The sequence below is a fragment of the Prosopis cineraria genome, unplaced genomic scaffold, assembly GCF_029017545.1.
Source record: "Prosopis cineraria cultivar Desert tree isolate PC_DT_omini unplaced genomic scaffold, ASM2901754v1 PC10, whole genome shotgun sequence".
Classification (NCBI taxonomy): domain Eukaryota; kingdom Viridiplantae; phylum Streptophyta; class Magnoliopsida; order Fabales; family Fabaceae; genus Prosopis; species Prosopis cineraria.
The window spans coordinates 4,632,925-4,921,282 of NW_026555341.1; the positions used below are offsets into that span (position 1 = coordinate 4,632,925).

At 34.0% G+C, this 288,358-nt stretch overlaps 12 protein-coding genes, 4 long non-coding RNA genes, 1 other non-coding gene and 2 pseudogenes across 22 annotated transcripts; 7 read left to right on the plus strand and 12 right to left on the minus strand.

The window, feature by feature from the left end:
• Positions 1-18,826: 18,826 nt before the first annotated feature.
• On the minus strand, positions 18,827-18,899 carry TRNAK-CUU (transfer RNA lysine (anticodon CUU)). The gene has a single exon. It is a non-coding gene; the product is annotated as a tRNA-Lys (tRNA).
• A 3,355-nt stretch (positions 18,900-22,254) lies between these two features.
• LOC129321748 (probable methyltransferase PMT14) lies at positions 22,255-25,821 on the minus strand. Its single transcript, XM_054967639.1, has 6 exons — positions 25,618-25,821; positions 24,443-25,102; positions 23,958-24,168; positions 23,579-23,864; positions 23,071-23,457; positions 22,255-22,953 (listed from the first exon to the last, which is right to left on the minus strand). The coding sequence occupies exons 2-6, from the start codon at positions 25,070-25,072 to the stop codon at positions 22,638-22,640; spliced, it is 1,830 nt and encodes a 609-aa protein (XP_054823614.1). The 5' UTR covers positions 25,073-25,102; positions 25,618-25,821; the 3' UTR covers positions 22,255-22,637.
• Positions 25,822-28,066: 2,245 nt separating this feature from the next.
• Positions 28,067-32,184, minus strand: LOC129284650 (uncharacterized). Of its 2 annotated transcripts, XR_008586907.1 has the most exons (4): positions 31,609-32,184; positions 31,201-31,277; positions 29,969-30,052; positions 28,067-28,364 (listed from the first exon to the last, which is right to left on the minus strand). It is a non-coding gene; the product is annotated as an uncharacterized LOC129284650 (long non-coding RNA). The 2 variants fall into 2 exon arrangements; XR_008586906.1 differs by lacking the exon at positions 29,969-30,052.
• Positions 32,185-33,937: 1,753 nt separating this feature from the next.
• On the plus strand, positions 33,938-38,468 carry LOC129322211 (phosphoacetylglucosamine mutase). Its single transcript, XM_054968371.1, has 9 exons — positions 33,938-34,086; positions 34,163-34,425; positions 34,658-34,777; positions 34,871-35,013; positions 35,128-35,379; positions 35,715-36,127; positions 36,214-36,389; positions 36,542-36,638; positions 38,072-38,468. Exons 1-9 carry the CDS (start codon positions 34,026-34,028, stop codon positions 38,224-38,226), a joined length of 1,680 nt encoding a protein of 559 aa, XP_054824346.1. The 5' UTR covers positions 33,938-34,025; the 3' UTR covers positions 38,227-38,468.
• Positions 38,469-39,118: 650 nt separating this feature from the next.
• On the plus strand, positions 39,119-42,085 carry LOC129322212 (probable purine permease 11). 3 transcript variants are annotated; one of them, XM_054968373.1, is made up of 3 exons: positions 39,119-39,952; positions 40,242-40,430; positions 40,898-42,085. In XM_054968373.1, the coding sequence occupies exons 2-3, from the start codon at positions 40,394-40,396 to the stop codon at positions 42,019-42,021; spliced, it is 1,161 nt and encodes a 386-aa protein (XP_054824348.1). In that variant the 5' UTR covers positions 39,119-39,952; positions 40,242-40,393; the 3' UTR covers positions 42,022-42,085. The 3 variants fall into 3 exon arrangements, with proteins under 3 accessions (XP_054824348.1, XP_054824347.1, XP_054824349.1); XM_054968372.1 differs by having other exon boundaries at positions 39,119-39,792; XM_054968374.1 differs by having other exon boundaries at positions 39,120-39,792; positions 40,242-40,534.
• Positions 42,086-53,954: 11,869 nt separating this feature from the next.
• Positions 53,955-59,290, plus strand: LOC129322736 (phragmoplastin DRP1E-like). Its single transcript, XM_054969095.1, has 15 exons — positions 53,955-54,417; positions 54,578-54,641; positions 54,858-54,965; positions 55,186-55,287; positions 55,818-55,868; positions 55,962-56,023; positions 56,471-56,561; positions 56,681-56,745; positions 56,863-57,057; positions 57,181-57,300; positions 57,412-57,482; positions 57,703-57,928; positions 58,169-58,219; positions 58,321-58,686; positions 58,885-59,290. Exons 1-15 carry the CDS (start codon positions 54,280-54,282, stop codon positions 59,011-59,013), a joined length of 1,839 nt encoding a protein of 612 aa, XP_054825070.1. The 5' UTR covers positions 53,955-54,279; the 3' UTR covers positions 59,014-59,290.
• A 622-nt stretch (positions 59,291-59,912) lies between these two features.
• On the minus strand, positions 59,913-62,580 carry LOC129322737 (haloacid dehalogenase-like hydrolase domain-containing protein Sgpp). Of its 2 annotated transcripts, none has more exons than XM_054969096.1 (5): positions 62,422-62,580; positions 61,058-61,172; positions 60,772-60,923; positions 60,434-60,695; positions 59,913-60,336 (listed from the first exon to the last, which is right to left on the minus strand). In XM_054969096.1, the coding sequence occupies exons 1-5, from the start codon at positions 62,451-62,453 to the stop codon at positions 60,154-60,156; spliced, it is 744 nt and encodes a 247-aa protein (XP_054825071.1). In that variant the 5' UTR covers positions 62,454-62,580; the 3' UTR covers positions 59,913-60,153. The 2 variants fall into 2 exon arrangements, with proteins under 2 accessions (XP_054825071.1, XP_054825072.1); XM_054969097.1 differs by having other exon boundaries at positions 61,058-61,166; positions 62,422-62,569.
• Positions 62,581-74,477: 11,897 nt separating this feature from the next.
• LOC129322358 (pentatricopeptide repeat-containing protein At3g29230-like) lies at positions 74,478-77,863 on the minus strand. The gene has a single exon (XM_054968682.1). It carries the CDS (start codon positions 77,652-77,654, stop codon positions 75,741-75,743), a length of 1,914 nt encoding a protein of 637 aa, XP_054824657.1. The 5' UTR covers positions 77,655-77,863; the 3' UTR covers positions 74,478-75,740.
• A 396-nt stretch (positions 77,864-78,259) lies between these two features.
• On the minus strand, positions 78,260-83,178 carry LOC129322359 (ras-related protein RABH1b-like). Its single transcript, XM_054968683.1, has 6 exons — positions 82,934-83,178; positions 82,149-82,219; positions 81,153-81,241; positions 80,544-80,655; positions 79,163-79,253; positions 78,260-78,696 (listed from the first exon to the last, which is right to left on the minus strand). The coding sequence occupies exons 1-6, from the start codon at positions 83,048-83,050 to the stop codon at positions 78,556-78,558; spliced, it is 621 nt and encodes a 206-aa protein (XP_054824658.1). The 5' UTR covers positions 83,051-83,178; the 3' UTR covers positions 78,260-78,555.
• Positions 83,179-84,050: 872 nt separating this feature from the next.
• Positions 84,051-88,338, minus strand: LOC129284615 (ras-related protein RABH1b-like; annotated as a pseudogene).
• A 12,994-nt stretch (positions 88,339-101,332) lies between these two features.
• LOC129321514 (regulator of nonsense transcripts 1 homolog) lies at positions 101,333-116,562 on the plus strand. Its single transcript, XM_054967295.1, has 29 exons — positions 101,333-102,116; positions 104,397-104,648; positions 104,725-104,895; positions 105,012-105,062; positions 105,232-105,324; positions 105,478-105,573; positions 106,105-106,155; positions 106,238-106,356; positions 108,678-108,786; positions 109,166-109,288; positions 109,391-109,462; positions 109,643-109,714; positions 109,836-109,902; positions 110,642-110,784; positions 110,860-110,931; positions 111,005-111,133; positions 111,788-111,943; positions 112,395-112,508; positions 112,595-112,693; positions 112,801-112,878; positions 112,999-113,133; positions 113,419-113,493; positions 113,603-113,717; positions 113,901-114,271; positions 114,370-114,432; positions 114,542-114,613; positions 115,288-115,419; positions 115,511-115,630; positions 115,787-116,562. The coding sequence occupies exons 1-29, from the start codon at positions 101,592-101,594 to the stop codon at positions 115,913-115,915; spliced, it is 3,804 nt and encodes a 1,267-aa protein (XP_054823270.1). The 5' UTR covers positions 101,333-101,591; the 3' UTR covers positions 115,916-116,562.
• A 1,582-nt stretch (positions 116,563-118,144) lies between these two features.
• LOC129322352 (lon protease homolog 2, peroxisomal) lies at positions 118,145-127,956 on the minus strand. Its single transcript, XM_054968676.1, is given in 18 exon segments — positions 118,145-118,667; positions 119,015-119,116; positions 119,863-120,108; positions 120,612-120,806; positions 121,173-121,378; positions 121,381-121,474; positions 122,016-122,229; positions 122,817-122,947; positions 123,522-123,728; positions 123,804-124,005; positions 124,170-124,297; positions 124,944-125,027; positions 125,128-125,216; positions 125,219-125,306; positions 125,645-125,736; positions 126,438-126,607; positions 126,939-127,160; positions 127,711-127,956. Coding segments are annotated over 18 exon segments (2,661 nt in total). The 5' UTR covers positions 127,818-127,956; the 3' UTR covers positions 118,145-118,583.
• A 2,715-nt stretch (positions 127,957-130,671) lies between these two features.
• On the minus strand, positions 130,672-201,050 carry LOC129284368 (uncharacterized). The gene is given in 68 exon segments (XM_054919827.1): positions 130,672-131,250; positions 131,253-131,447; positions 131,450-131,498; positions 131,653-131,681; positions 131,684-131,760; positions 136,392-136,444; positions 136,674-136,889; positions 136,959-137,243; positions 137,324-137,482; positions 137,994-138,353; positions 138,426-138,647; positions 140,235-140,361; positions 142,208-142,344; positions 142,457-142,634; positions 143,060-143,572; positions 144,213-144,394; positions 151,175-151,330; positions 151,416-151,514; positions 151,596-151,944; positions 152,129-152,202; positions 152,309-153,076; positions 154,534-155,040; positions 155,119-155,243; positions 155,516-155,530; positions 155,533-155,557; positions 156,681-156,878; positions 156,977-157,246; positions 157,381-157,543; positions 157,868-158,031; positions 158,128-158,617; positions 158,731-159,090; positions 159,455-159,793; positions 159,880-159,964; positions 160,055-160,344; positions 161,419-161,522; positions 163,253-163,444; positions 163,540-164,190; positions 164,772-165,059; positions 165,276-165,419; positions 165,540-165,648; positions 165,842-166,026; positions 166,101-166,214; positions 173,246-173,713; positions 173,788-174,276; positions 174,367-174,441; positions 174,525-174,686; positions 175,815-175,913; positions 176,019-176,115; positions 181,725-181,834; positions 181,925-182,128; positions 183,122-183,230; positions 183,232-183,311; positions 183,392-183,512; positions 185,839-185,906; positions 188,487-188,582; positions 188,681-188,785; positions 188,899-189,220; positions 189,325-189,417; positions 190,975-191,145; positions 191,258-191,418; positions 191,514-191,702; positions 193,520-193,621; positions 194,260-194,377; positions 194,516-194,610; positions 194,935-194,985; positions 195,076-195,210; positions 199,142-199,245; positions 200,765-201,050. Coding segments are annotated over 68 exon segments (13,056 nt in total). The 5' UTR covers positions 200,862-201,050; the 3' UTR covers positions 130,672-131,161.
• Positions 201,051-219,772: 18,722 nt separating this feature from the next.
• On the plus strand, positions 219,773-221,466 carry LOC129321603 (uncharacterized). The gene is made up of 3 exons (XR_008596042.1): positions 219,773-220,068; positions 220,733-220,798; positions 221,347-221,466. It is a non-coding gene; the product is annotated as an uncharacterized LOC129321603 (long non-coding RNA).
• Positions 221,467-230,465: 8,999 nt separating this feature from the next.
• On the minus strand, positions 230,466-231,567 carry LOC129323053 (FCS-Like Zinc finger 1). Its single transcript, XM_054969594.1, is given in 3 exon segments — positions 230,466-230,855; positions 231,145-231,196; positions 231,199-231,567. Coding segments are annotated over 3 exon segments (399 nt in total). The 5' UTR covers positions 231,356-231,567; the 3' UTR covers positions 230,466-230,665.
• Positions 231,568-250,232: 18,665 nt separating this feature from the next.
• On the minus strand, positions 250,233-252,798 carry LOC129284600 (E3 ubiquitin-protein ligase BOI). 2 transcript variants are annotated; one of them, XM_054920126.1, is made up of 4 exons: positions 252,217-252,798; positions 252,034-252,119; positions 251,552-251,910; positions 250,233-251,457 (listed from the first exon to the last, which is right to left on the minus strand). In XM_054920126.1, exons 1-4 carry the CDS (start codon positions 252,261-252,263, stop codon positions 250,912-250,914), a joined length of 1,038 nt encoding a protein of 345 aa, XP_054776101.1. In that variant the 5' UTR covers positions 252,264-252,798; the 3' UTR covers positions 250,233-250,911. The 2 variants fall into 2 exon arrangements, with proteins under 2 accessions (XP_054776101.1, XP_054776102.1); XM_054920127.1 differs by having other exon boundaries at positions 251,552-251,907; positions 252,217-252,793.
• A 1,754-nt stretch (positions 252,799-254,552) lies between these two features.
• Positions 254,553-255,330, minus strand: LOC129321746 (uncharacterized). Its single transcript, XR_008596086.1, has 2 exons — positions 255,278-255,330; positions 254,553-254,999 (listed from the first exon to the last, which is right to left on the minus strand). It is a non-coding gene; the product is annotated as an uncharacterized LOC129321746 (long non-coding RNA).
• A 29,869-nt stretch (positions 255,331-285,199) lies between these two features.
• LOC129284489 (uncharacterized) lies at positions 285,200-285,687 on the plus strand. Its single transcript, XR_008586875.1, has 3 exons — positions 285,200-285,378; positions 285,461-285,541; positions 285,661-285,687. It is a non-coding gene; the product is annotated as an uncharacterized LOC129284489 (long non-coding RNA).
• Positions 285,688-285,823: 136 nt separating this feature from the next.
• On the plus strand, positions 285,824-287,386 carry LOC129322002 (uncharacterized; annotated as a pseudogene).
• Positions 287,387-288,358: the final 972 nt, after the last annotated feature.

Genomic DNA, 288,358 nt, shown 5'->3' on the forward strand with positions numbered 1-288,358 from the left:
TGTTTATATAAAAACACTTTCAAAACACATATCATCATATTGTTTATCTCAATGAAGAATAAAACTTTCAGTTCGTTTTAATTATTGATTTGATTTTTTTAAATTTATTTTAAATATTAATTTGATCCTTATTGTTTAAAAAATAAATAATATTGTTAACATCTACTAATATGAATAATAAAATATTGGCGAGAAACATGCAAATTAACAAAAAAAGTATAATTGTTTTGGAAGGAAAAAATAACTCATAAATTTAAAAAAATCAAATTAAATGTAAGGGACTAAATTGATAAAAATAGTTAAACTAATTTGAGAGTTAATTTATTTATTTAACTACATATATATGTCAAGTTATCATGAGATTGTTTGCATTGAATTAATTTGAAAGGATTTGTATTTCGAAACTTAAAAGATGAATCAATATGATGATTTAAAAAAATACAGGGGACCGAATTAATAAAAATTAATTTTTAGGGGCTAATTCGATAGCTCAAACAAACATGAAGAATTAAAATTTTGATTATTCTATTTATTAAATATAAATAATATAATTTATTTTTTATATTCCTTTCCTACTTAAAATTAAACTTGAAGACTTGGAGAGCGAAAGAACCCAAGGAAAAAAAAATTGATAGGTGGCGAAATTCTACGGCGATGGCATAAAATTTTGTTGGAATATAGAATTGGAAATTTTCTGATGAAAACAACATTATCAGATTATCTCCACATATAAAAGAAACAAAAAATTAGTGAGTTTGGGGCTGCCCCATTTTCCCCATAAGCTGGGTCTGTCCCTTTGCCACAAACGCACACCTCTTGCTTTGTTTTTGGCCTTTCTGGGTTAAAAATGTAAATTTGTGTTCGACCATCGGATGATAGTCTTCTTGTGAGATTGTGAGTGCAATGGGCAATGGCCGTGTGCAGAGTTTAATGGGCGAGCGCTCATTGTGTCTGTGCCTTCAATTTTCGTTGAGAATCTCTACGTTTAAGGCAGGGTGCACAATAATTTTGCCGTCAATTTTATTGGAGCCATCTTATTTTTGTACTTTGAAGTCTAATTTTTTTTTTCGTGATCAAAATATAAAAGAAAGAGTATACGTGATACTTATGGATATAAAGAATCACGAGAGACTTCATTGAAGAGGATAAAATGGATAGTCTTGAATCTTGGAAAGAGAAATGGAAGATTGTCGAAGAGATGACTCAACGAATTTGTGAAGTGGGAACCTTTTGATAATAAAATATCCAAATGGAACAATGCTTGTTGTTATGCAGTCATATATGTTATTTAGTTTTATCTGTAAAAAAATATTTTAAAAAAAAATCTAAAAATGAATAATTAATTAGTTTACATATTTATAAATTGAAGTCTGAATAAATTCGATTCAATTTCAAAACACGTGTTTTGACAGGCAAGGTTTTGCATGTCACCTTAACTAGCAGAAATGGAAGAATTTATTCAAGTAGAACTAACTCGTTATTTTTCTAATCCAAACGCTTTTGATTTTTTTAATATATTTTTTCAGCAATAATAAGCCGAATATGCAATTATTTATTCATTTGCGACGCAAAGAACCACGTATTAGTTATTAGTAGTTAAAGTTAATAGCTAATTAGTTACACGTAGCTCCGGAGAAAGCAAAAACAAGGAGCAAATGCAAGGCCCCACTTTTATTGCTTGCATGAAATGGGAGAAATTCTCAAACAAAACAGTAGTATAAATGTAGGGATTAGATAACGTTGATGTGGTTAGCAGGGATTTAATTCATGATTAAGCGTCTCTAATGGCAGCAATGATGATGTTCTTTTCAGTCAACGTCAAAATAATTGCCAGAGAACAAATAATACGGCACGACATTTGATGGGCTTTCATGGTTGGATTCGTTTTTTCATCTTGGGAGCACTCTCTCTCTCTCTCTCTCTCTCTGAAAGTGTTAGTGACGGTGAGCTGTCGCAGGCTATGTTTGGTATCATGATAAATACTATTGCCTTCGTAAGACATATTTACATAAAATTATAAATAATAACATTAAAACCCATTTAATACACTTTATAATTTTAATTATTTTTTAAAGAGAAAAATATAAACTTATAAAAAGAAATTTTATTTAATATTTTATTTAAAAAAATTAAAGAGAGATAATATATAAAAATAATAATATTAAAAAAGTATTATTAATGAAGTTTTATTTTTTGGATGTCAAATCTCTTATAAAATTATCTTATAATTTAAAAAAAATATTATTTGTTATACTTATGATTCTATCAACTGCTGGATTATATTTTACAAAAAGTTAATGAATAAATTATCACATAAACTTTAAGTTAATTAGCATAATAGATTTTGAATTTATTTATTATAAAAATTATTTTTTTAACTTTTAAAAATATTGTAATCCAGCCTTTGCAGTTAATAAAAATTAAATTTAATAATTAATTAACAAAAAAATGATATAAAAGGACATCAAAAAGTTACAAAAGATGACCAAATTTTTTGTCTTTTTCTATAATTTCTCAGGTCCTTATTTTTTATTTTGGGATCATTTATTATAATTTTTTGGTCCATTTATGTAATTTTTAAGGTTTTTTATGTCATTTTTGGATTAACTAATGGTCAAAATTAATTTTTGTTAACAATAATAAATCAAATTGCATTATTTTTAAAAAGTGAGAAAATAATTTATATAACAAATAAATTTAAAGCTTATAGTGCTACTAGACTTAAAATTTAAGGGGTAAATAATAAATATTTTGCTAGTATTAATTAATAGGAATATCTGAATTTATTTTAAGTAACTAGCATTTTGTTGTAGTACTAACCTTAAAATAGATTCAGCTCTCTTTCAGTGTGTTATGTTGTGACAGGTTAATTCAAACGCTAGTTTATTATGGTAAGAAAAGCTTCAACCTAACGCCTTTTCAAACTTCAATGGAAAGATAAAGAGAGCGGGGGAGAGTTTTGCATTCCAGATGTCTTGTTTTATAAGGGTATTTTTTAGGTGATTTAGTGTTAAAAAAAATAAAAGACGTTTTATAAAATTAAAATTTCTTTATTAATGATTGTGCCAATATTATTCCTCACGATTTCACTCTTTAAATAAATTTCTTATTCTCTCTTATTGTTGAGAAATTTTTTTGAGGATTTATAAAAAATTAAAATTATAAATTATATTTAATAAGTTTCATTAATATAAATAATTTTGTCAAAAGAATGTTTTATAAATTGAAATGAACGGAGTGGTATTTTGCAACAAGAAGTCAACAACTACTATTGTGGGATCCGCGTCCGGATGATGAGCACCAGCCGCACCATGACCTCATCGCCGATAAGGTGATCTGGGCTTTCATTTTTTCCATGAAATTATCTTCGCCATTGACTTTAAATTGCTTTTTTAAATATTCAACTAAAAAAATAACAGCATCATAATACTTGCTAAAAGTTAAAAATTACACTTTTGCCTTCTCCTTAAATTGTGTTAAAAAATTAATAAAAATATCTTTACATATCATGTGCCATGTAATATGACCTGAAAAACTCTATTAATAAGATAATAGAGTAATTAATGGTAGGAGATTTTAAAAATAAAATTAAAGTTTGAAAATTAATTTTAAACGCTTAAAAATGATGGGATCACATATACATATAACTATCTCAAAATTAATCAAGAGAGTTTTGTACATTTTAATCTTGATTTTTACATTAGTTTTTCGGTTCAAAAAAACACTATAAAAATTTCTTATGTAAAAATAAAACCCTTGAATTTGGGGCTCTGTTGATTGCAAAATAATTTTCTGAAATTGATCATAAATTCACAATTTATGATGCACGTACAATCCTACATGTATGAAATACTCTTTTCATTTTAAATTATAAGACATTTTTAGATAAAATCTTACATATTAATAAGTTTTATTAAATACATTTAACAACCTTATCTTCCCAAAATAAAAATATAAGATTTTAAAAAAACCATCATTTACTATATTAAAAAGAGAATAGATGAAAATAAATCATAGAGAGAGAAAGGGTAATATTAAAATCGGTGCATTTAATAAAACTTAATTTACTCAAAATATTTTATATTTTAAAATAAAGAGATTTATTTAAAAGTATCTTATAATTTAAAATGAAGAAAGTATAATATATGTATATGTATGTATATATATATACATGCGCGCGCGTAGATTGATTGGGATAAATTTGATTTATAGGAAGTTGCACCTGCATCTGCATGTTTGGGTCCAGGTTATATTTTCCAAAAATCCATCTGTAAGAAATAACTATTTGTTGAACCAAGCACCTATCAGCTATCATTTATAAATCTTGTACAGATAAAGTTTGTCCTTGGTTGATGAATTTTAGTCTAATATTAATATTATTATTTTATTAGTTTTTTTTTTATTGGTTGACAAGAGTCAACTTTTTTTATTCTATTTTTTGATTTATTTTAATTTGACTTTTATCTTTTCACAGAGCATTAAATTTCATTTCTAATTTTTATAAGTCATTTATTATGAGAATGTTAACATGTACTCTTTCCCAAGTTCTCAAGTCGCAGGAGATTTTTGGTTCCCAATACTCCGTATCTTCAAAAGTCAAATTTTTAATATGAATGATGTTTAAATTTTCTTTTTCATCACATGCCCCAAACGATCATTGATCAATTGTTGCTCCTAGATGGATCTGTTGCAAGCATTGGAGAGCTGTGAAGTTAGGATGGAGGAGTTTCATGCCTTTTTATAGCCATCATTTCTTTAACATTGTGACTTTGCCATTGCGCTGCGAGTTTATCGTTGGTTCTCTTTGACGTGTTCTGACTTTTGGTGATTAAGGATCTAGTTGTAGTTTGAATTTTGTTCTTGGTCTTTCCATTTCTAATTCACAATAAGTGCATTGTCATTTTCTTGCTTGTTCTTTATAAAATTAGCCATCTTGAATATTAATATTAGTGTTACCCACTTGCCACCACATTAAACTCTCTTGAAAAATCTCCACAGTTCTTTAATCTCTAGTTTAGCTTTGGCATTAACAAGAACCTCCTACTTGGCCTCAAATGTCCCACACTAGTCATGTCGAGTTTGGCCTCGAGTCCCTTGCTTGTGCTCTTTTGAGTGTTAACCATTACCTCAAGTTCCTTGCTTTCATGGAGGCTAGAGGTCCCTCACTTAGCATCCCCTGATTCCCTCCATTTCTCAACTTAGTCCTCACTCAACATCACTCAACTCTTTTCACTCCTTGATTCAGTCAAGTTCTTCCTCGGTGTCTTGAAGAATATCCACCTACCTCCTTTATCCTCTTTTAGAAGCTTTTACTCTTGCAGTTTGAACTTTGAAGGCCTCGTTGCAATTGTTCACTAGTATTAAGTCTCTTTTTGTCACTTGGTTTATACTTGCTCTCCTATGGAACACTCCTCCCCCAAGAGTTAATACTTAATAGTACTATGTGTTCCCCAAAACCAAAGAAAGGAAGTGGAAGAAGTAGTTTGTTGAAAAATTGAAATTTAGTCAAAATTTTTGTTTGTTTAGTTCATTCATAGTCACTTAATTGCTCACCAAGGTCAAGTGGCTTGGTTGAATTTCAGTACTAAATATTGCCTAACCTGCCATAGTTGTTATTGAGTTGGTTTATCTTTCTTATTTTATGCAAGAAGTTGTATAATTTATGGAAAAAACATGATCTTTAATTTTAATAGTGTTATTGAGTTTTGCTTTTAATCTCTATAGTTTTTTTTAATATTTTTAATCCCTATAAAAATTAAAAGCATTGAAAAATAAAAATTATATGAATTTGAAAAATAAAAGTCACCTAATTTTTCTAAATTTATAAAGATTGAAAATACTAAAAAAAATTATAAAAATTAAAAATAAAAATTCAATAAAATTATAAGGATTAAGGACTGTGTTGTTTCATAATTTATTGACATTATCACACTAGTGGCATAGGTTTATTATAAAAGGGATATGATATTTTGGTAATGATTGATTCCATAGACTGGTAGATAATGCATGACCTGCAAGAAAAACTCAAGGTGCCTCTAGCTGTTGTGCAATCAAAACATTGCCATCCACTGCAAAGTTTTGAGTTAATTTATCCTAACAACTTGTCTTATAATCATCTCTTTGGAAAATAAGCAATAGCTGTAAACGAACACGATATTTAAGCTTGGCCATCTTTGATGCTGACATAAGTGTCATCACCCAGCTTCATGAAGTCAAGGTAATATTTTAGATGATGTGGAGGCCTCTATTTGGTTGAAAAGGTTTAAAAGGTCATTCATAATTATATTTTTTGCATAAATGCTCATGAAATCTTCTTAATTTTTTTCCTTCTCTCATCATTTACTCAGGTATCATAGCATACTCTGTATTATTGTTTTCTGAAGGCACATTGATGCACTATTCTCTTATGTTAGCTTCTCTCTGTTTCCTTTTATTTTTTTTTTTGGTTGATTTTTTATCCTCTATTTATTTATACATATTCTTAACCAGTTTAATATAATTGATTTTGGCGAATGCATTTTTTCATATAACCATATGGTGGAATGGTGACTGCCTCTCCTCTAATTGGTTTTCCAGAACCTATGATAATGTTGCTCAAGAGTCCATGTAATCAAACTTAATACACCTTCAAAGATGCATGGATTTGATACTAGTGGCCTTTTGTTTTATCATTTTGGAATTGTTGAGACAACGTTGACTTAATCAAAGCTTATTTTTGTACTAATTAAGATTTTCCCATTGGAGCACCCCTTAAATCAAATTCTAACGGTATATTTTTCTAAAGTATGCAATATGATTGTTCCCTTCAGTATAATGTTAACTAATGCAAATATATGAATTTATATTAAATTATGATCGATTGAGAAGATGTCTTCTGCAATCTTCAAATCTTGTAGAAGGCATTTGATTGGCTGTAGAAAGATGTGATTAAATTAAATGTAAACACATTTGATATAATGTGCCTTTTGTGCATTCACACAATCACATTACCTAATTTTAAAAACGAATTTATCTTTGCATTTTTAGGATGTTATCTCTCATCTATTATACTGTATTATTTTTCAAAACTATCCAACATGGCTTATTAGAATAATCAAACATTATGTGAAATATTTCTTTCATGTTGTCACATGAGTTGTAACTTATTATTCTTTAGCAAAATCTGTTCAAATTTTAACCTTAAAATTGAATGTGTGACTGTGTGTAAACAAATTTTCATTTTGTCTAACAAAAAGTTGGACGGGAACAAAGCATTATTTTATTAAGTGAAAAAACAACTTTATTCTTTAACGCAAAACGTGAAAAATATTTTATTAAATTTTTTTAAAAAAAAGTCTTTGAAATGATTAATAATGCAACTTTATTGTAGATGATGTAGCATATAATTTATGAAAAATATTCATTTTGTCCACTTTTAAATTTTAATACATGTTAAACCTAAATTTCATTTTGCCTAACATCAGAACATTTTTACATAAATTTTTCTTAAATAAAAAATCTTGCAATGCACAAAATTAAGTCTAGTGTGACAAAAATACATTCCAATTGTAATTTAAATGAATTTTTGAGCAAAATAATTTACTTGTATCCAATAAAAAATTTTCAACTAGAAAATGAAATCTTGAATATTGTCCCCAGAATTATCTGAAGGACTAATCATACTGATGTTATTCTGCCCCGCACCGTACATTCTACTATCGCAATTACAAACTCCACGCCATGTCCTTGTTTGATGCATGCTGCTGCCACTGTGAGTGGAAGGACAAAAGCGTAATTGTAAGGGTCTGACATCATGCTTGAAGAACTGCTTAAGCATGCCACGTTAGGTAGTTCGTTGATTAGGATGCAAGCTATTCACCAAATACAAATAAAAACAAAAAGACTGCAAGTTTTTTTTTTTTTTTTTGGGAATAAAAGTGCAAGACAGTTGATCAGATGCATCTGGTTCCATCTTGCTCCAGAAAGCCTTCTGTAAGAAGATTTGAGACAAGTTATACTTATGAATAATTTTAGATGCAAAATTGTTTAGACTTTATATTTATATTAATATACCAACGAATAATGATAACGGTTCAAGACTTATTCTCGTTTAAAAATATAAAGTATTTTTAATTGAATTTCACTCTCTTAATAAAGTAGTTACCTACTTTATAACTAACTCTATCTTTTCATATTTATCCTTATTAAATACTCTGTAATAAATAGAAAGTCATTATTAATAGGATACTTTTAAAAAAAAAGTAATAATTATATCTCAACAGACTAAAAATGTCTTATATTTTTAAACATTTAACCCTTTAAAAAATATTTTATATTTTCTAATAGAGAGAGTATTTCCTTTCGGGTAAGGCCTGGTTAGTTTACATAAAAAGCTTGATTCCCTGGTTAGTTTACATAAAAAGCTTGATTCTTAGAAGAGTTTTACATTCTCATAATCGGATTACGCTTGACTTAAATCGGTCAATGCTTGAAAATTGGATGGCATGTAAAAAAATAATATTTATATTTATTATTTAAAAAAATTAATCTTTTAATCCTTTAACTTTTAACTCACTCATAATTTAATCCTTCAATTATAATTTACTGTGACTCAATCCCTCAACTTTTGACTAACTTATAATTTAATTTTTATTTTTAAATTTTTTTAAAAAATTATTCTCATCAAATAAGAGATATTAAAGAAATACTCATATATTACTCAAAAATATCCTTCTTTTATTTTTTGATGTGAAATCTAAGCTAATGTAAAAAAAAATAAAAATTAAGGAACTGAATTATAGATAAATTAAAAATTGAGATATTAAATTACAGTAAATTATAATTAAAAAATTAAATTATAAATAAGTTAAAAATTAAAAAATATTAAATTATTAATTTATTCATAGTAATTTTTTACTCGAATGCTTTTTCTCTGCTCGCATACCAATCAAATATTGTACGGGTGGATAAAAATGTCCACGTCAAAAGCTGCTAAGGAGTTTCAGTCACGTGCGGCTCGTGACCGATTCCAAACTTCGCTGGTCCCGGGCTCACAAATGCGGCATTGCGTGTGGGAAAGGAAGCATCGCTCTGTCCTCTGTAAACGGGATGCTCGCCTCCGTATTGAGACGAACAGGTGTGGGAATTAGTAATAGTAATATAATAAATCTTACATGAATAAAAGCTCCTCGCTTGATTTATACTTTCTCATTATAACAAACAAGATGTTATTTAAGACTTGGATTAATACTCTGATCCGAAAACGAGTATATTTTTTCCGCCTTTCGACATATTGATGAAAATCTTACCATGCATATAATTTACTTAATGAAAAAATAAATATTTTTTTTATTTTCAAAAGATAATTAAAATGTACAGTTTTTTTAAAAGACATGGATAACATAATTTTATAATAGAATGACGGATAAATTCTTTTAACATAAAAAATAATAATTTGATCTCATGAAATATGATAATGACAATAAGATTTTAAGAGATTTCTTTAAAATTAGATTTTTATCTAAAAATTACTTTAGTACCTTCTATAATTTAAAAAATTATGATTTTTTTAATTATTTTAGTCATTGATAAAATCAAACTTACAAATATTTATACCAAATTTGTAAATTATATAAAATTAATTTGGCTTTGTTGATTGAAGAAAATTGCTGACAAAAAGTAATAATTTTCTCAATTATTATAGTCATTAATAAAATTAAACTTGTAAAGTATATAAAATTAGTTGCAAATGAATATTAAAGTAATTCTATAGAATGAAATGGTCATTTTTTGTTATTTTGGAGGGATTTACTTGTTATTCTTCCTAATTTTTTAAAGAATTTGATATTTAATGTATTTTCCTAAAATGCAACTTATTTTATAACATCTTAACTTGACTGGCAAACACTAAAATTAACGTTTTATTGAAAGGTTAGGGAGTAGAAACTAGCTGCTAGCTATATACTTTTGTTTTTTCTCGACATTTTTTTGTTTCAAGGAAAATTATATTTAGTAATATTGGCCGTTCAAAAATAAAATATATTTTAAAGTGAAAGAGTATAAAACATTTTTTTAATATGTAATTAATAATTTGTTTAAAAATACCTTTAATAAATATATCTCTCAACCTTTCACTTTTAAAATATACATTATATTAAATAAGGATAAATATAAAATATAATATCAATTTAATGATTATTAACTAATTTATTATGAGAATAATATAAAATATATATTTTTAATGAAAAATGTAACTCATCAATGTTATGTCAGGATGAATGTGGGTTTAGATTTGAACTTAATCCAAATTTATTATTTAGATAATTAATAATGTGTGAATTTAAATTTAACCCAAATTCAAATTCAAATTATACCTCGATCCTTTTGTAATTTCAAATATTTTTTAAACTCTCATTATTTTAAATTTCAATGAAAGCCTCTTTCTCTTTCTTCATGTTTGTTCGTTGACTTTGTTACCTTTTTGACTTTGACATCGCTACTTTCGATTGACTGCTATTGGCATCCACTAGGTGACTAGGACTAGATAGCCAACTTCAACACGGGCCAAACTTTCACTGCCAATCGAGATTGGACAAGTGATTTTGACCAAAATTGGACTGTGAACGCTAACCATGATCAAATTGCCAAAACCAATTGGGATCAAATCATTAGTGCCAATCAGGATTGGACCACCAATGTTGACCAGGACTTGATGGTTGACACCAACCTAAATTGAACCATCAACTTTGACTAGGATCGGATTGTCAATGTGGTTTAAGCTGCCTTTAAATTAAAAAATAGAATTTGAAATTTAAAATTTTATTTAAGATCAAAACAAATAATTTTAATATTATAACTTAAATGTTTACATAATTCTAATAAATAATTTAAAATTTATAAATTTTAAATGTAAGATTTCTAATTCATATTCCCAACCCATTCAATAATAAGTTAGAAGAATTCCGATCATATAGGAGAAAATCAATTAAATGCGCTTGCTTTTGTTTTGGGTATAAGAAATGCTAGAAGAAACTACCACATTTTAAGGCGAGCAAAACTAAACATAATTGATCAAACCAAATCAATCTAATCAATATTGAAGAAAATTGATCATTAGTAAGGTTTGGTTTTATAAATTAAAAAGCCAAATGGCTTGGTTCAAGTTTTGATTAAAAAAAAACCTTAACGAAACATTAACCATGCCTTTTTATATTTTTAAGTGTATTTTTATAATTAATATTAACCTATTAATTGGTGTTTATTATTTTAAAATTTGAACCTCAACTAAAGTCTAGTACAAGGCTAAAGTATTTTAATAGAATCCGTATCCTTACTTTTTCAATTTTGCTAATTGCGTTTAGATTAAAAGATTGTCCATACTAAGGAGAGGTGTATTGCCGTTGTTGATTAAAAAGAGTCAAATACTTCACCACATACTGCTGAAACATGTCTTCCTTTTATTGATTTAAAACAAGTTTTTTTTTTGTCATAGACATTAAGATAATTTGTAAAGAAATTTAACCCGTGTTAACATTACTTATAATACACATACTCTGATGTTTATTGATGATAAAATTTAAATATTTTTATTTTAAATATACAAGAGAAAATCAATTAAATGCGCTTGCTTTCTTTGTTGGTATAAGAAATGCTAGGAGAGACTAGCACGTTTAAAGGCGAGCAAAATTAAATATAACCGATCAAACCAAACCGATCTAATTAGAATTGAAGAAAATTGATTATTAGTAAGGTTTGGTTTTATAAATTTAAAAACCAAATGGCTTGGTTCAAGTTTTGATTTTTTTCAAAAAAAGAAAAAACCTTAACCAAACATTAACCATACTTTTTATATTTTTAAATGTATTTTTATAATTAATATTAGATTATTAGTTAGTGTTTATTATTTTTAAATTTGAACCTTAACTAAAGTTCAGTACAAGCCTAAAATACTTTAATAGAATCCTTAGGCTTACTTTTTCAATTTTGCTAGTTGCTTTTAAATTAAAAGATGGTCCATACTAAGGAGAGGTGTATTGCTATTACTGGCTAAGGAGAGTCAAATACTTCGCTACATGCTATAGAAACACATTTTCCTTTTACTGATTTAAAACAATTTTTTTACTATGGACCTTGAGATAATTTGTAAAGAAATTTAACCCATGTTGACATTACTTATAACGCACATATTATGATGTTTATTAATAACAAAATTTAAATATTTTTATTTTAAATGTGATATTTATTTCTATTAATAATTAATAAAGTCGAGAATGTGACTTGATTTTGAAATATGAAAGGAAAAAAAAAAAGTCAAGAAAATATTGAATCTTGATCCATGCATAAATCAAACTGCCTAAAAACTAAACCAAACCAACCTTGATAAAAAACTTATCAAGTGTCAATCTTTGTGCAAACTTGTTAATTTAGTTTGATTTATATTTTGATCAAATTCAAACCGAATCATACATTTGACCATCCTTAATCACATTTAATACCCCACTATTTTCTAAACAATTGTAATGTTTGACTATATAATCCACATCCTTATTAAAAAGCGAATAAATTTTGTGCTTGGAGTTGAAGTTGTAAAAAATCAATACTTCATCCATCTTAAATTATAAAATATTTAACAAAAATTTAACATTTCAAAATACAAGACACTTTAATAAAAATAAAATTTTATTAATGATATTTTTTTAAAATTAACATTCCCATATCTTATCTCTTTTCAATAGTCTTTTACCAATAGAGTATTAAATAAAAAATATTTTTAAAATTTTATATTTTTATCTTAAAAAAATCAGATTATAAAATGTATTTAATGATTTTTATTAATATATGAAATTTTATTTTAAAGTATTTTATAAATTAAAATGGATTATGTATATGTCTACCATTTGAAGCAGAGAAAGAAACCAAAAAAGTTTCAAACTTTCAATATTAGAAAGAGTAAAAAATGATAAATCTTAATTTTAACGTAGAATTAAAGGAGTTAAGGGACTCAGTTGGGTGTCCATCACCTAAATGAAATTTAAACCATTTAAATTTTAATGTGAATGGTTTTAATTTAAATTATTATTATTATATATTATATTTTTTAAAATAAAAATTTATAGAAGTTATAAATTTTTTATTTTTAATGTAGTATAGATTTAATATATTAAATTTTTTTACAGTTGATATATATTAATTATCCAGATATATTATCCACAGTTCAAATTTAATCTGAACCGTGGAGAGTACATCAACTGTATATTGACTATTTAGATGTTTTTTCTACAATCCAGATTTATGTAATTTCTACAGTCCAAATAAAGTGTGGACTGTAGAGAGTATATCTAGATAATCAATATATATTAATTGTAAAAATTTTAATATTAAATTAGACTTTTTAAATTAAATCTAGATCATATTTTAAAAAATATAATATGTATTAATAATTTAAATTTAAACCATTCAGATTAAAATTTAGATGATTCAAATTTCATCACAATAATAAACACCTGATTTGAATGATTTAAATTCTATCGCAGTGATGAACACTAAAATCAAACTCGGAGTTAAGCGACTGCGACCGATGGCGTGCATGCATTTTTGTGGAGCTCACTTAAACTGACCTTTCTTATCTAACAAATGCGTAGCCCAAGAATGCAAAAATGATTGGAGAATTTTAATTAATACGCTACAGAAGCAGTTTAAACGTGATTTTTCTTTGGAAAATCATCATCGCTGTACAGATTCCTCCCCCCAGTACACACAATATCAGGACATTGGGCGGGTAAAAATTAAATTAAAGTTATCTATAATTGATGGTGCCAATGCTGGATCTCTCCCTTCTCCCAATGAAGATACTAAAAGTTTTGCAAAACTAAAGTTTTGTCCTATATATTTTTAATGATTTTTTTATTTCTCTTATCATATTTATAAAACATTTCTAACATATTTTATTAGTATCAATAAATATTTTAAATTTTATTAATTTTGTTTAAAAATTTAATGAATTTTTAATTTTATTTATATTAAATATATATATCTTAATAACGTGTTTTCCTTCTCCACCGTTCAATAGAAAATAAAAAAAAATTTATGATAATAATTTAATGATGTGATTTATAAATAAAATAAAAAAATTATCTTTCTCTCCCTCTCTACCCCTTGTAAATATAATCACTAGTCAGTAATTGATTTAAGCTGTACTCTTTCCTATTTTTATTATAAATCATCTTCTAGAAGGTTACATTTTCTAATATTATCTCTTTAATTAGATCCATTATCTACAAGAAAGAATATAATGCAAATTTAAAATTTTATTATTTAAATATAGATAAAATTTAAATTTAATTATTTTTCAAACAAGATTAACTATTTAAAAACCATTCATTAATTTTAATAAAGTAATTAAAAGTGCTTTATAATAGAGATAGAGAAGTAGGTAGCTTGAGAGACAATTGTGTCATCTATGATTGATAAACAATACTACTATACTTCGCATATTGGTAACTAATATACAATTTTAAAAATGTTAATTAAAACTTTAATTTTTTAAAAAGAGTCACAATTTTTTTTCAATTTTACACTCCTTAAATACCTCATATAGGTGCTTTAATAATAATAATAATAATAATAATAATAATAATAATAATAATTAAAATTTCATTATATCAATTTTTTTAAAAGAATAATAAATAAAGTAAGAGTATATTTAAAAAAATAATTATAAAAATTATCAATACCTTATATTTTAAATTAAGTAAAACTTTTAGAAAATGTCTTATATATTCTAGTTTGGTGAGAGCAATTCATTTAATTAATAAGATAAGGATACAGAAATGTGAGGCTTCGATTTTAAATTTAGACCTATCTAAATTAAAAGGAATAAAAGATATAACTTTCAGTTCATAAATCTTTTTTTTTTAATTATTGATCCAGGAATTCAGAATAAGTCATTTTCTATAATTAATTGGTTTATAATGAGTTATTTTTTTAACTTGGAACAACACAAACTCTACAGTTTAATTTCTTAATTCAACAAAGCATCGTTATTTCGAATCAAATTATATGAATTGAATCAAAAACTGGAAGAAAAAAAAAAACTAACAACTTAAAGTAATTTTTTTCTTTTGTTAGAAAAAGCAGAGACCAAGCTTATTCACCTTATCAGCTGTGTTAAATCCTGTCAATGTTGAACGGACGAAAGACAGTAAAAAGGCCTCAGTGTCTCCCATTCGAGTGCCTCGAGGACTCCGCCACGGAACCCATGGTTTCACTCTAAACTACAAGATGATACAAATAAATGGAAGCGTAATAGTAAATGACCAAATCAATAAAGCAAGATACGAGGCTGACGTGGCAGGGCATCAAAGGCCAGCATTGAATTCATTTTTCTTCCCTTTTTCCAAATGGCTGGTTTCAGATGACGGGGCAGACCCACCAACCTTAACCCTGGTCCCCGGGTCGGGCCAAACCTACCGTGACCTTAATTAGCCTACTTACACCGTTCATGTATCTCAACGTGTCTTATCACAGACAAGCGCAGGCGAATTGTCTGTATTTCCAGAGATAGGAAAACCAGAAACGTTAACTTCTCTACTGCGCTGGGTGGAAATAACAAGCCTTTCGCTTACGCGCCCACAGTTTGTAATCATACATAGAAACAAACAACTTATCTTTCCCTTCTTTTTCTTCGCAATTTCAATCTTTGAGGTAGTGGAAGTCCCACAGGATCGTCTCACAGATCTTTGTCCCCTCCATCGAGCAACCAGGTTTTCAAAGGGCTCCATCATTCTCACTGTGTTGAGACTAGAAAGAGAGAGAATTCTGGCCAACACCCAGAAATCAAAATACCACCTCGTGTCATCATCCCAACTGTCCAAAGTTAACTCTACTTTGAATAATGCAGTCCATTAATTAGCAATAATAATCCTCATCAATTACCTTTTTCTGCTTTGCTTTAGAGCCACATTTGCTAGCTGAGGTAGCACCACCACAAGTCTGGTTTCTCTTTTGTCCTGTTCTTTTCAGAAGTATTATTCCTGCTAAAACCATGCAATAATTGGCATATTCTGTTTCCTAATAATATCCACGCATTGAGAAAGATAATTAATTCCTGCTAAAACCATGCAATAATTGGCATATTCTGTTTCCTAATAATATCCACGCATTGAGAAAGATAATTATTGCACTTTTTCCCATTGTGTCTTTAGTACAAGTAGAACTGTTAATTAAAGTCGACCCTATTAAGTCGGCTTTTTTAAATTCAAAAATAATTAGACTTAGGCCTCTATTTAAAAAAAAATAATAACTTGAGTTTAAAAGAGTCAGTCCTTTTAAATTCAAAAATAAAAAGGCCGGCCCTTTTAAATTTTTTTATTTTAAAAAAAATATTATAATATAAAAAATAGAAAATTAAATATATCACTAAAAGAAATAAACATATTAGGCTCATCCATCTCTCATTCATTCATTCATTGAGATTTATCTAATAATGTTAACCAAGTCTAATTTTTTTAGTATTAATTTTGATATTACTATTTGATATTAGACCTAAATGTTTACGTTTTTTTATTTATTGTAGTGTAAATTAATTTAAATTTATTTTTTTAAACTTAATTTTATGTATAATAACCTTTTTTTAAATTATAAATATATTTTTTAAAATTTTAAATTAAAAAAGAAGGCCTTTAAGGGCCGGCCTTTCAACCCTAAGGGCTAAAGTCAGACTTTATAAAAGAAAATTTTAAAACATGATCGAGCTTATTAGGATCAATCTGTTTATGCCTTGATTTTTTAGGGTCGGTCTAACCCTAATTAACAGTTCTAAGTACAAGTAACATGTAAAAAATTTTACCTGTCTAGTGTGGCCTGGAAAAAAAAAATTAATGAAGAAGAAGAAAAGTTAAAAGATTAATTACAAGCCTGGAAAGGCATGTCTTTTAAAACCAAATGGTGCCTGTAAGTAGTTTAGCTACCTTTTCAAAAGACAAAGAAGATAACTCATTCTAATTTATGTTAATGAAAGACGTAACCGGCCTGTTTGAATTCCTTTTTCAATATTCCTACATCAGTTCGCATTTATCTAGTCTGCTGCGCCTATATCCGAGACTCACTGATTAATTTAGTTGTTAATATATAATCACACCTTGACTAACTAGTTTCTAAAGCCAAAAGCGTCCATATTGGCATGTCTTCGTAGCGATTATAACTGAGATTGCTTGCAGGCGATGCAATGTACCGATAAATTAAATCAAGCATGCAAGCATTAGATGTGCCACTGACGTGACAGAGCTGCAACTTTTGTGAGTTATTCCCTCCGATTTAATTTATAATACACATTTTAAAAATTAATTTGATTTCATTTACTCTTTTCATTTAAAAATATAAATTATTTTTAACTAAATTTTATTTTTAATACAGTAATTATTTATTTTCTATTTAACTCTATCTTTTCATATTTACCCGTATAAAATATTTTATAATAAATATAAAATTGTTGTCAATAGAGACATTTAAAAAAGGCAATAATTACATCTTGAAAAATTAAAAATTTCTTACATTTTTAAACATCTAATTTCTCAAAAAATATCTTACATTTTTTAATGGAGAGAGTATAAGTTATGATGCATTTTTTTAAATAATATTTAAAAAATATTTTTAAAATTATCCTTCATGAAAGAGCAAAAATAACATAATATAAATTTTTATATTTATTAAATAGAGATATATTTAAAATTTTATATTTATACTTTAATTTTTTTATATTAATATTGATAAAGTTGTTAAAAATAATAATTTATAAAAAGAATAAGGAGATTTTTTTTTTTTTACTCTATCTAGTTTTGGAAGAGATGGGAAACACAGTTATATAACCAGTAAATCCAAAGCATAAGAGGGACACACATCAAATCAGAACATTCAAACAAGGAACAGTCAAATGGATAAAGGATAGCCTTTCAGGATTGTCTTGACGAATTTATTGGATATATTAGACTTTAATTAGAGGCTGCACAGAGGCTTACGGAACTTCCTGTGGATCACGGACTGGTGCGGAAAATCTTCAAATGCTATACCATACGCCCTCCTGTAAAGGATCCTTTTTATATAAGATACTATATTCATCATACATTACAATTTTTTTTTAATCTCTATTTAACGTTGATGTAAAAAGTACTTCCTCATGTTATAAAGACGAAGTCCTTAAAGCTACATCGCAAGAACAACAGGCAGTTAAAATAACTGGGCTTGAAATTTTGAATTTCTCTCCCAAAACAAGACATGGTTGGCCTATCTCTGGCATTGTAGCTCCCTAGCTACCTCGTGGGTGTTGGTGGTTGAGACTGAATGCTACACTTTATTTCAGGAATCACATGTGGATTTGATATATGCAGTGTGGAAGAATGACTAAGGCATGCTTGGGCATAACCAATGACAGTACAAGTGCATGTGGTTGGTGAGTCATTAGAGGTTTTGTCTGGTTCAAACAAAGCTAAAACTTAAAAACCACAACAATAAATAATGGGGTTGGTGCTCGTGATGCAGATAAAGGTGAAGCAAATATTGGCCGTCTCAGCATTGGGTTGGTCAATTTCACAGAGGGTGTCATTTTTTAGCATCTGGCCACCATGCAAGGGAAGGGATCCATGCTCTTGCAGAGGTCCAGACCTCTATTCAGTGTCTCTTTCCTTTCAAAATTAGAAAATGATGAAGGACTTCTTTGGCCAGTAGTCTCGTACCACTGTTGCTGTACGCACGGTCACTTCATGGCCACATATTTTGGACAGCGTTGTCGTGGATCAATCTCGCCCACGAGTGAAAGGGTTAAGAAAATATTTGTGAACAAAAAATTTCTTTTCGCCCACCGTGGGGTTCGAACCCACGACCACAAGGTTAAGAGCCTTGCGCTCTACCGACTGAGCTAGACGGGCCGGCTGTTATTAAAGTTCAAAATTCATTATTAAAACAACAATCAACTAGAAAACGTGTTCTTTAATTTATCAAAAATTTATTTATTAAAATTTTATTTAATAAAAGTAAGGTGTTATAATAAAATTTATGTCTGAATATTTTTTTTAAAAGTTAGTTTAGTAAACTGAATATTATTTGAATTATAATAGTGAAATGTGTTTTTAAACATAAATTATAAAAAAATTAATTTATGATAATTTATTATTTTTATTATGTTGATGTAATATATTTAAAAAATTTAATAAATATTTTAAATAATATAAAATTCGATCTACAATGCTAAAAACTTGATATCTAATTGTCCGTACTTTTTAAATTGAATAAATGAATAAAAATACCTATAAAGTAATCAGCGAGGAGCATTCAATATCCTAAAAGGAGAAAAATGACATAAATACTTATAATATTGTATGAGTGGGTGCAAAAAAATCAAATTATTAATTTTGATCTAAAATCATTAACTTTGATTATTAAATGTTGACGGTGCATGCCATGTGTTATTTTTTTACTGATGTGGATTAATAAAGAGGCAAAAATACCTATGAAGTCGTTGACCAAAAGCAAAAATACTCATAACGTTATTAGAGTTCATGCAACAAATTATCTTAAATGTTGACCATTTAACTAACAATTAAGTAGAAGTTGATCATTTTTTTTGCTGATGTAGACACAAAATTCCTAGATGAATTTTTATGAAGGTTGATCGATAATTGTATAAGTACCCATAATGCTACTTTAATAGGTACAATAATAATCAATCTATTAAAATTTATGTCACGTGATTTTTTTCTATCGCCACGTATTCTACCCCCTCCTTCTCTCCTTCTCTACTCATTTTTCTTGTGTGTAAAACCTGAGATTCAACATAATGAGATAAGTTATATATAATTGAAGATCAAAACTGAACACATCTCCTACGTTACCCTACCTTAAGAACATGATCACAACCATAAACAATTTTATTCACTATAGATTTAAAATTTTCAAATAGTTTTTATCATTGTTGCAAAGAAACGAGCAATTTAATTCGATATTTGGTCAAAATAACATTTTTTCATATGATATTTATACGATGGTCGATTAACTTTTGGAAAATTTTATCTAAGAATATTTTTTATTCATGTCAGCGAAAAAATGATCAACTTCTGCTCAAATATCAGCTAAACTGTCTTAAGAGATTTGATGGATTAATCACGTTTGCACCTATTCTGATAACATCATGAATATTTTTGCTCCTGCCCAATAACTTTATGAGTATTTTTATGCCTTTATTGATCCAAATACATGTGACATGCATAGTTAATGTTTAACTTCAAAGTTAATGGTGTTAAGTCAAAGTTAATAATTTAGTCACTTTTGTACCCACTTATGTAACGCTCTATGTATTTATGCCTTTTCTCACTTTATGATATTGGGTGTTCCTGATTGATAACTTTATGGGTATTTTTACCCCTTTATCTCTTTTAATTTGTAATTTTAAAAAAGGTGATAAAGATTTCTAATGTTTATCACATTTTAATGTTAAAAATTAACATGATTAATTATGTAATTTATAATGCTAAAAACTTAATATCTAATTATTATTATTTAAATGATAATTATGGTTTTAATGAATTAACTATTTTTAAATAAAAAATGAGAGATTAAATTTAGAATAGCATAATTAAATAACATTTTAATTTTTAAATTCACTTTGCAAAAGTTCCATAATTTTATGTCTATGAAATTCACTTTTAATAACATTCTTAAAACGCTTTTAGAATGAATTTTCATCTTCTTATTTTTGTTCAAACAACATCTCACATCCCAAATGTGAGAAAGAACTTTGCAAAAATCAAAACTAGGTTGCCCAAACACACCCTAAGTTTTTTCTTAATTTTTTTATCAAATTTAAACTGAGGGTATTTGAAATAAAAAAAATTATGATAAAAATCAAAAGTAACTAAAATATTTAATTATTTTTATTATACCTTTTTATCTTTATTCTTTCAGAGATATTTTAATGAAAAAATGGCACACAAGGATCGTAGAAATATGATATTAGCAACCACGGATCACTAATAAGTCATCATTCAAAAAAAAAAAAGTCACTGTTGTCATTTAAATAATAATTAATATTTTATTGATATTTGTTTGCGAATAACACTTTCCAGCAACCCTTATGTGCGATTCTTCCTATTGCAATAAAGGGAAAACACAATCTCTAATCCCTATAATTTTATTAAGTTTTATTTTTAATTTTTATATATTTTTATATTTTTAGTCCTTATAATTTAAGTAAAATTAGGTAATATTTATTTTTCAAGTCCTTATAGTTTCAGTATTTGAAATCCTTATAATGACTGAAAATAATGAAAAAAATAATAGAGATTAAAAACAAAATCCTATAAAATTTCAAGGATAAATGATTATGTTTTTCCTTGAGCCTATCTTGTTATTGGTGGGGGAAAAAGCTATACTTGTCATCTTTTTTTACACAATTCTGGAATAAAGTATAAAACTTCATTAAATTGAATTATTGTATAGTGAATAAAGTTATAATACCGATAAGAAGGATTTTGCCAAATGTATATTATAAGGTTATAAAAATCAATTCCTGGATTTCTTATAATTTATTTAAAAAATAATTCTTGGATTTCTCTTAGTGTTTATTCTTTCTTTATTTTGTTTCGTTTTCTTTTTTCATGGGTTGTATGCTAGGGTTTTTGATTTTTTTTTAGATTGTATTTCAGGTTTTGTTTTTCTTTACAGGGTTTCGTGGGTATAACATTTTTTTTATTTGAGCCCACGTAATCCTCAACTCACCCTAAGCAGATGGGGTTTGCTAAAATTCAAAATTTCAAACTTGCCAAAAACAAAAAGTAGGTTGAGATCTGGCTTAGTTTTTGAACAACTTCCATTTAGGTGGGAGATAGGGGGTGAAGGGACCTCGCCATTGTTGCTCACCTTTTTTCTTCCTCCCATTATTTTTTTTTTCCTGTCTTTTGGAGATATTTGAATCTCTCTTGTCATCACTTTTTACCTAGTTTTCTCGGATACAAAACATAAATAATCACCACGCAAATTATTGGAAAAATATAATATAACAAAAAAAATATAATTTTTGATCCCTATACTTTGTTTGTATTTTACTATAAATCCTTATATTTTTTTCAATATTCTAAATCTATATACTTTCATTAGTGTTTTAAGTCATTCCAAAATCCCTACACTCTATTTAAAAACTTAAAACACTGAATAATAAAAATATAAGAATTTAGAATACAAAAGAAAAAAAAAATTAGTACCTATGACAAAATATAAACAAAATATATGGATTAAAAGTTATATTTTTCTTAAAATAATCTTCCCAGCATTCTGAAATAAAGCAGAAAAGTTTCATTGGATTGAGTTGCCGCTTGGCGAGTGAAGTTACTACAAAAGCTAGTCTTTAGTAGTCTACACTAAATCCTCTAGAGTCAGCTAAAGAATTTAAGGCGGGGGTAGGAGCAATTTCCTTCCCAATAAAGCAACATTATCAATAATTTTCACAAACCCGACCTTATCTTTTTCTATAATAATTCCCCCTTTTGTTCCTTTATGGTTTCCTGTTTTCCTCTGGCCTTGGAAATTTTGCTTTTCTTTTCTTTTATTTTTTGAATAACACTGCTTTTATTTTCTTTATCGTAGGGGCCAAGCCCAAACAATATCTGTGTCATTCATTCCCCACTGGCCGTGGAGTTCCCAGTGCTGCCCACCCAGTACTGTTTCACTACAATCAAAATCTTGTCGGGCACCATTGGGCCATCCTCATGATCCACCACTTCGGCCTCCCATCTCATTCCTCTCACTATTTTCCTAACCTTGTCCACTACCTCAACTTGGTCTCTGATTATCACAGCCCCTTCGGGTCGAAGGATCCGATCCATCTCCAGAAGGATGTCTTCCATACTGCACTTATCTTGGTAAAAGCTAAACAAACCGTGTGCATGAATAAGATCATATGTCCTAGGGTATGTAGAAAATCGTTCGCACCTGAACAAATAAAAACAATGTCATTGCAGTTTCATGGCACTAAAATTTCAGAAATGAAAGCTCCTGCTGAGATTAATGGACATTTATGACATTACGAAAACCAGACTTGTGACGCACCAGTCGTGATAAATTCCAATCAGACCTCTCTCATAGATAACACCTAGAGTGTTCTTAGCAACAGTGGGAACAACATTCATCACCCAGGAGTTTGGTGATTCAAGTGCAGCTGCAAACCCTCCAAGGCCTGCGTTCATGTCCATCACATTCCTGTATCTGTTAGTGCCAATCAATTTATTGATTCTTTTGTAAGTATTGACATGCTTTCTCCATAGTTTGTTGTCCTGTTGGTAAGATTCAGCTGTCAAGCCTTGAACTAAACCCTTTGATATTCTAGGAGGTACTGCAAAAAGCCTCGCAGGAAACTCCTTCAATTCCCCTCCATTAACTTCACTTTCTCTGGTTGCCTCAGGAAAAGGGGTTTTACATACCCCCATTGTCTTATACCTATTATGCACATCCAGTAGTAACAATAATAAGAGCCAGATTATCTAACATAGGACCTGTTATTCAGTGTGCAATCTAAATGTTTGGAAGCATGAAACAGTATTAAATGAAGAGGACTAACCAAACATCATCTGTATTATCTGTGTTATTACATAAATTGGCAAACCGACTTTGGCAGGATTCTGGATTTACTTTCTTCCTCCAGATAGCAATATCTCCCTTTTCAAACTTCTTTTCCCAACAAAGACTCTCAGCTAAAAGCTCAATTTTTTCCTGCTCTGCCTCCAGATCTTCCTTAGATTGCTTCCATGAGGAGTGGTGTGCTTTCCAGTTAATAGGAGGACCAGAAAGAATCCAGTATCCACCAGGCCTGATAACTCTATCAACTTCCATTAGATACATGCCACCTGGAATTGAAGACACCGCCATATCAGTTCCTCCAGAAACTCTTTCTCTATGTTGATAAAAACAAGTTGCTTGAAGTCAAATTTAGAACTAACCTTTTGAAGTCCATGGTATTTGGCATCTTGAACAGTGGGCCATATCAAAGGCTCTTGAAGGGTAGGGGAGGTGGATGGTGCCAAGAACACCAACAACAGCAGGTACACCTCGTTCCAGAGCAAGCTGAACTTGTACTTCTTGATTGTCCTTCGGTCCAAATGACATAGTCATCACATTTCTCTTCATCATGTACGCTCCCCAGTTTGCTACCTGCGTTAACGTTCATACACGTCCTCTTCAATTTACAAGGTAACAAACATATGGTGAAATTGGTAACTTGCTATTAAATGCTTATTATTAAATGCTATTTGCATAGTAAACCATGCGTTATCTTGATGCTAAAAATGCTATCAATATAGGTGAAACTAATTTTTGTAAAACAGCTTTAAAAACTAGTCAAATAACTCAAGCTTGAAACACACACACACACACACACACACACACACGCACAATCTCAAGAGATATGTTTTAGGAAGCGACATACCCCACAGCCAGTGTCAAGTGCTGTTCTGATAGATCCATTGTCAATTGGGATGACTGATGCAAGTTCATGAATATATGCATCTACTCCTTGAGGAAACATGGTACCTCGACCTGGAAATCTCAGCAAATTTCCCTGAAATTGTACCCAATTTTGGGTGGCCTTTTCTTCTCTGAGACTCTTGTGAGGAACATTGGCGTAGTACACTATATCACGGCTTTTAGGCCAAGGAAAAGGGGACATGTACCCTTTTGGGGCTGGAATTAGGCAATTAAGTTTCTCTTCTCGAGATGGACAATGTCTTTCCCTGTGTATCGTATTCTCTGTGGGATATCTCATTGCTCTGTCTTGTTCATGACAAGGTGTATAATCAGTGTATCGGAAATCGCAAGGCTCGAACACTTTTGCTTCTGGTTCAGAAATTTCTTTATCATTGCGGTGAGATTCGTATCTCAAATCGGGCAAAATTTCGCAATCCGTAAGCCTATTTACATTCATGGCGATTGTATCTCCCTTTCCAGAACCACCCTTTTGCCATGCCCCAAAAAGATAAAATAAACCGCAAAGACCAATCACATAAAATATAGAACAACTTCTTCGGTGGCCCGATGATGACTTGTTCTTAGAACCCATCAATGAACTCGTATTTTTACTCCCCCACACCTACGGCAATATTGTGATCACCAGAACTCCGTCAATCGTAACAAGTGAAGGTAACTCTCTAAGTCTAAAGCATTTAGATTTTGAGTATTAGTTACTATCGTCCCTGACTGAACGACGTAAACTAGTATTGGCACTATTTAAAGCATAGGAAAACGTTCTGGAAACAAAAGACGATTTTCTTCGCATTGTTCATACAGCGACATTAATGAATTTTAATCGGACAGAATGAACAGAACAATAAAGAAAAAGAAAAGAATTCGCGATATCATTGTGTTCAGAGAACCCAGATAGCCACCGTAATAGACAGTTCATTTCATGGAGAAGTCATTTCAGTTTAAACATGAAGTGAATTAGCGAAAAGAAAATCACGAAAAACTACGGTCAAATCCGACCTCTTTAAATCAGAGCAAAAGAAACAAAATGAAAAAGAGATTAAGATAGCAAACGAATTCCGTGTTCGAGAAACTTAGAGAAGACGGAATCGGAAAAACTGTATGAGGAGTGCGAAGAGGAACCTGAGATCAAACTGAAATCCGGGCCTTTCACCTCGTAGTCATCAATATTCTTACTGAGAAAACGGGAAGGAGCATCGAAATTTGATTCGAATTAAATTCGAGAAAAAAGACGACCTTTCATAGTTGCATTGGATGATTGTGGTCTTCTGGCCGTTCAAAGAGTTGGTCTCTGTTTTTACGTGGGAAACGGAACATCCAAGGGATAATATGTCGGATTCGCCGGAAAAGGAATATACTCGTATATCGTGCTATTTTATTATGATAATATCAATATTTTAATATGACAATCGAGGGCAGGCAGGGAAGAAAAAGAAACTGCAAACCAGCACGCAGGCCAAAGAGAAGAAAGGTCCTTGAGGGATTTGAAAAACGAAAGACGTGTGGACAAAAATGCCCTCGTGATGAAACAAAATATACTTTTTGAGTGCAATTTCTCCACCATTCCTTACGTGGAGGAGAGTCGTTTGCCCTGCCATCATCGAAGCCGTCCCGTCAAGCACTCAAAGATATCTAGTTGTGAGTTCCAAGGAATTTTTTGCCTTAAAAAGCCTTTGTTTCACATGTGAGAGGCACATTTGAATTTGATAGTGTTTTTTTTTTTTTTATAATCCCTTTAAAATGTTATTCAAACAAACTAGATAATAGATTACTTTTAAATATGAAATACGGTTCAATCACTTCAGAAAATAATTATTTTATTAAAAAATAAAATTTAATTAAAAATATTTTATATTTTTAAAGGGTAGAGTGCTTGTTTAATTCTTATTATAGGATATTTTAAAAAAAATTCTTTAATTTAAATATAAAATATAAACTACTATAGAAGAACTTATGCAGTATTAATTACTTTTTCCAAATATGCTCGTCTTGTTGGTTTTCAATGGGGAGATAAAAAATGCTTGCTTTTTAAAAATTTATAATATTTATCAGGAGTTAAAAAAAACAAAACAGTTTTTAGATAATTTCAATAATATAACTAATTTTTTTTATTCTTGCAAGTTAATTATGAACAATTTTCTTAGCTGACACGTGTTGCCAGCTAAGTTTCCTCAGTTATCTAGAAAAAAGACAAGGAGGGCACGCGTAAATACATGGATAATAGTTCCTAGTCATATTTTGAGAGTTGGTTATGCTATATGAACTAATAAGACACTGTATGATTTTGTCCCCTTACGATGCATAGGAGTATTAATTAACTCACTCTATTAGAAAAAAATGGAGGGAAAAGCGAGGAGGTTAGATTTTTAATTAATTCTTTTTTAAATAAAGACAATGTAAAGTAACCATATATTTTAATTTTTTAATGATTCCAATAATTTTTTTTTGCATGATATAGAAAGTTTTTTTAGTTTTTAGAAGGCAGAAATAAACAAAAACATGTTTACAAAAATATAAACAACTTTTAATCTGTTATTAGGTATACCAAAATATATACAATAATTTACTTAGTCTATATATTAGATCTATGCAAATTAAAATTTCAAGACATTTTGTTTTAGAGTTTCTTTAAGCAATTTGTCTTATATGGTGTTTATAAATCATTTAAAAAAAAATAAATTGATATTGATATTGATGATTGTTAAATGTCTCGTGGTTCGGTAGAAGCTCTCTAGTGTGAGATTACAAATTTGATTTTATCTGTAATCTCAAACTATTAATACTCGCCCCCTCTAATTCAAAATAAAAATTGATAGTTAATTTTATCTTTTTTATGAGATAGCTAATTCTATAATACAATAGATAAAAAAATGTTTACATAATATCATACAATTTAAAAATAGAAGGATAAATTTTAAAAAATTTAAATTATAAAAAAATAATTTAAAATGTAATTTTAATCCTATTTTTTCAGAAATTAAAATGATCAAGACAATGTTAATTAAAAAATAACAAAAGATTATTACAATTTGCATCACAAGGCGCTAGCCCATCCAATACAAATTAGAAATAGACAGAAATGGAGCAAGAGATAAAAATTTACATGGGCCCATGTGAATGGGTATATTGAGGTGTGGCCGAATTGATTTTAGTATCATTTTTTTAAAACTTTGTAATCAATATAAAATTTAGGAAGAATTTAATGTAATTACAGTTGAGTCAACAATAAACCTATTTATCTTTGGCCCAAAAAAAAACCCATTTATCATTTCCAACAAAAAAAAATGTTTTGCTTCGTAGATTCATCCAATAATATTTATATTTCAAAACTCCTTACAATTTTCCAACATGAGAGTACTTCCCCCACCCAAAAAAAAAAAAAAAAAAACATTGAACACAACCCTTCAAAGAAAAGTTCATTTCCCACCTAAAATTCATTCGTTGCTATTTATTTTTTAAAATCTCAAATATATGCATTTTGAAACATATCTTTTCTTGTACATTGATTATAAAACAATTGCAAAAAACTGATAAAACATGGTGAAATACATTTTACTATAGTAGCACCATATTTTGGATAAGCATGAGAATGTTACCTTCCAATTTCCAATTCAAAACTCCTCCAACGATGTTCAAAATTTTGTCATACATAACAACACAACAAAGATCAAAATTTCTGTCCCCTTGCCACCGGAAGCACAAATACACACGCACACATATTGCTTAACTCGTAACAAAGCACTAATTCTTTTATACCATCAAATGTATAGCATGATTCGGAGGTTGCTATTACACGATTGTTATCCTTGGCATTGTGATTAATGCAAACTGATTGTTTGATCCAACCTGCTTAAACATTCACGAAACACCTGTGAAAGCAAGTAGCGACATTGAAAGAAGAATATAGGAGAAAATTACATGAAAATCTTACATTTCAAATTTTATATTATAAAAATTAATCAAAACACATACACTAAGATAATGCCAAATACAAGATAAATAATATCACTTGGAGAAGACACAAGAATAATCAAAATTCAAAACATATTCAGAAAGTATTAATTAAAAATAACAAACAAAAAACTAATATGCAGTAGTACATTTTCAGGATATAGTGCATGAACTATACATTGATTTACGGTAAAGGGGAAAAAAACTATACACTGATGCACAAGCAAAGTAAATGAAAATAAAAAAGTGGCAAGTTTAACTCAAATTCCAATAAATAAAAATTTGGAGGATAAAAAATATAAGGGAATATAAAGAAATTAGGCATTTACGCCTTCTTTAAATGAAAGGAATATAAAAGCCATGAGAAGTAAACCTCAAATTAATTGAGGCCTGAACTATAAATACAGATCAAAACTATAAAATAAGGGGCAAATAAACAAATATTATTGTAGAAAATAAACCAAAACTACGTGTTCTTTTTTCTACATCGCATCCTGTAACAAAAGACATGTCCATTTCACATATTTGACATTAAAGAAACTTCAAGATTAAAAGTTAAAAATATTAATTAAAATTCGTAACCCCCTAATGCATTCCTTGATTTACAATAGGCAACAGCAGAACTTTTGTACAGATAACATTAAAACACAATATATCCTCCCCTCCATAAGATTAAGTAACTTTCAAACACACGGTGACTTGTAGGACAACAAAGAAAAAAACATAAATATTTAAAAGAGTTACTGTAGATAATAATACTTAGTCCAGCTTTGCATAGTCTAACACCTTGCATTTAATGCATGGCATGACCCATGTTAGAAGCATATACATAAAGAATTTCTTTATATCAAAATAATACTAAAACATATAAAGGAAGTTTATCACAATCCTTAGAAAATTAAGGATATATATTTACATAGAGTGGGTGGATGCATTTGATGTTCTCGGCTTGTAGAAGATCTAGATATGTCTCTTCCTTATTTCCAATCGCCTAGGAGTGCGAAAGTAAAGATTGCTAACTACCAAGCATTGAAGTAAACCTCAATAATTATGATACTAAACACAATCTAAATGGTAACTATAACCTCAACATGGAGCCGAAATTTTCAATATATGTTATGCAATATAATTGCCCAACCACTTGGAAGGACAAAAGCAATGGATACAAAATTAGTTGCAGACAATCAAGTAAATAAGCCATGTGAGCTACATTTTGAAAAATTTAGAACAGCTCTAAAAGTCAGAGAACTTCCAGGTTTTTCAATTTATTTCATGTTAGTGCTTATAGATGTACTTTTTTGTTGTTCTCTATGATACCATAACACCATCACAATCGTTAACTCAAAATCAATATGAGTTAATAACACATCATCAAAATTATTCAACTTGCTCATGTTTGGGATTTTTGGATAGAATTTACACACTGTCATTGATTAAAAGCCTACCTAAAAGTATGAGAAACTGGTGCAAAATAGAGAATGAGTAGAATTTATAGGATTTCAATTTTTAGAGGAATCTTCACCTTGGAAATATTGAACAATTTGAATATGCATGCCCATTCGAATAAGTATGCATGGAACCATATTATGATTTGCATCGCGATTCCCTATGTGAGAGTAGGAGAAAAATATAGGACTATAAATACCATCTTGGAGTAAAGAATTGAAAAGAATACATGAAATAAAGTACTCCCTTTACCATTTATCCCCACATTTACTATTAACATGAACTTATAAAACTACACAAACTTTGTTCAGCAAAACATATTAGATTTAAAAAAATGCATAGCCAAATAATGGAGTGGGTTCATCCATGTCTTGGAGAAGCTTCTCAATAAGGCTAAAGTTTCACACATTAGCTTTGACTACGCAGAGTTAATTGGCACATTCCTATCGTGGCCTATTGCTGGGTGCTCGAGATGGAACAAAGAATAAAGAAGTAACAAATCATTTCCTTAATTTTTGCTGTTTACCACATCATATGGGGCACTTTTGGGCTCTTCTCTCATATTCAATCTTGCTAGTTACCATGTAACAAAGAACCAACAAAGATAAAACCATAAGCTACATAAAGGGATAAGAATAAAACTAAGCTAACAAGCTGAATGCTATAAAAAGTTTTTGTATTTTTTTTTATGACGGTGATACCTACGACTCTTAACCACAATAACAAATAACTTTCAATATGTCTAGAATATTAGTTCACAGAAAACCACATATATAAAAAGCTTAAGAATAATAATGCAATTAAAAAAATTAAAAAAAATCAGCACACATATCATACTGATGCTTACAGCTTGTCTTTAAGCAACTATTGATAAATGTTTCTAACCTTGACAACTTTAGTATCATTTACTTGCACAATAATCTATAGGAGTCATGTTTCTAATACTCACAATGTAATAATTAAGTTTTCCTTTAAATAATATCAAGCATGATAATTCATTACAACAACAAGAAATAAAAACTCTAACAACACACTCTCCAATCCTATTTAAGTTACTTGATTAATGGTGAAAAATTATTTAAGCTAAAATTCCTTTTATATTTACTATAACATGTGCATTTGTGCCCCCTTGAAAAATTTTCTAATGTGTTATTTAAAGAAGTAAAACACGAGTAGCCTTATCTTACTATACACAACACATGCTTAAAGAGTGTTTACTATGAACAAAATTTTGACATGTTATATGCGTAACAAGCTGCAGCACAGGCATTTTAGAATGCTAAAAGTGATTGGTTTTTAATAACTCACCTCAACTCAAATTCTTATGCTTTTTAAAGGTTTTCCTTCACTGCAATACTCTTGTGGCATTGATGTCATGTAAGACACTATAAAAGAGAATAAAAAATATATTACTCAATCTATATCAATGCCCATGACCTTAAATCCTTCAAAGGGATGAAAGAAACTATCAAGGCTGAGGAGTGTTTATCACATTTTCCAATATGGCATGTTAGCATTAATAGATCTTGAATCATCATGCGGTTCAATTAGTTGCCTTGTAACTTTTTTGAGGAGAAAACACAGAAAAGTACGAAGTTAAAAATCAATAAAAGTAAATATAATCTGACAAACAATAGGACAAAAAAAAATTAAATTCAAAGGGAAAGAAGAGAAAATCTGAAACGAAATGGGAGCACATTAAAAACCTAAACTCACTTTGATTGGCAATGTTTCCAAGGGAATGAAGAGAAAATCTGAAACGAAATGGGAGCATATTAGAAACTTAAACTCATATTGAATGGCAATGTTTAAAGCAAAGTTATTTGATTGATGATCGATGAAATGGAAAGGAGAATCTTGATGGTTTGAAGGAACTTTTTAATCCCAATATCCCTGAGCCTCATCTCCCCCTTCACTATCCACTGCTCCAGCGATGTCGCCCTCTCCCTTGTTCGCCTACTAAGATTACCCTCATCATCAAACTTAGACATGTCAACGGCATGGGAGAAATCAAAGGACGAAGAAAAAGAATGAGGAAGAGAGCTTCTGCCCCTGTTCGCCTGCTAAAATAGTCCTCATCATCAAATTTAGAGGTGCCAGTGCCATGGGAGAAATCCAAGGTGGGAGAAAAAGAATGAGAAAGAGAATTGGAAATTGAAATTGGAGGGAAAAGATGAAGAAGAAAAGAAGAAAAATAATTTAAGATAAAAGCAAAGAAGAGGATAGAATTTAGATCATCAAAAGAAGAAATAACAAAAGGAGGGAAAGAAGCACGGCAGGCGAGATGAGAAAGGGTGAGGGGCTGGTAGCTGGGGAGGACACTGTGTGGAAAATGAAAAATAAAAATGAAAGGGCAAAAGTGAAAATTTACTATTAAAACAAGTGTAGGTCTATGGTAATCCGGATGGATTTTACAGTATGAAAAGAAAGATTGATGTAATATAAATATAAAATTAATAACAATTCTTATTATACTTTGCTAGCATAAACTATTATCTATGTATAGCTAAGAAGGCTAATTCAGATCTTCAAGCAGAGTGCAATAAAATTGCCTACGAGTAACAATAACATCAAAATTTGTCACGAAAAGGGGATAAAAAAGAAAAGAAAAGAAAAGAAAAAAAAAAGAAAAAGCCTCTTTAACGATGTAGTTAACAACTTCATTCACTTGACAACTCGCAGGATAACACAACCTGATAGATCTGGCTTCCCCAGCATCACCACAATCTAGGTGGAATGATAGGTTGTAATCCATAGCAACTCAATGGGATTGGAAAGGTTTGAATCCATAACTATAGCTCTTGGATTTCAAACAATCTCTAATCAAAAAATGAATGTCTTGAGCTTCACCATTGTTCTTATGATGGATAAAGCATGTGGTATACTGTAACTCCCCATGTCATTAAGATTTGTTTTTGAGTTTAATAGGTGGCTAAAAACATGTCTAATGGACCAACACCAAGGAGTGGATGGGTTCGGACTCTCTTGGATTACCACATTTTGGACTTGTTTTAGTTATTTTGGAAACTGATGGATTTAACAGAGAAAATGATGAAATTTTGTGTTGATGCTTTCTACACTAAAAGCTAGATGTTTTGAGTTTTTTTTAATGGAGTTTTATTCATAATTTTTTAAAGTTTGTGAAATTAAACATGAATTTTCCGAGTCTTGTTTAAAAACCATCACATTTTGTGATCACTAGCAGTAAGTCACTCTTGACCATGGTGAATAGACATGCTTGTCACGGTGGCCAGAGCTCCCGTAAAGATGGTGGATGAATTGTATTTTTTTTTTAAATAATGTAAAGAAATTTTATAATTGTATTGGGATTTAGAATTTGGTACTCTATGCTATTTTTGAATATAGATGGTTTTAGATTTAAATTTTGGCCGTGTCCCTTTCTTGGGAATTTAAAAATTTGTAGCCAAATTTAAATTTAAATTTTATCTTAATTTCTTTATAATTTAATTTTTTAAAACACTTGTTATTTCAAATCTCCATCCACACTCCAAATATTACCTAATAATAATAATAATAATAATAATAATATTTTTTATCAACATAATCATCATCATCATCTTTATTATTTAAATTATCTAAATAAAAAATTTTAAATAGATAAATTTAAAATGTAAGATTTAAGATTTCCGAATTTACCAAATCCAACACCTACTGATGGTAATGAAATTTTGTGTCACTTCATAGTGCTTTCTCAAATATATAAGTTCATTGTGGATCCTACACATTAAAACTCTCATCCAAAAAAAAAAAAAATTATATCATACAATCTAAAAAAATTAATCAATCATATTAATCAAATCAGTAAATAAAAAAAATTAAACTATAATATTTTTATTAATTATATCAATTAAATCTTTATTAATTAATTTTTATGATTATGAATAATAAAATTATGGAAGATAATTTAAAAGTTTTATAATAAATATTTATTAAAAAATATGATTTTTTATATAAAAAATAAGTAAAAAATATTTTTTTATAAATAAAAACAGGGGAGTAGTTATGACAACAAAATGGCCGTGGCGTCACCTCAGTGCGCAGGCGCAACGCTGAGCCAGAAGGATTGAGCAATCGGACCATCTCTTTTGTACAAATCCTTGGTCCCTCACGCCATGAACGAGGAGCAAAAGGCTCTCATTCTCAGCTCATCCTCTCACTTCTTGCCCCCTCAAGGTTCGCATTTTTCTTCCTCTCAGTCTCCTCTCCTATGAAGTATTTACCTTGTGTTTGGATGCTTCGTTGTCGCTAGGAGTAAAGCTATCATATGGAACGGCTGGATTCAGAGCCGATGCATCACTTCTATCATCGGCGGTGTACCGGGTAGGTATTCTTGCAGCTCTGAGGTCGCTGAAGACCCAGGCGGTGATCGGCTTGATGATCACGGCCTCGCATAACAAAATCTCCGATAACGGCGTCAAAATTGCTGATCCGAATGGAGGAATGCTCTCTCAGCATTGGGAGCCCTTTGCTGATGCTCTCGCCAATGCCCCTTCTCCTCAAGATCTTATCCAGGTTGGGGCAACTTATTTCCCTCTCTCTTTTCAGTTTTCATATACATGGTTGTTTGACTTGTATTTCGTTCCTCGCGGCATTCTTTTGCCAGGCTTGAAGAGTCAAATATTTCAAAAATTGAAATCATTCAATAAAACTACACTGAAACTTGAATTCCATGAAACACTTATGGATTGATTAGAGGGTTTACCATCGGCGTTGTATTAATTATATGGTTCTGTAATATCGACAGCTGATAAACGATTTTGTTAAGAAGGAAGACATTCAATTCAATGGAGGCAGACCAGCTGAAGTAATTCTAGGGAGAGACACAAGACCAAGCGGAGGCGCATTGCTTAAAGCTGCCACAGAAGTATAAATCCATATCCAACTATGAATCTTATAGAAGCTTTTTTAAACATTTTTCCTGCCTATTTAAATAATGTATGATTGGATAAAAATGAAGGGAATTGCTTCAATTCTTGGTGCCGTTGCAACTGACATGGGAATTTTGACAACTCCGCAATTACATTGGATGGTTCGTGCTAGAAATAAGGGCATGAAAGCCTCGGAAAAGGATTATTTTGAACAGCTTTCAAGCTCTTTCAGGTTAATCCCTGATCATTAGTATAGTTCGATGCAACTCCTTTTTCATCCCTTCTTTTAATTGGTTCCAAATTTGACTGAGCATTTCCGTTTAGGATTATTATTTGATTGGATCAGGTGCTTAATGGATTTGATCCCAAGCGAAAAAAGCAACCGGAAGGGGTCAAATGACAAGTTGGTTGTGGATGGTGCTAATGGTGTTGGGGGAGTAAAACTCGAAGTTTTACAGAAACAGTTGAATGGTGTGTCCATTGAGATCCGTAATTTTGGTGAAGATGGAGGTGTACTGAATGAAGGAGTTGGTGCTGATTTTGTGCAGAAAGAGAAGGTTGTTCCTAATGGATTTGGTTCTGAAGACGTTGGGATAAGGTTAGTTTTTTCACTATTTTGATGAAGTTGCTTGATTAGCACAGTAATTCCAAGTTGAAATGACCATTCAACCTAAAGATTTCATCTGAAAATTGATTACTGCTAACACAATTGAGGGCAGCATTCTGGGTTGCAAGCCATGGATTACTGTTTTAATTTAATCATGGATGGAGAGGGGGAGAGGAAAAAGGCCGTAGGGGGGACGGGTTGGAAGATGTATAGACTAATAGAGAACTTGGTCATATCCTTGATTTATTCTGTAAACTTTTCAAAGAGACGCTATCTTGGTGACATTTGCTATGGTACTATTTCACAGGGTGGTTTTACTTTTGCAGGTGTGCTAGTTTGGATGGAGACGCTGATAGGCTTGTTTATTTTTCTGTTGCACCAGAAAGCAACAGTAAGATTGAACTTATTGATGGGGATAAGATACTATCTCTTTTTGCCTTATTTATCAGGGAGCAACTTAGCATTCTCAGTGAGGAAGAAGATGTGAAGAACAGTCGCCATGCCCATCTTGGTGTTGTACAGACAGCTTATGCAAACGGAGCATCAACAAATTACCTTAAACAGCTGGGACTTGAGGTCAATTTTACCCCAACTGGAGTCAAATACTTGCATGAAAAAGCTGCTGAATTTGATATCGGTATCTATTTTGAGGCAAATGGCCATGGAACCATCTTATTTTCAGAAGATCTTAAGGGGTGGTTGGAGGCAAAAACTAAAGAGCTTTCATCAAAATCTAAAGGTTTATTTAGTGTATTTTAAGTTTTCTATAATCATTGTAAGCATAAATTGATGAACCATAAAATAGCTGTTTGTTGTTTCCTCTAGGTTCAGAAATAGAAAAAGCTTCTTTAAGGCTACTGGCAGTCAGTGAGTTGATCAACCAAGCTGTAGGAGATGCTTTGAGTGGATTGCTTTTGGTGGAAGTCATATTACAGCACATGGGATGGTCAATACATGGATGGAATGAGCTTTATCATGACTTGCCTAGCAGGCAACTTAAGGCAACTATAATTCTTTTTTTTTTTTTTTGGTGATCAGAAGCTACGGCTGGATCTTAATTATATGTTCCTGTGGTCTCTTTCTATGATAAAATGATTCTTTGAATTATAGTATGTTATGTCACTTAGAATTTTTCTTAATTTCCGTTTTCCAGGTCAAAGTTGCTGATAGAACTGCTGTGATTACAGCTAATTCAGAAACTGTGGTTGCGAGTCCCCCTGGCCTACAAGAAGCCATTTATGCAGAAACTGGTAACTTGTTCTACCATTTTTACTTTTTCCACCCAACTTTTTGTTTGAAACTCGTGAGTTCTAACAATTTTCTTAGCTGTTCATGGTATCACACCCACCAATTTCTGGTGCTTAAGCACAGTTTTGTTGCTCATTCTTAGCGTCATTATTGACTTTAAAGTCTTAGAATGACATTTTTCATAGAAGCTTGGTGCTTGTGGGAGGGCAAAAAAAACATATAGGCTAAACGATGAACCCGTTCAATTTTTTACTTTTGGCAGATAATCACTGTTCACTTAGTTGTTAGTTCATTATTTTACTTGCTAGAACCTAGAAGCGACCCCTTGCAAATGCAAGGGAAAGTGAAGTTGTAATGATAAATGACTGCAATGTTGAAAGACATAGCGTTCAGCCCAAAAAATGAGTCAATACTGTTCATGAGCTTCTTATGCCACAAATTTATAAAGGGTTAAAGTCCATTTTTACCCTAAACTATACCCTCAGGGGCACCCAGTGTCTTATACTTTTCTTTAGTCCAATTAACTCCTTAAACTTTTAAAATTGAATCACCCAGTGTCCTGCTATTAAATTGGTGTGGATGGACGGTAAGTGAGACGGCGCCCAGAAGTTTGCATAGTTTTAGCTACCTATCACCCAGCCTCCAAGTGTCCACATGACAAACTGAGTCATTTTTCTTAAAAAAAAAAAAAAATCTCTCTTCTTCAGACTCATCCCCCTCACTCCTTCTGCCTCTTCCCTGGGAAAAAATCCAAGCCCCCAAACCCCGGCCTCCATCTCATCATCCCACCCTCTCTCCTTATGCCACATCATCTTATCCTCCATTTGAATAGTATAGGACACTGGGCGCTTCTAAAAATATAGTTCAGGGACAAAAATGGACCTTAAGTCATTTATAAATGTTTACAAATTGTGACATATAAGGAGATTGTTTGTGCATGACTTTAAATTTAAAGCGTGTATGATTCAAATGGCTTGACAAGAGCGCCTGAGCCCCCCGCCCCCCGGGGCCCCCCCTTTTTTTTGGGCCGGGGGGGGTTAACAGCGACAGGAACTGCGCAGTAAAGAGTATCCACCTGAATGGATATAAGATACTTAGCTTAAGTTAAACAATCTCAAGAATAGTGTAATCATCCATCCTGGAAAAGGTCTAATTGTATGAACAAACGTGGATGGTGGTCAAACAAGCAACTGGAAGATATCCAAAATGGTATCAGGAAAAACTGCATGAGCCAGAGAAATTAACATATGGTGCTGTGGGCTTTAATATTTTTTGTAGTGTGTCAAGTATATTCAAGGCTCAGTATTTAGGGTATTTTTGTCTGAATGAAATTATAGTTTATTTAGAATGATATTATCCATTTCACCCATTTTTATAATGGCTTTTGGCTACCAAGATTAGAGTTTATAATAATTTCAATTCACTGACAATGTAGCCAAGCACCCCCAAGGACGTTGCTTTGTGCGGCCATCTGGCACTGAGGATGTGGTTCGAGTATATGCAGAGGCATCCACGCAAGAAGCAGCAGATAACCTTGCCAACTCTCTGGCAAAACTTGTGGATCAATTCTTGGGCTGCAGCAAATCTTAAAATCTTTCGACTCGAGAAAGAGATCTTCAGTTTCGCAGAATGAGACTTGGTGTATCAGCTCTTTGTTTCCCCAAATGTTGACTCAAGCTCTTTTTTTCTTTTTACCCTTTCTTGGGAGAAAAGATGTGGGTCATTTTCAAGATGGACGTGATTATTAACCTTTAAATTGCTTACTTGTTGAGAAATGTCTGTAAACTAAAACATCTGATTTTTAAATTTTATGGCCTTATTGATTCGATAAATCTAAAGTGAGATAGGAATTAAATATTTAAAGATGTTCAATAGAAAATAAATTAACATTATTTTTTGTTTCTCTAACAGTGTTAAGTGAGAGTTAGTGAAAGTGATGTGTAAAATAGAAACCATATTCATTGAGAGTTTGAGACATAAGAAACTGACGTAAATCTGAAGTCGGTGAAGTAAATATGCATGAATTAATTCTTTTAAATAATTCCAACATTGTATTTGCTTTGAAATAATTAGAGTTCTTATTAGTTATGACTTGTTCCAGTTGAAGTGAGGAAAAATTTCTCTATCTTGATTCTTGCCTCCAAGGGAAAACGGATAGATATGCAATAGTTAAAAGCATCTGTAAGATGAGAACTAAAGCAGTAATGTTCAATTCAACATCATATCGGTAGGAGTATTACCTACTGAACGCGCTTAGTCCAAAGGAAAACAAGGAAAGAAAGTGGAACCTGCTGCATTTCATTCCTGCTTTACGGAATACCATAGCACTGCCTTAAGTTTTAACTGGTCTTGGATAATATTGGATGAAAATCTCAAATCTTAAGTATGTGTTTTCATTAGGTAACAAGAAAAAGCAGAGTTCTCATAGGGATATAGATGTCACTCAACAACCTCAACGTTCAAGATTCAGAGAATACTGATGGCGGTTCTTGGGGGCTGTCACTGTCTCCATCATCTGCGGCCATTCTTATGGGAAATTTTTACTATGCCAAAGGTGGTAACAGCAAATGGATGGAAAAGATGTTCAATCAGCCCGAGTCCCTGTTCTAATTCCTTTTGTTCTTTTCCTTCTCACAACGAAGCAAATCCATAAGTGAAGTGCTTAACATCGCCTCCAACATAACCAAACCTCACAGCCAGCTTCCTTGTTAGCCTCACGATGGATTTATTCAATCTTGACCATCCATTGCCTCGTTATCATATCCTTAATTTTATTGGTTAAGTTCGTTTATTGGCCATGCTCCTGAAATACTTGGTTTTATAAAATAGCTTCCCTTCCTCTCTTACCCGTTCTTGTTCGCTCCGCGGATATGTTTTCTGAACCTGAATCAACCGCTAGGGTAAGGGCATAGCCTCAGTGGCCACTATGGAGGGCTTGATCGGCCTCCTCAATTGAATTCAGATAGCTTGTACGACTCTCGCCTCCCGGCGATTACGGTGGTGACTCTGCTTTCCTATTCCTTGGGAGGCACTGCCCTCGGCCGCCGTCGTCGCTGCGGCCATGTTCGCTTTTATTTTACTATTATGAACAAGACAGTCTATTCACGTTCTAGACCGTCCTGCCGTGCTCTGTTTTTGTCATCTTTGGCTATATGTGTAAGTTTTTAATATGAGCAAGAATTCACTTCCTCTGTTTTGACATGCGTTGACACGGAGTGTAGAGTCCTGGAAAGTCGCTGGTACTAGCAAGTGTTAGAACAGAGAGAACATAACAGATAGGCAAAAGAGTCCATCATATCTTCTGCCCGGAGATTAGGTTAGCCGTTGTTTATTGTTAAAGACTTGAAGGTCGTCCATGATTCTAAATTTCAACACATTGCTTTGACTTTAAAATTCAGTTCTGATTATGATTATGACTTGTTCCCATTGAAGTGGGGAAAAATCTATCTTGCCTCCTTTCATAAAGGGAAATATTTATTATATGCAATCGTTATAATCATGTACTATACAATAAGAACCAAAGGAGTCTTATTCATTTACGCAATATTCATTGACTAATTACGGATGAGTTCAAATTAAAGTTGGCGGTTTCTGTTGTCATGTAGCCTGGCAGCCAACCATCTCTGTGCCAGCGAACGAGAAATTGACCAAGGCCAAGGGACACTCTTAAAAGGGCAACTTACCCGAATGCTGCTTTTCTCAGGGCTGCTTCATATTTCACTGTTATTCATAAAAAATTTCTTGCTATTTCCCTTTCATGGAGATAGTTCGCGAGCAGCAGATGCAAATTACAGGTTAGTTGCTCATTCGAATTCTCTTGGTTATTAATCAACTGATGGCCACAGATATAGAACAAAAAGGCACCCTTTTGTTATTTTCACGGCCAGGGGAAAAGAAGGTACATAAGCCTTTGTTTAAAGCATTTCATTTTCTATGTCCTCGTTGAGTGAGGAAGATTCCGAGATTGTTTATTACTGTTTGTCATGGATTAGATAAATATGACTATGTCTTGTTTTGTGACTTTTAAATTCATACTCGGAACACGTCGGAGCTTGGCAATTTAAGGAAGCAAGATTGTTTTTTATCTTATTAATTAATTTCAATATCACATAGGTAAACGTATTAGTAATTTAATACGGCACCTATTGCATTTCACTCCTGCTTTATGAAATACATACCAGTCATAATAGGACTTCCAAGTTTAACTTGTTTTGGATTGTATTGGACAGAAATCTGTAAGTCTGGGATGTGTTTTTATCAGGTGACGGGAAAGAGCAGAGTTCTCACAGGGACATGGATGTCACTCGACAACCTCGTCGTTCAATATTCAGAGAATACAGACGGTGGTCCTTAGTGTCCCTCTACATAGTCTGTCTTCTGGTAGGCCAATCTGCAGCAACTCTTTTGGGAAATTTTTACTACGACAAAGGTGGTAATAGCAAATGGATGGCAACATTCGTTCAATCAGCTGGATTCCCGATTCTGATTCCCCTCCTTTTTTATTTCTCACAACGAAGCAAACCCAGGAATAACATGCTTAACATTGCCTCCTCCAAAACAGAACCAAGTATTTTCATTTTTGCCCTCCTCTACCTGGCTTTTGGCCTACTTTTGACAGGTGACAACCTCATGTATTCCTATGGGCTTCTTTATCTCCCTGTTTCCACCTATTCTCTTCTATGTGCTACCCAATTGGCCTTCAATGCACTATTCTCATTCCTACTCAATTCCCAAAAGTTCACACCTCCCATACTGAACTCCTTGGTTCTCCTAACCATATCAGCTTCCCTTCTTGCGGTCAATGCTGATTCCCTCGACTCAAAGGGCTTATCGAAAGCAAAGTATATAATTGGGTTCTTAAGTACACTTTGTGCATCTGCTGCATTTTCTTTGTATCTCTCCCTTGTACAGCTTTCCTTTGAGAAAGTTATAAAAGCAGAGACCTTCTCTTCTGTGTTGAATATGCAGTTCTACCCAAACTTGGTCAGTACATGTGGTTGCGTAGTGGGATTGGTTGCAAGTGGAGAATGGAAAACTCTGAGCCAGGAGATGAAGGAATACCAAACAGGGAGGGTGTCTTACATAATGACTCTTGTCTGGACAGCTGTGACGTGGCAGATTTCCACCATGGGAATGCTGGGGCTGATCTTTGAGGTGTCGTCTTTATTTTCAAATGTAATAGGTACCGTGTCGTTGCCTGTTGTTCCCATTCTGTCCGTTGTTTTCTTCCACGACAAGATCAATGGGGTGAAGGTGGTATCCTTGCTGTTAGCTTTGTGGGGGTTCACTTCTTACATTTATCAACATTATCTCGATGACCGAAAAGTCAAGGCGGCTAAAAGAGACAGTGTTGAAGTTCCAAATGTTCACGCGGAATTTTGTTGATTGAACGGGGATCTCCTCCCGCATTTTTAATTTACCTCAATGAATGTTTTTTTAGTGATCAAAAGTTCAGGTTAACTGGGTTTGGTTAAATTGCTAGAGCCAGAGTATATCTCAAAGTTCAAAAAGCATTTACAGAAATCCTTACATTAACAGTACAATTTGAACTCACAATCCTGCAAGTCATGGGCTTGATATTTATCAGTTATACTAACTTTTGATAGTATCAACAAATGTTTCTCAATGTCGCGTGATTTTGCCTTGCGTGATGTTACAAAATGGGCTTGCTATCGGGCACCAGTTGCAAAAAGGTTATACTACGTTAGAAAAAGCAGCTTTAGTGGATATATGAGATGACTAGCTTTTTTCCCCTTGCAATACTCCAACTTGTTGATTAGTTGATATAACTCTTTTTCCAATTGAACTTAGCATTTGCCGGTGAAATGCTCTACTTAACCTACGTTTGCCTAGAGTAGAATGAGTGAAGCAGGGAAAAAATAATGAAGAAATGATTAACCTCTCACAATGTCATACTAGATAATCATTTAGGATGCGTTAATTAAAATGGTCAGATAACAGTAATAGATGAAATTATTGCGTGTCAAATAGTCAAACGACAATAGTTACAGGAGTTTTCATGCCAAACAACTGAATTCTGTGCAATAAAAGAATCTCCTTTGTGCAAGTGAAAATATATATTTTTTATTATTTTTTGGATGTGCTCGTGAAATACTTAATATCAATAAAAAAAACATATTTTTTATTTATCACAAAACGTTTGAAACAAATTACATTATCTATGACTCATAAATGGCGGGGTTGCACGCGCGCGCGCACATTAGTTGTGAATACAGATAGAGAAACAACGTTTATACATAATTTTCAATACTTTCATTATTAAATTTCAAATTAATATGAAATTGTTATCAATATTAGAGGATTTTATGGGTATCCATATCTTTAGATTCTCTACCAGTTAACATAATATATTTCAATTATTATTATCCTATTGTTTATATCTAAATTATAAATTTGAAGGTACAGATGCAACTCAATTTAATCGACTTTAAAATAATTAAAAAATATTTATAAAATCTTAGTTACTAAATCAAGATCAGGTCTAGGCCATTATCTCCACCGTCCACCCATCATGAGTAGTCATGATGGAGCAAGTGCTTCCTCAATTTAAAAAAAGTAGCAATCATGGAGTTTAGGCATCAAGTCAAGATCATTTATAAATAAATAAATCCTTTATTAACAAGAATCATCATCAACATCAACAAATTATCAGTCAAATTTTCAAACTTTAAGTCTGCTACTTTATTTTATTTTTCTTTTTTTCATATAGTTTTAGACTTTATGTTCTTATTGTAATGCCAACATAGCCCGCTACCTCTTTCTTTAATTAATGTATTTCTACTTTCCTACATCTACATTAATTTTCTTCATTTCGTATTTTCATATTTGGTGAAATGTGGTAAGGGAGCTCAAATTTTTCACGTTTGATTATAAGTCGGGTTCTTTCATCCTTTTAAAACCCTACATTTCTGGCACACCTTGCAAGACCCCTTATTATTCTTGAGGAACATCTATATATTTTATTTAATTTAAGTGATATAATTGTAGTTATAAATAGGAGATATGTCAATAGTATCTCACTAAGATGAGAAATCTCCCAATTCTCTCATTTCTCTCATATATTCTCTTTTCTTCCATCTTCTCAATCTCTATTTTCATAATGAGTGCTCTGTTCTTAGCATTATTAGGTGGGAAACTTTTATAATTATTGGATAGGAATTAATGCCCATGCCAATGAATGTCTCTAACAGTGATAGAGGCACCCTTACTTAAAGATTGAGCAAATTTCTATTATCCACACACTTTTCTTATTTTATATGTTATTTATTTATTGATTTTTTTTGTTCAATTATTTTCTTCCTCCCTTAATTAATTATATATAATTACATAATGTGTGCCATATCTTAGGGCACAATTTAATTTAGAATAGTGGATTTTGAAATTATTCACGCATAACATATAGTAGATTTTGAATTTATCTGCACATAACATAAATTAAATCCTAAAGTTATTTGCATAAGGTAGATCTTAAAAATATCCATATATAATAAAAGATGAATCCTAATGAATTTACATATAATATAAAGTAAACCCTGAAAATATCTATAAAATTTAAAGTGGGTCCTGAAATTATTTATATATGTGATATAATGTAGATCTTAAAGATATATACCTTTGATTATTTATTTATTTATTGGATTAAATGGCATTAAACTATTGGCACACTGAATCCTTTTGGGAGTGTCAGATATGATGTGTGCGTGTGTATGGCTTCTACATTGTTGTGTGCGTGTGTGGCTTCTGTATTGTTGCTGGTGCCTCATACATTTTTCACATTCATTGTGATATAACTTTTGAGATTTTGACTCTGCCAAGACTGGTTTAGTTGAATGGCTGAATCCAAAGGTAGCGACTCTGCAGGGGCGCGTTACTTTCAAATTGAAGGTGTTGTCGTGCACGAGTCTGATAAATTGGTGAGGGAGAGAGGGAGAGATCTAATAGAGAGAGTCGAAGAAGAGAAAGCACGCAGAAAGAGAGGGAGAGAGAGTTCATGGCGACCAAAGGGCGTTAAGTCCAAATTAATGTTACACTCGAGATTGCCCCAAGTTTAATTCAAAATACATCCAACATATAAGTTTAGGTTCATATTATCTGTGGGTTTATAGTTTAGGATTCATATTGCTATTTAATTCTTATTTATTTTTCCTACATTCAATTTTTATTTTTAATTCATTGTTTATATATATATAATTTGTTTAGATATATATATATATATATATAATTTTTAAAAAAGTGTATTATGAAGTTATCTATAAGTAATATAAAATAAATTTTGAAGTGATCCATATAACATATATATATAATGGATATTGAAATTATTCACATATAACATATGATGGATCTTAAAATTATTCACATAAAAATATAAGATGGATCCTAAAGCTATTTATATAATATATAAAGTGGATTATGATGTTATTTATATGTAGAATATAAAGTGCATTTTGAAATTATTCACATATAATACAAAATATATCTTGAAATTATCTATAATTAAAATAATTTATTTATCTAAATTTTTATGGATCATGAGGCTATCCATATCAAATATAAAGTAGGTTATGAAATTACCTATATTTGAAATAATTTATTATTTTATAATCCAGATTGATTACTAATTACAAAATATGTGAGTGAGTATATATTCTTTTGGTTCGATGTCTGGCTTCAATGCCAAGCTGAACTCATGATTGTTAGATTAGATGAAACTATAATACCCTTCAGAACTAGCCATGAGCTCAGTTGGCATATATATATATATATATATATTATTGTCGTTGTTTCATTTATATACAATAATAATAATAATAACAATAATAATAATAATCACACAATCCGTTGCTCCTCTTTAATGTGTAATACCCTCATTTATATATCTCTGTGTGTGTGTGTTCGTTACTTCATTTATGTATATGTGTGTTATATTTATACACATATGTATATATTGTTTTAGTTTCTTCTTCTTCTTCTTCTTGCTTTTTTTTTTTTTACTTCTCTTCAATATTTTTATAATAAAATGATTAGTAACTATATTATTTTAATTATATGATCATATGGCTTGAAACAACGTCACTTTAAATTTTCATTATTTTCTAAATCATCAATTTACAACCATAGCAAATTATATGGCTCAAAGTCATATTTATTTTAATTATAGTATGGCTAGAAGCCATATCTGACTTTGTTATCATATGGTGAAAAGAAATATTTAATTCGTTAGCATGTCATTAGAAGTTATATTTAATTTTGTTGTTAGATGGTGAAAACCATATTTAATTTTGTTATTACATTTACAAAAAGTAATTTTATGATTATATGGGCAGAAGCTGTGTTTGATTTTAGAATCATTTGGCAATAAACCATATTTGATTTTATGAGATTACATGGCTAGAAGACATACTTGATTTTATGATTATATGGCCATAAGTCATAGTTGATTTTGTTATTATATGACTAGAAGTTTTTCCAGTTTTGATCATGATTATTATGCAAAATGATAATTTTATAACCTAATGATTGATATAAACTTTGTGGAATTTTGTTGGGTATTTTGAATATTAATTCGATTATTTTAAAATAGCATGTCCCTAAATGCTAATGGTTTAAAAGGTATTAATCTGGGAGGTTGCACTTAATAGAGTTTATGCTTACAAAAACAATAGAAGCTCTTTTTAGTAAGTTGTTATAATATGGCCTTTAGCCATGCAGACGAAATGTCAATTAGTCATTGAACTTGAACTTGAGGAACGCCAGTACCAATTATGATTATTATGCCACAAAAGACCGCGAAGTGTTAAGAAAATGTCAATAAATGGCTATGAAAAGTCACCATAACAATGAATTTATGGAAGTGTTTATATATATATATATATATATATTATGCTTTTGAGAAAAATTATTTCAAGGAAAATTTTATGAGTTATCCAAGAGTGTTTGGAGATTAATCTTTGAAGACATTAGACATGAATGACCTTTTCTCAAAAGAATTCGATGAGGTGAGTAGGTTGTCATATGATCATTACTCTTTCTTTAAAAAACTAACTTAGTGAAATGTACAACACACCCGTTTATATAATTAGAAGTTTCTCAAAATTCTTCTTATATGGGATGTAACAATTCTTCCGGTGTAATATCCTCTTCCTTTTAATCCTATTAGTAAAACCAAATTTCAAGTAATTAGGGAATGGAATTATAGTAATTATCAAAATACAAAGTTTTCAATGGTTAGTAAAATGAGGGCCCAAGTTTATGAAATTAAAATTATTTTTAAAGTCTTGCAACAAGACAAATCAAAATTCACAAATATGTGAAAGCATGGGACCATTACTTGTGTAAGTGCATTTGTTTAAAAATTTGAAATAAAAAAATTTTAAAAAAATTTAAGATGTGCGCTGTGGCTCGTTGAACATGCGCTGCGGCGTATTCGCCTCTATGACACACACCACGGCTCATGGCACCATGCACCATGGTACAATTGCATGAATTTTGACAGTGAATTCTGCTATTAATTTAACAACAATAGAGACAACTTCTGACACGCCTCAAATCTCCGTCTGACATCTGATTGATGTGAACTAAGTGTCTACAGAAAGCTCTTTCCAAACTCTAACTAATAGCATTGGTCTCAAACTTAAATTCTTTGTAAAGTAAAAATTGGACATACTAATCAAAAGTTATATTTTTACAACAATTTTCACAAAATTAACTGTCCAAACCAAATACCAAAGGCTAATAGCCACCGACACCAATTTAACCACATACAAAATATTAAGACTAATTCATGCAATGTACCATATCTCATGAAATACTCCCAGATCAAATTTTCACTACTCAACCTCTTAGACTCAAAAACATACAAGGGGAGTTTACTACCATTTTCATCATTTTCTCCAAATTATCTCATAACATACTTTACTTTTACTTGTATTAGTATTTTAGCTTTATCACAACAACACATATTCATCAACTCACTCCCTAAGACTTGAAATACACTTGCAATTTATAATTCACATGATGCAAGTAAGGGATAAATGAGAATTCCTAATTGACAATTAAAATTGTCATAACACATACAAATACTCAAAATAAAGAGGCCTACTACTATCAAATCATGGTTCTAAGCCTCTAGGTGTTTTACTCTATCCACACCTTTTGAGTTATTCCCTGTAATATTGAAGATAATGGGGTAAGTACAACCACTCGATAACTAAGGTCTGACTAACCCACATTAATGCATATCAATTATTTTAAATACAAATGACGATTAATGTCAATATTTGAGCCTATGTAAAATATTTGAAAACAAATATTCACAATTTCACTCACATAATAGCATTTACTAGCAAAACAACACTATTTAGCACTTTTCATATAAAGAGAGTTGGATACACAAATCATTAAAAAATACATTGGAAAAAATTAAGACTCAACTCATTAGGGACATCATAGAGACAACAGATGCCCTTACTTATTATATGTATGATCACACCTCTCTTATATTCTCCTTGTTCCTTTGACATGAAACCATAGGCTATAACTTAATGGGATAGTTTATATTCCATGACTTCTCTAACCTAAACACTTGTGAGAGAATTATTCAGCTAAGGTGTACCCAACTTACTTATGAAACACGGCTTCCCCCATTTCTCACATTATAGGGTGTCATACGTCCTAGACTAGCCTCATCATTGAACCAGTAGATAGTTAGCTAAGTTCAAGTCTCTCGTTGAACTAGTGGAACAGTCCCTCATTGAATAAGTGGGACGATATAGATATAATCAATCTGGCAAACTATCTCACGGATGGGCCTTACCATGTGAATTTTATCATCTGCTCCTCTTTCTAAGCAAACTTTTGCCTCTCAAGATCATGCAGTGTACATTCATACCATAATTCACACATATATAGTTCATAGAACTTCACATTATCAATTTTCATTAAACCTCATCATCACATAAATCATTGAACTTCTTAAACACATTTTTTTGGAATTTCAAACCAAATAAGTTATTGAAATTCAAATTCACAATTATTGTACTTCACACTTTCAAAATCATTAAACTCCACTATTTTAAACATAATTGAACTTCTCATAAATAAATATTTGTATTATTCTCAATTTACAAAATCATTGAACTTCCGATAAACATAATATGAAAATCTATTGATTTTGTTCTCAAAGAAATTTTATATCACAAAGCATAAAATTCACAAATTTGATCTAATAGATTTTCTAACAAATCAAGCCATATTTGCATATCTTTTTAATTTACACATTTTTCATAAATCATAAATTCATAAATTAATAAACATACAAAAGCATAAGATAAAATTTTCCTGATTATCTCAAACCTTTGAGAGGTCAAAGTTTTCACCCCTTAATTACTTACTCCCAAAACTTTCAGGAAGCTTGAATATGCCAATGGCAGTTACTTTACAAGCATTTATCATGCAAAATATCAATATCTATTTTTTGAGTTATTTTTTACTAATACTTAATCATTTCTTAATATTTAAGATTTATTCTTGACTCATGTAAAAGTACCCATAAGGCTTTTTAGCTTCCTTTAACTTTCATTAATAACATTGAGTTCTTAAATAGTTATTAATGAAATCACATTGTTCCCAACCACCAAATTGATGAGAATTTTGAACATTTAATGTCTTCCAACTACCAATCATCATAAAATCATAAATACCAAGTTTACTTAGCTCAATTTACTCCAATTAACTCTATTTAAATCAATGAATTTAGACTCATAGCTTCTATAGACTAAAAATATTATTAACAATTAAACTCTAACCTCTACCATTAAGAAAATGGAAGAAGAGAGGAAGATTTACGTAGAAAAGCTTACCTTTGATATTTAGGAGCTTTAAAATACTCCTAATACTTAGTTCTCCCAAGCCCTAGTACTGTTCTTTCGTTTCTTCGTTTCTCTTTTCCTCTTCTCTCTTTCTTTTGTGCGGATACGAAGCTGATATATCAAAATTTTGGACGTGCACTGCGGCGCATGTTGCCTTCCGCCATAACGCATGGTATAGAGGAGCTTGTTAGATTTAAATTTGCTTCTATGCCCCGCAATGGGTTGACCATACGCCATGGCATATGGCATAGAGAGCAAATCTTCACTTTTTTGCCTCTTTCCTTGCCCAGGTAACCTGTCATCTATCTGGACCCACTTTTAAGGCTGAAATCAAAATAATTACACCAAGTTAAGCCTCTTTAGCCACACATCTTAATCTATTTGAACTTAATTAACCTGATTTAAAATTGAGGATGTTACATCCGGCTAATCCATAACCCCATATCATGGGTGGCACATGAAAAGGCTTTGAGAGAGCCCTGGTCATATAAATGGGTGTGCTGCACACTCTTTTTTTAAAAGGGTGTAACGGCCCCATGCCAAACTCGAGTTTACCTAGTCAATAAGCCACCTGTGACATGTTACTAGTCTGGCATTATAGAAATTTAATGTATCTAATAAATGTAGGCTTATTTACATGGCTTCCTATATGATGGTATTTATTTGAAAATTCCAAAAGAATTCAAGATGATAGAAGCTTAAAAAGATTCTTGAAAAAAAATTTCTCTATCATTATAAATGTTCATATAATTATATACATATTGATGTAACATTATTGAATATTTTAAAGAGTTTATATGAACACTTGATTGTTAAAGAGAGATGTTAAGATATCAAGTAATTTTATACATAGATTGAGATCATTTTATTTAAAAGAATAATGAAATATGGTCCCAAAACACCATACATACATACATACATTCATACATATGCGGCGCGCAGTCTCTTTTTTATATCACAATTATTTATGGTATTGCATTGATTTGCAATAAACTTATGTATTTGACATGATATATTTGAAAAGTTATGTATGGTTGATGGTTGATTTACTAATCCTATTAGGATTAAAATTAATTGATTATGCATATGTAACACCCAAATTTTTTTTTTTAAATAATTTAACTCAACCATAGTTGGGTTACAGCCACCCAACACATTTTTATATCAATAATTTCGATATAAAATATTTTATAATTGGCTTCAACTTACACACTATAACATTTCAGATAAATTTTTACCTCCCACATGCCATTAGGCTAAATCACATTTGTCCATCCTTATACTCCCAACAAGTAAACTAAATCACATTTGTCCATCCTTATACTCCCAACAAGTAAAATAAGCAATTTAGTCAATTTTTAACACAAGCCAGTTATTTGGCCTTATAATCATGCCATTTTAACCAATCCAAAGTAAACCAAATATTAAAATTACAGTCATCCAAATTGTACCAAAAATAGAATAGTTTGAAAGGCATGATTACATTTATATATTCATAAAATTGACAATAAACATAAAAAAGTCCTAATATTGGCAATATAACACATTATAAATCATAAATTAAATACCCAAAAGAGACAGTGAATCTATACCACTAAGCCTCTGGGACTCCTCCACGTGTCACTCGTGGCTCTTCTCCTGAAAATTTTTAACCACATAATGAGACTCAAAAGTCCCAGTAACCAAAGCCAATTTATGATAGTGTATACAAACAGTTAAGTGTGTGCTTACTAAGTGAGAATTAAAAATAATATAATTCCAACAAATATATGAAATATTACAATACACACAAACAACCATCCTTATATCCCTCTATTAACCTCGAGCCGTAGCCCTCACTCGGTGCTAAATTACCCGGCCAAAGGTAGATTAGCCCGAGCCCTTACAAACCACCTATTGAGCTCCAATAGGGGCATACCACGTGGCACATAAATACAACAACAATAGCAAGTCTCCCAACACCTCCCACAATAATTAAACAAATTCATAATAATATTGCACAATTATACAATATTACAAAATTCATAATTTTCTCAATAATCACCCAATTAACAAGAAGTAACACTAATCACAAATTAAAAGCATGGTTACCTTGTGGCTTTTTCAATAAATTATTCCTTAAAATTTTTCTCTCACCACAATCTTCACCAGTAATACAATCTACAAATAACATATTATTTATAAATATTAGTTTCAATTTTTGAAACTAATAAAATAATTCTAATAATAGAATTAAAAATATAACATAATTCTTAATCTCAATCTTAATACAAATCTATAGTTAATACTATTAAGTATAATTTTTAACTCCTCTTTTAATTATCAATAAACATTGATAATCTAAAAATCAAATTTTAAACTAATTTCTATTATCAAAATTTTCTTTTTATTTTATAAATTCGTACCTAAAATACCCAAAAATTAAAAATTAAGTCTCTAGCTTAGAATCATAATCCTATAACCATAATAATTCATTTCTCATCCCAAATAATCATCTAAACCTCAATAAATCAACATATATTTTTCAGATCTAGTTTAGAATTTGATCCATAAGCCATAAATTCAAAGATTATTAACAAATTTATACTCTATAACATTTATTATACTACTGACAACCTCAAAAACCATATTTATTCAACATAAATTCATCCCTCTTTCAGATCTTAAATTTTCTACCACTACAAACTCAGAAACTAAAGAAGAAGGATGACTAAGAAAAATTTTTAGAACACTTACTTAGTCTTAAAAAGCTTAAAATCACACCCTAAATATCTATTAAAAACTCTTACCTTAAAAATTTAGATATTTCGCACCGGTGACTCGCGTCTCTCTCCGCCTCAACTCGCGCGCAGGAATGAATGAGGAAATGAAGGAACAGGTGAGTTTTTATAAAAATTCAGTGGGTCCCACATTTTTTTTAATTATTTTCTCTCTCTTCTTCTTCTTTTCTTTTTATTATTATTTTATATTGTTACTGTTGAGGCGGCGGACAAAGCAAATTCGTTTTCTTCTTCTTCTTCCTTTCTTTTCCTTTCTTTCTTTTTATTATTATAATAATAATAATTTAATAATATTTTATTTTTTTATTTATTTTTATTATTTTTTATTATTTTTTTATTTTATTTTTATTTTATTTTTTTATTTTTTTTTTTTTGCATACCTTTTTTTTTATAATAATAATTTAATAATACTTTTCAAAATTTTTATTAACCCAAATTAACTATTAAAATTTAAATTGGGATGTTACAGCATATATGTCATACATCTCTAATTTGAACTACATGAGTTGACCCACAAGAGATTGCTTATTTGTAAAAGGACATACATGTGAAAATTGCTTTGCTATCTCCACGAAATATATGAAGAGTGAAAAATATTTTTAAATCCAGAAGATATGTATAGGGATAATGTTTTAAAATATTATATAAAGGCAAAGATTTATATATAATCTAGTTGTGAGAGAATATCAATTTGTAAAGGCATTGACAACAACAATATTCAAGAATTGATACATAAGTTCATGGCATCGTGACTCAAGAAAACTCTAGAATAGTGAGTGATATTGTTATCAGAGAAAGTAAAATTGTGCTGACTTTTTTTCCTTAATCAATGTTTTGTCTCACTGGATTTTCCTGAGAAAGTTTTTTATGAGATAGATTTAATAAATATGAAGATAATGTATACTCTTTTTTCTTCACTAGGTTTATTCCACTGAGTTTTTTTTAGTAAAGTTTTGATGAAGTATAATACCTTGATATCCAAAAAGAAGTGTTATGAATATTAGAAGGTTTTGTGGATGTCTATACATTTATATTTTCCAATATCTTTAAGTTATTAATATCCTATATATTTAATTTAATTTAATTTAATTAATATGTTTGTACCTTTAAATATAAGACACCTCAGTCATACTTTATATATTGAAATAAGAAAACTCCCAATTCTCTCATTTTTTTTATTTTCTTATTATACTTTTCTCTTATGTTTCCTCCTCTCAATCTCTATTTTTACAACATAAATAATAAATTTTTTTTTAGATTAAAGCAGTATCCTCGGTTGGTGTGGGGTTAGAGAATAATTTTGTTGGGAATTAAATTACTTAAAGAGTGATAACCCCTGCCAATCTGTGCTGAGAAATTTATAATTCTTATTTTTCAGGTTTTTGTGCCCGCGTACTCTGGCGGTTGAGATTGGCATTGGATTCGGCAATATTTAAAGGGCCGGTTTTGAACTGCTCATAAAGGCCCAAACATGCTTCCTTAAACGAGAAAGCATAAAATATAACAGGAAAGGGAAATATCCCGCCAGAGCCGCATTCAAAACCTTTCGAAGTTCAAAACCGTTCACACTCTTTCCCCTTTGAAAACTGCAAGCGAAATAAATCAAATAATAAATTAATAGTAATAATAAACAATTGACTCAGGTCAGCTCCAAAGGCATGTCAGCTCCGAAACAGACTCCAGCACCCAGTATGAAAAGGCCTCTTACGTGGCTCATCATCCATATTTCACGAACATCGCCGTCTTCGTTGGCAACCCCACTCTTCCCAGTTCCAGCAAAGCCAATTTAATTTTAAAAAAATACGGCAAAAATCATTAAACTCCATAACTCCAGCAAAATAGCTTCCCTTTTCCTCCTCCCACTGTTCATTTTCTTCTTCTCCTTCACCGCCTGCTTCCTCGTCTCGTTCCGTCGCTCTGCCGATAGGGTTTCTGAACCTGAATCAACAGCCAGGGTAAGCGCACCGCCTGGTCCAATGGCCACCATGGAGGGCTTGATTGGCCTTGTCAATCGAATTCAGAGAGCTTGTACGACTCTCGGCGACTATGGAGGTGACTCTGCTTTGCCTACACTATGGGAGGCGCTTCCCTCCGTCATCGTCGTCGGTGGCCAGGTTCGCTTTTGTTTTACCTTTTAACGAGACATTCTATTTGCGCTAGAGACCGTCCTGCTGTGCTCTGTTTCTGTCCCTTTTCGCTATATGAGTAAGTTCATTCACATGAGCAAGAATTTACCTTTTTCTTTGCTTTGGCATGCGTTAATACGGAATGTAGAGCTCTGGAAAGTCATCGGTGCTAGAAAGTATTGTCGGCCGCGATTTTCTGCCCAGGGGATCAGGTTAGCTATTGTCTATTTTTAATGGTTGCGTACTCTCTCTCTCTCTACGCACACACACACACTCTCTCTCTCTCTCAATTTCATATGCTCTTTGGCTGTCGATAAAGTGAAGAAGAGACGGATCCTAGAACCGACGAAATTTCTTTGTTGCAGTTTTAGTCTCTAGTGAACGATGCTCGGCTCTCCTTAATTTTTGACATTTTAAGTGGTTTTTAGGTATTGTAACGCGAAGACCCTTAGTCTTGCAGCTGCACAAAATAGAGGAGGGGCTGGGAGAGTATGCAGAATTCCTTCACTTGCCGAAGAAAAAATTCACAGATTTCTGTATGTCTTACGTGACTTGTTAATTTTTATGAATATGTTTTTGATTTTCCCTCTGAATCTTTATTAGTAGTTCAAAGTGACTAGGAGGAATAACGTATAAAGTGACCTGACTCTTATGTGTAGCTATGAGCTTGCATCAATATGTTTTCTGTAACCATTTATTTATTTTCTTTGCACTGATTTTGAGTTTGTTCTTTGTTTGCTTAAATACCTTTTGAAGCTATGGTTCGAAAGGAAATTCAAGTCGAAACTGATAGAATGACAGGGAAGGCAAAACAAATCTCCCCTGTTCCTATTAATCTCAGTATCTACTCCCCAAATGGTATGCCAACAATTAAATTTTACTTTTCATGTAACTGCTGTGGATTTCTTGGTCTCATTTTTTATTAACATCTACCGTAGGTATTAAGTATAAAATTGTAAAAAAATGAAACTAATCAGTTCTTTTCTACCTTTTGTGGCTCTGAAGAGTAAATAACTGCGTAACATCTTCTCAACAAAAGCCAGGGCGTCTGTTATCAAGACAATCTGCTAGCTGTGCCAAATGGCCATTTTCATTCCGCAGTAGCTAAAGAATGTGAACGCTTTATTTCCGTTTGTTTCCCTGTTTTTTGGTCGTCTAATTCCTTGTTTTTTTCCTCCTGTTTTGCCTTTCATTGTAATTATCTTCTCTCCTGTCTTCATGTTAAGTGTTTCCAATATTTTTCACCTTCCCAGTACTCCACTATTTGAATAACATTAACTCAGAGAGCTTGAATTCTTTGGGCTTTCTACATATCCTTTAACATCTGCACGTGTTCATGATCCTTATTCAAGTTTGTCTGATGATAATCTTACCTGTCTTCTTGGTAGTTGTCAATCTAACACTGATAGATCTGCCCGGTTTAACGAAGGTTGCTGTAGGTATGCTTCTAACCACTTCCTTTTCTCAACTAAGCATGAATTTCTGCACGTTACCAGTTTGTAAATGAGATTTTTTTTTTTTTTAAAATCTAGAGGGACAGCCAGAAAGTATTGTTCAAGACATCGATAAGTTGGTTCGCTCATACGTTGAGAAGGTGGTTGAAGGATTCTTCTCTACACATATACACTGCTGCTGCTGCTGCCACCACCACTTATTGAAGAGGGAATTTTGCTCTTGTTGCATTTTCACAAAAAACTGGACTTTTTTTGTCATAAAAACTTGATAGTTTTAATATGACTGAACAGAGAAAAGTAATGCCTACTTGATGGCTTTACTTCTAACTTCATTTCCTTTTCTTAAGAAACTTCATTTATTTTTTTTTAATTAAATATTAATTCCTTTGGACAATTTACATATTGCTGTTTTTCTTTCAGTTCTTAGAATTTAAACAGGATGATGAATGAATATTGTCATGGACACTTGGGGGTCAAGATTCTAGTCATTACAATTTACTTAAGCAGATGTGGATGCTCTTTCAATCATTTGCTGCAATTTGATGGCCCTAAAAGTGTGTACTTAGTGTTTTCTCTTGGTATCGCAGCCCAATTGTATAATTCTGGCGATAACACCAGCCAATCAGGACGTTGCAACATCAGATGCCATTAAGATGGCTAGAGAAGTTGATCCTACAGGTATGCTTGTTTCATCTTGTTGGTTGTTAGCACTCCATCTTGAGTATTTATTTTCCAATTTTTCTCATTATGTCCTTGTTCGTTTTCTCTACAATAAATCTGTAATGTTTTACTTTTAGGTGACAGAACATTTGGTGTGTTGACAAAGTTAGATTTGATGGACAAAGGAACAAATGCTTTGGAGGTAAGAATTGAAGCTCTGAAGTATATATCACGAATATAATACTTAATCTTCTTAAATCTACACGGACACGGTAATAATTACTATGGTTGTAATTTTTCCATTTGGTTCGTAATGAAGGTTCTCGAGGGAAGATCATATCGGCTTCAACACCCATGGGTGGGAATCGTGAATCGTTCACAGGCAGATATTAATAAGAATGTTGATATGATTGCTGCTCGGCAACGGGAGCGTGAATTTTTCGCCAGCAGTCCTGATTATGGGCACTTGGCCAGCAAAATGGGATCAGAATATCTAGCAAGGCTTCTCTCAATGGTTTTTATTGATCATTCCTTACCTTCTTTTCCTGGCGATGGGATGGACATTTTATCTGCTTCCTTTTTCTTATAGTTCTTTATAAGGCTAATTGGTTACTTGTAGAATTGATTTGGTTTTCAGCATTTAGAGTCTCTGATAAGAGCTCGGATTCCTGGAATCTCTTCTTTAATTAATAGAAGCATTGACGAGCTGGAAGCAGATTTACGCCACCTGGGCAGACCAATTGCTGTTGATGCTGGGGTCAGGATTATCTTTATTTTTATATCTATACATTCTATACTACTTGTATCGGTGTATGTAGTTGCCAGCAAGGCGGATTAATTTTTGTCAAATTTATTTTGATCTTTTCAGGCCCAGTTGTATACTATTCTAGAATTATGTCGTGCATTCGACCGGATATTTAAGGAGCATTTAACTGGAGGGTAACTAACTTCCTTCGTCTACTGTTACTGTTTAATTTTCTACTTATTTCGAATTCAAACGACCACTATTTCAGGTGGATGTCTGAGTTCATTCTTTACGGAGAGACACTTGTAACAGTTTTTTTCCCCCCCCAGTGATTCCGAGAATTTTCATCATTATTGCGTTATAATTTCTTTCGGGAACAAATTTTCTCGACTTCATTGCATTCCTTTGTCTTAGGCGACCTGGCGGTGACCGAATTTATGGAGTTTTTGATCACCAGCTTCCTGCTGCGTTGAGAAAGCTTCCCTTTGACGGTCATCTGTCGTGGCAAAATGTGAGAAGAGTTATTTTAGAGGCAGATGGCTACCAACCTCATCTAATCGCCCCGGAACATGGTTATCGACGCCTCATCGATAGCGCACTTAATTATTTCAAAGGTCCAGCTGAAGCTTCGGTGGATGCTGTAAGTGCTTATGAGCTACATACGTTTTCTGTTGTTAGATCTCTGTCCAGTTCGTGTCTCCGTGAAAATGATCTTGTCTTGTGTCGTCTTAGAAACCGACAATAGCTTTGACTACGGACTTTACAACTTTCAGCTTTCCAATTGATGAAAAGTGATCTATATATTGAATTTTATAGATTTATATGTCATCGAAATTTATTTTACCAACTTCTGTCTTCTACACCACTGGTTTTGTGGCAGATTCATTTCATACTTAAGGAACTCGCCAGAAGGTCAATTGCAGAAACGCAGGTTTGAAAAAGGGAAGGGGTGGGAAGCGAAATAAGGAAGTGGAATGAGGGAGTGGCAGTTTTCCCAAGCAGTGTCTAATGTTAATCGTTGAAATGATGCAGGAGTTGAAGCGCTTTCCAACTCTGCAAGCAGAAATAGCAGCAGCTGCTAATGAAGCGTTGGAGAGGTTTCGTGAAGAGGGGAAGAAGACAACCTTGCGACTGGTGGAGATGGAATCTTCATACCTTACGGTTGATTTCTTCCGGAAACTCCCGCAAGAAGTCGACAAGGGAGGAAACCCTGCTCCCTCCGCCGACCGATATGCTGAGGAACACTTCCGCAGGATTGGTTCAAATGTTTCATCTTATGTTGGGATGGTGTCAGAAACGCTGAGGAATACTATTCCGAAGGCTGTGGTTCATTTTCAAGTGAGGGAGGCTCAACGATCTTTACTCGACCACTTCTATGCTAAGCTGGGTAAAAAGGAGGTATCTAACTCGTTATGCTTAGCCTGCCACCGAATCAAATTATTTTAAACTATCATTTGAAAAGAAAATATTATTCTTGACCAAAAAAAAAATTAATCCTCTTATGAATTGGGATTAGGGTGTGTTAAAAGGACTTAATTTTCCTAAGTGATCGACAAAGAAAATATGGTTCAAAATGGTGAAAATATTATATTTCAGGGAAGGCAACTTGCGGAGCTGTTGGATGAAGATCCTGCGCTGATGGAAAGGAGGCAACAATGCGCCAAGAGGCTCGAGTTATGTAGGTCTGCTAGAGATGAGATTGATGCAGTTTCATGGTCGAGATGAGATGGAGGTTTTTATAAAACAACCATTAATTCAGTCATTGTCTGCATATATTTTAATTTTTTGTTTATTTATTCATGTTTTGAAGTTGGTAGATAACGTGAAATATGCGTGCGTTCAAAAGCTTTTTTTTTTTTTTTTGCTTATTTATTCATGTCTTGAAGTTTCGTGGTTATTTGTTCAAGTGAGCAGCTTAACTAGAGCTAAATGAAAATTGAGATTTGGACATTTTGTATTTTAAAAAACTAAATGCTTCTCCAAAAAAGCTCTGGTTCTTTTCTTCCCTTGGCTTTTTTTTTTTTTTTCCTCAATGCATTTGTTGTGTAAGTCTGTATTGTGAATTCATGATTTCGTTCCCGCATACATCCCTACGTTGGTGCAACTCATCTCATTCAAGTATGCTTTTCTCCTCGAAAACCTCTCACACACTCGCATTAAAATTATGAAAAAAAAACAAATTGAAAAATTATGACAAAAAAAAAACATAAAACGGAAAAAATAATCACAAATCATTATAAAATCGAGAAGGAAGCAAAATATAAGTTATTTAATTTTTTATAAGTGCATAAAAAATAAAGTGAAAATATAATCTAATAAGCTAAAATGGTTCGATTTGATCTATTTAATTTTGAAATTTTAAATTTGTAAATTGAATGAAATTGATCAATCAAAATTTTAAGAAAAAGAAAATCAGATCAAATCATTTAACTGAATGGACCAAATCAAATAAATCAGTTAATTTTATTCGATTTGTTTTTGTTCACTCCTTTTTACTTGCCCGAACAGTGTGCAAAAACGTTCTTTAAAACGATTTATATTGTTGCAGTTGAAGACAACAGGAGTCCTGTCACACGATTGTTTTCGGATCACAATGGTAAATAATCACTACAAAAAGAATGTAATTATCTTTTGGGATTGATCCCAGCCAATCCATATTAATCAGGCATCATAGCATGAAATTGTGTCAATTCACAATCAATCATAACGAGCAAGGTTGACTAGAATAGTTATCGCTGAGATGTGAATGGCTCCTCCGCCCATAAATAAAGAAAAAAATCCTGTTGACCATTCGAGTAATCTAGGAATTTTGCTACTTATTTTTGCCTAGAAACTTCTGCCGTCTATTCATCAAAGCTACATAGTTCATTGCCTATGAGCACTAGCTTTGTCAAGTTCTTCCAAAGCTGCCCATAGTTTTGGATCGTCATAATCCTTTATCACGAAAGCAGGCTTTGCTTCCCACAGTAAATGCTCTGGGTTTCTGGTAGCCAAACCTACAACAGGCATCCCAGCTGCCACTCCAGCTTTGATTCCTGAAACGGAATCCTGTGACCAAAAAAAAAAAAAAACAACAACAACACGCGTGTCAGAGCCTGATAAGGAAAGCATTAATCTATGAATGGAAAATCACAAGAATGCAGACCTCGAATACAACAGTGTGATCCTTGGATGCCTTCAATGCTTCAAGACCCTTCAAGTAGGGATCCGGATGAGGTTTAGCATGCTCACATTCGCTTCCAACAATGACGGCTTGAAAAAAGTCTGTGAGGCCAAGGATAGATATCATGAGTTCTGCATTTGCTCTTGGAGCGTTGGTAACTGCCGCCCGCTTCAAGCCACGTTCTTCTATCCATTTCCTCACTTTGTAGAGCCCATTCAAAGGCTTCAGTTGCTCAGCTGCCAATCTGGCTTGTCCATAAAATAAATTATTATCTGAAGCATTCAAGATAAACCCACAATAAGAAAGAAAGCAGATATTACTTCCGGAACATGGCTTCCTTATCGTCGACAAACTTTAACCCCCGTTCCAAATCACCAGGAAAGAGAGCCATTGCAATATCATCGTTGTGTTTTCCAGCAACAGTTTCAATAAAGAATTCCTCTGTTATTGGATTCCCTCCGTTGAAACCAATCTGATCACCACCAAGCTTCTATTAGTTTTGTAATAGCTATGGCCATTTATGAATATGATTAGAGCAATAGTACAATCAAAACCAATACAAAATCTAAATATCTGCCTTCTAAATTCTCGTCTAAGAAAATCTACCTCTTGAAGCATTTCTCGGAAAGCATAATAGTGGAGTGGATCAGAATCACAAATAGTTCCATCAATATCAAACAACACTGCTTCAAGGGGAGCGAGTCTGGCCAGCGAACTGTTGCTGCAGCCACAACATAAAGGCAATGAGTGGCAAATATAGAGAAGCTAGCAAACTAGTAGATAGGAGGGTTTGGTTCATTGCAGCAGTAGCAAGTTAATTGATATAGGGTATAGTGACTGATTATTGTATATTTCTCACATGGAAGGGCAGTGACTTATAAAACACTTGAAACACGATACAAAAGCTAACTACGGAATTGATAGACATTTGCGCCTCTAATGCATCACAAAATCTTTACAGGGATACAATTGCGTTGCATAGAAAGCCACTCTGTCTGATACCATTGCAAACTGGCAACCCGACAGAAGCTTATAAGCTGCCTGATCTCAGTTTAACATTAAAGCAACTTATCAACGCAATAAACATTCCTTCATCAAGTTCATAGAAAAAGTTCAGGAAATCCAGATTATATGCTGTAATAATGATACAACAAAACTACGTTGATAAGTCACCGAGCTATAAAATAAATACTAATATCAGAATTAAAAGGCAATCATATAACACAAGCCCCAAAATTGATCTAAGATGATCTATCATGTGTTCCCATCACACAGGTTCTCTCCAGCATCAAAATCATTAATGTATCAACAAAACAGGACTTTGTATTGATTTCCAAGATGAGGAAAGCTATATGATTAGTGTTATATCGACGCAAAATTAATATGATATTGAAGAAAAAATATAATATCGGGACCGAGGCGGAAATCCAATGATAAAAACGACGAACAAAGACAGTGCCGCTGAAACGGCAGTGCCCTGATCGGTCCATTAAAATAAAATTTTGATTTGCATGTATATTGGAAGTCCTCAAGAGACATGGCAATGAAGAAGGATCCAATCAGGCTGTCCGGACTACAGATTGATCCATATACAGTTTATATTGGATATCAATAAATTTCACGGAGATGAAATGAAAAGCGTGACTGACAGTTCCTTAACAATTAAAGAACGACTGAATCAATAAATTAACACCAAAAAAGAAATTTCAAAGAGAAATTCAGAAAGAAGCTTCATGTGCTTCTATCAGCAAGAGGGGAAAAAAGTTGCAATAAAATCAAGTATTGAATGACGAAGGCTCGCAAGAAATGTAAAATGAAAGCCAATATCCAAGAGCATATATAAGCAAGAAGGAAATGCAAAATCCACGCTATCAGTTTGACAAACTCCTTTTAATGCAGAGGTAGACAAGAATTAAAGTTTTATAATCTAAACGCTGCTGCAAATGATCGTATTGAGGGAAAATCGTCACCTCTCAGAGCAATTCTCCAAAGACGCGGTCATGGTTCATCAAAATGTTCCCTGCCAAACTTGTTTGCGCAATTCTCAGAGAAGCTGGGCATATAACGTCATGAATGAACAAAGCGAATCTGCCAGGGAATCAAAAACCAAGTTTGGCGGAGATGCCACGGCCTTATTTATTTTAGCGGGGAAATTAATAAGTTGGTGCTCTAATTTTAATTTATTAAAACTCAGTCCCTAAATTGTTAAATTTTAAGTCGATAAATTCAATTTCTATGATTGCAATCCAAGTTTTAGCTATTTAAAATATTAATTTTTAATTTCTTTAAAAAATACTTTAGCCTTTATATTATTTATTTTAAAAATATAGAAATAAAAAATTTAAATAGATAAAATCATAAAAATTGAATTGCATTGAACTTTTTTGCCCAAAAATTGCATTGAATTAAAATTTAGAAATTGAACTTTACTTGGATCAAAATTATATGTATGGAGTTGCATGGAACCAAAATTCAAGTTAAATCTTCTAAAGTTAGGAAAGGTGAATTTTGGTGAAGACTTCTTATATATATACATTTATATATTTCTCTCATTTTGTTATTTTTATAAAATATAAAATTTTTTCTCTCAAAGAAAAAAAAACCTTTATAGAAATTCACCAATCCCAATTTTAAAAGATTTAAACCTCTTTTTTCCTACAAATGAAAAAATTCAAGACTTTTTTTCCAATCTTAAAGTAGATGGCTCAATTGGGGAAGATGATAGCAGTAGGTGTGGTGGCATCTTACGTGACTAACACCTCCAATGGGTTTGTGGTTTTAGTGGTAAAACCAATTTCATACCCTTTACTATTGTTGAATTTATTAATCTGATAAATGGATTGAACACATGCTAGTTGAGGGATTTCATAGACTGAACAATTATATGAATTGCATGGAAGTCATCTACTTGATTTTGAAAGGAAGTAGTAGTGAACATTCCTTTGCGAACATTGTGGAAGAAGCAAGATCTCTCTACCATAAAGATTGGCTTCTTGATAACTCACAAATATAGGAAGGAGAATGCACAAACACATCTTCTCAATAATTATTCTCATAATTTAGTCTCTAACTCTGTAATATTTGATCAACTCCATCCTTTTTAGCAGAAAGAGAAGGAGGACGAACGATCTTTTGTCTTATTATTTGTTATTATTTTAGTTAGCAATGTTATTCAGTTCTATTAAAAAAAATTAATTTTTTTTATTAATCTCTTCCATTCTTTCTATAAAGGTTCATTATCACTAGCGCATCAACAAATAGCCCAATACAGCGACTTACTTTCATACTTTCCTAGTTCAAAATAATTGTATTCAAATCAGTTTATTCAACTAATTTTTCGTAATACAAGATTACTAAAAATTGTGCAAAGAAATAAAAACAAATTTAAAATATGTTTAGTTGAAGGGAATTAGAGGGAAAGCGCAGGCTCCCTCCCCTCATTTAGCTTGAAAAATTTGAAAGGAAGAGAAGTCCCCCGCAATTGGAGTATTTTAAAGGTGGCTAAAATTTTTAACTAATTTATTCTCATCCTTCTTTTTTATTTCATATATGCCCATAGCGAAAAAGGAAAATTATTTTCTTTATGTCAGATTGTACTTCACTTCTAGACTTCTCCTGACCTTGCTAGATCTCGTCCTGCTGTGGTTGGCCCAGAAACTTCATACGAGATCATGCTCGCTGCTTGTCGAAGCACCAGTGGGAAGTTCTTGGATTTCATCCACCTGAGAAAGTGGAATGGAGGACAACAAATTGGAAAGTTGATTTGTTTCGGTAAAGATTGGGGGAAAATGATTTTAGATAAAAAAGGTGATTGGAAAGTTCAATTGGTTTCAGAACATTTGTGAATTTAAAAAATTTAAAGAGTTTTTTTTTTTTAATTTCGGCAGAGTTAGATTATATTATTTAATTGTCCAACATATAATCCCATTTCAAATAACTTAATTTTTTTAATAAATATTTTTGCGTACTCATTGGTCATGCCCGCACATTTAGAATCTTTTTGTCTAGTTCTCCACTGTCTATCTTCAAAGAAACCCGCCATGAAAGTGAATGGCTGTGCTCTTTTCCAGTCCGAACTTTCCACGAAACTTGAGGCCAGAAAAGTCTCCCACTAACCCAAATTTCTAGCCACCCTCTTTGACACGTCAATTCCAATTTTATCATTTTTTCTGTTTAGCCACCAATCTTTCATCATATTATTAGATGACACTATTATTTTTGTGATGGAAGGCAGTTTGACCCATTGTTTTGTTTAAATGAAGGTAAAGGAAGGAGTTATTTTAATAAAGGGAAGAGGAGGGAAATGATTTTAATATTATTTTATTTAGTTTAGGAAGGGAGAGAAAAAATAATAATACCAGAACCATAATAAGAGTCTTATTGTCGTATTTGGTTTTTATTTTCACTTATATAATTAAACAAATATAATATATTATTCATAAAAATTGTTTAAATGATATCGCGTACCAATAAAAAGAGTAAAAAACTTAAATGTAGAATTTCTTACTAAAAATGTAACATTTGTCATATTATTGTGTAGTTTAGAAGCACGCAACAATATAAAAAAAAACTTATTTTTAAGCTTATAACTTTCAAGAATCAAAGGCCAAACTAGGTGAAACACTAGACAAAGCTAGATGAGAAAGAGAGAAGGAATGACAAGGGATGATAAAGGAAAGAAAGGAAGATGAAGGGTAAATTGTAACATTTCAAAATTTTAATCCAAAATTTATAAGTTAATTAAGGGTGAATTAATAAAATTAGTAAACTTATTAAGTTAACTATGTTTTTATATAATTAATGGACCTATTAGATCATTATGACAACTTTTGGATGGGCTATGATAGTACTTGGGTCAATTGCAGCCCCAGTAGAGGCCCGAAATATAGAGTTGGGTTGTTGAATTATTTGGCACAGTGGAAGCATGGTGCATCAAGGTGAACAGAGCCAAATTTCATTAAATCAAATGTGATCAGCATTCGAAAACAAAAGGAGGGAAAGGAAAAAAAAATTCAAAGAGTAACAAAGAAGAAGATCTGCTAAGGCAACCCCTCACTACTTGGGAGATTGTTTGGATTTCTTGTAATATGCTCCTTATTATACCTGATAATTTAATCATAGAATCCTTAAATCAACTACTATGATAGAAAATAAAGAAATATAATTAAAAAAATCTATCACAATAGAAAAATGCCTTTATCAAAATTTGAAAAACTAACCGTGGTACAAAAGAGTTTAACTAAACATTTGAAAACCCTACTATGATTATAAAAGCAATTTAATTAACTCAAAACATTAACCATGATAGAAAATATTTATTCATACACTCAAAGCAACTATCATGGTTAAAACTAATTAATCTTGATTTCAACAATTATCTATAATAGAAAAGAGTTTGACTTAGCTTTAAAAAACCTATCATGAATAAAAGATTTCCTTTTAATCAATCACAAGGAAAACTATGAAAAAAAATGTCTAAACCTATTAACATAGTTAAAGAAAATAAACCTTTAAAATTTTAGCTATTAAAGCTATCTCAAGTGTTCACAACAAATGGCCTTAAAGCAAATGAAGTCTAAATCATATGACAACAATAAAGCTCAATTTCTATTCTTAAATCACTTTTCATGGATATATCTTTCACGTTCTAAAACATCTTTGCACTCAAATATCTTAACACATGTGGATTCATTTAAATAACCACATGTAGTGCCAACCACGAGTAAGCAATCCCAACAACAAGATATTAATAGTATCAAGTATATAAAAATTATTAGAGTATATGTGCATAAGCCCTAAATGTGGCAACATATAGTAATTCAACACAAAACAAAAAAAGAGGCAATACAAGTCCATGCAAGACTAAGCCTTCAGAATTTTCAATGATGGATTACCAAATGAACGTTCACCTATAAATTGTTAAGCAACGGAAGGTAAGACAATGTCTTAGTAACCAACAGTCTTACCTACCATACACACTAATACGTGCTCGTAAGGTACCAAGAGGGATAGTTATAAAACATTAACCATTCAATCAATCATCATATGACAATATATACTAATCATACATATCACGATGCAAGAACATTAATCACCCTTATATTCTCTTTATTTCCTTCGGCTGAACTTATAGGCTAAGTCAATGTCCATGTCACTGTTTACTTAAACAAGCTCCTTAATTAAGTTGTGTGGGCAACTGAAGCTCACAAGACACATAAACAAACCATGGGTTCCCCCTCAATGAATAAGTAAAGTGTTATAGCCCTAAAATAGTCTCCTCATATAACAAGCAGAGATGAGTTAAGGCGGTGTCCCTTATTGAACAAGTAGGACATGAGTAGACTAGCCATTAAACTTCATATGGTGGCCTTACCATATTGTAAAAGAATACCTTATCGATACAACTCTGAAGAGCTATCAGCACCAACCAAGGTCAACTCAATAGCATGCAACTCACCATATTAATCACGTGCATAAATCTTAAATATCTCATATCACATGAGCATTCATTTCAAAATTATAGTACTCATGTACAATTTGAAATCTAGTTCATTTTCAAGCCAATCATTGTATTATTATTCCACAATAGTTTTTCAACACAAATATAAGTCCTACATGGCAATTTCATATATCAAAGTAGAATTTTTCAAACATAGCTCATGTTCCAGTTTCATCAAACATACCATAAACTTTTTAATAACTCTTACCAAATTATACATTTCAAAAATAACTCATAAACACGTACTAGCATGCACAATAAGCAAGAAAATGGTTATACCTCTTGCCAAAGCTAATAAAAGTACCACAATTCTTGAGAAGTCCTGTGCTTAGGATTGTAATCAAAAAAGTCTACATAAGTTGCATAGAAAAGGGGTAGACACAATGCCTGTACACAAGTCACGGTGCATTGCCCTTTTTTCTTGACTTGTTATTTTTCAATTGTTTTTGAGCTTTTCACTCTCGTGAGGTATCCTATGTAACATCTTCAAAATTTAATCCTAATTAACTAAGCTTGCTTAAAGTAATTAAGTTATTGATGTGATGTGTGGATAAAGGAGTCTAATTAGCACGATGAATTATGATTTCAATCTTAAATATGGGTTCGAAGCAAATTCAAGTTACCTGAATGTGAAAAGAGAAGAAAATTATGAAGGATATGGGTCTATGTCACATGCCATGGCATATAGCTCATCCGTCATAGGAAGATCTCTTTGTGCCATGAGCTATGGTGCTTGATGCATTTACCACGACCTATGGTAACTTTTCTATAAAAATAAGCATATCAGATGTAAAAAATTGGGAGGAAACAAAAGAAAAATGAAGGAGCAATGAAAGAGCTCTGCTAGGGCTTAGAGGATTCAAGAATTTGAAGTGTTTTAGATCTTTTAAACATTAAAGGTAAGTTTCTTAATCTTAAGTCTAACTTTCTCTTCTATTTTTCTTGAAGTTGAATGTTAGAGTTTGGTTAAAAAATACAATTTTTGATCCATAAGGGTTATTGGTCCGAATTCATTGATTTCAGTGGAGTTAATAGGATTTGATTGAGCTATTCAAACCTAATATTCATGATTCCAAGTATTTTTTATTGTAAATAAATGAAAATCCACCATTAATAAGGTGGTTGGGGGCAATGTGGCTCCACTAATGGATATTTAGGAGTTAAATAAGTTCATGAAAGTTAGAGAAAGTTAAGAAATCCTATGGGTACCTTTGTATATGAAGCATATGCATCTTAAGGGTGAAAAGTGTTGAACTAGATAGTGAAAATTAGGCAAAAAAAGATAGTGACTAATTGTAGAGTACTCACATTTAGCAGTATTCAAACTTCATGGAATCTTTAGGACTGTGAAATTGAGAGGTACATCTTTGACTTCTCAATAGTTTGAGATAACTGAAAAAAAATTTTCTTATACTTTTGTGTATAAATTAGTTTATTGAGTTATATTTGATGATTTAAATGTGTCAAATTAAATGAAATGCAAGTATGGCTTGACTTACTTGAAAATTTACTATAACGATCTTGTAAAGTTCAATGATGTGATTCGCAAATGGAATTCAATGATTGTTGTGTCATGAGGAGGTCCATAACTTGATATGTGAAAAGTGTAATGAAATAGTGCTATGATGTCTCATGATGTGTTGCTTGAGTTTAACGAATGTGTATATTGTAAGGAGTTCAATTATTATGTGATATGTGGAGGTCAATGACTATGCATGAATAAAGTTCAATAATCATATGTTTTAGGAAGTTCAATAACTATGTGTAATGCAGAGTTCTACGAGTAATTATGAATTGAGAAAATGTAGAGTACAATAAAGTGAATTGACCTATTAATGCATGGAGTAATTAAATTTTTGATGCATTGCATGATCTTCAAAGGCGAGAATTTGCCTAAGAAAGGGAGTAGAAAACTAAATCTATATGGTAAAGCTTCCATCAGAGCTCGATAGTTAGTCTAGATTTATTATTCATATTGTCCTATTTGTTTAACGAAAGACTGTCCTACTGATTCAATAAAGGATTTGAACCTAGTGAGTTATACACTTGTTCAATGAGAAAGCTAGTCTAGGGAGAAATATCCCAATATTATGAGAAATGGGGGAAGCCGTAACTCACAAATGAGTTAGAAAGCCTTAGTCAGGTAACCTCTTATGCATGTTTAGCTAAGGTAGTATCAAAAGAGGTATAAAGAGGATATAAGAGAGGTGTGATCATGCATATAATAATAAAAAGGAACATAGTTGTCTGTATTATGACCCTAGTAAAATAAATCATGTGATTAGTCTTATTTCTATATGAAATTGTATTACTAAATCATTATCTCATGAGCATATGTTATTATGAATAAGAATTTTAAATTACGCTCTTGAACATGTTAAATGATTTGAAATTGAATATCATTGCTACTTGCATTTAAATTGATTGATATGCATTAGTATAAGTTAGATGGACCTTAGTTACTGAGTGATTGTTCTCATCCAATTATCTTCAATATTACAATGACTAGCTCATCGGGACACAAATAAGGAAAACAGACTGAAGCTTAGGACTTTAATCTTAATAATTAGTAGGCTTTATTTATTTTGATTATTGTTATATGTATAACTTAAATGATATTGCCAACTTGAGTTCTCTATATTTTTGGGCTAACTTGTACTAGGAGATTGTTAAACTATGTTGTGTATTTTAGGCCCTAGGATGCATATATACTGATTGAGAAATTATTATAGAGCCAAAATACTAATGCAAGTAGAAAATTAATGAGATTATGATTATTGTGGATTGACATGATGAATTATGCATTTAAGGCTTCCCCTTCTATTTTTGTAATTAAGGAGTTGAGTGTTGAAAATGTATTTTATGAGTTATGTCTGTGATGTGTGTATCGCATAAGTCCGTGTTAGTCTTTTGAGTATGGTTTAGGGTGTGAATTTGGCTTTTGGCACTTGTCATGTGATTTGGGCACCTAAATTGTTTGTCAAGATTGTAAATGAGTGAGTTTTTTAAATGGGTGTCCAAATTTTTATTGAAAAATGCTATGACTATAAAATCAATGCCATTATTTAGAGCTGAGAGAAAGCTCTTTGTGAAAACCTAGATAACCTCATTCGGAAGAAAAATAAGGTACATAAAAAGTTTGCCCTTAGTGCTATCAAATGACAACAGTATTGCTGTTAAGTATGTGCAATGTGTTGCAGTGTATGGCCCCTAAGTCATAGCGCATGTATTATAAGCCGCAACATGTGTCTGCTTTTTTGCATAGTTTTTTTTTGTTTTCATATTTTATGCAAATGTTTTAACTTGCAAGCGATCCCATGCTTCTGCATACTTTGATTTTAATTAGTAAAGGTTTAGTGGATGTTTTGAATTTTGAATCTTAGAATTCCCATTCATAAAATTTGATGAATTTGGTAATTACCTTAATTATTGGAGATTAAGATGGATTAGTAAGGGTAACTTTACTTGTATAACTCAAAGATTTTACATCCCATGCTTTTGATATATTATTTTACTCTAATTTGATGTTTATTAAGTGATGTTTTAGTGAAATTGATTTATGAAAACTTGGGATTCCATTTTTATAAAATTCAAACTTGATAATCTAAAAAGGAGCTTAACCTATGATTATGTTAGTTTGTGTAATTAATTGTATTTAGTAAGGGAGATATTGTATATGATTATGGATATAATTATTTAATTGGGTGTATAATACAAGTTTGGCAAATGGAATACTTAGTTGTTGGAAAATGATATAAAATTGTCATTTTACATTTCAGTGCCTAATTTTTAAATAAAATATTGCATTGAGGTAAAACTTGTGTTATTAGTTAGTTTGTGAATAAGCTACGTGAGGCCGCTTAAATGATTCCAATCGGACATTATATGTGACAATAGCATACAAGTCATGATATATGTGCCATTTTGGGTGAGAATGACTTTTTTGCCCTAGTTTTCTTGTGTTTTGTGAATCTATGTTCTTTCTTGCATTCATTGTGCTTGTGTACATATAATTTCATATATATATATATATATATATATTTTCAAGAAGGGCTTTTGGGATCCTAAATGTTTTCAAAGGTTTTCAAAAATCTATTTTCTATATTTTAACCCTTCTTGATTTTGGTAAGCTTAAGGTTTAATAACTCCTAATCACCTTTATGTATTGAATTGTGGTGATTAATTAGTTATGTCAAAGCAAACATTACATTAGGTTTGAACCCAATTGCTTAAGTGAAGTCATTGGGAGTTGATTTAAGTTTTTATACTTAAGACTTATGGTTTTATAGAGTTTTGATATTGGGGCTTTAGGGTTGGATGAACCCTAGCCCTAAAATATGAGTTTTGGAGTTATGAAAAATCATAATTGGTATTATTTAACTTAACAGAAGTTAAATAGAGTTAATAAAAATTTGTTAAGATTTTAATTATGCTAAAGATAATTATGATAGATTAATTATGGCTTTGGGTTAGCGAAATTGGGCTAAAAATTGCTTATGTTAGAGTTGGATATGATAGATTAATGTTTAAATGTTTAGATTGTTGTTGCTTGAAATCTATTTGAGCTAGAGGAGGCTATTGAAGCATTAAAATCCACAGGTAACCCTTTTCGATAATAAAAAGATTAAGGTAATTAGACAATCTATCATGTTTACTTGCATATTAGGTTGTGTACAAGTCTTTGCGAAACAAGTGTTAATTTATACATATATATCTATATATATATATATGTATGTATGTATGTATGTATGTATTGTTTTGGAAATTTTTGGAAAGTACGAAGATGGTTTTTGAAGGACTATAATTATATTACATGTATACATGGTTTATGAAATGATTTCTATAAAGTGTTATGTGATCGTGAATGGTATGTGTAAGTAGTGCTGCATTGATGCATTGTTTAGCATGATTAGTGTGAAAGGAAGAAAGCTCACACTAAGGAAAGTAAATTAAAATCTATATGATACTAGTGGTACCATAGGTGGCCCCCATGTTCAATTATTATTCTGGTAGCTCTATTATTACCAAAAAGGATGTGGGCTAAAGCAATATGACACCTTGAGTATTCCCTAAGGGCTGCCTTTCATATTAGGTGAGCTTAGGCTAATCTACTCATATAGACTCAATCTAGTATATTTTTAGCCTATGGACTCTGTCAGAGGTCATTACGAAGGTTGTAGTGAAAAACTAAGATCATGCATAATTTAATTAGTTAATTCATACTTTGTTTGCCATGATCACATGTTTTATTGTTTCTCACTTTGCTTGCTTATTTACAGTTTGAGTTGTTGATAGATAGTTTAAATTATTTAGTTAATGAAATTATATCTCACCCTATAGTTACTATTTACAGGTGATAGTACTAGTAAAAGCAAGGGGGAGGGACCAAGGAAAGGAGTAGTCACATTACTACTTGTGTAGTCCTATTTGTTTGTTCTATATATATATATATATATATATATTATGATTATAGTGCCAACTATGATTGCACGTAGTATTTTTGAATGCACTTGCATGATATGAATGGTTATTGTGTGTTGTATTTTAGCCTTGAATATGTGTTTTTGAGATGTATTAATGATGTGGGGTTAAAATACTAACACAAATGCATATTAGATGATGCTTAGATTATTCATATTGTGAAACGGCTAATTTGTAGTTAATGCTTGATGATTAAGGCATTTGGCCCCATTTTGATTGAAATTGGGGGTTCTGATTACTCAAATATTGAATGAATTATCTTATTTCTTACATAACTACTCTATCAAGTGCTTGTTGGTTTATTGAATGTGGTTTAAGCCTCAGTTGAGGTTAATGACTTTTGGTTTGGTTTGGGACACTAAATTGCTCTTTGTTTTAGAAAAAAGTGACCATTTCACATCAAGGCATTCAATTTCTAAATGAGATGTCATTTTGGAGTGAAACAAGTCCTATTAGTTATATAACTGAATAAGTTTTGTATGAGTGTTTGAATCACCCTAATCGTATATTGGACGGAGAAACGACACACATTAAAAATTCATCTCTGAATGCTGTCATAACAACAAACTTGCTGTCATAAACTGCATTGTATACCACGACACATACCACAAAGACATCCACCTGCGGCATATGTGCCTTTTGGCAGTAACAAATGGACTAGTTTAGGTCAAAATTATGTTTTTGCCTTGTTGAATAATTGCTCATGTTTGTTTGTTTGAATATGCTTTGAAATCAATTTTTATCTTATTTTTAATTATTGTTTGAATTCAAGCAAAATTTTGAAAGGGTTTACTAGGATCCCAATTTTAATTGTTTTCAATTATAAATTTGCATAACGCTTTTTATCATGGTAATCCACATGGGATTGATTAATTCTTAATTACCATGATAGGTTGTTTGAAGTGACAAGTGTTTCAGTAATGTCAAGACAGACATTACACATCTTTCTTAGCTTAGCAAGGCGGAGAGGTTTAACAAAAAGATGAACATATATGTGAGTGAGTATATATATTATCTACCATTGTTTGTGTCAATCAATCGGTGGATGGTGGATTCATTTGTATAGTAATTCCAATGAATAAATCAATTACAGTATATAAGTAATATGAATATCTATACTAAGTAATGCAGCAAAAGCTTTGAGAAATTATACTCATGAAATCTTGAAGGGGGCAAAAAAGTAACAACAGAATATAAAGAGGGTAACAATAGAATTTGACTAGAATGAAAGATGTTGTTGATAGCAAGAACTCGGATCAAAATAGCAACGAGTTTTATAGTCAATCCCTGTGGCTATGGTAGAGGTGATTCCCATAAAGTTTTTTGTGAAGTTATGTGATAGTAATTTTGTAAGAATATTTGGTGCCTTCTTTATATAGATTGTTTTATGGGCAACGTTGAAGTAACAAAAATTTATGAGGTTGTTTTAGTCATTCTAACATATATTTGTAACCTTCCCTTCAAATTCTCTCACTTTTGGAGGGGACAGGAGGAAAAATTCATCAAGCAATGGGAGGGTTATCTCTATACCTTCCATTTTTATTTCATTTTTTTGGAACCAAATAAGAGGAGGGTAGCAAAATCTCTCGCCTTTCTTTCACTCTGAATCTCTTTAACCAAACAAGTGGTAAAAGAACACAAGATTGCTGATTAAGAGAAGAATGTAGATTGTAATTGTAGATCAACCATGTAATCAGTCTAATACCTAAATGCAGATTTTGGACTCGTACGTAGAAACAGGCATTGGGCTATCTGTGCTTTAGTAGTCCAACAAAAATTATATCTTCAAACGGGCTTACTCTACCTAATACAGTAAATATCGATTACTATTATTACAATATCTTACATTCCTTCGTTCCGCTGTTCTTGTTCTGCCAATAGAAGTATCGGCATCAAGATCTGTAGCACTTGGGGGTACAAAAAAAAAATGTTCTTGTTCTGCCAATAGAAGTATCGGCATCAAGATCTGTAGCACTTGGGGGTACAAAAAAAAGAAAGAAAGAAAGAAAGAAAGAAGGAAGGAAGGAAGGGTTTCCCGCAGACAATATGGTGAACCAATGCATCGACAAACAATAAGAGTCGGAAAAAACAGAATTACTACAGCATGAAACTTAAGTTTTATTTTATGCCAGTAAAAAATAGAAAAGAAATAACAACTAAAAATATTCTTAAACAAATAGTGGCTTTTCTCACATTCTTTCAAGTTAGGATACCATGCAGTAAATGAGTTTTGGAACAGATTTTTTCAGCGAGAGCAACCTGAAAGATACACTCCAGAAATCAAAAAATACACTCAACCCTCAAGCACTTCTTATGGAGAATTTGTACTCAAATCACAGCAAAGAGAAACCTTCATGAAGAGAAGTTGTTGTCCCTCTCCCAGTTGCCCCCGCTTTCGCAGCTGAAACCTTCCAGCATCTGACTCTTCTGTTGGGAAAGGAAAATGGCGCTGCCGTATTGCAGACCCTTTCCTTTTAGACTGGACAGGAATAACGTTACAAGACTAGAAGTTGGCTTAAAGTGGTGTTCACAGAATTAGAGGTGAGTGACTTTGATAAAGCTCTAATGGTCTTGATATTTGGAATTGGAAGGATAGATGCACACATGGTCTTTGACAATTCTCTGCATGATCCCATTTCCATCTTTCTCTTTCCATCTAACTATGACGATGTAGCAAGTAAACCATGTACTTGAACACCAACAGTTAGTCCCAAAATATAGCGCCAATGGGATTTCTTTATTCTCAGTTTCTTATCATCTACAAGCTTTAACAATTTGGCTGGAACCCTAGTGAAGTGTAGGTAGGTCCTCCCACAACAATCTTATCAATAAAATGTCAACTTGAAAAATAGGGCTCAAAGAAAATCTTTCATGCATTGACTCCTTTCAATTCTCATCCTCATTCCACCACCGCTAAACCATCACTTCTTTCCTGCTATGGAATCGTTAGCTGATTTTTGAGCAGCCCATTCACCCATAACCATTTTTCAACTAAACTTTTTCCTTCACCGCAAAATCAGGATCCAAAATCTTTTGGTGAACCGGTCTGGACTCTGCTGCATTTAGTAGATAAATTTTTCAATAATATACACAATATTGAAATTAACCATCGTATCATCTCCATTCTGGAAAGCACATCGTTCTTCAACTGCTTCACTTGTCACAATAATGAATTTCAGTTTCATGATAGCCATAATCTAAGTATTTAACCTCAATATCCTACTCTTTAACGCGCAATTTTTCTCTCTCAATAAAATCCCCCTTGAAAACTTGATCTTTTTCTAGGTCTGATTCGGACCGTCTGAGATTCTATTTCTCAATCCAATCTCCAAGGGATAACTTCATCTGAGTACCTAATTCATTCAACATGGAGTACACTATCCTTTTCCTAGAGACCGAGTTATTGCCCAATATATTTTTAGATTCAAAATCTTCAAGATGAACCAAGCTGGAAGCTGATTGCTTCTGTAATCCCTTTTCTTTTATCACCAACCTCACTTGTTCAACATCATCCCATTTACCTTCAGCAGCGTATATATTTGATAGCAATATATAGGGACCAATATCCTGCGGCTTCAACTCAATAAGTCTCTTGGCTACAATCTTCCCAAGCTCTGAATCCAAGTGGGTCCTGCAAGCAGAAAGTAAAGCTCCCCATAAGGCAGATCCACCTTCACTCTTGATAGGTATCTTTCTTATAAGCTCCTCTGAATTTCTCATCAAACCAGCTCGGGCAAGGAGATCAACCATGCAGCCATAGTGTTCAACATTGGGTTCCATCTTGTAAACTCGACGCATGAGATCAAAGTACCACCAACCTTCCATAACCATACCAGCGTGAGTACATGCAGATAAGATACAGACAAACGTAGCTTCATTTGGCTGCGGACCTTTCTTCTCCATCTCCATGAACAATTCCAGAGCTTTCTCACCATCGCCATGCAATCCATATCCGATGATCATGGAATTCCATGATACAACGCTTTTGATTGGCATCTCATCGAACACGTCTTTAGCCATATCCACAGCCCCACACTTTGCATACATTGTCAGAAGACTGGTCGAAAGTAAGACATCGGGTTTAATGCCCTTACTTTTGATATAAGAATGGACCCAGAAACCTGTATCAAGCCTCCCTAAATTCGCACAAGCCGTGAGAACACTCACCAGAGTAGCCTCATTGGGCAAAGCTTCTCCTCTTTCCATCATTCTATCGGCCAGTCTCAAACATTCACTGAAATTTTTAAATCGCACGTAAAGTGCCATAATAGAATTCCAAGAGACCACGTTCCTAACGGGCATTCGATCAAAAAACTCACGAGCTAAAGAAACGTTTCCAGTCTTTGCATAGCCGTCAATCATAGAATTCCAGGACACCACATCTTTTTTTGGCATTCTGTCAAACAAATCTTGTGCAGCCTCTAAATCGCCAATCCCCACGTACCCAGCAATCATAGAATTCCAGCTAAATACATCTCTTTCAGACATCTCATCAAAAAGCTTGCGTGCTGCACCAATGTCCTTATTATTCACATACCCATCAATCATCGAATTGTAACTCACCAAATCCAATACAGACCCCGAGTCAAATAGTAACCGGGCATCCCCGATTCTTCCACAAACTGAGTACATATGAATTAGTGAGTTCCGAGTAAACAAATCTAACTCGAACCCGAATTTCACAATCCTAGCGTGACTCTTTTCCCCTTCTCGTACAGACCTTACCTCTGCACAAATTTTCATCAATAGGGGAAAAGTATAATGATTCGGATTGACCCATCTAGTGACCATTTTCTCGTAATAGAAACTCAGAGCACTGCGAAAATCATTCATATTCGTATAACTTCTCATAATTGTATTGCATTGAAAAGCATCCGGTTCATCCAGATAATCAAATATGTGGATGGCGTGCGGAATACGTGAATCCGAGCAAAGTCTCTTTATAGCCCTGCCAGCAGCTAAAGGGTGTTGAAATAGCCCAGAAACCATGAGTTGGGCGTGAACTTTGTTAAACTCTTTGATCCCAGTGCATGAGTCTAAAGTACACAGAATGGGGTGTGTTAGCTTCAAAACGGGTGACCCTCGTTCGTCGAGGTCCATGCCTTCGTCTTCACAGTTTAGCCATAGTCTTGGTGGGGGTTCGGAGAGATTCTTACGGGATCTAATAATCTTGTCCAGCGCCAGTGAAGTTGATTTGGGGGCAGGCTTCCGCCTAACAGCCATCTCGATTTGGCGGCAGTATATATATATATGTTGCCACAACAGCCAAGTAGATCAGGGAGTTCGCCTTGAAGTCTTGCGTGCTCTGCACGAGACTGCAAATGCAAGTTCGAACAGGCAGACCCCAAAAGGGACCAAGTGGATTGTGGAATTAACAAAATGTTCTGTGGCCTATTTGTGTGCACAGGTAAGCAAGAATGAAAGAGGCGTTAAACCCGTGGGACGTTGCGTCAATGTAAGTCCACAGGAAACTAGGAAATCTCTGTTCATCCTTCGTTCTTCACAGTCCACCCTAGGTTTTCCCGCGTTTGAAATTTTCTTATCATTATAACTTCAGAATCATATAAGAAATGCTAGACCAGAGGATTTCTTTTTTATGCTTATTACAAGCTAGATGACTGGGTTTTTTTCATGCTTATTTGAGTTATTAATGATGCAGAGTTTGTCAGAATTTTGTCAGAAACACCCATAAAAATGAAACTAATATAATTTCACACACTATTTATTCAAGTAAGCTGAATTAGTATGTTTGACTGATTTTTCCGAACAAAATGGAAATCTCTATATATAACATGATATCGCAAGTGAAATCTCCACAACTTTGAAAGCAATTTAACTTAAAACGGGGAGGCGATATATAATCTCGGCAGAGTTCAATAGCTCTTGAAAAAGGTAAATTTGTGATAGAGTTAGCCATTGTTGTACGTTACAATAATGAATAGCCAACATACAGACTCTATTGATTCTTCCACTGCTTCCTATCCACTAATATTCTGAAAAAAGAATTTCACATAATGCTGTATAAGTCTTGAAAATGAAACCTGAACAGCTTAGCCAAACACGTTCTAAGACGAATATAGCCAGAAGAAGAAAGCAAGATACATAACGTCAAGGCAAGGCACATTCAACAAGCACATCCACCAGACTCAGGTTGAGAATTAGGGCCACTAGAAGACTTCAAGTTCACATCAACCATATCTTCATGTTTTGTTGAAGAGAGCGTTTCCATGCCAGGTAACGCAGCAGCAATTTTCCGAAAGAGGGCCTGGATGCAGGTTTGGTAAAGAAATGCAATATCAGACAGAAGTATGAAACTGATTGGCTCAAAAGTGTAAAAAAAAAAAAATGATAATAATAAAAGATACAAGCATGAAAATGAAAGCTGCATGAGATTCCAGAAACTGAGACAACTGCAAGCAAATGACGGCGATCTGGTAAGGGGGGATTAACATCACAGCAGCAGTAAGCAGATCTCTGTAAGGATGTGATCTGTCCTACTCTTTAACCATCTGCACCATCTCGATGCAAAATGGCTGATGATATAAGATTTATTCACCTTTTCTTCCAATATTTAATCTCGACAATGACCCAACTTCATTATGGTCCATTTAAGGTGGTAGACAAGCAATTTACGGAAGAATTACAGCAAAAGAAGATGCTATCCCAGAATATACGTGTGTGTGTGTGTATTGTATGCATGTAAAATATAGCAAAAAGAAGGGGGTTAGTACCTTTATATTAAAGCCAGCTTTGGCGCTAGCTTCAATAAACATGACATTCAGCTCACGGGCTTTTGCTTCCCCTTCCTCCGTAGAGACTTGCCTGCAGGTTCATTCATAGAAATGGTTCATGGAGGGGGAAAAAGGATGTAGCAATGATTTGCTAATAGGAATTGAATCAAAACAAGTGCATATAGGACATCAAAACGAGGGAGGATAAATTTACGCACAAAACTTTCCAAAGTCAATTGGAACTAATTTATGCATTGTAAATAGTAAGTGATGGGATTTTGATCCTCTCTATACTCTCTCTCAGTACATCTCTCCATATTCAATTTCAACCATTTATTTAACTGTTGTTTTGGTTTAATGATGTGAGATTGCTAATTATGGCATTAAAATAAATAAATTATTCATTGTTATCACTTAAATGCTTTTGAAAATAAAACCACAATGCTTATCAATGATAACCATTAAATGAATATTATATTTATTTTCATGCTATAATTAGCAATTTTGCACCATTAAATCAAAATATAATTAAATAAATGGTTAAGATTGGATATGGAGAGATGTATTGAGAGAAAGTATGGAGAGGATCTAAATCCATAAGGGATGTATTCGTCTAATATATTGTATGAAAACAAGATCTTTATGTCTTGAAGAACATTGCATCTGTGGATAATCATTGATTTCTCAAGAAAATTTTAAAGCCATTTCCATGCTTGAAGCAGTGACATGTTCACTGCCCCAGCCAGTTTACATGTTAGCCAATTGAAGTCCAAGACGTCTTGACATGCTAATTTTTCTCTGTCACTTGTTCAATGCATTCTCCAATCAAAACGCAGTCTATTGCAAATATTGTTATTCATCTCCTAGAGTTCTCACGCATAATGCGGTAGTGTCAAACAAAAAAGAGAATCAAGGCAGAATTCTTGCATGCAATCCACATTCTTCAAATTCAATGATAAGAAGTGAAGCATACGCTACATAATGAACCTAATATAGGTAACTACAAATTCAGGTCAGACAAGCAACCTAAACTTAATAAAGCCTAATTCAGAATAAAAATAAATTACTTATACTACTAGGATAATACATCCCAATTCGCAAACCAGAGACGTAAACCTTAAAGTACACCATAGAGGTTCAAATATCCATAATTAATATCCCCCGATACTGCACCACAAAATCTCGAGTAAACGAAGAAATCAAATGACGATTTACTTATCATGTCATTCCTCTTGGCATTCAGCCCAACAATTTCTTGAGAAAATTCTCACAAACTTCATGTGCTGGATTAGTAATTAATCCATAGGTGATCTAACAAAGAAAATTAAAGGAACCAAGACTAAGGTCAGATAAAGTCGTGATTCTGTTCATTAGTCATTACCTCTTATCCACAAGGTCAGTTTTGTTCCCCACAAGAACAATAATTACATCACTACCTCTCTCACTTCGCACCTCTTCAATCCAATTTGATGTGTTTAGAAAAGTTTGCCGGCCTACATAAGAAAAATAAATAAGCGTAAGAAAGAATCCTTCAAAATGTACTGCAAAATACCCAAAAGAAAAATTTATGCACGCATCGTTCAGGTCATCAAGACAGATCCAAAAATGTGACTAAATATCATAGGCAGCAGGTGTGAGAGAAGGCAAATTCTAGACAAGTGCTGGTTCTGAACCACAAAAAAGGCGGAGACAAGTTCTGATTTCTCATTGACATTTTGCTGAACACGTGTACCTTCCAAAGAAAAGTGCTTTAAGAGCTGAGGTATTTGCTAGATTTAATGCGGTCTTCAGTGTTTACTCAGAGTAAGAGGATAGAACTGGGTAAGGAGGGGGGAGGAAATTCTACTTCCCAGAGTAGGAAGCTAACCAGTTTTTTTTTAAAATAATAAGCAACTTTTCTTAGATGAAAAATAATAAGCAACTTTGTGAAAAGTATCAACTACTAAAAGCAAGGCATAGATAAGAGAGAAACATATCCTAAGCGGCATACTTGAAACATCATAAGCAATAACAGCCACAGATGAATCCCTGATGTAGCTTGGAATAAGACTTCTAAATCTCTCCTGTCCAGCTGTATCCCTGTTACCACATTGGCACGTGCATGAAAAAACATTAAAAGGTTCCTTACTGGCTGGGGGAATTAAAAAGAATGTTTGCTGATGACGAGATGGAGTCAACATTGAGCAAAGAACCCGTGAATTGTCAAGTGAACAAATTAAGCTCCTTAAACCTCACTTTGATTCACCAATGTGCATCAAGAAGGCATAAAGCCAACATACTCATGAGGCATCTTGGAATCTACATCCACATCATGGGCGTATATTTATCTGGCATAATCCAAGATGCCTTATGAATAATGGCATTCGCATCCACCAACTTCGACACTCGTTTTCTTTATCTTAATCTAAATCCAAAGGAATACAAAATGGCAGGTTTATGAGAGCATAATAGTGAAATTAAAAGGTAACAAATAAAGGATAGGACTTGATACTATTAACAGTTTTCCAAAACCAAAACCAACTAACTTATGAATTAGCAAACGTGAAACATCACAACCTGCAAATTCACCCTCGGTATATAACATAAAATTTTGAAATCAAATATGAAATATGACACACATAGGGATAAGGACAATATCAATTTGTGATACATGTACATTTGTTTAGTGTTGAAGTTTGTTTTGCGAAGAGGGAAGTAAATCAGAAGTACCTGGTATTTATCTCTTTCTCACCCAATAAACTTTAATTACATAACACAGGAGGAAGCAGACTTTATTTGACGAAAAACTGTACATTTCGAAATTTAGTGTTGCCAAATCTTTTTATATTCACTGATGATGATGAGCTAGATTAGCATGCTATTATAAAAACTTTTGCACTCCCTCTTGCCCTCGTTCATTTAAATATTCAAAGAATGAGATAATCTTTGTAAGTTCATCCCTTCTGCCTCCATTTAGAACTCCCAAAATGATGATGCCACATCTTACCACAGCTGCAGCCGAACAGTTCGATCTTCAAGATACATAGTTTTGGATAGGAAATCAATACCAATTGTAGCCTGTTTGCGAGAAGGGGAAGAAAATCTCAGTACCAGCAAAAAATAAAATGTAAACTCAATTTTGAACAAGGGAATGCAGTAAAGTGCTGGATTTTACAGGCTTAATATGCTTATTAAACAACCTATAGTCGAATGAAAACTGTACAGTTCACACAAACGTGCACCCATATTTGGGAAGAAAGCAAAAATGGAAATGATCTAATAACCCATATGTATATATGGACCACACGTTATATGTATGCTAATTATCAAGGAGAATAACATTAGATATATTGTGTAAAGATTATATACGTTATTTTAGGGGGAGATTTCCGGAACCCACAACCTGGAATTAGAGCCCGTGTCCGTGGTCTCACAGGATCTATAATAAAATTTGTCCCACAGGAAAACCGTGATCTCTTGAGCCAGCTCCCAAACAAAATAATGCAGAATGCAATAACTTGTTTTTTTCTTTTAAGAAAAAGAAATAATCGTGATATCAGGGAGGAAAAACTAGCACAAAAAGATTGTCGATGTTCTTAGCGCGGTGATGTATAAGAAAATTCAGATTGCAATGCAGCTGCTAGAACGGCTAAGATTATTAACACCAACACTTGGCCATTTAATTCCTATATCAGGAAAAAAAAAAAAAAGAATCTGATTTCAGGCGCGAATGGTGCTATTAGATTTGATTTTTACCGAGGGTAACTGGATCCGAGTAATGACAAATAATACCTGGTAGGTTGTATCAAATTTATCATACATAAAGCGAGTGATGATGCTGGTCTTGCCCACCGACTGATCACCCAAGAACACCAACTTGTACTTTGCAAGAGCAGAAACTGGCGCCATGGTGGAAATCACTAGTGCAGAAAATCAGAGTGTGACAGAGCAAAATGGTTAATTCGCTGTGCCAAACGCCTCTTCCGATTGCCGGTGTAGTCTTTTTTCAACAACGAAGGAAGAGACTGATAACTCGAATAAAATTACATACGTAGTTATTTAAAGGTATGCATGGATTTGTTTTAACTTTTATATGTGTGCCTTTTTTATTTTATATATATAATTACATTTGTCTTATATCATAACAGTGGACCCAATATGCAGTTTAGTTTAATGACATCTCTCGTAAATATAGTAAGTTGCCCCGCATCCTTCTGACTGTAGATTTTTTTTATAAAAACGTGTGATTTCACGTTCGTCAACAATGTTGTTCAACATGAGGGCGCGTGAACTTCACAGTCCTCCAGCTGAAAAGGATTTTTATTCAAAGAGCATTGTAACATTCCACCAAACGAAGAAATAATCAAATGAATAAGGGGGGGACGCTGGCCCTTGGAGAGTTGCGACGTTAGACACCAATGCACGATGGAGGATGATAAGTTCACATTATGGATAACCTCAGAAAGCCTAGAGCCCTGAAGTCCCCTCAATTTTTTAAAGCGTTATAATAGATATTAATCATGGCAACTAAGGATTTGATGGGAGTGCGAATTTTTATTTTAAACACGATGTCTTTTTTTTTTTTTTTTTGCTTTTTTGTCTTCATTTGCTTAGTTTCAAGCATCTCATGAAGCCAAAATCATGCCCTGTTTTAAAATGCTACCTAAAATCAGTGCATAAAACACTTTATTTTCTTACTCAATGCAAATCACACATTATCACCACTTCAGATCAATCAAGACTATATGTAAATGCTGATCCATTGAGCTTTCTTTCGATTCTTCGATTCCGGGAGGAACTGTTCCGTGTGTGGCACAAATAAAAGGGAAACACGAAAATTGGGGTAGTTGGACATTCCAAATATACCAACCATCTCTTGATAGCCAAATGAACGATGAAATTTTGTGGCTAACAAAATGAACAGTAAAATCTTTATAACAAGTTTTATATGAAGCATGATTCTATGTTATATTGTATACCTTTTCTACATTAGTACATCATCGCAATCGCACCCACAAAATGAATTTCTAAATGAAGTTCTTTCAACCCCTATCTCACCGCTTATATATCCCGACCTTTCCACGTAATGCTATTGAGGTCCGCAAGTGCAGACAAGCATCCACTAAAAAGTCTTGCAATGAAGCAAAAAGATTCTACGAGACAAACCACATTCAACAAGCACATCCACTTGACGGGGTTTGAGATTGAGTGCTCGCATTAGAAGACTTCAAATTGACATCAACCATGTCTTCTTGTTTTGTAGATGATAGTGTCTCCATTCCAGGTAATGCAGCAGCTATTTTTCGGAAGAGAGCCTGAATAAGGTTCAAAAAGAGGGGGGAAACATGATCAGCAGGAAGCATGGATAGAGGTTTAATAAATGCAAGGGGATAATAAACATTTTTTGCCTTTAAAAGATTAGTAGCAACATGACTAACAGTTTGAGATATACAATCACTGAGCATCGACACCAAATAATGTAATCTGCCTTCTTCTTGTGGACCACTCGCAACATGCCATCCAAGAAAGATGATGAAAAAATTCAATTCACTCGTTCTACAAGGGTCACTTATAAGGGCATAGTGGCATACACACAACCAGTGTACCATGATAATAACTTAGTACAGTTCATCTCTTTCTAGTTGGAAACAGGGAATTTATGGGAATCTATGGAAATTTAGATAATTCTAAATAAGGCAGTTAGCTACTTAGCTTACCTTTATATTAAATCCAGCTTTGGCACTAGTCTCAATAAACATGACATTCAGCTCATTGGCTTTTGCTTCCCCTTCCTCTATAGAGACTTGCCTACAGATTCATGTAAAGATGAATGTTAGTAAAACAGATGACTTCTAATATCAGGACATCAGACCTATTACACAGCAAGGACAGATTATGCATGAAATATTTTAGGGTGAAACCCACCCAAGACGCTAAAGCCAAATCTAGATTTTCTTTTCATTAGACCAAGACCGACACTAGATTTTTCTAAGACTAATCTTCCATGGTAGGATTAACATATATTGCGTTTTTAACAAGTCACCAAACAGGCTTACTGTGCTTACTAGGGGCCTCTTTTGTTAAATTCAAAACTCTCCTAGCAATGGTAATCCTGATTGCATTACCAGAGAAAGTGTGTTTAGTTAGCATTTTATCTAGGTAATCCTGATTACATGGCAATCATGATTGCAAAAAAAATATTTGCAATAGAGAGAGATTCATAGGTCCCGTGCATGTATCTCTCTCTCACACAAACATAAAAGATACTCTTCACCAAACCATAGGTGCATACATAAACATACGCACATAAAAGATGCATCATGAAATCATAGGTTACAAATCACATGGCTTTGTCTTATCACTCAGAGCAAATATACTAACCCAGAGAATATCCCAACGGAATATTCATTTAGTCTAATAATCAATAAGGGATTTTTACATGCTTCAGACACAGCATAGAAACATTTCATTTGATCATATTGCGCATGGTACTTGTTACAAATCCTTGATTTCTTAAGGAAATTTAAAGCCATTCAGGGCAATCAAAATAGTACAACTATAACAGCTGCCTTGTTCAAATTTTAGCCAATTTAATCCCAATCCACACAGAACTAACTATAGTCCAGATGAACAATTTTTCGGTGAGTGATTATTAATTATTTAATAAATCAAGCAGGTAATGAGCTAAGACAGGAGTGGGAGGGGGGGAGGCCACCTATCTGATAAAATATTATTCTCTTTACTGCTCATTACCTCTTTTCAACCAGATCTGTTTTGTTCCCTACGAGAACAATAATGACATCGCTGCCTCTTTCACTTCTCACCTCTTCAATCCACTTTGATGTGTTCAAAAAAGTCTGCCGGCCTATATAATAATCACAAGAGCATCAACATTATAAGCAACAAACTTGCATAGGTTCTGAGCAAAATTTAAGCCAATGCATCATTCAAGTCACCCTGAAAGATCACACAGGAAATTGGACACCTGAATTTGTGAGAGAATGTGACTTTTAAGAATGTCATATTTCCTTAGTCACGCTCACTTAGGAAACATTCTGCATGTAGTGTATAATGTTATAATAGAATGGGCAGCAACAAGGTTACAAGAGAATGGGTGAATTGAAAAGAAGTCCTAAAGGACATACTTGCAACATCATATACAATAACAGCAACGGATGAGTCTCTAATATAGCTTGGAATAAGACTTCTAAATCTTTCCTGTCCAGCAGTATCCCTATCCAGACACATGAAAAGAATTATTTTAGAGGGCAATAAAATTGGTAATTTAGAAACTAAAGATCTGCGAACTAAACACCTATAACTTTTATAGAACATATGTGCATATCTATATGCACCATATTCTCAGACTCCAAGATCAAATTTACCAATCAATTCTATGTTTACCTACATCTGTTAAAAACGCCTTTCCTTTATTTCAGTTTAAATTTAGCTAAAACAGAAATATGATGGTGCCAGACCACTTCCACAAAGCTTTCCTTTTCCTTTTACCCTAGGAGATGATGACACAACATCTTACCATAACTGCAGTCGGACAGTTCGATCTTCAAGATACATTGTTTTAGATAGAAAATCAATACCAATTGTAGCCTGGTTGGAGAATTGCAAAATAAGTTTTAGTGATTTAGCAATAAATAAATAGATAAATGAAGTTAAGCGCAATGAAAATACATAGATTACAAGATGTTGAATGCCTATTGAGAACAATGAGAGCAGAAACGTTAAAATGGTCTTGATAACCCAGATAAATATGCGCTCATCAGGTAATTTACGCATATATTATGATTTAATTTAAAGGCTAGTGAATATGGATCACGGATATTACCTATGTGTCTTCTTATTTGTTTATCGTCTGATTTTCAAGTTCCTTTCGGACATTAACCATCCAGCAGTCATAATCTATACTTTGTAGTTCTGGTCTCATCAGTATAAAACTTACCCTGTTTTTATTTAAAGCAAAAAACTTACTCCAGTTGGTTGAAATAATTTCATCTTCCATGCACTGGTATTATGTGTCCAAAGTTCTAAATGTTATTACCTTTAAAAAAAAAAAAGTTCCAAGTGTCAGCGAAAATTCACTAAAGGAGGTAGCCAAAGATGTTGGCCTATTATCAAGCTCTAAAATGTTTGTGAAGGGAATTATTTCTATGGTTTCCTTTATGCTGGATTGCTGGCGACGTAAAATATGTACTTTTCACAACGATGAATCATGTGGATTTTCCACAGTTGATCTGTGGTTATTTCCGATAAGTCATAAGTTACCCTTTCAAATAAAGGACCTGATCTCTAAGTTCTTCATATCAATCAGGAGAAGTGATACTTCACACTACATTCACCAACAGTCAGGCACCTTCAATTCCATCTCCCTATGTCATTAATCATATAAACTCGGCTGCATACCAGACTTTTTTGTACAAAGGATGACAGTGGTTCTCTTTGATCGCCGGAAATGGAAGTATAGGTAAGATATACTAATATCGATTATCAAATGCTGAATATTCAGCAATGTCACTGGGAGAAGCGAAGCGGAAGATAGCCTCCAGGAAACAAAGGGCTGATAAGCTGCCTAAATTACTGGGTTACAAAATCATGCTCAAATATATAAAAACAGTTGGGGGTGTAAGCAAGTTGAGTTCTTCGATTCTAACACTAGCGCTTCTTATAATCTTATTGAGACATGTAGAATAATCAACATGTATTGATTTGTTTCTTCACCGACAGTTTTCGGGATAAATATCACAAAAAGAAAATTCCATTCAATGGCAAGGAACATTTCAATCCAGCCAAGGTAAGAAATCCAGCAAAAACAACTAAATCAACCACTGAAAGATGAAGTCATGGTTTCGGGAGCCATATTCAGACTTTATTTAAATTGATTTAGGAAAGAGAATTGGATCTGATAGTTATGGTGCACACCTGATAGGTATTATCGAACTTATCGTACATGAAGCGAGTGATTATGCTGGTCTTGCCTACGGACTGGTCACCCAAGAACACCAACTTGTACTTCGCTAACGCTGAAACCGGCGCCATCAATAAGCCGCTATGAAATGAAAATTTCTGCGCGAGTAAGAAGATGAGTCAACTCTCCGAGAAAAACCCCGGCTTCGATAAGTCGATGACGTTGATCTCGGACGGGGAAGAAGAAGTCGGAGTGCAGAATAAAGGAACAAATATATAATTTGCATTTTTAACTTTTGGGGCTGGAGTCTGTCTGGTGCGTCTTGGAAGTAAACGGTGCAAATCACCATGTGACAGACACGTTCCGAGAAATTTTTTCTCCATTTACTGTCTTATTTACCCCAAAAAGGTTTCTAATTAATAAAAAAAATGAGACTGAATATTAATATATCCCATAGCCATATTCTGATGTTCTTTTTGTTGCCCAACATATTCTGTTGTTCATAATGAACAGATTCACATATTAATTATAAAATGTTAAATTTACCACTCACATAGTTCAAATTTATTATTGAAATTACAAGTATTTTAATATAAATTTACAATTAAAAATTTAATATCATTAACAAGCAAAACAACAAGCCATCTATAAATCTTATGAATAAATTATTTAAAATTGTTATTAAGTTAAAGAATCAATTTACTCTTAAACTTTTTGCTTTCTGCCCTTTAATTTTAGATCGAAAAGTATCTAGGATTTTTTTTGTTAAAGAGTGTCTTGGATTTTAATTTTTTTTTTCATAATGTTTCCTTTTAATATTTCAAAACAGTGTAACATTATTCTATAATTAATAAATGTTAATTTTGATATTAATTAATCATAAATTTATAGAAAATAACTTTAAAAATTGGCAGGAAAAAATAAAAAAAGTTACAAATATTAACTTTTGACACTAAAAAGGGTGGATGCATGAAATTGTTTTTTTGGGCAAAAATGAATGTTTCCTTAGAAAATATGTTCTTATGAAATATTCCACAATCACTGATCCTATTTCAGACTTGATATAAGTTGTTTTTAACTTTTTATAACTTCGTGTCATCGTGTGTTAGAAACCAGTTTGCGGAGATTTGTTTCCCTTCGTGGAAAATAAGAGGAAACCATTTTCTTCTTTTTGATTATTGTATTGTGTTGCAGTTACGTATGTACGGTACTGTTGCGACGCTAGAGTGCAGCCTTGACGAGCCCGAGCCATAGCCAGGTGTCACCATGCATGCTTGCAACGTGGCATGATGAAACCATATCGCAGCTACAATAGTAGTAACAAGTAGCAATTGGGAATCGGTTTCGGCACCGTGGTGCTCAGCAAACGGCAGTGTTTTTTTTTTTTTTTTACTTTTTTTAAACCACAAATTTATTATAATAATAAATAATTATTATAAAATTATTATTTTAATATTTAATAAACTAATAAATATTGAGATGTTAAAATTAAATATAAACAGATTAACTCATTAAAATATAATTTGAACAGTTTATATATAAATTTTAATCTAAATAGTTCAGAACTGTATTGAAAATATTAAAATTATAAATAAAAATATTTTTTTATTATATTGATTTTGCATAGTTATTTATCTGCGAGAGATAATATCATTTAAGGCATAGTTAGATATTAAATATAAGTACTTCTCTTAATAGGAATTCAAACATTGATTTATTATTGTATAAAAAATTGGCTCATTTTGCTAAATTTAACTCCCATTTTAAATTATTCAAATCAATTTTTTTAGCACAGTTCTCAATGCTCAGATCAAAATTTTTATTCAAACTATTTAGGTTCAATTTTAACATCTTAATATTTATTAGTTTATTAAATATTAAAATAATAATTTTATAATAATTATTTATTATTATAATAAATTTGTGGTTTAAAAAAAGTAAAAGAAAAAAAAACACTGCCAAACGGCAGTGTTTTGGTGCTGAGCACCGAAACCGAGTTCTAGCAATTGTCCCTTATTTTATTCCAAGCTCTGTGTATAACCGATTTGCCTTCTTCACCTTCTTCGTCCACTGCACTTTGCTCACTAGTAAAGTCTCTTTCAGAGACACGTAACAAAGAGCAAGGAACATGCCGGCGTCACAGGTGGATCCTCCGACAAAATGAGGGCCAGAGTGAGCAAGCTTCGAGGCCTGCTCATGAATATGGCACCGTTTCACCTCCCCCTCCAGCCCTCCTCCCTCGCCAACCGATTACATCAATATTAACACTAGCAAGAACGAGGCGGAAAAGTCTGGGACACCGCAAACTAATTGCCAAACGCTACAGTGCTAGGTCGGATGCGTGGACTATCATCGGTGAGTGGTGAATGCCTTATTGGCTGGTTGGCTTTTCTCTGAGGGCGGAAACATGCTTGTCAAAATCACACTTTGATCAAATAAGCCTGATTTTATGTGTATATGATTTTTTTTTGTAATTTAGGACTGAGCCAATCTAAAGCTTGATCTGGCCTTTAAACTTCTGTTTAAAATTAAGTGTTAATTTGTAAATAGTCTACATGTTAATTTTAAATGTCTTTAAGATTATTAAAGTCTTATATATAACATGATTTTCAATTTTAATGTGTAATAATGAAGATGACTTATCAACTAGAATACAACAATAAAATAACAATATTTAAACTAATGAATCAGTTCAATCTAATTAAACATAAAAAAGAACAAATTAATTAAAAATTCAAAGATTAATTAAAAATTCAAATGCTAACCAACGTTTATATAATATATTACATAATATATATATATATATATAAGCTGACCTGTTGAGTTTATAGGCTATATTTTGTAAAGATAGGCATATTTTATTTAACTAAATAGAAATCAAAGGCAGATTCCTTTTATTTAATAAACAAGTTAGATTTGACCCTGAAGTAGGTCAAATCATAAGCCCTTGATAGGAGGCTTAAATTATTTTTACCCCTATTTTTCTCAAGCAAAGACATTGTTTAGAGGTTAATTTGATATGGCTTTATGTACTTAAGTGCATTCTGCAAGAGGGAAAAAATGATCTTGGATGCGAGAAGCTCAAAACATATTTTAGGATGCCCTATCTTGCCAAATGGGTGATTTTTCATAAAAATTCTTTTATTTTTCAATTAAAAATTATTTTTTTATATTATAGCTTATAACCAGTTAACCACCGCTCTTTCATAAACTTTTATAAGTTTTAAGGTGGGATGAAGAGAGAGAAGGGGGAGCCTTCCCTAGCAAAATTTAGGTCGAACCAAGCATTTTTCTAATAAATCAAAAACATTACATACTAACAGGTTCTTTTAAAATATCATTGTGACTTTGTTTTGTTGGTATGATGTGCAAACATACTTGGCAATGCACATTTGTTTTTGTTACTTGGATTTGAATTTGGGAATGAGCACCTCCTTTTAAGGAGGGAGGTCCTATTCAATTGACAATACATCTTTGATCGAGTGTATTCACAGTTTAAGCCCTAATGAGCGATAATAAAATGCAAGGGGTGAGACATGAGAGTGGTTTTGAGATAAGTATCACTTGATTTGTTTGTTATTTCATGTGAATTGTTTAGATTATGAAAAATCAACATTGTCTTATTTGATAAATGGTTTTGTGAAAAGATTGTTAAAAGTGATTATATGTATCTAAACATGGTTTGCGAACTTGTTTTTAATTGGTATGTCAGTGTAGGTTATAATAATCAATTGTTATTAAGACATTAGATTTCACATGTTACCCTTTATCATTTTTAAGTGAATTGTCCGGTAGAACCTACAGGAAAGCGCTAGAGAAACGAGCCATCAACTCCTTATCTCCTAGTTTGACACATATTATTGTTTTGTGATTTATGTTGACATGACCTAGGATTGAATTGTATGACTAATCTATTTTGGATAACTATTGGGTCGATTTGGATTGTTGAAACCTATTTAATTTCTTACTTTGTGTTGAATGACCTTTGGGAATGAATTGTTTTAACCGTAGATTTTTATAGATCGAGCCCATTCCATTTTATTTAGTTTAAATTAGAATTTAGTTTGAGGTTATGCATTGTTAGATGGTTGGGCTTGTTGTAGATTGTTTGTCAAGCTTCATATGCCCTAAACCCAATGATGATTATTTTTTTGAGTCGGTAATTCGGCTAGGTTGAGCTTCAAATAGTCTACCTCATATAAAAAGCTCATATAGTTAAATTTAACCTTAACACCTTTGGGCTTCGAGCAAGCCTAAATATTCAAAAATTTTTAAAATATTTTTTTCTTTATCTTTTAAATCAATTTTAATTTTTAAATAACTTTGCTAAGCATAAAATATTTTTTTGACTTTAAAATAATAAAATAAAAAATAATAACTTATCAACACTATACTTGAGTAACTCTATTACTGTTTTATTATATTATATATAATTTATACATGAATGCTTCTTTTGCTTGTAAATTAATATCTTAATTATTTAAATATTGCTCTTATCCTAGTCATATATAAATATTTTATATATTTTAATTAAATTATATTAGTTTAAGTAAGATTGAGTTTACCTCAATTCAATCACAGTTAGATTATTAACTTAAAATTATTACCCAATTAGTTCAAAGTCTTCAATAACTTTTAGATAAATTGTACTTTTCTTTTTAAGAATATAAAAAATAGTCATCATTATATTATACAAAATAAAATTATTTAATTATAAATAAAATATTATTTTTTAAAATTATTTTTTAACTTTTTATATTGTTTAATCCTTGCGTACAAGGAGCATTTACTCTAGTTTATTTTTAATTTTTAACTAATTTTAGTGTGGATAATAATTAAATAATTATCTAAAAATATTATTATATTTATTATGTTTATCTAGTAGTAGAGCCAAGAATTCGTACACAACCAAATTTTATTTTTAAAATTATTTTTAATTTAATTTTTTACTTTAAATTTAATTATCTTATTTTATAAAAATATAAAATATTTTTTTTGGATGCTCCAGTCTTAAATGATGTAAAAGACTCAAAGTTGTTTTTAAAAAATTAGTGAGTTTTAAAAATAAAAATAAATATTAAAATATATTTTAAATATTTTTTTGAAAAATTTTATTGATTACAAATAATAAAAATATGAAAATATAAATATTTTATTTTTAAAAAAATTAACTATAGCAATGCACTTAAATATATAGGATTTTAGTATAAAATAACATAAAACTTAAAGAATTAATTAATATTTATTATATTCTTTAAAAATATTATTTTTTTAGGCCACAGCCCTAAATTTTTTGGGTGGATTCAAGTTTCTTGTTGGGTTTGATTCAAATTATCAACTCTATTATTTTTGGAGGTCCATTATTTTTATTTGATAGGTTTTTTAGAAAAAATATTTTGTGAAAGTAAGGTGATAAATTTTTGTTCTTGTAAAATTATTGTGAATATTTATCTAAGATATTTGAGTTGCAAAAAAAGAATTATAAGAGGATACCATACACAGGCATGTTTGGACTTGGTAAAGCTAAATTTATATTCTCAAGAATTCCAATTGTAGCAAATTAGGCAAAATTCAATTCTATCAAGATACCTAAAGAATTCGATTTCATTCCACCTTCTTACCACTTTATCCTCATCCTCTGGTTATTGTTGTCTTCGATCTCTTCCAACTCTGACCCTGATTTTTGACATTACCTTCCCCTTGCATCCACCAATAACGTTTCCTCTCTAGCTCTCCCCTATAACCTTCAATTACACAGACTAGCAACAACATTAATTTTGGATCATTCTCCTTTAATGAGTGTTGGTTTCCAAAATCATCTTTTATGATAATTTTTTAGGTGAATGTGCATTTTTATCCCTAAATTATACTCTGAATAGCATTTAGTGTCTTGAACTCTTTGCCTTAACACTTTTGTTATTAAAGAAATTAAAATGAACCAATTTTGCTCCCAATGTTAAATACATAGATGTTGACTAGTGAGTAAGATGTAAGAGTAGGTAGTTCGATCTTGCATTGCAAGTGAGGCATGCCATGTGTATTCTAGTTGACTTGTTGGTTAAGAGAATAAGGGCAAAAATGAAATTTAACCAAATAAGTTTGTCCAACTATTTTCTATTTTCTAACACATGCATTGGAGAATATTTGCCTAGGTTTCAGTGGCTCTTCCTTCTCATTTAATGAAGCTTGCCTTGCATGAGTTGTCTTTATCAGATTGGGGGGTTGGAGTAGACATCACTATTTTCACTTAAGAATATTGTTTGAAAATCTTCACCTTTTGACCATCCTGATAACCTTTCTTTTATAATCAATCTCATATACCCATTTTCTTTGCCAATCTATAAAGTCAAAGATATCGATTGTGGCAAAGAGAATGAGTGAGGCTTTATCAATTTACTTTTCATCACTTTGATCTATCATTTCATTTGAGTTTTGATGGATAAAGATTATTCACTCTCATTTAAATAGCCCCATTGTTTTTCTTTAGTTAAGAATTTTGGAGTTGTAAGGAAAAAAACTTGCAAACCAACTATAGGAAACATGATTTTGCGTCTTGTTTGCAATTTTATCCAATTTCACTACTAGTCTCTCCAAAACTCTAAGTTTGAAAAATTCCAACACTTGACCCATGATTTTATTTGAAGAATGTAGCTTCACCCAGGAGGGTCTACCATAAATTCTAAGTCTAGTTCAACATTAAATAGCACACGCATACAATTTGCACAATGATTACGTATCAAAGATGGGTCAAATGGCATGAGCACAATCTGGATGGGTTAAATGGTGGCTGATAAGTATGCAAGCCGGAGGGGAAAAGGGAACTGATGTGGGGAAGATGTAACATCCCAATTTAAATTTTAATAGTTAATTTAGGTTAATAGAAATTTTTTTTAAAAAAAATAATAATATTTAGAGGTAAGAAAATTAGTAGAAAATGATTATTAAATCTAATTTAGGATATAATTCTAAATTTAAAAAAAATTTAAAAAAAAATAAATAAATTTATTAAAAAAATTAATTAAAAAAATTAATTATTAAATTATTATTATAATAAAAAAAAGGGAAAAAGGTATGCCAAAACAAAAAAAAAAAGGAAGAAGAAGAGAAAACGAATTTGCTTTCGGCGCCGCATGAATAGTAAGTATAAAATAATAATAAAAAAAGGGGGGGAAGAGAGAGAAGAAGAAATAATAATAAAAAAAATATGTGGGACCCACTGAATTTTTATAAAAACTCACCTTCCTTCATTTCCTCATTCATTCTGCGCGCGAGCTGAGGCGGAGAGAAGCGAGTTGCCGGTGCGAAATATCTAAATTTTTAAGGTAAGAGTTTTTAATAGGATATTTAGGGTGTGATTTTAAGCTTTTCAAGACTAAGTAAGTGTTCTAAAAATTTTTCTTAGTCATCCTTCTTATTTAGTTTCTGAGTTTGTAGTGGTAGAAAATTTAAGATCTGGAAGAGGGATGAATTTATGTTGAATAAATATGATTTTTGAGGTTGTCAGTAGTATAATAAATGTTCTAGAGTATAAATTTATTGATGATCTTTGAATCTGTGGCTTATGGATCAAATTCTAAACTAGATCTGAAAATATATGTTGATTTATTGAGGTTTAGATGATTATTTGGGATGAGAAATGAATTATTATGGTTATAGGATTATGATTCTAAGCTAGAGACTCAATTTTTAATTTTTGGGTATTTTAGGTACGAATTTATAAAATAAAAAAAAATTGATAATAGAAATTAGTTTAAAATTTGATTTTTAGATTATTAATGTTTATTGATAATTAAAAGAGGAGTTAAAAATTTTACTTAATAGTATTAACTATAGATTTGTATTAAGATTGAGATTAGGAATTATGTTATATTTTTAATTCTATTATTAGAATTATTTTATTAGTTTCAAAAATTGAAACTAATATTTATAAATAATATGTTATTTGTAGATTGTATTACTGGTGAAGATTGTGGAGAGAGAGAAATTTTAAGGAATAATTTATTGAAAAAGCCACAAGGTAACCATGCTTTTAATTTATGATTAGTGTTACTTCTTGTTAATTGGGTGATTATTGAGAAAATTATGAATTTTGTAATATTGTATAATTGTGCAATATTATTATGAATTTGTTTGATTATTGTGGGAGGTGTTGGGAGACTTGCTATTATTGTTGTATTTATGTGCCACGTGGTACGCCCCTATTGTAGCTCAATAGGTGGCTTGTAAGGGCTCGGGCTAATCTACCTTTGGTCGGGTAATTTAGCACCGAGTGAGGGCTACGGCTCGAGGTTAATGGAGGGATATAAGGATGGTTGTTTGTGTTTATTATAATATTTCTTATATTTTTTGGAATTATATTATTTTTAATTCTCACTTAGTAAGCACACACTTAACTGTTTGTATACACTATCATAAATTGGCTTTGGTTACTGGGACTTTTGAGTCTCATTATGTGGTTAACAATTTTCAGGAGAAGAGCCACGAGTGACACGTGGAGGAGTCCCAGAGGCTTAGTGGTATAGATTCACTGTCTCTTTTGGGTATTTAATTTATGATTTATAATGTGTTATATTGCTAATATTAGGACTTTTTTATGTTTATTGTCAATTATATGAATATATAAATGTAATCATGCCTTTCAAACTATTTCTATTTTTGGTACAATTTGGATGACTGTAATTTTAATATTTGGTTTACTTTGGATTGGTTAAAATGGCATGATTATAAGGTCAAATAACTGGCTTGTGTTGAAAATTGATTAAATTGCTTATTTTACTTGTTGGGAGTATAAGGATGGACAAATGTGATTTAGTTTACTTGTTGGGAGTATAAGGATGGACAAATGTGATTTAGCCTAATGGCATGTGGGAGGTAAAAATTTATCTGAAATGTTATAGTGTGTGAGTTGAAGCCAATTATAAAATATTTTATATCGAAATTATTGATATAAAAATGTGTTGGGTGGCTGTAACCCAACTATGGTTGAGTTAAATTATTTAAAAAAAAAATTTGGTGTGTTACAGAAGAAATAAATGGATGAGTGAAAATGGGATTTTAAAGAGTAAAATGAGTCAGATCACCTGAGATGCCATGTCTGTAGTGAAATGTCAAACTACTTTCTCTCACATTATATTTAACAGTCAATGTCCATTTAAAGTTGAGGCAAAATTGGTCTATTTTAATTACTTTAAGGGGCAAAATTGCTACCATAAAGAGTTTGGAACACTAAATGTTTTTAGAGAATAGTTCAAAGGCAAAAATGCACATTTACTCTGATTTTTTTTTTAGTTTCTAGAGGAAATAAACCAAAGAAACAACACATAAGAAGATACTATCCTCAACACATTCATATCTTAACGTACTTCTTTTTGCAACAGTTTTTTTTTAGGTTCTTGCTTTTATATTTTTATTTTGAATTTAGTGATAGGTTTAACTTCTAGGTCTCAAAATTAGTGGCCAATGGATGATGATGCTTTGATAGATGGTAAGAAAGAGATGATGTTTTTGACTACAATGATAATGGTAGATGCTTACAAAACCAAGTTTAAGATGCATGTCATTTAAGTCCATTGCTTCAATAGGAGATGATGTTTGAGGTTTAGTTATTGAAGTTGGTGCTATCACGACCTTAGATGGAGAAGATGTCAATTTGTGAAATGTTGGGGTTGATGCCTTGGGTGACGCTACAAGAGGTGGGTCATGATCAATAGGGTTGTTGGGCTGATCGGGATGAGTTTTTTTTTTGGAAAGGGTGCTTTGGTCTTTTTCTATTTTGAATGCACATATTTTATTAAAATTATATATTAAGATTCCATCATCACACGAAACACATTTTCAAAATTCAATTTTATTTTGATTCTGATTTTGAATTCTTATTTCAATTTCATTAAAATTTCTTCCATCATGCCAAACATGGCCATAGACATTTGCTTCGCTGCTTATTTTAATTTTTGCTCCTATACTAATACAAGTGTGAAAAATTAAAAGAAACTTGTTTTGACCTTTGGATATATACTTTCGAATCATAAAAATATAGGGAAAATGAAGTTTCACTTTGTTTTTATGAATTTCAAATTGAAAATATATTTAATAAGATTATAGTTTTCTCCTTGTTTACTTATCCTAGCTAATGTTTTGCGTCATAATTAAAAAATCATGTAACACACCAAGTTTTTTTTTTTAAATAATTTAACTCAACCATAGTTGGGTTACAGCCACCCAACACATTTTTATATCAATAATTTTAATATAAAATATTTTATAATTGACTTCAACTTACACACTATAACATTTTAGATGAATTTTTACCTCTCACATGCCATTAGGCTAAATTACATTTGTCCATCCTTATACTCCCAACAAGTAAACTAAATCACATTTGTCCATCCTTATACTCCCAACAAGTAAAATAAGCAATTTAGTTAATTTTCAACACAAGCCAGTTATTTGACCTTATAATCATGCCATTTTAACCAATTTAAAGTAAACCAAATATTAAAATTATAGTCATCCAAATTGTACCAAAAATAAAAATAGTTTGAAAGGCATGATTACATTTATATATTCATATAATTGACAATAAACAAAAAGCCCTAATATTGGCAATATAACACATTATAAATCATAAATTAAATACCCAAAAGAGACAGTGGATTTGTACCACTAAGCCTCTGGGACTCCTCCACGTGTCACTCGTGGCTCTTCTCTTGAAAATTGTTAACCACATAATGAGACTCAAAAGTCCCAGTAACCAAAGCCAATTTATGATAGTGTATACAAACAGTTAAGTGTGTGCTTACTAAGTGAGAATTAAAAATAATATAATTTCAACAAATATAAGAAATATTACAATATACATAAACAACCATCCTTATATCCTTCCATTAACCTCGAGCCGTAACCCTCACTCGGTACTAAATTATCCGGCCAAAGGTAGATTAGCCCGAGCCCTTACAAGCCACCTATTGAGCTCCAATAGGAGCGTACCACGTGGCACATAAATACAACAACAATAGCAAGTCTCCCAACACCTCCCACAATAATCAAACAAATTCATAATAATATTGTACAATTATACAATATTACAAAATTCATAATTTTCTCAATAATCACCCAATTAACATGAAGTAATACTAATCACAAATTAAAAGCATGGTTACCTTGTGGCTTTTTCAATAAATTATTCTTTAAAATTTCTCTCTCACCACAATCTTCACCGGTAATACAATCTACAAATAACATATTATTTATAAATATTAGTTTCAATTTTTGAAACTAATAAAATAATTCTAATAATAGAATTAAAAATATAACATAATTTCTAATCTCAATCTTAATACAAATCTATAGTTAATACTATTAAGTAAAATTTTCAAATCCTCTTTTAATTATCAATAAATATTAATAATCTAAAAATCAAATTTTAAACTAATTTCTATTATCAAAATTTTTTTTTATTTTATAAATTCGCACCTAAAATATCCAAAAATTAAAAATTGAGTCTCTAGCTTAGAATCATAATCCTATAGCCATAATAATTTATTTCTCATCTCAAATAATCATCTAAATCTCAATAAATCAACATATATTTTCAGATCTAGTTTAGAATTTGATCCATAAGCCATAAATTCAAATATCATCAACGAATTTATACTCTAGAACATTTATTATACTACTGACAACCTTAAAAATTATATTTATTCAACATAAATTCATCCCTCTTCCAGATTTTAAATTTTCTACCACTAAAAACTCAGAAATCAAAGAAGAAAGATGACTAAGAAAATTTTTTAGAACACTTACTTAGTCTTGAAAAGCTTAAAATTACACCCTAAATATCCTATTAAAAACTCTTACCTTAAAAATTTAGATATTTCGCACCGGCAACTCGCTTCTCTCCACCTCAGCTCGCGCGCAGAATGAATGAAAAAAAATGAAGGAACAGGTGGGTTTTTATAAAAATTCAGTGGGTCCCACATTTTTTTATTTCTTCTTCCCTCTCTCCCCTTTTTTTTTTATATTATTATTATATACAATGATTGTTGTGGGCGGCCGAAAGCAATTTTGTTCTTCTTCTTCTTCCTTTTTTTTGCATACCTTTTTTTTATAATAATAATTTAATAATATTTTTTAATTAATTAATTAATAATAATTTTTTTAAAAAATTTTAATTTAGAATTATATCCTAAGTTAGATTTAATGATCATTTTCTACTAATTTATTTACCTCTAAATATTTTTCAAAATTTCTATTAACCTAAATTAACTATTAAAATTTAAATTGAGATGTTATAAATCACTAATTTGATTATTTTAAATCAAAATAATAAGTGAGCGATCGCTGGGTTCACTTACTAGATTTCTCAAGAATTTAACTTTACACTACAAGAAATTCTAATTGACTATTTGTTTCATATTTCCAGTTCTGATCTCAAGAGGTGCAGCTATTTTCAAGTAAATATAATTTTTTTAAATAGGTTACCTTTTGTTTGTAAGGGAAACATGGGATTTAGCTTATTGGTTGGTGTTCCTATGATGGTCTAATAGACTTGTGTGGTTATTCTGTTGGATGAGAGGCCATTGCCAATATCATTGGGTCTCACTTGGGTCATTTGCACAATGCTTTGGTTGGTTGGAGAGAAATGAAAAAATTTTAATGGAATAGAGGGAAATGAAGGAACCCTCCAAATCCCCCCACTCCTCCCCTCCATTTTGTCATTCAAACAAAAAAACTTCACTACCTCCCAACCAATCATAGCACAAAAAGTTTAGCATATAAGTTTTATTTTTTTTGTTTATATTAAAAAAACGGAGGGATTACTTAATGTCAATATTATTGCGGATTGATACGCATATTATTAGCACCATGCTGTTGAGGAAAAAAAAAAATACATTTCATTACAAGCATCAGCAAGCATTATCACCGTCGATAATCAATATATCCAAACCGTGCTAATGTTATATACGAAGCCAAATTTGATCGGGGCATTTGAAGACACCTGGACCTTTTTAATGTCTTTTAAGACCCAGGCTTAACTAAGAAAAATATGTGGTCCCCACACCTCGCATCTTTCTTTTAGTTTGCTTGTATTTTCTTCTTTTAATTAATAATAATATTGTCCTTTTCCCAAAAAAAATTGATCGGGGCCGAAAAAGGAAAAAAACTCGACATTTTTTTTTTCTAAATTAGTTGGTATGGAGCGCGGGAGGAAACAGGCCGTGCGTGTATTCCACGGGCGGGTGCGTCCATGACGTATGCACAGTCAAGTGAACACGCTCAAACCTCCTCCCCTTTTTTTGTTTTGGCCAGCCACCCTCGTTTTTACTATGAGCCTGAGACCTGAGTATCTCTCCGTCGCCAAACCTCTCCTTCTCTTCGTTCTTCGCACCGAACCCTAACCCTAGTTATTACTTCTTTCACCCTTGACAATCCAAAGAAGGCGTTATCTCAAAACCCTAACCTTAACAAATCAATTGTTACCCAGAAGATCGTAAGATTTTCAATTTGAAAATCTTGCTTTACACCTACACGATGGACTCCCAACAGAGCAATCTATTCGAGACCGCTTCGCAACCCGACACTGGCAACGACGCTTACACTTTCCTCGAATTCAACACTCAAGGGGAGGATTTCGACTATCCCGAGTTCCGTGACTCGATTAGGTCCCCGGCGGCTTGGCCCACTCCGTCCGATTCGCTGGTTGACCCCATGGAGCGTGGTGGTGGAGGTGGAGCGGGTTCTGATCACCAATCCGATGCCTCGCCTGTTTCAGCTGCACCAGGAATCTCTGCCAAAAACAGGGCGACGGGGTCGGGCGGCAGCGGGAACAGCCAGATGGTTGACACCCTAGCTGCTGGGATGAGTGGGTTGAATTTTGAGGATACCGGTGATGATGACAATTATGAATTTGGCAAAGGAGATTTCACTGAACATGCTTGCCGATATTGTGGGGTATCGAACCCTGCATGTGTTGTGAGGTGTAATGTGCCTTCTTGTCGCAAATGGTTTTGCAACTCACGGGGGAACACGTCGGGCTCACATATCGTAAATCACCTGGTGAGTTGTTATGACAACGTTTACCCTTTCATATTTTTTGGTTACTTGTTTTTGTGTTAGTGATAGACTCTCTTGCATAGAAATTGAGAAGTGTGTATGATGTTACGCTGTCTATTGGTTATTCTGGGTGAATTTGGGAGAAGTGTGATGAATGATGGAAAACTGCTTGTTTTTTTTTTTTTTTGATGAAAAAAATTCATATTAGGAGGAAAGAAAAATAAAATGAGGATGGTTAGGCATCCTCCAAAGAATCCAATTCCAGATCGAGAAAGCTAAAGAATGAAATAAGGAAGTTTAACATTCCCCCGGCGTATCCAAAGTGACATTCCTTTATAGATGTACATGCGTGTATGAAACTGATGGAACCCTCTATTCTAATAAGCTTTAAACAAGCATAAACCAGAAACTACACCACAAATGGGGACTGAAAATTACTATTACCGAATAGCAAAGTTGGGTTACAGCGAAATAAGGAACTGAAAATTACAGCGCACTGAAACAGAAATAGCACAAAATACACTCCACCAAACAACAATCACAAAATATAAGTCACTCACTTACAAACATACACTAAGCAGAAGATAAAATGATGAAGAAAGATGACTTCCTCCACCCCCAACCTGACATTCGAGAGGCCAGAGCTCTCCTAACCACTTTCAATATTCCAAATACTCCACACTTTTCTTCTACACGAACATATAGATTTTAAAAGCCAAAAAGTAGATTGCCCCTGCCAAAACACTAGCTTTACTCCCCTACTCTGATGTGTCAGCTGGTCTTTACCCATAGGATTTTCTCCTAAACCCATAGTTCCATATTTGCTGCCCTTTGCCATTCTTTTTATATCTCCTTTTTGTGAGTTTTCATAGTGACAGGAGATGGGGTCTTATCAGAAACTCGGGTGGAACCTCCCAGAAGCTAGATACATTATACTTGAGCTTTTTAAATTAGATCCACGCATAATGTTAGCGTTAAAGTTTCTAGTCTCGGGGGATCTTGTAGCGATACTCGAATAGTGTGTCTTAAATCTCTGTCATCTTTGTTTATGTTGGAAGTCTTTTCATTGTTTCTTTACAAAAGTCATTGGGTTGCTTGTTCAACTTGAAGTGAAAGTGAGAATTATTTGAATTTATGAGTGAAATATAGGATTGGGTTGACATGCAGACAGTTAAAGAGTGTCTTTTTGAAGTTATTGTGGAAGAAATTCCTTCAGTTGCCATTTGAGTCAGAAATGAAAGATTATTGCAAGCTCTTATGCAGTGGAATGTGTAATCAATACACGGGTCAATATGTAATTTGACGTGCTATTTTGATTAAGTGAAGTCTGAGTAAGAATAACTGAATGAGCAAGTAATTTGTGGCTGGTGGTTATGCATCATCAACAAGGTCGAGAGTCTGCATCTATTTTGTTTGTACTCTTATTGTGGTCGAACTCCTCCCTCCTAACCTGTTTCTGGTCCCCCAGCAGAAGGATAAAGCAAATGTTGCATGTTCTTATGTAATTATGAAAACGGAGATATCACTGGTACATTGTTGCAACTATCTTACAGAATATTTATTTCACAAAATAACTGAGAGGTGTGTATCACACTCACAGTATTTCTACTGTAGATTTTTGTCTGTATTTAATCTGGTGTTCGATGTTAGGGCATAAGCATAAGAAGCAGCCAGAGTCTTCTCCTACTCAAATGTCTTCAGTTAATTGGGTCATTTGTATTGATATTTAATATCATTTTTTATCTCTTTTTATTTATGGATGTTAGTGACAGTTCAGATTTTGTTTGACTTAGTTCTTCTGATATTCAGCTGGTAACTTGAATTTTTTTGTGATCATTACTAAGATTAGTGTGTATAACAATAAAGATGTCCGATAAAGTGAACAGAGATATTTTTGCCTTTATATTTGTTTTTCAAAGCTTGTAGTCTTTTTTGCCTTGGTTAGACTAACTTAAATTTCTTGGTCTTTTTTTAATTTACAATTAGAATAAGCATTGTATTTTCACATCCAAAGGACAGTCTACCAAAAAAGATTGCACTTATATGTTGCATATCTTTCATGCTTGCATGCTGGCTTCTGAATTAAACTTGCCCACCTCTTTCCCACTCATGACATATTTTGTGTGTATGTGGAGTTTATTTAGTCTGTCTATTGCTTATCATGTTTTATTGACTGCAAACTGATAAGCAGAGGTCTGTGTACGTCTGTGGAGAGCATAAGTTTATATTGTTCTCTGTGGGTGCAAGTGTTGTTTAGCTTCACTTGTCAATTTGTTCCTGTAGGTTCGAGCAAAACACAAGGAAGTCTGTCTTCACAAAGATAGTCCTTTGGGAGAAACCATTCTTGAATGCTACAACTGTGGGTGTCGTAATGTGTTTCTCCTTGGATTTATTTCTGCCAAGACAGAAAGTGTAGTTGTTCTTTTATGTCGTGAACCTTGCTTGAGTGTTAATGCCTTGAAAGATATGAATTGGGATCTCAGTCAATGGTGCCCCTTGATTGATGATCGGTGTTTCCTGCAATGGCTTGTGAAGGTCAGTTTCTTCCCTATCTATTGGGTGTGTACATAATATATTTTTTCCCGCCTTCCTACAGTGTTTGCTTTTGCAGATTCCCTCTGAACAGGAGCAGTTGAGAGCACGGCAGATTAGTGCTCAGCAAATTAATAAGGTGGAAGAGCTTTGGAAAACAAATCCTGACGCTTCTCTTGAGGACCTTGAGAAACCTGGTGTAGATGATGAACCTCAGCCGGTGGCTTTAAAATATGAAGATGCATATCAGGTGTTTATGATGATTTGTTAAGGTTTTACTTTCATAGACTGTGGATGATGTCACAATTTCCACGCTTTACTCTTTTCACTTCTCTAATATGCTTCTTCTTTTCCTTGCTTTTTCAGTATCAAAATGTTTTTGCACCACTCATTAAGCTTGAAGCTGATTATGACAAGGTAGTGACTTACACATTGCTTTTTCTTTTCTGTTCACGTAATTTCATATGCTACCAGTAGTTAACATCAAAACATGTTTAGTTGCTTTTGTTTTTTTAAAAAACATGTTTAATTGCCATCCCCCGTTTGAAGGGTTCACTGGTATCATATAAGTGTTCTGTTGTTGTAGATGATGAAAGAATCTCAAAGCAAGGACAATGTCACCATTCGATGGGATATTGGTCTTAATAAGAAACGCATTGCATACTTTGTATTCCCAAAGGTACTCTATGTATCATTTTATTTGCAAAGGTTTCTTACGTAATATTTATTTCATACTCTGGTTATCTAATTCACGTCTTGTTTCGAATGAAATCTCTTTGTTTATTTTGTTCTCTCTTTATTGAAAATGAATATATCTTTTGCTATTTCATAGGAAGATAATGAGTTGCGTCTTGTACCTGGTGATGAATTACGATTGCGTTATTCTGGGGATGCTGCACATCCTGCATGGCAATCAGTGGGGCATGTGGTATGAGACTAACTTCTGAGATGCATCATGGGCACCTATCTCTTTTGACACATGAACATCTGTGTGTGTAACGTGTTGTAATTTATTCATTTATCTGTATGTTGTTGCTGCATTAGAAATGGATGGTCTAGAAAGTTGTCATTGGGCACAACATTTTGAATACATTGGTCACGTCCTTCTATTCTTTGCATATACTTTGACATTCTAAATGTCGTATTCGTTGGGCACAACATTTTGAATGCACTGGTCACGTCCTTCTATTCTTTGCATATGCTTTGACATTCTAAATGTCGTATCCAACATACGTTTGTTCTAAATTTTTCTTGTTTCTCGGGTCTCCTATCATTTGATGCATGTGGAGTACCCTTTGAGTACTGATAAGTATGAACCGACTGTGTGCATTTTTAAAGATAGAATCACTGATATTAGTTGTGTTCTTGTGTTAATTTGTTGTTAGTCAATCCACAAGTTTTCTATCCTATAGTGATTGAATTTGATGTTGTGTAATATCTTTTAATTTTGAGTTTTCAGATTAAGCTAACTGCACAAGAGGAAGTTGCTCTTGAACTTCGTGCAAATCAGGTAGTTCTAGTCTTAGTTTGCTAAATCTGCATCATGAAGTTCTTTATATGTGCCTTTTGGTTACTGCGCAAGTTGTATGCAGGGGGTTCCAGTTGATGTAAATCATGGTTTCAGTGTTGATTTCGTGTGGAAGAGTACGAGCTTTGATAGGATGCAAGGAGCCATGAAAACCTTTGCAGTGGATGAGACTAGTGTAAGCGGGTAAGGTGGCTCTAGCTTCTAGGTCAGACTTGATTGCATTTATTTGTATTCTGTCTTCCTTTGTATTGCCCTTTTGCTTTCATTCTCTTATTTACATCTTCCCTTTATCTATCACCCCTCATGATTTGAAGATCGGGGATACTCAAGATTATAAACTTCGTTGAACTTGATTTCATAACAGTTGCAAGGACAACATTTGTGGTTCTGCATAGGCTCCAGTGATTGAAGTATAATAAGGACTTGGGAGTGGGTAGGTAATGGATAATCATATAGTAGCTCGTATATCAAATCTATCTTGTCATGGCACATTACTTAGTGCTAATGGTAAGCTTCAAATTTAAGCAGAATATCAGTGTAGTTTTTAGGTACTCAGTCACTGAGGTGGGATGCTGAAGAAGGTTAACATATCTCATACCATGAGAGGCATTGGCTAACGCCCAGTGCTCACCTAGCGGTGACTTTGGTGGTTTTTTGTTCTTTAAAGGCAAATGTCTCAGGAGACTTAATGTATTTGAATGGTGGAAAGGAAGAGTTAGCTTAGCCCATACCTGAAATTTTGAAATAGTAATAGCATAAGATAGGAAATTGTAAAGCTCAACTTTAGATGCCCAGATAGCTTTTGAGGTTTCCCATTTATAATATGTTGGAACCCTCTACCCTAATAAACTTAAACAAAAGTACAGAAAATACACCACAAATGGGATTAAACAGGCCAATGGAGTTGTATTACAAGCAAAATAAGGAGCTGAAATTACAGGGTACATGAATCAACCCAAAATACAATGAAACAACACAACATACACCCAGTACAGCAACACAAACCTAAGCTACACATGAACAAATGATAGAGTAAGATGAACTTCCTCCACCCCAATTTGGCATTCGAGAGGCTAGAGCTCTCCACACCACTCACGATTTTTCAAAATACTCCACACCCCCCTCTGCATGGAATTATAGATTTAAAGAGCCAAAAAGTTACTCATTACTCCTACCAACACTACCTGGCTTTGCTCCCCTACTTTTCTGTGTCAGCTGGTCTTTATCCATATGATTTTCTCCTAAACCAATAGTCCCATCTTTGCTGTCCCTTGTCTATTCTTTTTATGTCTCCATTTTAAAGGTTTGGCATTGACTATTGATGGGGTCTTATCATAATATTATTTGGGCTACTAGTTTTTAGGGTTTTGACTTGATGGTTAGCATTCTTATTCATATTGGTGACTTTATTGATGCATTTACTGATGCTATGTCTTATGACTTAAAGATAATTATTTTTATATCATTAATTTATATGTAACAAATTTTGATCCAAATTTACATTAAACTGTCTTTGCTAATACTTCCTCTGGTCCTAAATATAACTAGCTTTTAACAATAATCCGCATACTAATAAAATCCTTATTTCTTTGAAAATATATATTGTTTTCCTTTTTTACTCTTAGTTCCAATTTATGATAAGTGAGAAGGTCATTGATTCATGACACAAGAATCTAGGTTAATAAATACAAGGGGTAAAATGGGGATTGTTTTTTTCCCCAAATACTAAGTTGCTCATATTCTGGACCAAGATTAGTTGGGAGAAAATGCTTATATTTTGGACTGGAGGAAGGATAGTATATTTTACCCTTTTTTTTGTGCCTCGTCACTCAGTCGTGTAGGTTTTCAATTCCTCTTGCCAGAGGCAAAGTTTGGAGAACGGTTAGAGATTAGGGAAGATATCATCAATCAACATCAATATTAAATCAAAATAAAATCTATAAAGTATGAAGAGCCACACTGTTAACAAGCTATGAATAATGCACTTTATCTCAGGCTTCATGCAAATGCAAGGGGCCTACTCCTTAATTACTCATGAAATAAGAATTACAGATAAATATGTCAAGTAACATTTTAATTAAGATTAGGTTTATTATTTTTTATGTTGCTTTTATATTTTTAAACTATCTTTTCACTCCTGAAGTTATTAGGAGTTATTCATGGGCTCTATGTGAAGTTCTTAGTGATTGTACAGGGGAACTTCTCATTTTTGGGGCAGAACACATTTAAAGTTTGTTACCTCCCTTTCTCTTTCCTCTCAGTTATCTCTGTCTCCCCTTCTCTATTGCTCTGTAAGGTGTGCCTAGTGGGTGCTTTTCATCTTTGACTAACTTAGGAACACTTATAATGTTAGAGAACTCTAATCTATAATGGGAGGCATTGTGGCAGGTTTATGTTCTCTTGATTTTTTATAGGATCTCACAAAATCAATCTTAATTATCTGGCTGAATATTTGATTCTTCTCTTGTTTGCGAAAGTGTTGCTATTTATGTTTTCTAATGTAGGTATATTTACCATCACTTATTGGGTCATGAAGTTGAGGTTCAGATGGTGCGCAATACATTGCCTCGTCGCTTTGGTGCACCTGGGCTTCCAGAGCTCAATGCATCTCAAGTATGCTGTTCTTCCTTAAGATATTTTATCTCATTAATGTGGAATGCTTTTCTTGATAAGATTTTGTTTTTTAAAATTGCTATTTTCTTCTCATTTTGCATGACTGATTACCTGTATTCTTCTATTCTCTGCTTTTGGTGGAAGAGATTGTTTAAAATTGTTGTGAGGATGGTACATTAGTGCGTCTGTTGTAACTTGTGAGTTTTAGGCATGATATGGAGAAAGGGTTACTAAAACTGTAGAGATGTCTTACCTGTTCTATGACAAATTTGAGAAAGTTAGATGCTTTTCACTTAGTTCCGACCATGTTCTGCTGCCACCTATGAGAATCTTTCAAGTTGCCTTCTTCAGAGTAGTAACTGAACCTCTTAATTTGTAGGTTTTTGCAGTTAAAAGTGTTCTTCAGAGGCCTATTAGTTTGATTCAAGGTCCTCCTGGAACTGGTAAGACTGTCACTTCTGCAGCAATTGTATATCACATGGCAAAACAAGGTCAGGGGCAGGTAGAATCACTTCACCTTTTTCTTATGTTGATTGCTTTTTTTTTTTTCTATGCCGTTGCTACGAGTCTTTCTTTTCATTTTTGCCCCCTTTTCAAATCTCAGGTTTTGGTTTGTGCACCTAGCAATGTGGCTGTTGATCAGCTTGCTGAAAAGATAAGTTCTACCGGGTTGAAGGTATAATCAGTGTTTGTTCTGATCTGTTGTCATATCATGTGTGAATGTAAGGAACTGATGTCAACAAAGTTCTCCAAACTTCTAGTTTTGGAGAGAAACTAATTAACTTTGGGTTGTTTAGAGGGCGACTGCTTCTGTTTCTTGATTTCTCCTTGTTAACACATGTTTCTGTCGTTCAAGGTTGTTAGGCTTTGTGCAAAGTCTAGAGAAGCTGTGAGTTCTCCAGTTGAGCACCTAACGCTTCATTATCAGGTGAATTTTTATTCCCTGTACAATTTTTTGGGTGTTTTTATGGCTCTTTCCAGCACGCTTTGGCTGTGTGTCCAAAATGAATGAGGATTTGCTTGTTGCATGGGAATTTTGATTACTGTAGGTTCGAAATCTTGACACATCTGACAAGAGTGAACTTCACAAGCTACAACAGCTGAAAGATGAGCAAGGTTTTTAGTTTTTCCCCATAAACTCTGTGGATACCATGTTCAGTTGGGATCTGGGTGCTTTTTTCTTGTCAACATAACTTGGTTGCTTTGGTTATCCTACTGAAGCCTGTCACGTTTGAATTGAATTTCCTTTTATTTATTTATTTTTTTGTAGCACTATTTGCTTATGCTTGTGAGTTTACGTTACTATTATTTCTAGCAAGATTTTTTCAATAATTTGTTATCGTGTTAGCTTTGAGGGTGGCACTTATTGAGGAAAAAATGGTAGAAAATCGGTTGAGATGGTTTGGGCATGTACAAAGAAGACCAAGGGAGGCACCAGTGAGAAGAGTGGAACATATAACTTTGAGTTCGATTAAGAGAGGTTGAGGAAGACCTAAGAGAACACTTTTGGAAGTTGTTGAACGCGATCTCTTAATTAATAATATTCCTAAAAGTTTGATAAATGATAGAGCACAATGGCGTCTTGCAATCCATGTAGCCGACCCCACCTAGTGGGATAAAGGCTTGTTGTTGTTGTTATCGTGTTAGCTTTCTTGTTGAGAAATTAACAAAACTATTGAGTCTGTGGGTAATTGTAACATTGGGACAACTTGTTATATGGTTTTCTCGTTTTGGTATTCTGTTGCTGCCTTCTCTCTTTTGATTTATTTATGTTAAATTCTCTCCTTTTGTTGTTCGAGCAAGCATGCTTCTCAGACAACGATCACTTATGTTTTTTTTTTAATTGAGTGCGTAGGTGAACTTTCAAGTAGTGATGAGAAAAAGTACAAAGCACTAAAGCGAGCAACAGAGAGGGAGATTTCTCAGAGTGCTGATGTGATCTGCTGCACGTGTGTTGGTGCTGGAGATCCTCGGCTGGCAAATTTTAGGTTCCGTCAGGTTGGATTGTATATTATGGTTCAAATTTAAGCGATATTTCATGCTAGATGCTTACATTGCTGATGATGGTTTTAGGTACTCATTGATGAGTCTACTCAGGCAACAGAACCTGAATGTCTCATTCCTTTGGTTCTTGGGGTCAAGCAGGTATTTACAGTTCAAATCTGTACAAACAGTTTTGCACTTTCGGGTGATGTTTCTAATTGGTAATCTTGTTTAGGTTGTTCTTGTTGGTGATCATTGTCAGCTTGGTCCAGTCATTATGTGCAAGAAGGCTGCTCGTGCAGGCCTTGCACAGTCACTCTTTGAGCGACTTGTTCTGCTTGGTGTTAAACCAATTAGATTGCAGGTAACGGACCTCTTAGTTTATCAAGTGATATTTTATGACTACAACTTCTTTAAGATGCTTCACTACCTACTACTGGATGGTTTCATCATTTGTGCTTATTAATTGAAGGGTCTCTTATATTGTATTGAACATGATAGCCAAGTCCTAGTTTTTGTTTGGTTTCTTGTGTTTACTCTGCATATTATTTCCTCATGTTCCCTTGGTCTGAAGCCTCCAAGTTGTTCAATTTATTTTATAACTAGCTCTTGGGACTTTTGTGTTGCACGAAGCCCAAATCTGGAAAGATTATGCAAGGAAGTCTTGGTTCTTTGCTTTGTCAAAACCCCTTTGCACTCTCCTGCAACCTCTGTTAATTCTTTGGTTCTACTCAGGATCGGTCTGTTACTAATGTTTATTACTATTCTTTGGGTTGACATCCTACTTAACTTTACATCTATAACCTGCTTTTACCCTTCAGCTCTACTCAGTTGGTTTATTTACTCTTATTTAGTACACTGGTTCTTTTGGTTGACATTTTATTTATATTTTATTTTTTACAATCCAAATAGCTATGTGTGTGTGTGTGTGTGTTTGTATTTTCTCCTTTTACCTTTTCTGAGCCCATTGTTTAGTGTATTTACACAAGGCTACATGTTTGATGCTCTTGCACATCAGGTTCAATACCGTATGCATCCATCTCTCTCAGAATTCCCTTCAAATAGCTTTTATGAAGGCACTCTGCAAAATGGAGTTACTGTGAATGAAAGGCAATTATCAGGAATTGATTTTCCCTGGCCAGTGCCCAATCGTCCCATGTTTTTTTATGTTCAGGTACTGTAGATGCATGCCATGTGAAATGTTATTTTATCTTTAGATGTCAATTAATGGTGTACTTCCTCCGATCTTTATTGTAAGACACTTTTATCCATTTTGCATATTTAAGAAAAGAAAGTTTTTTCTTGATATTATAAAAATTTGAGATGTCCTTTCATCCTTATCTTTGGCTTTAAATAATAATACAACTATATTAAATACTTTCACGTTAATCAAGAAAGGGTAAAATTGGAAAAAATGGTTTCATTACTATAACGTGTCTTGCATTTTGAACCAAAAATTACTTTTAGAAGGTATCCTACAAATAAGAATGGAGGGAGTGTATGCTTATTCAGTACACACATTCTTGTTCCACCTCATGAACTTCATATGCTTTTCTGTTGTTTTTCCCTTTTATTTGAAATTTACATCGGCTGTAATTCTTTTAATTGGTCTAATTGTTTGATAGATGGGACAAGAAGAGATAAGTGCAAGCGGCACATCTTACTTAAATAGAACTGAGGCTGCAAATGTTGAAAAGATTGTAACTACTTTCTTAAGAAGTGGTGTAGTCCCTAATCAGGTATCTTGGCTTTATATTAATTCTTGGATTTATGCTTGTCAAGCTGATTTCAACAATTTTGGTTGTGTTTTATGTATGTTCAACAGATTGGTGTGATAACACCTTATGAAGGACAAAGAGCTTATATTGTGAACTATATGTCAAGAAATGGTGCCCTCCGGCAACAACTTTACAAGGAGATTGAGGTTTATAGATACCAATGAGATTTATAATCTTGTTTTATGTTGCCTCAGTTCCTAGATTAATTTTATTCATTTCTGTATCTTTGGTCTCATAAGTTTATTCATTTCAGGTTGCTAGTGTTGATTCCTTTCAAGGAAGGGAGAAAGACTATATCATCCTGTCTTGTGTAAGAAGTAATGAGCATCAGGTTGGTTGCTTCTCTTTGTATACCACTGTTCAATTGTTTGCTTAAATTTGTTCTGCGTGAAAGAACCTCTTCTATCTTGTAAAACTCATGTATTGGTGGTTGACCTATTTCCATGTTTAGGGCATTGGGTTTCTGAATGATCCTCGCAGGCTCAATGTTGCATTGACCAGAGCTCGATATGGCATTGTTATTCTGGGAAACCCTAAAGTTCTTAGCAAGCAGCCTCTGTGGAATAGCTTGTTGACACACTACAAGGTATTCTTTTTTAGGATTTTTTCCAGTGGTGTTATTAAGTTGATACAAAATAGATTTATATGCATCAGTGCATCGTGAAAGCAGGGAGGGACATTGCAATGTTCGTGCAGGGGTCTCAGATTTGAGAATAATTGATGAGTTTAAATTCCTTTGTTTTATTGATAGAAAGGCCCACAAAATGTGATCGGTGTTTTAATCCATTTTGCACTTCTCTTATTTTATGCATAGTGAATCTTCATTTTCTTAAGCATGCCATTTTGCTTAATTTTTTCCCATGTACTACAGGAACACGAGTGCCTGGTTGAAGGGCCTTTAAATAATTTGAAGCAGAGCATGGTTCAGTTCCAGAAACCCAAGAAGGTAGGTGATGAAGGCTTGCAGAGTATTGATTGATTTCTGCCCTGTGGGCAAGCAGGTTAGTTAGCCTTAGTTGTCTTATACGAGACTAATTTGTCTTATTTTAATGCAGATCTACAATGATAGAAGGCTTTTTTATGGTGGTGGTCCTGGAGTTGTGGCCGGTGATAATTTTGGATCAGTTGCCTCTGGCCCAACTTCTGACCGGAAGAGCAGCAGGGGCAGGGGTATGTAATTTCAAGCCTGTTGTATTTTTTTGTGGTTCTAGAGGTGGATGTCCCATGGTAGAACTTCATATGTAACCTGGAATAGTTGAGACTGGTTATTTATTTATTATCCAAGTTAATTTATGACAGCTCCTGAATTCTAGAGTTTTTGATGTTCAGATAACTTGCTGATGTTAACTGCAGGAACTTATATGCCTCCTGGTCCATCAAATGGAACCCATAAGCCTGGTGTGCATCCATCTGGATATCCCATTCCAAGGGTACCTCTTCCACCTTTTGGTGGTCCTCAATCTCAGCCATACACCATTCCAACTCGTGGAGCTGTACACGGGCCAGTTGGGGCAGTCCCTCATGTACCACCTCCAGGGACTCGAGGTTTTGGTGCTGGACGAGGTAATTCTGGCACCACAGTTGGTAATCATCTCCCTCACCAGCAAGGCACACAACAATCTCTAGGGAATATTGGATCTACTTTCAACTTTCCAGCTCTGGAAAATCCCAGCAGCCAGCCATCTGTCGGTGTTCCATTGTCTCAGCCTGGGTTTGCCAATAATGTCTGCTCTCCTTATTCTGCCTTTATATGTTCTTTCCTTATCCCCTGTATATTTTCACATTGGTCAAATTCTGATCACATCTTTCTCGTGTATTTTAGATGCCAGTCCAAGGAGCAAGCCAGTCATTTAGAGATCAGTTTTCTGTGCCAGGAATGTCTCAGGTATTAATATATTTTATAGTACTGAAATAGAAGTTTGAGGTTCTTCAGGTGTATTGTTGTGTTATATTAGTCCTCATTTTCTGTTTTTTTTTTTAATTATTACCTTCAGGACTTCTTGGGTGATGACTTCAAAAGCCAGGGATCTCATGTTCCTTATAATGTTACTGATTTCTCTACCCAGGTATGCCTAATGTTGTGGTTCATTTAGCATGATACAGATTTCTTAATCGTGAGACCTATATTTTGTCTCGAACAACCTGGAGGACTCTGTTGTCTCTTGATATATGTTAAGTTAAATAAGTTTTGGTACCAAAATCAAAATTTATCATCTCAACTCTCAACTAATTTATATTAGGCTAACATTCTTGCTATTGATCATTTCGTTATTTCACTAATGAAGCATAATATGTTATTTGATCTAATACCTCCTTAAACTTTATTTTTTATGCAGATAACCCCTTCAAACTTGAGTTATATGTAGATAATCCCCCATAAACTATCAGTCGTGTAGACAAACCCTCTGTATGTTACATTATTTTAGTAAAATAATGGACAAATTTGCGGCACAGTAGTTATTTGCATAAATATAAAACCTTAGGGTGGGTTTTATTGCAAGGTTTTAAAGGTCATGGAGATTATATTATTTGCACATAACCCTAAGTTCAGGGGGTTATGTATAATTTATCCTTTATATTATGCTAATTTATCTATTTTTTTGACAATTATGTTGTTCAAATCTGTCTAGGCATTTGGCATGTCTCTTGATCTGTTTACTGTGTTGTCTACTATCTTTTTCCTCCCTGAACTTTCGAGGTTCTTTGGCCTAGTTGCTCACAATTTGCCTACACCTTATAGGCTTCTCAGAGTGGATATGCTGTTGATTATGTCACACAAGGAGCACAAGGTGGATTCCCTGGAAACTTTTTGAACCAGAATTCTCAAGCGGGTTACTCACGTTTTAGTTCTGGAAATGATTTCATGTCTCAGGTTGTTAGAAGCCGCTACATTATGAGCTCATTTCTTTTGGATTTGGGTTGCTTGTTTCTTTATTTTTGTAACCTCCATTGTTATTTATCAGGACTACATGACCCATGGATCCCAAGGCCTTTTCACTCAGGTTGGCTTCAATGATCCCTTGCAAGATGATGCGCCACAGAGCCAATTTGGTGTGGGCAATGCCAGCCCTCTTCAGTCTCAGGTTTCCTCTAGCTTCTGCTAGTTTATTATTTTGATGTGGAGATAAAATATGACAAGTTCTCATTTTGTTAGCTTTGCAACTTATTATATTTGTGCATGCTGCTCTCTTCAGTCAAGTCTAAGCGCTTTTTTTTTTTTTGGGGGGGGGGGGGCGCAGGGCCTTATGAATTCTCTCTACTCCCAGCCTTTTGCTCAATACAACACACAGCCGATGAACATGCAGGCTTCCCAGCCACAGCCTCAGGGTCAGAGCTCCCAAAATCAGAAAATACACTATAATGGTTGAGGAACAATAGAAGTATACCATGGCTTTGATGGGTTATAGTCTTTGCATTGGGTTTGTGCCTGTCTTATACACGATGGAATGTACTTGCATGACAAATTGGAAGAATACCCTTCTCGGGACATCTCTGCATAAACCATACTACTGAGGGTTCGACCATCCTGAGGGTTTGGCACCCGGAATCTGATTGGTGGAATTGTGGGGGCATTAGGAAGGTGTACTGGCAGCACATCCTTGGCTGAGAAGGAAAAGATAACCCCATTATTACCCTTGCTCATTTTTGTTGTTTTTGGGATATCAACGTGAAGTTGTTCTGCAGAGCCATTACATGGAGAGCCCTTTCAATTCGTCCTAGCTTGTAATTATACTCCATATTATTTTTTTACGAAGATGTCAGAAAATGTTTTCCTTTGTACAACTGGCATCACTTGGTGGTATATAGAAGTGGATATCGTGTGACTTGTAAATCACCAAGGTTCCGAGTGACTGGCAGATTATCTGTACTAGAGGATTTTCCGTACTGTATTTGCGCGCCATAGCGTTAGGCAGGCGTGTTCCTGTTTAGTCTCCTCTATAGTGAGATGGTTGCTGTCTGTCTTGTACCCTCTCATCTAGAACTATAATTTGACAGTCCCGCGGAGTGTTTATTATGCGTTTATCGTAATTATTGGATATATTTTATAGCTTCAATAAGATCGAAACCCAAGCAACACAAATGAGGATCCGTTTGCCATGTCTCTATTATATATCTTGTAAGCATCCAATGTCTTTTAAGCAGGTAATAAACCGTAGTTCAAGGGTTAATAGCTGGGCTGTGATTATTTTTTCTTTTCAGATCTTAAATATAAGAGAATACGTTATAAAATTATTTTATAAATTAAACTAGAGGGGGGAGTTAGAATAGTTTGCTTTTTTAATATTAAATTTTTAAATATAATTTTATTTGCACATAAAAAATTAGATGGTAGGTCAACTTCACTTAGCAAAATATTAGTTTGCAAAAAATATAATTTAATAAAAATAAATATTTTATAATTTTAAAAATAAAAGGAAATCAATTGAGTTGCAGCTTTTGTATAGAATATATAATTATTTTAGAGTTCTACAAGCTATTTGCATTTTTGCACGTTTTCTTTAATAGTTTTTCTTTTGATTAAATTCTTTGTAGTTTTTCCATTTCAAGGTTCATAGAAATGCATCAAATATATTTCCTCTGGACTAAAATATATGATATTTGTAACTAATTTACAGTTTTCAGAAAATGTTAGGTAGAACTTAAATGTTTTAAAAATTTTATATTGTTTTAATTTTACTCTCATTAAAACTGCGTTGCTAATTTCTTTTAAGTACCTTAATAATAATAACTAAAATTTTAACACTTTTTTTAAAAAGTAATAAATAAAATGAGAGCATAATTAAAAAAACAAATATAAATTATTCAATTTTTTTATATTTTAGATTAAACAAGATTTTTAATAGATATTTTATATTATGACATAAAAAGAAATAATTTAATTTCAAACATGCTAGTCAAGAAAATTATCGAACATTTAAAAAGATAAATATATCATTCTTAGTACACTAGTTTTACTGTTTAAACTAGCTCCCAACCAATTCTCAATTTTACCCTTAATACCGGACCAGACAATAGGACTGATTCCTAGCCTAACTAGTTCAATCAATCAGGTTCAATTTTTAAAACAGTGCTTCCAGAACAATCTTTTCTTTTATTTGCTTTTTTAAATAGTTATACGATGTCCAATAAAATATTATACTCAAATTCAAGTATTGTCTGATCCATTTGAAAGTAATACATTTAAAAATATTTTACTTACAAATTTAAATTTGGAACCTTCTTTTGATTGAACCCATGGTTGGGTGTCAGGCCAATACTGCTTTAGACTATCACCCAGGCTTTTGCCTATCTTTGTGAAAAAAAAATTTGAATCCTTGATTAAGTGGACATATTTTTCTTCACTAAAACCAATTTGTGTTGGTTGGACAAGGCTAAATCCACGAAGGCATTTCATATTTCTTACTTTGGTAATATCTTTTTTAAAAAATTACGTTTAAATTTCTCACAATACAAATAAATATCATAAAATCTTTGATCATCATTATCTAATAAAATAACCCGGATACTACCCGCAAGTCCGCAACCCTCACAAGACTTTTGACCATCCCAACCCAACCCTCCCTCTCCCTGCAAGGGGCAAAAAAGTAAAAGGAAAATCCAGAACAATAATTAATATTGTAATAAATAATTAAAGGTTGAAGTAGCCACTGGTGAAAGCAAGTGCCTCTTTGCTTGAAGAAAATAATGATTTATGCACAATAAGGAATTGACTATGGTTACAAGGCCCCAAAAAAAAAAAAAAAAGAATCCACGGGAGCATTAAAAATAATTTAGTTGCTCAATTTTGATAAAGTAAGGCTAGTCAAAATAAAAAAGGCATACTTACAAAAGCTGGCAGTGGAGATGTGAGTCCCAAAATGTAATGCTCATTGTTAGCTTCGCTTGGTTACAACCCGTTGAATATCGAAGTGCTCTAAGTCGCCCATGGTCACAACAGGCATCGTAAGTCACGATGGGATCAGAGGTTGAATCGACACAGTGCTGTTTTAAGAGGGAAACAGGAAGGAGGATAACAGGTGCCACTCAAGAATCCTGTCATAACTTGGAGTGCTGTCTCCACGGACACCCACCATCAAAAGCATGCTCTAACACGTCTTCCACTCGCTTTGCAAGCAATATCTGATAAGGAAGTTCAAAAAAGCCAAGTGTCACCTTGTGTTTCACTTGTGTGTTTAATAAGAAAATATTTGGCAAAAAACAAAAACAAAAATAATAATAATAATAATAATAAGAAAATCAAGGGCTCACTGAGCTCCATAAAGAAATTAAAGACACTAGTAGTCAGACAAAAGGACCATATACTGAACCCCAATATATCTGAAAATTTCAAACAGGGCAATAGAATAGTGATTAAAGCTTACACCATATACTTGTGCGCATATTAGCACTAAACATCTTCAGTTCATAGACGGACAGCAGACCTATGACACAACAGACTTATTACGTATACATGGAAAAAAAACTACCTCCAAATTTCCAAGCACTGATGATGGTACTTCAACCAAGTCTTTCAAGTTCCTTTCCGGCAGAATGACTCTCTTTATGCCATATCGGTGTGCAGCTAAAACCTGGGGATCATTAAAAAGGATCAGATCACGCCACTTTTTATGTAGACCTTGGTGTTTTACTTCTGCCACTCTTGTTAGAGAATATGTTTGTTCAGACATGACCAACGTATTTAATACATCTAAACGGCAAACTGAGATAGTAAAAGCACTAAAATTTGCAGTGTGATTTCCTTTGAGAGAACAGGAACAACAAATTTTCCTTTTATCAAAATATCAACCAATATAACAAATAAAAAGTATAGTAAGTCATGTTCACAAACTGTGAATAATGCAAATCATCTCAAGTTCGATACAGATGTACAAGGCCTACTGTAGTTAATGACAAAATAAGTTCATTATTTGATTCGGTAATTAATAACATTCACTTTATTAATTTTCCTTCCAAAAATATAGAAAGCTCATCATTTCATCTTCTCATAGTGTCTTCTCTCAATTACTGAAGTTCACAAAAGCTTTGACAAAAATTTAACCACTCATTTTCTGAATAGATGATAACAGGTCACATGTTTAATCAGATTTTTAGTAATTAACCTTTCTCTATAACGCAGAAATAATGACACAATTGTGCATTTCATGCTGGCAAGGAATCACTTTGGTGGATTTTGTAGCAATAATCTCACACGCTGCAACATTTTTTGCCAAAATCACAACTATCCTTGTGATACAGTCATGGACATCTTACCTCAAAATATTTATACCAACATTTACCAGAAACTTAACACGACACAATGACACAAGATTTTTACCTTATCCTTGACACCACCAACAGGTAGTACAAGACCCCTCAAAGTCATCTCTCCGGTCATAGCTGTGTCTGATCTAACACTTCTCTGACAGAAAAGTGATACTAATGCTGTTACCAAAGTCACACCTGCTGAAGGCCCATCTTTAGGCACGGCACCTGCAGGAAAATGTATATGTATATCACGGCCTTTCAAGAGATTAATCCCTTCTCCAGCAGCCAGCCAAAGATCAGTCGCCCTTGCCCTGACCTATGAAATCAATCCATCGTCAATAAAAATAATTTTTACATCAGTACAGGTGTCAAAAGAATACATATAACAGAAAATCACTTTAGCGCAAGATACAATATGGGTGATTTTTTTTCTTACTGAACCACTCACAAGAAGCAAACTCCAGGATAAGTTCGAACTTAACACCTCAAAAGGAAAAAAAGGAAGCTTAAGGATACAATGTCAAGGATATTGAATTAAATAAACCTGGTACACCTCATTGCATAATCCCATAAATGGCATGTAAAGAAGCTTATACAATTTCAGATGATAATTCCCGAAGTAATTGTCTATTAGTTGTAATATATATTTGACTTTGGCGCACAATATTTTTGTCTGTTTGAAATTAGCGTCACATTACAAAATATTTTTGTCGCACCACCTATAAGTAACATGAACTGTCTCATTCGGGAAAAAACTGAGAGGAAGAAACCCAACAATATATGATGTAAACTGAATTTCGATTAGATAGAATGCATTACCCATGTCAGTGCAATTTGAGCTGACTCTTTAATAACATCCCCTAGTTGTCCAGTAAGATGCAATTCACCCTTCCCCACCATTGCAGTAGCCTCCACAAACTGAACTTCTCCTCCAAAGGCAGTCCAAACCAGTCCAACAGAGACTCCAGGGGTTGCAACACGTTCTGCAGTTTCGCTGCCATCAAATCTTGGAGGCTGCATTCAATGATACCAACATCTCATGAATTAGCTCCTTATGAACAACTGAACATAGGGTCTAATTTCCATTAATTCGCTCATGTAAAACCTCTTTAAGAATGGTGTCACAAATAAGAAACTCATTCATGTATATGGTCGAGCCTTAATGTAATAATATATTTTTCCTATTAGTGAAAGTATATTATAATATCGCAGTAAGTTTGCCAAAGCATATATGGAATTTACACAAAATGTAGATACTAGCATTCAAAACCACCTACAATATTTTTAACCGCCAATCTTAGGTTTGATCCACTGAGGGTGACAGAAAGATGGATTCAAAAGTTCAACTAAACACATACAGAAAAATGCACAGATAATTACCCCAAGCACTTTTTCCAGCATAGCTTCATCAACTACTAACGGATTGGCAATCCTGAAAGTGTTTGAGATTTCACGATTGTTCACACCCATCGGTATCACTTCCATTTCAACTTCAGCACCATCAGCTAGTCTGTTTTCCAGCAATGGTGTAGCAAGTCCCTGCACCCCTTTGTTCAGGGGAACTGCTTCTTCTTGCTCTGCAACTTGACTGCAGCAGCACGAGCCAGGGAAGCCAGGTTCCTTTCCAAATTTCGCACACCAGCTTCCCTAGTATATCTCTGAATGACAAGCTTCACCATAGCCTACATCAAAATAGTAGTTAGTTAAAATTCTCTACAAGAGAATTGCTTTATTAGAACATGATTAGCATAAAAAAAATATTTCTCAACGTTACTGTGTGCTTCATATTTTTACCCCATAGTTTCACACTCTGCTTTTGAACTGATGGACCAAAGACAAGGAAAGAATGGAAACCCCAATTACCACTAAACAGCGGAGGAGCTTGTGATGTTTTAATAGCCAAATAAAATGTGTTAATCAAGTGGCATCCAACCACTCATCTTCCTAGATTTGAGACAAAAAAATAGCAAGAAGGGGATTACTATAAAATTGAATTTCAAAACCTGCGACCATTTAAAGCCAGGATTACTATCTAACATTATATGCTTAGAATATTCATTTTCTTAGAAGTTTGACGAAGTTAAGTTTTCTACAGCCTTAAAAACTAACATTATAAAAGGTACTCTGCAAAGTGCAAACAAGAGGAAGTTAGTCTTTCCATAATGGAAAAAGAATCAGTAGGATAAAAGGAAAAGTGCACCTTTTATGTAAACAAATACAGACCTCTGGAATCTGAAGAAACTCAGAACTCAACCCGTTCTGGTCCAGAACTCTGGGAATCAAATGCTTCATAGCTATTCTTAGTTTTTCTTCAGGTGTATATCCAGGCAACTCAATAACCTCCATCCTGTCGAGGAGTGGTGGAGGAATAGGCTGTACGCGGTTTGCTGTAGCCACAAAAACCACTTTGGATAGATCAAATGGAACATTCAAATAGCTTGGTAACATCAAGGAAGAACTTCAGATTTTTTTTTTTTCCGAAAGAAATAAAGTTGAAGGGAGGAGAACAAGATACAAGTAAATAGGAGAATAAGAAAGCACCCTTAACAACGGAAAAAGAATGTAGATGAAGATGGACAAGCAAAAAATAATTAGCACAACTCTCTTAACTAAACTGTCCATAGAAAAAGAACAGCTTGAATACCATCTACTGACATCACAAAAAACATTAAAAAAAAAAAATTAGGATGGCTTGGTATACATCCCAAGCAGGGGGTAAATCCATACAGAAATATATTGACATCAGTTAAGACCAACATTAGAAGCTCTTTCAAATTACTAAACTGACATGCATAATGAGAGCCTGACAAACTAACTGCAATAAAACATATGGAACTGATCAGGAAATGGATAGTGCAGCACTCGATACTTCAATTATAATATCGTACAAGTAAGAAAATGGCAAAGTATATGAAGGAAACAAACAATTATAAATCTTAAAAACAAAGAAATTCCAACTAATGTGAGGGAAGACATAAGTTTTTTTGGCAGCAAGGGAAAGATAAAATCAAGTATTCAGGATACTGATCATTGAATGTTTTATTCTGTTCTGGGTCTAGAACTTCCAGCAATGCAGAAGATGGATCTCCCCGAACATCTGAGCCTGTCTTGTCGATTTCATCCAGCAACATGACAGGATTGCAAACACCTAGTCTCTGCAGGTCAAATGTCAAAAACAATTATTAGTCATAATGAAACCTCAGACAGAAGTAAAAATGGAAGAAAGATTTAACAATTTCATAAATCTTGTCATGTTTGGTACAAATTTCCGCACATCATTTCAGACTTCAATATGGAAGGGAAAAAAGGGACATACTAGCACTTGAAAAAACTACTTATGAAGCAACATGTTAATTAATTAGCACGATTTACAAATTATTCAATTATATCTTTTTCTCTATTACTTTTCATGCATGTAAGAGATATAATATAGCCTTCATGTAAACCACACAAAATTGGCCAGAACACCTCAGAGATCTCTCCTTATTATCCCATATTGAGGAAACTCCTATATTAGATTGCACAGTTCTCCTTGTTACTCCATCTTTCATGGTGTTACCACACATCTATCACTCCCATCTCAGCTATTTCAAAGAAAAAATCATTTAAAGAAGAAAGGAAATGAGGATATCAATGGGATGATAAGATATCCTTCCAAAAAGAATTAGTTAATATCATACATATCCAACAGTAGTAAGGTAACACTCAACATGTAAGTTCACTTCGAACCTTTAAACCATCTATAAGCCGGCCAGGCATGCTTCCAATGTATGTTCTCCTATGTCCCCTAATATCAGCCTCATCCTTGACTCCACCAAGCGATATCCTCAAAAATTTTCTGCCCAAAGCAGTAGCAATAGAAGTTGCCAATGATGTTTTCCCAACACCAGGTGGACCAACAAAGCACAACACAGGACCTCTTGCATCTGGTTTAAGCTGCAATGTACAGTTAATTTAGTTTCATTGACTACTTGAGACACCTACAGGCATATAACAGAGGAAATTGACAACCTTACGAACAGCCAGGTATTCAATTATCCGTTGCTTGACCTTTGCTAAACCATAGTGATCACTGTCCAGGCGCTCCTGTGCAGCTCTTAAGTCTAGTTCATTCTCTTCACTGGCCTTATGCCATGGCAGATCAGCAAGAAGCTCCAGGTAAGCACGTGAACTATTATATCCTGGTTGCTGAGGCTGCATTTTTTTAAGTCTCCTGAGACAAGTTACAATACAATAAATTGACTGTAACCACCACGTTGTAGAGTATATTCAACAAGAATAATAACATGAATATCATTGTTACTGAAAGATATAGCAAAATCAGAACTCTCAATCACCACCACCACCACCACCAACTATGTTTCCGATGTAAAGTACCTTAGCTCTCTGTGTGCATGCTTCCAGATATTCTGTGGCATTCCTGCACTTTGCATCTTTCTTTCTAGGGTAGCTAAGTCATCTTCATCATCATCATTATCGCCAAGTTCCTCTTTTATAGCCCTCATCTACAACATATTTTACACACAACAGGAAAGATGAATAATTTGTTCAAACAAAAGCATAGTTAGACAAGGAAATAAAATGCTCGGCTGTAGCCAAGAGAGCCAAAACTTTAGGTAATTGAAACAAGTAACCATTTGCAAGCATATTACTGCCAATGCTATAGTAGAGACAATCTTCAATAGTTTAGATTGAAGACAATTAATGGTAATTACACAATTCCCAAGTGCATGCCTTCACAAAACTATTTGAGTCTAACTACAACTGGAGGTTCAGCAATGACCATATTGGCAGAAAGGGCACACTGATCGGAATAAATGAAGTTACATCTGAACAATAGTATAGAGATAGAGAGGCGCAAATTTTTTTTTTTTTTCAAGAAATTGCTATCTCTATGTCCAAGTCGTAAATTGTCACATAATTACTGACATAGACATACATCACATAACTTTAACAAGTTACAGGAGATAATGAGTTACAGCATGGGAATTTCTTGGGGGATTTTCCAGCTTACACCATGACGGGCATAAAAAGCATTGGCTTAAAAAATGCAATTAAATTTTGCAGGAAATAAATATGTATGGCATACCTCAAGTATCCCAGCAAGCAACAATGGAAGTTTATAAGAAAACAATGATTGAGAAATCTAACCTGTTGGCGCAGAAGAAATTCTTTTTGCGATTTTGACAATTGTCCTTCAACCTTTTGAGTAATTTTCTCAGCCACACGTATTGACTGTCAGCAGCAAGAACAAACAAAATTACAGATGGATCATAAACACCATGCTCACATCAAACATTTCTTCTCAACAAACTTCATCAACTCTATTACTTACCTGTAAATGCCTGTCAACTAACTCAGTTGCTTTTGAAAGCCTAACTTTAGGATCAACTGAATCCAACATAGATAGCTGTTCTTCAAACTTATCTCAAAGCTGGCAACAAATATGTCAGCCAACTTGTGAACTGGAACTGTTTCCAAAAGAACCTTTGTCCTTCCCCCAGTTTTTTGCTTCTATATATGAGCACAAGCACAAAACGAAAGCATAAGTGGCTATCATAGAGAAAACATCAAACTAAGTTTGACACATCAAGGTGTCAGTAAAGTGAACCTTAAGTATTGGTTAGAAGTCCATAATGACAACCCAAAAGATGAGAGTTCAGACTATGTCCAAGGTATCAAGACAAAGTCCAGACGCAAATTGCAAATAAAAACATATTTCATGCAAACACAGATGATAATGATAAATATAACAAATTGGACTGGCTTGCTAGGATGTTAAAGATCAAAGATCAACCAGCATCACCATATTTTATTGGCCTCAGAGAAGCATTCAGATCATGAGCTCTTACCTGCTCCAGAACAGAAATAAGCTCCATGGCAGTAGCTTTAAATTGGCGAGACAACAGAATGAAATCAGGGTCTTGATCCACTTGTTCCATATCTATATTAGAAAAATGAAGCCTCATTATCTTTGAAAATAATAAATAGAATTTGACCAGGACTATGTCAAAGAGAACTGCTTTAAAAAAATCCTTTATTCCTTTTTTAAAAAGTAATTAAACAAAGAAACTTTAATGCAATGGCTTGCTGAAATGAAGAAAAGCACAAGTGCTTGAAACCACTTAAAGGCGTTGTAAAAGTTCATACTCCTCCCAGCTTTTGTTTCTTATATAAGTGGTACGTAGATGATCTGAGAAATATAACTAAAGTAATGGCATATAACTGACATTCTATCCCAGCTATATTTTCCCGTCCAATAAGTTCATGCTTGCATCATATGAAATGTTAGAACATTTTTCAGGTCGCCATATGAAGATTTATTAACTGTTCAAATGGATTTGGGATTAGCATGTTAAATACTAAAAGTGCTAAAATTTCCATCGTAACAAAGGCCATGATATATGGAATATTTTATTACTCAATAATCAAAAGGATTACATTCCCACGTAGCCATGTATTTAAAAAAAAAAAATTCAAACCTTTGTTGGAACAAATAAGGAATTAGAATCCTACATCATATCATATTATAATCTAGCTTATGATGTCCTAATTTTTCACCAAAACAGCCAGGCCTGAGTTTGAAGAAAAATACCTGGAGATCAAGAATCTATGTTTCCTTCAAAACTAAGACAAGCAACTTACCACTCTTAGTTATCTCAAGGGAAGCAATCCTTGCAGTATGGTATGTTCCTCTTGTGCTAAGTTCCTGAACACTGAATCTGCAGAGACCTTCAAGAACAACTATGTATGTGACTCTCCCACTTGGTTTCTCCACTCCCCTGGACAAATGTAAGGCCCGAGCAGCAACCCCCCTGTAATAAAAGATCTATTAAAATCTATCTCAATTTGCAGGTTTTATTTTAGAGGAATAAAAGAAATAGATGTTATTCATTTTTTTTCACAAAATGATATGAAAGAAAATAAAGAAGGAAGAGATCCAGTTAGGAAAATCTCTGGTTAGATTGCAAAAATATAACAGAGGCACTTGTCAGTTGTCACTTCAGCAGAAAAGAGCAACAAACGTAATCCAGACACCATTAGAAGAAAGCATATGCAAGGTAATATGAATTTTTATTACATACACGCTGTCAAGTATTTAGATCCAAGTTTATAAACACAAAGAAAAAGATACTAACAGTATACCTCGTATGCCAATGAACAACATCATTCTGATTTTTTGTGTCGGGCTTATGAGAATCAGATGAGCCACCTTGAATTTTTGAGTTTTGGTCCAGAGAATCAGTTCCTACACCTTGAGATATCGCAGGACTCGCTGGTTTAATTTCAGCAGGGTCACGTACAGGCAATATGCCAATCAGTCCCTTCTCTTCTCGTTGCCAAAGTTCTTGTTCCACTAATTTCACACTAAGTTTTAATCAAGAAAATAGTCAAAATAAGAAGAATGGCAAAGTACAAATCAATCTAATTAAGCTACTATTAAGGTACATAATACAATGTATGAAGTGTTTCGACTACCATATGATACCATGGTAAATAAAAGGCAACCAAATTGAGTTCCTTACTGCCAGCATAATAAACTTTCAATAATATTCATGCTCCATTTATGGGGAATTAAATAGAAGAGAAAGAAACAGAATTCTATCAATGAATAAAACTGCTAAAATACCGTAAATCTGTTTCATCAAGTTTGGCAACAAAGCACTAAAGTACCAACTGCCAACGGAAACTAAAGATTATTGGTCATGTTTCCACTTGACAACAAAGGAAGCAATTATTCTTGGTTTAACTGTCACGAAATACGTATGTTGACCTCATTTTCAAAATCGTAGCAATGTTCAGACCTTAAGCCAAATCGCGAGTTAAACCGAGCAAAATCTTGTAGACAACCAGAACAAAGTAGAAGCATGAAGCCGATGTAAAGGAAGAAAAGACGGTGAAGTTGAGGAACAAGCACCTGCTGGGAGAAGTGCACCGAATTCTGATGATGGCGCCTGGTAAAAGGACCTTGTTCCTGAAGGGAAGGATTGCTAACCGACTCGGCAGCTCCACCGATTCTGCCATGCTCAGAACTCGCTATGCCAAACAGGTGAAATTCCCAACTTCCGAAAGAGAAGGGAATGGCGAGAGGCGACAGGGGAGGGAGAGAATTGGAGAAAACGCGGACGAGTCTGGTTTTTATGAATCTTTTTCCCTTTTCATTTGCAATTTCATCGTTTTTATTTTCCCATTAGTTGCCCCACTATTTGCAGCTTTGTCAGGGTCCGAGGCGGTCCCCATTCATTTTACGATTGTGACAAATGACATTGACGACGCTATATAAAATTCGGTAAATCGATAGTGATTTTTTTTTTTTTACTTTGGGCCATAATTGATCATGTGATATTTAGATTCCGTTCCCGAGTTTACTTTTGTATACGCAACCACCATTGTAGTATATTATTCAATCAACGTGTGAATTTTTTACACAGCATTTTTGACGTGAATTTCTGTGATTTGTTTTTTTCCCGCAATTATTATTGGCATCGAAGGCTTGGCTTGAAGCTGCCTGTCCCAAACAACCCCGCTGTAATTGTAGCATGCAACGATATATATATATATATATTTTTTTTTTTTTGGGCTTTTGCAAAAGCTATAATTTTTTACTTTTCACCAATATTGTTGAGAAATCCTTCAAAAGTATTTTGAAGTTTGAGAAGTGTCATTCAAACAGACTTGTAAACTGATTCAAAACGAGTTGAGTAGGATTCAAAGCTGATACTGTGCCTACCAATTGAACCAAATATTTGGGAGTACTACCCCCTCCAAAAAGAAATCAACATGTTTGTTTTAAAAAATACTTCCTTCCTCTATTTAAAAATATAAGATATTTTTTGAGGAGTTAGATATTAAAAAATATAAATATTTTAATTTTTTAAGGTATAATTATTATTTTTTTTAAAAGTCCCTATTGATAGTAACTTATATTTATTATAGGGTGTTTAATAGTAATAAATATAAAAAAAGAGTTAATTTGAAAGTATGTAATTAATTTATTGAAAGTACGATTCAATTAAAAATACTTATACTTTTTAATAGAGAGAATATAAGGCAAACAAGTAATATTATTTATTAGTATAAAGTAAAATGCCTTTATAAAGTAAAGCCGATCTCTTAGCATAAAACTTTAACACATCTGTAAATGATTTTAATGACTGCCCTTTTTATTTTGTTGTCAAACTTACATCCCAATCACGTGTGCATATCATCTGTCGTGAAAACCACGTTTCAAAACATGATTGATCATGAGTTAAATTTTTATTTAAGATATGCGCGAGAGATAATATCGGCTTTCATCATGTAGCCGGGTAATTTGAAGCACGCGCTGTATGACTCAGAAATGAAACATCTAAAGACTGAATCTCAAGGGGAAAAATAAAGTACTATAGAAAAAAAAAAAAAAAAGGTAGAAAGACAGAGTGGACAGAGTTAGAAGAACCTTTATAATTATAGTTGGGGGAAAAAAAGCAAAACAGACTGAAATCGGAAATTCTAACGGGAATGGGTTGGGGGATAAAAAACGATCTCCAACTTCAAGTCTTATGACGGGGCAGTTCCGGAAACTCACAGAGAAATTCGGATAAGACGCGGGAAACGCGTCGGCAGAGGTGGATTGGATGAGGGTGGGCAATCGGATGGCGTCAGTTAGGCTACGTCAGTGCATGTGGAAAACGTATGTGACCATGGATATCTACGTCGGATTTTGGATGGGAAATTGAAGAACAAGGGACAATAATAAAGGATGGTCTTTAACGATGACCTTTCGTACGGGATGGATATCCTTTTGGCCCCGAGAATTCGTGGATACATAAAAACAACAAAATATGCCTTCAGTTCTTTACTTCTTTAGTTCACATTAGGGTTTAATTTAACATTACAATTTTATTGTTTTTTAAAATAATCAACTTTGAAGATTATAATTGAGAAACAAATTGAAGAAAAGTTTTTTTCAAATTTTAATGAGCTTTTCAAGTGTTTTTCTCTTAAGTTTTTCAACTAAGATCCCATCTTTTTATTGTTAGTAAATATAAGAATATAAACAGAATGAAATGGAATAAAATGATGATTACCATAAATGTAGTTAGTACATTATTAAGAATGATTACAAAAAAGATATTTGTTAAAGAATATTTTTTTGTTATATTTGCTTAATTAAAAAAGATTAATGAACAAATAAGATCATGAATTATTAAGAATAAAACAGAATGAAATGAAATAAAATGATGATTACCATAAATGTAGCTAGTACATTATTAAGAATGATGACAATAAAAGATTTGTTAAAAATATTTGTTTGCTATATTGCTAATTTGATTTAATTAACCTGAAAACTATTGCTCAAAAATCGTCTTAAATTCTAAATTTTTAAAATAATAAAATAAATTTTAAATTTTTAAATTCATAACAAAATAAATCCTAACTATTAACTTTTTTAACATTATTACTTTTACATGAGTACTGTAATAGTAGGGATTAAATTTATAGAAAAATAAACTCTAAATAGTACCAATATAGACAGTAACAGTATTAAAAAATTAACAGTCAAAGTTTATTTATTATAAACTTAAATTAATAAACTTAAAAAATTTAAAATTTATTTTACATATTTTAAGAGTTCAGAGTCCAGTATAATTATCGAGTAAAAATTTAAAATTTTATTTACTCATTAACCCAAATAAAAATACAAGTTTAGAGACTAAAATACCCTCAATATAAAAATTTGAATGAAAATTATACGCGAATACACTGCAATTTCAATTTATACACTAACTTGTTCGTTGTGTTCAAAGCAGAATTAAACTGCTCTAATTGAATGATAAATGATGCACACTACAATTTTTAGTATATAATTGTTATTTTTTGGTGAAAATAATTTCACTTGCAAGAAGAGAAATTTTATGTATAATAATGTAAATAGCAAAACAAATTACAAATCGAAAAAAATATAATCACAAAATAATTGAAAAGAGAAGTTACGTATACATAAAAAAAATTGTCCTCATAATCAGCGACAAAGTCTATACTATCCCATCATTCGACATATATCATCAGGCTTCATCAATAATCGCCGATCGGCTCGTCCTTCATTTTTGGTTATTCCCACGGGCCACAGTATAGTTGAGTCATTGAGTAATATATCAATCAGCGACGTTGTTAAGGGCACTAACGGTGACACAGAAGTCACGGCAATCACTTACCAGCACCACTGAAAGGAGCAGAGCGCGATAACGTACTAATCCCACCAAAATCTTTTCTCGAATAAGCAAAAACACCGCTTTTCATGATCATCTCGAATAACTTACATGGCGATGTTCTCGGGGAAACATTGAAATCTGTAATGAGTCCTCTCCTAGTTTAGACTATGAAGATTACTCTATTTGCAAGCGACCAAGGGGATCGTCTCGGATCCTCGTGGGCTTCCAATCAGATTCCTCCTTGCTTTGTCTGAGAGCAACAAATGCAAAGCGTCACTCTGGACTTGATATATATGACAGGCCCATGGGTATGAGTCACGTGCAGACCAGATCTTTTGGTCTTCAAATTGTGCCTCCTCGACAAGCGACTCAGCAACACAGTATACGAGATCAGGCTCCGGTTCCGTATAACCAGCAACAGCAACACAACCCGGAGAAACAAATCCGTCAGGAGCGCGCGGTGCCAAATTGACACTCGATTAACATAGTCATCCATGCAATTTCGCCACACCTGAACAGGAGTTATTTAGGTGTCATTCCATAAAGTAATGGGGCTTAGTAACCGATATAGTCAATGACAATGCTGTTGTATAGATCTCTAGTCTTGAAAATAAGGAAATAACAAGGCAACTAAGCTCGTATTCCCGGTATCCGAAGAAGCATACCAGGTCGTACCCCATGGGCAGGCTGAAAAGCCATCAATCTTGCGGTACACAGCAGCAACATTTGGTGGATGGATGCCAACATGAGCAATATCTCCGATATGTGCATAGCTGGAAATTGTTCTTAACTTTTCAGGATAGCAAACATTTAAAGTGATTTGGTATGCTAAATATCAGAATCAATCAATATAAATTATAAATTCTATAGTACATTATTTATTTATAAAATACAAACACACAAAACGGTGCAGTCGGGCAAAGAAGTATAAAACGATAAACCTGAAATGAATGGAACAGACTGACCAAAAAATAATAATAACGAACAAGAAACGATACAAGTAATAGAGCACCGTAATAAGAAAATGGGGAAACAAAACTGCATTTCATCAAGAAGAAAAAGAGGGGTGGAGATGGAACCGCCTGCATTTCCTTTTCAATTACCCTCCTATCGCAACAGTCCTGCAGTATCACTAGCATGTATGCAAAAGTAGTCTCAAGTCTCTAGCATTAGAACAAATCAATTAAATCGGGGAAGACTCCCTTTAGTAAAGAATGTGGGATTTATGATACTGGATAACATTGATTCGAATGTCTAATGTATGTATGCAGCAGACTCACTCAAACAAACGAAGAGGACAGCATAAAAAATGGCAAAGAACCTCTTATTTCTGCTTCTACTTTAGAGGTTAGAATGAGTGAACTCGGTCTGAACAATGATTAAGTGCGCGTTTGGTTCCACATTGGAAACAACTAAAATCATGATTTTGATGGAAGCAAGCGACTATATGCCTCCACCAAATAGTTTTAATAGCTTCCAATGGTAAACCAAATTCACGACAATATCGCAAGGTTTTTTCAAAAAAGTAAGCCCATCTTGCATAGCATGGGCCAAAAGGTTATAAGTGTGCAGCCTGCCCAAATTTTTGAAGGCCCATTTGCATACAATAAAAAAGAAAATTGAATAGAAAAATAATTTTAAAGATAAAAAATAACCTCCATATCCCTAGTTATTAAAAGGGGAAAATTAATCCACAATCCTCATAGTTTCACATAGTTTTTTAATAAAGTCCTTATAATTTTCTCTCTTTCAATTGAAACTGAACTATCACCGTAAGAAATATCAGTCCTTCTTCAGAAACGTTAACTTGCCGTTAAAAGCAATGAAGTGGTCAACATGAGTTCCTGAATCATCAAAGTCAGTCTCTCTCTCTCTCTCTCTCTCTCTCTCTCTCTCGTGTCGTCTCCTGCACTAACCATTGTTTTCAACATCTTACGCTCCACGGGTCACTAACACCACCTCTGTCACAAGCCACTATGAATGTTAAATACAACAATCTTAAGCAACCCTACCTTGACACGTGGATTACAATTTATTGGAAGACCTCATTCGCATCTGTAATCCTTTTCTATTCCATCAATATGCCTGCCAACATGAGCAAGGACGAGAATGCTGTGTAGTCAAACATCATTGTCTCAATGTTTGCTTCGACACTATAACAGTGTTCTGGCCCTAAAATCACCTTCACCTTCATCTACATCTCCTAAATTCCTCCTTCCCATTTCTACTATCTACTCATATAACTTGCCCTCATTCTTTACCTGCCTTGAATTCTGAATTTTAGACAATATAATGTTGAAAAAACAGAGGAGCCAAACTTTGGTACCACATGTCACTGAAAATCCATGTGGACCAAACTAAGACCTGACCCAAGTGGTAGTTCCACAAGATCAACAATGGAAGGACATTTGGAGAAGCCTTGAACCAGGTAGTTGTGACTGCGGGTGACCCATCACAGTGTTGGCAAAGCATGAGGTTGTCGATTGAGCATGGGATCACAAAGCTTGAAGTGTACGTGCTTGAGTGAGAGCAATGGTAGAGTGAAGGTGCAAGTCGCATAACAAATAGAGCTTTTTAGAATCAACTCCATAATCAGAACAGCATTTTTGAATTGCAGGGAAATTGTATGTCTCCTCTCACTTAACAACTTATTTAAATTGAAAGAAGGGTGGGAGAACACGGAAAAAAAAAAAAAGGAAACTTATGGATAAAACACAAATGGCTTTGACTTGAGGGGGTGGGAATGAAAGGGGGGAGTGGTGGTCTCTTTTGCAACGTAGAATTGGGTGGGAAGTGTGATGATGGCCTCCCTTACAGTGAGATGATGAGGGATTAAGAGGAGAGAAGGATAGACTTTGATCATACATGGACACTTGTTACCCACCTCAATGCACTTAACGGCGGATTAATGTTTTGGGAGGAGAAGGACCAGCACCTTTAACAGACAACTTCAAGGATTTAATAAAAGGAAAAAAATTCTAAGGACTTGCTTAAAAATTAGGTGAAACTATAAGGATTGGGGATTAATTTTCCCTTTTAAAAGTAAACAAAAATAGATGCTATGAATGACATAAAATATTACAAATATATAATAAACATTCTATAGAGTCAGTAGTTTCTGAACGTCCAAAGAGAGAATGGAATACATATAAAAAACCTATTAGGAATGTCCTGTTGTCAAAGGGACCATTTGTATACAATTAAAAAAAAAAAAAGGAACAGTGTTGACGCCGTACAAGGACCCATGGCGCCCAAGGTCCCTTCTTTGATTTATAATTGGTTATGCATTTTCTGTTTCATTTATTTAGTTACTGATATGCGGCTAGACCCAGCAAATTATTAAAAGGTAAGAAAATAACCTTGAAGATAATTGAGAGCAAAACCTGAACTCACTTTATTCAATGGGTTCGACTGATATATACAGCAGAGCAGCCATGATGCGGGCCAAGAAATAAGGGATTTACAGAGGAAAAGAATAAAATCTAAATTTCCCTAATATATCTGATCGTCCAATATCTAAAGAAATAATTACTGAATATTTACATTAAATATTATATATTTCTACAAACCTCCAAATCCGTGCTTTTTAAAAGTAAACAAAAATAGATGCTATATAGAACAACAAAAAGAGATTGCAGGTGCAGGATAAACATTAGAGTCAAGGTACAAAATGCTCAAGAACTTTTTATCGAGAAGATATTGACATCTTTAAGTCAACAATGGTGCATTGGTATTTATTAACTCACAAAACAGGCCAATATTCTCCAATCTGTTAATCTAGCATGACATTGCCTATAAGGCCAAAAGGAGAGAAAATGCTTGTCAGTTTGAGTTGACATGGAAGGAAATGTGTAACTTAACTTATCATTGCTGGCAATACGAGGTTAAGTCATTTTTTCTCTTGATAATTTACCCCTCAGAAGCTATGGAGAGTGAACAGTAAAAGGAGAGGAGAAGAACAAGAAGCTACCTTTGGTCTTTACATAGTAGGCATAAATAATTTCCCAGCCTGATCCAAGACGTCAAGAAACTCAGATTTTCCTCACAACCCTACGAAACACCTCAGTTTTGCTGCTGTAGAGGTACCAAACCTCCTTCCATCTTTCTACAAATATCTGCCAACTCTTCCACCTGTGAATTCACCCCCTCTAAGCACCCTGTTTCCGTGGGAAACTGGAACGAATCAGTAAAATCAATCAAGGATGGGTCTATCTTCACCAACCTCTGCATCTCATCCAATAGTCCCGTAGACCCTTTCCTCTCCTTCTCCTTCTATTCTTTTGCTGTCTTCTCCTACAGCACTATCCCAACCCGATTGCCTCGGCATCAGAAAATGGGTCCCCAACCTGTTTCTCTCGACACAGGATAGCCACAACCAGAGTCCATATCACAAACACAAATATCGTGCTCATTACATAGATAGTCCAAAAGACCAGGCTCTCTCTGTCAACTTAGAAGTGCTTTCTTCCTTATCCTTAGCGTGTCAATCCTGGCCATTACCAATCGTTCATTGTTCCAGAGTAGAGACGGCTATCTCACCAAGTTTCTGGAAGTTCTGCACGGACTTGGTGGCAAAAAGAAATCAGCAAATTGGTCACTAATGCGCTTCTAGAAAAGCTTGAGGTCTTCTACTTCTTGGTCATGGTTGCCTTCCATAGCCGTCACTTGATTCCAACGGATACTTATTCAGCCCAAAGAAACAGCCTTGATAATTCATCGAAGGAAGGGAAAGGGGGAAAGAGATGAGAAAGGAGGACAAGGGATGAAGTAATCAAATAAGGAAGTAAAGAAGTAGAGGAAGCTTATTCAATCGAGGCATTGTAGGGGAATGTGTAGAATCTTAGAGGCTCAAAGGCAATAATTTAACACTTGGCATAACTTGTGGACCTCACCCTGCTCACTTAATGGACATCACACCACATTAACGGATTGGGGAAGATTGGCTTGTTTTGCAGGTTAATGTATACCAATACATCATTGTTAATTTAAGGATGCTAGAAGCTCCTCAAAAAAAAGTTCTTGGATATTTTTAACCTTAACCCTAAATATTATACAGGGTCCATACAACGTCCACAAAGAAAATGGTATACATATAAAAAAGCTATTAAGAATGTCCAATTGTCCACAATAAAAAAAGTTATTAAGGTTTCACCATACTAGAGTCACCTCCTAACAATAATTTTTAAACTGTTTTTAGGGTGGTATATAATTTGTTTATTATTTTTTATTTCTCAAAACATTAGATAAACACACCTTACATGATTAGTTTCCTTGGTTTATTAAAATAACACTGGAAGCAAAAAATGCAATAAATTGCAGTAACATGGAATCATATAGCAGACTAACTTCTGGCCCAAAAAAAAAAAAAGAAAACAAGAAGAAAAAGAAGAAGACTGCTTATTACCCATCAGGACAGGTTGGTCTCCAGATGCTGCATATTCCACCATCTTGTGAGATCTAGAACACAAAAAGACGTGTCAAACTAGAAACCACATAATCATTCGATAATAACAAACAATGCCCAGTGTATATAATTAATGAACTCTGGCGGCAAATAAGTGAAACAAGATCTCCAATATTGAAGACGATCTTGTAGGGGAGGGACAAAGGGGGTGGAGCCCACTACTGATGGGAATATTAAAGATGATCAACATCTGAAATGATTATAAGTGGGTTAATGAAGCACCTGTTTTCTACAGAGTGAACATCGACCTTTGTATTCTTGTTCACTGCTCCAGATCTTTGAAAATGTGATACTGCGCTTAATAAATCTCCTATCCTCAGGAACAGTGGCATGAGATAAGAGCTCTCTTGAACTAATAACGGGCTTGTTGGGGATGCGTGGTTCTCTCCTGTCAGCTTCACTCCATGCAAAATATACACGTCTCTGACTTGAAGGTACCTGGAAACCAGAGCTCCATCAGAATTCTGTTTAACATCCTGAAGCAATAGTGATCTAAACACCACTTACTTTCAAAATCAAGCTTTTCAGATCACACTGATATGTCTTCCATGTTCGACGCACCGCTGAACATATCTTCACTGCTTGTGGTTCTCTTCCATCAAATTCTTCTACAGCACTGCACTTGATGACTCGAACAAAACCTTCTGATTTCCGGAAATTTTTCAGATGGAGGATCAAGTGAGATGGATGGTTGCTTCCTGCTTTTGCCAACTCCAGCGCCATCAGCTCATCCCAAGGCACATCCCACATTATCTTACAAGGTTTTCTATCCATCTTGTCTGGTGCCAGGCACTAGTAAGAAGCAAAGCAATAAATCAAGTTATTCTCAAGATGAGAAAGATAACTCTTAATGACTAAGTTCCTCCACAAACCTGCAGCAACATGACTCGTTTATTGGTGACCAAAAAAATTCTCTGGTAAGGCACATTAAAATGCTCTTCGTAATAATCAGACAGAGCAAATTTTGAGGGCTCTTTGAAAATCTCAGTGCAACCAAAATGCCGACTAGCCTCTCCCAGGTAAAGCACCATCTGAGCCACAACAGAAACAAGGGATTATGATAAAAACTATTAATTAGCCTCGAATTAACTACTTAAGCTTTTGAGTTGATGTGGTTCTAAACATGGTTTGGGCCATGGTCCACTAGGCTTAAGCTTTGGCAAAACTTCACGCCCAAAGAACTTCCATTTGAAGAAAATAGGAAATAAATAATAAGCTGCGTTCAAAGAAAAGATATCATAAATGAAATTAAATATTATGGCAGAAATTTATGGCATGCACATCTATCGAACAGCTCATCTTTTTAAGCACAACAAAGTGACAAGCACAAATCCTTCAAATGTTCAAAATGAATATAAAAGCAATTAGTAGCTATACAAAAGCTACAGCATCAGCTAGAACAGATGGAAACAGCTTCCTCAATGATTTTCACTGTGCTATGGAATTAATATTCCCCATTGTTTGTATTTCAGTTCACTTTTACGGTCAATAGATGAAATTTTTTGATGGTACTGAATGTTTATCGAAAAGAAACTAACTTACCTGGCCAATAGCCTCTCTCTCACAATATTCTCTAAGCACCCCATCAGCCCGTATAGCCCGGGGATTTCTGATTCTCTGGAAGCTGGCCTTGCTGTGGAAAATCTCTAAACATTTGGAACAACTTGCACCAATTCCATCAACAGTCAATGAGAAAAAATCTAGTGCACCACTTACTGGTTGCACAATAAAACCTAAAAAGGCACGTCCAAGTCCATGAGCCAATCCAAGAAGACCATTCTCTCTAGCACTCTCTACAGGCTTCCTTAGTACGCCAGACACCCCAAAAGCAACACCTTGGGCAAGGGCTTCTGTTCCCTGAATGATCCCGTCCCCCACCCCAGTGATTCTCCTTGACCTTACCTGTTTCAGAGTTCAAGTCATCTCTCCTAGTTTACACAACAGTACAACGTTAATACGACAAAACATGCATACCTGCTTTGCACGTAATTGCAGAAACTGTCCATCTGTTGAAAGCTCAGCAAACCCTCTGCTGAGAGAAGCCAGTGTTGAACTTGTCATACCTAGTACATCTACAGAAAATATTAAATGCAAAGGATTATGAATCAAATCTCTCCAAATACGGCTTCCAATGGCAGGAATGATAGAACTTTTCCGCATGAATCTGTCTCTGTGCATCACCCTCCTCAGGTGCACCTAGACATGTCATATTGTTAGCCTTGTTGAAGGAACATGATCCCAATTTAAACAGAAAAAAAAAGAGAGAAGAACGAGTACACGAATGGAGGACAAGAAATCTTCATAAGATGAGGCAAAAAGAACAAGCATAGAAAGAAAGACAAACAGTCATACAGACATATGGTAAACCATTCAAAATACCTCAACGCATGACCAACCAATATGACATCACGTGCTAACACATCATCTTGGTTTAAGACAAGGTTGCAGATGCAACTACAGCATTGAGTATTTAACACTTTATACTTAGGGATAAGGGGCAAGAAAATTCTAGAGCTAAGATAGCACTAAAGCATTTAACAGCAATGAGGAATAAGCCAATTTGCATAAACTAGAATAAGGAGTTAGGCAGGTTAGATAAGGCACGTTACGATACAAAAAAGAAATAACAAATCTATCTTACTAGGTGGGGTCAATTATATGGGATACACTATACCAACATGCTCTATCAACAACCCACTCTTTAGATAAACCATTACCTAAAGATCCCACCCAATAACTTCTTTAGGTGTTTTTTTGGGTCTTCCTTTACTTCTCTTCAAAGGACTTAACACCATTTGTTCAACCCTTATCATTGGTACCTCTTTTGATCTTCTTTCTATATGTCCAAACTACCTTAAACAATTTTTTACCAACTTTTCCTCAATGCATGAGACTCGTATATAGTTATTTTGAGTCTCATCTATCCTCATCTTTGCTACCCCAATTTTTTGGTTCTTGGTGACCTTTTAATGGCCAACATTTACTATCATATAATATCGAGGGTCTAATAACAACAACAACAACAAGAAGCTTTATTTCACTAGGTGGGGTTGGCTACATGAATTGCACAATGCCATTGTGTTCTCTCATCAACCAAGCTTTTAGGAATATCGTTAACTAACAAGTCTCATTCAATAATTTCTATAAATGTTTTCTTTCATCTATCGCCGGTCTTATAACATAACAACAAAACTTTCCTTCAAGTTTGTATAGTATTTCTTAATCACAAATGACTCTTATTGCCTTTATCCATTTTAACTACCTAACTTGTATTCCAAGCATAATATCCCCATCAATTTTACCGCCATTCTGTTTTATTGATCCTAGATACCTAAATTTCTTCACTTGTAGTATGATTTGATTTCCAATTTTTACTTTCAAATCATCTCTAACTTGCCTCTTATTGAGCTTCCATAAGATTAAGTTGGACAATGGTCCCAATTTCCCATGGCCACATCTCTCTAGCTTCATTTCCACCAAAGATCCAAATTATTATGTAAAACTGGCAAAATAAAGGAAATAAACGGGTTCATCCATCTCTAGGTGTATAAGATAAGACACAACTTAGAACTTGATATTGCAGAGGAAGGATGGTCAACTTTAGTGTTGTCAAGGAAATGAAAGAGATTGAGAATATACTGTGAATGAGCAATTGCAATTGGATACAACTTCCTCTCAATTCATGCATGGATGCACATGTGTGTGGCCGCATTATTTTTTGGCAGGGGAAAGCAGGGACAGAAGAAGAAGGTGGTTTATTAAACAAGAGATTAGATACGTCACCTGAATCTTGAAGGCATTTCCAATGGCCGAGAGGACAGGACTCCATATGCCAAGGACCCCATGAGGTCTCTGTCCCGGAGCTGTCTCTAGCGATAACTTTAGCCGTATTTCTGACACGTCTATTAGACTGCCAAACAAAAGGCGACAGATTAGAAAACTAGCTAGATCATTCTACCATATGAAGCGTGGAACAAATAACTAGGTAAATTTTTTTACTTTTAGATGGAATATTCAAATAAGGTTAACAAAAAAGATTAAAAAAATAATGATGATAAGATAAAGGGGGGAAATGGAGACTGGACAAGTTGCACTATTCATGTGAACCGTGTCCAACAAGGTTATCACATGGTACCAACCAGTATGCACGTTTAGTTAGGTAGTATTAGACTATTAGTCAAATATAGCCAAATGCTGACAGAACAGTGGGTCCCTATTCCCAAATGTCATGTAATAAGCTCTTGTGAATATGACTTTTCTCTCAATTTTCTCACTTTCCTCTCTATTTTCTCCCTCCATGCATCACTCTTAGGATCAGAGCACGCCTCAGGCTGTAGCACTGCCAGAGATGAAGTCCAGCAAATGACTCAGCAATCTCAAACTAGTGGCAAGCCCACATGTATATAATCAACACCCCCTTCAAATTCTTGCAATGCGTATACATGTAATGTTAAATGTATATTATACCCCCATATAAAATAATTTTGAACCTATTAGATTTATTGAACCAGACTTTTTTTTTGGGTGGCAAATTTTATGGAATTTGAAGAATAAACTACACCATTCATGGCTTGTGAATAGTATAGTATAGATTTTTCAAATACATTGATGCATTGATATTGATTTACACATACAATATTTTTTTAACATTTAAAATTAATTTGAACTGTTTAAATTTACCAATATATTTTTCTTATTTTTCATCACTTTTAACTCTTTCTTAAACTATCTTAAATTTTAGCAACAATCCGGTATTTGTTTCTATTAAGGAATCCATATTCGAGCAGTAATGAGTCCACATGAGGAAGGATAGCTCTCCTAATGTATTTTTTCATCCACAAGGCTAGAATCTATGGACTTAAAGGTTATGAAGTCATCAGGATAGCTCCCCCAATGTACTTTTTCATCCACAAGGTTAGAATCCATTGCCTAAAGGTTATGAAGTCTCTTTACTTGACCAACTCGACCTACCCATCATTCGTAAGTTATAAAAAAATTTCAGTTAATATTTACACAATATTTTTTCTTTTTTCTCACTATCTCATTGGCTTAATATTTTCTATTTTTGCTTTATCTTTTCTCTAGATATTTTAAATAAGATTAGTCAAATATAACCAAATTTAGATGCTATTTTTTAGTTAGATTTACAAAACCATTACGTCTGAAAGTAAGATATATTAATGTTCAAGAAGAAAAAGTTTTGGTTATAGATCAAGATCACCAAAAGTCAGCAAGACAAGAAGTTCTGTCCCACTAAGCAAACGTTATAACATGTGGCTTAAATAATTCAAACTTCCATGACCTTGTTTTTAATCTGCGAGAGCTCAAGGGGAGACGGTGTCAAAGAATATAGATATTCCTATTCATTGCACATAGAAACAAAGGGATCAAGGGATGATTTTGTGAAATTCGCCATTACTTTTGTTTTTGTTATGTCTACATGTAAAGGACTATGGATACCCGCAAAGTTTACTCTAAAATCAACAAGGAATATAAAGCATTCCCCAATATTGTGCTACTACTCTTCGCTTTCTTTATTGTTAATTCTCTCAAATGAAAGCATATCTGACAGAACTTATGGTCGAATCTTTATTTCATATTTCCCCCCATTTTCACAACTGCTAAGAATTAAATATCAAGCCCGTATACAAACTTCAGACGCTTGCAAACCAACAATGCAACTTTCATGGTAGAATAATCTTTCAAGATATTAGTTAAAATCCCGCTTACAAGAACAAGAGAGAAACAAGTCTTACTCAAAACGTATCTCTGGATCAACTTCTGTCACAGTAGAACTTTTTGGGAAACGATCTAGCCGTAGATTGTTGTAGAAATCCATAAAAGCCCAGATAATAGGTTCATGAATATCAAGCCGCCAGCACCGATCAGTAACCTATAGTTTAAACCAATGCTGATGATATTAAAATAGTTTTAAATTTAAATTTTGTCAGGGCATACCAGAATACTGCACGGATTGCATAAACAGCAAATTCTAATAAATATACCCGTATGTAAATATATGGATAAACTTGAACTCCATCTCTACTCCCATCCTGCATTATAATTGTCATCTTGAATACTGGGTGTTGCACATCAGGGGCCTGCTCTGGCGCCAAGAGGACAGGCATTACTGTTAGAGGGAGTTGGTTGTCCAATTGCAAATAACCAAGCATGAGCTTGAACCTGTCAAAATCCTTCCTTAGAATCACTGTGATTAATTGCTGACACACCTATAACCTTGCAATTACAAATCCCACAAACTCACGTTCCTCTGTTCTTCTGGTCATTTCTAAATCTCAACAATAATGAGGACATGGACATCAATGCTTAGAACTTCACAACTAAGCACGTAAGCATATTGTTAGATATATTACATTCTATATGGTGTGATGGTTTTGTTTTCCAGCAACAATGTAAATAAAAGCTGAATTTGAGATTTAAAGCAGAACCAATAGGCTTTTGGCAATATCAGTGAAGAAAATATGCTGCGTATAAGTACACAATATACATGTATAAGCTTACATGTAGAGAACACAGGTAGTCACCCTTGCATGGCCTATAATGACCAATACCACAAAGGCTACAAAAATGATTCCACAGGTGTTTACCTGCTTGTCCTTCCACCATCAAAGCCAGTCGAATATGATAAGAGGACTCTTTCCAAGTACAAATAGGAGAGTTCCTTAGGTCGATGGTCCACAATAGATATTCCGACCACTCCCAACTCAACCAAGAGTTCAAAAGGTGTAGCACTGGTCTGCATTTCAGCTTGTCCACCAGAAACTCGCCAACTGTCACCAGGCATTGGGCCTGTTATCTCTTCATATGAACTCGAATTAAGATTGCCATCATCCCTAAATTTGGCAATTGTCTTATCTCTTTCTTCAGTTACATGAAGTTGCAATCCGAATTCTGCACAACATGATCCAGTCCTCCCTAAATCAAGCTTCCAAACTGAAGAACTAGAGCTTGTACAAAGCTTAACATCCAAATCCTTTTGGCCATATGGATCTTCCCAAGAAAAATTTGTTGTTGAAAGAGGCTGCAACTGAACCCAGGCATCTTCACCAAATCCAGATTGCCGAATACGAAGTTCTTTGCTTCTTGTTCTGTTCTCAAATCTGTTCCAAGCAAAGCCAGCATCTTAGTAGAAATACATTCATGCAGTTAGTCACTCTGAATTAAACAAATATATTTCTATGTATCTCAGTTCCAGTATTTTCTACATTGATGCATTTTTTAATGTACCTATGCATTTATATGCTCTTTCGCTGCCAAATGTTGTATCTGAAAATTTAGACAAAGGTACAAGCAAATGAAGCTTTGCTAAACAGAAGACAATAAAGAATTCACAAATCACATAAATTGCTTTTTAAACAACCAAAAAGTATTTGAAATTTGACCTAGAATCAAAACTAGGACATGGGCAAACTCTCGTTTATTTATTTATTAACAAAAGCCATAAAAAACACTTCAACAAAAATTGAAAACTCTTAAATACGTGTTTGTCATAGACTCAGTCTCAATCTGGATATAACATATCGGAAAAGAAGGAACCAGAGATGGTGACATCCAAAATTGAGCAACAGATGCTTGGCAGCTGGGAGTAATTAAAACAGTAAGTGCAATTAACCTGAAAACGGGATGCACATGATAATGGTTTTACCTAAAAAAGTAGATCTAAACCAACATTGAATAATATGTCTCTCTCAGATTGCGATGCCTATACATATAGACTAATCCATATATGAATATCAGTACCTGATTGGACCATCAGTTGACCCCAGGCGGAATACAACAATAAAACGTGATCCTTCTTCATATCCGCGAATTTCAGTTTTCAAAAATTCAAGATTACCATCATATCTCCTCAAAACTATGGTAATTGTGTCCTCTCTCGAAATTTGAATTGGAAATGACCAATTGGTATCTTCTAATCGCACCTGAAAATAGAGAAAAAGTGTCTATTGCTTGAAGAATCAATTCCATAATTATTGTTGGCCTAACAACAATCCATGATGGTTATTATAAAAGGTGCCAAAAGTTCAGTAATTTTTTCAAAAAAGCATGAAGAAGAAAATTACACACATTTAGAAGATTATACCATACACCGTCAAATTTCTCATTATTACTTCACACTCAACAAAATGTCAAGAAATATGTACTTTCACAGATAATCACATAGTTCTCATGGGCTTCAATATTCAATGCTGATTGTAGAAGGTCCAGTAAGGAAGGCAGAACATAGGAAGAATAAAGAAAATATTCCTGTAATAGTTTTAAGGGGTGTAAGTAGATATGGGCAGGGGATAAATGTTACTAGGATGGGGGAGTAATAGCAATTCTGGTATGAGCACTGCAGGAGATTGATGAGTTATTGGGCCCCAGGCCCATTAGATTTATTTCATTTCTATTTATTTATATCTATCCTCATCTAGTTTGGTAGTTGTAACTAGAATTCAAATAGATTTCATTAAGATTTATTTGATGGTTTGAATTCCTAAATTCTAGTGTTCTAGTATGCAGTGTTACATAGAAGTTCTCAAAAAGTTTCTTAGGGTGTTTTGACTGCTGCAGATATTTAAATACTTCTACACATCAATTACGAAATAATAGGAGAGAACTCCTGTGTCATTCAACATGGTATCAAAGTAACTGATATGAACTTGAAGAATGATCTCTTTCGTCATGGTAGGAGCTATGGATATGACATCAGGAAACACCTTGCCCGTGTCAATAGTCAAGTCTCAACAGAAGTTTGCCACAAAACTCAGCCACCATGCCTATTGCACGGACCTAGAACACCAAGAACCCTCCTCAATTCATCACCCACCATCAAATGAATGGCAATAACACTATGTCATTGATTTTGATAGAAGGGAAGAGTAAATAGAAGTACTTGAAAGGCAAAATCACTAAACCAAGCATGCAGGACCAAGGTATGAACTTGGGTTAGCCAGAACAATATGGTGATGGCTTGGCTAGTTCAATCCATGGCCTTGGAGATCAGTAAGACATAGTTTCTTACTATGACAGCAAAGGAAATCTGGAATGCCTAAAAGAGGATGTATCTATCAATGGAGAACACGGCCTCCACATTCCAGATAAAAGGAGTTCAATGAGAACTGAAGCAAGGTGATATGAATATAATACTACAATGCCGTTGGAATCCCACATTATTAGGGAATTATAAAATTATCACTCAAGCTTTGTTTTTGATTTTATTGTGCTCGTGCATATAGTCATAATACAATGTTCAGAGTTTATAGAGTACACTGACTATTAAGTAACAGCATGACCATACACAACTGAACTATCATTACTCTCTCTAGCAGGGCTTATCAAGCCTACAGCCTACATTGGTGAGCATATAATAAACGATAATTAATCAATCAATATCATGTACATAGAGCTAACAGATCACACGAGATTAGAATAAATCAATGGCTAAATTATGAGTAAAATACATATATTGTAGTGAATGAGCAATCTGCTTTCTCTCGTATATTGATCAAAGGAGGCCGAGTACATATATATACAGGAATAGGAGCACTAATCTCTCCGAAGAATAAGGGACCAGTATCGGTCAGCAGCTAAATAAAGTAATATCTAAATAAAGACAAATCCTACCTAATCTCCTAGGATAATGAATATTAATAGAGAATATATTCACATAATATCTAATAATTACACGATCTGACCACACTCCCCCTCAAGTTGGAGCATAGATGTCAGTCATGTCCAACTTGGGTATACAACTATCAAATGCTGGTCCATGTAAGCCTTTGGTCAATACATCTACAGCCTGTAGCTTTTTAGGGAGGTATATAAGACATACTATACCTTCTTCCACCTTTTCCCTTATGAAATGCCTGTCTATCTCCACGTGCTTGGATCTTTCATGCTGAACAGGATTTAAAGCCATACTTATTGCGGCCTTGTTGTCACAATAAAGTTTTGATGGTGGATCAACCTTGACATGTATCTCCTCCATTACGCGTCTTATCCACAATCCTTCTGAGATGCCTTGGGAGAGAGATCTTAGTTCGGACTCAGCACTGCTTTTAGAAACTACCCTTTGCTTCTGGCTTTTCCAGGTAACAAGATTTCCCCACACAAATGAGCAATAACCTGAAGTTGATCTTTTGTCCTTATAAGTTCCTCCCCAATCTGCATCCGAGTAAACTTCTATTAATCTTTGCTCTTGTTTTTTGAAAAATAAACCTTTTCCAGGTGTACCCTTTAGATACCTTAGAATTTTGTATGCAGCATCCATGTGGCTTTTCCTTGGATCACACATGTACTGGCTAGCAACACTCACAGCAAAAGCTATATCCGGTCTAGTATGGGAAAGATAGATCAATTTTCCCACCAACCTTTGATATCTCTCCTTGTCTGCAGGTTCATCCTCCTCTTCATTCTCTTCTAATTCTTCCTCAAGTTCCTCATTTGATTCTTCACTTTCTTTTTTCTCCTTGGACTTCTTTTTTACCTTCTTTACTACAATTGGCGTATCTACAGTCTGCACCCAAGCATACCTGCTTCCTTTAGTAGATTGAGGATATATTTCCTTTGAGACACATAGAGCAACTGTTTTGACCTTGCAACTTCCATTCCCAAAAAATATTTTAAGTTGCCCAGGTCTTTTACTTCAAACTCTTTACTTAAAGCATTTTTTACTCTCCTAATCTCCTCTTCATAATCCCCTGTAATGATTATATCGTCCACATATACTATGAGAATACACCTCTTACCGTTTTTCATTCTCACAAACATGGTGTGATCTGAGAGACCTTGCTTGTACCCTTCAGCTTTCAAGACTTCTGAAAATCTATCAAACCACGCACGTGGGGATTGTTTTAGGCCATAGAGTGATTTCTTTAATTTACATACTTGATTTGTGTGCCCAGTGCCGAAACCTGGAGGTAAGATCATATAGACTTCTTCCTTGAGATCTCCATTCAGGAAAGCATTTTTTATGTCTAGTTGATACAATGGCCATTCAAGATTTACCGCCACAGAGAGTAGAATTCTGATGGTATTTAGCTTAGCTACAGGAGCAAATGTCTCCTTATAGTCTAAGCCATATGTTTGTGTAAAGCCTCGTGCCACCAGTCTAGCTTTTAGCCTATCTAAGGCTCCTGTGGAATCATATTTTGGAGAAAAAACCCATTTGCACCCTACTACTCTTTTTCCCTTAGGCAACTCCACTATATCCCACGTTTCATTCTTTTCCAAAGCTTTCATCTCCTCCATAACAGCAGCTCTCCATTCTGGTATGCTCAAAGCTTCATATACATCACGAGGAATCTTCATTGTATCAAGATTAGTCACAAACACACGAAATTGAGGAGATAGACCATGGTAACTTACAAAACTTCTAATAGGGTGCTGAGTACACGATCCGGTTGCCTTCTAAGAGCAATAGGTAGATCTAGATCATCTATCTCCTTTTCTTCAGCAATACCTTTCACTTCTAGTTCGTTATTCTCCATAATCTCACCTTCAGGGACCTCTTTCAGTACTGAAATTGGTAGTGCTATTGGCATGGCAGCCTCTACATCTCGCCTCTTCTTTCTTGAGTAAGTTATGAGTTCTTTTTCCGGTGCTGTACCTGCATTACTGTTATCCTCTAAAGGACTTTTCACTTCAGTTTCTGGCCTAGAAGTCCGAATTTCCGGTGCAGGTATGTTTGAAGCATGTAGTTCAGAACCGTTTTGAGGCTGTTCTAGCTGGTCAGGAATAGATTCTGGCGAGACAGACAGTTCTGAAAAAATATTTTCCTGGTTTTCCTGTCTTCCCAAATCCTGAAATTCACTCCCCTTCTCCCCCTGAATTGAAGAATTTGGGAAAAAATGGACAGATTCAAAGAATGTGACGTCTCGGCTGATATATAATTTCTTGGAGGAGGGATCAAAACATTTATACCCTTTTTGAGTGGAGAAATAACCAAGGAAAATACATCTGACCGCTTTAGGATCCAATTTGTGGGAATGATGAGAATGGACAAATGCTGTACAGCCAAAGATTTTAAGGGAAAGATGAGTTTCAAGATGAGTGATAGAGTGAGATTCTTTTAACTTATCAAGTGGGGTAACATGAGACAAGACACGGCTGGGCATGCGATTTATCAAGTAAGTTGCAGTGAGTATCGCATCACCCCAGAAATATTTAGGGACATTATAGGTAAACATGATGGCACGAGCAACTTCCAAAATGTGTCTGTTCTTGCGTTCAGCAATACCATTTTGTTGTGGGGTGTTGGGACATGTACTCTTATGAATAATGCCATGGTTTGTTAAGAAAATATTCATTGGCTTATTGCAATATTCAGTTCCATTATTGTATGAAGTACCTGGATAGTGGTGTCAAATTGGGTTTTAATCATGGTATAAAATTCAGAGAAAATAGTGGGAACACTAGATTTATCACGTAATAAGTAAACCCAACATAATCTAGTGTGGTCATCAATGAAGGTAACAAACCACTTGGTATGAGTACGATTAGCAACACGAGTAGGGCCCCACACATCACTATGAATAATGGAAAAAGGACGAGAAGATTTATATTCAGAAGATTTGTAGCTAGATCTTTGATGTTTAGCAAGTTCACAATCAGTACACTGAAAGGAAGACAACTTATGGAATTCAGGAAATAAATGACATAAATATTGAAAATTTGGATGACCCATTCTCCTATGCCATAACATAAGATCATTAAAGTCCTTATTCTTAGAGGTAGAGGCAATATTGCACCGAATTCTAGACCAAAGATTACTCACGGTTGATTCATCGAGATAGTAGAGACCATTATGCTCTTTAGCACTGCCAATCATCTTCCCGATAAGAGGTCCTGAAAAATACAATGGGTAGCACAGAAATGAGCCCAACACTGAGCTTGTTTTGTCAATTTACTAATAGACAACAGGTTGCATGCTAGGTAAGGTACATGAAGTACGTCTTCTAACTTCATAACATCAGAAATAATAACATTCCCTTTACCCGCTATAGATGAGGCAGACCCATTAGCAGTACTGACAGTTTCATGCCCAGCACAAGGTGTATAGGAACTAAATAACTTAGAATCTGATGTCATATGATCTGTGGCTCCAGTATCAACAATCCACTTGAAATTACTAGCAGCAGTAAGTAGAGTACAGTTACCTTTGTGCTCTATTGATGCCGTGTGACCTTGCTTCTGATTCTGCTCAGCTTTTTGAATCACATCAAGCATTTCAATCAACTTACCCAACTGTTCTTTGTTTATCAAAGGTAATGAATTTGAGTCGGTCTTCTCTTGTGAAGTGTCATGAGAAGTCTGATATCCCCGTGTCTTTCCCCTTCTAGGCTTCCAATCTGCTGGCTTCCCATGCAATTCCCAACAGGTCTCACGAGTATGCCCTTGTTTCTTACAATGTTCACACCAAGTCTTCCCTTTTTGGCTTCTATGATCTGCTCCTTTGCTAACAAGTGCAGCAGAGTCCAGAGATGGTGAAGAATTGGGAACCGTACCAGGGAGCATCACCTTACGTCGTGAAGCTTCTCGGCGTACTTCAGAGAAAACTTCTCTCGGTGAAGGCAGTGGTGATTTACTGAGAATACGTCCACGTACGTCATCTAGAGATTGATGTAACCCAGCCAAGAATTGAAAGACACGTTCATTCTCGATTTGCTCCTTATAACGAGCCACATCAGTAGCATTTGACCACTCTACCTCAGTCATTAAGTCGAGTTCTTGCCACAATGCAGTAAGCTCCAACTAGAATGCCGTAACATCTCGTTCACCTTGTTGAATAGTCCACGTCTTAGTTTTGAGTTCGTACAGTCGTGCCAAGTCTTTTCCATCTGAATAAGAGTCTCGCACAGCCACCCATATCTCATGCGCTGAAGGTAAGAACATGAAGCTCTATTGAACTTCCGGTGTCATCGCGTTAATGAGCCATGACGAGACCAGAGAATCGTTGGTACACCACCGCTGCCTTTCATCGGGTTTGGTTTCATCTGGGATTCTGGACGAGCCATCCAGAAGACCCATCTTACCTCTGCCTCCAACAGCAAGTTTCACGGCCTGTGCCCATGTGCGGTAATTGTCGCCCGTTAGCTTCATAGTCACGATTTGCATCGAAGATCCATCGTGGTTAGTAGTCAACCCAGAGGGACCACCAACCTTGTTTGAATCATACAGCGAGGACCCATCACTCTGCGTCATCGGTGAAGACGGGCGACTGGGGTATAACTCGTCTGCGATGCTTTCTGACTCGTGCTCGGTGTCGGAAACGTGTGGAGAAGCAGCTAGCTCTGATACCATGTAGTGAATGAGCAATCTGCTTTCTCTCGTATATTGATCAAAGGAGGCCGAGTACATATATATACAGGAATAGGAGCACTAATCTCTCCGAAGAATAAGGGACCAGTATCGGTCAGCAGCTAAATAAAGTAATATCTAAATAAAGACAGATCCTACCTAATCTCCTAGGATAATGAATATTAATAGAGAATATATTCACATAATATCTAATAATTACACGATCTGACCACATATATCAATATCTTTAAAAACGTAATCTCAATTGCAACCAAGTTTTCATATTAATGTTGGAACTGAACATCCAGAACTCTGGCCAAAATAAAAAAGAAAAAGAAAATGCAGAACAACAATCAGCAAGTGCAGCTATATATCAACTTGCCAACCTTCTTTAAAAAAAAGAAAGAATTCTAGCCAACCTGGAGTTTTTCAGGTCCACCAGTTCCATGATACACAAAGGAAATTCTTGAATCAGAAGAGTGCAAAACTTTTGGTTCATCTTCATTGCTTAACTTGAGGAATATATCTTGACCAAGTCTATTAGTAAAGGTCATGAATGGTCGAACAGTAATTACCTGAAAAGAAAACTGTAAGTCTAAGACTGCCAAAACTTGAGAGTACATTATAGCATTTATGCTAAGCTTGATCTTCCATAACTACCTTGGTGGGAACAGATTGATAGGGGCACGGTTTTGTAGAAATGAAAAGCCTCAAGAAATTTCCCTCAGCATCATAAGCATGTATATCCATTGATCCATCCTAGGGACAAAACAAAGTAGTTCTTAAGAAAAATCCTCTTTGAACTCGCTTTTGACCTTGACAAATTAATTGTGACATTACCATATCTCCAAGAGGAGTAAGATCTTTAAAAGGACCAAATTGCTCATTGCCTGTTTGAGCAACAGCCACTGAAAGAGCCAATATATTAAAGTTCAGAGCAGATGCAATTGTGTAGCCTTCATAGATTTCCTCTTCAGTTATTTCCTCAAGGATTGATTCATTTTTCTTGTTTGATTGAAATCGAGCAGCAATCTTTTGTGTACTTTTTTTTCCTGCCATATCCAGAATCCTGTACCTGAGTGGGGGACATCTAGCAACTCCAAACCAGTAAGGAGCATAGACTCTGATTGTCTTGGCCAGCACCGGGTGTTCTTTGTCATAATTTTGCTCAATAATGACTTGCACAACCCTGCACATTAGACAAATTTATAACAAAGTAACATACACCTCAAAAGTAGCAGCGAATAAATCTAAATAGCCAAAATTGTGATGCAGAAACAATAGTTTACAAGAACAAGAAATTATAACTGCCCATTGCTCTCCCCCACCCAAAAAAAAGGCAAAGCCCAAAAATAAAAGCAAAACTTTATAACCTTCCAGATACTGAGCTTCTCAAACTATATGTCTTAGATGGAATTCCTTGAGGGTGGGATATGAGAACAGCCTCCTGTTCATTCAAATAAAAGTGGGTGAGAAAGTACCATCTGTTTAAAGCTTACGAAGATAGCCAGGTAACAAACAAAATAGAAGTACAGATAGACATGATATGTTACATGCTTAGGCAGCCAACCCCTTTGTGGCAGCAGTGATAAGAACAATGGTTTCCTGATATCACCACTGTATATCTGCATGGATTTTCCAGATAATAATATTCCTCTTGAGCATCCAAAAAAGTGACCATTTGGTTGCATCTCAAGAACAGAATACTCAGCAGCAAGGGGAAGAAAATTGCTGATCATTAGTGGAGACTTGACTACCAAATGCCAATCATGAATGGGATCAGAGTGGATATCTTTCGCAATCTCTGTTGCTTGTATGCTTACACAGAACCACAATTTATGGGAACTCCCTGAGGTTCCATTTATCTCACTGCAACACAGTAGTTCTTCTGACTCTGAAAGAGCTGAAACACATATCCTTGACATTTGTTTCAGCTTACCAGCATTGTCTGGTTGAGTAGACCCATCCAATAGAGAGCTCCAAGTGTAGTTGTTGGGGTTCGCAGAATCCCAAGGCCTTAGCTGCAAGAAATATCGATCAGATTGTGTCAAGACAGAAAGAGGAAGTGGTACAGTTTCACCAGGTTGAAGAAGCCCAATGGATATTTCCTGCTTCAGATCATCTGCTATCAACATCCTGCTTCTAACCCATTTTCTTTGCCTTGCAGAGTTAACAGATTCCTTTGGCTCAAACGATTCGGGCCATCTCAAACTCTTGACATCAGGAGCATAGACCCAGCCATCACTATTGGTTGATGTCATATCCAAATGCCAATCATCAATCCAATTCCAACCTAAGGGAAGATCAACTCCAGAAAAAGCCTGAATTATAGACAAAAATCATATGAAATATACCACATACAAATGCTAAAGCCATTCAAACTGAAAAACTACATAGATAAAATATTAACTGAAGATTCCTTCCTGAATTGTTGCAGTGTTTCTGGTAGGGGCTCAAGACAAATATGAAGGGAAAGGAGGATTCTATTAAATTAAATAGAGCAAGGATCTTACTCTACTGAACTTAATAGCCAAATAGGAGAATCTCCAAGGAAAAACAAGGTTTATTCATTCAGGTATCCTGCTGTCATACCAGCCAGGATATTTATAACCAGAAATTACAATTAAATAAATCAAATAATGCAGATAATTAGCCTAAAATCAGGAAATAACTGACTAGCACGTTGGTACCCCACTAACGCAGTGAAGGTCCTATTATTCAGCTACTAACAGTAAAACAAAACAATAATTAATTAAAATAACAGCAATGAATTAATTTAAATAAGGTAAATCCCTCATAATCTGCATAACAGCATCTGATTCTGTTATCTTCCTCCTTTTTCTACGTTGATAAGTGATTATGGGTTTGTTATGCTGACTGGGACCCTTATCAGTTTCCCATCAATAGTCTATTATTAAATATGAATTCCAAGACCAAGAATAAATAAATGATCATGATCTCTGTTGTCCAAGTCGTCGTTCCCTGCTTCTAAGCTTTTATTTTAAGCAATGATTTTCTCAATTCATCGTGTATTATACCCTGTACCATTGATCCACACAGAAACAATGAGAAAAGGCTTTGAATATCTTCTGCTTCTCTCTTTTGACTGCCCCTCTTACATCTCTCATCTTTGTTAGCTTTCATTTTTCTTTAGTATCAGAGATGGGGCTTGAACACGGGAGCAAAATCGTGGTAGACAGGAAATATGATCCAAATCCCCCCTTTTTTATTGTATATAAGTATTCTTTTATTGGAAACAATCCTATTTAAAGCACAGTGGGACACTAAATGTAGGCACCTCTTCTGGTGGGGATTAAAATTTTGGTTTGCCACATTGCAAAAGACCAACCCCTTTCACTAGTCCCAACCCCCCATTGGTGATCCAAACCCAATTTGGGATAAAAATAAAATCCTTAGGCCTGATAATGCAAAGCATTAAGTCAATTGAACTGTCAACTTTTCAAAGAAAGATAACCTGTGAACTGTCTGTGACTGCACCCCTCAACAAAATGGGGCAGAAAAGAGGACAAACAGTTCATGCATTACTAATTCCTTGCATGGTCTGTTTCTAAATCTTTTCTTTATCAAGTGAATAGTGAAGGTGCTTAAAGTATCGTCCATATATCACTAATCCATATGATAATTTTACCGATTGAAATAGTCCAAGAATGTCGCAAAATTTCAAGTTAAGGGCAATCGCTTCGTCAATAGAGAAGAAAAAAAGTGACAGGACAAAAAAGTAAGCAAGACACTAGTATTGAAGACACTCATCATTCACCTGATGGAAATCTCCCCCTTCTGACGTACCCTGTCCAGGATGAAATGAGCAACCAATCCAACCAATCTGTGGGTCATACTTTTCAGTTTCAAAATACTCTTCTGTCTGAACTAGGTTTCCTTCTATTTGCACCCGTTCAGAATTATTTGAATTGCTTAGCACATTATTCTTTTCACAGGAAGTTTGGGACGTGAGGCACAAATGAAGCACAATATTTGTGTTGTTATGAACAGAAACTAGAGATCTAATATTCACATATCTGTTGCCATCCTTCACACTAACTTCACTAGCAACCACATCATTGCCTAGCCGCCAACAAGCAGCAGGTGCAGAGTAGTTTAGCCTCACAGTAGTCCAAGGACCTTCCTTGCTAGGACTAATTTGAATAAACCCAGATTGATGGTCTTCAGAAGTGGACAGTTGACAGTCATTCTCAACTTCAGAGGGTTGTACTAGTACAGCACAGCGTAATTTCCCAGGAGATTTATGATATTCATCCTGAAAACTCTGTATGACATCATTAAAATCAGTACATCACACAAAACATGCTTACAGAAAAGGACACAAACCCTTTGCAGTACTCACTATGGAGTTTTCTGCAGATAAATCTATCCAGTCCAACTTATTAGCAAAATTGTGGGGGAATGAGAAGTCCTCAATAGTCCTTGCGATCTGGTTCAAGGATACTGAAAAGAATCCTACGGGAGCACCTTCAAAACCACACAAGGATTTAATAACAAAATATAGAACAATATAAGGGGCCTCCACCAAACATTTAAGGCGTTGATATATCAAAGAAACATACACAAGTAATCAATAATTCCAAAAAGTAATTCATGTCACCTAATTGATATATTTACGCATGCGCGTGCAGTAAAACACTTTATATTTAGAAGATATCTCAAAAAGTAGTAATCTATCCTCCAAGTACTTAAAAAAATCTCTCGTTACTTTAAATTTGGTGGGAGATTCCAAGAAGTACCTCTACTCATATCTTAACAATTAATTCCAATGAGTAATAGTCCTGCATAAGACAACTTGCACATTAGTTTCTCAGTGGTGAAGCTTACGTGGAGAGAGGAGAGAACGAGGAAGGCACATAATACCAAAAGAAGAAAAAAGAACAAGGAGGGCACAAATTCTGGAAGGCAAAATATGTTTGACATAAAACTGCAAAATGCATAGTCAAGAGGAGCATTTGACATTAAGATTTACATTTTTAACAATAACTGATGTAGCCCTCAAATGATATTCTAAATTTTATCAAGGCCATAAAGAAAAATCCACAGGAAATATAATAATCGTTATAGATGTAACTGTTCATTTATTTCTCTCTAGCTGCATCTTCTAACTAGTGGCCACTACATGGGTTAGATGTCAAGAATGTATTTTGTCATGGTGAACAGTAGGAAGTGGTGTATATGGAGCGACCACTTGAATTTATTGCTAGTAGCTGGCATGGGAAGGTGTGCATTCTCAGGAGTCAAATTATAGCTGCAACATAAAGTGAGATATGTGATGAGATGAATTACAATAGCAAAAACGGGAAATAGAAAAAAAAAAAAAAGATATGACAAGATCTAGACTGGCGAGTGTTCCTACATAGCCACGTACAAAGCTTTCCTTCAATTCTCCTCATACCCAGGGCCCCAATATATCCCCCTAGATCTTCTTAATTGTTACACTCTCTCCTACACCTCATGACCCCAGTGAGTGAGTTAGAGGTAGAGACTTTCTGAATTGCTCCTACGGTAGCTCATTAGAATCTTCCAAAGCAACACTCCATCCCACCTTTTGTTTCTCCTATTAATGCATATTAAGCTTTCACCCATCGCCTTTGGGCCATCCATTTGGTTGGATTAACTTGTTGAAGCTGGTACTTGAAGTCGCAACTGGTGGGAAGCCAATGGTTCTTAATGTAAAGCCCACAACAAGCAATAGAGATATGATCAAGAATCAGAAAATATAAATCGAATTTAAAGATAGTGTATATCCACACAGATCAGCAACAAGAAGAATTGTGAAAACCAAACATAGCATATACTATATCAACACAAGAAAGATAAGTAACATCCTGTTTTCCACAAAGACCAACACAGCTAACACACAAAGCATAAACAAAAGTAGTTGAGATATTTTGCAACTACCAGGGAATCAACTTTGAAGAAAAATATTTCATTCCACTCGACTACTTCAAGATCTGGAGGCAATAACTGATATGGGCTGCTTGCACAAGTGCGAGAACTTTGTTGGTGAAGAAATGCTTCATTAGATAGGCTTTGATCAGGGGCAAGGCGGATTGCCACAGTATATTGCTGCAAAGCAGAGCCATTAACTCTGGGAAACTGCACTAGAAATATTAAGTTTTTAGGCCACTAAATAAGAAAATTTATATTGAAAATTAGTAAATAATGAAAAAGGGAAAAAAGAACAAAGACCATACCTGCGCATCTGCAATGATGACTGTCACCATTCTTTTAAGCTTTCTACGGAGCCTACCCTTCAAGTGAGAATCTAGCATATTTTTAGACACGGGAACTTTCACAGCCTTCATATCTCCAGATGGCATTTGTATTATGCTCTGAAGACCCCTTCCTTCAGTAGCACGAATATAAATATCTTGACCAAGCTTGTTTTGTGGGACTATGTAATAATTTCTCTCTCGGAGAGAGTCAAGTATAGAGTTTCTACCATAAGTTGGAGAAAATGAATCCTAATGAAAAAAGAAAGAAAAAAGGAAGAACTTTAGAACGCTACCAGAAAAAGGTAAAATGCAGTAACAAAGAAAAAAACAATGACAAAAGAAATTGAACACAGCAGAAATTAAAGAGTTCCAAAGAAAATTACTCTATTTTTGCAATATTCTTGGGAATGGCTAAGGTTATTCCAGCTTGCATAACCTTGAATGATCATATTTGCATTAGAAACTGAAACATTTAAATTCAGATCTCTAGTTGCTGTGAAACGTAACTGGGAAGCTGCACCTGGAGCATTAAGGTCATATTGGTACCTATAACAACATAAAATAATTAGGCAAAAGAAAGAAAACGAAACTTCAGAATATATCTAAGGGTTCAAATTAATAATTGAATAAATTATACTAAAGGGACTATTAGCATTAGGAAAAATAGGAGTATTGATGGGTTTGCAATCTAATATAACTGTTTCATCTAATATATGTCTAAGGCATACTTTCTCTGTGATATAGCAACTTTTGTTCAAGATTGGGAACGTCACTTTTATCAACAGGTCACAAGAAGATATCACTAATGTAAAATTGTCAATAGTCAGTTGAGGGTTTTTCCCCGGGTCAATACATAACGCAGCATTTCACCTTAAGAATCCATCTACTGGCTCCACAAGAGGTTCCCAGGCTTCATACTTATCATTATAAGATCTGCCGGACAAAGAGAAACTGACAGTGCAATTCAAATACTCAGTCCTTCCATGCAGACTAAATGATACACCAACCAAAGATACATTGAACAATGGAACCATCTGTGATGTGGAGAAAAAAAGGTTAGAATTTTCATCACATAAGCTGTTCAGGAACCACTCATACTGAAAGTACTAAATGGAATATTTTACTCTCACCAAGCCACCATAGTCATCAAAAAGTGCAATTGAGAAGCTCCCAATTCCAGCATCAATTATTGTAGCATCTGAGCCACTTGGAACACTGGAATCTGCTAGCTTTAAAGCAAACCTTCTTGGGGGCTTTTTTAAACCACTTCGGACAATAAAGGTCCCCAACTCATTGCCAACCGCCCATATACTAAATGACTCTGTTGTATGCTTAGCTTCGGATGTATCCCACAAACTCTCTTCCAAAAATTGATCTCCAGTGACCAGATCACTGCGTATGCATCTTAATTTGTCAAATTCATTTTGCTTTGGTTTCCCTTTGCATGCAACACAACCCAAGGATACATAGCCAGGGGGAGCTTGAGGAAGCCAGAATGTTATGCTTTCCATTCCTCTCTGCTTCTTGATCTGTCCAACAAGCTGAAAATCTTGGGGGGCTTTAAAAAGATCTTCATCTCTGGAATCATGAAGAACAATGCAGGTGTTTGGAGGCTCAAACCTAGAAATAAGATAACCACATTGGTATGGTCTTAAATGTCAACAAGAAGAGAAGAAATCTCAAACCATTTTTCAATGAAAAAGAAAGAGCATTTTTATGGAGTGAACACAAACCCTTTAACAGCTACATCGCCAAAATAAACCATCCTATCTGGAACAACTGGACGCCATATGGATAACCTTTTTCTTGGGTTTAATCCCTGATTCCACCATATTAATTGGAAGCTTGCAACAGGCTCAAAACGTCTATTAGAGTTTGCATCAGCAGACTCGTCAGATAGCAAGGTTTGATGCCCATCAGATGGACCTTGGATATTCCAGCTTCTTGATGCTGCTGGGGACACCTTAAGAAAATCATATTTTATGTGACGTAATTCATAAGCTTTACCCAGTAAATTATGCTTACTGGGATCTGCTGCCAAAAAAGTGCCAACAGAATTATCCACTCTCCAAAATGCCACATCTGATGATTGTCTGCCATGAATAAACAAAAACAATCTCATGTTTCCAAGTGGCAAAGATCCATTCTTATGTCTGACAAATTAGTAAGAATACAACAACAAACCTTGTCCCATTAAGTGGTGTGAGCTACAAAGATCAAATGACACTATTGTGCCCTATTCACAACCATCTCTTTTAATATACCATTAACCAAATCAGTAAATCATGAATGTGGTAATATAATTTAAACAGTGAAAAAAAAAACCATCACTTCGAAGTCTTTACCAGATACAAACATGTGAACTTGAAAGCAAGAATCGCCAATTGGGGGTATCAAGCTTTCAATAGAGTTTACAAGCAGAACTCACAAGAAAATTAATTTCTCAATTCCACTTACATATCAGTACTGCTGATCATGATGCAGTCTCTCAAAGAACATGGAGAGACAGATGAAGATGGGATGCAAAATGCTGAAGATAAAGGAGGGGGTGCTCTTCCATGAGTAACTACACAGCCAAGAGCGACATAACCATTGGGAGCTTCAGGGAACCAAATGGAACAGCAATCATCTCCCTCACTTTCGGCACCACTTGGTGACAATTCAGAATTATCCAATCCTTTACCAGCCATGCTCCTAGAAGCTGAAGGTGGCCAAATTAATTTGAAATTAATGGGTTTCTTGACTCTTATTGAATTGGTATTTACTGCAAGAACTCCTTTTGCCGGTGGCTTGTCTCTGAAAACATCATATCAATGATAAATTCAAGGTGAACAAAGTAGAAACTACTTCCAAGAAAAGCATTATTAAGAGATTTCACCGACAATGGTGTAAGGTAGTCACCCAGTACAGCAAAACCAGGGGGAGCATGAGGCCTCCAAAAGGCATATGTTTGGTCAGTAAGAGTATCTGGGCAGTGCAATAATTTTTAGAAATTTCAGGCACAAATTCCCAAAATTTTTGTCAGTTCTAAAAACAAAATAGAGAATGTCTACATACTCGTTATCGTTCCAACTTTATCAAAGTGAGAGCAAACAATTGTCACTTTCTTTGATGTCATCCTTAAAAATGATAAAACATCATCTTCCACAGCCAAAAAAAGTGTCAAGATACTGAATGTGAAATTCATAAATATATCTGAAACATGTAAATGTATATTGGTCTTCCCAGAAGTGTTTGAGTACTTCAAAGTGGTATCAAATGGCTCCAAAATAATGATTCCATTACTCTCCATTGTCAAACCAAGAATGTCTGCACTCATCTCTGTATTGTTACCCTTCAAGACAAGCCTGCACGTTGGATAAGACACATCTGATGTCATTCTCCTCTAAAGTATAAATTCTATGTAAGAAAATTCCTGCTGGAAATATTAAAAGAAAGACATACTTGTGAAGGACTCATGCATAGAAGACAGACAAGCAGTCCTGCTCATTTTTAGGATAAAATCTAATACATAATTATCTAATCAGATTAAGTAGATTTACCCTAGATTATTTGTTAGCTATGGCGGCAAACTTGTTGCCCCACTTATAAAAACCCTATTAGATGAATAAACCTGTATCCGTCTGGAAACTATCAAAAACCAGCTGAATTCTTCAAATAATATGAAATTGTGATGAGATCCTATGTGGCGTTTTAGGGGGGCATGCCAAGTCATTCAATTAGAGGAAAGCCTAAAGACAAAAATCCAGATCCAAGAGGCTACAATGTGTATTTGGAGCCCAATTCACTAAATTGAAGGCCCAATACAAAAATATACAAATGAAGAAAGCAAATCAGGCTATAATCTTGCATATTTGAGCCCAAATACATATTGCAAAGGACCAATGAAGCTTAAGAACGTGAATAGTAATCCAAACAAGGATTTGGACAGTCCAAAAGAGTCTTACAAGGCCAAAGTCAAGAATAGAGGAGAATTACCAAGAGTGAAGCTTAAGTGGCATTGAAGATTATGAAACAGGTTTCCTTTGGGCGCCACGTTTCATATACTTGGTGTTCTAGGAACGGTTTTCCTTGGGTTCCTAGTTTTAGATCTTTTATCTCCTTCTTTTGAATAATTCTTGTTTCTAATTGTCTTTAAATCTGCAATTTCTGAGATTTCTAGGACAGGTTCCTATTGGGTCCACATTACATTGTGAGCAATGTCAGTGTTCCTCCAGTACCAAAAAAAAAAAAAAAAAAAAAACTAGCTGACCAGTTCCTACTAAAAAAAAAAAAGGATATTCTGCAGAGTTCCCTACTCAGGTGCCCATCAAGGGTCACTTGAATTCCCCACTTGGAACTCAGAAACATAACCTAAGAATCAAAAACCAATATAGAGGACAGCTGGAGTCCAGGAAAACTAAAGCAAAATGGATTATTACCTACAAAATGCATCCAGCTGTGCATGCAGGAGTTTATTAGAGAGGTATAATAAATCACCAGCATCTTTAGATGTGTTATAGAAGGTCAGTTCTGGACCAACAGCCTGCAAACATAGCTCAGTTTTAAGGTAAGGCACAATAAACGTTAGGAAAGTGAAAAGAATTGAACAGCGCAAATCCATGAATCATTGTTACCACAATACACGTAAGTGGTACATTTGACACAAGAATGAAGAGACACTAAAAATGTAAACACACAAAAAAAACTTTGTATTGCAAAAAGAGTAAATTGCTTGATAATTAGTATTGGAAGTTGCAGGAGCTATTAGGGTTATTTTTGATTTTTTTTTTGTCAGTTATTATTCTGTTTTTATTATATTTTAATTAGCAACTGAGAAGCTATATGCTTATGTTATGATTAGATTATAGAATAAAATCACCTCTGATATTCCTTGATTTTTGGTCAGATCAGGCAGGCCTGTTGCCTAAGTTGTTTATTTAAACCTTAATGAGAATAAAGAACAATGCAGCCAATGATCCTTATGCTGGAAAACTTCAAATAGAATCTTAGTCTTATAAATGACAGACTAGGCAAATGTTCAACCTTAAGAAAAGATCTATTGGCGGTAAAAAGTATGACTTCAGCAGCAGTTTGCAGATAAAAAATCTAAGTTTAAACAGAGTTCACGATTATTCAAGTAGAATTGAAAGGCTTCAACAACCATGGTCAAACACATTGTTACAGATAAAAACATTGCCGAGGCTAAACCTAATAAACTAAGCTCTCTTTTAGATTCAATTATCCTTAAAAGGTACGAAACTTTCTTTGATTAAACAATTTAGAGTTTGATCTTTACACAGCCTAGACCTAAATGCTTAAGTAAGGTGTGCCTTAGATTATGATCCTAAGATTATGCAGAAATAAATTATAATTAAAAAGTCAACTACTAATGATAATGGGCCCTGATATTGGGATTAGAGCTTGCCAGCATAGATTAATTATAGTATGGCATGTCTCATGTTTAGTAGTATGAAATATGAAATGCTCCGTGAAGCATTTGAGTTAAATGGTTCTCCAACCTCAACAATTAGGTTTTCATCCCCCATCATAATTAGGCGCTCATCAGATGCTTTAGACATGATGAGAAAAGGTAATACAACTAAGAGAAACATACAAGAAAGAAATAATGTAAAGATAAAAGAGTCAATCCCATTGCATAAAGCTACTAAAATAAAAGCTAGAAAAAAGCTACCATGCCCCTAAGCAAGCATATGAACTGAGAATTCTTCCTCGAAATCAAAGCATCCAATTTTATCATAATAGACAACAGAATAAAAAAAGCCACATGGCTATCGGGAATCCTTCTCAGAGGAAAGGAGGAAAAAAAGTTAAAAAAAAAAAACTCAGAAAAGATGAGAAATTGTCTATTGAGAAAGGATAGCCAATTCTAATGCATTTACATTCTACCTTCAACAAAACAATCAATATCAAAAAAATCCTAATTTAGTCAAAAGAAATTACCCAAAATTCAACGGACACACTTGAGAATCACCAAGAACACAAAAAAGCCTACAGTATATGGAACTCAGCCTACAAGAAGCACATGAAGCAGTTTCTTACCCCAATCTTAGGTGTAAACGAAAAAAACACCTGGGCAATTCCAATGCTTAATATATATAGATATATAAGTCCTTGATGTATCAAGTGCTTGTACATTAATTTGAGTCAACACAATTGAACCTAGCCGAAATAAATCTTCCTAAAAGAATTGACAATACATACATATTTATGTGTCTAGGTTATGCATAGTTATTGAACGGAAGAAACACTTACCTGCAACTCAATTATGAACTCAGTAGAATTACTAATTCCATTATTCAGACAAGGTACTCCATTAACACTTCCTCCAAGAGCACTTTGGTGATGACTTTCTTGTAATGCTTCCAAATAGACATGATCATCCATTAAAACTGAATAGCTACTATTAGCTCCAAGAAAAACACAAGAATCCAAGTGCTGCCCATCCTACAGGAACAAAACCAGGGTAGTTAAAATTTCAGCATCCAATAACTTAACTACATTCATAAAGGAAGTGTTACAGGACCACCGAAAGACGAGACCTTGATAACAACATTTTTGAATTGCAATTTCTTCCCATTTCCCACATATATTAAAGCTTTTGAACTAGGTGCTGCAAGATTGAAACCCTGCGCATCTTTTAAATATAAGGTTCCACCGCCACCATCATAAATGAAATGATCATAATTTTCATCATCAACTATTAAGGGCTTTTGTGGAGAGAGAGAGAATTCATGGCAAGGTTGCCTGTAAATGAACTGATCCAAGAAGATAGCATTGACAATGTGAGAGCTGTCATCTTCCTCATAGGATAGCATACTGCTGACTGATGGAACAAAGAACTCAACTACAGCAAGAAGAAAATCAAGTGCAACAAGCAACTGAGGCCTCTGAACACATAAAGTAACAAATGTTGCTAACTGACTAAATTTCACATCAACAATCAACATTGTGGGAACAGGCTCAAAACTATCTCCCTGTCTCATGTTACTGTCAACTGAGGAGTCCTGCTCATGCTCAAATCCAAGTGTATTTGGTGAACTGGCCCCAAAATTCCCAGGCCTTCCTATCGCTAATCGAAACTCTTGTTCAACCCCCTCACGATCATCAAAAACACTGAATCCTTTAAGTGTTGCTGAGAGAAATCCCTCCCCTGATGTACTAGATTTGTACAGTAGCCATGCACCACTGACCTGCACAACAGTGAGCTTAGAACTGACCCAAGACAAAGCATGGTTCATTTTTTTCTTCTTCTTTTTCTTTTTTGGTTTGTTGGGATCCTTTCAGTCCCTCTAGTTTCATTTAGAGCAATATCAATCACCTCACTTGTAATTGAACAACTTATAGGGCTATGCCCCTGATGAATGTGTCAAGCGCGTGAAGCTCAAAACCAACTGCCTTTTTAATTTCATATTATCAGACAGATATTTCCGGGATAAAAGGTCTGGGTTTTTGATACTAGGTGTATCCTTTCACCTCGGAGCAGTTTCTTCAATCATTCATGTGTTATGAGAAAAGTGGTTTTCATCACGTCTCCCATGTTCTTTACATGGTTTTTTAAAGGGAGTTCCTCGTCTCATATACAGAGGTATAATAACATCGCTGCAACATTTAGCCTTTTAGGCTCACTGGTTTCTCATAGTTTTTTGCCTAGAAATAGAAAGATATCTCATCCTCTCCCGCTTTGTTGTATGTTTTCTCTTTTTCTTTCTAAAAATTTTCTTCTTTAATAGAAAAGTTAATTTTTTCACAGAACATTATAGAGAATATATACCTGCAATGTAGCCAGAGATGCATCTCGGGTTACTCCCATATACAAGCTTAGTTCAACCAGTTTAATGGAAACAGAGACTTTCAGTGAAACAAATGCTTCAGCCAATGAGGTCCCTGAATTAACATCATCAGTGTCCTGAGGAACATCCCCTGTTGCATCAATGGAAGACGTGACTGAATATTGATTTAATGCTGGGGGAATAACTGGCGGCTCAGAAGTGTTAGACACCGCACACTCAGTAATGATTTTATATTCATTATTTGACATTGCCGCTTTCAACTCTCCAATCTGCAGAACCACAATTTTAAATACATACAAGACACACCATAAGAGCAGCACAGTCCCAGGAATTAACCACTCTAATTAATTAAAGTATAACAGCAAATAATTTACAACCAAAATTATAACAAATAGTAAAAATGACGACAACAGAATAAGGAAAACGGTAGCTGTTTAGTTTATTAGGGCGTATTCTCAATGCAAGCTGCAAATGTAAAGCCATACCTTAATAATCACTTCAATACTTGGCAATTGATGTAACAAGTCACGAAGTGACCTACGAATTATCACAGATAGCCCATTCACATCCTGAATTATGCTTTCACTTAACTCTTCTCCGGTTCCAACATTTAAATTAATGTCTTCAACCTAAAACACACCATAGGATCCCACAAAAAAATGCAAAAATAGATTACACAAAAGCAGATCCTTTATACCCAAGTCTATGTATCTCTCCAAATAAACCAAGTTACAAGTAACCAATCTCACCTGGACCATCAAAGTTTCCAAGTGTATTGAATTCATTTCACTTTTACCTCCACCAACCCATTCAAAGGTGTTCTTGACAGTTATCTGAACTATGTCAAGCCTCAAGAAGCTGTATAAGTACAATAGAAACAAACTAATTTAAACAAGTGAAAAAAAAAACACATAAGTTCCCTTGTTCAAGAGCTTATATTATTGAGTTCAATGACTCTTCGACATGAATTACATGTCGCATCGTGTCGTTGAAATGTAACACACATATGAGGAACTTGTATCTATGGTGGGGAAATGAAATTTCAACTTACTCAAGGCTGTCTGTTCTCCGAGGCATTAATATTATAGGCTTCCTAAGAGAAAGATCCAACTTCATAGCTGGTGATCCTTCAATCTCACTTGCTTGAAACCACTTCTCAGAATTAGTCACTTGATCTGTTAATTTCACAACGCCTTTTGGACCATTTGGAACAAGACCCATAAAATAACCAACAACCTGGACACAATTTTAGACACTTAAAATAACCTTAGGTCACATCAAGTTCATGCTTGAACTAAGCAGTAAATTACCTCCTGTACAAATCGATTCAAATAAACAATGCGCACTTCTGAAAGCTCCCCAAAAAGGCTATAATCATAACCTTCATAATCTTCATCATCTTTGCAAAAGGAAGTGAACTCCAACTACAAGGCCACACAGAAAATTATTAATCAAGTTACTGTATCAAAAGACAGTATCACCATATCACCCTCTTCATAAAATTTCGCAAAAATTCTTGGAACTGAACCTAAAAGCATGAGTTTGGTCCAAAAAAATAAAATAAAATAAAAGCAAGAGTGATAGAAGCCTGCAAGTCTTCTTCCAAAATAACATGAAAATAACAACAAAACACTAATTCAAACGCAGAAAGTTGAGCTTCACTATCAATGAGCAAAAGAAAATGAAGCAGTTTTGCACACTCAAATACTGATTCAAGCCAAAACCCTTTCCCCTAGTACACCCAGCAAAACAGTGGTAATCACAAAGAATCAAATGAAAAACAACAGAATACCACACAGAAATGCAGTGGTTATGCCTTTTGAAAGGCCAGATCTCTCCTAACCAAACTTTTCCTGAACAAAACAGATTGCCCCCCACCCCTTTCTCCATCTCCTCAATATCATCTCCAGTGAACACAATATCATCCACCTACACAATCAAAATAGATATATCCCTTCTATATGTCTAAAAAACATTGTATCATGATAGGTCTTTATAATTTGGGAACAAAGAGAAAGAAAGAAGAGAGAAACAAAGGAAAGGAGTGGAGGGAGAGAGAGACGAGAGATTTCTGAAGAATACTCTGAATAATTCCGATCTAAGGTAACATGGTTTGATTTACATATGTGGTCCTATATAGAGCCTTTTAATCCAATAATTTCTCATCTAACACCCTTACCTACCCGTTATCGATTATCTATTATTTAATCCCTAACTAACAGTAACTAACTAACTAACAATAACAGCAACTAATATTTCAATATTACAATTACATAACATATCATCTGCTTGGCCTTAAGTGTATCCTATTGTCCTGAGAACTTGTGTGATTCTTTGAATCCATGCACAAGGTGATTGCTTCAACCCATACAAGTACTTTTTTGATCAACATACTCAATTCTGTGCCAATCTTTGAAACCATGCACAAGGTGATTGCTTCAACCCATACAAGTACTTCTTCAATCTACATAACCGATTCTGTTTTCCTTCAATGCAACCAGGTGGAAATGTTATATATAATTCTTCCTTCAAATCTCCATTGAAAAATGCATTCTTTATATCTAATTGAAATAAGGGACAATCAAAGTTGGCAACAAGGATAGTATTCAATTTTGTAACAGGAGCAAATGTTTCAATACAGTCCATGTCGTGGGTCTGTATGAACCCCTTTGGCAACTGGCCTCACTTTGTATCTTTCAATTGTTCCATCTAAGTTATACTTTATTATAAAAACCCATTTACATTCCACATGTTCTTTACTCTTCCATAACTGCTTTCCTCTACTTAGGTACTTCTCTTGCCTGTTCAATAGATCTTGGTAGCTACACTTTATCAAGATTAGAGGAAAAAGCATAAATCTAAGGAGACAAAGCTTTGTCTCGATTGGATGTCTAGAGCACACTTTTGTTTTCTTTTTCAAGGCAATTGGGAGATCAAGATCATCAATCTCTCCTAGATTCTTCAAGAGCTTCTTCCTTTATATTTAGCTGATCAGATTTATCTACAGGTTTCTCATGTCTAAGGCTTGTTTTTGGTTCTTACTCAGGCAGTACCTCAGGTTCATTTGGTTCACTACCTTGTTTCCTCCATCTTCTTGTATACACTCTCACATCACGTGTGCTAGTATCTCCCCCTGGCTGAAAACTCTCTCTTGTCCCTAGCATAGATGCATCTAATGACTCTAAGAGTGACAATTCTGGTTCAGGATAAAGTATTATTGACACTGGTAGGATCAGGTATTATTGACTCATTTCTTGTTGGTTCCAAGTTCTGAAATTCACTCCAACACTCCCCCTGAATTGACAACTTGGAAGAGAAAGTATTTTCTTCATGAAAGGCAGCATCACAACTTACAAACAACTCACTCCAACACTCCCCTTGAATTGACAACTTGGAAGGCAAAGTATTTTCTTCATAAAAGGCAACATCACAACTCACAAACAACCTTTTTGACACTGGATCATAACACTTTTATCCTTTATGAGAAGCATAACAACCTAAGAATAAACATTTTACAACTCTAAGATCAAGCTTTCCATGGTGACGTATGTGAACATAAGTAAAACATCCAAATACCTTGAGAGGAAGGTTATTTTTCAATGTAAGGGATGGCTGCGTTTGAGCACACCAATTAGGGCTTTAAAAGATAAGGGACAACCAGCCATCTTGTTAGTAAGGTAGTAAGTATAGCATCCCCCAATAATAATTTAGAATATTGTTAGCAAACATAAGTGCTCTTGCCTCTTCAAGGATGTGTCTATTTTTCCTTTCAGCTATCCTATTCTGTAGAGAGGTATGAGCACAAGTGCTCTCGTGAACAATACCATTTTCTTTCAAAAAACTCTCTCATGTCTAATTGAAGTTCTTAGTACCATTGTCTGCATGATTGGATGGATTGAAATAGGGTTTAACCATTGTATGAAAATCCATATATATTTTAGGTACATCTAATTTTTCTTTTAACAAGTAAACCCAACAAACTCTTGTATGATCATCAATAAAAGTGAGAAACCATTTGGTATTAGTTCTATTAGGAGCTCTAAATGCCCCCCAATAAGTCACTATGGATAGTGGATAAAGTTTTAAAAGCTTTTCTATTCATTTCCAGGAAAAGGCCCTTCAATCTTTAATCAATTCATTTCTAGGAAAAGAGGCTTTTGATGTCTATGCCATTACATAAGATCCTTATCACTTGGGTTTGACACTGTTACACTAGCTTAGTGAATTGTGAGCTCTCACCCCGATTTCTCCCAAATTGTAAAGCCTCTCGTGCACTTTAACACCACCAATATTCATCCCCAAGGTCAGGTCTTGAAAAATACATCTCATTCTTCCGGCCTTTCCCATCATTAAAGGGGGTCCACGAGTTGCCATGGCCATGGCTTCTCCAGATGATGACAAGGGTGAATCACCAGTGATATGCTTGCAACTTTCCTCCTGTTTAACAATAGCAAAGACATCCCAAAGTATAGGATGACTCAAGATCCTACCTCCGACTTCCTCAAATTCTGGATTTAGACCAAATAAAAATATACAAATACAGTCAGTGTCAAGCAAATTTTGATAATACCTAGCATTTGCAGTACATGACCATGCATGAGTTTTGTAAAGATCGATCCGTTGCCATAGTTGGAGCAAGGAATTGTAACAAAGAGTCACTGCCATAGTTGCTTGCTTCAATTCATAAAGTTGGCCTTTTATTTTGAATAGAACTATAGTATCCAAATCTGAAGAATAAAGCTCACAAGCTTCCTCCCAAATCTCTTAAGCAACATGTTAAAGTAAGAAATCATGTCCAATCTCCAAGGTCATTTGAGTTTACTAACCAAGACAAGACTTGGCTGTCTTTAGCCCTCTATGTGGCATATTTAGCATTAGAAGAAGCTAAGGCAGGTGCTTGGCAATCAAGAAACTCTTCCTTGCCACGACCACGAAAGAACAAAAGGAGTGTGCGACAAAAGGAAGGATCGAGACCATTGCAAATAATTCTCCGTATCAAGTTTATGAGCAGTAATGAGACTCGTCAGGTCTCTAGGAGTGTGCGAGAAAGGAGAAGGAAAAATGGAGGTTGCGCACCACGAGAGGAATATGTATTGATCGATTTTGTATTGTAAACACTGGACTAACTGAACTGGAGACTTTGACTAGCCATAAATCAGACACCATGAAGTTTGTTGAGGAAAAATGTTATCTTAGCCCATCTTTTGATTAATCAAACCGTGATGAGGTACAAATAGGGAGGATTAGGTTACAACTATAAATGGAACAACAACAACAATAAGCTTTATCCTACTAAGTGGGGCGGCTACATGGATTATATGACGCCATTATGCTCTATCATTTATTAAATTTTTAAAAATATTATTAATTAAAAGATCTCACTCAATAACCTCCAAAAGTGTTCTCTTTGGTCTTTCTCTACCCTTCTTGACAAGGCTCAAAGTCATCTGTTCCACTCTCTTCACAGGTGCCTCTTGTGGTCTTTTTTGTATATGTCCAAACCACCTCAAATAATTTTTTACTATTTTTTCTTCAATAAGTGCCACACCCATTTTTTTCCATATTCGTTCATTTCGAATTTTGTCTTTACATGTATATTCACACATCCATCTCAACATTCTCATCTCTGCTACTTCAACTTTATGCTCTTGCGATCCTATCAAAGCCTAATATTCACTACCATATAAAATTATTGGTTTTATAGCAGTTCGATAAAACTTTCCTTTAAGCTTACCAGGTATCTTACGATCATAAATAACTCCTTTAGCCTTTCTGCAATTAAACCACCCCGCTTATATCCTATGTGTAATATCTCCATCAATGTCTCCATTTTGTTGAATAATCGCTCCCAAATATCTAAACTTTTTCACTTGAAGTACGGTCTGATCACCTAATTTCACTTCCATGTGACTACTCACTGACCCTTTATCAAAATTACAATGCAAATATTCTGTTTTACTCCTACTCAAGCGAAAACCTTTTGACTCCAATATCTTCCTCCATAACTCAAGTTTACAATTTATCTCTTCTGTGTCTACAATAAGAACTATATCATCTGTAAAAAGCATATATTTAGGAATTTCCTCTTGAATATGCTCAATCAAAACATCTAACACTAGATCAAACAAATAAAGACTCAAAGATAATCCTTGATGCTATCCAATCTTTATAGGAAAATCTTTTGTTTCACCACCAAGCGTTCTTATACTAGTTGTTGCCCCCTCATACATATCTTGTATAACTCGAATATAGGCAACCCGGGCACCCTCTTTTCCAAAGGCTTCCAAAGTACTTCAACTCAGAATAAAATTTGATCTAATAGCTAATTTGAAATTCAACTCAGATTTTGATCCTAAAAATCAAGAAAATAAAAGGTACAATTATAAGAGAATAAAATAGATATTAAATAGATAATGCTCAGTAAAAAAATTTATCTATTGGGCTTAGGCCCAAAGCCTTTTAACACCTTTATCTCATCTTTTTACAGCATCTACCTTGGCACAACATTTCCTTGATAATGTGCACAAGTTACATGGAGCTCTAGTCGAAATTATTAGTGATAGAGATCCCCTTGTTACCAGTAATTTTTAGAAGGAAGTTTTGAAGGTTATAGGGGTTGGACAAAAGCTGACTTCCTCTTATTATCCACAAACAGATGGTCAATCAGAAGTACTCAATAGATGTCTGGAGAGCTACTTGGGGTGCATAGGCAAAGAAAAACTAAAAGAGTGGAGTAAGTGACTCTCTTTAGTAGAATGGTGGTATAACACTTCTTATCACACTTCTACCCAGACTACTCCCTATGAACTATTATATAGGCAGGCTCCACGAATGCACATTCCCTATTTGCCTAGAGATGTGGCTGTAGAAGCTACTGATAGAACATTTTCACCACGTGAGAGGCTTTAGGGATAGCAAAATACCACCTTAACAGGGTTGTGAACAGAATGAAGCAATAGGAGTGATAGAGAATTTGAGGAGGGACAATGGGTGTTCATCAAGTTGCAACCTTATCGCCAAATTTCTGCAGCATCAAGGAGCTCTTAGAAATTAGCTCCAAGGTATTTTGGACCCTATAGAATCTGTACAAAAAAGTGGTTCCAGTGGCATATAAGTTGGAGTTACCTCCATAATCAAGAGTTCATTCCACTTTTCATGTATCTTCGCTCAAGTTATACCCTAATCCTTTATTTAAGCAGCAGCATCCTCTGGTCGATTGGCTAGAGGCTCCTCCAACTCTGATTCTGAAAAGGGAGGATCCTTACAGAGGTTCTAATGCAATGGAAGGGTCTTTTGGATGAAGAAGCAAGCTGGATTTCCTTATTTTATTTGCAGAAGCAACACCCATCATTTATAGTTTTTGACCCTTGAGGTCAAGAGTTCTTGGGGGGGTATTGGTATGTAATTCTCATAATTAGAATAAATATAGGGAGAGCTGTTGGTTAGTTAGTTTCGGTTAGCTTCCTATATAAAGGGATGTGAGTGTACCTTATTTTCTCTTATGCATAATAACATCCTCAGTACTATTCAAAAATTCCCTCCTTTATCCCTCTATTCTTCTCTTTTCCCTTCTATTCCTCTCTACTCTCTTCTGTTCTATACAACAGTATCATTGTCTCCCTTGTCCAGCTCTAATACCATCAGGATTCAAATAGATGGGAGAAATATTCTGATCTCCTATTCCAATATTGTACAGGGTGTGTGTGTGGAGAAATAACTTTAACCTGGAATAAAGAATATTCAGACCAAGGTAAACAACAAACTAAGAATTACTTATTGACATCTGCACCTTCTAACTCCTTTCTAATGAAGAGAGACAATAATAAATACACATTTGACCGCAAGGAACAAAATGAGGAGTAGAAATCAAACAAATCCGCACAATCATTTTGAACTCTCTTTAAGTTAACAAACCTATATTTCCCACTTTGATTTTAGAGATCTTCTAGTCCTCAGTTTCATATTGCTCTTTTCTTCTCTTGATAAATTATTTTTTCCCTATCAACTCCCCACTTCTTTTCTGTACTTCCTGTCATCATCATTTCTTGCTCTATCCGTTTCCCTCTTCAGTAAACTACAATCCAATATTCTAGTCTTTCTCAAACTTTTATTATCCATGGGAATATGAATGCCAATTGAGCTGTGAAGTTTCTAAAGAGATCCTACTTCCATCTTGTTTCCTATGCATCTGGACAAAATGCACCTACAAGCATCAATATTAAGAGCCACGACAATGAAAATTACTCGGAATGAGCACAATATTTCTAGAAAATAGAATATTAGATATTCAGACATTTCATACATATTTTAAATTGGTCTTCAAAACGTATAAAAATTTTATCAAATAACAATAATGATATGTAAAACTTTGGGGCCGCATGGCAAAAGACCCTATGACTCTTAATCCCAACATAAGGGACACACATTAAAATGTAATGCGGAAAAGAGAGAGTACCTCCACAAAAGAACTGCCACCAGGGTTTCTCATATCGCAAGCCCAGTAATACAAATGACCACTAGACAGACTATCGTCGCTTATTCTTAGATTCCCAAGAGCAGCTTTGATACTAAAGGAGGAAGGAAACACCTTGATATCTGTAAACAAATTCTCCTGTGACAAACTAGCAAGTTTGATTTGACTTTCGTTTATTAAATGGATTTGAGCCTGGTCCATCTTCAGTGTCAGATTGAATATAGTCCTGGATTTTCCTTTTCCAAGCAAACCCTTAATGGCCAGTTCCTCAAAGGTAGCGGAATGCAGATCATCCACATCCCTTGATTCATTATGTTTCACGATAGCTGTTTTAGAACTTTCAGTGGTAAGGCTTTCATCGTCAATGCTGATAGAATTAATAAATTCCATAATGGCCAGGATTGTTGGTCTCCGACAAAAAAAGGTCAAGGTAGCCAAAGTCACCCTCACCTGAAATGATGGGTGGTAGTATTCTGTCAGAAAACCACAGCGTTATTGGGAACTAATTAAATCAAATAACATACCTGCTTATCTATATTATTATATCTGGGAGAGTTCTGATCATAGATAATAATTTGTGCTTTTATAAAACTCTCCAATGTGTCACCAGGTTCAATTTCCTTTGTTCTATTAGTTCGAGCCTCACAAGGTAGCAGACCAGAAATGCGTGTAAACCCTGGGCATTTTGATGATAAACATCTAGATGGGATCTGACTCTGGGAACTTGACAAGCAGTCAGATGTGAATCGGGGGGATTGTAAAGGATAATCAACATCTGCCAAAGTATCAGGAGCCTCATAGAACTTATCATCAGTTTCAGTAGGAGTTAAATCATGAATTTCAACACCTTTTCTCATTGAATCATAAAAAGATGAATATGCATCTGCAGTCCCAATAAATGATCTTGCCAAATAACAAGGGCCAGACATATCACAGCTAACTAAATCTTCTATTTCCAAGGACTTCAAGATTGTACCAATGAAAATGTCGTTCTCTCTGATGGAGAGCTCCACCTGTTTTTACCCAAAAAAAAAAAAAACTCAAAATGGATGAGCATCATAGAATCAAAGTTTCCAAAAAAAAAAAAAATCAAGTTATCTTACCTGGCCACCTATTGCACGAAATTCAAATAAACGCTTCTCTTCAGTTAAAAGAATCTTCATTAAGCTCTGTTCAGGCTACAGGAGGTAGCACCAAATTTAAAATGTGCAGAAAATAAAATTCAAGAACAAAACAACTACACCAAAACCAACAGGCTAACCTGATAGCTATAACTGAAGCAAACTTTCAATTCATCAAGAATGCCTGTTACAAATAATCTCTCAGCAATCGTTATATCAGTCGCACCCTGATCATCATGTTCTAATTCCACATCATCATCATCTGAAGAGGTGTCTGATAGACCAGCAATAGGAGCAGAATCCTGCTTAAATAAATTCTTACTAATAAGCCAAGCTTAATTGAATTAGATTTTATCACTAAAAAAATGAAAAAAGACTTCACCATGCAAGCTTCTTTTGCAACACTGAAAAAACAGCCTTCCACAGAGAGACTACTCTCAAATAATATGGAGAGCAAAATATTCCTAATTTCCTATGGCACAAAAACAGCCTTCACTGACCGGTTAGGTGAACTGATATCAAAATGGGCAGCTCAAACCATATAAATTATGATTATAACAGCAAGGTTTCTACAATCCAGCAGTGAGATAACTATAAATAAGCTCATCGGTATTTTGGAAAGGGTAGTGTGTATCCTAAACTCCTAATACCCTGGAACAGTTTCTCCTTGTACAATAGGAGTTAGGTAATATGAGGAGGGTGGACCTTCGTAGCAATACACAGTTTATGGGATTCTATGGTTTTTAGATTGGAGAGGAGAGCATACATCTTCATAGGCACATCTCCTTTATTGATTTGTGCAATAAAATTGTGCATTTGGTTCCTTTTGGTCCCTAGCAAATGGTCAAATGGTCTTTTTAAGCAGAACTCCTTAGATGATACGGAAAGAGACCGAACAAAACTCATGCAATTAGGCCTTTTTTTGGGATTTTGACACAGCTTTTGAGCCTTTTTTCATTTTGTACTTCCTGGTTTGAGGATTTCTTATCCTCTAGCCAGTAATCGATTCTTCCCTTTCCAATACAATTCTCAATCTTATTTTTTTAAAAATTTAAAAATTCAAAAATTAATAATGAAACATAGGAAAACACATACACACACAAAAGGCCGGAAAGATAAACCTTACTTTCTTTGACCAAGAGGACGCAAGACCATATGCAAAGACATAAACTTAATGCCAAACATCACACGGTTAAAATTATTTGAAGACTATAATATGAAGAACATGATTTTCATTAAAATAAAATAAAAGGAAAAATGACAGATAATATGGAAAGGGGAAAAAAACTTTGGAAAGCTTAAAATATAGGCAAACTTGTGATAGAAGCTATGTGGACCTTCCATAGTGTAACTAAGCAAAGAATGGAGATAAAATATTAATATTCTAACAAAAGAAAATTTAAGTTATCAAGAATTCAAGATAAACAAACCGATGCGTGATAAATAGCCCCTTGTATGCGCCTTTGCCAGGTCTTCCTTGAATCATCAGATTCACAACGTAATATCAAAGCATTTGCGTCCTCCACGACCTGTATGGATTTGCCGATTGACAATAAGAGAAATTCAAACCTTTGTAGACTCAAACAAAGGAAATAATCAGCCTTGATCACGAACACCTAAGAAAAAAAGACCACCTTACTGTTGGATCGTGTAGGATAACAGACAGCCAAAACATGCTCTGCATTACCGACATACTCAGGGGGGACCTGATAAATCTGTTTCCCACGTAGGCTATAAAAACCAGATCAGATAGCCTATTAGTAACATACAGGAGGCCAAATGCCAATAACATTTAAAGAAACACAGTTACTTCAAAGACATGGCAAGCTCAAATACCATAGTAGCATTGGTTCACGTTGCCCTCACCCCACCGCACAAAAAACACATGCACGTGCATGTGATAAAGTACCATATATCATGGGATTGTGAATGAAAGTAGGTCAAATAGCGAATCAGTTTGTTATCATATTTATAGTAGCGGTAGTTGTAACAACAGTTAATTTATTTTCTATTGCAAATAAGAATTGTGGGAATATCTGATCTTTATTGTAAATATTGTATAGCCTTTATTAGTATTGATTAGGCTATATCAGTCATTATTAGCAATTATTTTCCCTCTTGCATACATAGCCAATGTGTACATCAGTATGATAATAAATGAGAATTATTCTTTTCTCTAAAATTCCACATGGTATCAAAGCCTGTGAATCTAGGGTTTCTGGTTGGGTGAGACTAGTTTTTTTTTCCTAGGTGATTTTTTGCACGATAAGCCTCTTTGGAGTGTCTCTGGCCGTGGCTGTTGGTGGTGGTAGAGTGAGTTATGGAACTCACTGCTAGCCTAAAGAGCAGCACAAGGGTCTGATTGTACAACCCAAGAACGCAACGGCGAGCGGGTGGCACATAGAGCTCACACACGTCACTTGCAAATTCTGCGTTAGAAAGGGCGCGTGCATGGCTCGATCAAACAGTAATGCTTCCCTCCAACAACATGACATTTCCAGCTAGATCTCGATGTTTCCTACATCTAGAGAATCCTTTGTCGCAATTCCTCTATCCCAAGTTTCTCATTCTGTGTGCTAGCTCACCGTTGTGGGGCTGTGGTGTTCTATTCTTCTCTATTATGAGATAATTTTTCTAGTCATTGGAGTGCTCTAATGGGTACTCGCAAGCCACAGATCTACCCTATCTGGATTTATACATAGAGCAACTATGGCAAAAAAGGGGACTTTTCTTCACATTTTAACAACACCACGAAATAAAATTGTGTGGATTATTGACTTTAGGGTCTCTAATCATATAACTAATAGTCATCAATTTTTTAACCAATTACACCCCATGTGCTGGGAATGTTAAAAGTTGAGATTGCAAATGGCTTCGCAGCACTGGTAGCGAGAAAAGGGAGCATTCATATTTCAGACTCTATAGTATTACAACTAAACTTGATTGTAATTTACTTTTCATTAGTTAATTAACTAAGTAGTCAAATTATTATGCTAAATTTCTCCCATCTCATTGTGCGTTTTAGGACCTATTCTTTGGAGCAATAATCGAGAGTGCAAAAGAGTATGAGGGGCTCTATTTTTTTGAAGTCATCACTTGAGTGGGCAACTCACCTATTATTGGTAACTCTGTATCTGTCTCTAAGGTTAATGATTTTATGTTGTGACATAAGAGAATGGATCAACCTAATTTTCATTACCTTTAACAATTGTTCCCCACCCTATGCCCAAACTTGAACAATAATAACATTCAATGTGAACTATGTGAACTTACTAAACACCACATAACTTCCTTTCCAAGAACCAAATACACACCCACCAAACCTTTCACGACCATTCCCAATGACTTGTGGAGACCATCTCACATCCCCAATCATACTGAAACATGGTTCATTTTTTTCATTGATGACTATAATTGTGTTTGTTGGGTTTATCTTTAAGAAACAAGTCTTAGGCTACATCTACATTCATGAACTTCTTCCACATGATCAAAGCCTAGTTCAACACTACCATCTAAGTCTTACACACAAACAGTGGTGCTAAATACTTTCCTCCAAATGCATGATATCATCCATACTAGTTCTTATGCCCATACACCCTAATTAAATGGGGTTGCAAAAAGAAAAAATTGCCATTTCCCTAATGTTCCTAGAGCACTTGTTCGCTTGCAATATGCCAATGTTTTGTTAGGGGGATGCTATTTTAACTGCTACCTACCTAATCAGCCATATGCCTAGTCAAATTTTATCCTTTGACACTCCTCTCCACAAATTGTAAAGTGTTTTCTCCATCCCCATATTGAAACCAATCTTCTGATGTGTGTGTTTGGTTGCACAGCTTCTGTCCATAACCACCACAATACTAAAATTGACCCTTGAGCTATAAAATGCATATTCCTTGGCTATTCCACTGCTTAGAAAGGATACCGATGTTACGACTCTATCTCAAAGCATACATTTCTCAGTCTTGATGTTACCTTTCATGAAGTTACTCCATTTTATCCTAATCCTTTGATTCAGGAGGAGCGCATAGGTGAGTCTCAGGCTTGGGACCAAGAACCTAACAAAGAACTAGTACTTCCTGAGCCATGATTTACACCAAATGAGCCATTACCATCAACCCCCAAGCTATTACCTTTACCTACCCTATTAGCTCTACCACTTTCTCTTACACCACAACCTGAGGAACACATGCATACAAGAGAAGATGTAGAAAGACCACGAAAGGAAGAAATGTCAATGTACACACAGAAAAAGAAATCGAAGGACAATGAGCAACTTGTACCTAAAGCACCAAGAGAGTTGGAACCGAAGTTAGCTCTTGAAGAAAAAACTCATGAAGGCTTAGAATTTGGGGCAACTCTTGAAACCCCAAAGACAGATGGTACAAAACAAGTAAGTGACTCTACTAACATTGATCTTTCGATTGCTTTAAAGAAACAACCTCACTCATGTACTTTCCATCTGATAGAGAAGTTTGTTTCATACAATACACTTTCTCCTCAATATTGGGCTTTTGTCACTAATCTAGATAAGGTGAAAGTACCTGAGACTATACAAGAAGCTTTAAGCATCCTTGAATAGCGGAGTACTATCACAGACGAAATGAGGACCCTAGAAAAGAATGGGACATCGAAACTCGTTCAACTACCTAAAGGAAAGAGAATAGTGAATTGTAAGTATGCATTCACCCTAAAATATAGGGCTAATGGAGCCCTTAACAAACTGAAAGCATGCTTGGTTGCAAGGGAGTTTACTTAGACATATGGCCTGGACTATGACGAAACATTTGCTCCGATGGCAAAATTGAACATTATGAAAGTCTTACCATCTATAGTAGCCAATCTTGAGTGGCCTCTCCACCACCTTGACATCAAAAATGCTTTTCTCAAAGGAGAATTGAAGGAAGAAGTTTAAATGATCCTACCTCTCAGGTTTGATAAAGGCAAAGAAAATGAAGTTCACCAATTAAAAAAGTCTATATATGGCTTGAAACAGTCACCAAGGGCTTGGTTTGATAGATTCTCAATAGTCTTAAAGTCTGAAGGGTGCTAGCAAGCCTTGTCAGATCATACAATGCTTGTTAAAGTTCAGGGAAGCAAGAAATGTATCCTCATTGTCAATGTTAATGACATAATTTTCACCAGAGATTACCTTGAGGAGATAGAAAGTGTGAAGATTGCCCTTGGCAAGGAATACGAAGACAAAGATCTCCAGAAGCTAAAATATTTTCTTGGTATGGATGTTGCTAGGTCAAGAAAAGGAATATATGTTTCTCAAAGGAAATATATACTTGGTTTCCCCAAGGAGACAGGTATGTTGGGTTGCAAACTAGTTGAAACTCCTATTGAGGCCAAGAAATTGAAAAAGTCTAAGAAAAAGAAGGATTCCAAGGATGAAGAAAACTCAAATAAGCAAGGGGAAGAAACATTGGTGGAAGTCAAAGAAAAGGAAGAAGCAGCTAATAAGGAGAGATATCAAAAACTTGTTGGAAAACTAATATATCTCTCCCACACAAGGCTAGATATAGCACTTGTTGTCAGTGTCGCTAGTCAATATATGAGTTCCCCAATAAAAAGCCATATGGAGGCAATCTACAAGATTTTGAGATATCTGAAAAGTACACCTAGTAGAGAGCTGTTTTTTAGAAATCATGAGCAAAGATCTATAGAGGTTTACACCATTGCAAGTTAGGGTGGAATCTATAAAGATTAAAGGCAACCTCCAACTATTGTTCATTTTTATAGGATAATTTAGTCACATGAAGAAGCTAGAAGCAAAGAGTTGTTTCAAGAAGCAATGTTGAATTTGAATTGAGAGCTTTGACTCAAGGAATAATAGAGGAGTTGTGGCTAAACCGACTCTTGAATGAAATACAGGTTGGAGTAAGCTCTTTCTTTTTTTTTTTTGGGTTAGGTTGGAGTAAGGTCACCATTGAAGCTCTATTGTGTGCTATAAGCATGGCCTTAAATCCAATACAACATAATAGATCTAGATATGTAGAGATAAACCGACACATTATCAAAAAAATGTGGAAAAAGGTATCCTATGTTCGCATATTTGCCTACAAAGTTGCAAGCAGCTAATGTTTGGAAAAAGGGTTAATTGGACCTGCATTTGACAATTGTATAAGCAAGTCGGACATGATTAGTATCTATGATCCAACTTGAAAGGGAGTATGGGAATATCTAATCTTTATTGTAAATATTGTATAGCCTTCATTAGTATTTATTAAGCTTTATTAGTCATTATTAGTAATTATTTCCCTTCTTGTATATATAGTCAGTATGTACCTCAGTATGATAATAAATAAGAATTATCTTTTCTCTGAAATTCCACAAGAATGAGATAAGATTCTTGCCAAAATAATGAGATATTATTTATAAATAAATTAGGATTTTTTTATTACAAGGTCAATTGTTAGGAATTGGTGAATTGTTTTCTAATTTATTTATTATTATTTAATGTCTATATTATAAATAAGAGAGTCGATAGTGAGGCTAGGCAGAATGAAATTCATTGTAGTTGCAATTTTGGGAGTTCACTTTAGGCTTTATTAATTGTATCAATTAAAGACTCTCACTCATATTCTAGTAATGATTTTCCTCAATTTTTATTAATTTGTGAAGTTACATTCTGATTTCATATTTTAATAAAGATTTTCCCTCTTCCTTTCGCTCTACCTATCTTAGATCTTATCAGCATGTAGATAATTTATTAAAGATTTGTAAATGTTCTTTCAAGGGGGAAAAGCTCTCATAAGCCAAAAACGTTTATATGCAAATAAAATGTGGAAACATCAACCCACTGATCAGCAGCATGACCATATCTCAACAATTTAAAAAAAAAAACAAAGATTTGGGATAAAGCAAACAGCCACTTGTGTTCAAGCAAAATCAAATTTTTGCTCCAAAAATATCAGGAAACAATATTAAAAAAGACACAGAAAATACTAAAACTTCTGTTTGATACAGGGATTCTTCCATATTTCCCATGAAACACCATTCAGGAATTGAATTTACCGCCAATTGGTGCAAATTGAGTATACCACCTCAGTATAAGTTTTTAAGCAAAGCATGCAACAGATCTTATTATCATATCATATTCATTTACCCAAAGACTGGGTTACTTGATCCCTCTTGTAGATTAAGTGTGCTTTTTGTCTGGAAAACTGAGAGTTGAAGACAGTTAAATATATAAAGGAAATAGACTACGTAAAGAATTTTACACTTACTAAAGAATTTATCTCCTTTCTATAATAATTATAAGGTTGTTTAACATCTCATCTAAGTCAAATTTTACAGATTGCCTTAAAATAGAACAGTAGAAAATGGATATGCACCTTGTATACTGCTTGTAAGATTTAGAGTCAGGGCTTTCAAGCACATAAAGAAAACGTCCAACTAAGCGGAAGTATCGTAATTGCCATACAGCTTCCCTACTTCCCACACCCTATAACAATACAAGACAAGCAGCATTCTACATCAGAAGACAACACCTCATGGGAGACAAAAATAAACACCAATTGAAACAGACCATTACCTTCCATGTAAGAAGAGACAACCACCCCTCAAGGTCAGCCTGATCCCAAGGGTGAAGGAACTTTGATCCCTCATCATCCTCCCCCTCAAAGATCTTTATCACCTGCATCAGTCGATGATAACGAGCAGGAGAAAAGTGAAAGCCTAATGAGGGCAGCTGCACAGCAAGACGTGTTGAAGGATAATATGGAGTCTTCGACCGAATCTAATAACAAATCAGAAAGCTAAGAAACGTCAATATGATATCAGGCATGCTTGGTTGATGCTTATCAGATTCTTTCAATCAATACCAGGAGATTAGGAATGTGATTAGGGAGGAAAAAGTTGATACAGCAATGAATTTCAAAGCCCTTATTTGGGGAAATTGACCTTATAAAACTGCTTGTATTATTAAGAACTGGTCGAACCCTCAATCTCTGATATAGAGAGAGGAGGAAGGGGAGAAAAATAGAAAGGAGGCCAATAAAATAGGAACTCTTTATTCAATACTAATGTCTAATCTAAATACAATTGAGAAACCGTAACATTATCTATAGAGCCCTAGAAATAACAATAAATAAAATCCTAATCTAATCCAAAAAGATAACAGATAATCTCGATTTACTTAGATATCTTATTTCATTGAAAATGAATAAAATCCAAAATAAATCCTAAGAAAGATATTGACAAGAAAATCTAATTAAATCCTAAATAATCTAATGGATATTCTAAATATCCGAAGAAAATCTAATTAAATCCTAAATAATCTAATGGATATTCTAAATATCCTTATTTAAATGATCATAATAAAATAATTTTAAATATCCAAAATAAACCTAATTACATCCCATCCATATCCTATCACTATGCCTTTGCATCTTCCAATGCAAGGGTTTGAGAATCTCCATTCAACTACTAAATCCCCCTTGATGATCACCCCTTTCCCAGGACATGGTACTCGAAGGTTAGTTGAGTAGTTGGCAAAAAAAAAAAAGGGTTAGTTGGGTAGGCTCTTCTGAAGGCCAAATAATCCTCTAAATTAGACCTCTATCTGCTTCTCTTTATTATTAAAGGCATGAAATAGCTACCCTAACCACTAACTCTGGAGTCTCCCATCCTAATTAATTACCATTTTCACTCACCACATTTAAAAGATAGAATAAAAGGATATCTCAGAAGACCAAAATAGATAAAGATTTCGAAATGTCAAGAAGTTTACCTGTTGAAGATGTAAGATGACTCCACACTTGTCAATGATTTGAAAAAAACAATTGCCATCATAGACTGACTTATTTAGTGGAGGTTGTCCCCAGTAATAGTCACCATCAAAAAAATGCTGACACATCACTTAAAACTAAATCAAACTGCAAGTACATATTCTTCTCATCTGACTCCTGTTGACAGTCATCCTGCACCGTTTCATAGTTTGGAACATCTTAAAAATGGTTCAAATTAAGATGCTGCCCAAAAAAATTATAACAATACAAACCTGTGCACGAATCACCAAGTTCCCAAGGTCCAGCAGAAGTTTTGTGGCATGGGTATTGTCAGGACAAAAATCAGTGGGAATTGTAATCTTTGGAGCTGCAATATCCAAGTCCAATGAAAACCTAATAGATGAAGAGCAGTTTATATCAGTAAAATATCACCAATTTGCTGTCACCATATTGGCATGCATTCTATATGGGCACAGATTACACAAGTACTAGAGAAGCGCCACCTTGATATACAGGAATGATTGTCATTGTTAGAGAATAACAACATTTACACTCCGATTTGAGGGGGAGCGCTAGAGAATGGTCAGTGCATATATAATATAATTAGTATAAGATATTTTATTTACTATACAAATATTCTAGGCTCAATTAGAGCAATATGTCAATATCAGCATTAACTCCCTGGAGCTTCTCCACCTTGTATAAATTAACAGACATATGAATTAAAAACAACATTATTCTCTGATTTCATGCTAGTAATATAAGTTAGTAGCTCAAGATGAGTTAGTTAGAATGAATTAATTAAGAGTAACTAATTCAGCCATATTTATATGCCCTATAAAAATGGAAATATTGTAATAACAGATTTTCTGATTCTTTGTAAATGGATTTCAGGATAGAAGATTTTTATCGTCCACATGTTTACATCCTTCATATTTTATCATCTCCAACCGTCCTTCTATTCCCTCCCAATGATCAATTACTGATTTGCTACCTAATTCTACAAGTTACATTTTACTCAATTGAGTAGTCTGGTCTGCTCTATCCTTCAACCATACATTAACGATACCCACTTTTGACACCTTTTGTGTAAGTTCATTTATGCAAGAGAGATGGTGACATAAAAGAGTACTTATAAAAGTAGTTAATTAGTACATCTATAAAAACTTAGGTAGCAGAACCAATCTTCAATTGCAATAGGCACAAGAGACTAGATCACAAAAGTTTATGGCCAAACTCAGCAAGCATCCAGTGCACACCAACGCCAATATCTAGAGACATTGCATGTCTAGAACATATAACATCACCAAGGTAAACAAGCTGTGTTAATCAGTCCCGCATATCAAAGACTTCATCACAAATATGGCTAATGATTCCATATATGTCAACCAATAGTCACAATGAGGAGCTGGGAGCTACATCAAGCATGAACAAAATGAAGATGGCTAATTGTGCTCAATTCTAGCAAACAGCTACCAAATTGACTTCCCAATTTCAATGATGCACAAACTTAAGTTAACCATATGTGCTTAGAGATACTGGATTTTTCCAGAGAGCAGGCTAAGATGGTGTCATTGGTTGAATTTTGGTACAACACTGCCTATCACCCATCTATTGATACATCTCCTAATCAAGTAAGCATATAGAGTACCACCACCAGTCCATTCACCCTATTTGCTGGAGATTCTTCAAATGTTATGGTATATAATCTGTACAGAGAAGGAAACCACAATTTAAGGGTTGAAGCAACATCTTTAAAAAGCCCACCACAGAACCGTACAGAAAGCTAATTCAATTTAAATGGTTTAGATTTCCCCTAAATTCTCCTATTCCTACCCACTCATCTAGCCACGGGACAAAAGCTCCTTAATTCTTCACTAACCTAGCCACCATCCTCTCCTTTTCTTTTCTTCCTTTTTGTTTTAGAGGTGGCAGCGTCCTCACCTCACCATCATCTACCTCACACACTCCTTCCACCAACATCCATCGTCATCTCCCACTGCCTCTTACTCACACCACCATAACAATGTCCATCACCAACTCACTTCTCTTATCTTCAATTATTTCCCGTGGTAACGCGTGGCCTGAATCTTGGAGGAAGGACGAAATTCATGCAAGCTTAAGCAAGAAGGGAAGTGATTAAAGAGAAGCCAGGAGATGAAGCTAGGACTCAAGCAGTGAAAATTGAAGGCTAGGGGAGTGTTTTTCCATTTTCCGATTTCAATTCAAGAGACCTAGGCCCCATTTGGTTCACATGAATTTGAGATAGAAAAGGAGTGAGTGTGAAAAAGGCCAAACTTGTTGGTTTTGTTCATATGATTTTGGCTTCTCAGGCTGGAAAATTATTCCTGGCCTGAACCTATGGGGGAGGGGGGGAATTTCTTGGAAAATAATTCCCATCCCCATTCTGTCCCCACTCCCTGTAGCGAGGAACCCACCACCATCTTCATCAACAGTGAAGAACCCAGATGCAACCTTCTCCAACCTTCGATAACTTTTGCCTTCCATCCAAGCTGACCTTCAACCTCCATCTTACTTTTAGGATTTTGGCATCAATAATTGATTACCAAGAACTACCTAAGATAACTCCTAAATTACTCCTTGAAAATAACGACCAAGGGTTTAGCTGTGCTATATTAAGTCAATCTTAATTTAATTAAGTATTGAAGTGACTAAGGAACCAGACACATAATCACAAATATTTCATAGGCGTACTAACCTAGCATGGTCCTTCAACGCTCTGTTCATTTGCTGCTGAGCAGTGCGCTTTACTTCATCAATCGTCATCTACAAACAGTGAAAGAAGCCATGAGAACACGTTGGTTATAGCAGTTCATATATCAAGAAGAAAATATCTTCTTTTAACAATTAGCACTGTGCTTCAAAAAAAATATTCTTTTATCAGGGTGAAAAAATTGGAAAGAAAAACAGCCATTCAACAATTAAACAATAGAAAATCTATTTTTACCATCAAAGCATGGCAAAACAAGTGGCATATGAAATTAAAAAAAAATTGATATAGCTGACCTTGGCAAAATATACAACAATTTTTTATGCAGGCTCTCTTACACATATCATCCTCTATCTCTTTTTATCATGCACATCAGCTCAGGCAAAATTTACCTTGAAGAGCGCCTGCCTTAGTTTTATTTTTATTTTTAACTTTTCACCCAAATAACTTCCTTCTTTTATATTAAGGCTATGTTTTAAGGAGGAAAATAGAAGCAAGGAAAGGGAATGGGAGAGAGAAAAAGATTTTCTTATGTGTGGTGCGAATCAACAAGTTTTGTTGGGAAACTTACATTCCTCCCAAAAAAGTTGAGAGAAAGCCTATTCCCTACTTATCAAAATTTTAGTAACTATGATCATGTAAAGTTAGAGACTTACATATGGTTTTCATTGATTTGGAAAAGACTTATGATCATGTGCCAAAAAAAAATATTTTAAAAAGCCTTGAAAAAGAATGGAGCTTGAGTTACTAATACCAAAGCTATGCAAGATATGTATGAAAGAGCAACAACTAGTAGAAGAACATCTAGCAGTGAGACAAAGAACTTTTCTATAAAGATTGGTCTACATCAGGGATTATATTTAAGCCCTTACTTGTTTGACCTGATTTCAATGTTCTAATTGAGCGCATCCAAAAAGAAATTCCCAATTACATATTTTTTTACAAATGATATAGTGATATATAAAATAATAAAAACCATGTGTAATCCAGGTAGTGGTGGTTATTAAAGGGCAGTTAGATCATTTGCTGTTTTGTTTGACTATTCTACACCTAAAGCCTATAAATACTTGGTTTCTCTTAATTGTAATTAGGCTGATATCATAATAAAAGTGCATCATTCAGAAACCTCCTGATTCTCTCTCAATTTCTCTCTGTTCCTTCCTTCTTTTTTAAATTCTCTTCCTCTTCTTCTCAAATTCTATCTTATCTCTCTCTTCTATTCTACTTCTATTTCTTCTATCTTCTTCATATCATATAGTTCTTATTGCAAAGTCAAGAGAAGAGATTAACTCCAAACTTCGAGTTATGGAGAAGGACTTTGGAATCAAAGAGTTTCCGCTTGAGTAGGAGTAAGATGGAACATATGCATTATAATTTTAATAAAAAGTCAGTAAGTAGTAATTTAAAAATGAGATTGAGAGATCAGACCATACCACAAGTAAAAAATTTTAAATATTCAAGAGCAATTATTCAATATGATGATGAAATTAATGGCGATGTTGTACATAAGATGCAAGCTATGCGGGTCAAATGGAGAAAGGCTACAAGAGTTATTTGTGATCAAAAAGTAGAATTATTTGTGATCAAAAAGTAATTAATGAGCTTAAAGGGAAGTTTTACTAAACTACTATAAGACCAACCATGTTATATGATAGTAAATGTTGGGCTTTAAAGAGACAACAAGAGCATAAGTTGAAGCAACAAAGATGGGAATGTTAAAATAGATGTATGGGCATACATGGAAAGATCAAATCCGCAATGAGCATGCAAGAAAAAGTAGGTATGGCACCTATTATGGAGAAGATGTTAGAAATCACTTGAGATGGTTTGAATATATGTAGAAAAGGTTGTGAGAAGCGCCAATGAGAAGAGTGGAATAGATAGTCTTAAACCTTGTAAAGAGATGCGGAGGAAGACCAAAGAAAAAGATCTCCTGAGTAACGATATACCCAAGGCATGGTTGTTGATAAAGCACAACAGTGTCAAGCAATCTATGTAGCCAACCCTATCTAGTAAGATAAGCTTGTTGTTATATTTATCCTTATAGTTTATATTATATAATTATGGCATTTATCTTGTCTTTAGACTTTTTACTACCCGTTACCTTTTATTTTTAGTTTCTTCTATTTCTAATGCCGCAAACAAAATTATTATTAAAATTTAAACAATATTTTTAAATATTTATAATATTTTATTATAATCTAATAGTCGTGCTTTTAAAATCTTATAATACATCCACAATAGTTTATAGTAACTTTCAATTTTAATGCTTTGTTCCCAAAAAAAGAGAATCAATTTTAATTCTTAAAAATAACAATGAGTTTAAAAGATTGATATCTTTGATGTAGTTTTTCTTCTCCGACCAAATACATACATACATATATATATATATATAATGTTCATTTACACGAATGATTCTTTTACACTTCAAACTTTCAACCAATATAGTTTAACAAACCAAACCACGATAAACAAAGAGGCATTAATCCCTTCTTTTCCATCTTTATACCAAACATTTGTACCCCACTAAGTAAAGCCCTCCCCTTTTCTTGTCCCCCTCCCACTCCATTTCCTTGTCCCTTAGAAAAGATTCCTTTCACCAAACATGACTTAAATAGCAGAAGGATAAGTAATACCTGCACAGCAGCTGCAGTTTCCCGTGCTATGGTCTGACTTACTGCACTACTACTTTCAAAGAAATTTAGAATTTGATCAACGCTTTCCTTCAAATACTGTCCAGAGAGAGCATACAAGTGGAAAAATAAATAAAACTCCAAACTAGAAGGAAGAATGAAGAAAAGAAAAACTTAGTGACAGCAATGCAGCATACAGTCATGTAACATGGAGAAGCTTTGGCAACCATGCTCCAATCCACTTTCTTATCAAAAGGTTTATAACAGAAAACACCAACTAACGAGTCATACGAAGCTGCACTCTGCAAAGGCAGGGAACAAGAGTCAACAAACCAGTTAACACAAGCCTAGCTCAACAAGCCAAAAACCAAAACACATAAAATTATACACTCAACTCCATGGGGGAAAGTCAAACCTCTGCAAGGGGACCCTTTGGCGATGATAATTTGTATGAGCCCAACTTCATATCAAATACCTTCGTTTCTGGATAGAGCTTTATAGAGCACCTGAGATCTTCACTTGATAATTCAGCGACAAGCTCTTTGGCTTCCCCTATAAGCTTTGAAGCATTATGTTTCATGTGAATTATTAAGAAAGTATGAAGAGCATCCACCTTGCTACTTGTAACTGATAGCCCATCATCACCTTCCTTATGCCCAATTATTTTATTTAACCGGTTCCAGTCTTCTTCGCTGAAATGAAATGCCTCATTTTGCTCTCTAGGAGATTGACTGGTCCTGGTTTGCATAATAATAAGAGAGTAGCACCATCAAATTTAAAATTAAATCCATTCTAATTATTAACAATGGGACATGAAATTTTTTTACTAAAAAAGTTTTACCATCCAAATGACCACCAAGATTTCCCCGCCTTCTGTTTCCTTGCATTAAGACCTGATTCCGCTGATTGCTCCACAAACTTATGAGCCAACATTCTGCAATACCATGAAATTGAAAAATAATTTAAGGACGGAAATTGAGCCAGATAATTCTAAATTCAAACAGCTATCTTACATGTTGGTGAATAGATATTAGCTAGACCCAAATATGTGAGTAGCTTGGGTTTATAGGTGCACGTAAAGGAAGAAACATCAAGTTCTCATGCAAAGAATGGAGGAAGAAGAAATGTTTACAGATATTTTATACATAGTGTTAAACCTCTACGTACTTCCTATGCCTGGTATATGTGATCAGCCGCTGGGAATGGGCCTTGCTAGTCCCTTTCAGGGGTGGACCCACTTGAAGCACTGAGAGGGCTTAATACTAAGATACACTATTCATAATGCTTATTAAATGCCCCCAAATTTTGATTATAGTACACTAGTGCCATTGAACGTTTTCTCCTTTCCTCCTCATGTGAGACGCTACTTCAATCCTTAAGTTAACATTGAACCAATTATCAAATCTCATTTTGGAATATGGAGACTATTTTTTATGCATATATTTTAGTTTGACTTGTTTTTTTCCCTTAAAAATTCATCGTATATAATGATATATTGGGATTTTTTAATGATATTTTTGTCCCTTCGTCATAAAATTCATTGTGATTATATTCATTTCATATTAGTTCTAACAATGAAAAGTTCCTTAAAAAAATCTACATCAAAATAACCAAATGATAGAAACATACCCAAACTGTTTAAAAAAGAAAGAAAAAGACATTTGAAATTTTATTGTAAAAAGGTCTTGATGATAGGCAAAAAATTTGGAATGATAGAGATGGCAATTAGAAGATATCATTTATGAAAGAGTTCTTGCCAATCAAAAGATATTAATTTTTCGGAGACAATTTGAGAATACCCCTGCTAGATTCAATCTATATTGATATTTAAAATATGAAATTGGTTAGAATATAGTTAGAAGAAAGATGTCGCATTAATTTACAAATTGTTTTACATAAAAGGTTTAAAATGTTTTACAAATTGGAGAAGATGTCACAGGTTTGAAATTGAATGTTATATCCAAAGATTTGGTTGTTGAGAACACAATGGCAATGTACAATCCACATAACCAATCCCACCTATTAGGATAAGACTTGTTATTGTATATGTTGCCCTACAACAACAAAATTATGGATCTACCACCGGTCCAATCATGCTGCTTTATTATTACAGATAATTTTCAGGACGCAAGACTAGGACTTTGTCTAAAATTTTTATACAGCATGCTACATGAAAGAAATAGAGCAGCATGTAAGAACATTTCTCTTTCCAAATAGCAACATGTACAAGTTATTACAATATCCTACAATGGATTGGTTACAACTTCAAAGCAAAAAAAAAATAAAAATGTTCCAGCCACATACAAGCAATACCACAATGGATACGCACCATTCAAATCCAGTCTGAAAACAAGAACTCAATCAATAATGCTATAATTGAATTGACTAAAATAATTACTGACTCGTGTAGTTGAGATTTTTGTTGCAAAAAAAAAATTCATGATTATCAAATATCAACAAAACATGCCAAATCTTAAAAAAAAAAAAATACCTCCATTGCAATATAAGTTCAATATCGAGTTCACGATCCAATTCCTCAATTTCTTTGTTGTTACTAATTGTCACCTGAGTGGGGTCAGATTTTAGCAGTGAAGCATATAGAGATAGATATCTCTTCCTTAGGCTTGCATGTCTCAGAACCTGCTCCCATGACATCTTTCCACTGCCAAATAAAAAGCAAATACTTGTGAAAACTGAAAAAAAAAATTATGGTCTTTTAAAAATAAAAGGCCGTGATAATCCCAAACCAGGGTTAACTGAACCAGTATAAATACCTTGCTTTCTTCATCTGGTCAGAGACAGCTTTATAAGCATAAATCCACCAAGATCTTGGATCAGCTTTAACCATGACTAGTGGACGATAATGAGCATATTTCAGGCGTTGGTTGAACGCAGCCAAGTTGTCTGCTAACTTCAGTATATCCCTGTATCCATCCTGCCAAGATAAAAATGATAAGATTGTTCATTTTTTTTTTTTTGGGGGGGGGGGAGGCATATCACAACAGCAAAAAAATTATTCATTGAATGAACCTTAGATAAGCAGATTGTAACATCATCCAAATTCACCACAGCTTTATGTAAAGGTTCATTGCTTTGAGCAACTTCCCTTGGTCGCAATTTGGAGTATTTTGCTTGGCCGGTCACTGGCTGCAGAATGTATGAGTGCTCCCTCAATGCATAATCAGCTGGCTTCCCTTCTTTGGTGCCAAATTTAAATACCTGAAGTTTTTTAATAAATTTGCAAGAATAAATTCGTTAAGAAGGTGAGAGGCAGATAAAACAAAATGAACATGAAAATAGAAGCAACATGTGCCATTCCAAAGGCAAGCAAAGTGAGCAGTTCTGCCCATTTCAACCACCCTTCTTTCTTTCTCTAACCTACATTGTGTCACAGCATCTGAACTAGAAATGGTAGCCTCAAAAAATAAAACTATTTTGAGTTCTCGAGCTAAAGCTCCTACGGCTTGTGCCATCCTCTGTCCTCCTTAGTTGAATTCACGCCATACATGATTTGATTATAATAGATGAAAGGGGAAGTTAGGGTCGGCCAAGAAAATAAAGAAAGGGAAGTTGGGGTGTGGCATTAGCTATTGAGCTATGGTAGTCCATACAAGGGAAGGGGCAGCTGATTGTACAGCTAGGCTTGACCATTATGAATGGATTCCAAATTCTCACCCAAATTCTCCTGCCTCTCTCTCTCTCTAATCTCTCCTCTCTTCTTTACTGTTTTCTCTTCTCCTCTAACTTACCTCCCTACTCTCCCTTCCTCCTCTTATTAAAAAAAAAAAATTTATTCTCCTTCTACCTATCCTCAAATCTTTATCATAATAGCAATAGACACTTTTCTCAAACTGTGGGGGAATGGCCAACAGTACAAGAACTCAAGCAGGGCCACAAGAATTGGATGGAAGGCTTCATTCAGTGGAACAGAGCCTGTTGCAGAGGGCGGACAGTCAAATATCTACCCTAAAGCAACATGTTCAAGACTCCACAGGGTGATTGAAGAATTTTCATCACAATTAATAGACAAAGGTTAAAGGTCACTTTTACCCCTCAACTTTACCCAAAAGATCACTGGGGAGTGGAGACTCCAAATTCAACTATAGGTCAATTCTATCTTTCAACTTTAAAAATTTCCTCCCTTATCATCATATCATTTTCTCACTATTAGTGGGCCCCACATTACATTTTCTAATATTTTTTATTATAAAATATTTGAGTTGAGAGTGCCTACTAACCCTTCAAATAAAAGTTGAGGTGCAAAATTAACCTTTAGCCCAATAAAAAGTATTTAAAAAATTGTGGGACCCACTAATAACTAACGGATTTTAAGTGCTTTTAACGTCAGGGTGATGAAAGAAGGAATCTTTAACGTTGTAGGATAAAATTGACTCATAATTGAGTTTAGGGTCCCTAATGACCCTTCAGGTAAAGTTGAGGGGCAAAACCCAATGGAAAATACAAGCAATGGCCTGTCAACATATATGAACAAGGAGTATCAGCTGCCAATTCATTTAACCAAAGAGGAATTTACAAGATTCCATCAAGAAGACGTTCTTGGATGGACAAATGTTCTAAGAAAACAATCTGGGGTTGTTTATGAATACCCAACAGCTACTGCCACAGCCCCTAACTATCCCCTTTCATCTTTTAATATCGTATGATAACCACATGGTTAAGGTCTTCATACAAGTCGCACCTCAATCAATCCTTCTAGTGTTTATCTAAGTTAGGTGGTCCCAGCCACTGTAATGTCTTATTTTCAGCACATGGTGCTCACCCACCATTACTCGATCACTATCTTTTGTGGATTTGTAGATCTTCAGCTGAGTGTAGGCGAAACAAAGAGGTAGTATGAGATTTTATTTAGGTTTGACGCCTTCATAAGTGATTCTCAAGCCGTTTGAAAGATATACAGGAGGAACTATATGACATAAATTCAGATGACAAAGGGCATAAAAGAAGTGGATATAATCCCCCCCCCCAAAAAAACACACGCAAAGAAAGCCATAGCAATAAATATCTAACGGATATACCTGAAACCACTCTGAAGGAAGCAAATCCTCCCATGGCTTGCTGACATGCCATGGAAAAATATCTGAATCCAAATAAACTGCAAGCCGATCAAGTTCAACAGACTGCAAACCAATAAGCAGAAAAGACGTCAGCCCCTAAAGAAAAAAGATTAACAGAGACCCAAAAAAAAAAAGGAGTAAATCATCGTTATGGAATTATTATTGTATGATGAAACTCATGTATCATTATAAGGTCTGGTACAACAACAATAATAAAGACTTCTCCAGTCTCCACAATGGACTAGATTCTTCCTCCCTTCCTCTCTACTCCTTCCAGCTTAATGTTCTCTCCCCTTAACAAATGTCCAGGTAGCCAAAGAAATCGGACTTATGCCCACTTTGCTAGCATTCTTTCTCCCTCAATTTACAAATTTTTCATGGTTCCTGTCCCAAAAAGACCCGGCCCTATTTCCCCAAGCCCAAAAAATCTCATAATGCAAAATCGCAAATGGTGAAGTAATTAATGTAGTACGAATTCTGCTTCTTAGACAAGAGAATTTCAGTAAATAAGCAAAGCAAATGAGTGGATCATACTAAAGAACAATATTAACAAATTACACTTCTTCTCAAGCTAAGAGAACGTGAAAATAAAAAGATCTTTCCTCATTAACAGATATTAGAACTTCAACAAATAAAGCTGGCATCTAAATCACTGCAAAATGATTTCATCAGTTACAGCACTTATCAGTTCACAACAGAACCTTTTGAATGCAATCAAGTGCATCATCAGTAATAAAAGTCTCTTTCCCAGTGTCATCAACTGTCACAGCTGAGAGCTTCTCCAACCTAACACCCGCTGCAAATGGATGCCCGGGATTGCTACAAAATGAAATTAACCAGGCTACATTAGAAGTTAAAAAGCGTGCTACATCAGCAACTTGAGAGTGAAGAATTTTCAAATAACAGAAGAAATGAGACTCAAAAGAAATTTAAAAAAAAAAAAAAAACATTGGTTACCTCTCAAAATCCTCATATCTGATGTGAATATTGGAAATTGAAAGCTTTAAGTTTCCAATTATGGTGCTGATGAGGGAACCCAGCCAAGATTTATTCTTAAAATGAAACAGCAAGAACAAGTTAAAATAAATAAATGTCCAAACACAGCTACACACATACGCAGATTTGCCTAGGGCTACATTTGATACCGCAATCCCCATACTGGTGGCCAAGGTGTAATTGTTATTAGTTGTAGAAATCCATTTATAAAATGTCTAAAATTATAATTAACATGGATGCAGAACATTCTTAAAAAACAGAAATAAATACATATGAATCCATCTCCCTGTGCATACGCATGATATTCATACATACAATGATACACCACCTGAAGTGCATTATTCCTACTCATTTGAAAATATATAAATCAAAGCTCATACCATCTCTGATTTTAACTGCTGTGACTTCTCCCAAAGTTTCATTTCCATCTCCTGTTGCCAAAGATAAGGGGAAGAGATTTCCAATCAAAATCCTTGTCTTTGGGTTAAAATAACTAAAAAAAATATACTAGTTATCTTTACCTGTATTCGGCTCTTCTTGGCTTCCTGGACAGCGTCCTCACTACATCCCTCAACTTGAGTTGCAGGTTCAGCCAATAAGAAAATGCGATCCAAATACACTAAAACTGGATCTTGACCAAGCCTACTCCATGGAACCTTAAGTGGACATACACAAGCACTCATAACTATAGATTCAAAAAACACTTGTAGCAATTATAACTCTCAGGCTTTTGCCGAAAAGCCTAAAGTTGCTTATGCAAAAAAGAGGATGCTTGGTTAAATAGTCTGCTCAAAGCATACTTAAGTAAAAACAGAAAAATCTCTAGACTTCATCCCAAAAGCTCTGTAGACATCATCACAATTAAAATTCAAGAGCCATCACCTTAACAATGAACTGCCACCTCAGCCCATAAAACAACCAAGCAGACTAGAATTTCTAACTTCTACTAAGGCCTGCTTGGTATGCTGGAATTGACATCAAGGAAGGGGAAGTGGACTCAAAATTGAAAAAATAGTGTCTAGTACATTGGAACTCAGGCCTCATTTGGTACAATGAAATGATTTTTGATGGAATGGGAATGGGAATGGGAATGGGAATGATTTTAAAATGTATGTTCGGTGTGTAAGTGGAACGATGACATAATTTTTATTTTATATCTGTAATTATATTATTAAAATACTAAAATGTCCTTGTCAAGACCCTACTGCCCTCTTCTTCCTCCTCCTATGCTTCTTCCTCATAAATGAAATTTTCCAGATTCCAGAAACTAAAGGCAATTTTTTTTTTTAAGCAAATTACAGCATAACCAATCAAATACAACATATCCAAAGATTTCAAAACAAAAAAAAAAAATCCCCCTCCAACACCATCTTATCACAATCTTAATGAACCCAAAAACTCAATGACGGTGAGGGAGATTCATAGAGATCAATGAAGGAGATGAGCAATGGAGGGCATGGGAGATGAGTGCAAAGTGCAGACAACGCCGGTGAGAAAATGGTGATAAAAAGACAAAGGGCGAATGGTGGAGGGTGAGAGAGATGGATTATGGATTTGGGCAAAATTGAAATTTGAAAAAATCACAGGGAGAATTTGGTCACCCAAAAACTCATTCCCATGGAATGCACCCATTCCCCTGGTCTAGTGATGAAATAGGGATTATCTCAAATGAGGTAACGAGTCATTCCATTAGAATGATCATTGCAATGTACCAAATAAGGTAATAAGCCTATTCTACTCTTATTCTCAATCCATTACCTCTTATTCTACCGTACCAAACATGACCTCAGTTCCATGAGGAACTCACTTCCATCAAAATTGACAAAATTGACTTCCATGCTATACCGGATGGAACTAGTTTGAGTTCCCTAGAAGTGAGATTTTCTAATTGTTACACCCCTAGCTATTTTTTCAAATGACAAATTTTACACCTCTAAATCTCTCTTCTCTCAAAGGCCTCCCTTGCCATCATGACCTATGTCTCTCCCTCCTACGCATCCACCTCCAATGTTCACTAGCAACTTATACTCCTCCTCTTCTCATTTTCATTGTTGCTCAATACGACTTTGTTTGTGCAATTGACTGGAAGCTCCTTAGTCTCAAGAAAGAAAATCTCCATCAATAGTCGCAATCCCACCTCCATCCCCTTAGTTCCTCTGCCAATAAACTCCACCACCACCTTCATATTGCTAAACACAATCGATAATCCCCTGAAAAAGGGTCCAGATTTGAGCTCTAAAGTGATAGGAAGAGATTAAGGGTTTTATTCGCCGGGGTCGAAATGAGATATAGCTTTTGATTGCCATGAACTTCGCGTTCGTGGAAGGGACTTGAAGTAAGATGGAAGCACCATCACAGTGCTGTGGAGGAAGCCAGTGTTCAAAAAGGCAAGGGAGATGCCAATAATCAAAGGAAGTGGGCTTTTCAGATTTTCCAAAGGATACATCAAGGCTCAAACCCACTGGTTCCTTCCCAATTCAGGGGATGCCATTGTTAAGTACAATGTTTATGTTATGCATCATTGATGTTTCTAATTCTACTTCAATTTTAAACTGTTCTTCTTGTGGTGTTGATCTTCTTCTTGTAGACTAACTTTTGTGTTTTAGATTCATTTTGGTGTGTGTAGCTAGGGAGATTTCAAAAGACGTGTAGATTTTTGCATCCAATGATATTGGATGCTTTGTTGATTGGTCTTTGTCCTACTTTCAATTTTTGGCTTTGACAGCAGTTCTTTTTGTCCTTCGACAGTGATTCAGGGTGGTTGTGAAAGCTTCTGATGGCAAAAGAGTTTTTTTTTTTTTTTAGAGGACATTTTGGTATTTTCATACTATAAATACATATTTCAATTAAAAATTATACCCCCTTCCATGTGCATACCAAACATGTTTTAAAATTCCATTTCTACCTCACTTCTACTTCCATCAAAAACGCTTCCATGCTACCAAACAAGACGTAATGGATATTGACCAACTGCAAATGAGGAAACCTAATTTTGACAAAAAGAGAAATCAAGATCCTACAATACTGCCAAAAAATACAGTATTAGCAGCAGAAAAAGGCTCTCTAATTTTCCTACACATGTCCTTAAAGATTACAAGGAAGCCAAAATATAGTAATACAAAATGTGATAGTACATAAAAGTAATGCTTAAATACTCTATCACTGTATCCAACCAAAAGGACCACAGCCTCAACTTTCTTTATTGTCCACCTGAAACTAAAAGCCTGGAAATCCAAAACTTCTCTTGGACCGAAGTGTTGCTGCAAATTATAAGTGCAGGATATGGCAAACTTTTCTTTTAGGGGAAAGGTATTAGTACAACAAATATATTTATAGGTAATAAAAATATACTTATATATGTAACCATCTAGTTAATGAAAGGTTAACAAAGAGTCTTACCTTGCGGTTTGGTTAGCTTGTACTCTAGCAGCCTATTGTCCAAAAGTTGGCATTAGACTAGGATAAGGTTGAGGAAGTCGACATATATGCACCCCATAGTATAATTTCCTTAAGGTTTTTTAATGAAAAATATCACTTACCCCCCAAATAATGACAATAAGAAAAATGGCAAAGGGCGACGTGATCACTGTCAAATCTGAGGTCTGCAAGAAAATTGTTGAAAGTTACTTGAGAAGCCTCCCAACATAAATGAGAACAAAGGCTTTGTTGCAAAAGGAGAAGAGCGATTTGAACCAGAACCAAATCGGAATCCACTCTCAAAGGATCAACATGACTTGTTGCATAAGTTGTTCGGATCTCAAAACGCTAATGAGAAAAAAAAAATGTAGGGGCTAATAACAACATGCCCCAATCAGGTAAGATTTCAACCGCATTGAACACTTGAGAAAATAAAAATCAGTGAATTCTTGACTCTGGAGCTTCTAATAGCATCACATATGATGAATAGCTATTTAATATTAACCCCCACACCTCATTGTTCATAGCGAAAAATTGTTGATGATACCCTAACAAATATTAATAGCACACAGAAAAGCACCATATCCATTATTATTCTGTTTATAGAATGTATTATTTGTTCCTAAATTAACCTTCAAGCCTTTGTTTACTAGTAAAGCTTATCAAAGATAAAACTGTAAGATTCACTTCTTTGACGGGGATTGTGAATTTTAGGACATGGAATCCAAGATGATTGGCAGTGCTAAGGAGTGGATGGACAATATCTCATAAGCGCAAAAAGATCACACTAAATCTGAGTCTAATTTATGCTTTGGCACATTGAACTAGGTCACCATAATTTTCACTTCATGGAAAAGACATAACCAAGTCTATTTAATAATAACATCAGTGAAATAAAGTGTGAAACATTTGAACTTGCAAAGAAAATCAAATCACATTATCCTACATACACTTATACACCACCATAGCCCTTCCATCTTATTCGTTGTGACACATGAGGGTTTTCAAAAACCAGAGACATAACTAGGCGCCGATGGTTTTTAATCTTTGTTGATGATCACTTTAGCGTCACTTGGATTTTTGTTCTTGAGAACTCTCAAGTGTGAGAAAATTTTATACATTTAAATGGGTATAATTTTGGAATCATAATTGATAAATTCAACAACCAACCTTAAGTTTGACTGAACCAAGAAACCCTGCCTTAACCTTTACTGGCAATTTTAAAGCATTTAGAGCCTCAGGCTTGAGCTGCATATTCTTAAGCTCCACATCACCTGTTTTACATTTTAGTTAAAAAGAAAAGAAAGAGATTAGAAATGACATAGAAAATGTAGCCTGAAACAAGAGCATGTAAAACAGAAATATTGTTCCTCAATTCAGGGGTTGTTGGAAAAATGCAAAGTCTGCATTCTTAGCTCCAATAAAATGAAAAGGGGAAGACAAAATTGCAGGCGTACACCTACAAGCTTGCTTTAGTTCTTTCAAACTAATAAATATCTTAACACAAATTTCGTATGAAAACATAATCTAGAGTAACCAAGCACAGTGGCTTCGTCCTTCATGAAACAAACAGATGGGGGTAGAAAAGTAGGGAAAAAGAACAAGATCCAAATCACCCAGTCCTGGACTATATTAAACCACACTAAACCAGAAGCAGGCTAACCAATGACCAAAAGTGAATGCCTCAATCAAGCCTCCACAAAACTCCAAATAGGATTTTCAAAATGCTCTCAAGATCCTTGTCATTATATTCCAGGCCCCCGCAACGAACTCCAGAATTGAATATGATTAGAATCTTGGCCCACTTAAAAATGGATAAATCTATGAACATTTTGAATGCTTAATGATATTGACCAAGCCGGCAAGAAATTTTAGCAATTTACCAATTAGCAGGGCTATAATTTTAATATCACCCATTATTGGCACAATGATACTAAAAAGTAGCCGGGGGGGGGGGAATCCTGGCTTTTAAGAAATATACAGAAGAAGCCCTCTAATACTGGAGACTATATACATGTATTGCATATAGAAGAAACTAGTATGGCAAAAAGAGCCAAGTCAACACGTTAGAGAGATTAGAAGTGAATAACAAGAATTCCGACTGTTCAGCTGAACGTAAAATTGGATTGACATGTCTCACAACTCAGACTGAAATGCATCAGCTCTACAGTGTCACTAAAAAAATACAACAACAACAACCACGAGCTTTATACAACGGATTGATGCACCCTTCCTGTCCAGCTGTCAGTAACAAGATATAACTTCGACTGCATCACATAATAACATAAGAGGCAGGAAGAAGTTTCTAAAGATTCACGAGAGCAAGAAAACTCCTTTTATAAGTATCTCCTTTTTAGTTTTTCCGTCTATCAACAAACACCATGCTCTCTATTCACTCATAGACCAAGTTCACTAACTTGAAGAGATGGGCTGCTGCCTATCATTTATACATTTCCTCGTCTCTTTAGCATCTTTTATCACTTCTTTTTGAAGTTGTACGTTCAACTGGCTATAAGCACAAAACTCAAACCCACCAAAAACTACAGTGTTCAAGGCTTCTAGCCTTCTAACGCAGCAACAAATTCGCGCATATTTCCCTCGCTTACTATCCTATATGCAAGTCAGAGTTCGCGGTCTCGACGTCAGCAGGTTGAGAATTTGAAGACAGCAATTACAAACTATTCGTGATTATATGTAATCACTCCATGGAGGTCACAAACTAACAGTCACACTCTGATTTCAACACAGCAGTATAGTAAAGAACTATGAAAATGCAATGAAGGACTTACGGACCTTGCCAGACACTGATTTTGAGGGCTTCTTTGTTGAGGCCCCTCACATAATTGCCAAGGTACCTCTGCAAGAGGTATGCCACCTGATCCTCTAACATCTCGACGTTTTATCGTATAAACATTTCAAGGATGATCTTGACAATCACAAAGAAAGCAAAATGGACGAAAACACGATCGGCGTGTGAAGACGAAAAGGAAGAAACGAATAATGAAGGGAAGACGCATGTGGCAGACGATTCGGAACTTGAAGGCCACGTCACTTGGCCTAAGAACCCGCGAGCATAGGTGGGTGTTGGTCTGGAAGATACCGTTGTTTGGATCAGAGAGAACGTGGTACGAAGACGTACATGTTACGCAACCAACATTAGTTGACCACGTAGGATTTGATGAAATGTGACAGGCACGTGGCTGATTGCCAGAAAATGTGATGTGGAACCGCCCGCACCAGAATATGTTATTTTTCGTATTTACAAAACTGCTTTTTTTATCAAGGCGGCGGCTTCATCCGCATGGGAGGCAGACACGCTCTCACCCCCGACCCGCGGCCACCGGCGGCAGGGTCTCGAAATTGAGACATTTTTTTTTTCTGTTAAAAAAGTTGCGATTAGTCTATGCAGTACGCAGTCATGAATCAGACGCCTGAAAGAATGACTTTTTCAAAAAAAAAAAAATTAGTGAAAAAGATCAGATTGAAAGCTAAATTGTGCCTACAGATGAAAGTACATTAAAAGACCAATCTTCTTATTTCATTCAAAAAAATGATAAAGAGAATGGACAAAAATACCCTTTGTTATTGGGAGAAAATGGTCTAAGAAATTGTAGACGATTTTGGGCAACCCTACTCCTCCAAGTCATCATCTTTCTTGCTTTGCCCTTTCACTTCCATTCCTATTGATCACTCTCAAAGTCACCTTCACCTGAATTAATTTTGTCTAATAATTGCTCTCATGTTTATATACATTTAATTTTACAACTTTTGCAAATGTGTTACAACTACTTTTAAGGCTCCTCTTTTGACAAGTGACTCTGCCCATCTTCACTTCTGGTTTTGGATAAAGCAGTTTTTCACCATTATCTCACTTGAAGTGTCTTCCATGATCTCCCACAATCTAGCGATCTCAATCTCTTCATTCTCCTTCACTTTCTTAGCTTCCTCAAACTTTAACACAAGATATTTGTTTCATGTCAAGTCCAATTCTATTCTTGCTTTCTATACATTTCCTCAAAGAAATGAGATCCAATGCAGAAAAGCTTACATGCAAATTTTGCTTTTTATTTTTGGCTTCATTTGGATGTTGCAGGAGTCAAAATATGCCCTTGAATGTAAAAAATGTTGGCAAATGCAAATGCGTGATGGCACCTGAAGAAGTGCTTACTAGTATCGTTAAATTTTCATATCCATAGCTTCTTTTCCTTCCATGTAGTAAAAGTTGTGATTTTTTGTTGCTAGGCAGTATTAGGGTGGAGGTCATTGGTGAGAAGTTTTTTTTTTTTAATTCTCATTGACCTGATAGCTTACTCATTAACTTTGAAAGCGGACTGAATCATGTTGTGTTCTTTTCTTTTTCTCTATGGCAAAACAAAGATAGTTTGTCAAGTTTATTAAGCAAAGTTTTCTCTATTACCAAGCAATCATTTCTAAATTATTCTATGTACTAATAATTGTGAGCCCCTTATTAGTTGCCGATAAAAGAGAATAAGAGAAAGTTTCAAATTTCAATGATTTTTAATGATAACCTTTTTGTTCAATAATCTCTAAATTACTTTTTCCACATTGTACAAATTACAATGATAATGGCCCGAGTTATCTGGAGTTGGTTTCTGTACTCAAATAGGCTTTTGCTAACTTCTAGTAGAATATGTATTAGAAGAGTCATTACAGATTGTATAATCTTTGAAAAGTTGTTTACAAAACTAAGAAGTTCATGCAAGGTTCGCTTGTGCATTTTGGTGAACTGAAAAGAATATACTTTTGATACATTTAAATTTTGGTGTTAATGAGAAGATTTCAATATTGTTGGAAGAACACTTGAGAATAATTATCTCTACTCTGTTAAATAAACTATAGTAATGAAATTTGAAACTCATTGAATATGACTAATCAATTGATGAATTCCATCTAATGATACAATTAAATTTAAACTCAGGTTCCTAAAATTTTAAGCATGATTCTATACAGTTGTTCATTCCATAACTTATTTTTTGCATTTAAAAATTCTACACAACCTTTCAAACTAATGTCTACAATATGTGCATATTTGCTTATTTATGTTTACATGACATTGCATATGCAAAAGAATGTGCCACAATTAAAAAAGCTAAAAATTTATCTTCCTTAAAAGCTTACAAGACAAAAGTTTCCGACAATGCTAATATAGTGAAACTTCAAGCTTGTTATCTCTTTCCAAAGGTTTGTAATACCATTTGACACTTTATGCTTCTAGTCTTATTTTATTGCTCCAGCACCTTAAATTTAGTTAACTATTATCATAGTGCAACTGGTAGAGTTTTGACTATCTATAGTTTTCTTTTTGTATTCATTTCTTGATTTTATATTCTCTTTGGTAAAGGATTTCCAATATTATACACAAAGCAATATGTATGTCATAGTCTGCCTATTTCAACTTGGCAGTTCATATGTTAAAGTTAGTTAGTGGTCTAGTCCCTAGTTTTCATAAATTAAAAGAGAGAGAAAGCGTATGTAAACATTTGCATTGATTGATGTTTTTCTTTTAACATTGACTGATAATGATCAAATTTCATTTTCTTATGAAAATGAAAATAGTCATTCAAGTGATATTCAAAACAATACCTTTACTTACCTTACTCCTTACATGTTATATTTGAATGATTGTTGTAATTGATTGATGTAGGGTCAAAAATAGTGAAAATGAGATGTTTTCTTATAATATATGATTCAAAATGAAGTGTTTAAATCTAGAAATTTATGTGTCCTACAGACCTATAAAGGAGTACAACAGAGGCAATATTCAACATCTTTATCTTTTGTTTAATCTAAGTAATTAAATGATGCAATAAGGAATCTTTCTTTATTTCACTCCTCAAATGTTGAGTCTGTTTTTATTATAGTGTTTGATACTGCATTACTTTACAATATCCTTTGTGTTGACTTTCATTTTACCTTTTTATTACGGAGAGTAGATTACTAGAAGAAGGGCCACACCTTTATAGAAGTACCTTGATATAAAAGTGATAAGTTTGGGAATTGGTAATACTACTAAACGCATTCCATTTTGGATAAACATCTTATACCTAAATGTAGTATGCCATGAATGACCCACTTATGATGGCTACTAATTTTTATTTTAGGCATAATGTTTTAGACGCATTAAAGCATAAAGTTTCATATGAATATGAAAAAAATAAGTTCAAATCAAGAAGCTCTTGTAAATTTAACTTATGCATATCATAATTCAAGTGAGCTACAAAAAAATGCTAATCATGAGATTTCCCTACAAGATTGAATGAAATTGAGATTGTACTTTAAAATATACTTATGACCATCCCCTTTATTTGTTTTTTTATGTAACATAAGATATAATTTAACATGGGTATAATGTTGTCCTTAAGCCCCCGTGGTATATTTGTTGATATGAGGTGCCTTATAGTCTTTATTTATCATTTTAATTGTACTTAATAGAAAGATAAACCAAACCTAATGGAATTAATGTTCTTTCATTGAAATTATTATTGTTCGTTCGTGCTCTTCACATTCATTTGCTCTTTCAAAACAATTCAATTGTCCTCTATGTTACATTATTAAATCCGCATCTTTTATATGTGAACATGGCTTGCTATACAATGTATAATACTTAAAAAGAGATAACTTATTGTAAGTGTTCCTTTAATTTTTTTTATATAGGGTAGGATGTGGTTTAACATGGCATGATGTTTTGCTTACTTCCCATGATATATTTTTTTAATTTAGGGTATTAGAATTAGAGGGTGCAAGCATATTAGCTTATAGTGCAAGGGTTCTGATTTAGGTGCAAGGCTTTTAGCTTAAAGTGCACTTATTATGGCTTAGGTACAAGGTTTCTAGTTTAAGGTGCAAAGCTTTTGACTTAGTCATTTACATGTAATTTATAGTCATTTTCATATAATTCAAGGGTATTGATAATGATATACTCTTTATATGTTTCATTCACATGTAATATGCTAGATATTACATATAAATTATTCCTCAAGCATGCTCATAAATTTCTTCATATATTGATTTACATGTAATTCGTAGTCATTTTCATATAATTTACGGGCACTAAGGAAGGCTTGCTCTATGTGTGTTTGATTGACATGCAATTTGCTCAAAATTACATGTAAATTATTCCTTAGTCATACTCTGAGTTTCTTCATATATTAGTTTATATATAATCTATAGTTATTTTCATGTAATTTTAAGGGATTGACAAGGGATGCCCTTTGTGTGTTTGATTTACATGTAATCCACTAGAGATTACATGTAAATTTTTCCTCAGTCATACGCCTAAATTTTTCTCATATTGATTTACATATAATTCGTAGTCATTTTCATATAATTTTAGGGGATTGATAGGGTGTGTTCTTTGTGTATTCAATTTACATGTAATTAGCTAGAGATTACATATAAATTATTCCTCAAGCAGGCTCGTGAATTTTTTCCCATACTGATTTACATGTAATTAGTTGTCATTTTCATATAATTATAGAGAAATTGATAATAGATGCTCCTTATTTATTTGATTTACATGTAATCTACAAGATATTACATGTAATTTTTTAAACCATAAGCCTTTCATCCAAGCCAAAAGCCTTACACCCAAGCTAAAACCTTGCATCCTAAGCTAGAGGGCTTACACCTAAGCTAGGCCTTAAGCTAGAGGCCTTGCACCTTAAGTTAAAACCTTGCACCCTAACCCAAAAGGCTTTTACCTAAGCCAGAAGACTTGGGTGCAATTCATCTACCTTAGGGTGCAAGTCTTTTGTACAATGTGATAATAACATTGATTTACATATAAACCTAAGGCGTTTTCATGTAATTATACTCTTAGTGCAAGCTTTTGACTTTAGGTGTAAGCCTTCTAGCTTAGCGTGCAAGGGTTAAATATTGTGTGATGGTAACATTAATTTACATGTAATCTTTGGACATTTTCATGTAATTTTGGATTAGGTGTAAGGCTTCTGGCTTAAGTATAAGCCTTCTGGTTTAAGGTGCAAGGCTTCTGGCTCACGATGCAAGACTTCTAGCTTTCGGTGTAAGGAATCTAGCTTAGGGTGCAAAGGTTTTGCCTTTTGTTATACCAATGAGATTTACATGTAATCTGTGGTCATTTTCATGTAATTTTTGACAACTAACAATGGCTTCCTTTCTATATGAGGAGTTTATATGTAATTAGCTAGAGATTATATATAAATTGTTACTTAGCCATGCTCGCGATTTTTCTCCCCATATTTATTTACATGTAATCCTCAATCATTTTCATGTAATTCTTGACAACTAACAATGGTTTCCTTTCTGTAGAGATTACATGTAAATTGCTACTCAATCATGCTCGCGAATTTTCTCCTTTTATTAATTTACATGTAATCCTCAATTGTTTTCATGTATTTCTCGGTGACTGACTGGGGCTCCCTTTCTATGTGACGGCTTTACATGTAATCCACTAGAGATTTCATGTAAATTATTCTTCAGCCATGCTCGAATTTTTTCCCTTATTGATTTACATGAAATTAGTTTTATTTTTTGTGTAAATATAAGAGAACTCACAGTGAGTTCTCTCAATATATTTTATTTACGTGTAATCTACAACATATTACATGTAATTGTCGTACAGAAAAGTGACGTGAGGATTCAATAATTTTACATGAAAGACAATTAAATTTTCAATTTTACATATTACTATGAACAACTAAAATATGAAAGAAAGAATAATATTTCCATTAGTTTTAGTATGTCGTTGTGCAAAGTACAAACCAAGAAAAAGATGAGCCGCTAGTATAGCTACAAGGATTAGGATTACAATGATGTTACACTTATGTAAAAAAGAGTGGGCCATTATTTTTATGCAGTAAGCTTCTGCTATTATAAGGACCTGAAATTGATTGACAATGCACAAAAAGTAAAATACAACGTAAACTATATATGTTTAATGGAAAACACTAGGGCCAAGTTATACATTGCCATATAGAACACTAATTTTATACATTAGCCAGCATTCTCTAATTTTTGTTAATCACATCAATTAAGGTTCTTTTTGCTCTTTGTACAAATATTAAGATATTGAACGTTATCTTTCTAATTCAAATTAGACTTCTCCAATGCTATCTTTACTATAAGTTGCTTTACTTCTATGTCTTGACTGAGCATTCTTGTAATGCGTACTTGCTCTGTTGCAATCTCTAAGCTTTTTTTTAGCCTCCCATTATACTTGTACTGATCTCACCAAGATGAGTCTCCATTTTCTTGATCTCTATTTCACAAGAGGTTTGTTGGAATGTGCTCTTCAAGAGAAAGGCCATTTTAAGCAGAATTTTGTACTTCAGCTAAGGAAGATGTAGAATTCTTTATAATCAATTTGCAAAGTTTTTAACACATCAAAAGTATCATCTGTAAACTTTCTCATGGACTTGTAATCAACAAGATTCATGGACTCAAGTTCAAGTAAAAGATCTTTCAGGGTATTTAATACAATCTACTTTTACCTTTGTACTTAAGTAATTGGCTTTCTTTTACTAATAAGTGATAAGTTGGTGCTAATAACATTTCTAAAATCCTCAAAAAGGTAATGAGTTGAAAGTGTCACATGTTCACTAGGTTTACTAATTACAAGATGATTACTTTCATCAAAAAGACCAGCATGATTAATTTCTTGTGTAGGAGTGATAATAGCATTAAAAATTGGGAAAACACATGCAAACATAAGATAGGGTCTAAATAGATCCAAATGAAAGTGGGCATCTATAACATCTTAATTTTCTAATCTTGTGATTAGCTACTAATCAGGGGTAAATTAGTAATTAATAAATAATTATAAGTTTGGATGGTTAATTGATAGTTTGAGTCTTTAAGATGTTAAATGAACAGATATAGGTTGAAGGATCATATTTTGGAGCAAAATGTGTGGGCACGGTAAGAATTCTCCTCATTGTGCCATGTGCCATGACTAATACTGCCTATGCCGCAGTGCATGTACTAGAAAATGACCTCTTAAGTCATGCTTTGGCTTAGGCTTCAAAAGGAAAAATCAAAGAAAATGTGAAGGGAGAAGAGAAGAGAGGTTTGGCAGTTAGGGCAAGCATTTTTAAAGCATTGAAAGGTATCTCTAACTAATAACTTATCAGATAAACTTCATACAACCCTTACCTCTAATTCTACTATAATTTATCTGGATATGAGTTATAAAAAAATTGAATTAGAAATATTTAAGGGGTTTATTTCTTATCCAACAATAATAAAAGGTTTTTGGGAGTCAAGTTAGAGCTTTATAACTGGTTTGGAGTTGAATGACGAAGCTTTAAACTTATAAGCTCAATATAGTCTTAAACTAAGAGGAAATTAAGGTGAAAATCATGTGTAAGCAAAATGAGATCATTTAAAGTGATGTAAAGTGGTAATTGAGCAATAGTGGACTTAGAATGGCTAAGTGAAAAGGAATAAATGGCTAGTTATAGCCTTAATTGATAATTATGTGTTTTTGATCAATTGAACCAATTGACTAATAATGGCAAATTGTATGTAGATTGGCATAACTTAATGGTAAAGTATGGAAATATGCTTGTATTGACGCGTTAGTAGTTGTTAAAGCCACGAGTAACCTTTCTTGTGATAGAAAGGTTGGGTAACCAAATAACTCTCTGTAATGACTATTTATTGTAACTATGTGTGAGTATGCTATCTAGTGTATGAAACAATTTTAAACTGACCATGTTTTGTAACATTGCGTGGTTATTGTATGAAAATAAAATTTGATCAAACAAACATGTGAAATTGTGTGATAACATTATATATGTATCTATATATGTATGGTGGTAATTGGGAACTTATGATTGATTTAGAAATGATGATCATAGGGGTGGAGTTTGCCCGTGTAGAGAGGTAGAGAAGGACCATATGGCATCATTATCCTTAATGCCCAACAGGGTGCAGTGTTGGAGAATTATATCTCCATAATGCCTTTCGAGGTGCGGTGTTAAAATTATCTCCTTAATGCCTATTGAGATGCAGTGTTGAAAATTCAGACTCTTTAGTATTGATACGTGCGGTGTTAGAGTCAATAACACTCCATTGTGTGTATTGGGAGAAACTATAGTTCAAAGGTGGGATAGAACACTTTTGACCGGGTGATTCTACCACTGAAAGTGAGCTCAGGGCTAATGAGAGTGTATATTGATCTAAGGCGAGCTTATGGTTTCAGATTGGGGTGATTTAAAAGTTTGATTAGTAATAATCATGCTAAACGCTAAAAGTGGTGAAAAGTGTTGAATATAGTGGTAAAATAGATGAAATGATATATATAGATGTGATTTAAAGTGAAACATATGTTATATGCTATTTTTAATTATAAATTATACTGTGCTTGCTCTACATGTGATAGTCAGTAGTAAAGAGTTATTCTATTATTAAGATTATTATCTCACCCTATGGTTACATTTTTACAGCATAGAGTAGTGAGCCAGGCAAATGAAAAGAGTAGGACCGGCTTAAAGTTGTTAAAGCTGTGTGTTTTTGAAGTTTGTGTAATGAACTTAAACCTTGTGAATATTGTGTATATAAGTTGCCATAGGAATTGCATGCATGTTTAACTTATGATTTGTGAAAAATTTATAGTGATTGTAAATCTCAGCCCATATATGAAAATATATAATGGACTAAATTATATGGGCTAAGATTTAGTGGTAAACTTGTTGTAAATTTAGATATATATGTGTGATTTTATAGTGAAAATGTAATGATTATAGCCTAAAGTACATTATTGTACTATGTGGTGTAAATTTTATATTTATAGAAATGAGCCGTTGAATGGCCAAATTATGATATATGTGTATAATTGATAAATAATGTGGTCAATTAAGTGTAATAGATCATTTTAGACTTGGTTCAAGGCCTAAAATAGTCTAATGACATTAAAGGATTGATTTAAGCGCTTGGGTGTGTTAATTTCTTTGAAAAAGTGACTTTTTACACTTGAGCATCTAAATTTTAAATGAACCATTAGATCGTGTCTAAACTTATCTCATTAGTTAGCTTATGTGATAAGTTACATGTGGGCACTTAAATCACTCCAATCAAACGTCGTATGTGAAAATGGCACATGCCGGAAAGTTTATAATTTATGCTGTAAAATGACAGTAGCAAAAACTGGCTTGGGCATCGTGGTGCATGGTACAGAGAAGGATAGGGCACATGGTTCTATACCACATGACACGGTGCATGTGTTTCTTGCCATAGCACATAGCTCATATTCTGACCTAATTTCTTTATTTTTAAAGGCATGCAATGATTGATGTGAATGGGTATAACTTGTTTCTACTGTATACGACTCTGATATGTTAAATTTTTTGATGATTTTGTAAAAATGAGTTTAGGCCCAAACTTTTAAATGAAGTATATGATTATTGTTTGGATTTGTTGTGGTGGTGATTAAGTTAATCCTTTCCTACATCGGGGCGAATATAGGGAAGGGTAAAAGCATGAACTCATTAGAAAAGTTGATCAGATCATACTTACAAAAAAAAAAAGGCTTAGGTTGGGGGAGTTTTAAGTTTAGAGTTAGATGAAAGAATACAAGCATACTAAACGAACCTATTAGACAAAGATTTGCTATAGTATTTTTAAGACCCTTCACCTTGCCTTTATTTTTCAACTGATGTGAATAAACATGCAATCCATTGAGCCTCGAATGGCGTGCATCCATTCCCTTAACCATAATTTTCAATTGCCAAATGTATAGAGTACGTGTCCAAGACTATTGTATAAGATAGGGTCAATTATGATTTGGGGGGTTTTGTTTAAAGCAAAAATGAAAAGAAAGCTAAAGAAATTAATTATGTGACAAAAAGGAATAATTGACCAAAAATTAAGAAAAGTTTGATTCAAATATGATAAAGGGGACAACTTAGGATATCACATGGAGTTAACTTTTCTACTCCAATTCAATTAGTTAGACCAAAGAGAAATGATAAGAGAGTGAAATTAATAAATTCAATTACTTAATTAAAGCAAATAAAACCCATAAGCATAAAGTCTAATACTTAATCCACTAGAAAACTCGTAGTTAACTAAATACTATGATTATGAATTAGGCAAATTAAATCCGTTAAAACCAAAGATGATTAATTCAAAATAATTTTGAAAAATATATTTAAATTATCTAATTAAATAGTTAGACAAATTACCAACTCAATTGAACAATCAAGAGTAAAAGAAACAACCCAAATTTGTAACAAATACCACAATGACAGTTAATTAACCATGAGAATTCAATAATTAATTTAATTGGCAAAGTAAAGGTAATAAACATGAATTTCAAAAATTCATTTAACACAAAATCAATCCAAGTATCTATCTAATCCAAGATTTAAAATATTTACAACCTAAAACTAAATTGTATTCAAGTATTACAACTTAAAATCATTTAAGATTAAATAATCCTAAACTCTTGAATTAAAAAAATAAATGAAAAATTACTCCCCAATGGTCTTCAAGTGTAAATCTTAGGTTCTAGCTATGAACATTGTATTTTATCAAAGTTCTAATAAGTAAATAAGATAATATCCATAGTAAAATAAATAAAAAAAACAAAAATAATAAGAATAAAAAAATAATATTTTACAACAAGAAATATATATATATATATATATATGCATATCTATAAAAGTTGGCTATAAAGATAATAAAAAAATATATTTAAGCTAGATCACCATATAATTAGAATATAATATAATATGATATTATAATTTGAAGATTTCAAGATAATATAATCTAATTTTATTTGAAGATTTTAAAATAACCTAATATCTAATATTAAGATTAGAAGATTTCAAAACAATATAATAATAGATATAATAATAGGAAAGATAACAATTAACATCTAATCTCTAAATAATAATAATAATATAAGAAAATATAAAATACTAATGTTGATCATGATAGAATTGAAATATTAGGAAAACCATAGGTGAAGGTCTGTATAAAGAAAAGTAAAGGTAGAGCATAGGACAGTTAGATAGAGACTCAAGGAGACAGTTAAAGAGATTCATAAAGGTAAGTTCACATTTTCTCATCTTTAAGCATGAATTAAAATTTATTCCTTCATTGGTCACTTGTTTCACACATAACATTGTGAGAATCAACTCCTTAGTCCTTACTTGCATCATCTTTAAGTCTCAAAATGTTGGACAAGACATGAGAACCAATTCTTATTTTCCTCTTGCGTCATTTACTCCTCTTGCATCATTTGTTTTCTTGATTGCTTCATCATTGGACCTCAAGGTGTTGAATAAGAAGAAGTTTTTTGAAGTTACAATAGACAGCTTAATGAATAAGCTAGGTATCATTTGAAAGGTATTCATCAAGGTTTTACCTAATTTATTTGTTGTGAGAGACTTTTAAAATCCTCATAAACATGGGGATAAATTATCGACATATGCGTCTACAAGGCGTTTTATATTTTTGATTGCATGAGACTTTCAGAGTCTATACAAGCTTATAAATTAATTAATTAATTAATTTATTATCCTGTACATAGCAATAAATTATCGCATGTACGTAGTTTTAAAATTATCAATTAGGTGAGACTTTCAGAGTCCTTGCAAATTTATAAATTAAATAATTTATCCTATGCAGTGATAAATTATCGTGAGTACATTTTAAGATATTCTATCCTTAATTTAAATAAAAGGTTTTCCTAAAATAAATAAGATAAAATAAATTATATTTGAAAGATTGATTTAGACACATGAAATTTTCATCAATCTTATCAAAATATTTTCTCAAGATTATCTCTCAAAATTTTGTCACAGATAAAGAAATAAAATATTTTCTTAAATAAAAACTACAAACCAATGCTAAAAATTATTTTATAAAAAATTAATAAATAATTTTTAAAAAAAATTTTCAACCAACAGACAAGCATTTTTACCTTGAACTACGTGGGCTTTGATCCCTCAAAAGGGTATGTAGGTTCTAGGTTTTTATCTTAGGTCAAGTCCAACTTATAAATAAATAAAATTTTTTCTTTTTAATTTTCTTACTTTTTGTATCTTATTTTTAAGGATAATTAATATTTTTAAGGCCATTTAAATTTTTATAGTTAATTTAAGATAACCATTCATATGAATTGGTGTTATTGAGTGTCTAACATCTTCCCTACACATAATCAACTCCCTTACCCTTTTCTCTATAAGTAGACCCCGCATCAAAAAAGTTTCCAAAATTCCCTATAAAATTTTGGTGGCGACTCCCAAATATTTATTTTTTATTCAATTTTCCTCCTCGAGAAATTTTGAATCGGGCGTGACACTAGCTTTCTCTATGTTCATCCCAAGTTGCCTCTCAAGCCAGCTCAAGCCTCCATGAATGAAGTTCTTCCTCTTTCTTGTACCTTAGAATCTACGGCCATGGATAAATGAAAGGAAATGAATGAAATTAAAATGGTTGATGGTGTGGTGTGTGAGGTTGCAAGAGAATGCTTTTGAAATGGGAGTGGAAGAGACAAGGTGGTGCAAGGCTGTGAATATTGACGGAGGCCAAGAGAAGATGAGGATATGAGATGATGGATGATGCAATAAGCAGACGAAGGAGCTGGATGAAAGGAAAAAAAAGAAATGATGAAGAAGCTACATATTTTAGACTACAACTGGAAAAAAAAAAAGAAAATAAAACTAGAGAGCTCCCCTAATTTCAATGCCATGCCTATGTGAATATTGGTGAAAGGAAGAGAGGGTTAAGAATAAGGCCCTGTTTAGTAGTATAGAATCCTTAATGTGGAAATAGAATTGGGGCAGGAATCCAAACAGAGTAGCATTTGGTATACATGAATCAGGATTCTTGGGAATCCTGATTCAATGAAAAAAGGTAGAATCAGATTCCATTATTCTATCTATGGAATTGAACAAACTCCCTGGAATTCAATCTTTTCTCTCTTCCACCCTTCAACTCATCTGCCGTCGAATTTGCCTGAACATCATCTCTTTGTTGTTGGCAATGGTAAATAATGGAAGCACCATCGTGACTCACGACCATCGCCTCGGCCTTTGCCGCTCGCCATCACTATCGCTTCCAACTTTTTTGTGCCATCGACATGCCATTTTATAAGTGTAAGAGGTTTGTTTTCTTGATCTGCAACTCCCTCTTCACTATCTTCTTCCCCTTCTATTTTTTCTATCATAGGTTGCTGGAATCAATAAGTAAGAAAACGATGACACTTCCAGCAATAGCGACGGCAAGGCGACCACCAGTGATGACTACCTTTCACCGACATCGGACGACAACGTCCTTCTCTACAACAGGCTCAGCATAAACCGTAATGGGTTCGTTGTGATACTCCTTTTCTTTCTCTCTCTACTACACACAGGTTGACAGCTCCATCACCGGTGATAAGCCACCTTTGTTCTTCATCGACTCAAGGAGCTTCACACTACCATCACAAGTCGAAGACTCCATTATCTATGGACGACCTGCCTCTAACGACCTCTCTCTCTCTCTCTCTCTATTGCACACAAGTCAATGACTCCATAACTACCGATGACCCTCGTTCTAGATCTCCGTCGACTTAAAGAGACTCACACCACTATTACAAGTTGACGACCCACCTCCCACGACCTCTCTCTCTCTCTCTCTCCCCTGTGTGTGCGTGTAGGTGTTCTTGGTTTGGGCATGAATATCTAGCAATGGATGTTGTATGAGCTATGTCGTCGAGCACCGCTTCTTCGTCTAGGTGTGAATCTGGCAGTGTATAAGGTGGACGAGGAAGACAAAGTAGGTGGGTCTGATCTGGCAAAAAAAGCGATGCAGAGGGAGATTTTTTTTATTCAGGGATATTTTAGTCTTTTAATATGTAGATATGCAGATTAAATATTAAATAATATAAGAATTCTATATACATACCAAACACACATATGTAATCCAATTCTGTTCCAATTCTAATTCTGATTCCGATTTCATCAAAAATTCTTTCATCATACCAAACGAGGCCTAAATGATCTAAAGGCTATAGTTTAAAAAAAATTCCAACCATTAAATTCAAAAGGAGCTAATGAGAAAAAAATAAAAAGGAAAGTGTAAAAGTTCTCTAATTTTTCTTGATTAGAAATGACCATTGCGCCCTTAATGAACCTTGATAATTCCTTCCTTGTCTTGTTTCTTCATAGCCATTGGATGCCCTTTCAATTTTCAAAATTAAATCTTTACCATTGAACTTTATTAATTTTTTTTATTGCCTAAAAAAATCAAATGCACCCATTAATGTATGTTATATCCAAAATAAATTCATGTTTCATAAAATATTTTTAAATTAATTTTTTTAGCAATTATAATTTTCCACAAAATGGCTAAAAATTCAAATAATGTATAATAATTTAAATTAAGCTTAATTAATGATTTGAAAAATTAATCCATGTTAAAAATAGAAAATAAAATATTCACAATTGAGCCCAAAATTTCTATAATTAATTCAAAAATATATTATTCCTCAAAATTAGCTAATAATCTAAATAATATCTACAAACCTCAAATTAGCCTAAAATCATCATTAAAATACATGAAAAAGGTGGGATAAAATATATAAGATTTATGATTCATCACCAGCTCCTTTTCACCAACTTTTCTATTTTTTTCATAAAAAGATTAATAATGACATTTGAAGAGTTTTGGTGTTTTTATTGCCATTCATTTTTAAGAATATGATCATTATATTATATAAATTAAAATCATTTAATAACAAATAAAATATTACCTTTTTTAACTTTTTATATTGTTAAACCTTTATATAGAATGGGTATTTATTCTGTTTATTCTTAATTTTTAATTAAGTCTAGCGTGGATAATAATCAAATAATTACTTAAAGATATTTTTTTTATTTATTACATTTATCTAGTAGTAGAGTCAAGAACTCATACATGCCCAAAATTTTTTAAAATTAATTTTAATTTATATTTTTCTTTAAAATTAATTATCTTATTTTATAAAAAGTATAAAATATATTGTTTTGGACACTTAAGTCTCAAACAATGTATAAGACTCAAAACTTTTTTTAAAAAGATAAGTGAGTCTTAAAATATAAAAATCAATATTGAAATATATTTTGAATATTATTTTGAGATATTTTATTGATAAAAATAATGAAAATATGAAAATATAAATATTTTAACTTTTTTAAAAATAATTATAGTAATACACTCAAACATATGGTATTTCAGTCTAAAATGACAAAAAACTTAAAGAATTAATTAATATTTACTATATTTTATATGTTTTTTAAAAATATTTTTTATTCAGATATTCGGGCTAAGCCCAAACCCAATCTGGTTTTGCCCAAAATTTTTGGGCCAACTTGAACATCAAATTTTTTTTTTTTCTTTATCTCAAATTACTAGCTCTAACACCTTCCCACATGGTACTCTTGTCAAACCTTCCTACAGATTGCTTATAACATTTCTTCCTCTTTCTTCTCTTTTTCTTTTTCTCGTGTAGTGTCTAACAAATTCCCCTTCTTTTCTATTTGTTCCCTCAAGTGATATTTCTCTTCTATCATGTTTTGATTCATTTTTTGGATACTTTCTCCCTATTACAAATTTATTATTAGTAAATAGGTGATTGTTTTGATGCTCTACAGTTCATTTACAGATGAGTTTCATGTTTCATCATGCCTTCATTCTTCTTTTTCTTCAACAATACACGTCTATTACATTGCTATAAGTTTTTTGTTACATCGCAAATCAATCCTCTCTATTTTTATTTCCATAAATCCATCTTATATTTATAATTTTTTTAATTCTTAACTGTCTCATGAGATCTAAAGAATTACTTCTTCATCTCTTACTCAAAATAGATTTGAAAGTTAGCCCTTATCGATAAGGGAATTTTTTTTATCATTATCGTTTTGTGTTTATCTTGAAGGCATGTCAATTTTCAAGTTTTATACATTGTGCACATTTTGTTCCATAATAGAGTTTTTTTGCTAGCACGCACTCTCTATGTTGCATTTCATTTTTCTCCTTTTTCATGTTGCTACTTTCAAGCATGCTTATTAGATGAGATTTATTGCTTTGTATTGTCTTCAATGTTTTTAGTATTTGCCAACAATAAATCTACAATGGGAAGGGATCATTAGAAAAAAAACATAATGTTAATTAAACACATTTTGCTTTGTATTAAAAAGTTACTTAAATAACCTATCAATTACTTCATTTGATTTTATTCATAGATCTCTTTAATTCATGTTTTTATGTCACCTCTTCAATTCTGGGAGATAGGGAATGATTGTTCTCATGTATTAGCAAACATGTTCATCTATGTTGTTACAATTGTGTCCACCATTTTCTTTGAAATTCGACCAAGTAATTTATTTGAGTCAAATCAATTTTATCATTGTAAACTAAAGTAACAATATCTTTTCATTTTTTAACATGTTGTTTATGAGATAAATCCTTATAGATATTAAGTAAATCTCATTATTTATTTAAATTATTTTTAAAATTTTCATACCCCATACATAGCACAAGCCATATACTAGTTCATGGAAACAATATTTCACAATCCATTAGCAATAAAAAAGTCTACCTAAGAAAATGAATTTGATATCTCTTGAGACTTTTTTTGGAAAATTGTTAAGCAAAAAATCCCTGACCATTGGTCTACAATACTGTTGGAATCTAAGGATCAAGAAAGTGAATGTGATCCTTGATTGCATCAATGCTATCAACATGATCATGAGAGACTCGCCACAAAATTATGCTTTTTAGGATACTATTCAAGAAGCTAGACTAATTTTAGGAAGAGATTGTTCTGTTATTTAAATTTTGTTCTAAGGGATTATGTTAGAAACAATAATGTGCTTGCTAGGTCAGCTCAAAAAATAAGCATTTCTTCAACCATCCTCCATCGTTCATTAGAGAAAGAGAAGAAAAGAGAGGAAGGGAGAAGAAATGATTCTGTTGTTGTATTTTAACCTCTAGAACTTTTATTATGAATGAATAACCTTTTATCCCAAAAAAATCCCTGACTATAAAAACCAAGGACCTATATATCAAATTTATATCATGTAAAGACTAAATAATTTGATATTTACTCTGCAATCCTCTAGCAACTCTTTGACATTAATTTTGTAAGCAAAATGACAAAATTGCCTCTAAGTTTAAAATAATAAAAAAACCTTGTACTAGAACCCTCACAGCTCACCCTACCCCATATCTTAGACAAGTCACCCCACGATGCCCCCATCAAGGTAACGATTGGAGGCAACTTCTTCTCAACTTCTTAAGTCAAAATTGCTTTTCTTATCTGTGTATGACATTGTGAGGTCATTCTTTGATAGCATTATTAGTAGTCAAAGGTCAAATGTCAAAGGTTGCACGATAGATCATTCTTAACTGTTAAAGGTAATCATACTCAGCATTGTTGGAGGTCAAGAAGGCTGGTCAATAAATGATAAGATGGATTTCATTTTTCTATAGGTATTCATTGTCATTTACCTTTATCTTAATCAAAACAATGTAGTTCAGCGATTTCTAGGTGTTATTTCAATATATGTGCTAAGTTATGTCATTTATGTGTTTGCTGACTATTGCTTTGTAGCCATGATAACAACTTTCATTCGTGAATTATCAAGCTCCCTTATTATATTGACAAGATGAGGGTAAAATAATAAAAACTTAAACTCAAATTAGAACATTCACAAGTAATCATGGGGAAATAATAAGAGCCTTTGGTGTTTTGACAAGCGTATGATTGTATAACAACTTTCAATTATCAATTAGCAAGTCCACTTCTTTTATTGACAAGAGTAAGGTAGAATATAATGAAAACTTGGGCTCAAATAAGGCCTTGTACTATATTAACAAGTAACCATGGGAAATAACAAGAGCCATTAGTTTTTCGACAAGTGTATGATTAAGTAACAACTTTCATTCATGCATTAACAAGTTCCCTTGTTGTATTGACAAGATGTAGATAGAGTAACACTTAGACTCAAAACAAGACCCTTTAAAATATTCACAAGTAACCATAGGGAAATAATAAAAGCCTTGGGTGTTTTGACAAGCGTATGATTAAATAACAACTTTCAATCGTCAATTAACAAGTCCTTTTACTATATTGACAAGTAGCCGTGGGGAAAAATCAAGAGTCCTTAGGGTTTGGAAAAGTGTTCCATTGAGTAACAACTTTACTGATGAATTTACAAGATCCCTTATATTATTGACAAGAGTAAGATAGTGTATAATGATAAAGGTTTTTATAAGTCCTTTTACTATAGGGAAATAATAAGAGTCTTTAGTGTTTGATAAGTGAATAATTGATTCACAACTTCCATTCTTAAATGAACAAGTCATGTTATTTTATTAATAAGAGCAGGGTAGAATCTGATGAAATTGGGCTCCAACAAGTCCTCTTATTACATTGACAAGTATTTATGTGGAAATATTAATAGGTTGTATTGTTTTGACAAGTATATGGATGATTTGACATTTTCTAAAATGTGATTATTATTAATATGTATAGTGGGATGAAAATGGTTGACCAAAAAGGATAGAAGAGGAAACATGTAACATCCTGATTTTTATATAATAAAGAAATTGTGGAATTTAGGTTTTGAGGAAAAAAATGATAATAATAGGAATTTATATTATTTGAGGTTATTTAGAAATAATATTATGATTAGGTATTTAATTATGAATTTAAAATTTAAATTTAAAACCACATAAGCAATATTTAGTTAAGATATAATACATAAATAATTTTTTTTTATGTGTGTGTTAAAAAAAAGAGAAGGTAGAAGGAACAAAAAAAAAGGGGGGGTGGAAGGTTGTTGTTTCTAAGTCCCACATTGGTTAGATGAGGGAAGAGAAGAGGTGCCTTCATGTATAAAAAGGAGGGGGTGTGTGCATTAGGAAGCATGAGAGGCTAAGATGCAATTTAGAGAAAATTGCAACTTTGGGCCCAAAGGTTTGAATAATTAAATTCAAACCTATAGTTTTTTTTTTATATAATTTTGGGACTCACAATCCCATTTTTATATTATTTTTCTCTCTTCCTCTCACGTTGCTCGGCGTTTTCTCGCAAGGGGGGGATTATTTTCTTTTTTCTTCAGGTATGTTCTAACTTTCCTGTTTAGATTAGCATTTAAAAATTTATTTAATTACAAAATTAATTTTATAGTTATTTTTTAAATAATATTAGCTTTCTAATGATATGATTATTTTGAAGGATAGAGTAAATATTTTGATTAGGATTTTTTCTATAGGATAGTAAATCTGATGATATGATGGATTAAAAATATAGGTTAAAACTCTTAGGGATATAATAAATATTATAGAATATTTTCTTGAGGTTGAAACTCATGTTTAAGAATTTTTGAGTTAAAATCTAGATCTATATGGTTGAATTTATGTGGAATCTGAGATGTAGGGATAAACCTATGATTATTAAATATTTATTTAAGTATGAATAGGTATTTTTGAGGTTATAGAAAGGTGATTTGAGGCTTCAGGATAATTTTAAAAATTTAATTTATTTTTGGACGAATTTTTAGAATATAGAAGGATGAAATTGTGATACTAGAAGTGATTTGAGGATAAAAAAAATAGTTTATTAGGATACGAGAATTTTAGAAAAGAATTTGGGAAGTTAAATGAGGCATAAATCTTAAATTAGTGTTAATATGGATTATAGATCTAAGACTTTCTAACTATTTAAATTAGAGTTATTTATTTTAATGTAAAATTAATATATAGTATTGTGAAATAATTATGTAGATTATATTGACAAAGATAGTGGTGAAAAAGGAGTTGTGAAGGGGAACTTGTTATTCAAGACACAAGGTAACCATTATTAATGTGTTGTGATGAGTGTGTTTGTGAATGGTTATGTGTTGTTTTGTTGTTTGGAAAAATTATGAATTATTGAAAATAAATACTGTATATACTTGTTTGAAATTATTGCCAAGTGGGTTAAAAATTTATTTTTGTTTATCATGATGAGATATTATTGTTCGGATATATTCCTGTTTGGATATTTGAATGATGCATGACTTGTCAGGGTATTTTAATGTATGGTGTTAATGGGAATTTCTGTTCGGTTAATTATTACCACGTGGTAAGCCCTCATTGGACCCAATGAGTGGCGTGTCGCTTGGTCCAACTCAACTTTGGCCGGGTGATTTGGCGTCCGAGCATGGTGAAAGGAGGATATAAGGTGCAGTCATGCAATTAAATACTTGTTCGGTTTGTTTGAAAATATTGTTCGGTTAAATGTTTTGTGTGCCCACTTAGCAATCGCATGATTAGTTACATCCGCATGCATCATTACATATTAATTTTTGGTTACTGAGACTTTTAAGTCTCATTCCCCGTGGTTAATATTTTTACAGGAGCGAATCCGGCCGAGAAAGCACCAGAGGTGTAATTATGGTGTATGAGACACCATCTTTTACGTTGCCTCTTATTTTGGATTATACAATGTATCTTGTGCCAACTTAGGACATATCTTGTCTATGGAGCATGTAAACTCTAATCCTTTTTATTAAATGCATTTATATGTCCAAGAGGATTATGTCTGTCCCTTTTGATTCATGACCTAATTTAAATAACATGCTATGAGGATCATGTCTGTCCCTCATGGTTCTAATTGCTTTTTGAGATATTTTAAGACCTGTGGTATATTGTCTTGGATGTATCATGGTAGAAATTTTTCTACCATGATAAGGGTATGATAAGGGTTCAATGAAAAAAAAAATGATTTCTTGAATTAATAACTTGCGAAAAATTGGTTTGTAAATTTGAGGGTGTTACATAAGTGGTTCAATGGTACCAGACTTCGCCTCAACTTCATTAAGGTGGTAGAGGTTGGAGGTTCGAGTCTGGGGAGGTTCCAAAAGACCCTGGAGAGGCAGTGGTGAGGAATAACCACAGTACCACCTGTGGGAAAGTCGGCTTTGGTCCAGTGATGGGCCAGAGTCCAGTACCGAGTCGAGGCCCAAGGGGTGGCTCCGTGCTGTTACATAAAAGGCGCCTTTTATGTAACAGCACGGAGCCACCCCTTGGGCCTCGACTCGGTACTGGACTCTGGCCCATCACTGGACCAAAGCCGACTTTCCCACAGGTGGTACTGTGGTTATTCCTCACCACTGCCTCTCCAGGGTCTTTTGGAACCTCCCCAGACTCGAACCTCCAACCTCTACCACCTTAACGAAGTTGAGGTGAAGTCTGGTACCATTGGGTCAACTTGACTCAATGGTACCAGACTTCGCCTCAACTTCGTTAAGGTGGTAGAGGTTGGAGGTTCGAGTCTGGGGAGGTTCCAAAAGACCCTGGAGAGGCAGTGGTGAGGAATAACCACAGTACCACCTGTGGGAAAGTCGGCTTTGGTCCAGTGATGGGCCAGAGTCCAGTACCGAGTCGAGGCCCAAGGGGTGGCTCCGTGCTGTTACAAAACACTTGACTAGATTTAAGCAATTCAAGAAAGAATTTCATGAGAATACAAGTCCTTTTAAGTGTAATGGATGTTGTTGGAGAGGCATGGAAGAAGTTGAGTAGAGAATAAAGGACCAATACAAAATAAAAGCCCTCAAGTCAAGAGGTGAAAGCAACTACAAGAAGTATATTGTACCATTTTACACTAGATGTCATCAAGCAAGTTCAAGAAAGTTGCTCAATTTGTGAAAAACAATGACAGGTTAAGGGATAGGGTGAACAAAATTAGTTTTGGGATATTATTGGATATAGGTTGCAAGAGAATACCTCGAAAGCTTGTTAGAGAGCCAATTTGTACTTATGACTTACCGACAAAAAATATTACAATTAAAGGGAAGACTATTAAAATCATTCCTTTAAATGTTGAACTTTTGATGGAGTTAACCAATGAAGGGAAAGAAGTGAAAATGAAAACTAACAAGGAGATCATTGATAAATTAAAGAGACACTATTGCCCATTATCTTTCATTGAAATAAAGGAGAAGATCATGTCTATGAAAGATGATAATTCTTTGGAGTTTTTTTATATTATATATACTTGGAACCTTGTTATGTCCTACTGTTAGTGTTGTTGTTACTGAAAAGCTATTAAAAGTGATGAGTTACACAAACAATGCATGGGGATGAGGAAAGTTTAACTGGGTATGACTTGTCTTGAATGAGCTTATAATAGAGATTCAAGAGTACGAACAACTTATTAAGAAGGGAAAGTTTCAAGGATCAAAAAATATTAGCGGCTACATGTTTTTCTTATTGGTATAGAGTTGTTAACAATTCATTTTATTATTTTGATGACTAATTAGAAGATATGTAGATTGAAACATTGGATGCTTGCTTTTTGTAGATTTTTTTCTTTAAAATTTTCCTTCAATTAAAGGTGGTCCATCCTCAAGTAATGCTCTCAAGCATTGAAATGAGCAAAGAGTGATCAAAAAAGTAGATCTAAAGAAGAAGAGCTATCATGGGACCTTTTATACTATAGCCACTAGTCAAGAAATTAGTCCTACAAAGTTACCACCATTTATAACATTTCATCACCAGGTTAATATGGTAGAATTAATTTAATTCAATACCGTTGATATGCATTATCTTATACGTTGTGTGTTGTGTGAGAGATAAAAGACATTTATGTGAGAGTAAATACTTTTTTCACCTAAAAATGAAGGAAATACAAATTTATGTTGTTGAGGAGTTTCTAAAGCTTCAAGGGAAGATGGTTGGTATAGAAGATCTAGATGAGAATAAGGAAGCCAAGGAAGAAAAGGAAGAGGCAAAAGAGGAGGTAAGGATGAAGAAAAGAATAAGGAAGTTATTGAGCAAGATAGTAAAGAAGCAGACAAAGAGGAAATAAAAAAAGTAAGTTGAAGTAGAAAGTTCAGAAGAGATTAAAGAAGATGATGAAGAGGAAGAGGGAGAGGGAGAGGGAGGAAGAGCATAATTTAGATGCGGTGGATGAAGAAGAAGACACACAACATACAAAAAATCAGAGAGCAAAGTCAAGGATCCAATGAGAAGATCGAACATGGTAAAAAAAAGCCTTGCATTAGATCTCTACAGTTGGCATTTGTTAGCCAGAAGAGGAAAGTCAGTGAAAAGGAACTGATGTATTCATTATGCTTAGAATTTTATCAAAGAGATAAAGGTCAATAGTAAGTAATCTTATCCTTACTCTTAGCTATCCACATTGGCCAATAAATGAAGGCTGATATGAAGTAGTAAGTCTATGTTCTGCTTTGTGTATGCAGGGTGTTTGTTCAAATGTTTGGATATCACCTTACACGGGGTGAACTTTAATTCCTCGATCCTTACCAATGGCTCAGTAACAAAGTATGTTTAACACCTATTTAAATGAAACATGATTTATCACATAAGATTTGTAAGGTGATGTGTTTACTATGTATAGATCATATTAGTAGTAGCAATGACATTAGTTGCTGAGCTAAAGGACTAAACTTTTAAGGTGAAGTGACATATATTTGACTCAAAGTTTATGGTTAGTAACAGTCTATTAGTATAAAATTTAACTATAGTGAAGTGGTTTATATTTGTTGACGATACTCTATTTGTATAAGAGATCATGATAGAGAATTTAAAAGCTTAGACTTTGACCAACCACCTTAATAAAATAAATCTAGAGAGTATTGGTTATAACATAAGAGACTGTGATTATATTTTTGCACCAATTATTATGGCCAACCATTAGTTTTGCTTTGTGATGGATCCAAGAACCCTTGAATTTTATGTCTTAGATTTACTGAAGAAGGGTAAAAAAAACAAGAAGATCTAAGAACCTATGGGCAGGAAATGATGGGTATTGCTTTTATATGTGTTTCTTCATTTGTTAGTGACAATATTTTTTTGTTATTGAAGAGTTGTGACTTAATGGTAAGATGTTACTTTATGCAGAGGAACAATTTCATTGAAATCTTAAGGCATATTATGTAACATCCGAGAAATTTAAACCTAATTAACTAAGCTTAATTAGAGTAATTAAATTTATTGATGTGGTATGTAGTCAAAGAGGTCTAAAAAGTGTGTTTGATTGTGATTTCAGCCTTAAATGTAGGTTCTAAGTAAAGTCAAGCCATTTGGGCATCAAAAGGTGAGAAAGCCTAAGAAAGGAGCCTCTATGCCATATGTGAAATATCTCCTCTACTAAACACTATTAACACTCCGAATCTATAGTGATCAAGAGTTTAACTTATAAAGAGATTATCAAGTTTATGTTTTAAAATAAAGGGATTTTAAGTTTTTATAGTTTTAAATTAGTCTAAACCAAGCATTTGATCTTTAATTAAAGAAGTTACAAAAGTATAAGATGCCTTAGAGGAGTGAAAGAAATTGAAACTAGTTGAAAAATATTAAATTTGCTAAAAAACAGAGCAATGCACTGTGGCTTGTTGCTCTTTATGTCGTGCGTCGCGAATCAAGCGCAAATGCACCATAGCTTGTTACACTTACACGCAAATGACAGCAATTCAAGCAACTTCTAACGTGTCCCAAATCTCCATCCAATGTCCGAATAACATGATCTAAATGTCTACGAAAAGCTCTTTTTATAAACTAGCTAATGGCATGAATTTTACTTTAAAAAAATCACACTATAAAATTAGATACTCAAACATATTTTTATCACTTTTCATAACTTTTTACCATGGGAGTTAGAATACTCTATATAACTAACCTTTGTTCAGCATTAGGTGCTACCACTATTTGAGGAGGAGACAGTGAGTTTAACCAATCCAAATCAATATCCCACTCACTGAGAGAGAATGATATTCCTTCAGTATCTCTAAACACATAACCTAGCCTACATTCACAATTAAAGCCACACACGTTATGCACAATGCTAAATGTCAACCAATTAAAATTTACATAATTCAACTAAATTTAAATACTTACTCTTGAGAAAAATCACTTGGTGATGACTGTCTAATGTCATTTTTCCCTCACGCCAATATAAATGTGGTCACTGTTATCATTAAACTCAATTAGTTGAGCCACTCTAATGTCATCTATAAGATCTATCAATGTGGTTTCTTCCATCTTCATGATGTACTTCAAGTCCGTTTTCTTTATTCCAAGACACACCTTTAATAATATTAATCTTTTAAGTTCATCATATGTCATCCCATCTCTAATAATTCTAGCAATTACATTACCTTCCTCATATTTCACAATATTCTATTCACTTGTCTTAACATAATCTCCCCCATGATGAAAAAAATAAAATAATTTCTATCATTTAATGCTTGCCATTAATTATGCCACCTTGAAACCTTAGATTAATTTAGAAAAGTTACATGATATTAGTTATACAAAAATTCTCTCTGATTCTAGTTTAACAGTTAACAAACATATATTAACAACAAAGCATTGCTATTCTAACAACACAAAGTCCAACAGTTCCCAACTTCCAAGACTTCAAGCAAGCATATTCCAAAGCAACAATCATCTGATACATTTTATTTCTATCAGATATGCAAACTATTATTAAATATTACCCTTTACACACACATGACATGTAACTTTATACACCCGACAATGAAGAACATGGGATATAGAGTCTAAAAAAGAGTTGCATTAATTAGCTCAATGACAACACACATTTTGAACATTCGGATATGCTCACCTTACTCTTTCCACAACCTCCACGTCCTATAATATTCACACCATAACATTACCCATGAGTAAGAATAACGTGTTGTATAAGAATATTCATGGAGACAATAATGTAACACAACAATGGATGATTTCAATTTTTTTTTCATTTACTAGCTGTCTCTACTTCATTTACAGAGCTAGTTAAGAGAGAAGGAAAATATTTTAGCTTCGATTCTAAAGTTTCTTTTGGTCAGGAACAAGTTTTTCTTTTATTCTGTAGGGTAAATCTGTCATTTTGCTTATAAAATTAATAACAACAAAGTACCAGAGGGCCACAAAGTAAATACCAAATCATTTGGTCTTTACATAATATAAATTTAACACATAAATTCTTGATTGCTATTTTTCTCAAATTTAATTATGCTAAAATACATGTGATCTATTTTAAAAAGAGGTCCTATCAATGATCATTGAAAGTTAAATGACATAACTGTCTTCACAAATTAAAAAAAAAAGTATCCATCCCAAATAAAAGTGGTTGCATCTTTTCTAAGATGCATAATACATTATAATTTTTTAGCAAAATCAGTAGCATAACAAATCAAACAAAATGTTTAATTAAAATTAGAAAGCAAACATGATGTTTAAATAATAGGAAAGAACAGTGAGAAAATGTTGTCAAAAGGACGTTGGAGGATGAATCAACATTGCCTTATATCTCCATCATAATTTCTGTATTGCAAAAACGACTCCTTGTCACTTAGAAACCAAAATCACGATTTTTTATCACCAAGTGAGAGAAATTTTTTTAACATTAATTTTTTTCTCTTTAATTTTGAATCAGCGTTGTCCTAGTTTCCTCTATCTCCCAATTCTATCCCCTTCCATTTCTGTGCTACAAAAAATATCATTACAGCTATAGGTGTATTTGCCTGTTCAACTGCACACCAAAACAAATATTAAAAGGACTGTTATAAAGGGGAGAGGGGTGTCCTACTCTCAATTTCACTCCATTTTTTTATCATTATCGCTAGATCAAAGCTTTTTAACAGTTAATATTTAAAAAAATTATTATTTTAATATAATATAAAATATATAAATAAAATGTTATAATTGTATACAGTTTAGATTAAAGTTTAATAGTTTAAATTTATTTACATAATTTTGTGTAAAATTAAAATAATAATTTTATTAAATGAGAAAATAAAGAACACCGGAAGAGGAGATGCCCATTTCCCGCTACAAACCCATGATTACACCTCTTTGGTTGCTTTATAATATGAAGTATTCGGTATCGTTTTCGTATCGTTCGAAGTGTTTGGTATTGCTAAAAGAACACACGTGCTAAAACTGTAATGACCCAATCCAATTGAGTTCATGTTTTGATGGATCGAGTCGTTGGATGGGCCCAATACAACCTTGATGCATTTTTCTCAGAGAAACGTCCCTGCTAGGTTCTCTCTTCATAAAGCAACACTCTACCGCTTGAAACAGCAACGCGGCACCATGCGTAGCAAATGTGACACTATAAATTAAGGCCCTATTTGGTATGTGACATCAAGGACATGGATTGGGATTGGATTTGGATAATACCACTCTTAACATATTTGGTATGAAGCATTTTGCAATCCTTGAGACTCCTTAGTACCACTTAGGTGAGAATACTCAAACCCACTACTCCTTTGGTACTAAAAATCTAACTTAGGATTAAAAAATTTTTGATTGAAATGCCCCCATGAAAACACCCAAATTTTCTCCTCAGTCAACGAATCTCGACCTTTACCTTCCTTCTCCTAAGTTGACAACTCCAACCCTCCATCTTCCTTCTCATGCTTCGACGACCCTCGACCTCCATCTTCCTTCTCCTTCGTCGACGACTCCAACCCTCCATCTTCCTTCTCCTGCTTCGATAACCTCTGACCCTCCAGCTTCCTTCTCTTATCTTGACGATCTCCGGCCTCTACCTTCCTTCTCCTCCATCAACAACCTTCGCCAATGCCATCCCCCTAGTGTCGTCCTCACTTCTCAGATCTGCGAATTGGGAGGGTGAGATAGAAGCAATGAGTTCAGATGATCAATCATATATGAGAAGGTGAAAGGGCAAGTGGGTATTTGAGTCTTTTCCCTAGTTTTTTTTTTAATCCTAGTCTTATTTTTTTTAATCCCATGACATACTAAATATGATTTTAAAATTTATTCCTATTATCAATCCCATTCTCATTCTCATTCTTAATACCACAAAATTCAATACTTGATACCAAACAGGGCCTAAGTGTTCAAAAGCCATGAGACAATGTCACTGGGATTGGACGTGACTTTTGAAGGCCTGTCCAAATTTTTTTTTTTTTTTGGTGGCCAACGGAGGGTCTGTTGAGTTAGCAACTTGATCATGTGTCACGGCATATCGAATCGGCCCCGTGCAACACCATCAATATGCTGCAGCTGGTTTGAGTGCAAGCGGATGCGTGATTCATTTAGCTCTCTGGTATCCTAAATTTGATCCTGCTGTAAAACCTGTTTTTCTTTTTTGGGAAGCATTTCAGAAATGTAGCTTATCAACAAATCACGCCCAACAAAATTTGAAATTATTCTGTAAGACTAAGAAACTAAATTGAAATTAATTTTTATAGGATTTTTTTCTTTTTCCATTTTTTTTGGGCTCCAAGAACGTATTGCTTTAAAATGTTACATGTGATTTATATTTCCTCTATTTTCCACCATTCATCCATTTCAACTCCGAGGCATTTGTTTCAATATATATGTATATATATACATATATTGTCCCTGTGTCATTGCTTGTAAACTTCCAAAAGTTGTTAAAAACAGGAAAAAAAAATGAAGCTTCTAATGAATCAAAGACTCGTTTAAATAATTCCTAAAAGCATATTCAAACCACATCTAAAATGTTTTTAATAAATTTAATAAATAATTAAATTCTCTGAATATACTTTTATGGTATATAAACCGAAAATCAACACACATTCCAAGTGTTCTGTTTTGGTAGCGTTTAATGAAGAAGGTTCCTAGTGAATGAACTAATTACTTCATGGCGTTTATCGGTCGCATCAAAGAAAGCCAAATTCAACCTAGCACAAAAGCTTTTACTTCAGAATGGAGCAACGCGAATGGAGCGCTTCCTTCATTTTCTTCTATTCTTTTTCTGAGGCCATTGCTAAAATATCATTAATATCAAAGTTTAATTTTGTCCCGGTCTGGGGAAAAAAAAATTCTAGGTGAAACATTGACGACGAACTTGATGCAAGATGAAAGGCAAGAAAGTTATATAAAATCGGGAACGACGAAAGAAATTACACGCTAACAAGAAAGAAAATCGCAAGCAGCCATGACAATATTTCGTACAACATTTTTTTAATCTATCCATCGAGGCGTGGCAGTCCAGACGACCGAAAAAGAAGTCTGAGCTCTGAATCTCCTATCTTTGGCACCACCTACCAAGTACTACGGCCAAGTTTTTGCTAGTTTCACGGACTTCAGCTTAATACATGAACAACTTTTCAACCTTCAAGCCTCTTTCTCCCCCCCACTCCAAGTTTCTACTTCTCTTGGCTATGAAATTGTCAAAAATGTGAAAATTACTCGTTCGTGTTCTATAATACCACCAGGTTTTTCTGGCCAAAATTTTCAAGCAAGATTCCAGGAAGTTGCGTGAAACACCATAAATTCAAAACGATCAACAGTATCCTAAATTTTCAGTAGTAAAGAAATAAAGGAGATGAAAATTCTATTTACATCTTCAAAGTTTCATGTTTCCTCCTCCCCACCTCAATTTCATATGCCAGTTCCATTGTATGAGCAAGCCAATTGCAATCACCAAAGAAATGAAGCCCCAAATTAAAGTCCAAGACCGACGGGACAAGCAACAAAGAGAAATGATGAAAAGCTTTGCAACGCTTAAAAAAAATCCAAGTAGGATCTCTCTTCTCGTCATGACCCTCGTTCCTCGGAGAGAGAGAGAGAAAGCAGACAAGGTACTGTTTATGCGAGGCTCTTGGCTCTGCCTCTTCTTCTTCTTCACCCTTACTTTGGCTACCCGTTTTTCCTGGAATATTGCAGAAGAATACCCTATGTTGTCACTCTTTAGATTAGTTCTACTTAACTAAGCGCAGCAACTGTGCCTGCACGAAAGGAGTAATCCTGAGCCTTGCTTGTGGAGGTAGATCTATTTTGATCCTTCTTCCTCAAAGCCTTCATGGATGAAGAAAGGTTCCTATTCTTCTCATTCGCTTCATCTGATTCTATTTGTTCTTGCCTGCATTCTTGGCTACAAAAAGGAATGTCCCCTCTGCAGAAATTTAACAAACTGCCATCAGAACCATATAATGAAATTGAAATCGAAATTGAAACCTAATCCCAACCCAGAAACTCCAGATGGTCAAGATAAAAAATAAAGATGAATTCCCAATCAATGTCAGACAGAATCTCTAACAGAACGATCTCAAATTTTAAGCATAGAGGAAATGAGAATAATTTATGGACTTTTTTGTTTTTCTGTTCTTGCGATGGAATTATAAATCATAAATTACAGCACACCAAAACAAGGTTATAAATAACGAAGACTCTGGGTCGCAAACCTGTACATGAAGATGTCTCGATTATCCCCAAGGGGTTTCTTGCAGAGAAACAGGCTTCAAGGAAATAGGGCTGGTGATCTTCAAATCTGGCGTCGTAGAACCTCCCAGATCTTGGGCAAGAAACCGAACTTGAAGTGGTTCTATAGAAGGAGGCGGCATAACAAATGGACCTCGACGCAAGCGTGTTGGTAACTGTGGCAGTGTGTACCATAGCCAGAATAGCCAGCTTCCATGCCGAAGCGGAAGGCAAACCATGGTCCTCTCCAAGAGAGAAGGTCTTTTAGTAGACTCCATGGGTTTAGCAGGATTTGCAATGGAGCGAAAGATATTTTTAGATTGTCGCTGTTCCGGGAGAGAAAGGAAAGTAGCGTGAAAGTAAGGAATGAAGAAGAGGGAAGCGATGGTTTATAAAGGGTAGGTGAATGGGGGAAGGCTTCATTGGCCATATCAGGAACGGAAAAATAAACAGCGGCGAGTTACGAGAATTCGTGAGAGTGATTCCATTGGCCCGAGCAAAATGCTGGCACCTGGAGGTTTACCAATTTATTAAATATTAAAAAAAATAATCTATAAGAAGATCAAATTATTAAAAAGATAAAAAAAATAATAATATAGGTTATGAGAACCTAAATGTATCAATAACAATAAAAGAGAAGCAAAACAAAAAATCAAAGAATCTATGTTATAACTAAAGACACATGAGATTAAAAATCTTATTAAAAAGTCCACAAAAACCTCTAACTATGGCAAATTATTTAAAGAGGACAAGATCTAAAGGAGATTGATAGATTATTATTGATAATTCATGAAAGCATCAAGTGAAGACAAGTAAAATTCTAAAAGTCTTGGATCGGTTGAAGTTGATCATTGTTTAAAAAAACAAAACAAAAGAAAGAAAGAAAGAAAGATCGCACATCTTGTTATTTTTTATATTATTTTACTTAATCATCAAATTATGTAATTATCTAATGGTAATTAAAATTATATATTAGTGTTGATTTATTATTTATTTGATGATTAATAAATTATAACAAATTAAATAAAATTAATGAGTGTTTTAATAATTATTAAATTTATTTCAAATTATTAATCGCATAATGAAGGTTCAAGAAGTTATCGCTGATTTTACTGAACAGTGAAAGTTACAATAAAGGTAGGTAAATAGAATTAGTGAGTGGCAATTTGTGGTTCTATGAGCATGAAATGGCTTTTGAATAATTGTGCGAGAGAAGAGTCAGTACTTCAATTCAAAATGGTAGGCCCATTTTTTAACCAACGACACTCGTCTCCCCTCTTTATGTCTTTTCCCTCTCTCTCCTCTGAGATCTACTCTGCGACGTCGGATTTGTGCCGGGCGAAGAAATGTATGGGCCCACGCTCCTACAAAGCGCGTCAACGTAACCGTTACACCGCCAGATCCGAGTCTGGTTTTCCCCGAACGGACTTACTAATGCCTGAGGGGACCACCCCTCATCACCCACTTCAAAAAAAAAAAAAGCTGTTTAGATGATTTTCAAAAGAGTTGTACTTCTTTCCTTTTCTCCTGTTTTTCTTTTTCAACTAGTTGTACTTGTTTTTCTTGAAATCAGGTGTCTGTACTTTTTTCGGTGTTCGGTGTATTTGTATTTTGTAGCATAATTTGTTATATATTCCTCCGGTGCCCCTCCCTGCCATTAGTATGTGCTAATATTCCGGTTGTTGCTGCTTTGTTCATAATGATACAAAGAAAACTCTTGCATTTCGAAGGAAAAAAAAAAAAAAAAAAGGCATACAAGCATCAGTTTTTCTATGAAAACAAATCATGCCCATCAAACCAATTGAACTAATCGAACCAAGCGAAGACCTAACATCATATCATCATTCATAATAACACTATAGATGAAAGAAATTAATAGCAGAAATTGGAAAAAAAAATAACTAAACCCTTCATCGTTCATAAAATATTATTTATTTTTTGATCTTAGATAAACAGGCTTCAAAAAATTTAGTTGAGATGCATGAGATGTACGGGGAGATCAGAAACGAATTTTTAGGGAGTAAGGATGGGGGTTCTTGCCTCCTATACACCACACAGTTTTTTAGTAAAAAATTTATTTTTAAAAAAATAATTTAAACTAAATTTTAACCTTCCCATTTCTTATTTTATTTTTAGTTTGATCTCAGAATCATGACACTCTAGATCCTTGCCCGCGTTTCGGGTGTTTCTTTTTCTTTTTTCTTTTCTTTTCTTTTTGGGTTGGGGGGGTCGTTTTGAGGTCAAAATCAGCATCATAGCCTTCGAAAGGGTCCGCATGGTACAGGAACAATCGTTACATTCAAAGATGCCCCAACTTTCCCGCTCCAAAACCCACGGTTTCCCTTTTTTTCCCAAAACCTTGTTTCTCACTCCAAAGCTATGACGTCATTATTCTGCATAGCTTTTCTTCAGATTCTCTCGTCGTTTTGTTCGCGGTTGGCCCACCCCACTGTACAGGTGGGACCATGCCTCGAAACATAGACGCGGTCGGGCCCACGTTAACTGACACGACGTGGTGGGGTGGTGGTGGTGATGTGATGGAGGAAGGGGTCTCTGTCTTGTACTCTTGTTAACTGTTCAGTAATAAAAAAATCAATTTTTTAAATTATATAAATAATAATTTAATTTTTTAAAATATCATAATTTTTAAAAAATTTTTAAAATTTTTCATCATTAATCAATTTATATAAATAATTAAATTATTTTTATTAAAAAAATTTTAATATAACAGTAAATATTAAAAAACAAGTAATGATAATAAATTTATTTAAATAATTATAATTTTTTTTTTATATTTATAATAATATAATAAAATATCAAAATTTTATATATTTAATTTTTGATATTATTATGAGTATTAACAATAATAAACAATGATTATAAGTTTTATTTAAATGATTAAAATTTTATTTTTTATATTTACAATAAATCATAAATTTATATATTAAATTTTTAATATTGTTATAATGATAATTTAATTATTTATATAAATTTATAAATAGCAGAAATATTTATAAAAGTTTTAATAAATCATGACGTTTTAAAAATTTAAATTATTATTTATATAATTTATAAAAACTGAATTGTATTTTTTTAATTTTATTAGCATACCTTTGCGATTTATTTATCATGCGCACGGAATCAGAGACCTCTGCCCGAGAACAATTGTTTCCTCCATACCAAGCTACCTCTGGCCCGTGACTCAGGCGTAACTGCCCCAACCCACCGCTACTGTCCCCATGGCGTACACGTGTGCTCTAGCACGAAGGCGGAAGCCTCCCACAACAACCAAAAAAAAAAAAAAAAACACTTTGTGTGAGAGAGTACTCCTCAATTCTATCATAAAATACATAAAAAAAATTATATTTTATGAATCAAGTTTTAATAAATTTTTATCAAATTTTTTTATCTTCTATTAAATATTAAAAAAATATATTATTAAATATATATTTAATAAAGATTGAATTGATAACTTATTATATTTTAAAATATAATAAATTATTATTAAAGTTTTATTTGATTTTAGTAAAATATGTTGAAAATGGTTCATGAATAAAATTAAAAAATATATTAGTCAGTTGCCACGTGGTAATAACCGACACTTGCGATTCCGTCTCTCGTCTCTTGCTTTAGTTTTGTATTCAATGACCAGTCTGATGCGCCGGTGAGGTGAAGATGATCCTCTGTTGCGAGGAATTTTTTACCCGAGCGACCCCTTCAATGGTTCACAAAACTCCATTTTCTTTAACGGCGAGATATTGATTAGTGATTTGGTTTCTTCTTTAAGATCGCCGTCTAATCTTAACTCTCTTGTCAGAACTTGCCATTGTTAAATTGAATAAATTATAATTCTATGCCTTGCCTCTTGAGGGTGAAACTGTGAAGTCCCGGAACAGAACATTTGTGAGTCCCTTGCTGGGACAGCAGCGCAGTACACCTGGAGCCTGGTTGCTTGGGAGGAAGAATTGCTCTAAACTCCTAACCAACATCCCAAAATACTTCTAAATCAATTCCCCACCCTCAGTGATCTTCGATTAATCCAAATTTTGGTTCGGTCAAATATATAAAAATCATTTTAAAAGTTAAATCGAGTTGAGCCATTTTGAACTGACAGTCGAATCAAAAACTAAATCTAATTTTTATAAATCAGACTGTTCAAAAGAACTTTATTTTTATTGAATTTTTTAAAAAATGATCAATTTTTTCAATCATTTAATATTATGTTGTATTATATGACGTATTAAGTAATAATAAATTTAAAATATTTATTTTTAAGTTAAGTAGCAATTTCGTGTTTATTTCTTATATTTATATTATTTTATTTATATATAATTTTTAATTTAATTATTATGTCAATAGTTTGATCATTAATCTAATTCAATTGAATCACGTGAACTGTAAACCATTAATTTTTTTGATTTAATATTCAGTTAAATTTTAAAAATATTATCTACCTTACCTTGTAATTGCCCACATGAGGGTGAATTATTGAAGGATGGGCATGGTAGATTTTGATCACAAACTCCCTTGGATTCCTATTCCTCGGCAAAGCGAGGAATTTTAATCTTGTCGAGTTAATGAAGCATACATAAATAAATAAATATATAGATATATATATATATATATATATATTATATTGTTCTAAACCAAAATATAAAGTATTACTAGCTAATTAATGGTTCTAAAAAAGTTAGTCGAAACTTTAATTTTTTATATTTTAAATTATATCCTTATTAAATATTTTATATACTCCTTGCTCAAAAAAATAAATTTTATATATTTTTTATTTAAAAATATAAGATATTTTTTGAAAAATTTAATATTAAAAAATAAAAAGTATTTTTTAAAGTATAATTATTACTTTTTTAAAATATTTCTATTAAATAAATCACTTTATATTTATTTTAAAGTAAAATATCCTATTAAATATAAGTGAATATGACAAGATAGGCATGAATTATCTCCTATTCCTTCCTAACTATTAAATCAAGATTTAGATGGTTTAAATTTGATTTTTTATAAAATTATTGTTAAAATATTGAATTATAAAATATAAATAATAAAATTCAAACTACTAAAAATTAATAAGAAGAATTTAAAAATACAATAAAGGTAAAATAAAATGAAATATTTTAAAGAAGATCAAATCTAAATCACTACAAATGTTAATCTAATGGTTATAAATTAAGAAAAGAAGGGGAAGAGAATGCAAAGGAAGAGGAGGAAATTCTCTACCCATAAAGTTATTTTAAAAATACGTAACTATTTTATTAAAATAAAATTTAATTAAAAAATATTTTATATTTTTTAATCAATAGAGTAAATGTCTTGATAATAACAATTAAAATTTCATTAGATCATTTCCTTAAAAAATAATAAATAAAATAGAGGTATTGTTAACAAAATAACTACAAAAGTTATACATTGCTTCATAATCTAGACTAAACAAGGCTTTTAAAATATATTTTATATTATAGTTTGGAGGGAGTATGTATATATAATTAACATAGCATGAATATTTAAACATGTATATATTTGTATTCAATTTTACAAATCGCCAGCTATCATGTCCATGATACACTTTTCAACAATTTTTTTCTTAATATAAACTATTATTAAATTGATAAAAATTTTATTTTTTCTTCAAGCGTTGATTATTTAAAAGCGTATTTGAAATCTTAAGTCGTGCTCGATCTAATAAACCATGTTGCTTAGTCGTTGAATTTCTTATTTAATTCATTTTTTAATAATCAATGACAACAATAAATATATTGCCCCAATAACGATACTGGATTGTTACAAAAATCTTTATATCAATGTATTAATCAAATTACATTAAAGTAAAAGTCATTCACATTATAAATTTTAATAACTTGATTATTATGAAAAAAAGGAAAGTTTTTTCATAGCAATATCTTAGCCACAATCTTTTAACTTTTAAATGACTAATTTTATGATAAATACCTAACTCTTAACATTCAATATATTTTAAAATTTTTATTGCAATACTTGATAAAATTTATCTGTAATAATTTTGTAATTTCTTATCTATATAAAATATATTTTGTAGTAGTTATATCTTCAATAACTCAAGCAGTTGCATTATACATCAACAAAGACAACATGTAAGATGTCTCTAAATTTATATAATGTACCAATTGAAAGGCTGAAAATATATGCCCCTACGTTTCTTTGATGGGGAAAAAGTAAGGGGGTGCGGCTCCTCCTAACCCTTTTGTCTTCACCCCTATTTATTTATGTTATAAGGTATCTCTGATTATTTGACTAAATAATTAAGTTACCAACTTTGTCTCAAAATAGTACACGTTTTTAATCTTAGCCATACATAAATTAGAACTTTTCAGATCTGCATTTCATTCTTCCAGTAACTAATGGAATGAAATATGGATAATATTAAACATGTATTTAAAAACCTAGAAAATATGTTATATTAATGATCCAAAAATCTTTTTATAGAAAGTGTCCCATATTAAGAATGAGGGGGATTAGCTTTTCAGACATGTGAAGCTTACGTGACCACTATACTGTCGTGCCCATTTAATGTGCGGGTACGAGATAGTACTCCTCACGTCGAGCTCCTTTTATAAACATCTATTGGCTCTTGACACAAGGCTCTTTGATGGAGTGGAGTCGATTTTATAATAAAACATCTTCTGATCAAACTTTAGCTCAAAATTTATAAATGAATCATTTTCAACAATGATAATAAGTTGTTAATTTTTTTCCCTAATTTAAACATTGGCTGTCTGGAAAATAATAGAAAGTTTAAGATAACAACTGCTTTTTTTAAAAAAAATCAAGATAAAATTGTTCTTAAAAAAAAAAAACTTTTGGTATTACTCCTTAACCCTAGTCAACGTCTTCAAACAATAAGCAACGTAAACATTGCTTTAGAATAAAATTACATCATTTTTAAAACCTTTAGAACAATATTATGCCAATTAAAAATTAAAAATACTAGCTGACCCAAATGAATTCAAAGAAAAATTTGTTCTTCCGCTGATGAAACTAAAAAAAGGGGGGAGGGGGGACCGCCAGAACAATCAAGCATCGCTTAATTAAACAGTATAATCAAATAATAGATTCGAATCGGTCCTTTGAAATGACAGTCTCTTTAAATGTTCACTTTTTCTTAGTGGACTCTCTCATTAATCAGAACTATTTCAGTGACATGCTCCCAACGAGACAGAACGGATTGAAAAAGGTTCTCGTTTTTTAGAGCAACTAGTTAATGGTTAACTTTAACACCAGAGAAGAGTTCTCTAAACTTCAAAAGCTTTCATCAGAATCACATTTTAAATTTTGCAGTGGCGTGCTGGGGGAAAATACAAGGCATCGATATTCGCAATGGAGGAAGCTTCAAAAGAAGCGCGTGCTTCATAAAAAATATAGCCGTGGCAATAATATTTTAATCAGTTGCAGAACTCGCTAGGCAACGGGATCCTAGTTTTTACAATAAACAATTGCCTGGGGGCAGATATTTTTTATTTTTAATTTTAAAAAAAAGTTTTATTGAGCTAATATTTAATAATTCATGTACGGGATTTTATATTAAATAAAATTATGTATCCGTGTAATAACATTGCTGGCAAAAAAAAAGTGTAACAATATTGATTCAACAACTTAAAAATCATGGGGAAACAGCAGTTTTAAAATAATGAATAGATTAAAAAATTAATTATTTTATTTTTATAATTTTAATTTAATTGTAACTCAATTCTTAAATTTTTAATTTTATTTTAACTCAATCCTTAAATTTTAATTTTTACAACTCAATCCTCATATTTGTAATCATTTAAATACTTGTTTCTACATTTTAAAAAATTATAAAAATAAAAATTATATTAAATTTTTTTGTTAATATTTTAAATTAATAAACCCTTTTAATTTTTATAGATATTATAAATATTATAATTTTAAATATTTTTAATATTTATAATTTTATTTTTTAAAATATAAAGATTAATATTTAAATAGTTAAAATTATAAAAATTAAGTTACAAAAAATAAAAAACATAAATTGAATTATAAATAAATTAAAATTATAATGATTGAATTATAACAAGTTAAAATTTAGTAATTAAATTATAATAAAATTAAAATTATATGGATCAAATGTTAACATGTCGTATGGTATATCTTATTTGCGTTGAGCCATTCGAGCGATTTTGATCAGAATTCAAATTTAAAACTTTAAATCAATGTAAAAATGCATGAAGATCCGATCCATCATCCATGAGGTAAAAATGCAATTTACCTGGATATACTAGAATATTTATTTATTTTTGCATTCTCTGAGACATTACACGGAGGGATGTCGGATCGTTTGCTGTGTTTAACAACATATCTAAACGTATTAAGTATTAATAGTAGTATTAATGTTTAATATCTCTGCTCAATTTTAATATCTCTCTTTGATTTGACAATTGAAGTGAGCTTCGGTATTTTCGTTTCAGGTCGGGACCAAGCAGTTTGAGTGTGATTGATGTGAGTGGGGATCACTTTATGAAGGCTTCGGTTCAACGAAGCTAAAGGGTGGGGCCCGCGGATTCATTATTGTCGTATAACGTGACCCCACCACCTTACGATTTGTCGTTAGGTCCTTTTGGCTTTGGAAGTTTCCCCCCTTGCCATCAGAAAGAGATTCTATTGAATAAAAGACTCTTACATCAAATAAAATAAATACAAAAGAAGAAAACAAAACATCAATCAGAATTTCAGAAGATCGACCAATCTCAAAAAGATTAAATAAAATAATTAGGAGTCGAAAAACTCAATATGTAGGATGCAATTTTTTTAAAAAAAGAAACCTTAACAATTCACTCTTCTATTATATTAGCTTTCTTAAAAACTCAAGAAAATAAAACATTCCTTAAAAAGATTTCTCTTCAAAATGTCGTTCCCATAAGGGTAGCTGGGTAGGTACACTTTCGACTTTTGAAGTTGATGGCGACCTTAAAATTATTACATATCGCCAGAATTAAATTGCTTCCTCTACACACACAGTTTTCCCGTGTCGACGCTCAAACAAGGCAACTATTTTCTCTTCTTTAATTACTACACTTTCAGACTTCTTTATAAATTATTTTTATTAATTTTATTAATATTTAATATTAATATAAAAAATATAAAATATAAAATTTTAAATATATTTTTATATAATAAAATTAAAAATAATATTATTACTTTTTTTAAGATAATTTTAAAAATATCTTTTAACTGTTATTAAAAAGCTGTATAGTAATTTATAAATGAGATTAAATATCTTTTAAAATATTCTTTATAAATGAGATGGGAGAGAGTGCTTCCTTCAAGTCTTATTTTTAAACCATTTAATTTAACGGAGGAGACTCGTGATCTTTTTCATAAAACATTATATTAATTATTTACATTTTATTGTACTCACATTCAATAACATATAGAAAAGGAGGAAGTTTTTTTTTAAGGATACTGGATATAAGTAGGGGTGTTCATGGGACGGGACAGGATCGAAACACTCCCGTCCTGTGTCCCATCCCGAAAAAAAAATTAGAATTGAATTTTAGTCTCGTGTCCCGTCCCGTCCTGTTAAGAGTCGGGATGGGACCGAGATAAGATCGGGACGTCCCGTCGTCCCGATAAATGAAATAATATTGAAAAAAGATCTGAGTAATAATATTCATTAAAATTTTAAATCATATAATTTATTAAGTTTAAAATCAAAACAACACAAGCACATAAATAACAATAATTTAAAATTAGTTATTGAATTATATTAATTATAACTACATATTATAATAACAAATATAAGTGATCTTTATGCTATAAGATTAGCAACAACAGACAAGTCAAACACAATATCAAATCATTGTTCTTCTACTTTAATGAAGATGTACTAAGCTAATTACTCTTCTAAAAATAAGCAAGAAATATGTTATAAATAAAAGTTATTAAATAGATAAATATAAGAATAAATTATATTAATATAATTAATATATTATAAAAAAAGATATTGCCATGTTTACTCCATGCCATTAAAATTATCAATATAAAAAATTTAATTTTAAATAAGAATTGCAAGTATTAAAATTATAATTGATATAATTAATATAAATATAAATTATATTAATATAATTAATATATTTAAAATAAAAAATAATATATATAATATTCGGGACGGGACGGGTCCGATGGTAATCCCATGTCCCGTCTCATCCCGAACCCCTTTCCTGTCTTGTCCCGTAAAGTCTTGTCCCGATTATTTTCGGGCCGGGACAAGACCCATCTCGATATGATCGAGACGATATCGGATCAGTCAGGACGGATTCAGACTAAACACTCCTAGATATAAGCAAATAGCCAAACAACTGGTGCCATGGAAAAAAACAGGGAATTCAAACATTGCTACGATTTTTTTTTTTAAAAAAAAAAACTGGAGGAATCAACGGGAGTTAGCCCCGACATTGACCTTTGGAAATGGAATAACCTAGGCGGGACGCTGCCCATGCTGAAAGTTTGGGACAAGGCAGGTAATTATTATTTTCTTAAAAAGAATCCAGGAAGGCAAGAAAAAAATTAAAAATTATCAATGTATATTGTTGTATTAATTCACGAAAATTGACGCCATTCACTTGCAAAATAATACTATGACTTATTCAATGCTAGATACAATATACGTCTTTTTCTACGAATCGAAGAACCTAACGAAGATGGCCAAATATCTATATTGCCGTACTTTGTCTTCAAATTAGTATTTGTTTCAGATTATTTTTTATTTTTGCGAAGCCTGTAGTCAGTATCACAGTCGAAATCAGAAGAGGAAACTCGTGATCAAATAATTAAACTAGGTTATATATATTTATTATAAGGTATTTTTAATCACTTCAAATTTAATTAATTTACTGATATTTAATTAATTACACCCAAGGAGCCATAGTGAAACATCGCATTAGGCTTAAATAGGAGGTGATCATGGAGAAGCTGTAACTAATTATCCCATCACTTATAATAAGGTCAAATCAAATCAATTACTCATGGACCAAAGTAGCAAGTATAGGAAGGTATGAAAACTTTCTAATTCTATATATGAATATATATATATATATATATATATAGAAACGCACCGTTATCCCACCTTGAACTTCAATCTGCCACATTCAATTATATTCCGTGAAAAAAACAACTTCAATCTGCCATAAACTAAAAGCTACGCCATAGATTTTTTTGTTTTTTTTCTTTCCGAGTTAACAAGCTAAGTACCCTCGTGGACAAGGATCGCCTAAACCACGAGTCATGCCCCATGGGACATCCTAAATGCCACTAAATCACAAGGATTTGGGCATACTGTAGACTTCCGAGAGACCGAGACCATGCTTGGAACTTAGAACTCGGAGATGGTTCATTATTATCTTTTTTTAACACATGGAGTATAATAAAATAAAATAAACAAAGAGCTCGTGTTCTTCCGCGTCACAATTGCAACGTGTTGGACTGTTGAGTTTGCAGCTACTATGTTTCCCCAAGGGCATGTCCCTTAATAAGAAACGTTCTCGGCCTCACCATCACCTTGAATGGTTCGCACGGGGACCAATAAAAAATTCGGATTTGGATCTGTCTGTTTAGTACTAAAAAACAGAGATAAAATCATAAAATCACTTGCATGTTGTCAGTTGTGTGTGCTCGTATCATCTCATTACTAATGGGGGCTGCTAATACTGTAATACGGACCATAATCTGTAAGATTGAATGGTCAAATTTTTTGCAGCAGCTGGTAAGTGATGAAAAAATTGGACGTGATCATTTTCACACACACACAAAACTTTCCCTGCATCAATTTATGGATTTCTTCAGGCAAAATTAGCAAGGCTTATATATAAGCACGAAGCCGGCAGAATTTGTGGTTTGCTAACTTTGCGTGCAAGTGCACTTGCATTATCATATTTGTCAGATTTTTATTTTTATTTTAGTGTATTGTTTGGTTGAAACAGGGCAGGTTTAATTATTTGAGTTGAGAGTAGTATATGCCCTCGACATACAAAGTAGCGTGATGATGATAACACTTGTATTTTATTTTGCCTCTTTCAGTGTCCTATGTTGATTGCGGCGTTTATTTACATATCCTTTAGGGTTGATGGTCCTTTAACCTGTGCTTTAAATTGTTTATATTTCTCTTCGTCCAGCTAAACGCGATTCTCTCCACCCAAAATTGTTTTAAGTTGAAAAGGGGATCTCTATCGCAGGAAAATGCAAATATAAACTCCAAATGCTGGTATGCAATAGTTGGAGTTAATATGAGCATGCAATAGTGAACGATAATTACATCCAATTAATTCATCTCCAAAAAGACGAGTATTTAATTAGCAGCTTCTTGCTGTCTGGTCCATAAAAAAGAAGCAACTTGCTTTCCTTAGAGGCTTGTCGTACTTATAGGTGGCATCACGCCATAGTTTTAGAACTTTGAACATGTTCTCGAGATTAATTAATGCATTGAGTATTTGAGGGTGTTCATTATTGAGAAGGAGCTTGAGTGTGTGTGAGGCGAACGTGAAAGATTCCTCCTAGGCATGCATCAGCTTCGGCTCAAGTGGACAGGTGTGCAATAAAACAGCACACGTGTTGAATGGCATGTGCGGCGTGTAAAGGTTTCTGCATCATCGATGTTACTACTATTCATGCCCACTTAATTCTGTATATATTATATTAGATTAGATGCTTTTAGCACAGCATATATACTATATAAAATCTTCTTTAATTTATTGATTGATTTTCCATTCTTTTAACAATGGCCTTTAAATTACTTGAGACGCAGCACGTGTTTCCGTCTGTTCAGCGCCTCCAAAACTCTCGTTCAATGTGCGCCACCACACACACAGTACATCGTGGGTTGATTCGTTATATTTCTGCACGTGAAGAAGCAATTTTATGATAGAATGTATATATATTTCATGATGATATTCATGAATGTATTGTTATTTTAAATTTTACTTTTGTACTGAGGGAAAGACAATATAATTGAAAGGAATATATAAAGACTATTTTCTGAGGATATGCACCGTCCGGCTCCACCTGTCCTGGTGAATGATATACTAAAAAGATTTCCCCCAGTGTTCAATTATTCCTTCCAAAACACGTAAATCTATTCTAGGTTATGTGTGTGATATTATTCCAGGTTGGCGTGAATTAGAGGTGTCAGTGTTTAACTGTTTTGTACTCGCTGTGAAAAAGAAATGTCATGTGCATAAAATGCTGGGTGACAATAAAGCTAACAATGTATAGCAAAAAAGAAAATATAGAAAGTGGGGCTGAGATGCTGGCATCTGAAACAGTCTTACAGACATTTAAAACGAGTTGGCAGCCATTAATATTCATGCAATTCTATAAGAAAGTATTAAATTAAGTAAAATGAATTGTTCCACTAAGGGGCAATGCAAAGTAAGAAGCTTAAAGAATGTATTAGTTCCATCGTTTTTGTTATTATGAGTCCACTTTGTACTTGTAGTGTTCCTTGTTGATTTGGCAGCCAGCACGCTTAGAAGAACCTGAAACGATGTGATCTAAGGCAGTCACGTGGCTTCCAGCAAATACAATGTAAATAAAATCCAACAAGTTGAGTTTTCCTATTCTGTATTATCGAGTCCACGCAGGCAACACACCTTTTCAGGCACACTTGCCTGATCGTCCCAAATCTCAGTTCTCAACTTGCAATATCCAATGGGCCAAAAAGACTTGCAACATCGTAATCACACTCCTTTTGCGGAACAGCACATAAGCTTTTTCTATCAACAATTTTTTCTAAACAAAAAACTATACTATGAATAGTGTTAATTATTTCTGATCCATACAAGCGTATGGATCCTGTTCTAGTTTAGCTAATCTGGTGCCTCTTGTTATCTATTATTTTATTTTCTTTCCCCTTCAAGATTCCCGGCTCATATATACATATATGTGGTGCTGAAGGATCTTTTCCCAAAGCCCATATCGGTGTACGGGCTTACAGTTTTTGCTCGCTCTCTTATTCTGGTCTGTATTGTTATAAAGGCCCATAATTATTGTATATTAAAAGCCTAGAGTTAAGGGACGTACTATTGCTAAACGATCAAAGTTTTTATGGGCAGGCTTGTCGGTTGTCGCCATTGTTTCCGTGTGACGCGAGCATTAAAAACTAGTGTCTTGTGAACCATGGACAAGTGAATCAAAACACCGTGTCCGTGTGAGAGAAAAAGAGAGAGTATCTGCCTATCTGGATTCTTGAAGACGTGTTAGTAATTAATTAAGAAGGGGTGCCATCGACTTGGGAGGAGAGTCACGGCTTTGGTTTTTTTCCCCCCCTTGAGTGGGTATCGATCCAATGCTCTGTACCAAGACTCGAAAAATATCTGCGCGAATGATATAAAGCCAGCTACCAACCCAACAGAATAATTATCAAAGCAAACAAACATGTACTCACTAGCTAACTACAAACACAAATTCAACAAGCTACGTACGCCGGCCCCCCTCGCAATAATATTGCACGGTGTTGTATTAGTATATTGATAGAGCAAATTGGTCCACACCAAAGAGCACCAGAATCTGTTACACCTAACGTAAAATGGCCGCCATAAAAACGTCAACTTGTGACTGAGATTGTCTTTACTCTTGTCCTTCGCCCATATCTTGCCTCTGAAATCAGGGCACCCCCACAATCCTCCCATTTGACTTTGCTCCACTGCACCAGCTTCCCTGCCGTTTCATGCCATTAATGCTTCCCCGGGAAGTGGTTTTTCGGGGAACAATTTTAGTATTATATTTTATCAAAAATATAAAGATAGAGTGAGTGGAAGGAAGGGCTAGGTATAGATTTATTAGATAGTGGGCATTGCAGGAACAGCGGTGACATGGGTCCGTGATGACTGATGAGACAGGAGAGGTGTAGTAGAGGGCCAGATACGTGGATGGTAAATCTGATAAAGTTGGTTTCGCGAGTGGCCTCACAAAGGTTTCGGAATTAGAGGGATCACAGATCACTGCAACAAAGTGCCAGTGATGTTATTGCCGTTGAAGACAACTTTTAATGTGGTCGTTACAGCTCCGCGCGTGTCTGCCATTTTGGTTAATCAAGTACCTTTTTAATTAGCCTTGGCATGCATGTAAATTGAATAATAACCATTCCACTAAAACTCACTCGCACTCCTGAATGTATATATTGACCGAATGTTTCCCCCTAATGAGAAAATTTGAAAGCAGCCATCCAATGAGGCGTATGCTCCGTAGTGGGCCTCTTCCTCTTTTTAGTTAAAACACCACATGTGTTCATGTTCATGATTGTGCGTTAAATTATGGTGAAGACTGTTTGCATTTCCTTGATGCTCAAGTTAACCAGATTCAAATTAAATGATGTGTAATAAAACTAAAGCTATATATATGCACACACATAAGTGATAAGTGCGCTTGTGGTTCCCATCACGGTGGGAATATGTTAGGCCAAATTAAAATTTAATCAAATAAATCTAAACACATATGATAAATTAGAGACTTGAACCTAACTTACAACTTATATAAAGCTTTTTTCACAATTTAAACTTGAGCCTATTTAAAATTTGATCTGATTTAAAAACCTATTTAAAAGCCTACTCAAAATTAAGTAAGCCTTTCAACTAAGTTTATATTTTAATTTTAAATGTCTTAAATATATTTAAGGGCAATTATAATATGTAGTACAATATATAATTTGATTTATCAATCACAATATACTCCCTCTAGTCCCATTGATAAGATAGTTTTTAGAAGGTCTATTTAATTCAATTTATAAGTTACGTTGCCGCTTTTTAAATAATATTTAAAATGTATTTTTAAAATTATCTTTTATGAGAGAAAAAAAGTGATATGATATCACTTTTTGAATTTATTATATAGGGACATATTTAAAATTATACACACTCTTGTATTTTTTTTGCATTGCTATTAATGAGGTTGGTAGAAATAATTTATAAACAAGATCGAAAAAATATAATAATTGAAAAAAACTTACCAACTACAATACAATATTACAATAAAATAATAATATTATTAAAATTAATATATAAATACAGTATGGTTGAAAACATAACTAGAAATAAAAAACATAGATTGATTAAAAATAAAATGATAAAATTGATATGTTTATGATATATTATATAATATATATATATATATGTATGTATGTATGTATGTATGTATGTATGTATGTATGAGTATATAACCCGGCCTGCTGGCTCTTAAATTAAACTTTAAAAAAATAAACTTAACTTATTTAATTAAATATATTTAATTAAAGATTTAAATTTAATTTTAACTTATTTAATAAATAGGTTAAGCCAAATTTGAAGCGGATGAGGCTGTATAAGTTTTCAATGAGAGTCTCGCCTATATTCACACCTAGTTCCCATGGAGAAATAAAGAAGAGGTTCAGGAAGCTACGAACGGCGTCGTGTTGTTATCATTGAAACTAAAACAGCGACATGTGTTGGTGTCATCATAACAAGAAGACGGCTTCATACACCTGTCCCCAACTTGCCACCACTTGGAAACAACCCCCAATGAAGGCAACTTCCCTCTCTCCGTTTTTTTTTTTTGGCCTTTTTATTTGATGTACAGCTCCTCCAACCTGTCATAATTTTTGCATCAAATTAACAAAACAAAATGATATGAACCTCTAGTCATTTTCATCGCTCCTTTAATTTTATTTAATTTCACTTCCTCTTCTTGGGTCTTAATCATTGTCCTTTTATCATCATACCTTATTTTCAAATTTAGCTTTACCTCTTCCGTCCTGTCCTATCCCATTCCATGAATACAAGACCTAAGCGTCCTTTTTCTCGTTAAAACTTTGAATGCATGTTCACTGCCAAGTGCCCCAAATTAATACGATCGCGTCACGGCTCAATCATGAAACTCGTCTCAGCTTTTAAAATTGGTTCCAAGTCCCGGGGTATTTGGCACTGTATAGAGATAGCGATGGTGATGAGTTTATTAATTAATTAATTTCATATATGCAGATATATAGTCAAACTTCTCTTCAACCACGTGACATGGAAATCTTGCATCTGCATGAATATTCCAATGGTTTATTTCGTTTGAGACGGCTACGGAACAGCTATATAATTTATAATCTTTGTTCATGTCTTGAATTCGGTTCTATTCTGCTCTCTTCTAGAAATAAGCATAATGGCATCGTTTTTATTTACTAACCCAGAGGGAAGAATCTGACAGGTACTTGATTAGATAGCCAAATTGATCATAATCAAAATTTTCCTCCCTTGATTAACAACGGTTTAATGCAAAAAGATCAGATCAGCGATTTCAAGAATACGACTTTGCAAAGGTGAATCACGATTCTCCCTGAAATGACAGGAATCTGGCGTGCCCTCCGTCCATTCATGACACCTCTCTGATTAGCTTTTTTCGCTCTGCAAAACTTTCACCCACAAATTATAATAGAGGCCAACGACATCATCGTGAACAATATTCTCCACGGAAGTGGAACTTTTTTTTTTCCCCCTCTCGTTCTTGATCATTTTTTCGTCTTCCTATATATGCAAAATAATGCTTTTCCTTTTGTTCGTGAAAATTGAAAAGTCAAGAGTGCATAGAATAGCAATAGAAATCGTAGACTCCAAAATAGACAAAAGTGGAACATGCGGAGACAATCAGATTCTAGTATTTGTGGATTATATATATACGAGTTAGTGCTACATACATTGGGAATCATGTGAGGGGAAAAAGAAACTAGATACGCTTAAGATACTGTCCTGTTTTAACCACTCATATTCAAAGAGGCATGACACTTGGTAGAAGTTGGATTCGTGATACTCCACTCAGTTCATATATTGGATCTGATATATATGTGTGTGTATGATAATTAATATTGATTATCTCGACAATTTATGTTTTCAAAGGGAAGACTATGGAGGTAGTATCGGCAAAAAATGCGAAGGCGTCGGCCGAAAAATATTGAGAAGGTCTTCGTCAATTTTGGGAAGGATCGATATCTCCCAGTAGTTCTCTGAGGCCCAATGGGTTTTAAACGTTGGATTTTTTATATGCAGGTTTTGAGTATTGCCATTTGCCCGGGCATACCAATCTTTCGGCATCTTCCAATCTAAAAATGTTTCATGCGACAAAAATAACCCAACATTTTTTTAACATGAAAAAAAAAATGTAAGTGTGGTTACAAAGGGATCTTATGCTGTTAGTCTTGATAAAATGCAATGGTAACCAGACTGTCAGACATTATATGATAAGCATTTATATGTATGTATACATGTATATATGTTTGAACCCGTAACTTCTTACTTGTATCATATTTTAGTCTCATCACTTGACTTAGTTTAATAAAATACGGTAAATTATTTTGATAAAAACATCAACAAGAAAATATAATACTAAAACTTGATGTTACTGTTTTTGAATTATTATATATATGTGCGCGCGCCCTAAAGCATCTAAACTGCTCTTGTCATTTAAAAAACCCCCTTTTTTATAAATAAATAAAAAAAAAGCTCTAGTACCACCATCATTATATTACCATCTATGTTCTCAAAATGTTGAGTAAAAATTCTTTGCCGGTGCTAGTTTTGCAGGCCGCCAAGAATTTTGAGTTATGAGATATGAGATATTTTCACTCGTATGGTTGTGATTGGGACACTAATTGGAGCAGAGTAAGAAATTTATGATGATTTCAAAGTTTACAGGGATGTAATTGAGTAGAGCTCCTTTTCAACTCAACTTACATGAGAAATTGCAATTTTGCGATTTTTTTCGAGTACTTGACAACAGTGAGGGAAAGTTGTGATATTTAAATAGATTAGCTGAAGAACATAAATAGAATGACAATGGCAAACTGTACAAGGATTATTCCAACATTTTACATTGTACAATTTTCACGTTTAAATGAGAGAACTTGTTATAATGATGTGTTTAATATTTTGCTTTGAATTGTGATAATTCGTCTTCCACGAGCCATACTTATATATGGAGCAATTTATAGCAACATCCATTGCTTATGACTTGAGATTGATTCCACATGAACATCTCAACAGAAAGAAAGACCCAGAAATGATTCCCTAAACAAATTCATCAATCAATGCTTCACTCAAAATATGAGCACACTGTACTTTTCCCACCCAACGGTGGAGCCAATGGAACGAAGAAAGAACTTATTTTGTTCACACGGAACGAAACTATTCTCTGTCCAACCTATTCATTACACCTAGCTTGGAACTGAAACTAAATTAACCTTCAAATAAATAATCATGTCTGCGAAACGCCGCGCTCTGCATGTTCATGTCACGTGCATGAAATGAATTGAGTCCGCTCAACAAAATTCTGATTCAAGCTAATGCAGCATTTCAGACATCTAGATCGAAGATTTCACTTCCTTCCACAGCAATGTAGATTTCGAAATAAAACCAATGAGAGCAAACAAATCATATAATGAAATGAAAGAATATATCATCAATTGAATTTCCAAAACAAAGAACCAGTACCCCCCAAAAAAGTGGCTAATGTGGCCATGTACAACACCTCTAGGTTTCTCTACTCCAAGAGGGGACTTCAAAAGTAAATACGAAAAAAGAAAAAAAAAAGGATTTCTCAAGTCTCGGACGGCCAAGAAAATCTAATCCAAACCATCTCTCGAAGGTTAATATTATTATTATTTATATAATTTTTCAGTTGGGCCTCTTACCAGGCCATTGGTATGGACAAGGATTGGACGGAAGCAATAGCGTTGGAGCCTAAGAGAGAAAGACTTCAACGGTTGAATTGATGACGGCGAGGCATACGGGACACGCTTGGAAATGCGCATCGCATTCCGGACAGATGCATAAGTGCCGACACGGCCATGCCACCAACGATGCCAGTCGCGTCCCACAGCCTCTGCATTTTGGTCCCGATGCCACGACCCTGTCCGGGTCAATATACGCTGACTCGGCGTCCTCCGGTTGGCCTGGCCCGGCGCCCGCCGCGCAGGATAGCCCTCCGTCCTCCCCGAAACACCCTCCCACTCTATCCTGCGCACCCGCGCTCAACATAGCCTGTTGCAGTTGCGCTTGCAGAGACGCCGCCGTCGCCTCCTGCGCCTTCGCCTTCGCCTGCCAAACCTGCGCCTCCACGGTAAGTTGCGCCGCGCGCGCTTCTAACTCGGCATTCCTGCGCGTTGCCTTTTCCATCTCAACCTCCTTCTCTCTCAACTGCCGGGCCACTGATTCTTCCGCCACGCTTAGAAGTGCACGATAATGCCTCTGCCTCTTCTCGGCTAATGCTCTTCGCAATTGTTCTCCCTGTTATTCCGGCAAGATATCTATCGTTTATTCCCTTCTTTCCTGGTATCGTGCGAAACCGAACATTTGAATACGAACAGAATAAGAACTGTACCTGGGCTTGGAGAAATTGATCAATCTCATCGCGCTGTTGTTTGATTTGGGAGGCAAATCCTTCCGATAATAGAGATAAGAAAGCATAGGGCTGACAGGCTTGTTGATGTTGTTGTTGGCTTTGGCGTTGTTGCTGTAATTGTAGTCTTTGTTGTTGCTGTTGCTGTTGTTGATGGTCGCCGAAGGACAATCGGAGGCCTGTGGAGACCACATTTGGTTGGTGGTTGTGGAGCTGAGAGAGTTCGACGAGCTGAGGAGGCTGGGATTGCAAAGAGAAGAGATTAACACCGTTAGGGGCTGTTTGGGCGACGCAGGTGGCTGCCGCTGCTTCTCTTCCTCTCTTGCGAGAATTAGTACCTGCTAATTTTGTACACAGGCAATTTTCAGATTGGCGTTCAACGAATACTCCTCCATATGTCGCTGGTTTCAATGGCCAATAAACCAGCAAACCCCTCCAAAGAAACAGAGTTGGAGAGAACATACCTCCATTGTTGAAAAAGATATGGGACTGATCAAGGAGCCCTCCTGGGTGTGGCTGCAACGAATAATCATGTCCCTCCTGTTCGTTTCTGTAATCAGAAATGGCAGAATAAAAGGACGTATTAGTCTCCCGGAGCTAGGAGGAGAACAGCCGGCCTGAACCAGGAAGTAAGAATAAATGCAAACCTGTTGAGGAGGAGAATATTGGATGGGTATTGAGCTTGAACTGCCATGGCAGCTGAGAAGATGAAGCAGGGGAAGAATTGAAAAGGGCGAGAGGAATGTGAAGGAGAGGAAGAAGCGGTGCTTATAAGGGGAAGGAGAAGGAAGACATGATTGAGAAACAAAAGAAATGGTGATGGGAGCAGCACCGTTGGGTGGCTTTGTAATCACCTACAAAATTCTTGCTCCGCGTTTTGGCTGTGGCTGTGTCACAGGAGAGAGAGAAGATATATAGATAGAGAGAGAGAAAGGGGGTTAGAGGGGGAAGGAGATAGATGCTGCGATTGAAGCGAATCAGTCCTAGAGAGAGGCACCTTATTCTGCTCTTTCGCTCTTGTTGTTGCCCTCTCTTATTAGCCTTCGCGTAAGGTTTGGCTTTTCTGATGAGCAAGTGTCGTGGTTTGTTATATACTATTTGCTTTTGCTTACCACGATGTGTATTTAAAAATTCCAAAGGGAAAATTAAAACGTAGGTGGGAAATAGAAGGATAGTGTGTGTATTTTTAGACAATGTCTGGTTGATGACAGTTAATTAGAGAAACAATGCATTAATAGTGGCATCAAAGGGTTGGTAAATAGGGTGGTGGCTGTGTACTGTGCAGGTCTCTGCCGCTGGAATCGTCTGTACCTCTCTCCCTCTCTCTGTTTTCTTTTCTCTTTTATATATTTATTTCCCTTTACCCAATGAATCCAATTATTTTATCTCTTGCTTTATATTATATTATTAATAAATTTACTCTCTTTATATTTAATTTTAAAGTTAATTAGATAAATCACAGACCTCTCGACTTGTTCATCCGCCGGGGGGGGGGGGAAGATCCCTCTATATATTCACCCGGTCAACAAAGATATTAACAGAGAGACATGCTGTGCAAAACTCACATCTTGCCTGTGATTTTTGGTTAACTTTTAAAATTAAAGAGAATTTGTCACACTTTTCCCTAAAAATAAGATTTCGGGGCCAAAATAAACATCAATTCAGTTTTTTCCAAAAAAAAAAGGAAAGGTAATTAATAATTTAAATTGTTAACATTTATATTGTCATATTCAGCACTGTTCTATTTTAATTTCTTTAAAATGAACATTTCAATGTCGAATCATGAAAAGATGCTCATAATATATTTTTTATCAACGATATTTTTAGCAAACATTTAAGGAATTACATTTAAATTCTGTTGCATTAATAACTAAACAATCCACCAAAAATAATACATCTATTTGTGCTGTTTTAAATCCCCAATTGAGGCTTTGGCCCACCCTCCCAAAAAAAAAAAAATTCCCAATTGAGGCACTCGGAACATCTATATATTATGGTTGTATTTCATCATTGCCATTTACGTATCTCTTGATAATTTCGAAGGTTTACACTTTATATTAACGTTGAGATTAGTTTTTATAAATCTAATCTTAACTTATTAACGAGACAAGTGCTTTTTTAATTAGTCCTGAACGCATATTTAGCTTTTCTTCGCTTAAAATAATATGAACGGGTAAAGTTGAATTTGTTTCTAGATTTTGAATGTTCAAAATCGTAACAGCTGTGTCTCTTGTTGATTCTTATTCTTGGAAAAAACTTGAACAGATTTCCAGAATACAATGCGCCTCCATCCGTCTAATTGCATGATTAACTTTGAGAAACTTGGCCCCCCCTTTATCTGCTAACTTCTTTCAAACGACTATATATTCACATGTATAGGACTATTTCAAATAATGATCATCACGAAAAAAAAAAAAAACTAACGTAGAAGAATTTAATCCCCAAGAGCAACGCACGCACAACAGGTGATATGAATTAATAACAAGAATTGAAGAAGCTTTCAAACACGACATAATGTAGCCATAAGAAGATTGACTATTTCGGTTTCCGACGAAATTGTTTCTTCTAGGTTCTATCTAGCAGTATAATAGACATTACCTTCATTTATAAACATATAGTATAAAATTATTTCCGACCCTTTAAAAATAACCAATGCTCCATCCTAAATTTTACATTCATTTTGCATCTGCTATGCTGTCCCACCTTAATCAAATCGGCAGTTTTCTTCTTTCTTTTGATTCATATCAGAAAACCTCATGCTTCACGAATCATGTTTAACTTATATTGGATTTGAATCCCATCGTTGTACAGTTGGAATAGGGTTACCTAATAATGACCAATGTACCTTTGCTATGCTGCTAATTATTGTCATTAGGCGGTGGGAATTTGTTATCCCAATAATCAAACAATGCAATGTTCTATGGCATATATTGACAAGAAAACGGTTCACTAAGTTCATGAACAACCAGTAAAACGCACAAAATAATTGAACTTATGGAATTATTATTATTTTTTCCTTAGAAAGAAAAGATGTAGTATTTCGGAGAGACTGAGACTTGCGGCAATTAAAATTAATTACACGAGCAATCACAAACTCACCTAATAATTAATTTTATCGAAATTTATCAAACCAAACATCACGGGAAAAAATTAATACTTTAGAGTTTACATATTGGGAGAACGGAAACCCAAAATAGAACAGCAACGGTTGTTAAGGGACAATCACAGTGGACGATTAAAAAATAAATAAATAATTGATAAATCGTACGTGACAAAGGAAACCAAATTTCTTCAAGCAACTTTTGAGCATCATTAACATTGGTATATTTAATGCGTTGGTGGAGCCACGAAGGCTAATATAATTACCCCCTCCTCCTCCTCCTCCTCTCCATTTCTCACTCGACAAACCGGCCGGTGATGATTTGATTCCCTGATTGATGGTGAAAAGGAAAATATTAAAAATAATAATAATGAACAATGAATTATGAAAACTTTAATTTTCTCTCCCGTTTCGTTTCTTGTTGTTAGCCAGCTTAAGAGGTGAAAGACAAATTTGTATAAGGTATGATAACGTTAGTTGTGAAAATTAGCTGCGGTACAAATCAAACGCAACTTGCGAGTGAATCCCACACCCAAGAAAAAAGACGATAGAAAGTGAGTATTGGGTGAATCTTCCCCAAAATAAAAACAAACAAATATAATCCATACTTTAATCAATGGAGGAGACTGGCAAAGAAAGAGAGAAGCCACCCAACCAAAGGGAAGAGAGAGAGAGAGAGAGAGAGAGAGAGAGAGAGAGAGAGAAGAGAAAGAAAGCAAAGAGAGGAAGGAAATGTGAAAGAGAGTGCTTGGAATGGCATCATGCAATTTGTCTTTGCTTAGGTCCCACTCACAGGGCCGACTACTCTCCTCCATCTTCCATATCACGTACATATCATCCATCATCAAATGTTAATTAATTAATTAATCTCTTCATGCTAATGCTACAACCCGCACGGCAATTTGTATGGCGCACACGCTCTTTCTGTAATGCACACACACACACACTTCTCTGATTTTATTTACAGAGAATAGGGAGAATGTTGATTTTAATCATATTTACATGATGCCTCTATGATTAATTTTTGCATCTATCTCTACTTTTTACATTTATTAAATTAAATGCTAAGAAGGTTATTACAAGTTGGAATATTTTGTTTGTAAAGTATGTATATTTATTAGAGAAAATGTTTAAACTTGCTGAATTTTTCAATGCAATTAATAAAATTTAAGGTTTTGTTTTATTTTGATAAAATATGTTAGGAATAACTTAATTATAAAGAAGAACAGATGGAGTATATAGTTTAATTTTGTTAGTATAGTGTTGGGTGCTTAATTATATTTGTAGAGGTAATAGGGTAACCACAAGCTGTCTGCTTTTGCCTTGTAGTTGCCTTCCTAATGCATCAACACATCACTCTCTTTTCCTTTATATATCCCTTTGGTCCACCAGCACAACGCCCCATTTATTGCTTAACCCTTAGCCATCCCATTAATTATAATGCCTCTGCTTGCTCAGTACACATTTCAAAAAGAAAACGTATGTGTAATAATATGGTCCAACCGAATAATTTAAAAGAAGAAGTAATATGTATAGATTCAAGGGTGGTGCGTGGGTTTAATTTTGACAATATTATATGTGCATTATCACCCCGGAATTGTGGAAACCGTTGTCTGGAATCAAGATCGCATCAACGTACGTAACGCCCTCGTTGTATAGAAACGAGCGATTGTGTTCACAAGCAGTGCTGAAATGGTGCGCTGGGTTAGGTAAAGTGAAGCCAATATATATGACACATATCGTCCAAAGGTTACATCCGTTATTAATAATTTAAGAAAAAGCCGTTTTAGTAAAATATGGTTGGCAGCTTCATGGGTTTGGAGTTTGAAAGGAACCCACCAATTCACGATTCAAACATGAATTATGAGGATTGATGGGTTGCGGGTAAATGAAGTCCAGGAATAGTTGTGTTTGAATGCTTTTCGTGGATAGATAATTAAAAATAGAGACGGCTTAATGATGGAGTCAATGCCTGAAAGGCCAGGTCAAGCGGCTTGTTTCTTGCCTTCAAATTAATTTAAAGGTCAGTGATTAGTATCATAGACGTGTCCTCTTTTATTGAACTTGCTCTTGGGGCTTGGTTTCAGATGTACACAATGAGGAACTAGATATGGTCAGCTCTTAAACAAGCTTGCCTTCCCAATTTGAATTTCACAGCAATAATATCCCAAAAGATCGTCGTCAGATTTGAGTTGATGTGATCTTCTTTCTTTAGGTGCCTTCTCTCGTCACACGATAAGAAATTACGTGGATCACTACCAATCGATGTTGTTAGCAATGACTCTTAATTTAAGCCAGCAATCAACAACACATATGTATGATGAATAACCAATAATTAATTTGTTCAGAACTTTAAAATATCAGTAATTAATAATTATACATTATTACCACGCCAGTTACAGCTATATATATTTTAATACCATTGCCAATCAAATAAAAAATTGTTACTGATTATTAATGTGTACTTGTGCTCGTAATCACTTCTATATGATATTCGTATTGCGTGATATATATATATATATATATATCCAGCCTTTCATGTGCTAGTTACCTCTTGTTAACACCAAGTAATAAAAGATCAATTCTGGTCATATATGATATATTGTATGTCCTGGAAAGTTATGAAATCTGTCTGGATATGTCGATTTATGAAATTAGTGAAAGGAAACTACAACTCTCTCTCAAAGACGAACTGAACACGAGAGTAAATTACTAGCGCATATTTCCCGAACCGATCAAGTGAAAACAAATAATTTATATGGAAAAATTAAGGAAGGAGTAGTAGCATATGAGTCATCATGTTTGAGAAAGTGTCATGAAGCCAAACGCATTTTCCTTGCTACAAGACATTTCTTTAATAAAACGAGTCCTTATCCAGCCACCCCCGATTTCCTTGACCCGCACATTTCCAACCCAAACTGAAATTCCTGTCATTTTCTGGGGGTTTCTTTTTCCTCTCTACTTTATCTTATTCTTTCCTTCGGTTCCCAAATAATTTTTCTGGCTTTACCCTTCATATAATTTCATTTCGTTTGCATCCGTAGGGATGGCCAACATTAATCACTGCTACACTATGACACTCATCTCATCATGGATCATCTACACAGTATAATTTCAAGACACTTTCTACACTAGTTGTATATAAATCCGGCGTACAAAGTGTTATATCTATTTTTTTATTTATGGAAATGTTACCTTACATACTTTTTACACCTATTCTTTTTAACTGGTATAAATTTTTTTTTTTTATAGCAGTGAATCCACGATCTGTCTATTAGGCTATGTATATGCATGCCTTTATTTCTGTTAAATAGTTTCCTTCCACCTATTTCTCCTCTCTTATACGCACAACCCAAGTGCTATCTAGCTAGCTTCGAGCATTAATTTAACGGTAATTTTCTGTCCGTAACTTGGATTCTGAATTAATACCCGTTATAGTTATAATCCTCTCGTCTTATATATATGAAGAAAAAATATTGCTATGAATATGTATTATTCTATCTAGTCATCAATGTTGAATTCTTCGGCCCTCATTCTTTCTTTCAGTGCATTCGAATTTCGTGTACGTGTTTTCTTATCATGATATCACAACTAAACCAATATATATATATATAATATATATACTGACTCTAACTTGTTTCCGCCCTACATAGTGAACTGTATCACCTATCAAACCAAACAATATTCATACGCTATATATATAGGCTTTTCCATTTGTATGTTGTGGGTGAACACATTCTCCAATATATACTCGTCGCTTTGATTTGTTTTTTAATTTCAGGAAATAAAAGTGGAAATTAAAGGTGGTGGTGTGATGAATCATTGGTACCATTAAAGTAATTATCGTTGCATATAAGGCACTTAAATTCAACCCGGCTATCTTTGTATTTAATTAACTCGATTAGAAAACAAGAAAAAGAAAGGCCTATAATTTCGTTTGCTGAAAAAAGGCAAATGTTTCCTATGAATGGTCGAGAAGAATACAAATGGAAGAAAAAACAGCTACCATAAGTGTATTTCCGAACCCTTATAATTAATTAATAATTTATTAACAAGGTCACAAGATGAGATCATAATATTATCCACCAATCCTATGGAGTTAACGTATAAACTGGTTTAACAAAATGTTTTGTAACTCGCCTGATCATGATTTGATTATAATTTTTATCATTAACTTGGTTTGATTTTCGGTATATGTTGCGTATAAGACCCTTGGAAACACCAGGTAAAAACTGACGAGCTAAAAAGCATGTACTTATGTGGTACAATGCATAATCAATAACACGATAAGAGGTAGATATTGTGTCCGTTTCAAGTGTATAGAAAGAAGATACCACTGATATTTACAGCAAGAAAAATGACGAGGAACGAAGTTAAGGAGGAGGATGAGGAGTGGGAAGAAGGTAAAAGAGTAGAAAGGGACAAAAAATATAAGGATTGAGGTCTGGAAAATGGGTAGAGTTTGATTTAAGGGAGTGTCAGTGCAGAAGGGGAAGGTGGGTGGTGGTGCTATAATTTATGAGTCGCTGTGCTTGTTTGTACATTGGCTTCTGTTTCTGGTGATTGATAATGGCAGTCACAAGAAGAAGCAGTGGAGAGAGAAACATGAGAGCCTTATAATAGTAGGACTCATAAAAAAGGTCATGAGGAAATTTTACAGCATCAAAGTGTGTGGGCAACTGTTGGTGGGTCTCCCTCTCCCCCCCCCCCCCTCTCCCTCTCGTCTTTGCATTCGCTGCAACAGAAAAGCATCAAAACCTATTAAGTTATATATCCCACTCTGCAAAATCAACCCTTCCCACTGCACGGTGCACAGTATTTCATTGTGCCCCACATCTTTCATTTTACAATTTCCACCCCACTTTTTCAGCCTCGTATCGTTCTTGGTCCCATGCTTTTATATTTTACACTCATCCATCCAATTCCTGTTCGTCATCTCTCACTCTCTCTCACCTTATTCATGTTTCAACATTACGTGGTTGATGCGTTACGTGACCGCTTGATGAGTTCATTTGAATCCCATGCCCATGTGTTCGTCACCCTTCGTAATGATACATCTTCACGGGTTTTGATTCTTCTCCAGCGAAAAAACACTCTGCTTTTTAGTACCATCCAAGAATAACTAGACGATGGAGAGAAGCTCTTACGTTGTTTTGCCGCATGTTATTACTGTCAAACATGAAAAAAAAAAATTGAGAATTCTTCCCAAAAGAAAGTGAGAATTGGGATTGGCTTCTACTGGTTCATAAAAACTTTCATATATTCCAATAAATTCGAGGTAATTTGGATTCGGGGGGTGCTATCTGGGGAATTAAATGAGAGGGAGTTATTTCTGGAAGCAAAAACTGGACCACAGAAATTAAAAGAAGGGAGTGAAAAAAGTTGACGCAGAGGAACAAATCCGGCAGACTTTAATGAAAGAATTCCAAAATGTTGGATCACTTTCTGTGGGTCGGAAAAGAATAACGAAAAAACAGAGGGAGGTTCCCAAAAATCCAAAAGCAGTAGAAGGAGGGGATGGAGATGGAGCAACTTGGGGTTCCCAACAAAATTAAATTTATTGAATGAATACACTCAAAGCCAGTGGACACAGTGGTCCCCTGATCCAACGGATCATAGCTCAGGTACCATATTCATAATAATACTACTGTGCCCATCACATCATGCCTCTCTGTTTCCTTGTGGTGAATTTTTTGTAGACCCTGTTCCTGCAGATCCCCTAATTTATTTCATTTTCCTCTCATTTCAATGCGTACCCAATCTATAATCTCTTCCCTGACACCCACGTCCTCCCCTAATTGTGAACACCTCCGGGACCAGCTTTCACCCATTAATGTCACCGTTTTGTTTTTGGGAGAGTCGTCTTCACCCTAGACTAGGATTGTTTTTGTCGTATTGTCCGAAACGACAACGGGTTTCCACCTTTTTCTTCCTCTGCTAATGGCGGTCCTGGATTTATTCACTGGCTTTTCAAATAGCGAGATCAATGGCCCTGGAAAGAAATTGATACGAGTATGATTATATTGACGGGAACGATCGGGGAATTGAATTCTAGTGCTCGACAATTAGGACCGAGAAAAGTGGTACGACAAAGTTGACTTTCTTTTCGAGAACTATTGGAGAAAATACAAGGTGGGACCTCTCCTGAGTCCGGCTTAACAATAATAATAATTTAGTAATTTTGGTACATAAAATATCGAGTCAAAAGTGAAATCATGGGGGGTTAGGATTGTGGAGAGATAATGTATATAAATGTTTACAGGGGGTCAAATTTTGGGTGATGAAACAAGTTTCACCGCGCTAAAGAGGAGGACGATTAGAGTCGTTATTAATATATGTGGTGGGGTTGGCATTTTCAAGATGCATTTTATATTCACCGTCCAGAGAAAGGGCATAAATACAAGAACGGGGTGGGAGTTGGGAATCTTAAATTTTGATTTCTCAGTTTTCAATGTTTCTTGGTGAACAAACCAATTATGTCACATAAAGGAAACAAGAATTATAACTTGTGAGCAAGCACGCACAAGGGAAAGCGACTTCAACTTGTACCCGATTGGATTGCAAAGAGGGAAGAAAATAGAGAAAGAAAGGGATCATTAATAGGAGCCACGACTAAGATGGGAGAGCCAACCATTTGGATTAGGAATAAACAACTCAACGCGATGATATACATGAGGCGATGGAGATTGCAGGAACATATATATAAATCGTATGGTTTGATCATTGGTGTGGTTGTAGCTAGCTAGCAAAGCAGCGACCATGTCCAAAACTAAAAGCAACCTCTTTTTTATTTTTGGTTGTAACAGCTATAAGTGCACCACACCCGTCACTCTTATTGCTTTCAAGCAAACATGTACATCTATGACTCTGCTTGATTATTACTATTACGTTCACAAAAATTAAGCTAAATTGGCAGATATTTATAGCAGCACGCATAGTGATGAGTTTCTGATAATCTAAGGAGGTTAAAGTATCAAGATCATGGGCTAATGGGGACCAGAGGGGGAGGAGGAATCAATCAAAACGGCATGCGATGCCACGCCCATGCCCATCCATGCCTTTGCAACCAAACAAGGCCATGGCAACAAGCCGCTCCTATTTCCTTTCAATAGCTGCACACCTCCCATCAGTCCTTCCTTCCCTTTCCCATCCCATCTATATGTCTATATTTATTTATTTCAACGACTCATTCCCACATTTTAAAAAAAAATAATAAACATGGTCCTCCCTTTTATTATACCGGTGGAAGAGGTGTCTAGTCCTTATAATTTACAAGTATAGTATTAAAACCCAAGCCAAATTAATTTAACTGACTAATCTGGTCAAGAGTTTTGGACAAGTCAATTAGATTGAATTTTATTTTATTTTTTTGGTCTCTTTTTGCTGAACTTGGGATGATAGTTGTCATTTTTTTTACTGTAATTACAAAGTTTGTTTTGTTGAATTATGCGTGATTTATGCATGAATGTTTCATTGATTTATAACGGGTATGGGGGATGAGGATGCTCAAATTAGAGAGTGATTGATTATTAATTCCCAACCGATGGGGTGAGGATGGGTTCAAATAATTACGTCAGGGACCAACTAACATTTGCACATATATAGAGCCACATCTAGCTATCATGTGGCGGATATACATGAGTTTGAATCTTCTTATAGTCGTTTTTCATGCACAGACAAGCTAAGAGAAACACCCCTCCCTGTCTTTCCTATCTGATTATTATTATTATTTTGGATTATTGGTTTCTTTAAGAGAAGGAATTTATAAAACAAAAAGCGGTGCCGAACTTTTGGATTGTTCTTAGTTTAGGTATTTGAAACATCACCCCAAGACGTGGATGAATTACGTTCCCATAAATTTTATACTTGTCCATCTCTTTGATTTTTTTTTTCTTTTTCTCATTTCCCACGAAATCATTGATATATCCTCAAGTACATCAACCGTTTTTCAAATTTTAACCATTGATTTTGTTGTTGTTGTTGTTGTTATTGTTTTGCCGCAAACCTCCGATCTCATTCAACGACTTCATGAACATAACTTGCGGGTTTAACATATGAAAAATGAAGGGATAGTAAAACTTTTAATCTATTAAATTTGTCTATTTTGGTTTGTCAAATTTAATTTTCATCAATTTGGTATCTTATGTTTTTTTAAATTATCATGTAAGTCTTTTAAATTTTAAAATATAAGTTGACTCTCAAAATAATATAATATGTAAAGTATATTGGTGACTTAACATTTATATGCAATTAAATGAGAATAAATTAATTCTCAAATTAGTTAAATTTTTATTAATATAATCTCTTATATTGTATTTTGTTCTCTTGTTTTTTAAAATTTTACAGTCTGTTCTTTCTTATTTACATTATAATATTTTATTTTATTAATCCATATCAATATTTTATTATTCATGTTAGCAACTTTTAATAATGTAACCTCCTTTTTAAATAATAAGAACCAAATCAATGAAAGAAATAAACTTAAAAAACTAAATTAGTAAAAATTAAATTTGAGGGACTAAATTAATAATTGAGACAAACAAACTAAAAGTTACATTATCCCAACTAAAAGCTACACTGAGAGTATATAACGTGTGTACAGTATAGCAAAACCTTAACTACTCTGCGGATAAAACCATATCTATATATATATACATAGAGAGAGAGAGAGAGAGCCGTCTGCATATTGCAATTAAATAAATTAAGCTATTCCCATGGGCTCCAAAACACACAATTTATAGTTGAATACAATACATCCGATTGATCCTCTCGTGCCGGAAAAACAGTGGACCCTTTGTGAAAAGAAGGGATATAAAAAGTGGACCTCAAATTTTTAAAGGTCAAGTTGGATTCATGTGAACATCATTAAATTTGAATTATCTGGTTCAATCAAATTAATTGGTTCGATTCATAACCATTAAGTCAGCAGGTATGCAGATAACAAATATATTCCACACGCCAATTTTATTAATTCAATGGAAAGCAATATATATATTGTTATCTTAGAACTCATAGTTGATGAAAGATCATTTTCTCGCTTTGTCTAGTCGAATATAAAATCAAACTTTGATGCATGAAAGTAATGTACATGGGATGGTTGAAGATTTGAAGTTTATTGTAGAAAATTGATTCATTGTTCGACATAAATATGCAAGAGAAATATTGTGGGCAAGAGGGAAAAGAGAATTTGAACCATGAAAATATCTTGAGCCGGAAAAAACGAGCTGTACATATATGTGTGTGGACATGTACAAGATTACAGTATGCTTCTATTTGTGTGTGTGAAGTGGCGTCACGCCCACATGAATCTTCTTTCAGTACTCTCTTTCGGCTTTATAGATTGGATTCTCACCTGCCTCTCTTGCTGGCATGCACAAGCTAAGCACCACAGTATTAACATAACATCAATATTCGGCATCATTAATTTAACTGAGCTATGTTATCACAAGGAGCGACTGTCCCAAACAGAGAGAGAAAACAAATGTACACCGGCTTAAAGGATCATATTTATCAATCAAAACATCAATACTTGAATTTATGGATCACTCTATAATCTATTATACACTCCATCCATTTTAATTTATAAGACACTTTTAAATTAGATCACATCTGCCAAAAAAAAAATCTCATTAATTAAATACACTTAATAACTTTATTTTTTTAAGACAAAAAAATATAAACTTTTAAAGATGTCCTTCAATTAAAAAAATATTAAAAAAAGAGAATATAATTAAAAGAGTAATATAAGCAAATTACTGTTCTTATTAAAGTGTTTTATATTTTAAAATACTAAATCCCCCACAAAAATGTCTTATAAATTAGGATAGAAGTGATATTATTTATCAAGTCTAATTTTATGCCATGAGAAGTATTCAAGTTCATTTATACCTGGTGATAAGTAGATATTTTACTTAAACTCATATATATTTTTTGCTCTTTTATTGGCTCATTAATGTGTAAATTAATAGAAAATTGGATATAATATCTCACTTACTGTTTTTTAGGCATTTGTTGGGAAAATGAACGAAGAGAACATATAAAAGGCCAAAAATGAAAAGTATTAGGTCAAAGCCAGACCATCAAGCCCAAAAATGGATCTCTGCCCATGGACAACGGAAGAGTTGAGTCTTCTTCATGCAGGATGTAAGAAAGGAGAGGAAACTCATTGAATTAATTAAGCTACGTTCGTGCGCGGACGTGTAAAGAGTGCAAAACCTCCGCCTGTGGACATATCCAGCACAAAGAAAACCATCTTTCGGAAGCTCGACTGCACACGGAACAAGTATGAGGAAATTTTCTCTACGCACGAACATATGAAGCCTCGACGTTCGACCACGCGCATAGGAGCTTGCAGAGATTGCTCCATTGTAGTTCGACCGCACACAGAAATGGAACTGAAGGACATGACTATGCATGGACATGCAAAAAAACACATGGCAGAATTTTAATTAAAATTCAAATGCAAAATTAAACACTATTTTATCAAATCAGATGAGATAAGACGGAATTAAAGGCCAAAGGAGTGTGAAAAAGTTATATAAAAGCCTTTGCAGACTTTCAAAGGATTGAAGTTTATATTTGAAATAGAGAAGATAATTTTGGAGCATCAACCAAAGGTTTGGTGGCTAGATAAAAGTTTGGAGAGTTATTGAGGAGCTTCTTTGTCGGATCTTTTTAGATTCTCTTCTTTCTTCTATTATACCTTCAATTCTTGGTTGTTTTTGAATTATTTTGCATATTTACAGCTATAAGTGGCAAGCTTTTTTTTTTTTTTCCCTTAAAGGTTTTATGAACCTTTAATATTTTATACGTAGATTTCTTTCTGATTTATCAATTTTGATGAACACTTTAATATTTAATAAGATTTATCTTTGTTCTCATACTATTGGCGACCAACTTTAGTGTATGTTTGAATTGGTTCTCACCTTTGATAGAGTAGTATCTCAAATGGATTGTACATTTTTTTTTTGGCCAAACAAATGGATTGTACATTAAGCAGCTTAAGATTGTATTTAATTTAATTTACACTTAAGATAAACATATACTTAAGAGTGCCTTAAATAATCATGTGTAATTGATTATGATCTACTTGAGATATTATAATATAGTTAGATCATGAGTTTGTAATCAATGGATACATACATACATACATACATACATATATAAAACCTAGTTTAGATACTTAATTTTAAAGTTAAATTGAAACTTGAAGCCTAGCACAAGTTGAATTACAAAGCATAAAAGGGGATTAAATTTTTAGAGTGCTCTTTAATTGTTAATCTCAAGTTGAATTTATTGTTTAGCTTCAATTTTATTTTATTCATATTTGTTTAAAATTAATAAAAACTTCACTTTTCATTGGACAATTTAACTCAAATTAAACGAAAATAATTTCATTTGTGCCAATCCCTTTTATTTAATTCCTTGTAAGATGTCATTGATACGCTATACTTCATTAGATCCGTACACTGGTGTGTTTTAACATGTTGTGCACATCACCTGAACATCTTAGGGAGGTAGTATAGTGTATCACTATTAAACAAAACCATGAAGTGTTCAAATGTGAATTTTCTAACATTTTAATCTATCTCTCTCTGTCTCTCAAAGTTGCCGTCACTTTCTTCTCTCTGGCGAGACAAAGGCATTATATGCATAAATTACAAAGCTTTCTCCCTCTAGGAAAACGAGAGTCAATTAATAAGGTTCACGCGTCGTCAGGCACACAGATGCATGTAACAACGAAACCAAAGAAAATTAAAGGAAGCCTCTCGTTTTCTGTCCCTCTCTCTCTCTGAATGATTCTCACCCACTAGCTTTTCTTGTTATAATCAATTCTAACCCCAACTTCGCTAGCAAACAACACATCCCTGTTCCCTCTCAACACATGACACCGAGCTGTAAAGAATATACATACAACCACGTACCACGAATCTTCCTCAAGCCTAAGGCTAGCTAGGAAGTTGCATCTAAATAGTGTAACACAATTTCACTGTATATATGAAGTTCAATATCCACCACCTGTACTTTTCTCTCACTCGTAGCTTTTGGTCTGAGCCGGTCTAGGATGCAATAAGCAGAGCAAAGGCATGTGTTCCAAATTTTCTTGCTTGCCTTTGGTTTTGTTGAGGCTCTCTCTTCTGTAGCTGGACCTTGCTAGTTATCGACTTCGTTTCAATTTCCAATGACTTTTTTTGTACTCCAACCATTGGCGTGGCGTGCTCGGTTCAATAATGTATATCCCTCTCTTTTTCCAACTTATTATTTTCTGCAAAAGTTATATATAGCATAGTGTGGCACGTAGTATAAGACGCAAAACAAAAGATCAGAACAGAACCCAGTATTATTTGTAGTATTTTGATTGATATAGAAGCATATGACTGTAAAAAATACTATATTTTTTTTTTAAAAAAAGGAAGATTCGTGGATGTGAATAATGAATGATGATTTAAGTTGGAAGAATGGGAATGTGGCTTTAATTAATCATCGTAAACATGCAGAATCCGTGAGAGACTCAGTATATATACATATATATATTATAGAGAGTTGAAAAATCTTGATGTTCACGGTTCATTTAATTTCGTCAAAGCTACAGAGAAAAGCGGAGAGGTTAATTTGACCAAAACTTGTGCGCAGAGACGATCTTCTTGAGAAACAGAGGAAATTCAGAGTGTGCTGACATTGCAACAATTTTTCACAACAATTACTTCACAGGAATAAAATTATCCCTTTTTCCTTGAACCTAACAGATGGACGGCGGCAGGAACATGTAAAAAATCCAAACCCTATTTATTTCTTTAACCAGCTGGGCCACACTTTCTCATCGCAACTAACTTGCACACTCGGATAACATAAAATTTATATGATCAAATTATAAATAATATTTTATTCTAAGATTAAATCAGAAAGCAGAGTGAAAGGGTTGGAAAATGGTGAAGAGAAAGAGGAAGAGGGGTGATTCTTCTGACAGTACGAAACTTACCGTGCTTGAAAAAGATTGAATGTCTCTCACAACCTATGCTGTCTCTACCAAAGCTCAGAAGTTTCGGGTGCCACATTCATTTATTCATTCATTCAAGTTTCAATTCCACCGAACCAAATACTACTTTCTGATCTACTTTTATAATATTAATTTATATCATCGTTTCCTTTGTCGTTAAACCAAAACTTGCCACCAGCGCTACATCACTATTAATTACACAACATGAAAACCATGAATCATAATATTAATTTGGGTGGGGAAGATGAGGCCCCAACCAACATTATACTTATTTTGGCACAATTGCTTGGCTTTCTCCTTTCCCTGCCCCCAAGACTCAGAAATCACAGACCATATGGGCGTGTCAGTCATCTGATGAACCTGTTTTGCTTTGCCTCCACGTTGCTTTGTCATGTTACCCTCCCCCCCCCCCTTCTCTCTCTCTCTCTCTCGCCTTAATAATTCACCTTTCGCAACTAACTATTCTATAAACCATGATCCTTAGCTTTAAGCCTTTAACACAACACTATTTCAATAAAACGCATTCTACCTTCCTCTGCATTAACCTCTCTCCTCATCTCTTTTCTAGCTTTTTCCAGAACAGCATAATTCCACTTCCATCCTTTCATAACCATATTTTAGAATAATATTAATATTAATATTAATATATATTCCCTCCGCTCAAAGTCATGCCTCTGTTAATTGATAAAAATAAAAAATGGTTTGACGAGGAAAGTTTGGGCCCACATGGCCATACACAGCATATATATATGGGCTAAACTAATAGGAACAGGGGAGGGGTACTTGAACCACTGGTACCCCATAATAATTAATTGGATCTAACTATCAAAATTATGGCCCCAACTTATTGCCCAATTTTCATGCACTTGTATGGCACTTGGCATCTCTTTCAGTTTTCACCGCCCCATTCATACTATTGGCCACGATTCCTTCAAATCAAGCATGTCATGTGCCCTGCATGTGACTCTTTGGCATCCGTGGAGGCCACCCACAAGGCCACAACCCTACAAATATTGAGGACCTTCGACAATCCTTGGATCTTTTTCCCCCACCTTGTTCTGTTTTGCCACCCTTAATTATATACTTTAATTATCTCATCTCCTTTTAGATCTAAATCTCATCTCACTCTTGACGTTTCGTCTTTCTTTTAACTTTCCTTCTGCTCTCAGATTGATTCGTCATCTTTGCACATTCACGGTTCAGGTTTAACTAGGAGCCTTGCTGACACGTACAGATCCAAATTGGAAGGTGGGGCTGTACGTGTACGTAGACCTCAAGGTCAGTGGGAAAAATGAAGCTGGTTTTGAATATTTAAAACGATGGGTAGGTACGTACACACACACACACATATTGTGTGATGTGAGTTTGACATAAATCTATATCTGTACCAAATAGTATTATGGCACATATCTGCTTTTGAAAAGAGTGGGTTAGGTCGTGCTTATTGCATCTTGCTGCAGCCATCTCATTCTCAGCAAACCATAATTTGGCGCTTAGTTTTCTTAATCATTGTTGGGAATGCAGTGTAATGAACCGATCCACCCATTCAGCAACCCCATATTTATATTATTTGTCCTCACCCATGTTCCATTTTTATGTATGTATATATATATATTGCTTTATAGCCTTCTATGTAGCTTTGTTCTATAAGTTTGTGTGTGTGTGTGTGTGTCCCACTTTGGCCTGGTCCTCTCCTCACAAGTCACAACGACCATCTCTCTCTCTCTCTCTCTCTCACTCTCACTCTCACTCACTCATTTTCCCTGTTATAGACATGTCCTCTGGTGTAGCTCACATGGTCAATAATGGAAACGAGAAATGGATGCAGTGTGAGAAGACTGGTAGTTAGTGTTTGGCTTGATGTACACAAGATTCCAATAGGAGAGAAAGATATTTAACATGTAAAATAACTAAAGTCCAGCTCATTCTTCTTTCCGATGGAAAATAATGCCTGTCACGAAACGAGTGGAGAAACCAATGGAAGGACGAGTAAATTTTTAAATTTTAACATTCATGCCTATATGATCAAGTCATATACACGTAGATATAAAAATTATATGCTCCATTTACATCGATCGCTCAGCTTCATGAATTGTCCGTGTAGGTTAAACGTTATTATTAGGGTTTACGTGTCAACAAAGAAAGTCTACAAAAACGACGCAGGAGAACTGGACAATCATACACCCATAGAAATTCTTTTATTCAAAGCTTTGTGAATTGCACAGGACAAAAACGTTAACAAAGGTTTGGTTTGATAACACAGTCAAATTTATCCATAGCCTGCTCCCCCCCCCCCTTCTTCTTCCTTTTAACATAACAACCAATTGTTTGGCTCATACAAGTAAACGGCAAGTAATTAACTAGAAATCTCGTTTTCGAATCAATTTAGCTCATCAATTTCATATCATACATCTGAAATTTCAAAGATATACGCGCGGTCATTTCGAATTTTGGAGGAATCTAGACGATAAATTGAATCCAGAAAAATAAAAGAAAATGGAATCTGAAAAAGACGACTCGATAAATAATACATCGCTCGTTAGACAACGAGTTTCAATGAATATCTTTTTGGTGTTTTTATAGAAAAAATGACGAAGTGATTTTAAATATTAGTCTTGTTGAAGAGACATGAACCACGCCAGAAGATGAGAGAAGCCAAGCCTTTAATTACAAAATCACTTGATTTACTGATTTGTTCGTATATACAGAGAATTTTGAGGAATCTTTCCATCTGTTAATGAGCAATTCTTTGAATTGTACGTCACATGAGATAGGAACAATAAGCAAAAGAACAATGGTCGAATCAATCAGGCATGATTGTGTATATAGCAGCATAGCATCGATCAAGCCGGTGAGTGAATCCTAAAAGTTAATTCTCGTGTATGTGGACTGTAAAATTTGAGATAATTATTTGCTTGTGATGCAATTAATTACTAATTTATATTGAGTATGATTATTAGAAGCACTACTTAGAGTTGAAAATAAAAACAAATCGAAATTCTCTACTTGCTGTACAATGAATTGTCCTTTTAGGTAATCGGGGGTTGCCATATCGTTGTCTGATTCTAATAATATGAGTTTGTCTTGTATAGGCCTGCTTTTATAAGGATGTTTCTGCTTTCAATTTTTGTATAGCTAAAGTTAAACTCCAATCTATATCCTTCAACTGTTTCTTTGATTTAAAATACAAACCCACCAATCAAAATCCCTTTTTGGTAAAGAGGTTAATTTAGCAGAGAGAGAAGAACGCTGAATTGGATTCAAAGGTGGAATTATTATAACCTCTATTATGAAGCTTTTGTACTATAATTGAGGTCGCCATGTATAGACGACATATAGTCATCGATTAGGAGTTGGAAAAATGAGGTTAATTAAGCTGTGTTTGGATTTGGAATTTTCTTGTTCGGATTTGGCTTTATGGAATCCCTTCCACAGCACGTCCTCAATCAATATTTGTGTGATTTGTGGAATTGGTTATTCCATGATTTTAATTTTTTTCCCACCTGCCTTCTTTGACTTCATCACACAAAACCCTAATTGCGCGCCGTGTCTATGAAGCATTGTTGGTTTTTGTTTTTGATTAAGCATTTCTTAATTAAGGCATATGTTGATCATTGATGTTTGATAATTAACCAGTTTCTATCTTTCGGATACATGTTGGGTTGCTTGAGTAGGACATTGCAAAGTGTTGAAGGATTTCAGGGCATGGTAGGGACCATGCATCATAATGAGACGCGCTTTTTTTTTTTTTCCATTTTTTTAATTTAGATTATTGCCTTCCTCTAACCTGTCATTCTCACCCCACAATAGATGATGGGCTTAGGTGGTAATGATAAATATCAAATTGCTTCATATACACATATTTGTGATCAGGTTAATTAATTTCCTTCCACAAACAATATACTGATGCCATCTTCGTTTGTTATGCTTATTATTTTTTATTTTACTTTATCCTTCTTATCTCTAGCATTGACCTAATTAAATGTCTTATTTTTTCACTTTAAAAACAGTTGGAGAGTAGCTAGCTATTAGCTAGTGCCATTTAGAAGCTCACTATCTAGAGAAGCCAAGACAAATTGCCTCATAACTTGTATTATTTTTAATACATTACATCTCAACCTCAATGGGCTTCTCAATATACGCCTCGATCGCTAACAAATTTATAAAACAAATTAAAAATTCAAAGAATAACTCAACGGATTCACATATTCTGAGTTGTGATCAATATAATGCTTTGGAAGTGATTATGACTAATTAAACAATCCGGCAATTAGTCGGCTAACAGGTAATCGAGTCACTGATATGCAGAACATACTTGTAAATCAAGCAGAACCTAAAGGCACGTAAAGGAATGGCCAAAAAACAAAGGGAAAAGGATAATTAGTTTGGCATGAAGAGATAAATACGGTACTTTTAATTGCTATAAAAATCAAACAACCCATCCTGATAAATCCAATATATAGCCCCTTGGTTCTGAATTCTGATATTTTATTCGGTAAATACATGGTTATGTAGAAAAGTACAAAAGAAGAGTCACGGTGCCAAAAGCACGTAATGAAGAGTAGGGGAAGTAATTAACATACTAATTAAATGCTAGTGTATAGTTAACTTGAGAGTTTGGAGCTCTATATGGATATGTGAAGATGCATCATTAGCCAAGAAAAGAAGAGTATCTTTATCTGATGCATCAACCACCACGACGTGAGATTCGTCACTTAATATATTTTAGAATAGTGTGCTCAACCATGTGGCCCCCTGGCTCTTGACAGGAATAGATCATTATCGTTTTTATTTATTATTATTAGTGACAATTTTTTTCCATTGAATCTATATATGGGATCATATGGTGAAGTGAAAGCTGTGATTCGTAGCACAGCTTAGTCCAAAAACCAATGGCATCGGAATGGCATCAATCACTATAAGTCACAAACCCTAATAAGATTCAACTGTACCAATTCACGATTATAGAGAAGTCATGATTCGTATGGCCAACAACCCACGATTCTTGGCTGCACATTCACACATGGCCCTGCTTTTCAAAAAGACGAATATCTAACCTTACCACCATATCCCACAGCAACAAATATATTATTCTCTCTACTTAATCCCACATATCTAAGTAAGAGCACACAGTCTGTTGCATTCACGTCTATGTTGTTTTCTTAATGATCCTTTATTTAGGGAAGCCTCCATTTTTTTTTAATTGTGATGTATCCTGAGCTTTCTCTGTATTATATACATGGTTTCATAGAATTAGAGCATGTTGGTTTCCCATTACAAATTATTCAAAGCATGATTTTAATTTTTATGAACGATTGAACGTGAATTTTTATCAAGAGAGTGTGAAAGTGGGGGGAAAAAAGGTGACTAAGAGTGGAGAATTTGCACCACGTATCACGCATTTTCCCACTCTGGATTGGCTCTTCTTTTCTTTTAATGGCTCCTTTCCCTTTTATGGTGGGCTAACATTATTATAGTCTATACTCCATAACGAAGCAAACTCCTGTGAGAGAGAATCATTATTATCATCAAGGGATTGACAACATTGAGCACCATAAACGTGGGTGGGTTTGATAAAATAAATTAACAAAGACTCTTTGAAAAGTGGATGTTTCAAATGAGTAGAGCCATTGAAACTTTAAAAAGTATTAACAGCCTTGTTTCAAGGGGAAATAATGTAATTAAAGTTTTATACCCACCAAGAAAGTAGTTGCGGATCTATGTAGAAGAATAAAGCCAAGGAAAAAGCACTTGTCCATTAAGAAACCCACAAAGCAAAATATACAGAGATGGAATTCTGTGGCAATGGTCTCAACGGCTTGTGCCTTTGGATCCCATTGTAGAAAACCAAATAGTCGTTTGAATCGATTGTTTATCTGTTTATTTCTTCCAAAGTCAAACTAGATTTAACCAAACGAAAGGCTGCCACAGCACATATAATTAAATTTTAAGCACCCGGCTTCCAGTGGATCAAGCTATCGCGCATTGCTGACGATAATAGCATCCATGATTGAAGGTTTTCCCCTTTAGCTGTCCAGCGTTAGAGAGAGAAAATGAGTGGAGAGCACATATTCCAATGGGTTTCTTCACTTGAAATATGGTGAGCAGGGCAATCCAGAGACAGAGTTGGCGTACGTTACAGCCGCTTTTTCATCACCTTTATTGGGTGTTGTCATTGACCCATTATCTTCGCTCAATGAGGGTGTCCTACGACAGTAAGCAGCTTTACGCATTCCCTTCAGAAGTCAAATTTTAAGCAAGTCATAAATCCCAGAGCCTATGGAGGTGTTCCAGCTTGGAATGAGGGAGACAGTATTAGGGGCCTTTATCTTTCAACCTCGAAGTGACCATCCGGCAGCAGACACAATCACTCTTCTGCTCAAGTGTGCATACATTGTGCATCGTTGTTGCTTTTTCTGCCGTCAACCACGACCAGAATGAACATGTACCATTTCCCAACTAGTGATACCGATTCAACTTTCTTGTGTTGGCGCCAGGAGGGGGGTGGGCAATACCATAAAGACAACTAAAGCAGCGTCATTTGGCAGATAACACCACATTACAGCATTAGAGGCAACATACAAGTAGATAACGGAACTATAAACGTGACGTTGCCAAACAAGATGAAGCAGCGGTCTCCATATTATAATGCAATAAATAAACAACATAGACTTCTATTTATCTAGCTGAAGCCTAAGTATTCACAAATCTAGCCTCACAACTGATCGACATGCTCAAGGGAACCAAGTGTTTGTCTATGTTGTTGAGAGTTTCTTGATCAATTTCTCCAGCAACAGCCAATTTTGGCAAGAAATATCTAATTCTTCCGCTGATGCCAAATCACCTTCTACAGTCTGCTTGTGCGTTTCTTGTCTTCAAATTCCGTTTCCTCGAGCCTTCATCCAAGTTGATGAGTTGAGACTTCATTCCCAAGCATGATTTCAAATCGTCCTCGTTCCTCGCTTTATTAATTTTATCACAAAGATCACTTATATCTGATAACCTTTCAGTCCTCAAAATTTGGCCTTTTGATGCTTCATTTGGTTCTTCAACGTCACCGTTAACAGCGCACTTCAGAAGCTTCTTTAGTCCCTCATCCACAATCTGTCTTATTCTATTTCTCACACTATCGCTTCTTGTTGAGTTAGATCTTAGAAGCAAGTTCAACCATGGGATCATCATCTCGCTGTTCCCAGTTGAAGTCAGATTAAATACCAATGCAGAAGGTGAATTGTCTTCCAGGGACTCCACAGATAGAACTTCTTCCAGTAAAACTACATTTTGCATGTATCTGTCAAAAGCATCATTCTACTTCAATGTCTCTCTCCGTATATTCCTTTAACTTGGACATCTCCATTTATTAATGATTGCAGCATCCTGTAATGATTCTTATCACTTCAGTACAGAATACGACAGCACAGAACAAGCTCTCAAACAAGCACATTTTATGATTTAGATTTACCTTCCTAGTAGTGGCTTCCTTGACCGAAGTGAAACATGTAAATTATTGAACTGGCAAAACTGTTGGAAAGTTGTCTAAGGGATGCAACTCTACTTGAATTCCTGAAATAATATATCAGTTTTAAAAAGGTCCTCTATCAATAAAAGCAGGAAAGGCACTTTAATTGCTGAATGCGCAACTCAAAAATAAGTGATTTGACAAGAAAATATAAACACTGCCAAGAAGCTTGCTAGAAAGACAAATGAAATCTCAGGAATAATGTTGCAATAAGAAATTGGTATGATGTGAAAATAAAGGTGTTGGACAGAAAGGACATACAAAAGATAGCTGTTTAAAAAGATATATGAAAGATATAGAAAGCATTCAATAATTTTCACCCAGGAAAAAAGAAGGCATTACTTGATTCTTTTATAGCAACAAGAAACACAGATTCTAGTCAGATATCTGAGTTTGGAAACACATAAACAACTTAGAGCAATTACTGAATAGCATACTTGATGTCATTAATGTTGTCAAACAAGAAATCCAGCTGCGCTTTTATTTAAGGCACTCTGAACTGCAGGAAAAAAGAGGGGGGGGGAACTTGCCTCCTAATTTCTGAACGGGAAATTTCAGGGAAGCCAAAATGTTTAAAAATGTAAAATCATAAGGATGGGTGTGATGCAAAATTTGGGAGGGAAAAGGGGAGTTGCCACCCAGACACTTACGATGATGCAGATGGTTTAGAGGATTGCTGTTCAAGTGGAGCAGCACTAGAAGATGGTGACTTGTCAGGATAGTTGAATTTGCTTTCAACACTGCATTACCAAAGATATTAAAAATGAGATTAAGACCAAAATATGGAAAATCATTTAGGGCACTAGAAAGTAAATAGATTGCAAAGACAGCAGCATTTGGTTTTGTTTCTTTTTCTCAATTCATCTTCTTTTAAGGTGGGATAGAGTTTTACTTAGGCCAGTCAAAGGTAATTGCACTTTATACAACAAAAATACTACAAAATAATCATCCCTAAATACTATCTGTTGCATGAATTGATACCATGACTTTGAAACATCATGTAGGGCAGGAATGCACCATAATTAGATGACATTAAATATATATCCTAGCAATACTTTGGGGAAGACACTGGAAAAAAAGAACGAACACCTCTGTTTATTTAAGAAAAATAAATGGAAGAACTGACCAAACAAGGGAAATGAGGTTTTCATTTATGATAATATCAACAGTGTCCTTAAAAGGGAAGCAGTGCAACTAATGAGACAGACAGCAAAAGAAATAGAAAGTAACATAACAGATCCCTCACTGGTGTTCAAGAGACCAGCACTCTCCTCACTTATGTCTAACTCTCAAAACATGATCTGAGTGCCAACAAAACAATCAACAAAATATTAAAGCAAGCCAAAAGATGATCCTAGCATCTAAACTGAATCTAAGCCACCCCACACACATAATGACTTAATCCTCATTTGCTGGACCCACAGGATAATATTTCTGATCTGCTGGATAATTCTTTTCTACTCCCTGCCCCTTCCTTAATTTCTTCTGATTTGTCTGAAAATATCCCGAGGTTGCATCATAGCCATATTTGCCAAATGCAGTAACATACATATGCCATCATTGAAGTTTACAATGACCTTCGAAGGACTTATAATTGCTGTCCATTTTATTGTTTGTTATGTATAAATATGGGTTTTATTCGTCAAATTACCCAAATTTAAGTAAGCAGAAAAGCAATCTATAAGTTCATGTGTGAGCTTGTGATCTACTGGGGTTTTCTGGGTATGTCACTGACCCCAGCAATAAACGTTGGCCCTGTGTAATCATTAAAGATAAATTCTAGGCGTAAGCAAATAAAATCCATGCGTCCCTATTATCAACTTCTGAGCAGTTAATTATTACTAGAGCCTAATGGCATTGTGTGATCCATGAAGATGAGCTCGCTTAGCGGTGGAATAAGAGTAGAAGACTGCTGCACCTTATTTCATCCTCCTTATCAATTTAATTTGTTATGATGGCTAGGGCTACAAGCATTGTATACTTTTGAGTGCTTATCATAACATCTCTCGACTATTTTACACTTCACTGTATACTGTTGATTACTGGTGCCCCGGGGCCTTCAAATTCGTAATTAAAATTCTCTATTTTATTTTTGGTGTCCCTCAACACACTCGTTGATTCCCCACAATTATCCATTTGCAATATAAATAAATTCAGACAGCAGATCGGAAAGAGTGACAAAGAGAACTAACCTTGAACGAGCAACATTACCGCATTGTTTACATTTAGGCTTATTATGCCCACGTTGGGATTTTGGTGGCGTGTCCATACGATACCCCAGACTAGCAGCCAAGGCTGTTGGCTTCGCGGGGTGGGGGGGGTGAGGCAGCGGTCAAGACCGTGTCGTTGCTGCTGTCGATTGCCGGCGGCGCTGCCGCCATAAGTACGAGCTTTGTTCTTCAAGAGCAGCGCTAGATGAATCGAAATTTCAATTGAACCAGGAAGAGCAGCCCAAATCTGAAACTTGTTGGCTTCATTTTCCCTTCTCTCAGATTCGTCGCTCTTGACACCCCAGGACATTGATCTTAAGATTCCAGACGCCGGAACGGCGAAATTCGGGGTTCGTTTAGCAGTTTGGGCTTTGTCTCTTTTCTTGGGTAAATTTTTGGGCCTATCTTTGTTAGTGGTTGAGTTTTCCTTTGAGAGGCCTGGCCAAAACTGATTTTTTGGGCTCCTTAAAAGCACCCACGGGAATTGAGCCCGCTATCTGCCCTCTTGAGCCCCGATGGTGAGGGGGAAAATACATCATTTAAAAAAAAAAAAAAAAAGAACTCAATATAATTTCTCACCCAGTAAGGTGAACCAGATCGGGCAGGTGAACGAACAAGGAAAGTGGAGGATTTAGATAGATAAGCCAAGGTGAAAACTCTATCTGTTTAAAAGAGAGATGGGGAAAGTGTTCAATCAGTAAGGAAAGCTACTCTTTTTTATCAGGAAAGCCAAGTGTGGCAATCCGATCCCAGTTGATTGATCTCAACTTTACCAAGTCATGAATGCCATTCGTCAGACTTGAGCAGTAGGTTTCGACTTGGTCAGCTGTCTTGATGAAGATTGACTTCAGCCAAAGAGAATGAATTGACTTCGGGTTCGCACCCGATCAACGAAAATCCATCCTAAAATAACATAGATAATAATCTAAATTTTTCAGTGCGAAGATCTTGACAGTTTTCATTTTCAATTTGAGAAAGCACCCTTAAGGTGTAGTACCCAAAGAGCTCTACAGTAGTGCCTTGCGAGGTCGTAGAGCCGGTAACCCTCATTCGCCTAAGATCGAAAATGCTAATGTCCGGCTCTCTTTTGGCCCAAAAGCAAAGGAGAAAAACATAGGGAGGAGCACAATAGGAAAAAGAGAATGATGTAGAAGGAACACAAATTTATAAGATTATAGATTTAAAAGTTAAGTTTAGGAAAAATACGATTTCAGCTTTTTCTAATTCCCATCATGGAATTAACAAACCTTCCATAGTTTAAAACTGCTCTGCAACTTGTCTTTAAAATTTTTGTAGCTGGGTTATTCAATTTTCACAGCATTTACTAAAGCTTTCATAATTTTGTCACGGAAATGTTCAACCAAACTTCAAATTTTTCATTAGAGTTTCAAGATTTAAGTTATGCTATCAACATGTAATGGTAATTGTTCTTTGTAAATAATAAAATTACCAGACGTGTCAGAGATGTTGAGTCTCAAGAAATAACAAAGGATTCTTGAGCTTCCTTTTTACAACTTATTCAAATGTAAAGATGCAATGAGATTAGAATAACGAGTGTTTGATGAATAAAAATATGTAAGGTATAAGATTGTAGAGGTTATGAAGTTAAAATTGATGCTAAAAATTTGTTTGAAATACAAATTGAAATGCTAAGATGAATATTGACAATCGATTGTTGTTGAGTGTAAAATCTTCAAGTTAAATCGATAAGGTTACTCTTACCAATCCACCCTAATCTCCCAACAATAAGGTAAATACCAAATTTATCGAAATTACACAAATGAGATCTCGAGTTTTCAAAGTTCAAATACCATTTAAAACATTCATTTACCTTTCCAAATCAAAGCAATTAAATGCAGGCAAAAAAAGCATGGGATCCTTGAACAATTTAAAGCATTTGCATAAAATTTGAAAAACAATAAAAATGCGCAAAAAGGAGGCATGTGCCGCGACTTATTACACATGTGCCACAGCTTGTATGCCTCTATACCATATGTCACGGTGCTCAGGCATCGTGCACTATGGCACATGACACGTATTTTGATTTGATAGCAATTAGGGAGAACTTTCGTAGCGCCACATTTCTCCATCTGATGTCCGATTGAAGTGATCTAAGTGTTTATAAAGAGTTTTCTCTTAGCTTTAATTAATGACACTGATTTCACAATCATAATATTTCTCAATCAAAATTTGAATACTCATCTCAAAAACCTACTCCTTTTCAATCTTATCACAAAACATGCATTCCAAATTCACATTTTAAGTGCCAAAAGCCAATTACACACTCTAGACTTGACCCAGAAGACTAAAACGGACTTGTGCAATATATCATGACTCATGAATAATAAATAATACAATACATCACATTTTCAATACTTAATCCCTTAATCTCAAAACAAAAAAGGGAGCTCCAATTACACAATCTATCAATTAATTATCATCAATCACATGCCATACACAACCCTTGTTTGCACTAGCATTTTGCTCTAATATAAATTTCATAATCATACGTATACCATGTTAGGGCCAAAAAGCATAACATAATTCAACAATCACATAGTACAAGTAAGTCAAAATATGAGTTTTTTTAAGTTGGCAATATCAAATAAGATTATACACATTAATAATCTAAGAGAAGATGAGGCCTATAGATAGGATAGTAATTCTATGCCTCATTTACATGTAATTATTGAACTTCACATATCACATGATCACTAAACTCCCTACAATACACAATCATTGAACTACATAAACCATAACATAGAACTTCATAAAACACTATTTTATGGGACTTTTCACACTTCAAATAATTGAACTCTACTTGCACGTGATCATTGAACTCCTTATATACATAATTCTTAATTTTCAAATATTAAATGCCACAATTGCATTTCAATAATTCACAAAATAAATCATTCAAACATAAAATGTGAGAAAGAATTCTCTCAGTTATTTCAAACATTTAAGAGATTAAAGGTTTACTTTTCAAATACACACTTCCAAAGCTTAGATGATGCCAAATACACTTACTTTATATTTAACCATAATATTAATCATCAATACCCCTTTTTAAATAATTTTCACTATCTAATTTAACACTTTTTCACTCTTAAGATTCAATCCCTTCACATACAAGGGTACCCAATAGGCTTCATATCTTCCTCTAACTTGCATTAACTTTATTGAACTCTTAAATTACTATTAATGAAATCACATTGCCTTAACCATCTCATTAATAGTGGATTTTCATTCATTTATGGCCCCAACCAACCAAAAGCACATGGAATTATAAATGCTAGGTTTAAATAACTTAATCAACTCTTATTAACTTTATTTAAGTTAATGGGTTAATCCCATAACCTCTATAGACTGAAAACCATCTTTTTCAACCAAACTCCAACTTTTCACTAGAGAAAATAGAAAAGAAAGAGAGATTTAAGCTTGAGAAACTTACCACTAATGTTTAGAAGCTTTAAAACATTCTCAATGCTTTAATTCTTCAAGCCGTAATAGAGCTCTTTAGGTTCTCTTTCGCTTCTCCTTTGTTTTTCTTCTATTTTTTTTAGTTTTGCCACTATATATCCATAGAAAAATGACCATGTATCGGAGCGGTGCATGGCCTGGAGAGGTCCTTCTTTGGCTGATTGCCTCACATGTGCTACGATGGATGGTCCACATGCCGCAGGGTGTGACACAGACCTATACCCTTTAGATTTTTTCCTTTTTTTCGCATCCAAGCAACCTGACATTACTTCGAACTCATATTCAGGGTTAGAATTACAATCAAATATGCCCGTTAGATTTTTCTGGCCATACACCTCACTAATAAACTTAATCACCTAGCTAAGCTTAGTTAATCAGGCTAAAATTTTGAGGACATTACATTGAAACTCCTCTCCATGTGACTTTCTCTTCCTTCTATAGTGATTCAGCTGAAGCAATTGCCCTTACAGAATCCAGAGCTTGTTCATAAAATACCAACGATTCAATAGCATGGCCCATGAAATTTGTGGCATGATACACTATATCCCCTTGATAGTCTCGTATGTAACACACAAAAATTTTTTTTTATAAAAATAATTTAACTCAACCATAGTTGGGTTACAGCCACCCAACACTTTTTTATATCAATAATTTCAATATAAAATATTTTATAATTGGCTTCAACTCACACACTATAACATTTCAGATAAATTTTTACCTCTCATATGCCATTAGGCTAAATCACATTTGTCCATCCTTATACTCCCAACAAGTAAACTAAATCACATTTGTCCATCCTTATACTCCCAAAAAGTAAAATAAGCAATTTAGTCAATTTTCACAACACAAGCCAGTTATTTGACCTTATAATTATGCCATTTTAAACAATCCAAAGTAAACCTAATATTAAAATTACAGTCATCCAAATTGTACCAAAAATAAAAATAGTTTGAAAGGCATGATTACATTTATATATTCATATAATTGACAATAAACAAAAAGCCCTAATATTGGCAATATAACACATTATAAATCATAAATTAAATACCCAAAAAGAGATAGTGGATCTATACCACTAAGCCTCTGGGACTCTTCCACGTGTCACTCGTGGCTCTTCTCTTGAAAATTGTTAACCACAAATGAGACTCAAAAGTCCCAGTAACCAAAGCCATTTATGATAGTGTATACAAACAGTTAAGTGTGTGCTTACTAAGTGAGAATTAAAAATAATATAATTTCAACAAATATAAGAAATATTACAATACACACAAATAACCATCCTTATATCTCTCTATTACCTCGAGCCGTAGCCCTCACTCGGTACTAAATTACTCGGCCAAAGGTAAATAGCCCGAGCCCTTACAAGCCACCTATTGAGCTCCAATAGGAGCGTACCACGGGCACATAAATACAACAATAATAGCAAGTCTCCCAACACTTCCCACAATAATCAAACAAATTCATAATAATATTGCACAATTATACATATTAAAAATTCATATTTTCTCAATAATCACCCAATTAATATGAATTAACACTAATCACAAATTAAAAGCATAGTTATCTGTGGCTTTTTTAATAATTATTCCTTAAAATTTCTCTCTCACCACAATTTTCACCAGTAATACAATCTACAAATAACATATTATTTATAAATTTAGTTTTAATTTTTTAAACTAATAAAATAATTCTAATAATAGAATTAAAAATATAACATAATTCCTAATCTCAATCTTAATACAAATCTATAGTTAATACTATTAAGTAAAATTTTTAACTCCTTTTTTAATTATCAATAAACATTAATAATCTAAAAATTAACTTCTAAACTAATTTCTATTATCAAAATTTTCTTTTTATTTCATAAATTCGTACCTAAAATACCTAAAAATTAAAAATTGAGTCTCTAGCTTAGAATCATAATCCTATAACCATAATAATTCATTTCTCATCCCAAATAATCATCTAAATCTCAATAAATCAATATATATTTTCAGATCTAGTTTAGAATTTGATCCATAAGCCACAGATTCAAAGATCATCAATAAATTTATACTCTAGAACATTTATTATACTACCAGGGTTAGAATTACAATCAAATATGCCCGTTAGATTTTTCTGGCCCATACACACCTCACTAATAAACTTAATCACCCTAGCTAAGCTTAGTTAATCAGGCTAAAATTTTGAGGACGTTATATTGAAACTCCTCTCATGTGATTTTCTCTTCCTTTCTATAGTAATTAACTGAAGCAATTGCCCTTACAGAATCCAGAGCTTGTTGTTTTCATAAATACCAATGATTCAATAGCAATGGCCTATGAAATTTGTGGCATGATACATTATATCCCCTTGAATAGTCTCGTACGTCTATCCTTAATCTTAAGGGTTAAGTTAAGCTTGAGCGTGATACATTTCTTCTTATTTACAATGTGTAACTACCAGCTCATGTCCCAAAATATCTATAGATGAGGATTGCGATCTTGCAAGATTCAAAGCTCATTGAGACCAGAGTCTCATGTGAGGCAATGATCTAGATAATGGTTCCTAGTATTACGGGATTTAAAGATCGGAACTGATTCGATCAAATTATTTCATCATGATATAGACCAATCTTATCATTATTGAATCTCTTGCTGGGCCAACAGTTCATTCACCCATCTCTTTTTTCACTTTAGCAATTGTACCCTTTTGAATATACGTCGTTTCAATTTACCCCAAACATAATTTTTGGTCATCTGTTGATGTTGTTTGAGGCTTAGTCATTTTCTACACTATCATAAATTTTTCAACTCAATGCCATTTTTCTCGTATGTTTATAAAAAAAATAAAAAAATGATAAAAAAATTTCATTCACAGACCTATACAAACAATCTAGATACATAAAAGTATTATGAAGTTGTAAATATCTTAACCAACTTTTATCGGTTTTGATGAGATAGTTAAAAGTGTAAGATTTAATGCCCATTTAGTAGCAAGGAATTGGATGGGGCAAGTGAAACCAATATCTTTGTTCGTCTAGTACGATGGAACCTAATTTTCTATAAAACCCACTTCCAACAAATCAATGGAATAAGGTTCCATGTCTTGCCTAATAGAAATTGGTTCCATTTTTTCCTTAGACTTGTTTACCCTTGCCTTCTCCTTCCTTCATCGTTCTTGCAAGCTCTAACTCACCCTTCACCTTCACCAATGACAACAACCTACCAGTAGCAACGACGGTAATGGTTAACCACTACTATAATTCTTAATGATGGCATATTAAATAGATATGAAATCAGATTTGATTCTTAATGCCAATCCTCCACCGACAATGCATGGTCTTAAAGATCTTCGGCAGCCACCATTATGATTCTTCACTTGAAACACTACCTTGAAGAGCACAACCATGCAAGCATCCATTTGAGACAAGGCTCACAGTTCTAGGTTGTGATCTTCATCTTCTTTTCCAACATATAGACCTCATCCCTTTTCTTCCTTGAATTGTTTTCCATGATTTTTAGATCTTGTTATATGAAATATGATTTTTTATGATTTTATGCTTGAATGGTTTAACATTTGAGTATTGTAATATCTTTCCCTGAATTTTTCTTCTTGAACAATGATGTTTTTTTTTTGGGCTCCAACAGTGTTATGCTTGAATGGTTTAACATTTGAGTATTGTAATATCTTTTCCCGTGAATTTTTCTTTTTTATCTCATTTTCGTTGACATATCAAACATACTTTTATATCTCATTTTTTCCTCTATTTTCACTTGCACTCTAGTTAAAAATATTTTTTTATATGATTATCTCTCCCTCTCTCTCACATACACACTCTCTCTCTAATCCTATATGCAGGGAAAAAGAGAATTTTTTTAGTATTATTCATAAATTACGTTATTAAATTTTTATCATAAATTTTTTATTTACTTTTCATTAAATATGAAAAAATATGTTATTAATATATATTTATATATATATTTAATAAAAATAGACATGAGCACATATTTAATTTTATACATATTTAGATATTTTTAAAATTTTTTCTGGATCATAAAAAAAAACTTTTTAGAAACAGCTTATATTAGGGAGAATATATATAAGCTTGTTAATTTAAAATAAAGAGTTTGCATGTGGCCCCGTCCGAAATATACTCAAAATTCTCTATCTTCAACACGTGTATCGCCCTTCTGTGGCGGCGATCAGATCAAGCGCGTTCAATTTTTTCTAAATTATTACAAGCTTGCCAGGCCAAAGATATTACTTAACTTTGCCATAACCCGCCATCACTTCGTCTTTACTGACCCATCTACTTCACGCCAACCACCACTCGCTTCAACCCCTTGAGTTGCAAGGTGTACTCACTCACATTCGCCGCACTCGCTTTCTGCAATCATCTCGCTGAATATGGAGGATCTGATTAAGGGCTTCGCCGGGGCTGTTCTTGATCGCCTCGGCAATGACGAAGAACCCGATTCACTGTCCCGCAACGAACGCTCTAGATCCACTTGGGCCGAGGTAGTTGGCTCTACTCTTCCGTCGAATCAATGACTTAGTATTTTAAGGTCGATGTTTCTTTGATCGGCGATAAAATGTGTAGGTTGTGTCCGGAGATCAGGATAACGACGAAGGCGGGGGTGATCGCAGACATGGGTACGGTGGAAATAACTGGAATAAAGAGGTTTGCGCTTGGACTTGGTTTTGGGATCGTGGACGTTGTTTTTTTTTTTTTTCCTTTTGTGATATGAACTTGAAGTTTTCGAAAATAAAATTGTGATAAAATGCGAATTTGACTGGCAGGAGCGATCTCGTCCTGAGCAGCAGGAGTGGGAAGTGACAGTTCCAGACTTTCAACCAGACCCCACACAAGGTGAAATCTTTTTTTCTTCAAAAAAAAAAAAAAAATCGATCTTGACACTCTAATCTCACAACTGATGTAGAATTTAATTTATATTGACATCTTTTCGGTGATTGCAGGATCAATATCGTCCCGGGCAAGAAAAATAGGCAAGACGATATTTACAAGACTTCGTACAAGCCCCATAAGGTGATCTATTTTATATTTTAGTTGGTCAAATAGTCATACTCCTTAATTGTAGAAAAAACCCCATTGCGCGAACTATATTGTGTCTTTGTTGACAAATATGATCATTTCAGGAACAGTATAGTCCCCAGCCGGAGAAGTGGGAAGCTGAGAATTGTAACACTTCGAGCAGACCCCAAACGGTGAATTTTCTCCCCTTTATCTCAGTTTTGAGTTTTAGCTTTTTCGCATGCGTTGCATTTTAGAAAGTTTTGAGTAGGCTCCTTGCTTTTTTGTCCCCCCAATTAAAAAATATTTTTTATTTTTATTTTTTCTCAGCTGGATGAAGAAAATGACGGTGGATGGCAAAGTGTTGGCAAGAAACCTCCAAGGAAGTCACACAAGGTTTATTCTAAATGGCGTCTAGGATGACTCTTGATGATTCATTTTAGGCAAAGACATTGAACTAGAATTATTCTTTTTCTCTCTTGAAATGATTTATTTTTTTGGATGCTGGTAATGTTGTTACCAGGCATGATACGTTTAATCAACTTATCAGTGTGGGATGCAATCAGTCCAGATTACTTCATACTGCAAAAGCTCACTGAAAAATGTACCCTTTCAACTTGTTGACAGATTATAAAGGACCACTGGGGTGGTTATAAAGTACCTGCTGACGAGCAAGAATACTCAAATGACATTGAAATTGGTGCCACTCTTGAGCCCTCTGAAGACGAACTTGCTGATTTGTCACAAGCTTGTAGTAAACTTTGGGATCTTGATTTGGCCCGTTTGGTGCCTGGCAAAGATTATGAAATTGATTGCGGTGAAGGGAAAAAGGTTTGCCAGAATGAAGATATGGCACAAGGGAACCTTTTTACCTGGGTTTGTGATGACGCGTTCAGAAAGCCTACATTTGCTCGTTTTTGTTCACTTCTAGATAACTACAATCCTCAGCAAGGATACAAGAAGTTGTCACATCTGAAGAGAGACAAGAGCAAGCTGCTTTCATAGAAGAAATCTGCAGAACAGCACCGGTCAAATATCTTCATAAGTATCTGTGTATCAAAGGGCATTGCATCGGGGAGTTACCAGGATTTTAAAAGAATGATTAACAGTCTTTGGTTTGAACTTTATTGTCGAGGTGGTACTTCTTGTTCTCTTCTTCTGCATTTGAACACGTTTTTGTTGGAGAAATCAAGCAAAATGGAGAAGTTTCTGGCTTTCATAACTGGCTTCAGGTGTGTGACCTTGTATTTCCGCCCTACTTGTTGGAATGTATTTATAACTGATGCCAAATAAAAGGTGATATCAAATTAGGAATCGGGATATCATATCTGAGTCCCTTATCAACCATCACTTTGACATATAATCAAATATTGGAAGGGTCATAAATAAGCCAATTGTTGGATTGTGGATGTGTCCTTAATACCATAGGTAATAGAACCATCCACTGGTATTGTAAATAGTAGTCCATAGAGCATAACTTAGTCAACACTTCAGTGATACCTACCAGCAGTCTTGTGTTGTTGGAGTTGGCTGTATCTACACTTTTCCTACTTACAATGGGGTTCATGCTTGTAATATACGGTATTTTTATTTGTGAATAGCCTGTTAACATGCTGCTTATCTACTGCTCTTTACTCGGATCTGCTGATTAATTTGCTTACTTTATTTGGTAATGCTTCTTTTCATCAGCTTTCTACTTCTTTGTGCGTTTGAAGTTATTGAATGGACAGATTTGAGCTGATAGTTCATAGTTTTGTTTTTTAAGTTTTATTTTGTCTTTATCATGACATTATATTTATTTTTCATTTCACTTATTGATTAATGATGTATTTGAGCAGTCGTAGGCGGGGCGATATTGTCAGTGACTTTATCTATGTGCATGCTCAAATTCAACATTTAATGCTGAGCGTATTTTTACCTGCATCTACAGATTATGGGATTAAATCTTGTCAAATATTTTCGGACACCAAACTCATTTGGTTGATCTATATTATATTTTCTTCATCCACATGGTGGCCACGTGCATTAAGTGCTAAAACTTCAGGAAAGTTGCATTAATCAGTAAACGAATGTAATTTCTCTTGCAGGACCTTGCGAGAATTAATCATCCTGTTTAATATGATTATATAATTCAAAATCTACTTGTATAAAATTATTGAGTAGACAAAGAAAAATGATTGGCAACTTGAGTTAAATGATAGCTTCTAGATACATGCTAATTCTTAGGTCTTAAGTTGAATGTCAGGACTCAGGACCTATATTTTCTGCAGTACGCGAAGCAATAATAAATTTAATCTATATTCTAGAATACTTTCAATTAGCTATGGTGTCAAGGATAGTATGGTGCTTGCTACTGTTTGAGAACTTTATCTACCATGGTGCTTGCTACTGTTTGAGAACTTTATCTACCAGAGTAATGTATGCCTTAATGGAGTGAATAATTAGTGACCGAGCGGCGGAAGCCAG

Excerpts from the sequence above, each read along its gene's own strand:
- LOC129322211 (XM_054968371.1), top strand. The coding sequence starts at position 34,026 with ATGAACGAGGAGCAAAAGGCTCTCATTCTCAGCTCATCCTCTCACTTC. Across the intron at positions 34,778-34,870 it reads TGCTTAAAGCTGCCACAGAA|GGAATTGCTTCAATTCTTGG; the intron begins GTATAAATCCAT and ends ATAAAAATGAAG. Across the intron at positions 36,128-36,213 it reads GCTTTCATCAAAATCTAAAG|GTTCAGAAATAGAAAAAGCT; the intron begins GTTTATTTAGTG and ends TGTTTCCTCTAG.
- LOC129322212 (XM_054968373.1), top strand. The coding sequence starts at position 40,394 with ATGGAGATAGTTCGCGAGCAGCAGATGCAAATTACAG. Across the intron at positions 40,431-40,897 it reads GCAGCAGATGCAAATTACAG|GTGACGGGAAAGAGCAGAGT; the intron begins GTTAGTTGCTCA and ends TGTTTTTATCAG.
- LOC129322359 (XM_054968683.1), bottom strand. The coding sequence starts at position 83,050 with ATGGCGCCAGTTTCTGCTCTTGCAAAGTACAAGTTGGTGTTCTTGGGT. Across the intron at positions 81,242-82,148 it reads ACTGTTCGGCTGCAGCTGTG|GGATACAGCTGGACAGGAGA; the intron begins GTAAGATGTGGC and ends ATGTGGTAACAG. Across the intron at positions 78,697-79,162 it reads AAGCTGGCTTTAATATAAAG|GCCCTCTTTCGGAAAATTGC; the intron begins GTACTAACCCCC and ends ACCTGCATCCAG.
- LOC129321748 (XM_054967639.1), bottom strand. The coding sequence starts at position 25,072 with ATGGGTTCTAAGAACAAGTCATCATCGGGCCACCGAAGAAGTTGTTCT. Across the intron at positions 23,458-23,578 it reads GATAATACAGATGATGTTTG|GTATAAGACAATGGGGGTAT; the intron begins GTTAGTCCTCTT and ends TGTGCATAATAG. Across the intron at positions 22,954-23,070 it reads ATTGGAATTTATCACGACTG|GTGCGAACGATTTTCTACAT; the intron begins GTGCGTCACAAG and ends TTATTTGTTCAG.
- LOC129322736 (XM_054969095.1), top strand. The coding sequence starts at position 54,280 with ATGGCCACCATGGAGGGCTTGATTGGCCTTGTCAATCGAATTCAGAGA. Across the intron at positions 57,058-57,180 it reads TAGCAAGGCTTCTCTCAATG|CATTTAGAGTCTCTGATAAG; the intron begins GTTTTTATTGAT and ends TTTGGTTTTCAG. Across the intron at positions 57,301-57,411 it reads CAATTGCTGTTGATGCTGGG|GCCCAGTTGTATACTATTCT; the intron begins GTCAGGATTATC and ends TGATCTTTTCAG.
- LOC129321514 (XM_054967295.1), top strand. The coding sequence starts at position 101,592 with ATGGACTCCCAACAGAGCAATCTATTCGAGACCGCTTCGCAACCCGAC. Across the intron at positions 104,896-105,011 it reads AATATGAAGATGCATATCAG|TATCAAAATGTTTTTGCACC; the intron begins GTGTTTATGATG and ends TTGCTTTTTCAG. Across the intron at positions 106,357-108,677 it reads GATGAGACTAGTGTAAGCGG|GTATATTTACCATCACTTAT; the intron begins GTAAGGTGGCTC and ends TTTCTAATGTAG.
- LOC129322358 (XM_054968682.1), bottom strand. The coding sequence starts at position 77,654 with ATGGCTGTTAGGCGGAAGCCTGCCCCCAAATCAACTTCACTGGCGCTG.
- LOC129322737 (XM_054969096.1), bottom strand. The coding sequence starts at position 62,453 with ATGACCGCGTCTTTGGAGAATTGCTCTGAGAG. Across the intron at positions 60,696-60,771 it reads AAGGAAGCCATGTTCCGGAA|ATTGGCAGCTGAGCAACTGA; the intron begins GTAATATCTGCT and ends TGGACAAGCCAG. Across the intron at positions 60,337-60,433 it reads ATCACACTGTTGTATTCGAG|GATTCCGTTTCAGGAATCAA; the intron begins GTCTGCATTCTT and ends TTTTGGTCACAG.
- LOC129284600 (XM_054920126.1), bottom strand. The coding sequence starts at position 252,263 with ATGGCAGTTCAAGCTCAATACCCATCCAATATTCTCCTCCTCAACAG. Across the intron at positions 251,911-252,033 it reads TATCTTTTTCAACAATGGAG|CAGGTACTAATTCTCGCAAG; the intron begins GTATGTTCTCTC and ends GTACAAAATTAG. Across the intron at positions 251,458-251,551 it reads ATCAATTTCTCCAAGCCCAG|GGAGAACAATTGCGAAGAGC; the intron begins GTACAGTTCTTA and ends CCGGAATAACAG.